Source organism: Meles meles, chromosome 1 (assembly GCF_922984935.1).
Source record: "Meles meles chromosome 1, mMelMel3.1 paternal haplotype, whole genome shotgun sequence".
NCBI lineage: Eukaryota > Metazoa > Chordata > Mammalia > Carnivora > Mustelidae > Meles > Meles meles.
In genome coordinates, this window is record NC_060066.1 from 173,581,639 (window position 1) to 173,866,128 (window position 284,490).

Here is a 284,490-nt window from a genome sequence, read left to right on the forward strand (position 1 = left end):
CAGGCCTCGGAGCCTGGGTGTGGGTGGAGGAGAGAGGGAGCCTAGGAGAACCCCTAGGATCCCAGCTCGGTGGTATCATCATTCACGGTGAGAGAAAACACAGGATGAGGAGACGAGAGGGAGAGGGAGAGGGAGAGGAAATGAGTGTAGTAGAACTTGGCTTCCCCAACAATTTATCGGTCTCTATGTCTAGAGAGAGTCTGATTAACCTGAGGCTTCATTTAGAAGAGACTCTACTTTTAGGAATAACCAACTTGACTCTGTTTTTAATTTGCATACAATAAAATTCACAGTGCACAGATCTATGAGTTTTGGTAAATGCATAGAGTCGTGCAAACACTTCCACAGTCAAGATACAGAACAGCTCTATCATGGCCCCTTCCTCCCCCAAACGGCCTCACTCCAGGCAAATCTTTTCCAATGCTTAACTCCTGGCGATCACGGATCTGTTCTCTATAATTTTGTCTTTTCCAGAATGTTACATCCATGGGATCATACAGTAAGTGGTCTTTTGAGTCTGGCTTCAATTACTTAGATGACACAATGTGACTCACCCATGTTGTTAAGTATATCAAGGATCAATTTTGTGTCATTGCCCAGTAGTATTCCATTCTGTGGATTTACCACAGTTTATCTGTTCTGCAGTTCAGAAACATTTGGTTTTATATTTTTGAGGATCACAAATAAGGTTCCTAAAAATTTTCATGTACAGGTTTTTGTGTAAACATAGATTTTCATTTCATGCTGGGAATGGATTACTGGCTTGTATGGGTTGTACCGTAAGTGTTATGTTTAACTTTGTAAGAAAATATCAAATTGTTTTCCAAAGTGGTTGTACTTTTCTGCATTTCTTCTTTATTATTTTTTATTTTGGAATAGTTGTATTTTTAAATTAACATATAATGTATTATTGGTTTCAGAGGTACAGGTCTGTGATTCATCAGTCTTACATAATACCCAGTGCTCATTATATCATTATATCACATGCCCTCCTTAATGTCCATCACCCAGTTACCTCAGCCCCCCAGCCCCCTCCCCTCCAACAACCCTCAGTTTGTTTCCTATGATTAAGAGTCTCTTATGGTTTGTCTCCCTCTCTGGTTTCATTTTGTTTTATTTATTTGAGAGAGAGCAAGAGTGAGCAAGAGTAGGGGAGGGGAGGAGCAGAAGAAGAGGGACAAGCAAACTCCATGGCACCTGGAGCCCAATGCAGGGCTCCACAGGGGGCTTGGTCTCATGACCCTGAGATCGTGACCTGAGCCAAAATCAAGAGTCGGTCCCTTAACTGACTGAGCCGCCCAGGCACCCCCCTTTTTGCATTTCTACCAACTATTTATGGGAGTTCCAGTTGCTTCACATCATTGCCAACATTTGATATTTTTCTATTTTAAAATTTTAACCATTCTAATGGGTGGGTACTGCTGTCTCAGTGTGCTTATAATTTGCATCCCTTGATGACAAATGATGACGAACATCTTTTTACGTGCTTCTTTTCCATCTGCATATTTTCTTTGGTGAAGTATCTCTTCAGATCACTTGTCCATTTAAAATATTTGGTTGTTTTCTTTTTGTTAAGTTGTAAGGGTTCTTCGTATATTCTGAATACAGTTCATTAACTGGATATATGATTTGCAAATATTTTCTCCCTGCTTGTGTTGTGTCTTTTCTTTCTTTTTTTAAAAAAGATTTTATTTATTTATTTGACAGAGATCACAAGTAGGCAGAGAGGCAGGCAGAAAGACAGAGAGGAGGAAGCAGGATCCCTGCCGAGCAGAGAGCCTGATGTGGGACTCCATCCCAAGACCCTGAGATCATGACCTGAGCCAAAGGCAGAGGCTTAACCCACTGAGCCACCCAGGTGCCCGTGGTGTGTCTTTTCATTCTCTTATTAATCAGTAGCTTTTGGAGGCAAAAATTTAATTTTTTATAAGTCCAATTAACATTTTTTTCCCTTATGGATTGTGCTTTTGGCATCATATCTAATTACTCTTTACCTAACCTAAAGTCACAAAGATTTCTTCTATATTTTTTTTCTGGAAGTCACACGTTTTCATTTTGATCCATTTTGATTTAATTTTTGCATAGCGTCTGAAATATGGGTTGGGGTTTGTTTTTCTGTATATGTATAGTAGCTGTTCCAGCACTGTTTGTTAAAAGACTGTCCTTCCTCCACTGAATTGCTTTTGTACTTCTGACAAAATCTACTGGCCATATATGGGTCCCATAGAATATGAAATATTCTGTTTCATTGATCTATGTGACTATCCTTTTGCCAGTATCACACTGTCTTGATTACTGTAGCTTTATAGTGAGTTTTAAAATTTTTTTTTTAATTTTATTTATTTATTTGTCAGAGAGAGAGAGACAGAGAGAGAGAGATCACAAGTAGGCAGAAAGGCAGGCAGAGGCAGAGGGAGAAGCAGGCTCCCTGCCGAGCAAGGAGCCCGATATGGGACTTGATCCCAGGACGCTGGGATCATGACCTGAGCCGAAGGCAGCTGCTTAACCAACTGAGCCACTCAGGCGTCCCTATAGTGAGTTTTAAAATCAGGTAGTGAGTAAGTCCTCCATCTTTTTCTTTTTCACAATTGTTTGGCTATTCTAATTCCTTTGCCTTTCTAAATAAGTTTTAGAATCAGGTAGTGAGTAAGTCCTCCGTCTTTTTCTTTTTCACAATTGTTTGGCTATTCTAATTCCTTTGCCTTTCTAAATAAGTTTTAGAATCGGCTTGTAGCTTTTTTTTTTTTTTAAGATTTTATTTATTTGAGAGAGAGTAAGAGCTAGAGAGAGAGCACACACAAAGGGAGAGGGAGAGGGAGAGGGAGAAGCAGACTCCCCACCGACCAAGGAGCCCAACGAGGGACTTGATCCCATGATCCTGGGATCTTGACCTGAGCTAAAGGCAGATGCTTAACCCTCTGAACCACTCAGGTGTCCCAGCTTACAGCTTTCTATTAAAAACTCCTGCTGGGATTTTGACTGAAGTTGTCTTGAATTTATAGATTTGGGAAGACTAGACATCTTAAGAGTACTTAATCTTCAAAATGATGAATATAATATACCTCTTTAATTTTTTAGATCTACTTTGATTTCTTTCATCAGCATTTTGTGGCATAGAGATAATGCACATTATTGTTAGATTTATATCTAGCTGTATCTTTTTAAGTGCTATTATGAATGGTTCTTTAAATTTGTTTACTTATTCATTTATTTACTTGCTTACTTATGTTGTCCATTGAGGCATTTTATTTGCCTGTATATATTACATCCCTACAAAAAGAATTCCAGGATCTTCCCTCGTATCTTGCTTCATCATGGTCCGTGATGCCCGCTGAGGTTGTCAGTACAGTGAAAGCAAACTGGTGGGATGGAAGCAGATTCTTCTGCCACTTCTCTGGATCGTTGAGTTGTACCTCAAATCTGAGGCTGATCACTCCACAGAACCTCTGAGGTTCACAGTTTTCCCAGCTGTGTGGTCATCAGTGATTTCAAATTCTCCAGTGGAGCCATGCTTCATCATCATAGTCAGAAACTGGACTATGACTCTGGAGCATGACCTAATAGGAACCTGGCATTTTCCTCTCTTCTCAGCATTGCTCATTTTCTTGAGAGCATCTGCAGGGACATTCATGTGTACCATTATGGCGGCATGGAAAGATGCCACAAAGAGGATGGGCAAATCTTTAAAATTTCTAATGGTTTATTGCTAGGTTATATAAATACAATGGATTTTTCTATATTAATCTTGAATCCTGCAACCTCCATAAACTCATCATTTATAAGTTCTAGGAGATTTTTTTTTTGGTAGATTCCATAAGATTTTATATATGATGATAATGTGGCCTGCCAAGAGAGAATTTCTCTCTTTCCAACCTGTGTGTGTATTTTTCTCCCTTGCCCTACTGCGCTTGCTTAGAATTTGCAGTGTGATGTTGAATAGAAATATTCCTATTGTATGTTCTTTATCTCCCTTTATCTCAGGGGGAATTCATTCAGCCTTTACCGCTAAGTATAGTGTAAATGCGTGATGTTAGCTGTAGGTTTTGTTTTGTTTTTGTAGATGTCCTTTATTTAGTTGAGAAAGTTCCTTTCTGGGGCGCCTGGGTGGCTCAGTCAGTTAAGCGTCTGCCTTTGGCTCCAATCATGATCTCAGGGTCCTGGGATTGAGCCCTGTGTTGTGTTCCCTGCTCAGTAGGGAATCTGCTTCTCCCTCTGTCTCTGTGCCTCTGCCCCCTACCCTCCTTAGTACTGTTCATCTCTCTCTCTCTCAAATAAATCAATAAAATCTTAAAAAAAGAAAGTCCCTTTCTATCCATAGTTCAAGTTGATTCTTTCTCTAACCATATATGAGATTTTTATCTAGAACAGCTTCATTGCCCCTTTATGACTGTGTTCCATATTGGGATTCTTCAGGGTTTTTCTTTGCTTTCTTTTATTTTTTATTTTTTTTTTAATATTTTATTTATTTATTTAACAGAGAGAGAGGTCACAAGTAGGCAGAGAGGCAGGCAGAGAGAGAGGGAGAAACAGGCTCCCCACTGAGCAGAGAGCCCGATGCGGGGCTCGATCCCAGAACCCTGAGATCATGACCTGAGCCGAAGGCAGAGGCTTAAACCACCGAGCCACCCAGGCGCCCCTCTTTGCTTTCTTTTAAAAAGGGCACCTTCAACTTAATAAAATGAAGTCTGGAAGTGGTGGGAGAAGTATGTTGGGTGTTTCATTCATCATCATCACCACCTCTCCTTTCCTGGTTCATTCTATCTTCTTCCCTCTTCTCACTGAGTCTCCACAAAAGCCTCACAGAAGCTGTCATCTTTTTTTTTTTTAAGATTTTATTTATTTATTTGACAGAGAGAGATCACAAGCAGATAGAGAGAGAGGGAAGCAGGCCTCCCGCTGAGCAGAGAGCCCGATGCGGGACTCGATCCCAGGACCCCGAGATCACTACCCAAGCCGAAGGCAGCGGCTTAACCCACTGAGCCACCCAGGCGCCCGAAGCTGTCATCTTTATTTGGCAGGCACAGTATTGAGGATCCTGGAATGGTGACTTGCTGGTGTCCCTCAGTTTGATAACACCAGAGTTACAACCTTTAAAGGCTCCATAAATGACTAAAGTCATTTTATGGATTGTTCTCAATGAAAGTTACAATATGCAGTGAAGTAAACCCAGGCTTTGGACTCAGGCAATAATCTTTAATTTTAATTAAATTTTAAAAAGTTATCACAATAAACATGTGTAACATAAAATAAACCACTTAAAATGAGTAATTCAGTGGCATTTAGTACATCAATGATATTGTACAACCATCACTTTTATCTAACTCCAAAAACTTTTCACTGAAAGAAAACCTATAGCCATTAAGCAGATAATCCCCGTTGACCTCTCCCCTTAGGCCCTGGTTACCACCAATCTGCTTTCTGTCTCTATGGATTTACCTATTAAGGATAGATCATATAAGTGGAATCATACAATGCATGACCTTTTATGTCCTTCTGTCACTTAGCGTAATGTTCTTGAGTTCATCCGCTTGTAACGTGTATCAGAACTTCATTCCTTTTTATGGCTGGATGGTATTCCATTGTATGGATGTGGATGTGTATACAAGCATAGTTTGCTTATCCATTCATCCATTGATGAACATTTGGATTGTTTCCACAACAATGTTATTTTGGGTATATGCCTAGGAGTGGAATTGCTGGTCATATGGTAATCCTATGTTAAATGTAATGAAGAATCATCAAACTGTTTCCTACAGTGGCTGAACCATTTTATATTCTTACCAGCAGTGTATGACTGTTCCAATTTCTCTACATCTTCACCAACATTTGTTCTTTTCTGTTTTGTTTTTCATTTTTTTAAAAAAATTATAGACATCCTAGTGGGTATGAAATGATACCTCATGGTAATTTTGATTTACATTTCCTTAATGACTAATAAGTTTGAGCATCTTTTCATGTACTTGCTGGCCATTGTATATCTTCTTTGGAGAAGTGTCCTTTGCCCATTTTTTGACTGGGTTGTCATTTTGTTGTTGGGTTATGTGAGTTAGTTATATATTCTGGATACTAAACACTTATCAAATGTATGATTTGCAAATATTTTCTCCCATTCCGTAGGTTATCTTTTCACTGTCTTCACAATGTCCTTTGATGCAGAAAAGTCTTTAATTTTGATGAAGTCTCATTTTAAAAATTTTGTTGCTTGTGTTTTTGGTTTCACATCTAAGAATCCATTGCCAAATCCAAGGTCACAAAGATCACCCCTATGTTTTCTCCTAAGTATTCTATGTTTTTTGGCTCTTGCATTTAGGAAGTTGATCCATTTGGGGTTACTTTTTGTAGAGGGTATGAGATGGGGATTCAACTTCATTCTTTCACATGTGGATAGTCAATTGTCCTAGCGCTGTTTGTTGAAGAGAGTATTCTTTCCTCAATGAGTGGTCTTGGCATCCTTATTTTTATTTGTTTATTTATTTTTAAAGATTTTTTTTTATTTACTTAAGAGAGAGAGAGCACGAGCGGGGGGTGGGATGGGAACAGAGAGAGAGGGAGAAGTAGACTTCCTGATGAGTAGAGAGCCCGATGCAGGGCTCCATCCCAGGACCCTGGGATCATGACTGAGCTGAAGGCAGACGCTTAACTGACTGAGTCACCCAGGCATCCGAGTCTTGGCATTCTTATTGAAAATCAGTTGACCATGGATATATGGGGGGAAGACACTCTTAACTGAGAACTTTGGCAAACCACTTAATTTGGAACTTTTTTTCTCTCACCTATAAGATGGAGAAGATAATCTCTTTCTCTCAGAGTTTTCAGGATAAAATGAGATCACATATGGAGAGTGTCAGCCATACTACCTGGGACATAGTAGGTTCCCCAGTGAATGTTAATTCTTCTCTTGCTTCAAGAAAGAGGTAGGGTAAGCAGTGTAATATCCATCACCTCTATTCCTTCTCTTTTTCATATTTCCAGGGCACAGGAGACCCTTAGATACACTGGCATGTCTATTTTTGCCTCAACCATTTGTTGAGCTTATGTTTACGACCCTGGACAAAGATGGTAAGTGGGAAGGTCTGGATAGGTTGAAGAAGTGCTTGGCTGGAAATGCAGTCAAGCAAATGAAGCAGTGGTCAGTATCTAATAATTCAATCAGCATTCCATAAACATTTACCTCATCCTGACTTTGTGCCAGAATGTGTTCTAGGTTCTGGAGTTACAAAGACAAAAGGCTGCCCTTGCCTCCCAGAAAGGTCTCAGTCTAGAGGAAGAAACAGATAGTTATAAAATGGTATAATATAAGTTCTGAGATAGAATGAAGTAGAGGTCACTGTAAGAGTGTGCAAGAAGAAAATAATCCTAGCCAGAGGATTTCAGGAAGGCTTCTGTGATACCTTGAGCTGGGTATCAAACAGTTCATGGGAAGGAGTATGAAGGAAGGACAAGGGGAAAAATGTTAGTATAGGAAATATGATATACAAAACTATGAAGACATGAATATATGTTCTGGGTTCTAAGTAATAAAAATATTTTAGGGAACACAGGATAGGGCTCAGTAGTGGAGTACGAAAATTGTTTGACTTCATTTAGATGGCTGTTGAGATCTATTAATGATCATTGTCTTCATCAGGGAAGTGACATGGTCTAATCTATGTTTTAGAGACGAAGAGAGAGACCTGTATGGAAAATGGATGGTAGGGAAGAGGATGAGGCTGGAGGCAAGTATAAAAATTGGGAATAAATGTGTGTGTGGGGATGTGTTAGGTGGATTGATGGTGAATCAAATATGGGAATGTGGGAGAGGGGGGACCTGGGATGACTCAGACTTCTGACATGGGGGAACTTGGCCATGGGCCATTCACTAGGTAGACGTAAGAATGAGGAGCTAAGTTGGAAAGGAAACATCATGTTTGCTTTGGGAGATGAAGCCAAATGGACATATCCAGTAGACAGGCTGTGTGGGACTAGAAGGGCAAAAACCAGTTTGAGCAGGAACACTGGTTAGTATAAAAAATATACATTATTGTCTGGCCTGCTGAAGGGAGAAGTGGGTTTTATTTGTTTTGCTGTGTTTTTTTTTTCATGATAATTAAAATATTAATGATTTTATTTTTATAACAAAACTATAAAGAAAAAAATACAGCTCATAGTCCTACTACTCAAAAAATCCCTATTTAAAGAGAGGGAGGACAATATATATTGATAGAAAAAGTAAAAAAAAATGAAAAAGTACCCCTCCAGTGCCCCATTCCCTTAACCAATGTTAACACTTCCTTGTAATTCCTTCTAGGAAAAAAAATGCATGCACCCACTAGGTTCTGTATGTCCCCAAAGGGGTCTTGCTGTATACAAGTGTTTAAGAGGTCTATTTTACTGAGCAGATTAACCTTCTCATTGCTTTTTTAGGCTTTACAAAGCCATCTGTCCTGGTGGGGTGGAGCTGTGAGCTCACTGGGGGAAGGGCAGGATGTCCATTACCCTAGCTGAGGCCATAGGGGCTGGCTCAGGGTAGGTGCCCAGTAAAGACTAAGTGAATGAGCTGTTGCTGCATCTTGGAAATTGGGACAGCTTTACCTGCAGTTATAGCTGATTAAATGACTTATTCGGCAAGTGTTTTCAGAGTCCTACGTGTGCAGTGCTATTTGTGTGTGTTTGTGTGTGTGTGTATGGTGAGGGAGGGAGCGCAGAGGACTCAGCTCCTGGACCCACTGAAAGGTAGAACTGGAAATGCCGGTCACCTTCCAACTGTCTTGCTTTTTGAAATGGAAACAGAGGTCCAGAGTGAGATTATGATTTGCTAAAGCCACATGGCCTGTTGACCGCACAGCCAGCACAGAACTTCTGAGGTGGGTAAGGGCTTCCTCTTACCCTCCCTAGTTGCAGCGCCCTACAAGCACCTAGTTGGAGGGGTTGGTGAGCTACCCTTCGACGTTTCTACCTCTTCTCCTCGTACCATAAAAGTAGCAACAATTCTCAACTCCTAGTCTCCAGACACACACAAGACTTTGAGGTGCTCTATGGGGCCCTTGGCCCTTGACCTGTTTGTAATGGGCAGGTTGGTTGACATCCTATACCTATTAGAGGCAGCTGGCTGGTATAGAAGGGAGAGCACTAGACTGGGAGTCAGGAAGCCTGGATGCTGCTGCCAGTTCTGCCACACCTGAACAGCCCTGTTTTGTACAGGAGGGAACTGAAGCTCCGAGAAGGGAACTGAGCCACTGCTTCCAACGTGAGAAGTCCTATTCTTTAGGTGGTGTTCTTTCCATACATTGGACAGGGCTCCCCGAGACACTGCTGTCTGTGAGGGAAGCCCCAAATCTAGGCCTGGAAGGAACTTAGATGAGTGGGTCTCAACCCCCAAGACTCTAAGATTTCCTGGGAGCTTGCTAACAATCTAGGCGCTGGGGCCCTACCCCAGACAGATGCACAGATACAATTAGAATATTTTCTGCTTGGGACCCGGCATCTGGTTTTATTTGTCTTTTTTTTTTTAATAAAAATTTTTATTTTTCTAAAAAGTAAGCTCTACGCCCAAGGTGGGACTCGAACTCACGACCCAGAGATCATGGGTTGCATGGTCTTCTGACTGGGCCAGCTAGGTGCCCGTTTTTGTTTGTCTTTCAACTCTAGAGTTTGGGACCCTCTAGGCTGGACTCTACGGTGAAAAACACCATGAAAACAAAAACGTAAGAAAGTGGTCGGAGATCCCTGGTTCTCGTCCCAGCGCTGCCGCGGACAGGCTGTGAAATACCGTGCAAGTTCTTGAGTGAGACGCTTGGATTCTGCAACCAAACTTTCAAAGCACTTTCACATCTGTTACCTCCGCGCGCAGGTTTCGCCGATCCCATCTGATGAGAAAACTGACCTCGGAGAAGGAAAGGGTCCGGTCTCAGCCGCTGGGCCAGGCGGGGACATAGCCTGGCTCTCCTGACGCCCAGTGCGCTCCGCCGCCCAGCCGGCCCAGCTCGGACGACAGGGCCCTGCCTCTCCAGCCTGCGGCGCCGCCCTGCCCGGCCAGGCGGCCGGAGGGCAGCGGGCAGCGCAGGGCTTCGGCAGCCGCCGCCTGTCAAACCCTCCGCCCAGCCCCGCGCCCGGCCCTGCCCAGGCCCCCAGGCAAGGAGGCCCCGCCCTCGCGCTGCGATTGGCCTCTGCGCGCCAGCCTCATCGAGCCAGTGGCTGGAGCGGCTGTCCGGCAGGTCTGGGCCCCGCCCCTGCCCCGGGATGCCGCCCCGCAGGACGCGGCGGCAGCGCCGGCTGCGGGGGCTGCGGCGCCAGTGGAGGCGCGCCGAGTTGTGCGCCCCGCGAGCTACAGCCGCGGCGGCAAGGTGAGAGGGGGCGCGGCTCATGATCCGGGGAGGGGGCGGGCGCCAGGGCCGAGATCCGAGGGTAGGGTCCCAGCGACGCCGGAATCGCGGGACCTTTGGAATGGCGCGGGAGCGCAGCGAGGAAAGGAGAGTTTGGGGGCCCCGGGCCCTTGTTCCAGGAGCGATGTTGGAAGGGCCAAGACTCTGTGGAGGGAGACCGAGCGCGCGTGTTTGTGTTGTGTGAGCCGGTGAGGTTGCTGGTGTTGCTGAGTGTCTGAGCGGGTGAATGAGAGAGCAATTCGTGTGGCACGCCGTGTCCCCAGTGTGCATTTGCGGGGGTGTGTGGTATGTGTGGGAGCCAGCGTCCATGGGCGTTACCGACTTTGTGCGGGTTTGCGCGTGCGATGGGTTCAATTTCTCTGCTGCGCGTGGGAGTGTGCGTGTCTCCGTGTGCTCGTGTTGGGTTGGTGCCGTGGGAGTGAGCGCGCATCATCGGACGCCCACTCTCGGGGCTTGGGTGGTCGTGGGTAAGTCTCGGAGGGTCCGCGCCCCAGACCAGTAGGTGCGCAGTTCATCGTCCCTGCGCGCAGCCGGGTCCCCGGAGCGCCCAGGAGGCACGCAGCCCCTGACCCACCTGGAGTAGCCTCCGCCGGTTCGCCAGAGTCCTGCCCTGGAAATCCTAGTTGCCGCCCGCTCCTGTCTCACTGGGTGACACCGCACAGGCGCTCTCACAGCTCCAGGCCTCAGTTTCCCCATTCTTCCTTTGAAGAAAGCCGGTGTTGGTGGAGGCAGATTTGAGCGGGAGGGTGCACGGGCTTCTCGGAATGCGCTGTGGCGGCGGGTGTCCAGGGCCCTCGACACACCAGAGAAGTGCGAGTCACTCTGTGCCGGGAAGGGGCTTTTGCGGGATCAGGTGGGTTTGTCAGGTTAAGGTAAGTGTGGTGGGGCTAACCCATTTTAGATATGGGGAATAAACCGAGGAGTGGTGGTGACCTGCCCAAACCTACCCCGGGACTAGAAAGGGGGCTGTTCCCCTCATTCTAACGCGCGGGTGCTGTCTCCCCTCTCCAGGAGCCCGGCACGACCCCCGGCGGCCCGCCCTGCCCCTGCGCCATGCACTGCGAGGTGGCGGAGGCGCGCTCAGACAAGAGGCCGAAGGAGGCCCTCGGCGCTCCGGGTCCAGGCCGCGGGCCCACTGGCCTTGGCGGTTCACACATGGCCTTCAGGGTCACCGTGAGCGGCGGTGGCTGCGTGGATGGGGGCCAGCGTGAACTACTGCCCCGGCCGCCTGTGCCGCCGCCGTGCGCCCACGACCTCCTCCGGCCACGGAGCCCCCGAGACTTTGGGCCGTCCAAGGCCGCTGCCGCCGGGAAGGGTAAGTCTGGCCCCGCCAACGTGCCGGGCAGAAGGTGTGGAGAAGTTCGGGCTGCCTGGCCAGGACACCGCACACCTTCGTGGGCACTTGGTGGTACTTTCTCTAGTGTTTATGAGTTTTTCTCTAGTGGTTTGGGACTCGGTCGTCATTATAAATGATGGCTGTTTAAGAAGCATCTAATTTAAACTCAGTAAACCTATTCTGGAGAAGGGTGTGTATAGAAAGTCCAGATTACATGATTTTGTGTCTGTGTATTTCTGATAAAAGTTGTGTGAAACTTACAAAAAATCTTATAAATTAGGGTGACTAGCAACTCGAGTATCTCTGAGCTGCCTACAGGCATATTTGAATGTATTCCGATGCTAAATAACAAAAACCAGAGGCTTTCAGCAAGACCTCTCCCCTCTTGGAACCTCAGTTTCCCTTTCTGCCAATTAAGGAATTAATTATAGCAGATGATTTCTGGATTCCTGATGGAAAATTTTATGAACCTGTGATCCAGCCTGAGTCAATTTCTGGCTTAAAAGAAGGATTTCTGATTTGAAGCTTCAGAAGCATAATCTTTGGTCTGAAGTTCCTTTGCAATATCCTTCCTCTACCCAGTAAGGCTGGTGGGTGTAAGGTGCAGGCCCCAGTAGGGTTCATGGGCTCAAAGTCGGCGATGATGCAGGCATTCTCATGAACCCGTTCTCATCACAGTTAATTATTATTTAGCCATTATTTATAAGTTTCATGCTGACAGATAATTAACCAGAAATTGGGGAAATTGTTAAGATGCAGGTCGGGCCCCCCTCCCCCCACCTTATTTTCTCCCTGAGAGAAACCAAGGCTTGGGGTTTCATTATTTTATCTTTTTGGGCATCTTGGTTCTATTCTCAGGTGATACTCAAGGAAGACAAAGATTTCTTTTGGCTCTATAGGCATAAATCCTTTAGCATCAGCCCCAGCAACTTAGAAAAGTTAGGGTGTCTTGGTTTTAGAGATGAGAGCTTCTTCTGGGAGAAAATAACCAACTTCCCAATTCAGGCAGTGGTAAAATGAAATGAACATAAACGGTGTTTTTCTTCTTACTGAAAACACCTAACTTTGTAGAAGAGTGCAATTTGTTGCCTCATTTTCAATGTTAGTCTCTTCTCCAACAGAGAGGGATCCTGTTTGAAAGGGTGGACACAGCAAACAATGGCTTCAGAGTATTATTACTGGGGTATGCATAGGAGGTGTTCTTTTACTGGGGAGAGAGGAGTGGCGGGTAGCAAGACATGAGTAACATTTGCTGTGCTGAGCTCTTTCGCTTGCTCTGTTCCGCACATAATCCTCCCTTAAGCAGGTACCTCCTGCAGTGTTTTAGGTTTAAAAAAATCATAGCTGTCCCTGAAGACGGAGTTCTCTTAGGACCTGGTGAATGGCTCTCCTAAATGTGGTCTCTGCTCAGAGCCGTGGTTAGAGACCTCATCAGGCTTTGCACATGAACTTCCTACTTCCATTCTTCAAAACCCCAATTATTTTAATTTACATTCCCCTTCCCCCACCAATGTCTAATATATGAGATATTTAAGTCAGGATTGTATTTGGAAGGGGCAGAGGAGAATAAAGGGATGGGAGGAACAGCCTCTTTCTTTGTATCCTTAGATGGTCGTTCTGGTTAAGCTTTTGTAAGAGGCTTCTAAACTATTTTCTTCACGGTCTCCAGTGAGGCTGGTGGTGTAGAATTTATCAAACCCATTTGAAAGATGAGGAAATTGAGGCCTGAGAGTGGAGAAAACGTCTCTTGTGTAAAAGGCCACCCCAGGGTCTGGGTGGGAGTTCTCTGGCCAGCCTTTGATCACTGACCTGGGCTTGAAGAAATTTCCACCATGACCTTCATCCTTCTAAGCGAGTTCTTTCTCGAAGTCCAGCCCCTCAGTCATCAGAGACAAAATGAACTTCCCTGCAGGGCTTCAGCAGTTCTCTTAAAAATGTCACAAGGAACCTTACTGCCCCTGCTCCCGCAGACCACGTAACCCTTTGAATTTTCGGTGTCTAGCTCCAAATCATAGGTTTATTTGAAACAGATGCAAATACCAATCAAAAAATATCCATGGACTATGCCCCGCCACCTATGATCTGTGGGAGCTTGGGGGGAAGCTGTTCTCTCTCTGAGCCTTAGTTTCCCCACTTATCAATTTAGTGTGAGACCAACTTGGAAAGACTGAGGAGAGCTTTAGTAAAAGGGTCACTTCAGTGTCTTGTTATTGTGGGGATTCCTCTGGGAGTGTGTTTAACGTGCTCAGCCTCTGGTTTTTCATTTGCACGAGAGGTAATAATGTCTCCTCCCAGGGTAAATCTAACGATGGTTTTAAGAATGCTTTATAAACTTAGAAGCTAGAATGGGTCACTTTTATTAATTCATGCCAGGACACCATGCTAGGGTAAGTGATACTTGCGGTGAAGGGGGCAGGGAAAGGAGGCAGAACGGTTTGATTTTTAAAATATTGAATGTGAAGCTCACTCTAGGGTGCGCTGGCCGGGGGAAGCCGAGAGGAGCCAAGCTTCAGGTCTTTTGTGTCCACGTCTGCCTAGAGAGAAGACGGTACTGCTCCGTCTGGGGTCAGGTTTCAGATGAGCTGTCTTCTGCTTCAGATAGACCCTAACCGAGGAAGGGAGCGAGCCCTTGAGTCTAGCAACTCATCATATATGCTGGGCTTCTCGGCGTTTCCAGATCTGGAGTCAGGAGGCGCTGGGGATGGTGCAACGTCATGGACTAACATTGTCATCATTTACAATAAGAATCACGATCTGTTTATGGCAGAGTCCCGTTTATCCAGATTCCAGGCAGCTGCAACGGCCAGATTACCAGATGCTGCATTTTTCTTTCTTATTATTAAACACCCAACACTGTGCTTTTGGAAGTCCTGACAAGGAAAGAAGGTAAACATCTGGGCTTTATGGAGGCAGACGGCTTTGTGGCGATGGCCTGATGACGCTTGTTCCCCGTGCACAGTGCTTTCCGGTTTCCACCGTGTGTTCCCACACATTCTCTCATCTGCCCTCACGCCAGCTGTGCTCTGCCTACCTTGTGGGCTGCTCTAAGGGGAGATGTAGAGTGCTTTGCAGTCTTTAAAGTGCTGGGCACATCTTGGCTGTCATGACTCTGGCTCCCATTTTATAGATGAAGACACTGAGGCTCAAGGATGTGCTCAAAGCTACCGACAGAGAGTGGGAGTTTCTTTCTTCTTTTCTCTCTCTTTTTTTTTAAAGATTTTATTTATTTATTTGACAGAGAGAGATCACAAGTAGGCGGAGAGGCAGGCAGAGAGAGAGAGAGGGGGAAGCAGGCTCCCCGCTGAGCAGAGATGGTGATGTGGGGCTCCATCCCAGGACCCTGAGACCATGACCTGAGCCGAAGGCAGAGGCTTACCCCACTGAGCCACCCAGGCGCCCCTGAGAGTGGCGGATTCTAAGCCTCTCTGTTCCAAATATTCGATTCTGGTTCCCCAGCTTGCACCTTCTACGTGTGTGTATTGGTGGCTGAGAGCTGGCATAGTGGATGGACTCCTGAATATTCCCAGAGAATTTAAAATATTTTTGCTTTTGGTGTTTCTTCTGTCCTTTTTGGAAGTAATACCTATGCCATAGTTAGAAAACTTCTTAGTTTACCGTTTGTCCAGAGTTGCTCTTCCCAGACTACGCCAGATAATGAGCTCACTATTTAATTCACAGCGACTCTCTGGGATCCTTTCAGTGTGCTGAGACGGGGCAAGTCTTAGCAAAAAAAAGGGGCCGAGGATCGTGACACATGCGTGTCACTGCTATTAGTAAACAGCCATCGTAACATGGCTGTAAATGCCAAGAAGTAGTCAATCTTGTAACTTAAAAAAAATAGCTAGTATATAGATTTTTTTTTTCTCAAAAAAAAAGGAAAACAAAATGCAGTTGTAGTTTGTGTGCTGGGCATTAGAGGCCGGCGGAGAGTAAACGCGATGGTTTTGGTGGTGTTACCTGGTAGAATTTCTTCATCCAAATCAGAAACCCCTGTATGTCCTGGGGAGGCTTTGGAGGGGCTAGCGCACCCCTAATAGAAAGGTATGAGTTATTTTGAAAGCATTTACCCCCTCCGGCTCTGGTGGGCAATTTGCTTGCATTTCATCCATTTTAAAGTGCTGGTCCTGCGATCCGGAAATAATCAGATCCAAATTTTTTCAGTGCTTGAGGTTTCAAAAAAGGGGGAGAAAAACCTGCTGGCCAAATGTCAGGCTCTGTGAGACAAAGAGAGACATGTATGTGTGTGGGTACACAAACGTGATAGGAACATGTTGCGTCTACAGTCCTGAGAGTTATGTATCCGACAAATCTTTTATAGACGTGTAGTGGAAATAGAATTCCCAAAGATTCCCCAAGAATCCTGGGCGGGTAGAATTTCTCTTCCCTTCCTGCCTCCCAGGCTCTCCAGAAGCTGCTGGGACTTGGCATACAAATGGAAAGGAGACCATCACAGGAGATCGTGACTTAATTTCAGCCTGGTCGTTTTTGATCAGTTTACCTGTTGTGCTTTGCTGGGCTGAGGTCTGAGGACCTTTTAGCCGTGGCGTCGTATAGATAGGCTGTGTTGTTCCATCTGTGATTTAAAAGCATAAGTTTCTTTATATGCTGTGGTTTTCCTTCACACTTCTGAGAAAAAAAAAAAAAAAAAAAAAGCCCACCCTGTCTTTGACTTATTCATCTCTCTGCGTTATATTTGCGTGAGAAGCTAAATGAGCCAGCACACTTAGTTTTACAGTGCGTTAAAATCTCATTACAGGCATAAGTGCACAATGAATCATTTAAAAAAATATATTCTTATGTTCTTTGTTCTGAATGTTGCATAATTATCATCATTTTCTTCGGTTTTATTTTGTGGAGTTTGGCCAGCATCCTAGAAAAGGAGAGAAACTAAAGTTTTCAATCCTTTTTTGGATAGGATTAGGAAAAAAAGAAACAACAAACAAATAAATACCAAATTTATTTGTAAATTGACCAGTGACTATTGCTAATTGTGGCTTTTGCATAGAGAGGGTGATGGCTCTTCCTTCCCTCAATTTTCTTGGACCAGAATCTCCTTTTTTGAAACTGGTGGTATTTCAACAACCTCACCTTATATATATATATATATATGATTATATGTGAACATTAGATTATGTGGTTTGTTCATTTATTTTGCTAATATAGATTTTAGTTGCAATGAGTTTGGACCTGGAGAGTTGTGTTGTTTCTTTTGGTAGGGGGTAGTTTATTTTTGTGCTTAAAGAAACAAAGACATTTCGGTTCAAGGGGGGAGAAGAAATGAAACAAACTTCTGCAGTGGGCTTTGAAAACTTCAACTGCCTTATGCAGAAAGCACAGCTGTAATACCAGGGCCAGGAAAAAAAGAGCAAACTCCTGAAATATTCGTGCTGCTCGCCTTCACTGTGCTAATGATTCTAGCAGTTTAAAAACGGACTTCTTGTTTATCAACAGTGGCTGCGCGAATTAATAGTTTACAATGAATTAAAAAAAAAAAAAAAAGCTCTCAGCATTAGAAGCAAAGTCCGGGACTGATAGCTGAAAAGGGGGAGGGTGGTTGTAGCTGTTTTGGTCTCCCTAGGCCTTATTTATAAGAAACTGAAAGGAAACAGACCTGGGATGGGGTGGGGGTGGGGAGAATACAACCCTAACCCAGTGGTCTTACAGTTTAAAGTCTCCGAAAGCATCTGTTTTCTTCTTTCCCCCATCTTCCCCTAAACTCCAAAGGGTTATTCCTTCAGAGGGTTTCCGGCGGATCGAGGCAGATTGTGTTAGCATTACGAGCTGTGTTTTTAAAGTCAGCATTTGAGTCAGATGCACTGAGGAGACCTTCAGTCCGCTAACTGAATAATGCATTTCCTGTATGGCCTGAATTTATTTGGTGGTTATGGTTGGGCCTGTCTGGAGTGAACACATGCACCATTGTGCAGCCTCGATGCATGCGGACCACGCTCTTGGCTTTGAGTCTCTGTTTCCCCATCTGTAAAATGGGAAACAGTTGGACGGGATGGTCTGTTGTCCCTTCCTGCTCTGAAGCTCAGGGATTCCACATGAACTGGACTGGGGAAGTCAGGGAGGATCGAGGCTGTGGAAAGAAGTCACCTTCGTCTCAGACTTGACTTCTCTTTTGAACTCTTGAGTCCTGAGGCTGACTGCCGGAGAAAACATAAGTGTGAGGGGGGCAGTCAGCTAATCTTTACTGAGCACCTACTGTGTGCCAGGCTGGGCACTGTAGCTTTGACTGCATTTAATGATGCCCAATTACCCTGTGGGAAAAGGAGGCATTATTCTAGTTTTCCAGATGGGGCAACTGAGGCTTGGAAAGTTTAAGTGATTGACCCCAGTGATAAGCTCACTAGCTAGTAAGTCATAAAGCCTGGAGTTTGAACTCAGCTCTGTCTGACAGCAAAGCCTGTACTTTCCCGGCTAAAGCACAGCACTCTTAAGGACAGGCTTTAAACCCTAGGCGCGAGGAGTTGCCGTGTCTAGAGAGTGGGCCCCCCATCCCGGGGGAAGGTGGTAGAAGGCTGCAGGCTGGTCCAGACAGCTGTTCCCTGGAGGAGACCATTCTGAGTCTCTGCTAACAGGCCGAGGTGTGACTTTATGGGCAGACTGTCTGCGTCTGTCCACCTCCCTGCTGTAGAAATGGGGGAAAGAGCATTTCCCAGTCGTGACATGGGGTCCTCAGGCAAGGATTCCCTGAGGCTGTGGAGGGACCCTCTAGAAACAGCTCCTTCTCCAAAGCAGCAGAACACTTACACATCATAGTGGTTATTGCAAGTTCTAGTCCCTTTTGGAGCCTTTCCCACAGTTCGGGGCGATTCCTTGCCCAGGCCTGGTTGCGATCTCCCTTTCTCTGCTTCTGAAGACACCTTTCGATGTTTGAAGAGAATTTCTCTTAAGGCCCACCACACCTATGGTAGAACGCATGCTTCATTGGCCTGTGGCGGAAGATCTGCTGAACAGTCATTTCCTGTTCAGTCACAGGACGAAGAAGGGCTTGGGAGGGAGAACAGCCCAGGAATCAGAGTAAACGTGAGCGTTAGTTTGTGGGAAATGGGTCTTCCATGTCAGACGAAGAATGAATCAAATGACCCCTAGGGGAAGGAAAAGTCCCGCTGCTGGTTTGTGTCTGTGGCCTTGCATGAGGCCTTGCACACGTCATGAGATGGTGGACATTCTCGGAGAATCACACTTACTGCAGGAGTCTTTATGGCCCCAGCCTTCTTTGCCTTTGGATGTTGACCCTGAGTCTGAAAGGAAGAATAGGAAGAAGAATCAGGAGGACGCTGGTTGCGATGTAGCCCGGCCTCTTCCTACTTGTGTCTTTTTAACGACTAGATTACTCTTTTAGATGTTGTTGCCTTTTTTTTTTTTTTTAAATAACAGGTTTGATGGAAAATAAAGCTTTAGCAAGAAACCAGGGAGAATTATAAACCTTACTTTTAAAAATACAGATCCCATTTGCTGTTTTAAGCTCTCCGGAGGGCTGGAGAGTGGGTTTGTTTTGGAACGTTGCTGGACTATATGAATTACTTCTCTGAGGCTTGGGTATTTAATACCTAGTAGAAGTTTGTGTAAGAGCTGATGATGTATTTTGCCGACTTTCCAACCCTGTAAATAAATTACATGTGCTGGCCGAGGTTGCCAGGATCCACTGTGTCAATTGAAGCTTAATTTTTATCCCAAACCACTTAATACTTTTGTCCTAGCGAGTAGAGAAAGTTACCGGGTCTTGTCCAGCAGCGGGCCCATTCCAAGACAGAGACGGCTTCGCGAGACTGTGAATAGGCCTCCGCGGGTCCAAGGATCTTGACACGGTTTTTTGGTGATTAAGTAGCTTCAACGGTCTCAAGCCCAACCCTCCAGGCAGAGGATGATAGTATAATTTTAAGTGTATCGTAAAAATGAAACTCGATCGCTTCCACTCCCCAAACCTGCCTCACTCCCCTTCTCTCTGGAGAACACGGCCGTAATTATGTGTTTAATCTCAAGACCGCCTGTGCATTTTATCTTATTTGAGTGCAAAGCCCAGGTAATAACGTCGGCATTTCCAGTGCGAAACAAAATAGGGTTTCTAATTTGGAGACGCTATTAAATATTTCATGCTTCAACCAAACTCAATTCTTTTTTTCCTATAATAAGTTTAAATATTAATTCTCTGGAATGTCAGATGCCTAAAGCTAGGCATTTAGTGATCTGCAGTTTCAAGTATCTCGAAGAAGGTTTATGAAACAGGATATTTCACTGGGAGGGATGAGTTGTGTGTTTCAGAGATATCTGAATTCAAGGCAGCGTCTTCAGATTTACTTTTTAAAGGGAAAAGGTCGTAAAATAAGTTGCTTTATGTGCTGAAGGATTAAGTGGCTTAGGCTGAAATAACAGCAGGGACTTGACTGTTTTTCCCCCTTATATTTTAACAATGCTTTCTGGGGGAGGGGGCGGGTCATTTTCCTGCCCGCTTTTCTCCTCCCCCATCACCCTGCCCCCCACCCCCAGCAGCCAGATGGCTTTAATTCTAACCAAATCCCACGCCGAGGCCAAATGATTGATCAAACAGTCATTTGTACTTACGTAGCACTTTTTGTGAGAATATCTCTGCATTGGAGCTTCTCACCGGGGCTGGCTCTTCTTGGGGCCTTTAGGTGGTTGACTTCCAGCAGGCTGAGGGGCTCGGAGAGGCAGGGGTCCAGGGGTGGGCGGAGAAGAGAAATCCCAGACCTTACTATCCAAGAATTCCTTGCTTAAAACTTTTTGTTACTTCCCATCCTTGACAGCAGGGGTATCCCAAGTTTTCTGAATACAAGGACACGAGTCTTTCCCCAGTCCACAGGATAGCAGTTATATTTTTAGCGTGTGTTTATGGACAAGATGCCTAATGAGGTTATTAGTTTTAAGCCCTCTTTTAAATAGGTTGGTATTTTATCATCCACTTACCTGTCTGTAGAGACATCCATTTATTTTCTGGTCTTTAGTGCATGCTTTAAAGGTCACCTCTGATACTACAGCTTGGTTCATAGACTGGTAACCGGTTGGCCAGTGGGAAAATCTGAGCCCTTTGGTGTGATGTTCAAGGCTTTCCCAGTAGTCCAGCTCATCTCTTCCTGATGCCTGCTCTGCTCGTTCTCCAGCAGTGTTGGACTTTTCCTTACGTGGCTCCAGACCTGGGGTTTTTCTCTTTCCTTGTCCTTCTGTCTTTATAAACTGGGAGCTGCTTCTGATTCATCTCTGTACCCCTGTGTCCAGTACCAAGTCTGGCACGAAGTACATATCTGAGGGTGCCGGCTGAGGCTGTGGGCATGGAAGTAGGCCACCGGGTTTGAATCCTAGCTCTGGGGACTAACTTGGGGAACTTGGGGCATGTCGTTGAGCTCTCTGCTCCTCGGTGTTCTTATCTTCAGAATGGTGATAATAATAGCAATGATCTCACAAGAGGATGAAATGAGTTAATACATGTAAAAGCACTTCAGTGCAGGGACTGGCCCATGGTATAACGCTCAGTAAATTTTGGGATTATTATTATTGTTGTTATTGCTGTCATGTAAATGTTTGGTAAATAGAACCTCTTGGAAGGGCTTTCCAACATGACCAGAGAGGCCATGTTGTTACTTGTGCAAATGTGGCCACATGGCATTTGGAGTCAGAACTGGGTTCAGCCCTTACTATGGACTACTTACTACACCACTTGCTGAACCTTGGCCAAGGTCATTAATGGTGAGCCTCGGTTTTCCTCATTTGTAAAATGGAGGTAATTCCTATCTCCTAGGGCTGATGTGGGGAGCACCTAGCTCAGGGGCCAGCACCCAGTAGGCATGTAACAGAAATGAGCTGCTGTTGCTGCTGGTCTTACTGAGAGAGCCGGCACAGGTCCGCAGGCCTCACTTCCTCTGATGCTCTTCTACAGCACAGTACCCTATCCCCTCTCTCTGGTGCTTGTTTTTCTTTTCTTTCCATTTTTTAAATAAAAGATTTTATTTATTTATTTGACAGAGAAAGAGAGAGAGATTACAAGTAGGCAGAGAGGCAGTAGGAGAGAGAGGAGGAAACAGGCTCCCTCCTGAGCAGAGAGCCCAATGCAGGGCTCAATCCCAGGACCCTGAGATCATGACCTGAGCCGAAGGCAGAGGCTTAACCCACTGAGCCACCCAGGCGCCCCTTGTTTCTCTTTTTTTGGTGAAGTTAGAGGAGTAAGGACTCTGGAGTCTCGGAGAGACTAAGGTTCTGATCCAAGTGCTGGAGGACACAGATGTGATTGGTTGGCATCTTGGCCTCACTTGGGGCTGTGGGGAGGTAAGAGGCTGTGGTCGCTGCTGATGCGGGCATGGGCTGCCTCAGTGTAGCTGTCTGACCGGTCCTGGCTCTGGGTAGTCCAAGACCCTCACACTGTCTGTGGTGGCTCTGGTGTTCAGCAGCAGGGGGAGGCGGGAGGGGGGATGGGAAGGGCCAGGAGGCAGAGCGCCCCGCCCCCTGTTTATTGGGTTGGGATTTGACTTCTGACTGAATACCCAGCTGGACTGCTTTCATCCCCCTTCCTTAACTTGTAATGCCATTACTGATCTGCCCCCCCTTCCCCACGCATGCAGGTGCTTCCAATTGTTGAACCTTATTGTGAGTAGAGAACCCACAAGGCCGTTTAATTCTTTCTACATTTACTCCTTGTGGGGAAGCATCAGCACCCTCATTTTACACATGAGAAAAGCTGAGGCCCGGAGAGGCTAAGTGCCCTGCCCCAAATTCCAGAGCTGGTAGCTGCCAGTCTCCCTCCAGGATCCTGCCCTTCCTCACACCTTGCTACCTCTGTGGGTCCCCTTTCAGTTCCTTCGGACGTCTGCTGCTTGGGCCCCATCTTAGCTGTGCATCAGGGTCGAGAGACCACCTCTTCCAGCCAGGATTTCCATCCCCTCTCCATCCGCCGACTGCCCTTTGTTACTTTTCTCTCACTAAACAGTCAGGTCTTACAGATGCTTGGGTCGACGTTTTCCTCTGTATTGAGACCATGGGCTTCTTGGAGCAGGTCTGGAGTGAACGCATCTCCGCCCTGCAGAGGGAGTGTGGACCAGAGAACAGAATGAACGCAGGACCCTGGCAGAATTCATCTGTCCCTTTCCAGTCAAGGGACATTTTCCTGGGGCTGTTCCTCAAGCAGATTTTCGGGAAAGCAACCTAGAGTGGGTTTCTATTTCTGACACTCACCTTCTCATTTGTAAAATGGGACACAGTGAGTCCCTGCCCAGCCAGTCATCAACAGCCTATGGGGTACAGTGTGCGAAAGTGTCCTGAAAACGGGGAGGGCCGTTTGGGTTTGCTTGTTGGTTGGTTCTTTCATCAGCGCGTACTGAACGGCTTCTGTGGCCCAAGCCTTGGGTTGGCCCTGGGGACTCCATGGTGGTCTGACAGAGCCCTTGCTTGCATGGAGCTTATAGTCTGGAGAGCAATGGACAGTTGGGTGAGTGTGTGCGTGACCTCTCCCAGCCCGGCTGGGTCCCCATTCCTCCTCTGTGCAGCTTCACCGCCTTATCACCTGCTTTGCCATCCTGAGCAGCCTCCTGAGCTCAGCCAGTCTAATGCCTCATGACCTGGGACCGTGTCTCTGAGCCTGGCTGTGTGTAGGCATAGGAAATGGAAGTATTTGCCAGCTTAGCTCCCCTTGCAAAGCTAGTGAGAGACTCAGTGATGTCTGCGGGAAAGGGCAGGACACTCTGGAGGAGGGTAGTCAGTCCCAAGGAGGGGGATCACCTTTGCCAGCCCCTTTCTTGTACCCGTTACTTGCTTAAACTTTCCTCTTGGAGGGAATGCCCTTTTTCATCATCTCTGGGAATATAGGCCGAGAACTTTCATTCTGCGAAATCTTTTAGAGTCTCTCCTGTCCCAGCCTCACATGCTTCTCTTCCCACTCCTCCCAGTCTGCTGGTGGAAGGTGGCTCTGGCTGCTCACACAGGAGAGCTCTCAGCTAGAGAGACCCAGAGACAAGTAAATTCCCATTGTGTGACACTGGGCATGGGGAGGGGGCGGTGGGGTTGTTAGGGGCCCTCCTTCCCTCCACCCTCTTCCATTTTCAGTATGCTGTCCAGATCACTTACTGAACACTGCCAGACACTGGATTATCTTTTTTTTTTTAAGATTGTATTTATTTATTTGACAGACAGAGATCACAAGTAGCAGAGAGGCAGGCAGGGAGAGAGAGAGAGAGAGGTGGAAGCAGGCTCCCTGCTGAGCGGAGAGCCCGATATGGGGCTCAATCCCAGGACCCTGGGATCATGACCTGAGCTGAAGGCAGAGGCTTTAACCCTCTGAGCCACCCAGGCGCCCCTGGATTATCTTTTTTAATTGATGACTTTAAATAAAAATTTCCCCCCCATTTTTGTATTCCCGCATCTTCACCAACACTTGGTATTGTAATTCTTCTTAAATGTAACCATTCTGGTTGGTGGATGGGTGGTGGAATCTGTTTTAATTTCTGAATGGGCAGTAATGTTGAACATTTTTCCACATGCTGATTGACCACCAGTCTACCTCTTTTGTGATGTGCCCTTTTAAGGCATTTGCCTATTTTTTTATTGAGTAGTCTTTTTTAAAAAAAGATTTTATTTATTTATTTGGCAGAGAGAGAAAGAGAGGGAGAGACAAAGATCACAAATAGGCAGAGAGGCAGTCAGAGAGAGAGGGGGAAGCAGGCTCCCTGCTGATCAGAGAGCCCGAAGTAGGGCTTGATCCCAGGACCCTGAGATCATGACCTGAGCCGAAGGCAGAGGCTTAACCCACTGAGCCACCCTGGTGCCCCTTTATTGAGTAGTCTTGTTTTAAGTAACTAAAACTTACTTTCTAGTAAGTTTTAAGTATTCTCTTGTATGTTCTGGAGAGAAAACCTCTATTAGTTACATGTATTGTGAATATTTTCCCCAGGCTGGGATTTGCCTTTCCATTTTGGTCTTTGAAGTTTCCTTTCTCCTTCTTCCTTGTCTTCTTCTTCTTTTTTAATTAAGGATTTTTTTTTTCTAAGTAATCTCTTCACCCAATGTGGGGCTCAAACTCACAATCCCAAGATCAAGAGTCCCATGTTCTACCCACAGAACCAGCCAGGCACCCCTTCTTTTTCTTTTTTCTTTTCTTTTCTTTTTTTTTTTTTAAAGGATCATCTTGTGTAATCTTAAGCTACCCTGTGATGTAAGTGTTTTTATGGAACACTTTTAAAATTAAAATAAATTACAATTAAATAAAATTGAAAATCCAGTCCCTCAGTCATACGAGCTGCATTTCAAGTGCTCAGTAGACATCTGTGGCTGGTGGCCACCCATAATGGATAGAACAGAGGTGGAACATTTCTATCACCACAGAAAGTTCAGTTGGACAGCACCAGTCTAGAATATCATTCTTTAATTTATTCATTTGTTTAGCAAATGCTTCCTGGAACCCTATCATATGCTAGGCTTTATATCCGGCCCTGGAGAAGTGGGTGTAGCCCAGGCTCAGCCTCTGCCTTGGAGCGGGCAGCAGGTGGACATAGTAACTTGGAGGTAGGGCCGGCATGCTGGTTATCAGGGCTGGCTCCTGTTGTGGATGGGACGTGAGTCCTAGGGTCTGTCCTGATCTCAGGAGAGCTCACAGGTCAGCACGACAAAGTGTATCAGAGCAGACTTTCTCGAGAAGCAGCAGTTGCGTGGCTGGTTTCTGTTGGTTCTCCCCAGAAGCAGCCCAGGGAGGGCAGATGGTTCACGGAAGGACATCTCTGAAGCTGGAATCACGGTCAAGGCTTCCTCCTGGCTCCCAGCTATAGCCTCTCAGATAGAAGTGCCTTCTTGACTTGTGACAAATTGCTTTCTGTTATTTATAATTCTGCTTTGGGCAGTGAATTACCCTTTGAAAAATAATTTGGCTTCTTTTTATTCTTTATTTTTAATTTCTTTTTTTTTTTACTTATGTCGGTAGTATATACTTATCATAGAAGAATTGGAAACTATAGAAGCATATGCAGATGGAAATAATATTTGCTTATAATTTTACTCCCCCCTTGGCCTCCACACAAAGGCTGACATTTACATTTTGGTATATTTCATTTCTCTTCTTTTTTTAAAATACTTTATATTAATTATATTTTTTATATCCTTGAGATCATTCTGAATATAGTCTTACGTACTTATTTTTAAATGCTACATTCTATTGTAATAAACCTCTTCCATGTTATTAAAATTCCTTGTAAACATTCAAAAATACATGCATTTTATTAAATTTGTCAAGTCTTTTTAAATGGGCAGCCCCTTAAAATAGTTTAAAATTCAGAAGACCCAAAAAGGGTTCTTAGGAAAATCTTCCTTTTGTCTTTTTTGCCCCTGCTCTGTTCCCTTTGCTGGTGACAGCTGGCGATACTTGGCCTCTCAAACTATGCCCATACAAACAAATCTGTGTATATTACTTGCACAGGGCATAGTCTTAGAATTTTTTTTGACCTCTTCCCTTCGTATAGATAATGCTGCAGTAAACTTGATGCAGTAATCCCGGTTTGCATCTCTGATTATTTTCTTAGGCTGGATCCCCAGAGATGAAAATGACTGGGTGAGAGGGTAGTAACATTTGACACAAATTATCAAATAGGTCTTTAGAGGGTTGCACCCATTTTCACAACTGCATGCCACGTTCTAGAGAATTTACTTCCCTGCACCTTCACCAGAGTTTCCAAAATAATTTCCTAATTTGAAGGTGGAGGTGACATCCGGTTATCGTTTTTTTTTTTTACATTTATTTGAACGTTAGTGTAGCTGCACGTCTGTTTTGTGTCAGTTCACATTCATAGCTCCTCTTTTGCAAGTTGGTATTTACAATGGAGTCTGAATATCTTACTTAAAAAATTTAAACATTTACTATTCCATATAGGTAGACTGTAAACTGAGAATGTTAATGTTTGTTCATTGTATCTGTTGCTAATGTTTTTAGGAGTCTGCTGTTTAAAGTTTCTTTCTTTTTTTTGTTTTAAAGAAAGCTTGACTAGATATGCTTTTTTTTTTCTTTTTAAGATTTTATTTATTTATTTGACAGACAGAGATCACAAGTAGGCAGAGAGGCAGGCGAGGGGGTGGGGGGAAGCTGGCTCCCTGCTGAGCAGAGAGCCCTATGCAGGGGGGGGGCGGGGGTTGATCCCAGGACCCTGAGATCATGACCTGAGCTGAAGGCAGAGGCTTTAACCCACTGAGCCACCCAGGCGCCCCTTCTGTTTAAAGTTTCTAATGATAATTTTAAAACAAAAATTTGAAATTTTTTATCTAGTCATATTTCCCAAGACTTCCCTTTGTCATTTCCTTCCTTGCCCTTCTTTTTGTCATTGGCCAAGTGCTGTTGTTTGCTCTTGTTACTATTTTCGGGAGCTTGTTTTATATATTCTAAAAATAAATTCATATTTTTAGTGAAATAATGCTAACCAGTTTTTTTAAATCGCCTAATAAAGAGAGCGGGTCCCCGTTCCTTCATGGGTCCACTTCTGGGGGCAGCTGCCTTCAGCCAGGACTGCCGAGGTACGCACCTCCAGGGGGCGCCACTTAACCCCATCTATATGAACGATGCTCCCTAGACTTGGGCAACAGGGTGGCCCCGCCTTCAACTTACTTAGTTGTCTTTTTCTAATATTTTCTTCCACGTGTCTAGGTTACAAAAACAAAAACAAGAGCGAAACATTGTACCGACTGTGGTCCAGTCATGCTCTAAGCATGTTACAAACATAATTCCCATAATTCTTCCAACAACGCTGTGAAGGCGTTTACTCTTATTTTCCCGGATTTGCAGACGAGGAGACATAGCCGGAGGAGGAGAGTGACTTGTCCCGGGCTACACAGCTGGTGAGTGGCGAAGCCCTAATCGCTGTGCTCCTCGGCCCCTAAGATTTGTGGGGCTGTCTCTGGGTCCCGAGTACCCATTGTTGACTGGCACCTGTTACGGCCAATGAGGATTCCGATCTCGAAAGCCCCGCCTCCAGCCCGGTTCTTTCCCCGCCTGCGCGCCCGCCACTCCGTGCAGCCCAGGCTGCAGCGCAGTGTCTGCTTACGCCCGTGCACGGTGGGGACTGGGTATGATCTCCTGTGGGGATTTTGCCCTCAGGGTTCTGGCTGAGCCCCGACACTAGGGATTGACCAGAGGCACTGGTGGCCACCTTCTAAAGCGGGATTTCACGGCGTTCTAAAGCTGGGCTGTAGGTGCCCAAACTAAACTGGGGTTTTGGGATCCTTACTGGCATGCACTTGGGTTGGCTTGGATTTCTCCAAATTCTCCAAAAAGGGGATTTCTTCGGAGGCAGTTGTTGAAAAGCTGTGATGTTTTGTTCCCCCATGGCTGGTGGCTGGGAGGAGGGGGAAAGGATTGTTTTCTCCTCTCCACAACTCAAGTGAGGGCATTCTGAGAGGTCCACCCAGAGAGCCCGGCACAGCCCCTGAAGCTGAAGAATGGTTATGTCTCTCCAGCCCTGATGGGGTTGAAGAGGGTGACTGCACCATTGCAACCTGTGACGGGGCAGGAGGTTGTGTTCTGGGGGACCTGCCTGGTGGTGGTTCTCAGACCTACCCTCTCTGCCCAAGATGGCATCTTGCCAGGTAGGGCGAGAGAGACTGGAGGTGTCCCACAGGATACAGTAGGGTGGGGGTGTGTCTGCCAACCAGGGGAGCTTTTCCACTGAACAGCTGGGTCCACAGAGCTCTCACAAAGGCGGGCAAGGGAGTCCCTTTGTGCCACTGCAATGGACAGAGTAAGGAGGCTGGAGACCACGTTGCCCCTCGTCCTGCACAGAGCTCCCAACCTGAGGCAGGTCCGAGGTGTGGGAAGGGAGGAGCTTCCCTATCAAGGAAGCTCAGTGTTGAGATTATTAATCTGGATGGGACATTTTAATTACTAAACCGAGACTGTCAGGGGACTGAAGTGTCTGGAAGACGTTTTATGATCTACGAATGAGCCAACGAGTTATGGGACTTCCAGATACTTCTCGGGGGTGGGGATGGGGATGGGGAGCAAGTCAGCAGGTTGGGTTTTAAAAGGGACAAGTTGTGGAGAGGGGGGACTTGGGAAGGGAGAGGTAATGATAAATTGTTTCTATAGCCCTCTCTGGGGTCCACTTTTTCAGCATAGTGTTAGGTTTGGCACAGGTGGTGAAATCAAGTCCTGTACTATGGGAACATCTCCTTTGGAGTGCAATATGTTGTTTTCCTGGATATATATCCCCTCTTTCTTCACTTGCTAGTCTCATATTTATGTGTCTGTTACTCTTTCTCCCTAAACATTCCATCAGTTTTGTGGTAACTGTCAATCATACTTCCCCAAATGCACGAACACATCAGGTTATCTTTGTTCCATGTCTCCTGCACCTCAATGAAGTAAGAGCTAGTCTACTGCACGGTTGATCTCCTGGGGCCCTTCTTTGAGGCTCTCCTTTGCAGGACTTCCCATTTCTTGGTTCATCCCTGTATCATGCACTGCAACTTGTTTAAGCAGAAACAGATTTTTTTTAAAAGGTTGCTGAGTGGCTCTCATAAATGCCTACGAAGGCTAGAGACCCAGGCTTGGAAGCTACTAGCCAAGAATCTTACTCCAAATCCTGTGACAGGGCTGTGTGGTGAAAACAGTGGGTGACAAGACATTGGCAGCAGAGCCACGGTACTTGGTCATTGGCTATTGCTGACTGCTTGTTTTTACACGTGCCATTGGAGGCTGCAAAGGGAGGCTGGGAAACATGTCCTTTCTTCATTCAACAAATTTGTGTTGAGCACCTCCTATGAGCTAGGTACTCTTCTAGATGCTGAGAAAGTAAGCCAACAGGCAAAAAAATTTCTACACTCATGAAACTTACATTCTAGAGGGGGGAGGCACAGTTATGAAGTGAACAAGTTAAATATAAAGTTGACCAAATGGTGGTAATACTACGGAGAAAAAGCAGAGGAATATGCGGGGGACTACTGCTTCACAGGATGCTCATGGTAGGGAACATGGGTGGACAAAGCCAAAGGATGTGAGGGATCAGATATTTTCAGCTTCTGTGTGTATTTTCATTGTGTGTGGGGGGGAAGGGGGTTTGAAGTGGAGTGGGGGGAATGCCTTATAAGGTGAGTAATTTTCCCAGTAGAAGAAAGGGATTCAGATGCTGGTACAAAGAAAGAAAGGCAAATGCCCTTTGCATTGTATTTTCTTGTCGTAACCCTGTAATTTGTTGGAGAGCATCCTCCTATGAAGTTGTAAGAGGTCAGTAAAGATGATTGTCTGAAAAGCGTCTCATTCTTGACTGTTTGGCTGGAGAATTTTGATAATAAGAGCTGTAATTCTAGTGCTTATGACTATGTGTTAGGCATAGTTGACTTGAATTCATTCATCCTTACACCAAGCCATTAAAGTAGGTGGTAGAGATAATTACTGTGCTTGTTCTACAGACGAGGAAATCAAGATCCAGTGAAGTTAAGTAACTTGCCCATGGTCACACAGCCAGTGAGTGGCAGGGCCAGGATCAGAACTCAGACGTCCATCTTCAGAGCCGATCCTGTTAAGAATTGTGACAATATTGTCCCATTGTCTTCTGGCTTCTGTTCTTGCTGTGACAGTTCTGGTGCCATGATTCCAGAGGCATTTCCTAGGTTCCTTCCCCACTCCCCATCATCTGTTTTCTAGAAGATTTCTAGATATTCTCTCCATCCCTGGTGCTGTGAAACTTTCCAGTGATATGCCTTGATGTGGATTTTTCCCCATTAATTAGGCTGGGTGCTTGGTGGGCCCTTTGCATCATGAATCTGGAGATTCAAAATTTTTTTCCATACCACGTCTTTCTTGTCCTTTTCTGGAAATCCTACTAGTTGTTCTGTATCGAATCTCTAATTTTGTTGCCTTTTTGTCTTTGTGTCTTTGAACTGTTTCCTGAGAATTTCTTTGACTTTATCTCCCATTTATTTTTTATTTCAGTTTGTAAAAGCACCCGATCTCTAATGATTCCTTTTCATGCATTCTGTCTCTGTTTATGAATGAATATTTTAGCATATCTCTCTGAGGAAATTGTTAAGAGTCTATGTTATTTTTTAAAACATTTATTTTAGAGAAAGAGCACGTGCACATGCGTAAGTGGGGACGGGTGTGGGAGAGCAGCAGAGGGAAAGGGAGAAGCAGACCCCCTGCTAAGCAGGGAGCCTGATGGGTCTCCATCCCAGGACCCTGAGATCCTGACCTGAGCCAAAGGCAGATGCTTAACTGACTGAGCCACCCAGGAGCCCCATGGATTTTATTTTTTTTTTAATTTTTAATTTATAGTTATTACTGTTTTGATTATTGGGATTTTAAACCACTTCTCTCCTGTGCCCTGGGTTCCTGTTTTCCATTTCATTGATTGGGCTCATCCTTCCAGGTTATATGCTGTGACAATTGTCAGACCTTAGAAAGACATCCTGTTACACCCTGAAGAGCAGGGTGGCCCCCGGTGTCCTCCCTGCCCAGCTCGTGTGTTCAGAAGTGGTCAGTACAAGCGCTGTTTCCAAAAAGCCATCCTTCTCACCCCCAGCCCCCAGCCCTGGCTGAGGCTGCACCCCCACGCCTGCCTGTTGGATGGTGCTGGAGGAACCCCCTACCTGCCTGAGGGTCTGCCTGCCTCGTCAGCCCCGAGATCCGGAGTGCCCCTCCAGAGGCCCCCCTCCTCACTGGGTGCTCCTGGAGCCCTGCCTTTGTCAAAGCCCAAACCACCCGCTCCCATTTCCTTTAGAGACTTGGCCCTGCAGTCTCCTGTCCTGCTGTGTCAATCTCTCGCGCTCCTGCTCCCTGGCCAGTCTCCCCCGACATGCTACAGGACCTCCAACCAGTCACTTCCTCAGTGGCTCACTCGCTCCTGCACTAGCCCCACCTCTGCCTCTGCTGAAGGTGAGGCATCCTCAGGAGCTGTGTGGGAAGTCTCCCTTCCCACTTTCAAGGCCTGCCTGCCCCATCCACATATGGCTTCTTAAGCTGTCCCATAGCCTCCGCGTGGCCCCATCGAGCCATCCTGCCTGTCCCCGTGCCAGGCCCCTGCAGCTGCGTTCGGCACAGGGACAGCTCCAAGTTCTCTCTGCCTGCTGCCCTGCCCTGGCTGCCCCTTCTCAGGGCCCCAGCCTGCTTCTCCACCGGGGGGCCGAAGTTCTAGAGGCAGTGGCCTCCAGGGTCTGTCCCGCCACGTCTCTGCCACCACTTGCGCCATGTCCCTCCCCGGTGCCTCTCTCTTGGTAGCAGCCAGAGCCACCTCACTGGCCTCTCTCAGCATCCCTGCCTCCCTGTATCCACCATCCCATATCATTCTGACAGATGCAGCTGTTGTGAATAGGGTTTCAAATGTAAATTTTAGCACGACACTGTCTAAAGCCCTCCTTTGGTTTTCTGTGCTCCTGTCCTGGCCTCCCGGGCCCAGGCGACGTCCGTTCTCATGGACTGCGCCCCTCTCTGCCTCCCTCCTGGCTCTTCGGCCCCGCTGACCTTTCTGTCCTCTGAACACAGGAAGCTTGCCCTGCCTCTAGGGCCTTTGCACAGCCTGCTCGCTCTGCCCCTTGCGCTTTCTCAGCGCATCTTCTCGTGCTGGCCTCAGGCGTCTGCTTCGACATCACCTTCCACCCCGTTCCTCTCTGTGATGTTAACTCTGTTACATTTTCATCAGGGAGCTTGTCGCTCTTCCGATCTTCTTGTTCCTGGTGGGTCACCCTGCACTTGCGAGAAGCAGCTACCTACGAGAAGCTAGGGCCGAGGATGGTGCTTACAAAGAGTAGGCTCCTGACCCCGGGTGGGTGGAGCGCGGTCCCATTGCCACCGTGCATCTCTGGACATCGTCAGTGTCCCTGGGAGGCAGGCCGCTCTTCATCCATCTCTGTGCCCATCTCTGCACAGGGCCTGGCGTAGCATCCGTGGAGGCCAGGTCCCTGTTTGTTGGGGAAAAATGGCATTTCTTGCTATTTTTGTGTAGGCCTTAGTTTTGATGCAGACCGCAGCTAGTATAATAGAAAAGATGGGGGGTCGGGGCCCCTGGGTGGTTCAGTTGGTTGAGTGTCGCACTCTTGGTTTCAGCTCAGGTCATGATCTCATGGGTAGAGAGATCAAGTCCTGCATCAACGGGTTCTCTCCCCAGGCACCTCCACCCCAACCTCTCTCAAAAATACATAAATACATATTAAAAAAAAAAAGTCAGGAGGCCATGGTGGACCTGAGTTTCCACACAGCCTGGAGCTCTAGGGCCACTGTGTAAAATTTTTCCATTTTCTCCTCTGTAGAATGGGATGGTAGTTCATGCCTGGGGCCCTGTGAAGCTCAGGGGAGATCCAGGGTTGGAAAGGACCTAAAACAACTAATAAAGAGGGGATCTGTGTAACCCGTTCTGCAGTTCTAACGCAGGGACAATTTCTGAGGCACCCACTGGGGCTAGAATAAGCTGCCATGCTCATGTTTCCACAATTCAGTGAATCTCTCTGCCAGCCTTGTGAGGCTCCTGGCAGTTTTGCTCCCGAAGAAGCAGAGGCTCGGAGGAGATGCGTGACTTGCTGGTACCTCGTGTTGTGCCTGCCTCTGTTTTCTTAGGCTCACCTCTGTCTCCTACTACGTTTGGATCTTGTTTGTCTTTAAACCAAAACCCAAAAAAACCCAAACTCCAAATTGCTGGATTTTTTTCTTTGTTACTTATCCTTCTTTAGTAACTTTTTGGGGGAGGGAGGGATTGGGGAAGGTAGGGGAAGTGGGGACAAGGTCTTAGCAGCCCTGTGTGATCCCCAGAGCCAGGGGTGTGGGTGGCAGGCTCAGCAAGAAGAAGTTCTCCAGCACCCTGTGGATTCATGCCTTTCCAGATGAGCTAGCTGCAGGCTTAGGGACTCTCCCCTCCCCGCTTTAAAAAAAAAAATCTCTTCTCCTCCCTCTCTCTCCTCTCCTTCTCTCTTGCTCTCTGGCATGTACTCTGTCTGCCTGCCTCTATAGTTGGTCCCTTCTTTCTCTTGCTGTTTCTTTTTCTTCCTTTTTGGTGTCTCTCTACTGTCTCTACTTCTTTCTCTTTTTCCTTCTGGAGCTTTCCATGTCTTTCTGTCTAAGCTTCTCTCTGCCTTATTGCCTGTTTTTTTTTTTTCCCCTTCCTTCTCCCTGCTTTTGCCTTCCTGGGTCCTTATTTCCGTTTACGTTCCCTCTATCTGCCGTTTCTGGCAAGTGCTCCTTTTGTGGTTGTGAGAACGAAGAATCTTTGTGGTAGCCCATGGTGGCTCTTCCTGGCACCTGAGCTGCCCTGGGAGAAGCCTACAAAGACACAGGGCCCCGGAAGAATTGGACACAGTCCTGGGGGCAGGCTGGGAGGAAGGCAGGCCTCTGCGGGTCACTCTGGCTGCCGGCCCCTGGAAGGCAGGTCTGAAGATGACCCTACTGCTCGTGACCTTATTCAGTTAGGGGATGCTCACTGACCCTCCCTCTCTTCAGGTGCTGGGCTGGGCACTGAGACACTACCATGCCCTAAAGGGGCTTTTGTTAGGGGCGCAGAGTCAGAAAGTGCCTGTTGTGTTGGGTGATTATCAGCTGTATACACAGGACACCGCAGGGGCTTTATGACTCCTGCTGTGGGTGCAGGCTTCTCGGCAGACAGTTTGCGTGGGCCAGGCTCTGAAGGAGGGGGAGGCCTTTCACGACGGGTGAACAAGGACAAGGCCTTCTAGGCCCTCTTATTATCTCTCTCTCTCTCTCTCTCTTTTTTTTTTTTTTAGAGAAAAAGAATGGGGAGGGGCAGAGGGAGAGAGAGAATCTGAAGTAGGCTCCTCGCCCAGTGTGGAGCCTGACACAGGACTTGATCTCATAATCCAGAGATCATGACCTGTAGGCTGTTTTACTCAAAGTATGGTTTCCAGGGCGGCTGGGTGGTGCATTTGGTTGGACGTCCGAGTCTTGGTTTCAGCTCAGGTCATGATGTCAGGGTCCTGAGATCAAACCCCACATCAGGCTCTGCACTCTGTGCGGAGTCTACATGAGACTTTCTCCCCCTCTCCTTTTGCCCCTCCCCCCATGCTCTCTTTCTCTATCCCTCCTCTTTCTCCCCCTAGCTCTCCTAAATAAGTAAATCTTTAAAAAACAAGAACAACAAAGTATGGTTTGCAGACCAACGGCATAGGTGTCACCTGGGAGCTTCTTAGAAATGCAGAATCCCGGCCCCACTCCAAACCTGCTGTTTCAGAATCTGCCTTTGAACAAGATTTCCAGGTGATTCGTGGGCACACGGAAGCTGGAGGAGCACTGCTCTAGGCCAAGGCTGTGCAAAGGGCAGGTTGTGGGGAGAGCCCGTATGTTGAGCAGTGGGGAGGAATTTGGTGTTGCAGGGGCAGAGATGTGGCTGAAGGTGGGAATGAGGCAAGAAAGGAATGTAGGAGTCAAACTGCACTGGGCCTGGAACGACCCACTAAGGATGAGAAAGGAGCTGATACTATGCCTGCTGCTTCCCACACCTGCCAGACCCATAGATCCACAGGCCACCATGTCCACAAAGACCTTTCAGGATCATGAGATCCTGTCTTTGCACGAGGTGAACGGAGGAAACTGAAGCCCAGCGACCCCAGGTAACTCGCTTAAGGCCACACAGCAGATAGGGGGCTGGATGGATAGCTGGTGCTATTTGGGGATGTATTTGTTTGTGATAAGAGTGATTGTTGCTCAGTAAGGTTGTGCCATAGGCCAGGTGTGGAATCAGGTGCTTCCCATTGGGCCAGTGAAATAGGTCTTTCCCCTTTTGTGATCCACATTTACCACACAAGACACTAAGGCTCTGAGAACTAAAGTCACCTGCTTACCGATAAGTGACTGAAGAACAGAGCTGGGCTTTGAATTTATGTTTGGCTGACTCGGGCGTCTGGGTGGCTCAGTGGGTTAAAGCCGCTGCCTTTGGCTCAGGTCATGATCTCAGGGTCCTGGGATGGAGTCCCGCATCAGGCTCTCTGCTCAGCAGGGAGCCTGCTTCCCTCTCTCTCTCTCTCTCTGCCTGCCTCTCTGCCTACTTATGATCTCTCTCTGTCAAATAAATAAATAAAATCTTAAAAAAAAAAAAGAATATGTTTGGCTGACTCCAGGGCCCATGTGACCTGCCCCCCCAGAGGACAGGTTGAGAAGCTCGAGCATGATCCTGGAGGCCATGGGAAGCTGCAGGTAGAACCTGGTCAGATCCCGGTTTGGGGGAAGATCGCACGGGGGCGGGGGCGAGCACTAAGCTCTCTGGGTGGCCTTGGGTGAGCAAGCCCCTTGGTCTTGGTTTCTCCGCTGCTGGGTTTCCATGGCAGTTCTAGCAGAGTCCTGAAGGTCCGCACTGAGTCTGACTTTGTGTATGTCATGCTGTGATGTGTCACGTCAGAGCAGCTGGAGGTGGCTCGACCCTGCTGCCCATGGGTGTTTTCCTGCTGGCCTGTAATAGGGTGCGAGGAGTTTCAGTTCTGGGGTGGGAGGCGGAGAAACAAGGCTACAGAACGGCCGAATCGGGGGCAGCTGTGTTGAGGGAGGAGCTGACCGGCCCCTCCAGCTCGGCCACCAGGGCTGACTCCGTCCCACATGTGATTCTGATTAGGCGGCCTGTGTAAAAGTTACCTAAACACCACTCTAATTACTCTGTTTAGGAACATTCACATGCGTGGGAGGGTGCCTGGCACTGGCTTCCCACATGTGCTGGGGGTCTGCAGGGAGGACCGCATTTGCACGAGCGTGACAGGCACCGCGTTGGAACGTTGCAGCCACCCGGGGACGGGGCTCCTGCTGGATGAGCTCAGGGGGTTCTTCCCAGGAGCCCGGCAGGCAGTTGGGGAGGAGAGACTCCCCTGGGCACTTGCTTGTGGCGGAGAGCTCCTTTAGTCTCTCATCCTCCCTGTGAAGTAGGTGGCACTGTCCCCACAGGGAATAACACAGCATTTCGAAGGTGCGTAGAGTGACAGAGCATGGATTCAGATCTGGAGTCGTCCAGACTGGTCCTCTCGCTGTCTGACCTCAGGCAGGTCCCTTCACCTCTTGGAGCCTCAGCTCTCGTCTAAGACCGTCTGTCTCGCAGGCTCATTGTGAAGATGAAATGAACTAAGTGCTCTGTGAGAGGACTTGACGTGTGACCAGGGCCACCATGGGGCACAGCTTCGCTTGCGGGGAATTCCAGGCTCTGCGCTGCACACACGACGTGCACAAGGGATGCACGTGCACAAGGCCTAGGGGCTGTTTATTTCATTGACAGTTGTGTGGGGGGACACCTTGACTGGGTGTGGTTCGGGGTGCCCCCTGGAGGTGGAGAGGGATGGCTGAACATGGGGCAGTACCCAGGAGGACTCTTGGGGTGTCAAGAAGGTACTGCTTTCCTGGCTGCGTGGGCAGTCCCGGCAGGGGTCTGCGTGGGATGGACTGTCAATGTTTCCCCTCCATGGATGAGGGGGTGTGGGAAGCATGCTATTCTCAGGAAACTGGCGACACCGGTAACGATCTTTTGTACCTTGAACTTGGCCCACCCAACTTCCACTCTTGTTTGTCTGTGGATATGCCCATGTGTCTCGGCTCCTGCCCCCAATGATAAGGCATTCATCCATCCAGCCCTACAGCCATCTTCATGCCTATTTGTACGAACACCCATCAGTATTTTCATAACTCTACCCAGTCGCCCATCAGCCCACATTCACCAAGATGGTCATGTCCCCTGCTCTTGATATGCAAAGATTACCCTCTGCTGAGTCAGAACCACCTCTGTTGGAGGGGGTGTGTGGCTGACTTTGACAACAAGGAAGGCTGTTAACTTCGGGACTCTGCGTCACAGATGAAGCAGATCAGAGAGGGAGTCTGGAGTCTTTCCTTGCCAGTTATCCTTCCCCTTTTGCTTACTTGTCCATTTATCCATTCACCCACTTTTCATCCATGGGTCCATCCATCTAACCATCTCTCCAGCCTCCCACCTACTTCCCCACCCATGTTTATAACCGACATGAAATCACCTAACTGCCAGAGCCACCCAGCCGCCCTACTGCTGGTTCATTTACCCAACTGCCTCGTTGCTTATTCACCTTTACACCATCAGAAAATATATTTTTAAGACTCCAAAATGGAAGAGGCACTGGGATTCTGGACTACTAGCCTGATGTATGACCTGCATCAGTTGCGTTCCTCGGACCTGTTTCAAAGCTCTGATATTCTGTATTATGTGGAAACCCAAGACAGAGTCCTACTCTCATTTATCCAACAAATCCATACACACAACAGTTGCTGAGTACTTACTGTGTACCTGAAACTTATCTAGACACTTGGGATCCTGTGGGGAACAAGGCAGACAACCCTTGATCTTGTGGAGTTTACCTTCTAGTAAGGGAGACAGACACTAAATAAGCAAACAAAAAAATAAAGATTGCTGTATGTGCCTCTGTGTGCTGGGAATGGGCTAGGAAACTCCTCAGGGAGTTTCCAGTCTAGTTGGAGGTGAGATGGGTCTGGGCAAAGGGAACGTTCACAAGGTCTGTGTGCTGTGCTCCGAACTGGAGTGCATGTAAGTATGGAAGGACCACAGGGAGCCAGAGAGGCAACAAAGGAGGACTTCCCCGGGACGAGAGCCTACAATTCAGCCTAGGAGGTTACAGTATGGGGGAACCTGCTGATACACATAGACCAAATACCATCTGACCCTGAGTACCATCCCGATGCCCTGGATCCAGTGTTGGCCACGGTACCAACTTGCTGGGTGAAGCCAGGGCCTTGTCCATGCTGAGCCCCTGTCCTAGAATCACAAAATGATGGAGTTGGACTAGATATGCTATAAAGTCTCCTGGACCATGACTCAGATATGTGAATGGAATTAAAAGGGGAGACATATTTGTATCACTTTTTAAAAAAATTTATTTGACAGAGAGAAATCACAACTAGGCAGAGAGGCAGGCAGAGAGAGAGGAGGAAGCAGGCTCCCTGTGGAGCAGAGAGCCAGATGCGGGGCTCGATCCCAGGACCCTGGGATCATGACCCGAGCTGAAGGCAGAGGCTTTAACCCACTGAGCCACCCAGGCGCCCCTATATCATGTTTTATTATGCATTCTTGACTATACCATTTTGAGTAATAATCCTTGTTACATTCTTGTGAGGAGAGGACGTGCTACTCCCATTTCACAGATGAGAAAACTGAGTCTTCCCACTCTGTCAAGCCACCTACCATCTTTGCTTTCCTTTCAGAGATTTAGGAAAAGCTTCAGTAAGGGTGGGTGGGCGGGTGTGTCTGAAAGGGTAGGTGTTTGGGGGTACCGGAGCCCCTCTTTGTCTAGTACCTCATCTAAGATGGCAAATGCTTATTTTCATTTCTGTTTAAGGAAAAAAAAAATCAATGAATGGTTTTGGTGTTTTAATAGCAGGAACCCTGGAACAGAAGGTATTATTATTAACTGCTTTCTTATCAGACATACCTTGGCAACAGCATTTGGTCTTAAATGGCAGAACTAGGACTTGAACCCAGGGCCATTGGATTCTCCAGACCTCTTCCTCTTTCCCCTGTCTCCATTTCAGGGCTCTCGAAACAGCCTGGAAGAGTGCCAGAGAAGTCGGAAGAGAAGAGAGAAGGCTTTTATCATACCACCTTCTCCTCCATCCTCCATATGAAAAAATTGGGGGATGTGCTCTCTTTTTTTTTTTTAAAGAAGGTTCTTGGGCTCTAAGAGTCATTTTGCCGTGGAAATGGCGAGGTTTGGTCCAGCTAGCAAGGCTTTGTGATTTAGCAGGTGCTGTAGAGGCAGATTCTTTTGTTGAAGGGCTCTGCGTGCACTCACACTATGCAAACGGGCCTAGCTCCAGCCTCCCTATTAATTAGGAACATTTAGAAACGTTCCTGACTATACCCAGAGTTCCCTCTTGTGAAACTCCATAGGTCAGAGGTCACACATGTTTTGGTTTTCTTATTTGAGGTATTATGTGTTCAAGGTAGATTTATGCTACAACCTTTGTTTATTGACTTGTACTTTTCCCTGTGAACCTAATGGAACATGACAGACGATATTTACAAGGCACGTGTTTCCGATTAAATCATGTGAGACATTAAAGCCCGATAAATGAAAGCCCCTTTGAAAGGCCAGGTTCAGAGAGAAGGAGGCAGTCCCTGGTGGAGCCTTGACAGTGGAATTGCCCCCTCAGCTGTGGCTGTAGGAAATGCGGAAGGTGGCAGCAGTCCCTTCACGTGGAGGGGACGTGTTGGTCGCTACTTCCCAGCTAGAGACCGGAGCTGCGTAGAGGTCTGAAAAAAATGGACACGAGGAGACCTTCTTTCTCTCAACTGTCTGGGGGAAGAGAGAAGGGAAAAGAGCACTCCTTTTTAGGGCACCTACTGTGTGCCAGACTCTCTCACATAAGTACTTTCCTGCAAAGTCTAGCTGAACCTTGTGACAACTATGAGGCTATCACCTTCTTGAAGGGGCATCAGAATGGCATGGGTTAAGACTGTTGACTCAGCCCACAGGATGGCTTTTAGGTCCTGGATGGCTCTGCCGGCCACTGTCTGTGACTCTGGGCAAATTATTTAATCTCCCTGAGCCTTGGTCCCTTTACCTGTAAAATGGGGACAGTGATAGTGTCCATTATTGTCTGTGCTCCATAGTACATTAGCCAACATCACTGTCATTATTAAGTGGAGGCACAGAGAGGCTGAGTAACTGGCCAAGGTCACTGCCAGTAGGGGCTTGTGGCTGGAGCCCAGGCCTCAGGTTCCAGAGCCTTTCCCTGTTGCTCAGATGGCTCTTGTGGAGGAGCTGGGTCGGGCAGCCTGTGACCGGGGAGAACAGCTCGCCTGCCTGCCGACTCCTGCACTGGGATGTGGGCTATTCCCTCAGCCTTCCCCAGGCTTCCCGGGAGCATTAATGGGAAAGCTTCATAGGCAGGATTAGCCGAATTGGGAGTCTTTCCATGGGAAGGCAGTTAAAGGATTTGGGTAAATGCAAAAAGTGGAAACAGCTTGGGAACGCTTTCCCCACCCCTCCCTCCTGCCTTCTCTCTTCCTCCTTCTCACCCCTCCCTCCTTTGCCCTCCTCGCCTCCTTCCCTTCTTCTGTCCCTTGTTGTCTCAGAAGGTGTCTGAGGGGTGTGCATGTGTGGTGCTGACCCATGGGTCTGAGCACAGCCTGAAGACTCACTTTTTTTTCCTTAGCTGGTCACATGGCAGCAGGCGACCTGAGAACTAATGAGAACAGACTGAATCCTTTTTTATGAGTATCATTTCTTTTTAGGACCTCTGAGTAGCCTAACTGCTTTACAGGAGCAGTGATTGACAAAGAAGAGGTGGGAAGATGCCAGCGCCCCCCCCCCCCCCACCGGCACAATGGAAAAACTTGCTTTTGGAAACACAGACTTCTCTCTTCAGAAGAGCCTTTATTGACCATCACCTGCCATTTCCCGGGGGAATGGGACATCTGTCTTCCACCCACGTGTAGGGGTTGGGGAATAATCTGAGGGGTTTTGGGGAATCTGGCTTTGGAGTCGGCTAGCTTGGATTTGCCCTCTGGTTTTGCCGCTTGCCAGCTGGGTGCCATGGGCCTGTTGCTTTCTCCCTCGGAGCATAGTGTCCTCATGACAGAGAGTTGCCGTAGTAGATGTGGAGGTCTGGGCAATTGCTGACACCAAGTTAAAATCTGCCAGATCTTCCCAGGAGGCGCCATAGGGCCTAGGAGAAGCCCCAAGAAGCCAAAGGCCTCCTTGGCTCCTTGCCCAGTATCCTGTTCCATGTGTTGGGAGCAGGTGCGAGTTCTAGCTCATTCTGTGCATTTCCCCTCCCCCGGCCTCTCTTTACTCATCTGCAGAATGGGGAGGTGAATCCCTTTCCTGCCTCATAGCAGCGAGGGCCTAGGGAAGCCCTTGAGAAACTGCAAACCGTCTGAGAGACAGTGATGACACCCCATGTGTCACATGGGAGGTTACGAAGAGCTTTGTCTCCCTGGAACTCTGCGTTCTCTGCGGCGGGTGTCCTCTTTCAGTGTGAGGCAGTGTTGGGAGTGGAGGTGACTTGCTCAAGATATGGGGGGCTAGCAGGCCCCACAGAGCTGAGAGCTAACCTGAGGTCCATCCCCCCGCAGGTCAGGCCTGCTCTGCCCCCCGCCCTGATGTCCGGTCTCAGAGAGACCCTGGACTCCAGGGGCCGGAATGGCTCATTAAGCAGGCAACAGCTTTAGCTCTCTCTGTCCTAAATGAACTCTTTTCTCTTCTCCCCTCCTTTCCCCCCTTCTTTACCACGGTATATCTGCTCACCTGGACTTTGGGTGATGTGGCTCAGGGGTGCAAGATGGGGAGCCCATTGAATTAAATGCTCTGCGTGAACAAGCGAACAACCCCATTACTATGTGTCCATGGGCAAGGTTCGTCTCTGTGCCTTGATTTCTCCCATCAGTAAGACAGGATGGAGAGTGCCTACTTTATTCCTGCCATGAATTTGTTGCAGTGGAGCAAAAGCAGTCCTGACAATGAGCAGGTGGGACCTGGTTCAGAGTGCTGTTAGGCAAGGTGCTGTGATGAGCACAGGGGGTCCTAGGAGAGGACCTCGTGTTCTGCAGCCTCTGCTGTGAAATGTTTCTTCCAACTGAGGAGGGTTTTTAAGGGCCACGTTTGGTCTTAAATGCACAAGTGGGACAAGGGAGAGGGTTTTGTTTCTTTAGTGGGTAACACTGATTCTCAGAACAAGCTAAACAAATCCCCCCTTATTGAAGAATGTTGCTTGGGGCTAGGCTTGATTAAAATCGGAAAATCTAAGAGGCTTAAATGTGTGTGGTTTGGGCTGTGGAGGGATCTGGAGTGCTTTGCCCTGCCCTGTGTGTCCCTGGCCGTGGTTATAGAGTCATGAGGCCACAGAGTGCCTGTGGTGGTGATTGGCCCATGCAGCACCCCATTTTATCAGCAGGGAGTTGGAAAGTCTCCCTGGATCCGACTGCCCTGGGCTGGGAGGTTTATGCTGAGGGCTGCGTGGGGACCAGCTTGCTCTATGGATCCTTTGGGACAAAGGCTGTCCTCGTATTCTCAGAAACCTCATGCCCTGCTCGCACCTACTCAGGGGAAGGACGACTCCTGCTTTTGAGCATCTCTGGATCCCAGGGTCCCTACCAGGAGTCTCTGTATATGTGGTCTTTTGTCCATTTCTGTCTTGTTTCCTTCTCTGTGAAATCTGGATAATAATGGTGTCTGCTTCCTAAGGGGACGGTGAAGGTAAATTGAATTAATACATAGAAAGAGCTTAGGACATTGTCAGGCACAGGGTAAATGCACAGTAAATAGTAGCTTCCGTGTGGACCCTTTCAGGAAGGGATGGAATTGCTTTTTACATTGACCATGGCTGAGGCTCACAGAGGTAAAGTCATTTGCCCACATTGGTGAGTGGCAGAGCAGGGGTTCAAGTTTGTGTCCAGTTGGCTTTGAAGCCAGAGAAGTTCTCAGAAGATGAGAGCCTCGATGGCACAATGCTCTCCAGGCAAGAGGAGCATCCCTGCAAGGGGATAGACTGCGGTGGTCTCCAGTACCACTTTCCCCTGTAAGCCCTGTGGGCAGGTTAGGCTTCTGAGGACAGGGCCCCAAGGCTTGTGGGTGGGTTTTAGTAGACTAGGTAGTGCTGAGTCTTTGCTTAGAGTTTTATGATCATGCGGAGAATGTGGCTGGAATCTTGTGTGACTGAGGTCTCAAGACAGACGGTCCCTTGCCGACATAGTTGTTCCTCATTAACTGGGCAGGGTCAAGTTTCAGAGCAGACTGCAGAGCGGTGGTAACCCCGGCTCTGGAGAGCATCCGCAGCCTCATACCCCTGCTACTTGGGGGTGCCGTTAGGGGTGCCTGGTCCTGGGTAGTGAGTGTGGCTGGAGGGTGAGAAGGAAGCTCTGGCCCACAGCGGGGGGCTTGGGGTTGGCCACCTCTTTCTCAGTCCTCCTTCAGTCAGGACGCCCTGCCCTTCCACCCCACAGGCCATAGATCTGTGCTCCCTGCACTTTGGCAAGGGGGCGGAAGCAAGGGGAATGCTCCCTGTGGGACCTGACCTTTATAGTATATTTATCCTGTGCCTGGAGCTGTTCTAAGTGCTTTCTTTATATTAACCCACTGAGTCTTCACCCTAGCCCTATGAAGTGGGTACTAATAGGATCCCCATTTTACAGGTGAGGAAAGAGCCTTGATATCCTCCTGGAGAGGCAGTCCGGGAGGGGGAGGAGCACTGATATTAGAGCCAGGACTGGACTTCTAGCCCCAGCACCAGCATCATCATCATCATCATCATCTCCATCTCCTCCTTCTCCTTCTCCTCCTGCTTCTTTTTTTCTGTAGTCATGTCTGTCATCAAAGTTATTATGATATTATTGACTATATTCCGTATGCTGTGCTTTTCATCCCCATGACTTACTTATTTTATAACTGGAAGTTTGAACCTTTTAATCCCTTTTGCCTCTTTCACCCATCCCCCAACTCACCTCCCCTCTGGCAACCCCCAGTCTGTTCTCTGTGTTTATGAGTCTGTATCTGTCTGTTTTGTTGTTTAGGTTCCACATAAGAGTGAAATCTGCCATATTGGTCTTTCTCAGCCTGACTTGGTCACTTAGGATAATATACTGTGGCTCCATCCATGGTGTTGGGAGTGGTGGGATCCCATTCTTTTTTATGGCTGAGTAATATTCCATTACCACATAGCCTCACATATTCTCTATCCTTTCATCTATGGGTGGACACTTGGGTTGCTTCCATAGTTTGACTGTGATCAGTCATGCTGCAAAGAACATAGATGTGCATATATGTTTTCAAGTTAGTGTTTCCATTTCTTCAGGTAAATGTCCAGAAGTAGAATTGCTGGATCATATGGTGTTTCTGCTTTTAACTGTTTGAGGAATCTCCATACTGTTTTCCATAATGACCGTACAATTTACACTCCCACCAGCTGTGTGTGAGGGGTCCCTTTCTTCCACACCCTCATCTGTACCAGTTATTTCTTGTTATTTTGATACTAGCCATTCTGACAGGTATAAGGTCATAGCTTGTGGTTTTGATCTGTGTTTCCCTGTTGATTAGTGATGTTGAGTTTTTTCTCACATGTCTGTGAACCATCTGTATGTCTTCTTTGGAAAAATGTCTTTTCAGGTCCGTTGCCCATTTTTAATCCAATTATTTGTTTTGTTTTGTTTTTTGGTGTTGAGTTGTATGAATTCTTTGTATGCTTTGGATATTAATCCTTGGTTGTATATATCATGTGCGACTATCGTCTCCCACTTAGTAGGCTGCCTTTTTGTCTTGTTGATGGTTTCTGTCACTGTGAAAAAGCTTTTTATTTTGGTGTGGTTCCAATAGTTTATTTTTGTGTTTGTTTCCCTTGCCTGAGGAGACAGATCCAGAAAAATATTGCTAAGGCTGATGTACAAGAGATTACTGCCTCTGTTCTCTTTTAGGAGTTTTAATGGTTTCAGGTCTCACATTTAGGTCTCTTTAATCCATTTGGAGTTGATTCTTGTGGATGGTGTAAGAAAATGACCCAGTTTCATTCTTTTGGATGTAGCTGTCCAGTTATCCCACGCCATTTTTTTAGAGAGAAAGATAGAATCTTATAGTGCGCATGTGCCTGGGGAGGGGCAGTGAGGGGGTACAGAGGGAGAGAGAGAATCTTAAACAGGCTCCATGCCCAGCATAGAGCCCCGTGTGGGGCTCAGTCTTACAACCCTGCAATCATGACCTGAGCCGAAATCAAGAGTCGGAGGCTTAACCGACTGAGCCACCCAGCAGTATCCCCAACATCATTTATCAAAGAGACTATCTTTTTTGCATTGCATACTCTTGCCTCCTTGGTTGAAGATTAATTGATCATGTAAGTGTGAGTTTATTTCTGGTCTCTGTATTCTGTTCCATTGATCTATGTGCCTAATACCATACTGTTTTGATTACTACAACTTTGTAGTGTATCTTGAAATCTGGAACTGTGATAACTCCAGCTTTGTTCTTTCTCGAGACTGTTTTAGCTCTTTGGGATCTTTTGTGATTCCATACAAATTTTAGGATTATTTGTTCTAGTTCTGTGAAAAATGCCATTGGTCTTGATAAGGATTGCATTGACTCTATAGGTTGCTTTGGGTAGTGTGGGCATTTAAAAATATTAAGCCTTCTAATCCGTGAGCATGGAGTATCTTTCCATTTGTTTGGATCATCTTCAATATTTTTCGTCAGTGTCTTGTAGTTTTCGGAATACAGGTCTTTTACCTCCTTGGTTAAATTCATCCCTGAGTAGTTTATTCTTTTCTGTGCAATTGCAAGTGGGATTATTTTCTTAATTTCTCTTTCTGTCATTTTCATTGCCCTGCCCCCATCTTGACCCTGTAGTGAACGTAAGGGTCCCCTCGGTGAAGAAGAGTAGAAAAGGGCTGGAAGTAGAAGTTGACTCTGTGAGCAAATGCAGGCAGGGAGAAATAACATGAAGGCCTGCCTGCCTGTAAACATTTATTAAATGCCTACTGTTTGCTGGGCCTTGTTCCGGGGGTTGGGGCACTGGGCTGACTGTGGAGGAGCCTTGGCTTTCTGATAGCTGTAATAGCTAACAGTGCTACAGTCTCTTAATTTTCAAGCAAAGTGTGTTCCCAGCATTGTCTTTTTTAAGTTGAGAAGCAGAAGAACCTGGTCCTTAAGAGCCAGGCTCTTAGGTATAAATCCCTATTGCGCTACTTACCAGCTTCGGCCATCAGTTCTTTCCATGCCTCAGTTTCTGATCCGTAAAATGGGGATAGCAATAGGATTTAGAATAGTACCTGGCACGCCGTGAGCCCTCTTAGTCAGTGTTCTTTGGGGCAGGAGAAGAGAGTGTGGGGCAGGAGGGAGATGATGCGGAGCACATTCTGGGAGCTCCGAATCCCAGAGTTCTTCTTTAAGAGAGAAGATGACTGTCCCTGAGTCAGGAGTTTAAAACCTGGCCCAAACCACAGCGAGATGCCGCCGCACACACACTGGGATGGCTAGAACCAAAAAGACAGACAGTAATAAGTGTTGGTGAAGCTGTGGAAAAACCGGAAGCCTCCTACACTGTTGGTGAGCATGTGAGATGGTGCAGCTGCTGTAGAAAACAGGGTCAGTTTCTCAGAAGGCTAAACACGGAGTTCCCATGTGACCCAGCGACATGGCTCCTACATATGTAGCTAAGAAAATCGAAAACATACATCTACACAAAATTTGTACACACGTGTTCATAGCAATATTCGTTGTCATACCCCAAATGGATCAACCCAGCTGTCCATCAGCCAATGAATGGATAAACAAAATGGAATTAATCCATGCAGTGGAATATCATTCAGCCATAACGGGGTAAACTACGGATAACGTGTTATCACATATGAGTCTGGAGAGCTGTTGTGCTAAGGAAGAGCTAGAAGCGAAAGGGCATATATCACACGATTCCGTTTATATGGAACGCCCAGAGTAGGCAAACGTACGGGGACGGATAGCGGGTTAGTGGTTGCTGGGGGCTGTGGGGGAGGGAGGGGAAATAAAGAGTGCCTGGTAACAGGTACACCATTTGTTTTGAGGCTGATGAAAATGTCTGGAAAGGTCGGGCACGGTGATGGGTGTACAACTCTGTGAATATACTAAAATCCGTTAAACGACACTTTAAAAGGGCAAGTCTTGTGGTATACTGGTTCTGCCTTGACTTAAGAAAAAGGAATCAGAAAACCGAAAGCCCTACTGCTCTGACCCCTTCCCCTCCCCCCACCCTGGGGCCCCCATCTCACTCTGCGCCCCAGCCAGTAATACCTGGTGCAGCCAAATCTGTGCTCACGTGTCTGTCCCGCTCCTCCACGGCAGGCTGTCTGGGGCCAAGAAGTAAGCACTTCGTAGATGACAGTGCGGGAGGAAACCTGGAGCTCTGCAGCCACTGAGCCTTGCATTCCTGCATTCTTGCGCCTTCCTCTGGGTCTCCGTTTCCCTACCTGGAAACATGGCGTAGGACCACTGGGAGGGGAAATCAGGGCAGGCAGCAGCCTGGGATGGGTATCAAGAGCAGGAGCATCTGAGTCCTCCATTGTTCATGACTTCCACCAGGCCAGGCACTTCGTGCACTCTGAGTATTCCAGAAGGCTTGGGGTCATGTAGGACAAGGGTGGGGCCAAGGCCGGCGGGGAGCAGGGGTTGGGCTCGGCTATCCCCTGGTGGAGGCAGCCCAGCTCAGAGTTCCTTCTCTGAGTCAGGGAGGCCTGGACTGGAATCCCAGCTCTTTTTCTAGCTGGGTGACCTTTTGCAGATCGCTCAACTTCTCTGGGCTTCAGTGCCCTCTTTAGTAGACACAGGTTGTGGTAGGCTCGCTATAGACCGTATTGTCCCCCCACCCACAGCCACTGTCTCCCATTTCATCTGTCGAAGCCTCATTCCCCAGTGTGATGATATCTGGAGATGGGGCCTCCTCTACATTAGGTTTAGATGAGGTCATGAGGCTAGGGGTCCATATGACGGGATTAGTGTTCTGATAAGAAGAGATACCTCAGAGCTCTCTCCTTTTTCTCTCTCCACCATGTGAGGACACATCAAGAAGATGGCCATCTACGAGCCAGGAGGAGAGTTCTTACCAGAAGCCAACCATGTGTCACCCTGATCTGGGACTTGGAGGCTCTGTAACTGTGAGACATATATGTGTGCTGTTGGAGCCAGTCAGCCTGTGGTGTGTAGTTATGGCAGTCTGGGCAGACCAAGACAAGCCAGTAACAAGAACAATGATCTAAATGCAGAGCACCGTGTCTGGCGTGTATAAGCACCCCTGCTATTTTTAGTGCGCAGCTCCACTTATGACCGTGATGGTCATTCGTAGCTGTGGGACCTTGGGCGAGTCCCTTGCTTCTCTGAGCTGTTTTCTCCTCCATAGAATGAGGTCAAGGTGCCGCCCACGCAGGGCCGTGGCAAGGTTCAGATCAGATAATCTAGGTCGAGGGGCTTGTAAACTGTGAAATGGCATGCCTGTGGAAGGGGCTCGGTGTTTATGGAGCAGAGACAGTGGGAAAGCCCGGCAGGGCAGTGTGGGAGGAAATGCGAGTAGCATTGTCGTGGCCACAGGTCTGAGGGGCACTCCTGGCTGGGAAGCTCTCCACGCGGACCTTTGAGAAAGGGGCTGTTCCGCAGCAACGTCTGTCCGCCCATAGCTATGTGACAGCACTGAATTGAGATCCCTGGGCCTGGCCCCACAGGTAGGTGAGCAGGGAGCCAGGTGGAGGGGAAGTGGGGCCGGTTCCCAAAGGCAGCTTGCCTGCTGAGGACGTGGGAGGGGGAGGACAGCATCCACACAGCTCGTGACCGTGACCGTGCCTCCCTCAGTGAGGGAGAACCTTGAGCTACAGAGAAACCTCACAGGCTGGAGCCAAAGGCTGCCTGTAGGGAGACGAGTAGACCTAGAAGCACTAGCCGGCTTGGCTCTTCTTGGTGCTCTGTGACATCAGGGTCGCGGAAGTCTTCAGATGGAAAAGCACTGTCTGGAGCTCCATCCGTGTCACCCTCTGGAGTGCATCCCAAGGGACTGTTGCTGGTCCCATTTAACTTCAGAGCCTTGGGCTGAGTTGTCCCCCAGCTCAGACATCCCGAACTGGAGTGACGGGGAGGGGTGTGTTCCTGGGAGCGTTTATGGGATTTTCTGGTTGGTTCTTTAATGGAGGCCCTGTTTGTTTGCTGTCTGGTCTGGGCTGGTGAGGTGGGTGGGGTGGGGATCCTCGGAATGTTGGCCTGGGCAGCACAGAAGGCCTCTCTGGGGCCGAGGAGGGCAGACGTCAGAAAACAGAGACGGGGAGGTTTTCAAACGTAAGGGGAAAGGTTGCTGGAATAACTGGGCTGGCCCCACCCCGTAGATCCTTGGATTTCAGAGAGGCGTTGGCTGTCTGCTTAGAACCACTGGCTCTGGGCCCAGTTCTACCTCTCATGGGCTCTGTGACCTCAGCAAGTTTCTTAACCTCTCTGTGCCCCCATTCTCTGGTCTGCAAAGTAATAATAGCACCTGCCTCATAGGTGGTTGTTAGGATGAAGCGAGGCGATATATGCAAAAGCTTTCAGAACAGTGTCTGGCACAGAATTAGTGCTAAGGAAGTGTGAGCTGGACTGTGCAAGAGGTCTGAGGACCAGTAGGTCCTCCCAGCAGAGCTCTCTCTCCTTCCGAGTTCCTGTTTAGTTCAGCTCCATGGGTGCTCACCAAGCCTGCAGTGAGAGGGGAATCCCTTCTCTGAGCCTGGCATCCCAGGAGTGCTCACAGCCAGGGCAGGGGGAAGGTTAAGGGACAGTCAGCGCCCTCCTCTGGCCCCCCACCTCAGAGCAGGCAGGGATCAGGAATGTACTAGTGGATTGTGTTTTGAAGGATGACTAGGGATTCCTTGGCGAGGAGCTGATAAGCTCACAGGCTAAGGAAGCTTGGACTCTGCCCTGGTAGGCAGAGAAGCCACGGGAGGGTTTCAGACATTGTCTTTCCACTCACTTTCCTTAGAGAGGCAGTCATTGCATCATTCTTGGGGCCGATGCCTTGTGACTGTCTCTCCTGTTGCATGGTTAGTGCCCAGAGGGTCCTTGTCCTGCCTTCTCCCAGCAACCTTCCCCAGTGGACAGAGGTAGGCTCAGTAGTTACTAAGGTCATGGATGAGTTCACCCAGCAAATCTGGGGGCCCCACCTGTAAAATCATGGGCGCCATGCTAGGCACAGTTTGGGGGGCAGGCATGGTGTACAAAGATGTGTGTGTGGCGATAACCATGTCGGAGGCGTTCTGTTCCTAGTTGAAGGTGGCTCTCCCATAAGGCTCTCACCCAAGGTCCAAAGGGGAAGAGCTTCACAAGATGGTGCCCAGGGGTTCCACGAGCAGATGGCCTCTTCCAGCTGGGGGTGTTGGGCAAGGCTGGGGGTGTGGGCCTTGAACCCTTGGTGGGCGCAGGATGCCAGGCAGCACCGTCAGCGTGGGCAGAAGCACCGGACAGGGAAGGCAGAGGACATGCGTGGGGAGCGGCCATGAGCTCTACTTGGCTGGACTGAAGGGTGTGTGGCAGGAACAGAGAGAAATACAGTAGTTTTGTGGGTCTTGCGTGCCAGGCCAAGTGAGGCAGGGAACAGAGGGAAAGGGGAGTTTTGTTTTCCTGTAGACACAGGTAGCCATGGAGAGCATTTAGCTGTGCCCTGATTCCTTTGTTTTTTACACAGCATGGTTCTTTGGAGAAGGTGCAAGAAGTGAATTGGTCATTCTTTAAGATGGGGATGGGTAGTATGGATCCTGTGTTTGCAGAAAGCTAACTTGTTATGCAGCCATTCTAAAAATCCTCAGAAGTTTCTGCCTTCATGAAGGAGGCAGTTTTTCTCCCATAGATTCTTAAAACTTGGGTTTTAAGCGGGGAATAGCAACACATAATTTATTTCTCCTGGTCCTTGATCTGAGAATCCCATGGGAAAGAACAGGAAGGAATTAGTGAGCTCTATATTACAATTTAATTGCTTGAAGGAAAAATATTATTTTTTATTGTTAGCCATTAGCTGCTTCTAGTTTTATTAAACTCAACTCTCTGCCCAGCACGGCATTAGCCGCTCGAAGCCCTCTGGCGCCCGAGGGAAGGAAAATGCGCAGAATGGTCCCACCTTGTAAAGCAGGGGGTTACTGCTGGTATCTGAGGGGCCTGTGGTTCTTGGATTTCTGGCACCTTTGTACTCAGAGAGCAGCATTCTGATGGCGGATTCGGTCCCATTCTGTCCCCTGCCATTGGGGAGAGAGGCCATGGAGGGCCACACAGAAGGCTTTTTCAACAGATGGAGGTAGGCCTGCTGGGTGCTGTCACATTTTCACTGACTTACCTTCCCTGACTTACTAGGAATCACTTGCCACCTGGCCCTGGTCCCTCATGGTCCTCGCGTCCCTCTGGAGAGGCAGTGAACCCTCAGTGTTTTCAGAATGGCCCTGAGCAGCCTTGATCCCAGGCTGCCCACTCCCCCTCCCCGCCCCATGACTTTGGCTGCCCTCTGCGTCAGAGCTGATGCCTGCCCATTTCCTGCTTACCAAGGGGGCCTGTGGCCTAGGAGGTTTCGAAACTGCCTCAATTTATTATGGTAGAATTTACCTCCCATGAGGCAGATAAGGAAGGGAGAAAGGTCTCCTCCAGACCAGGATCAGCTAGCTTGTAGGAAGGGAGTCCAGTTCTGAGTTCTGAGCTTGGACGCGCATCCATGGGGGTGCATGGGGATGGAAGGACAATGCCCACACCTGCCGTGGGCCATGTGCTATGCTGTCTCTCCTAATTGTCCCTCTCCCCCAGCTCCCAACTACGTTTACCCTGAAAGCACACACTCCCTCTGTCTATGCTTTTCCCTGTGTCCTTCTCTCTGCCTGGAGCCCTTACCTCCTTCTGTATTCAGCTGACTCGGGCTGGTTTTGAAGACTCATTTCAGGACCACCCTAGAAGGCCTGCCCTGACCCCCAGGCTGGGTTAGAGACCCTTCTCAGGCCCCCATAGTCCCCTGAGCCTCCTTCCCCATAGCCCTGACCACCTGTGTGATGGCTGCCTCTTCACTGCTGACTCTCCCACCAGGCAGCAGACCTTGAGGTCCGGGATTATGTTTATTCTTCTCTGACCTCAGTGTCCCCCATCAGGCTTGGCTCAGGGAAATTTTGTACAATCTGATTAACAAGAGGGCTCCTATATTGTCCATTTTCCGAAGCATGTTCACATCCTTTGTTACTTTGAGCCTCCTGACTGTCAGAGTTCGGTAAGGCAATGGCGATGTAAGGTAAGGAGATAGATGCTCAGGAATTTGCTCTGTGACTGAACTCCAAGTCCAAGGCTTGCTGGTCTGCCTCCCCCTGCACGCGCCAATGCCGTAGATGGCGCCTGCTTGTGATGCCCACACCATTGGCAACCCCAAGGCCAGGACTGATTGTAATCAGATTGCCTTCCTCCCCACTGAGCTCATGCTGTTGAGAGAATGGAAGTTTGCATCAGTGGGTGGGGATGAGAGGCTGGGGTGGGGGGTGGCTCTGGCTGGGGTGCTGGGAGACCTGGACGGGGTTGGGAGGGGGCTGGATGAACACACCAGGACCAGACTTAATGGTTGTGCCCTCAGGCGCTGGGGGCTGCTGAAAACCATCCCATGTGGATGGCCAGATGCCTGTCCCACATGTCTGAGTGTCCTGAAGGTTTGGGATGGCCAGTAGTATCAGGGAGATGGATCAGACTTCTCTGGGCTTTTTTTTTTTTTAATTTTTTTTAAAGATTTTATTTCAAGACTGAGCACTTTTTTTTTTTAATTTGAAAGAGAGCACGAGTGGGGAGGAGAAGGGGAAGCAGTCTCCCTGCTGAGCAAGGAGCCCAATGTGGGGCTCAATCCCAGGACCCCAGGATCATGACCTGAGCTGAAGGCAGCTGCTTAACTGACTGAGCCACCCAGGAGACCCTACTCGGCCTTTTGAGGTTAAGCTGGCCAGCATGGTGGCTTCCGGGGACTGACTGGGTTCAAGCTTTGCCTGGTCAGTGATGCTGCTGAGTTGACACAGGAGGCCATGATAGTCACGTACCTTCTTCGTGCCTCAGTTTTCTCCCCTGTGAAAGGGGCAGCATAGCATTCTCAGAGGGGGCTGTGAGGGGGGTGCTTCCTTAAGCAGGGTCTGAAACATATCGATCACTTCCCTCTCCGTGCAGTGCAGACGGGTGCTACCCCGCTTAGCTCCTTGGGCTGGTTGCTGTGGGGACTGGATGAAACTATAAGCACGTGGTAAAATGCTGTGTACTTGTGCTTTCTCAGAAGGGAGGCAGAGGTGGAGGAGAGAGCCAGGCTGGTTAGCTATTTGCTTGAAAGGCTGGGCCACCTTTCTGGGGAGGCTAAGCCACCAGGATCCACCCAAGGGCTAGGCTGACACATGGGCCAGTCTGGCAAAGACTGAGCACCTTCATCCAGAGAGCAGGTAGGCAGAAGGTGGGTTCCAGAAACACTGCAGGGTCTGTGAGGGTGGCAGGGCCAGTTCAGAGAACCAGGCCTAAAGGGGGCCTCAGTTCACCGTGTGTTTCTAGCTCAGTGGGGAGAAGGACGGCAGAGCTGGGGTGGCCTGAATTTCCCCAACTTCCCTTCCCAGCCCTTTCCTCACCACTAGCTCCGACTCTAAATCAGGGACAGGGTAGCACCTGCCTTGCACGTCTTGTGAGGCTTCATGTAACTCTAGGATGATGTTAGAAGTATGTGTTAATGTGTATGAAGTACACAATAAGTGCTCAATAATTGTTAGATATTGTTATTGTTACAGTCTTCATATCATTACACCATTCTTTCCACATACATCCCAAGTACATTGGATATGTCTTGCTGTTTTCTGGTTGTGCAGAGTGCTTTTACTGTTTAGGTGATGGGGAGCCACAGAGGGTTCTTGAGCAAGGGTATGGCATGGAGCTCAGTTCTGAGAGGACTAATCTGGCAGTGGGTTTAAGCCTCATTGTGAGGTTTGGTTAGTTCAAAAAGGGGCTTTCTTGTTTTACGGTGGTTTTTTTTTTTTAAAGATTTTATTTATTTGATAGAGAGAGAGAGAGAGCGCGAGCGAGCGAGCGCATACACAAGCAGGCAGAGTGGCAGAGAGAGAAGCCGGCTCCCTGCTGAGCAAGGAGCCTGATGCGGGACTTGATCCATGACCCTGGGATCATGACCTGAGTTGAAGGCAGCGGCTTAACCGACTGAGCCACCCAGGCATTGTTTTATAGTATTTTTAAAGGGACTTCTAAAATCTTCTTTAGTTGGAGGGCAGGAGAGAGAGGCTGGGTGAGAAGGAAAAGAAAGATTGTGTTAAGAAAAAATGAGGCAGTCGCAAGGGGGTAAGGGACTTATCCGAGATAGGAGGAAGTGCAGAGTGGGTTGCAGATGAGGTCTGAGGGTGCCAGACAATGTCCCCAGGCCAGGCTGGGAGGGTGGAAAGAGAACCCCCTCAGACGGTCAGCCACATATGTGTGGGACTGGAGAAAATAATCATAATTTAAATGATCTCTGTGCCTTCAGGGATGCGGACATCAGGTGGGTCTGGTTTGCTGTGGAGCTGGTAATGCTGGTGGGTGGGGAAGAAGGTTGGAATTGACTGTGAAAGGGATACAGAGGCCACTTAGAGAAACTGGAGTTCAATAAGGTGAGCCGTCCAGAGATGAAGGACCCTTTCCTAGCAGATCCGGAGCTCAGCCAGTGTAGGATTCAGTGCTGGCAGAGTGGCTGCGGGGGACGGCCAGTGGAATCCCCGGAGGGGAGACAGGGAGGAAGGGGGAACTGGAGAAGAAGGGGGTTCAGGGAGGAGACAGGGATGTAGGAGAGTGAGGCACCCAGCTCCTCTGACTCTGTGTGGCTTTGGGACCCCGGGCCCAGGGCCTAGTGACTCTGGCTCATGGAATCCTGGGGGAACCCAGAAATCTGCATTTTAAACAGATTTAAAGGCAAAGGAACAGGCTCTGAGGAGTAGTGATTTAGGTCCACCTCTGGTTCCTGCAGTGGGTAGCGGGGAATGATGTGACAGTTGCAGGTGGTGATAAGGGCTAGACCTGGGCAGAGGGACTCCCAGTGGAGGGACTGAGAGAGGGGTGGGCCTAGCCTGGGGGGGCGGTGGGAGTGAATTGTTGGAAGGCTTTGGATAGAAGCTGGTTGCAAGAGAGGGCAAAACCGAAGGTGTAGGGGCATCCATGAGCTAGGCGGGGACTCAGACTGGAGGTCAGAAGCAGGGGTCCACCGCTAGGGAGCCAGAGGAGGACCAGAGTAAACGTGATGATAGTGTGGGTGGTGAGGGCATGGAGACCTTGCCCACAGAGATGAGGCCAAAGTCAGGGCAGGAACAATGGCTGCCCTGAGTGCCTCACTCTAGGTTCTTTAAAACCCTCCCAGATCTTCCAGCAGGCAGCTGGTTGGGTTGGGTCCCCCAGCCTGGGTGGGCATGAGTGTGCTCTACTGTGAGGTGCGTGGTCCCAGCCAGGGGCTCGGACTGCAGATCAGAGAGCTAGTATTAGAGGTGGGGAGAGATGCCGAGGCTCTCCATTCATTCATCCACTTGTTTGCTCATCAAATATGAATTAAGGGCCAGGCTCTGAATAGGGTGCTGTCTCATGCTCCCTTCCTCTTTGAGAGGCAGCGGTGTCTGGTGATGAGGAAGGAACATGGCTCTGGAGCCTGCATGTGCGTCCTCCCTGCTCCATCACCTGCCATCTGGGCAACCTGGGGAAAGGTACTTAATCTTTGTGTCTCACATGCCTCATCTGTAAAAAGAGGGTTCGAAGTCCCCCCACCTCCAGGATTAAATGTTTAAATACGTGCAGGGCGGCTAGAGCGGCCCCTGGCTTTTCTTCTCGCTCTGGCCACACCCCTGGGCGGTACATGCACTGTCGCTGGCAGATGTTCCTGCTGACGCCAGTCCCTCTGCCAAAATGCCCTTTCCTCCCATCTTTGCCTTCTGAGGCCCAATCACACGTGCCGCATTCTGACACTCATTTTCTTAGCTGAGAAAAGGGGTTAGTCGTTCCTGTGCCACCTGCCTCACTGGGCAACAGAGGGAGAATGGACAGCTTCCTGCATTCAAGTCTCCTTCCTCCATCTGGGGGCTTGGCGGGTCAGTTCAGGCTGGAGGCACTTTGCTTGGTCCCGGGAGAAGACCCTGCTGTGTCCCTCGGGAGGCTGGCTTAAGCTGGCCCAGCTGTGCCCTGCAGCCCAGACCTTCTGAGGGCCTTGGAGATCACCCCTTTCCCATCATGGTGCTCCTGGTGGGGGGACTGGAGCCTGGCGCACAAGGTAGACACAGCCGGTCTCCTCCTGTGGCCCTAGGATGTTCCACAACGGTGTTGAGTGGGCACCTTCATTTCAGCATGAGGTTCAGGCCTTGGCGGGACCTGTTGCTGTTTGGTTGCTGTGCTCTGCTCCTTCAGGTCCAAGCCTGTCTCAAGGGGCTTGTCAAGCAGCTGGGTAGGACATAATGACCACACAGACTGACTTAGGGTCAGGAGAACAGAGGGAGCACAGGGTCCAAGGGAGCTCCATTCCTGAGTAGATGGGCTGCCTGAAGATCCAGAACCTTTCTTCTTCCCTCCTTGCCTCCTGCTGATGTCTGCAGTGCCCTGGCAGGGCCTGCCTCTGATGGGCAGCTCCTCTGCCCCCTCCCCTGGAAGTGAGGACCCGGCCTGGCACGCAGCTCCTGTCTGCGGCACTCTGCCACGTCTGTCTTGCTCCCTTTACTCGGGCCACGCTGAACCACGTGCTCCTTCCACGTGGCAATATGCCTTTCCTCTGCTTTTCCCAAGAAGGGCTGTCCTTCTTGATGTTTTTGCCCATTTCTTACCGGCTTTGCCCAATTTGGCTCAGATGTGGCCTCTATGAAACCTTCCCTGAGACTGCCTTCACTCCTAGGGGCTGCGTCCCCATCCTCTTCTCTGTTTTGTTGTTCTCTTGTCTGCTGAATGCAATCTGTGACTTTGGGCTGGTCTCAGCCTTCCCCCATCTTGCAGGGGTGATGCCTGTGGAGACAACTGAATAACCCAAGAGGAAGTATTTCGGTTTTCACAAAGGACTATTAAAAGCAAAAGTGGTGTTACCATTTCTAAAATGACGATGGCTGTGTTTTGTGCCCCTATCCATAGCTGGTGTAGAGTGGGCCTCTGAGCTGGGGCATCTAGCTAGTGCAGGGTCTTCCCAGCTCCTCGGCCTCCAAGTGTCTGCCAACAGGTGCCTGTGCCCCTGGCGTTCTCAAGGTACTTGCCAAATGAATTCTCCACTGTTGAGTAAAAGCTTGAAGACCTTCCAAATGATCGCACTGACTTAGTCATCGAACAGATTTTTCTTGAGCACCTGCTGTGGTTCACGATGCTTGATGGGTGCTGTGGGCCTGCCCCGGGGGAGCTGATGGTCTAGTGGGGCAAGCAAGTGTCATTCAAGGGAGGAAGAATATGCTGTGGCAGCTCAGGGAAGAATGGCATCCCTACAGGGGATAAATCAGGGAAAACTTCCTGGAAGAGGGCCCTTTGCTCTGGGCCTTAAGGAACGAAAGGGTTTTAGTTGGGGTTGGGAGGGAAAGCAGAAAGGGCAGTGGGCAAGGCAGGCACAGGAGTGTGGGGGGGGGGGGGAGGCCTGGGAGGGCTAGGACAGCAGTCCTTAGTGCTCAGCTCACTGGTGGCAGCGGGAGCTTGCCTGTGTGCGTGAAGATGGAAGGAGATCCTTCTCCCCTCCCACCTCTTCCCTCTTCCCCACTTTTCCCTTGCTTAGTGCTCAGAGCACATGTTGTAGGGACTAGTCAAAATAGAGACTCAGACAGATTTATCCCCATGAGCCCATGGTCGCATTCCTGGGCACAGGAGGGGCGGCAGGCCCGTGGAGATGTTTGCAGAGAAAACAGAGCCTAATGAGAGTCTGACGAGGTGCTCGCCACCAACCAGGGACTGAGAAGGCCTCGCCTGCCACACACAGGGCTGAGCTGGCTGTGCAGGAAGCCCTACTTATCTGGCCCCCAGTGCGGCGGCCCCCAGGGAGGGCGGTGAGGCTGGGGTCCCATAGGCTTGACATCACTGTGTGGCCCCAGAAAGTCTTATTTACCTGTGTGACTGCTTCGCCACCTGAGAAGGCTACCTGTCCTCCCCCAGGTCAGAGGGAGAGTCTGATTTGGGGGAAGAGAGCAGTTGTCCAGAGCCTGCATCTGGGGCTCTGGACATGAGCAGTTATCGCCATCAGCTGGTGACCTGGAGGCTGGGAAGTCCCGTTCACTGGATTCCCCGTTAGCCAGAGTTCCTGCCTCACCATCCTCACCATGGAGGGGAGGTGGCCAGAAGGCGTAGGAAAGACCCCTGGGCTGGGAGGCAGGAGACAGGGACATTGGCCCAGGACAGACCCATCTTTTGTTGAGCGAGTTTGGTGGATTGAGGAAGAGAAAAACAAACCTACTCTCCAGCTAGGTGACCTTGAGGATGTTCCTTGGCCTTTCATCCAGGTAAGGGTAAAAGGGAAACAACAGTATCTACCATGAGGCCTTATCATGGGGATTAAGCTTAGTGCTTCAAAACTGGGTAAAAACTGAGCTAGATGGTTGGTTGATGGGGCCTCACAGTTTTCCTGGAATGGCTGGGAAGAAATAATTTGTAAAAGAGCCTGATGGGAAGCCCTCAGGAGAGCATTACTTTTTTCCCTCCTTCCCGTCACCCCTCACCCAAGACCATGTCTGAGACACCCAGGCAGGTAGCACCTTGAAGGCCGTGAAAGCTGATGTGAGCAGGGCCTGCTTTCGTCCCAGGGTCTGCACCAGAGGTGAGCCACCTCCTTCCAAGTCTGGCTCTCTGGCCTGGTTCTGGGTCCAAGAACCAGCTCCCCTTGTTCATCAACACCCCCCCCCCAACCCAGCCTGTGAAAGTCTTCCCTCCACTCTGGTAAAGCTGGCTTCCAGCCCAGGCTCTGCCCCCACTAGGCTGTGTGACCTCCGCGAAGTCACTCGGTCTCTCTCAGCCTGTGTTCTCCCAGCACAAATCCTGGCTTTGGAATAGCTCTCCAGAGCTCCTTCCACACAGCGCTGGAGTCCGCTGCATATCAAGGCAAGGGACGGTCCCAGCCCCATCAGGAGGCTCAGTCAGGTAGCAGATGCAGTGATGCTATAGGATGCGGACTGACCTCCTGGGCATGGCGGACCAGGCCGTTCCTGATCTGGCCCTAGTAACCTTGCCGTTCCACCCTTGCTCCCTTCAGGACACGCTGAACTTTTTTCATCCTCTGGGCATACCCTGTGTTCTCGTGCTTCTGTGCCTTTGCACAGTGGCTGTTTCCTCGATTGGAGAGCTCTCGCTGATCTCTCAAAACTCAGCTCAATCATTTCCCTCTTTGAATTCTCCCATCTCTTGCAAGCAGAGTCCGTTCTCCTGACTAAAGGCAAGCACCATTTACCCTGCATTCTTGTTTTTTTGGCTTTGTTCTCTGGTTCCCTCGATAGGCTTTGAGCTTTGTAAAGAGAAGGAGGAGGCCTGGTTCGCCTGTGCCTTCAGCACTCAGCTCAGTGCCTGGCACAGACCAAGCAAGGGCTATTTTCCTCTGCTTGTGAGGGGTTTTGGCCCCATTTATCAGCTCCACTTCTTTTCCTGTTTGGAGGGAGAGACGTGCTATGGGTGAGAACAACACCATGTCCTCTGTCGGAGAGGCATCGAAGCCAGTGGGAAGTGGAATGGGGCTGAGGCAGGGTGGAGACAGTTGTGCCTTGTGGAACTGAAAGGTAAGAAGGGGCCATTATGGGACCTGTCCATGTGCTGTCTCCTTATTGGGCTACCAGGGAATCTCCAGCGAGCCAACCAGCCAGCTGTCCACTCAGCGGGAATTTAGTGAGCACCAGCTGCATGCCAAGCCCTGTCTAGCCCCCAGGGAAGCAGTGGGGAATCAAAGCGCCCCTGCCTGAAGAGGCTCACAGTCTGGTTGGGAGAGAGGGAGAAAAGGGTACCCATGGGTAGGACTGGGACATTGGAGGGGAGCCCACAGGACTATAGGAGCTGAGGGGCCAGCCCTGCGGCCTGGCGTGAGCTTGACAGAGCTGGGAGCTGGTTAAAGAGTCTGGCGGAAGGAAGGGAGGGCATGTTTCTCCCAGAACCTGTGGATGAGAGTTGGCATGTCCACGGTGGCGATGGAGGTTGGGGGAGGGGGTCGCAGGTCAGGCCAGAGGGGTCAGGGAACAGTTCCTGAGGCCAGGTGGTCAGGGACTGCATTGACTCTGATCAGATGTGGACTAGAGCAGAGAGGAGGCTGGTGGCCAGGGCCGGAGCTGGCGGGGAGGGGAGGTGATGGGTTGGGGCCACTATTTGAGACTGGGTGACTGACTGCATGGGGATGGGGGAGGCAGGAGTGGGCAAGTAGGGAAGTGACAGTTGTCTCAGGAAATAGCTTGTTGGAAGAGAAGGGAAAAACACAAAGAACTCAGCAGGGATCTCTGCAACTCAGGGTAATTTTGGCTTCGGAGAGCTAGCCTGGCTAATCAGATTGTAAAAATCAGGTACTGGGGTTTTTGCAGAAAATGAAGCAGATCAAAGCCAGGGTCGATTAGGCTCTGATTAAACATTGCCGAGGAGGGTCAGACTCATTCCCAAGGAATGTACACAGGCCGGCCGCGCTGACGGGAGATAATAACAGATCGCACCCGGCCGCGCAGACACCACGGCGCTCTGGGGACACGCTGCTCCGCGGCGGGGTGGCCACAAGGAATGGCATGTCCGCGGGCTCCAGTGGGAATGAAGGTGGCAGGGGGTGCGTGTGCAAGTCTGGTCCCCCTATCCATGGCCTCTGTGGTTGGGGACCGCCCCTGCTGGCTGGGCCCTGGCAGAGGTAGGCCAGAACATGCAAACTCCTGTTTTCCACCTTGGCATGCTTGCTCACGCCCTTCCTGCTGTGTCGAGAGCCTCCCCTCCAGGACCTCCTCCAGGAAGACTTCTCTGACCACTTGCCTGGGTCAGGGGTCTTCCCTGGGCCCCCATAGCTTCTGTCATTCCTGGTTGTCATCTGTTTCTGTGTGGGTCTCCAACCCCCTGCTTACTGTGAGTCCCTTGATGGCAGCATGCTTCTCTGTGACCTGTGTGTCCGACTCAGATACTCGGTGCCAGACACAGAGCAGATGTGTGCTCACTGATCTGGGCAGAGCCAAGTCCCTGAAACCACAGGGAGAGAGCAAAGCAGGGTCAAGCACTGCTTACCTGCCTTGGGAGTAGCTCCAGGACGTGTGCTGGGAAGTGCTGCTCATGGAGTGGGTTGGGGCGCTGGGGACCTGCCCACCAGGGTGACGAGTCTCCAGGTGTCTGACTTGCCAGCTGCCCAGCTGAGGAGAGGCTGGGGGCTCCACCAGGCTGGAGGGCAGGCAGGTTCACTGGAAGGGAAGATGGGAATGAGAGCTAGGCTGAGGAGCCTGGATTAGACTCTTGGGGCTCAGGGGTGCCCTGAAGGTTTGACTGAGAGCTGTACTTCCGGAGAGACCTCAGTTTCTACTTCTGGGAGAGTGGGCTCCCTCTGAACTAGCTTCCTTGAAGGGTTGGACTTCTGGTAGCTGTTTCACCTTCAGGGGAAAGTGAGGTGCACCTGCCCTGGCCCCCCCATAGGGCCCTGAGGTGCCCCGGGCTGGTCTTGACCACGGAGAGGCCACATCAGTCCAGGAGTGAGAGGGACCACAGCTAGCCTGAAATCAGGCTGAATTTGGCTTACACACTCCACAAACACACACTTACCGTGTGTCAGCTCTGGGCTGAGCCCTGGGGATCCTCTGAGGTTCTAGCACCTTGACTGTCCCCAGAGACAAGAGGAGGAGCTGGAATACAGAGTTCCAGGAGGGAGCCCCCCCCCCCCCCCCGCCCCCAGCATCTGAGGAGACGTGGACGCTCCCAGGCCTGGCTGGGAATGTTTCGGGTTTAGAAGGAAGGAACACAAAAGCCTGTAACCTCCCAGCTGGAATGTGGACACTTCATCCATCCTGCTCTTCTGTCCCTTCTCCAGCACCATAAATGTCCAATTTGGGGAAAGGATTCAGTTCTAAGCTCCGGCAGAGTAAGGGTGATTAAGAGACTGAGCTCTACAACATTGCCCATGCTCTGAGAGCAGGCTGGTGAGCTGAGGGAGACCCTGAACTCCAGGCCTGGAAAGGACTGTACAAAGCCCTCATCCTTCCAGTGTAGGGCCTCCCAGTGCCCCGATCCCTTACAGGATCCCCAGCAAGTGACCCCCTATGTGTGCTTGAGCATCTCCCCTGTCCACCCTCCCTCGCTGTGCACTTCCTCCAGGCTGTGACAGTCATTACCAGCTCAGCATTTACTGGGAACCCAGCTGGTTCCTTCATTCCACAGACCTGCCCCGTGCTGGGCCTCCTGCCAGTGCTGGGAACACAGATCTGCTAAGGCCGCTTCTTGTTCTTGTGTTCACCCGGATCTGGCAATATTGAGGGCTGGTCCGTGGGATGTTCTCGTTGGGTCCATGCAGGGACTGTCCGCGGTAGGTGACACCACCCCATCCCCACTTCACAGATGGGGCCGACAGAGGTGGGATCCCTCACACAGGGTCACACAAGAAATGAGAAACAGAGTGGGGGCTTTGAACCCAGGACTCAGCCCACAGTCTTGCCCCTTGGTCATCATCGACCCATGGCTCGTTGAGAGGGAGGCTTCGTGTCTGTCTGTCTTTCTTTCTCTTTTTTTAGATTTTATTTACTTAAGAGAGCGCAAGAGAGAGAGAGCACGCAGATGGAGAGGGAGAAGCAGACTCCCCCCTGAGCAGGAAGCCCAGTGAGGGGCTGGATCCCAGGACCCTGAGATCATGACCAGAGCTGAAGGCAGACATTCACCTGACTGAGCCCCCCAGGCACCTCAGAGCGGGCCTGTGTGAGGGCTCCAGGCTCTGGAGACGGCCTGCGCGGGTTCCTAGTCGCAGCTACCACTTCTCTTATTGTGATAAGAGAGTCACTGGGTGTGAGAGCTCAGAAGAGGGCCTGCCTCTTGCTAAATTCTGAAGAGGTGTAAGTGGAATCTGCCAGCAGTGCAGCTGGGGAGCGAGGAAGTGAGCCCCCAGATTCCACAGACCAGGACTGAGCTTGTCTGATCCTTGCCCGGGGTCCCTGGCTCACGGTTGTTCTTGGTAACAGCTCCCTGACCACTGGTTATGTCCAGTCCCTCCGTAAGCCCTGTCCTTTTGCCCTCCTAGTTCTCCCTCCAGTGTGTCTACTTTTGTCCTCCTCCCTTGTCACCAGCGTAGTCTGAGCCTGGCCGACGGCAGGGACCGCCCCTCCGGTCTGCATGTCTCCCCCTAGGCTCTTTCCTACCCTCTACCCACACAGATCTGTTCCTGTCACATACCCTCACCTTGCTTAAGACTTTGCTAGATGGCTACTGTTCTCAGAATAGAGCTCACATTTTGCACCTTAGTCCACAGGGTCTGGGCGGTCCAGCATGTGTCTGCCTCTGCAGCGTCATTCCTTAGTGACCGTGCGTTCATTGTCCATATTCTCACCACACAAGCCTCCTTTCTTTCCCTTCCAGTGCACTGTTAACCTCTCTCTGCCTCGGGGCCGTGCACACGTGGTTCCCTTGACTCGGAATGCGTTCCCCTTCTTCTGCGGCAGCCTTTTTTTCATCTTCATGTCTCAGCTCAAACGCTGCCTCTGCAGTTCAGAAGCCTTCCCTGACTTCTCCCCTGGGCTCTCACAGTTCCTGGTGCGGCTGTCTGCGCCACGTGCAGACTTTGTTTTGCATTCGTTTGTGTGATCCTTTGCTTCCTGACTGCCTCACGAGGTGCCATGCTCAAGTCAGGGACGTGGATTCAGCTCCTCATTCTGCTCACAGTGCGTGGCCCATAGTAGGCTCACAGCAAATGCTTGTTGCCTGTAAGTCAAAGGAAAGAAAGGGAAGGTGACTGTGGGCCTTCAGGAGGACAAGAAGAGACTCTGCGGGATTTGGCTCAGGTCTCACAGGTGGTCAGCCTCTCTGGGGACTTTCTCTTGGAACAGTTTAGAACACTTGGCGCGGAAGCTCACTAATGATGGACTTTGTAGGGCTGGGCCAACATCCTCCTTCAGCCACCAGGACCTCCGTCTGGGAGGCAGGAGGAGTCTGGACTAATGAAACCAGCATCCATCTGTATGCTGGGTCTCACGCCTTCCTGGGCAGGTCCTGTACCTGCTTTTCTGGAGGCCTGTACCTGCTTTTCTGGAGGCCTGGGGCAGCTTCTTCCCTTTTCTGGGTCTCAGTCTCCTCATCTGTAAAATGGCTGGTTGTCTGAGATGACCTTCAAGGTCCCTCTCTGCTGATAGTATGACTTAATGAATTACCATCGCTTTTTTTTTTTTTTTTTTTTTTTTTTTTTTAAGTAAAAGACAGATTCTCATAGATGAACTAGAGGTGAAAGGGCCTCCTTGTCCTTTACCTCCTTGCTTGAGCTCCCTGGCTCTGTGGTGATGGCTCACAAAAAATCCGTCCCAACAGGAGTGCGGCAGTACTGCGGTGAGGGCTTCCAGACCCACTGGGGAGAAGGCTGCCCCCTGCAGCCCCAGCAGACAGGGTCACTGCCAGCGGCCTTGGCATCTGTGAGCCCCCTGTGTTCCTTAGGGGGACACATGTTAAGAGGCAACCCGCAGAGGAAGGCTGCATTCTGATTCTGTTCAGTGTATTTCAGTCAGGTGCACAGGGGGCAAGGCTACAGGCCCTTGGCCTGCCTGGACAGCGAACTCCTCCAGCTGGGATGCTGGGACTCGGCCTGACCCCCCTCAGCCCGCGGCCTGGCCCGCCGCCCTCTGCCGCCAGGTGTCCGCTCCGTCAGTGACTGCCGGATGGCTGAGGGAGAGGGAGCAGTTGCAGAGCGGACTGGCTATGCGGTTGGGGGTGTTGAAGGGGTGGCAGAGAGGGAGGGAGGCTCCTCACCTTTACGACAGGAAGCATCTGTGCAGGGCTGGTGCCGAATCTGCCCAGAATGGCCTCGGCGGGCCAGGTGCCAAGAGTTTATTGCATGCAACACAGCAATTTCGAATTTCCTTTATTCTCCAAGAGCCGATGAATTAGCTGAAAGATTAAGAACACTTGCAAAGTAGTCGACAAAGTGGTTTAAGTGAGTGTGATGTAAACTCGGCACAGGAGTGTCTGCGTGTCCGGGGCTGGGGGTGGGGAGGGACAGTCCGGGAAAGCCCGGGACAAGGAGCGAGGGGCTGGGGTGTGCGGCTCCGTGGAAGGAGATGGTAGAAGGTTGGAAAAATGGGGGTTTGAGTCCCAGCTGCACTGCCTGTCTGCTGTGTGAACGTGAGCACCTCACTAAGCCTTGGAGATGTTTGGGAGAGAGCTCCCAAACAGGGCAGGGACCCGGTCTGGGGCTGCTCTGTCCCAGACACCCACACTTTTCTGTGGGATGGAGATCACCGAGGGGCCCCTTCACCCACGCCTCCTTAGCGGTCTTTGAAAGCCAGTCCCCCTCCTGGCTCTGTGGAAAGAAGTCCAGGCTCTGCCTTCGCCAGCCCTGAGAGAATGGGCACGTTCTCCTCCTTGGCTGCCTTCGACTAGAGACATTGGCCCTGACCAGCAGCATCCACTTCTCTCGTTTTGCTCAGTTTTACACGATTTCTCCTAAATCTCTTCTCGGATCCGGGCCCTTCTCCTGGCTCTGACCAGCATATTCCAACTCCACTTGGCGTCATCCCTCGATCGGTGAGGCCTGTGAGGGGCTGTTGCAGCAGCCCAGATGAGAGGCGACGGGGCCCTGAAACCCAGCCCAGATGGTCTCTGCCCACCGTGGGCCGCACTCCCCGTTCTTGTGTGGAGCATGCCATGTGTCCCTCACCCTGTCCAGTGACTCCTAGAGGGGCACACATATTCATGCAGTCGCCGACTCCAAAGAGAGCCCTGCTCCCGACACAGGGGTAGGTCTCCGGGCTGCTGTGAGAGTGCTGTAGTCTTCCTTCTGGGCTTGGTTTAGGAGACAGAGGCTTGCGTGGCCTCAAGGCTGGGAAGAGGGGCCTGAGACACCTCCCTGACACCAGCAGATGGTATCAGCGTGGTTGACCTCGAGGCCCAGGAAAACTTGCCCTAGCCGCGTCCAGGGTTGAGGTCACCTGGCCAGTGTCTGCTGCAGGGTGGGAGAATCCCGACGGTGGCGGGTGTGTGTGCCATTTTGGGCGGGGTACCTCTTGGGTTTGATAAGGGTATATATAGGTCTTTCCCGTAATCGGTTCCAAGTCTTCAGACGTGGGACAGCAGTGGGTCAGCTGTTTGATTCCTGCTGGTAGTTAGGAGAGTGGATTTGTCTTAGAGTACACCAGGTGGTCTGGGCTGCTTTGCCATTCATTCACTCATGCACTCACCCATTCGGCAGGTGTCAGGAGCCGTGCACACCCCCCACCACACACGCGCACATACACTGACCTAGACCGAAAACCACCCCAAGGAGGGCGGTAGTCCCTGGCATTTCCATGTTGTTTGCAGTTCACAGACCACTTTCCCTTCCATTACTTCATTTGACGCTCATAGGGTGAGGGGGTTTTATTGTCCCCATTTTGTAGGAGAAGGAAACTGAGGCTAAGAGAGGGTGAGAATCTTCCCCAAGGTGATGCAGCTCTGTCCGTAGCCCAGGCCCACGGCCACCCGCTCTCCCGGCCATATCCCAGTCTGGCGCGTGGCAGGCCCCATGCTCATGAGGGGGATAGAGCAGGGATGTGTGGACAGGAGAGTCAATTTTCTGAATCACTTGGTGTCTCAGTGTTCCCATCTCTGAAACGGGTGGGATGGAAAGCTCTCCCCTTGCCTTTCCTTATGAGGACGTCAAGGACAAACACCACATTTGACATGAAAAGGTTTTAAAGCCAAGAGTAGCTGCAGGGTGATGGATAGTCTGTGCCTGTCAGACCCTTCCCGGAGGCCTCCCCTGCTCCTTCCGTCATGCAACACGTAGCTGGAAGCCGCTGTTCGGTGCCCAGCCTAGGAGGACCCAGAGAACCGCCCCAGTACCTGACCTTGAGGAGGTCACAGAACTGAAGCACTCTTCTAACTGCCCAGGTAAGCCTGGGTGTCACTCATGACTGGAGAGGACCCACGAGCTGGAGGGGGATGTGATGCCGCAGGGCTGGCATCGCCGTCACAGAGTGTGGCCAGCGCCATGCCAGGGGCTTTCCGGGCACCTCCCGTCCTGTCCTTGCAGCAGTGTGGGAGGCCGGCCTGCGCACCCCTGCTGCTACAGCAGAGGAAGAGGCTCAGAGCGGCGCAGTCTGCCAGGCCTGTACAGCTGGCATTTGGATGTTCATCTCTGTGAGTCTGCCGCCCAGAGTCCTTTCTGGGATACCTTGCCTCCAAGCAGCTCCCACGTGAAAGAGAGATATCGACAGATGGCGGGGGAGTGCCGGCTTTCTGGGCCCCGGCTACCTTGAGCGCTGGTTTGGGGCAGGGCTCCGGGTCTCCGCTGGGCACCCCCCGCCCCCAGGCCGGGGCTCCTGGAGTAGCAGATGCTGTAGGTCAGATGCTCAGCCTCACATCTGGTCTCCCTCCTCCTTTCATCTGAGACCCAACTCGGATTCTCAGTAAACAAACAGTAAATTCAACAATACAATCTTCTTGAAATGCCTTGTAGTTATTTTAAGGCTGTTTGGGGGTTTATTTTAATTGTGGGCCCGGCTCCCACAGTCCTCCAACGGCTGCTAGGGGCGTTCGCGGCTGCCACCTCCCTGCTGGCCCCGGGGACTCGGTCCCCTTCCAGCAGAGGCCCAGGGGGGCCCAGACGTGGTGGAGGGAGATGAAGTGAGGTCTGGGGCCCCCTCCCTTCTGTGGCCGCCTGCGTGCTGTCCGAGGCCAGCTTCAGATCCAGGCCTGGTGGGAGGACGACGCAGAGGTGAGGGGATGACTTCCCTAGGGAGGGAGGAGCCAGGCCTGGGTGTAGGTTCACACTCTGGTTACCAGGATGGCACACACCTCACTTTCTAGATGAAATGGGCTGAGAGTTGGGTCCAAATAAGTCAGATTTTCTGGCTAGGGAGGGACCCTTTGGTGGGGGGGGGGTGGTCGTGTCCAGAGTGTTCCTCTTATAGGGAAGGGGACTGAGGTCCAGTGAGGGATGGGCTTGCTTGCTTCCCCTCCTCACCTCCCCAGGTTAGCGCCCTCACCCTGACTCTGCTCTCCACTCATCCTGTCTGTGTCCCGGCTGACAGTACCAAGTATGAAACTGCCCTCCTTCCCCCTGGCCTGACCCCTTCGGTGACACTTCATTTTAATCAGTGGCTGTGGAAGTCAGAAGGCTTTAAGTCTAAAGGGAATCGGGCACTTGCAGTGAATGTTAGTACTTGGACAGGCCCAACAGTCTATCCCTGCAGTGGCCTTCCCGTTATGGCTTAGGGTGGCAGGTACCGGCTTTTGGGAGTCCGAGGACCTGACCTGGTTTTCTGCATGGTGTTTTCTGTCTGGGGACCTGGTTTTCTGCAAATGGTCTCATCTCTCTGGGTCTTGTGTCTTCATCCATGGAGTGGAGTGAGACAGCCACAGCCCCTTACAAGGCAGCATTTCCCAAGCTAAGGGCTGACGGTCGGTCTTTGTGTTTTGAAGAGAGCTCTGCGGCAAGGCTCTGATGACAGGCTCCCTCTGAGGGTATAATGTGCTGGTATGCGGTGTGGATCTCCAGGAAGGGGGGTCCGCACATCTCCAGGGAGCAGAGTTGGGAATGCTGGGGGTGCACACTGCCTCTGGAGCGTGGGAGGACCGGGCTTAGCCAGTGTGTCCCCAGGAGCCTGACGTTGCCAGGCAACCGCGAAGGAATCCCACATTTTGGGGCTGATGCCTCTGTATCAGGCGCTATGGTGGGGGTTTTGGGTATTTTTATTTTCAGAGCAGCTCTGGCAAGAAGATACCCCTTATCTCCACTTCAAATATGGGGAGGCTGAGGCTCAGGAGGAGAGTAAACTGTGAGGTCCTCACAGCAGGGAGGCTGGAGGCAAATGCCAGAGACCTTGCTCCACCGCTGGCCTGGGGGAGAAGGACTGGGGAGGGGGGGTCTTCGTCAAGATGGGCAGTTCTTGAGGCGATGACGGAGAAGAGGGAGAGGACGTGAGGAGGCGCAGTGGACCCCAGAAATGGCGTGAGAGCAAGTGAGAAGCAAGGGTACTCTGCACAGCGCCCGGGGCCAGATCCAATCGGAACGGGGCCCAGGCCCTGGGAGACGTCTGGTCTGGGCCTGGCTGAGGCCCTTCTATTTATTTGTACATCACCAGATGTAAACTAATTTGTTTAGCAAGAAAAAACACATTTTTATTGCCTTCCAAACAGAGCTGTTTTTCCTCCGGCCAGCCCGCGTGCGTTGAACGGCCAGGCCGGGGAGCAGAACTTTCGGGAACAGGCTGAGGTGTTGGTGAGGCAAGGCTGTCACTTAGAGGGTGTTGGGCTCCAGAGCTCGCAGACCTGAATTCCAGCCCAGCTCAGTCACCGCTGGCTATGCGACTTTGGCAAGTCGCTTGGCTGCTTTGTGCCTTCGTTTTCTTACCTGGAAGAGGGGTGGCCATACGTCCTGCATGGAAGGAGACCATCGGTGCCACCAAGCTTGCTCCGGTTTTAGCAACTGTTCCCTGCCACGATCACAGACTGCAAATGGCCTGCTGTTGATGGAACTGTGAACCCCAGCATGAAGCTTATAATGCCCCTACCATGCATTTGTAATCACAAGCTGTGGCTAGTGGGGTGCACAGTCCTCATGGGGAGAAGATAAGGAACAGTGCCCTGGGAGTGGGGAGGGGAGGGAGGAGGCCGTGGGTTTCCTGGAGAGCTGCTGTGTGCTTGTCGTTCTGCTAGGTACAGTGTTAAGCGGTGGCATATGGCTTCGTCCTTGAGACCCTACACAGCGGGTAGTACTGATATCCCCCCATTTTGTGGCTAAGTCTCAGGCCTTCTCAAGGTTGCATGAGAGGGAGGTGAGTTTTGAAGACCTGTTTGTCCAAAGCCCATGCTCCTTTGAGTATGAGGCAAGAATGAGAAAGAAATATATTTTTTGAAGATTTTATTTATTTATTTCACAGAGAAAGAGCACAAGCAGGGGAAATGGCAGGCAGAGGGAGAAGCAGGCTCCCTACGGAGCAGGAAGCCCCATGTAGGACTCGATCCCAGGATCCTGGGATCATGACCTGAGCCAAAGGCAGACGCCCAACTGACTGAGCCACTCAGGTGCCCTGAGAGAGAAATTTTAATAACTTCAAGTTACTAAAGCTCCCGGCCTCCAGATGAGGCTGAGGAGGGGGCTGCTGCCATGGCTCGGCCCTAGGCTGCAGGGCACCCTGTGGGAGGTTGGGATGGATGGTGCTTCTGGCCCCAGGACACAAACATCCAAAACTGGAAGGCTCACCCTGGGGGTTGGAGAAGGGACGGGCACCTTGCTTGTTTCAGCCTGATTTTCCGTAAGAACTATGTGACAGGTCCAGTGGGTGGGTGATTTCAGACTGAGGACTTGCTGTGGCCAGACCTGTGTCTGGCATGACCTGCTGCTGGGTTCCAGTGTGGGGGAGGTGAGAAGATCATCAGTTAGACCAGGCCGGGATGAGTGGGATGGGGTTGGAACACTTGGGCTCAGAGGATCCAAATTGGGTAGCTGTGCCAGGGGGGCGACTCTGGGCTCCCTCCGAGCCGGCTGGGGGCTGGTCCAGCACTCAGCCAGACTGGAAGAGGAGATGGCCCTGGGCAAGAAGGGATGCTTCGCAATTCAGGCCTGGACTGACTCCTGCCTGAACGTCTTTTCTCATTCTCTGTTCTTCAAACAAAGCCATTGAGGCTGAAGCCTTTGGGGCCTATAGAATGACGTGTCCCCAACTTTTGTCTCCCATAGACTTGACCAGAACCTCAAACCCTAAACCAGAGCAAATGATGCTAATTTGCTTGAATCCCAAACCAAACCCAAGGATTAATTTTTTCTTTCCTGAACTGGGAACCAAGTCTATGATTTCTTCCTCAAAATAAAAGGAGGTTCTGTTCAAGAAGTTTCAAATCGTAGTAGTGCCTCTTTTTCCCCTTCTGCTTTCCCCTGGGGATTCTTGGACAGGGTCCTGGTGGCTGCTGGCTCTAGGTTGGATGCTCTGAGCCAGAGAGAGAGAGGATGTGAAAGAAGGTGGGGGCGGGGTTGGAGGAGGAGGTTTGGTGAAGGAGGTAGTAGGACCATGAGGACTCTGATGGGAGGGGCCCGGGCCTAGGAGTCAGAAGACCTGGGTTCGACTTCAGGTTTTGCTGCTCTGTGCTCTGTGGCCCCATGACTCTGAACCTCTGTTCAAGTGTCACATGCAGGGTCATGAGGAGATAAGCCTTGCAAGTGTCTGTGCCTTGCAGCCAGTAGTGAGAGGTGACAGATGAGGACACCCACATGTTTGCAGTTCTCCTTGTTTCTGTCTTCTCTTTAGATTTCTCCAGACAGACCTGGGAGATAGAGCAGATTTTCCCTGCTGGTTTTGGGGAATCTGGGTTCACTCAGAGCCGGGCACAAAGCCGAGTTTCTGATTCAGGGAAGTGACCAGAGCCCCCGTGGAGCATGAGTTTTGGGGTCAGACCACTCACTCTGCCTCTCTTGAGCTCTGTGACCACAGGCAGGCCACACAACCTCTCTGAGCCTCATCTCTAAAAATAGAAGAATAACCCACATGAATGATTTTCTTGTTCCTGCTGGGATTGGAGCCTTCTGAAAGAACCTGGCACACAGGAGGCACTCAGAGAGTAACTGTTCAATGAGTAAATGAAGAGAGTTTAAGAGTCAGGATTGGGAAGAGGCTGTTTTGAGGAATTCCAGGTTACTGCTGTGATCCAGACCCCCCCCCCCTTTAATCTCAGTCCAGCAATGCAGGGGGCCCGAGAGAGCCAACCATTGCCAGGGAGACATTGTGGCGACTCACCTTGAACGTCAGCCCCCCGTGAGGCTGCTGGCCTCGAGTGGGATGGGAGTACTGAGTTGACCCCTACTGTGTGCAGGCAGCCTGTCTCTTCCCTCTGCTCTTGGACTGAGGTGAGAGGGATCCTGCAGTGGGCACTTTTGCTTGACCCTGCTCAAAATCTCCCTATATCCCTGGCTTGGCTCGTCCACACTACCTGGGTGACCTCGGGCCAGTCTTGTCCCTCTCTGGCCTCAGTAAAATGGAACTTGAAAGTTCCTGTAGGGTCCCAGCCTCCCTTATGGGGACAGCTTCAGGTCCATCCCAAGGGCCTCTGGGTTGGTGATGAGATTTCGCTCGTATGACCCCAGCCACACCATTGAGCATGTCATTACGCCTGCACGGGTATAGTGTGCCTTTGTCCCGAGCCTAAGCTGTGGGGAACAGGACTCTGGAGAGCGGAAGGGGCTGTATCTGCTGTGTCCACATCCCTCCCACTCCCTCATGCCTGCTGGGCTCCTGCTGTCGTTAGGTAGTACCAACAGCCTGTCTGTGACCCTCCGGAGGACATTTATGTGTGTCCATTTTGCAGATGTGGAAGCAGGGGCACGGAGAACATAGGTAACTCAGACCTGTGATCAGAATCAGTGTTTCTCAAAGTTCCCTGTGCACAAAGATCATCTGACGGGCTTGCGCAAATCCACATGCCTGGGCCCCAGTGCCCTGAGAATCTGTCTTAAATAGGTCAGAGGTGGGGGCCTGGGAACATGCACATCTAGTATGTTCCCAGGAGATGCTGGTGCCGCTGCACCGGGACCCACGCTTTGGGTAGCCCTGAACTAAACCACCCTCACACAGATATTTGGGTGGATACCCCTCCCCCTTCCATTTCCAATGTGGCTCAGCACAGCCCCCAGGAGCCCGGCAACGTCCGCTTCCGTCATTCCTGCCCTCATTCAAGCTGTTAGCATTGCCTCACACCAGGCGTCACACTTGGCACTACAGTTAGAGGGAAGGAGGCTTGATTCTTGTTCTAAGTATGAAAAGTAGGCCTTGAGAATGGAACTTTGTCCTTTTGCTTTCCTACGCATCTGTCCATCTAGGCAGCTACTCACTGGTGTGCCTCTGTCCCAGGCTGAGCTGGGTGTCCTGGACTGGAAAGAATTCCCTGTGTAGCAGGAGATGTGTGGGAAGTCCAAGAGTGATGGGTGCCCATGGATAGGCGCCAGTGCGGGAGGATCAGGGAGTGCTCCCTGGAGGAGGCGAGTTGCTCAAAACCACATGGCTGATAAGAATGGAGACAGGGCTTGAGGCCACGTCTCTCTGCACTGGGCTCCCTCTCTCTAAAACCCTTTGGCTCATTTTTGCAGCATGGCCCATCTAGAGGTACGGATTTACTTTGTCTCTCTGTGTATCTGAGGTTGGGTTTTCCCTGGCAAAGGGCCCCAGTGCTGATCCAGGCCCTTTCAGAAGCGTTTTGTCACTGTTATCGCTTTAAACGTCTCCAGCGTTCCACTAATTTAAAAAAAAAAAAAAAATGTCATGGGGGCGCCTGGGTGGCTCAGTAGGTTAAAGCCTCTGCCTTTGGCTCAGGTCATGATCTCAGGGTCCTGGGATCGAGTCCCGCATTGGGCTCTCTGCTCAGCAGGGAGCCTGCTTCTTCCCTCTCTCTCTGCCTGCCTCTCTACCTACTTGTGATATCTCTCTCTATCAAATAAATAAAATATTAAAAAAAAAATGTTGTGTGGGGATGGTGTGGACAGGAAGTTAAAGACGTAACACTTGTGGTCCCAAACTGTGCGTGGCCTTGGGGAGGTGGAGGGGGCCTCTTGGGGATGCAGACCAGAAAGAGGCTTCTATGACTACTGGCGCCGCTTTGCCTTTACAGGCACGAGATTGCAGGGAACGTGGCGTGCTTGCCAGCTCAGGGAATAATGGACCCAACACTGGAGTGACCTGGCTGGGCAGAGACCTGGGGACAGTCTGGCCAGATGGGGCCTGGGGGCGGCCCCTGCACGGCCTCAGCCTGGCGGGCGGGGTGAGGAGTGGCTGAGGGCCAGGTGGTATGGCCAGTCCCCGCAGAGGGAAGGGGCAGTGGCAGCTGCTCCAGACCACTCTCTGGGTCCTGCCCAGATTGATTTGGGAGGGCGTGGTCCTGTTCTGTGTCTAGCCCTGAGTGGGGTACTGTGGTCATAGGAAGCAGAGAGAAGCAGAGACTTGTAGGGAGAGGTGGGGTGAGAGGAGCAGGTAGAAGGCTGCTCTCAGAGGCTGCAGTCAGACTTCCCAGAGATGTGCAGATGTAAGTCCCTAAAGGCTACAGGGTTTTTGATTGGCAGAGAGGCCTTGTTGTCAATCTAGTCTGGCTGGAGACAACACAGAACCTGCTGCAAGATCCACAGTCAAATAAATAGCCCAAGGATAGGGGATGTTCCAAGTCCTAGAGAAGCAGAGTAACTCACTCTGGGCCCAGGGGGAGGAGGATCAAGGAAGGCTTCATAGAGTGGGTGACATTGAGGCTGGGCCTTGAAGGATGTGTAGGAGTTCACAGACAGGATGATGAAAAGACATTATACGTGAAACTCCATGCAACTCTCCGTTGGGCCAGGTGGGCGGAATGGTTCCATTTTGCACAAAAGGAAGCAGAGCTCAGGAAGGGGGAGAGGCTTGCCGAGACAGGGTACAGACCTCCTCCTGAGTCCTCATCCGGTGTTTGGCCCACTGCCCCATACTGCTTCCTAGGCTTACTCTCAGGTACCTGCAGGAAGCTTATGAAGTCTTAGGACATGCCCTGGATTTCTGTTCCATTTCGGCACCTGGACTATTGGGAGTGGCTCAGCAGGATATCTTCAGGGCTGACTGGAGGCAGGACTCGATGCCATTGGCCTTGGCCCCCCAATCCCGCACGTGGGCCACTGCCAGGCCAGATTGGCTGGGGCCTGCTGCATTCATTCCCCACGCCATACCATAGCTCATGAGTGGAGAAGTTGAGAATTTTCTCATACTACAGTAAGAGAAAGTCTGAATTAGGATTCAGAGTCCCTTCTTGCTAGTGGATGAAATACTTGAGTGAAAAGTAGGGGTGAGGGAAAGGACCTTCACCGTTGGGCAGATCTCTGTTCGAATTCTTGCTCTACCTTGGCTAGCTTTGAAAGCCTGAGTGTCCTGTTTCCCCTTCTTAAGCCTCAGCATCCTCATCTGTAAAAAACCTGGGAAGATTTAATGAAATAACATATATTTAAAGTGCATTCCAATTTATATTGATGGTCAGTAATAGAAAATTCCATCTCCCACAGCATACGTGAGCTCAGTTTGCCTGTCTCCTGAAAGTGTTCCCGAAGGATGGTCTCCAGTCTGCCTGAACTCTCCTAGTGATAAGAAGCTCTCTACTTAGAAGAGAGTTGTTATGTGAAATGAAATCTGGTCCCTTGTAGCTTCCTCCCTTGATCCTGGTTCCAAGAGGCCTCACGCACTGGAGGCCAGTGAGCCCTTTCCTACTGAGGAACAACTTTCCTGTGACACGAGCCCTGGGAGCCCTTCTCGACAGTAGGCTACCCAGGCTCCTTTCAGAATTATGCCAGGAGCTGAGTACCTCAAGGTACTCCCTAGCTGGGCCCAGGAGGAGAGTTTTCACACCTGACCTTTTCTAGCAAATGCCGCCGAGGGATCCAACAGCTTGTTAAGTCTGGGTAGACAGACACCTCCATGCTTCAAAGCCCTCTCTATCCTTTAAAAACATCCTCTGCCAGTAAGACAGTCCCCCACATCCTGTTCTTCTGCAAATTATTTTAAAAAGAATTCTTCACTGCTACCATGATAGCAATAACTAATTCAAAATGAGATGCACTTTCACAAATCTGCCCCCACCAAAAAAAAAAAAAAAAAAAAAAAATCACATTTCTCCTGCTCACTGATCCTTTCTGTCCACATGCATGATTTAAAAATACTTTGAATCAGGGGCACCTGGGTGGCTCAGTGGGTTAAAGCCTCTGCCTTTGGCCCAGGTCATGATCCCAGGGTCCTGGGATCGAGCTCCGAATCAGGCTGTCTGCTCAGCAGGGAGCCTGCTTCCTCCTCTCTCTCTGCCTGTGTCTCTACCTACTTGTGATCTCTGTCAAAAAAAAAAAAAAATACTTTGAATCATTTATCGGCTGAGCCTCAATAATTAAAAATACAAAACAGAATTTGAATCATGGCATGTATGCTGCTTGTATATTCTACTTTGAACTTTTCCTTCATAAGCCATATCTGCTCAAAATAATGCCCGCGTAGTCCTTCATTACCTGGACACTTGGAATCGTTCCTCTGTTGCTGGGTGTTTAGGTCGTTTTCTTCTTCCTGCTTACTCTTGTAAATAATAATGGGAGGGACATCTTCACTGATCAAAGAGCCAGTCAGCTCCTCCTGTGGGCCCAGGAATGTGCAGGGCGCTGGAGGGCAGAGATGAATGAGGCCCCTTGGAGGAGGATGGTTGGCTGGGGAGACCGAGGTGTGAACAGATGGCTAGGCCAGAGTCTGATCAGTTCTCTGCTGGGAGTTGACGCAGGGGCTGGAGCTCTGCTCGGAGGACCCAGCAGGTATGTGAACCTCATCGTGGGATGACGTGCTTTAGGATTTCACGGGCTTGTGTCCAACAGTTTGAATGGAAAGCATCTTCCTTTTAGAGAATTGCTAGATGTGGAAACCGTACATTTTTATTACGCACCTCTGTGTACTAGGGTCTGGGGCAGAGAAGAAATGAGTGGGGCTTGTCCTTGTCCTTGAACCAGTACCAGTCTTATTGGTAAAGCTGTGTGGACATCCCGGAGGACGTGTGCAGAAGTTAGAGGGCCTAGAAGAGGGAGGCATCCGGCTGGGGTTTGGGGATCGAGTCTTACTTTTGGGGCATTTATAGTCTAAAGTGTTGTTGCCTCACTTGTAAAACTTGATGCTTCCTGAGGCACCCTGTCTCTGCTGGTCATGGCTGTGTGACCCGGGAAGGCATCTCTGCTCATGGCAATGCGGGTCCGGGCTGGGGGAATGCTCCGTTCCTGTCAGCTGAGCTTTCATGGCCAGAGAGAGAGACCCAGGCCAGAAACAGGACTCCTGCCCGGGCTGGGACTGCTGGGCCACTTGCGTTTTATGCTTTGGGTTACTTAGATAAAAGCAGACTAAAAAGCCAGCCCAGTAATCTCCATTTATTGTCACGGAGCTGCTGGATTTCAAGTGTCTGTCGCCAGCCTGGCCGAGCAGTGCTGAGCTGCAGGCCGCCTGCTCAGGAAGTCCTCTCCAGAGCCCCCTCACCCGGAGTCCTCGATGCACCGTTTGTTTGGTTCAGCCAGTAAACGGTCTCTTTGGGGCCAGGCGCGTGCTGAGTGCTGGGTGTGGGGACCCACGGGTGCAGTTAGACCCAGTCTCTGCCTTCAGGGTGCTCTCCGTCTTCGCAGGCCCGATACAGAGCAGGCAGTGCCCATGCGGTGAGAGGGGCTGGGACCGAGGGAAGCGTGGGGGCTCCGGAGCCTGGACAGCCCACCAGCCCATAGGGTGCTTTTGGGCTGAGTCACGTCCAGCTTGTTCTCTGCTCTACCTTCAGCACCTAGCATGCTGTCTCGGACAGGACAGGTGCTTGGTAAATATTTGTCGAATGAATGACTAGGCAGTGCCTAACCCAGCCTGGATATGTGGGGCAGGAGGATCAGTCAGCCCCTAGTCTTATCTGGTAGAAAAAATCCCCCCCCCCACTTCATCTTTCCTTTCTCCCTTTCTCCCATCTGCCCCCTACTGAGCACCTGCCGGGATCCAGGCCCTGGACTGGTAACTGGGGGTTCAGAGGGGGCTCTCTTCACACCCACCCAGGCTGGTGGTGGGTCATCTGTCATAGCCCACGTGAATCTGCAGTGCATATCTCTGTGTCTGAGCCTCTCACCTAGAGCTCCAGCAGGGCGGGGAGGGACTCGAGCACAGGGCCAGGCCAGAGGACATACTGGAAGGGCCGTTGTGGAGAGATGAGATGCTGAGAAGCAGCTCCTGAAGCTGGGAGCAAGGGAGGGCTAGTTTTAGCTGAACACTCTCTGGCAGTGTATCTGGGCCGAGTCCCGTTTTTCCAAACCTTGAGTTGCCATGCAACCTCGCACAGTTCATCTCTCTGATCTGTGCCTCCATTTCCTCATCTAGAATGTGAGGTACCTCCAAGGGGTGTGAGCAGGGTCCAAAGAGACTGCGGGTCAGAAGCACCTTGTACGATGTGTGTCTTTCAGAAGTAAGGGATGTCAAGGGGACCCAGACCCAGTCCTGGCTTCTCTCTGTCTGCCTGCTTGTCTGTCTTTCTGTCTATGGTGATACTTGGAGTCTGTTATCATCCTTGGTGCTGCCAACATCCTACAATGCACAGGACAGACCTCAGGAAAAAAAAGTTTCTGGCCCCAAATATGCACAGTTCTGAGGCTGCAGAGCCCAGCTGTGACTGCGGAGAGTTCAAACTGGGTTTCCCTGTGCAACACCACGGAGAGAACACTGGTGAGAAGCAGGTGTGGGTAGGGGAGAGGTGGGACTGGAGCTCGGTGGGGCCACAGGGCCATGGTGGTGAGTGGGGTTTTTACCCAAGGACAGCAGAGAACTCCTGAAGGCATGTCTCTGGAAGACAGCAGCAAGAAGGTGTTTTGAAGCCTTGCTTGGATATCAGGGCTGAGAATGGACCGCGGGGCCGGCCCGGGGCTTGAACACAGCAGAGCTCCGCCCCACATGGGCCGGGCACCCCCGGGAAAGCACCCCCTTGGTCTGGTCCTCTTTTCTTCATCTATAACATGGGAGTAATGAAGGTGACCTCAGGAGCAGGAGTGGAAGCAGCGTGGAAACTGTCGTGGCCGCACACAAGTCAGGGGTGGAGAGGTGGATGGGATGGGAGCTGGTGTCAGAGAAGGAGGGTGTGGGCTGGGGGAAGTATTAGGTGGGGACTGGATCAAGTACTGCTGGGGGGGTGCGTCTGGGCCCAGGCTCATGGGGAAGGCTCAGTACGGCTCAGTGTACCCAGTACTTTATAGTTCCCACAGTGCTTTAGCCCTTTGACTCAACCTTGCCCTCATTCTAACACTAGGAAGAGTACATTATCATTATCTTTCTTCACCATCAGCAAGAGATGGAGCCATGGGGGTTCCCCAGTAGAGAATGGATGGACAAAGCAGTGCAGAGATGGGCAGCGCAGGAAGGGATCATGAAAGGAGGCGACATGCTTTGAGGACAAAGGCCAGGTTGAGCCTCATCTTGGGAGAGGGCTAGTCCCTGGCTTTGGGGCAGGATGAGCCTGCAGGGAGAGGCGGCATTGGTAGAATGGAGGCATGGGGAGAGAGGCCGAGTCTGACTCCGTCACTCCTGCCCTGTGCCTCCCCACCCTGGCTCGAAGCCAGCAGAGGGGGAGGGGTTTGGTCAAGTGTTATAGACGTTGTCGGGGGATATGTGTGTTACAGGATTATTTCGTCCAGAGCGGCATGCCTCTCTGTGCTGGGCTTCATGTCTGCTGGGCCGGGGTTTGGATCCCTGGAGTGACTGACTGCAGTGGGATGGGAAGTGGACAGAAGATGAGGCTGGAGGGGAGCCAGGCCAGACCCCGCAAGGACCCAAGAGCTGTCCACGGTGCTTGTGTTCTTTGTCACCGGGTGGGTTTTGGGAGTCCCACGTCAAGGCGGTTGGCCTGATCCCCGCCTGAACAGAGTGTGTGAGCCAGCAGGACCTGGGGTACCATCCCGGGAGCTGTCAGTGAAGGGCACAGGCATCAGAGTCATCCTGACCCAGGCCTAAACGCTGGTCTCACCTCTTGCTGACTCTGAGCCCAACTTTCCACATGCACAAGGTAGAGAAATGACAGAGCTGTGGTAGGTGGAGGGGAGAGGGGATGCTGTCAGGTGGGGTTTGTGAAGAGCTGGCCCAGGCCCAGGGCAGGTGCCCCCTAAACAAGTGGCTGTGTGTCCATCAGCAGTAGCGACAGCAGCGCCAAGTGCTTGAGACCAGGGGCTGTAGAGGAGCCTGCCCAGCGTCAAAGCTTAGCTTCATGCTGGCTGGCTCTGCCGCCTCAGGCACTCGTTAGCCCTCTCTGTGTCTCTTTAGTTTTATTGTTTTAAATTTGAAGCTATGAGAAGAGTCCTACTGACCCCATAGGATCGTTGTATTACATGAGCAAATACTCAGTTTTGGTCTTCCGTTCTGTTCTGGATCTGCTCTCACACAGACTCTCACTCCATCGTGGGGTTCCCAGGGCCTTTGTGTTACTGGTACCAGGACTGGCTTCTTAGGCTTCTTCCTCCCTGGCCTTTCGGGATGTCTGACCCAAGGGGTTCACTCCCTCCTCGGAACACTTTCTTCATTTGCTTTGAGGACCCGTCTTGGTTCTCCTCCTGGACCCCTGGTCGTACCCTCTCCCTTCCTCTGTTGGTTCATCCTCCTCTCGATCTCCAGATGTCCGTGAGCTTAGGTGGGGATCTCATCTCTGCCTGCATTCATTCTCCAAGTGATCTTCTCCATTTTGCAGCTTTGAATAACCATGGCGAGTCCCCACTCCTGCTTTCAGCTTGGCCCTGGTCTCTGAACTCCAGACGGCCCCGCTTGGCTGTGGGATGTCTGAGGGAGGCCTCCAGCTTGGCGCAGCCTCAGCTCAACTCCTGGAAACACCCCTGCCGTGTAACCCCAGGTCTCCCATTCTCCTACTAGGTGCTCAGGTCCAAAGCCTTGGAGTCCCCTTCTCACTTCTCTCTCCCCCACATCCTTCAGCAAACCCATTTCCAAATCTTGCTGGTTGTGCCTTGGCCCCAGAGGCAGAATTCAACTGCTTTCCCTCCTTTCCCTGCTGGCGGCCCCGCCCACTTCACTCCTCTTTAGTTCCTCCCTGAGTTGTTGCCTGAGCCGCTGGTGCACTCCCTGCTCCCAGCCTGGCCTCCCTGCAACCAGCGTCCCATTCCGACATCAGCCCTGTGAGGTAAACCCACGGTTTGGAAGCCTCTAGGGGCTGTGCCCCAGAATCCCTGTCTGCGGGACTGGGGGCTGGACAAGTCCCAGCAGGGTATTTTCAGACCTTCTGGCGAACGGGTTCAGCTTGGCGAAGAGCATATTCTGGGTTGCCCTTCTTTTGCTGAACTGGGTTCCCTGCAGCCTTCCCCAACAGTGACAGTCGGGCAGGAGAAAGCAAAAGGGAGTGGAGGGACAGGGAGGGCTGATTTGGGATGGGGCTGCCTGGGGCCAGTCCTGCACTGCATTCCCAGCTCCTTTAAGAGGTGTCTGGAGCCACATCAGAGGAGGCTTTTCCGAGGACATGAGCCCATAAATTGTGGCTCCTTGTGAAGGCCAAGGCCCAGGGCCACCCAGCCATTGGCCCAGAGGGAGCCACAGCTTAGCCTCAGAACGTTTTGTCTTCCTGACCCCTGGCTTCGGGCACTGTCCCCTGAGAGAGACCTCCATGGAGTATGGGCAGCCAGCGTTTCTCGAACTCCAGTGACATGCCAGAGCTAGGCTAGCAATCCTGTGATATTCACTCCTCCGGCTGCCCCAACCCTGCCAGGAAGGGATGGCTCACCCCCACAGAACAGATGAGGAAACTGAGGCATGGACCCATGAAGAGGCTCCTTGAGGAGCCCAGAGGTCAGCCTCACCTTGCATCTTAAATCATACCCATCGCTCCCCTCTGCGGTCTAGAAAGAGAGTCTCCAGCTGGAAAAGCAGAAGGGACCTTGATCCATGGAGCGGCACAGTTGTACCTACAGGTGTCCTGGTGTGGATGAAAGGGGGTCATGAGACGTGCTCAGCCTGTGCCTGGCACCCAGGCGCCTTCCATCTGCTGCCTGTTCCCCCAGCATCCGCTGCACCAGCCCCCAGGCCTCCTGTGTGGGTTTGGCTTGGGTCAATGTATTCAGCGCTCACTGATGCCTGCCTGCTTAGGCCCAGCCTTGTCCCAGAATTTAGAAGCCTAGAAATAAAAGACAGGTCCAAGCCCTTGAGTGAGGCTTGGTGTGGCAGACAGGCAGTAATGCAAGTTGAGGGAGAAGCTGGTGGCCTGACTATGATGATGGCAGATGTCAGAGCAGAGTGGAGAGCTGTGAAACCTCTAGCAGATGGGAGAGGTAGTTCATTGGATGTAGGCTATCCAAGTTAAAACTCTGGCCCCAGAATTTACCAGCTGTGTGACTTTAGGCGGATTACTTACCTTTTCTGTGCCTCAGCTTCCTCATCTATGAAATGGGGGTGTTTAACAGCGTTTTCTTTTTTAGAGAAAGCGAGTGTACATGTGTGTTCCAAGTAGGAGGAGGAGCACAGGGAGATGGAGAGATGGACTGTCAAGGAGTTTCCGCGCCCAGTGCAGAGCCCAGTGCAGGGCTCCGAGTTCTGACCATGAGATCATGACCGGAGCTGAAATCAGCAGTTGGGTGCTCAACCGACTGGGCCGTCCAGGTGCCCCAACAGTGTTTTCTTTACACGCTAGGGGAGATAACCTTAAAAGGGCTTAGAACAATCTCAGCGGGTATGGGGGTCTCAGATGTCATTGTTACTATTGGTGACTGGTCCAATGGGAGACCAGGACAGAGAGAAGCCTGGAGGCTGATGCTCCGGGGACTCTGGAGGTGGGAGGGGAGGAGCAGGTAGGGGGGTAATGGGGTGGGCTGAATCTGGGTACCTGTGAGCCATCCCTTGGAGATGGGGAGGCCCTTCTGGAGTTGGCCAGGCCTGTCAGAAACCGCTTCCCAGCCGCCTCCACACCAGGAGACTGATGGCCCCGCAGGTGACAGGTCTGCCTTCAGGATCTATATCTTGATTATTTGGGGCCGCTTGGGATCCCCACGGTGGGAGATGGGAGAAGAGCGATGGTCGTCATCACCATCATCATCATCACGATAATGACAATGATAACTACCATTTGTGTGGGGATTTACATTTTACAAAGTGTTTTCTCATCCATTACCTCATTGGGAACACATGGTTCCAATAGAAGGCAAAGGATGCATTTCTCTCGGGTCCTATGGGGCCCACTCCGAAAGTCTGTTTCAAATGATAATAATGCCGCGCGTTTTTATAGTGCTTTGTACTTTGCGAAGTGCCCTCACGTCCGTGCTCAGGTTTGGCCCTCACTGTGGCTCCTCACAAGGCTCATCAGCCAAGAAGGAGAATCCCGTTGGACAAGAAAATCTGAGGCCCTGAGAAAGCTGGTGACTTGCTGGAGGTGTCTGAGCTTATGAGCCTGGGACTTGAGTGCTAGAATGGGGGGCTAATGGGGTCTTCCTTTTTTAGTTTAGCCTTCCTCAAAGGGCAGGCCTCCCCTCTGAGGAAGTTCAGCAGTTCAGCCACTTGATTATATACCAGGGACAGGAATCTCACTACCTAAGTTGAACAGAGGTCTGTCCCCCAATCCATGGCTCTCTATCCCTTTTGCTGGTCCTGGCTGTGTGATCTCATGATACACGACTTGACTGAGACATCTGGATAAACCCTTCAAAAGGCCTTTCCAGTGACCTTTCAAATGACCAGGTAGTACCCAGCCCCCATACCAACTTAGTGCTCAGCTCTGTGTTGTATTTCTGCCATAGTCTCTGCTATCTTGCCCCCCATTGGGGCACACTCTGAAGCTACCCAGAGGGGGCAGAGTAGAGACCACGTGGAGAGTCGTGGTGAGAAGGAGCCCAGGGCTGGGCGTCTGGGGGTCTGGGTTCCACTTAACCCTGACACGTCAGCACCTTCTAGGCCTCCTTGAACTAGAAGGTCTTTAGGTCCCTTGGTAACCCAGAAACTCAGTCATGCCTTGTACCAGCTCCTTCTCTTCTTCTTCTGTGTAGGCCTGTGTGCAGTAGTCTGGGGGGTGAGAAGATGAGGCTTCTGGGGGGTTGTTGATGTTGGGGGATTGTTTTTGATGAAAGCAAATCAAGCTTTTCTTGGGGGAATTTTTTTCCTGACAAGGCTCAGCTGTGTAGCCGAGCAAACAGGCCATCCATGATGGGCCTCCTTTTCCATTGGCCCTCTGCCCCAGGTGTGCTGCCTGCAGCCTCCACTGCGCCCCCCCCCCCCCCATCCTGCTGTCCAGCTCAAATACCCCTCCTCCAGGAAGCCTTCTCAGAACTTACTGACTGGGTAAGAGGCCTTACTTGGCTTCTAGTATCTCTCTTTGAGCAAGGATTTGCTTTCCTGTCTTCCTAAAAGGCAGGGACCTCAGCCTTATCCCTGGTTCCAAGGAAATGTTTGTGTCTCCCACTTTGCTCGTCTCCTGATCGTGTCCCAGGAGCTGGGCAGCACCGAAATGGGCGCACATGTATATTGCCATGCTCATTGCTACAGCCTGTGAGGTGGGCACTGCCCAAGGCCACTCAGTCATAGGGCCACCCTTCACATTCTATCTGCCAGCACACGCTCTACCCCACCCAGCCACCTCCCCAGTGAAAGTGCCGTGCCTCTCGGCCCTGGTCCACACTGGCTTGCCAGGAGAGCCACTCACTGGTGGACGTGCTTTGATTTGCTGTGACGCACTGTTCTCTTTGTAGTCATCCCTCCCTGTGGAACCCTGGGGGGGGGGGTGCACAATCTTATAAACAAGAGCAGGCAGGGAGAGCTGCCTCCTCTGTCCAGCCAGATGAGAAGATGAGTGTGATGACTATCTGGGCTGGCCTGGGCGTAGGGGTTCCCTAAGGCCGCTTTCCCCACCTCCCCCTGGACTACTCCAGGCCAGCCCAGGCTCTCCCTTTTCCCCACCCCAGGCTGGCAGTCAAGTTCAGAGACTCTGGTCCAGGCTGTCTCCCTCTTCTACCCTTTCTCTGCCTCGGGTCCCGGGAAGGCACCTGAGGATGGAGTGTGTGTCTGTCATGCCCCTGTGTGACCAGGGCCACTCACTTCCCTTCTCTGAGCCAGCTTCCTAGGCACAAATGGCATTTGCTGTCCCCGTCCCCGAGTTGTTGTGACAATTAGGTGAAATTACATAGATGGAGGACCTGTTGCCCTACCTGGTGGGCTGGTAGGTACTGAATAGATGTCAGTTTTCCTCACTTCCTCTGTGAGAAACGGGCCCCTTCCTTGCTGGGAACGGAGGTTGATTGGGGGAGACAGCTGTGGGCTGAGGTGAAGTGAGCCAAGAAAGACCTTGCCAGCGATCTGGAAGATGCGAGGGGCAGTGAATTCCTGGCCTCTTGAGGAAGGCCCTAGTGCCTCTCGGGTGCTCTCCAATCAGAGGTTTCTGGAGAAGGCAGGGGCAGGTCTTCCCATATGCTCAGGAGGTGGCCCCCAACACCAGGGGTGCCCGGGAAAACCTAAAGTAGATGGGAAGGACTTTTGAACTGCCCAGGACCTTTGCAGTCATTTAACTTAAATAGCGCATGTTAGAGACAGAGGGACTCAGGGAGTGGAAGAGGCCTTCCCGAGGCCACCCAGTCAGAAGGCAGCAGAGCAGGGTCCCTTTCTGCTTCAGTGCTTCAAATAAATGGTCAAAAAAACAACTGACATTTACCGAGCCCTTACAACATACCAGGCCTGTTGTGAGGGCTTTTCGTCTTCAATCTTGTTAATCCTCACTTAAACCCTTTGACATAGGACCTATTATTTTATTTTTATTTTTAAAAGATTTTATTTGTCAGAGAAAGAGCAAGCAAGCACAAGCAGGGAGAGCAGCAGGCAGAGGAGGAAGCAGGTTCTCCGCTGAGCAGGGAGCCTGATGCCGGACTCGATCCCAGGACTCTGGGATCATTACCAGAGCTGAAGGCAGAAGCTTAACCTATTGAGCCACCAAGGCGTCCCCAGGTGGGACCTGTTATTTACATTTTACAGATAAGCAAACCGAGGCTCAAAGTAGCTAAACAACTTTCTCAGGGTAACACAACCTTCTGGGGACTGCAGGGCCTCGGGGTTAGAATTCAGCCTCAGTGGGAGGGGTTGGGAGATGTCTGCGGTGGGGTTTGCCTGTAGGATGCCCCATAGAGGCACCTGGGTGGCTCAGTGGATTAAGCCGCTGCCTTCGGCTCAGGTCATGATCTCAGGGTCCTGGGATCGAGCCCCGCATCGGGCTCTCTGCTCCGCAGGGAGCCTGCTTCCTCCTCTCTCTCTGCCTGCCTCTCTGCCTAGTTGTGATTTCTCTCTGTCAAATAAATAAACTATAAAATAAAATAAAGCTTTAAAAAAAAAAAAAAAAAGGATGCCCCATAGATGCCACCGGCTCTGGGTCAGCCTAGGAGGGCCTGTGGAGAGTGGTGTCTTGACTGGGTAGGTCAGGATGCAAGTTTGACTCTCTCATCAACTCACTATGTGACCTCGAGGAAGTTCTCTTGCTCCTCTGGGCCTCAGTTTCCCTATGTGTACAATGAGGAAACTTGACAAGACCATCCAGCCCTGATATTCTCTGTTCTAAGAGGTTACCCTGTTACTGATCACCTCGTGATGGGCAGCTCACTACCTGTCAGCCCATCTGTGTGCTGGACAGCTCTCCTCTGCAAAGAGCTCTCCTCTGCAAAGAGCCAAACTCTCTGACTGCCCAAGAGTTTCTCCTCTGCCTGTGCTCCTGGTTCCTCTGCTCCAGTGCTCCCTCCCTCCGTGAGTGTGGCCGCCACACCCAGTGCCTGGCCCTTCACTGCTGCTTTGGAAATGCTTCCTTCCCTTTCCTGGGCCCTTGCAGAGGCCTTCCCCGGTGTCAGAGCTCCAAAAGGCCTTCAGGGCCTGGGGTCACCTCCCAGGAACTCCCTGGTACCCAGATTCCTGCTTACTGGCATCATCAGGACTTATGCTTCTTGCCAGAAACACATGGTGCTCACCCTGCCACGATCCCCATTCACCGAGGGGAGGCCGTGGGGTACCGCAGCCAGGTCAGTGGTCTGAATGTGTGCCCTGCAGCTCCTTGTGATTCTTCGGGCCTTTCTGAGCTTCATCCTGCCCACAGTGCTGCCCTCACCTTCCCCTCACTCATTTCGGCAAGTGGTCTCTGTGTGTGCTCGGGGTGGGGCTTCTGCTGGTCCCTGTCTCTTGGACGAAGGACAGACAAGCATGGGAGAGGTCCACTTGTCTTGGAGCCCCCTGGCTGGGCGCCATGGATGCTCCAGGGAAGGGGGACCCGTGAGCAGTCAGGTGAGAGCAGCTAGTGGGAGTAGGAGTGGCAGCCTGGAGGCCATCTCGGGAGGAGACTCTAACACCAGTATGGCCTTCCTCCTCCTCCTCCAGGGAGTCCTTCCTGATGACCCAGGTCCTAGCGACTTCCCCTTTTTCTGACCTTGAGCCAGTAGTCACTGCTATGTTGCTTGTTCAAACTCTTTGTTGGAATTCAACTTTTCATGTTTTCCTTCCCTATTGACAGCCCGGAGCCAGGCCCTGTGGTGGCCTTCGTGCATCATGGATTTGTTATTTTCTTAATTTATTCAATGAAACGCTGCTGGACTCTATGCCAGTTACCAGGTTAGCGCTGATGAAAACCCAGCATTTTTATGCTCTCCTCCTGCTGCTGCCCTGCATCGTATGTAATGACCGTGTAGGGTGGTGGAGACTAAAACTGCCCAGAGGAAGAAGCCAACAAAATGCCCTGGATTTGAGCTGGGCACTGAAGGATGAGTAGGAGTTTGCCAAAGGCACTGAGCAGAGGTAACAGCATGCACAACAGCATGGGGCCTCTCTAGATTAGTCCATCTGGGGAGTGCTGAGCAAGGGGCGGGGGGAAGGGAGTAGTGGGCAACATGGCTGGAAAGGGGGCCAGCACCGCATGGGGCTTTGAGATTGGGTGTGGTCAGAGCCTCAGTTTAAACAAGGGCTGGTAGGGGACCCGCTGGGATGCTGGGAACACAGGCCAGGGCGGTCCTCCAGGCTGAGGTGATGATGCTAAAAAAGGAGGGAACAATGAGGATGGAGAGAAAGAGGGCAAGGATGAAGGACCTACATAACAGTTACCCAAAACTCAGTGACTCAACTCACCAGATATTTCACTGTATCTTGGAATTTTGTGGGTCAGGAATTTGGGGCAAGGCTCTTCTGGGTGATCCTTCTGCTCCACTTGACATCAGCTGGGGTCACTTTGGTGGTATTCAGTTGGCCAAGGGTCTGATGGGTTATATGTAGGCAGGGGGATGAGGATGGCTGTGAGACTGGGCTTAGCTGGGCCTCACTCCATCTCCCTCCTATCTCCTGTTGCAGAGTTGAGTTCCTACGTGGTGTCTCAGGGCTCCAGGAGACCAAGAGAGAAGGGGCTAGTCCTTAGAGAGGCAGGCTCGTGATCACGCAAGGCATGCTCCACTTGTCAAGGTGGTCACAGGCCAGCTCAGATTCAGAGAGGGGACACAGAGCCATCTCCTAATGGAAGGCCCATCAGCCCACATGCAACCCCTGCCATCTCCCTTGGAGAGATCTGAACCCTTCTGAGGACGGGGAGGTGGAATCTTACAGATGTAAGGTCTCAGTCACTTTGTAGAGAGCCTTGATGGTAGCACAGATTTGAGTCTCTCACCCATTAGCACACACCTCAGCTGCAGGCCTGTCACACACACACAGCCTCTAGCTTACTAGCATGCATCCGGGTCACAAGGACTTTAACATACACCTGCTTCCTCCAATGCCAGCACGCACCGCTGGTGCTCTAGGCCCCAACACACACAAGAGGGTTCACAGGGGCGTGAACCCAGGGTTGGCAGACGGGTTTCTGCTTTTTGGCCACTTGCTAGTACTATGTGGAGAGTTGTATGGTGAAGGATCCTGAGCTTAACAGAAAAAAGATGTTGTGATCTATTCATGATGTCTGCTTTGTCCAAGGCGTGGGAAGGGGCAGGGCAGTGTCACTGTCCCTTGGCTCACTGATCAGGTTGTTCTCTTCCTCCCTTAGCACCCCTGGGGCTGCCGCCATGACGGTCCCCCCACTGCTCTAGTCTGGCCGTGTATACCCAGGGGGTCACCAGATTTGCATGTACCTGTCCCTTCAGAACCCTGTTAGCTTGTCTCTGCTCCCAACCCTTTGCCACACGCTGGCCCTTCAGCCCACTGGCCGGGGTTCCAGAAGCCCCGGCACGGCCGGACCATCCCCTGCCAGCCAGTACCTGAGCCAGGCAGACGCCCAGCTCTCTGGGTGCTAACACCAGCCTCTGTCAGCCTCACATCACATTCCTTCACTTCACCATCTCCCTCTAGCCCCTCCAAGCCCTTTCTCAACCACGGAAGGTTTAATTGTTGCAAATGGAATCCGTGTTCTACAGAAGTCCAATAAATCTGCAGTCTGTCTTCCTGGTAATCAATCACAGATTGCAAATCGCACGAGGAGAAGTCTATAAGATGTGTTCTTCATGTCTAGTATGTTGGGTTATTTTCATGTCTTGTGGTTTGAATTTGGCCACTGTCATTTTAGAGGAATTTCCTGCCATCTGCGTTCAATTGAATTTTCTCACAGATTTGTGCTTGCTTGTAAATACTAGGGGCTGGCAGAAAGGGGAGCTTTGTTCTTGGTGACATTTCAGAAATCCGTTCATGCGGCCTCGCCCGCCGATCCGCAGCTTGGCCTGCAGGGAGGCACGAGGTGAAGGGAAGGTGCAGATTCCCGAGAATCAATGCCTCTCTGGCTCAGGCCAGCCTCGGCTGTGGGGGCTGGGGGAGGGGCGTGGGGGGGGGCCTCCAGGTTAGGGCCTCTGCCCCTCCTGCCTTTCCTGCCTACTCCCAGCCCTCTTTTCCTCTGTGCTTCTGCTCATTGTGAGAGGTGTGAGTAAGTGTGTGTGTGTGTGTGTGTGTGTGTGTGTGTGTGTGTGTGTGTGGCGCGCCCAGCTAATCCTTCCTCTTCTGCTGGGGGCAGGGTGAACAGTCAGGCTAAGGGCCAGTCCCTGTCCCACAAGCAGCTAGACCCTGGCAGTATATTCTGGTGGTGCCTCTGGTGAAGGGGAGAGGTCACTAGCCATGGGACTGGGGAGGCAAACGCCCCAGTGTGGACCCCAGTCTGCTGTAACTTGCCCTAGGACCTGGAGCAAATCACGTAACCCCTCAGAGCCTCCGTTTCTCCCATTGAAAAATTAAATACCGATCCCCATCTCATTGGTGGTTGTGAGGATCAGGCGGCATGGGGCTCACAGGTGGGCCTCAAGAAATGCTGGTTCTTCACTCCAACAACAGCTCCCTGGCCACCTGCTTTGTGCCAGGACCCTGCCCCACCCCCAGCTGGGCATCCCCCCCGCCACCACCACCACTAGGCATCAGAAATGAAACCACCCCTCAACCCGCCATTAGGCATCAGAAATGAAAGGATGAATAAGAAACACGTGGTCCCTGTCCTTGAGGACCTCACTGTGTGGACCAAGACCGGCTTTGAGGGGGGAAGAGATACTAGAATGTGGTTGACATTTCTGACGCATCGCATTTTTAATGAGGTAGTAATGAAGATGATGGTGGTCCCATGTGGCAGGCACTGTTCTGAACACTGCGTGTGTTTTTAACTCATGTTTTACAACGTGGTGGGCTTCACAGCAACCATATGAGATAGGTTGTCTCTTTTTTTTTTTTTTTTAAAGATTTTATTTATTTATTTGACAGAGAGAGATCACAAGTAGGCAGAGAGGCAGGCAGAGAGAGTGAGAGGGAAGCAGGCTCTCTGCCAAGCAGAGAGCCCGATGCGGGGCTCGACCCCAGGACCCTGAGATCATGACCTGAGCCGAAGGCAGCGGCTTAAACCACTGAGCCACCCAGGCGCCCCGATAGGTTGTCTCTTATTAGCGCCCATTTTATGGGTGGGGAAACTGAGGCACGGAGGGGCCATTAGTTGGGCAGTTCAGCCAAGACCACACCTACCTAGAATGTGGTAGAATAATAGTTCACATCTATGATTTATAAATGAATACATTTTCTCCTAATATGGATATGAGATAAAAAATGCAGGGAGTGTCAAACTTTAGTGTGCCTGAGGAGCCGGCTGAATGCAGACTCCTTAAATGAATGAATGAATGAATGAATGAAGAGAGAGAGGGAGAGAAAGCAGGCACCTGGGTGGCTCAGTTGGTTAAGCGTCTGACTCTTGATTTGAGCTCCAGTCATGATGTCAGGTGGTGGGATTGAGACTCATGTTGGGCTGCATGCTGGGCATGGAGACTGCTTAAGATTCTGTCTCTCCTTCCTCTGTTTCCTCCGCCACCTCTAAAAAATGAATGGAAATGAATGAAGACTCTTGCCCCACCTTGGGAGCCTAGGATGTTTGTAAGGAAGAGGCAGGGGAGGAAGGAAAACACCAGGTGACTCTTTTGGAGATATAGATATAGTGGTTTGCAGCCTTGGGGCCCTCATCCAGAAAATGGGGACAGGCGCCCCTGCACCCAGAGGGACGAGCACTCTCAATGCCTCTCACCTGCTCCAGAAGCAGGCCGGCTTCTGTCTGGGTAACAGTTCTTTCTGCTGAGTCATTCCCAAGTCCCCTAAGCAAGCTGTTCTTTCTCCCATAGTAAAAAACAAAACAAACCTCCTGACACACTTCCCCCCTCAGATCCTCCCTGGAATCTTTCCTTCCCCTTAGAACAGAGCTCCTTGAAAAAGGCAGCTGTATTTTTTATCCCGTTTATCTTCCATTCTCTTCTGAGTGCACGCTCAGCTCTCCCATCCACAGCTGCACTGACGCGGCTCCCAGAGGGGTCCCCATGGCCTCTGTGTTACCCAGGCTGCCATCATCTCTTGGTCTATCCCTGTGCCCAGCAGCAGCGTTAGCCCTGGGCTCGCTGGCCTCCTTGCCAACTCTGCGGTCCCCAGATCTCGTGGTCCTCTGCTCCTTCCAGCCCCCTTCCCTGTACTCCCCTCTCCCAGAGCTTTCCCCCTCTCTCTGTGATTGTGTGATGACTGTGGCTTTGAGGAACGGGCATTTGTTGACTCTCAGGTGTATGGGCCCAGCCCAGACCTTCCGCTGGAGCTCACACTTGTACATGAAGCCGCCTTCCCTGCCTGTGCACATGGATGTCTGGGCAGCCCGCCAGATTTCATGTGGCCAACCTCAGGCCGGGGCTCCTCTGGTCTCTATACTCTGTCCCAGGGACGGGAGCGCTGTGAGCACTGTCCTCCATGTCAGGCTGATACACACCAGAAGGTCAGCGCCATGTACCCACCTTGCTCCCACTCCATCTAGGTTCAGCAGCTAGACCCGTGCCTGGCCCCGAGCTGTGCTCGCTGAGTATCTGCTGAACGGGTGGATGGGGTGTCAGGACCTTGGAAGCCGTGAAGGGCTGGGCCTGCATGTGCCCGTGACCCACACTGCTCTTGTGCTTGTCTTGGTCTCAGCCCCAAGCCAGTTGGAATTTGGTGCTCCCCTTCCAGAGAAATCCTCCTGCTTCCGTCCTGTGGCGGGAGGTGGAGTGGGGGGTGGTACTTCGGCCAGGAGACCCTTAGTGAAAAGTAAGCCCAGGGGTCTCTTGGCACTTGTTCATTGGGGTCTGATCCAAGTGGAGACTTCCCTTGTGTGCCTTCCTTTCTCCTTGCCACTGCTGGCAGCCGGACGGGGTGACGTACCAGCTGGATGGGGCATGGCATGGCTCACAGTGGGACGTTAGCCTCACCCTGATCCTCTCTCATGGCTTACAAGCGGTGTCTCCCAGCTTAAAACATCTCTAGGCACACCTGTGCTGGGGGAACTAAGGTCCTCACAGGAGTATTGGGAAGACAGCCTGGTGATGCGGCGAGGACAAGGAGAGGGAAGAAAGAAGGGAAGCCAGAAAGAGAGGCAAAGCCACCAGGAGAGACCAAGAAGGAGACCCATCTACCGAGAAAATCAGAATGGGAGAATGGGGCAGAGAAAGTCAGAGACCTGGAGAAAGAGGCCGAAAAATGGAACAACATCAGGGAAGACACAACAGACACAGAGTAGGAGGGCAGAGCTGTTCACAGACCTCTCTTTTGGCGCATGGCAAGAGTGTGGGTCTGGGTTGGGTGTTTATGGGCAGGGCAAAGCAAACCGCCTCTGTGGGAGAAGGAAGAACCAGGAACTGGAGGTTTGAATCCTGTCTGCTCTGTTGATCATTCGTTTGTCCCCATCCATATGCTCATCTGTCCATCCGTCCATCTGTTAATCCAACATTTACTAAGCTTCCGTTCAATGGTGTTTTTTCTTTTCCCTCTGCTTCTTCCAGCCTTGCTGACACTCAGGCCGTGCACACTAACCTCTAGGCTGACCTCTAGCCCGGTCTCGTCCCTGTAGGGCTCAGAGCCTGACTCATGGCAGGGTTGCCACCCAAATCTGGTGACAGAGATAGCAGAGAGAGAGAGAGAGAGAGAAATGGTGAGCCTCATGTGTGTCCAGCACTTCTTGTTCCCTTGTAATCTTGTTTGATCCTCTGGGCAGCAGAGAGGACACTCTTCCTCCTTTTTGGTGGCCTTAGGCTGTCCTTGCATTACTCTCTATGACACTGTGGACCTTGTTTTTAAGAGACGTGACCCAGGAGGTTGTGTTACACAGGGATCCAGGCTTCCAGCCAGGGTGACCTTCTTCCTAAACCATAGGAAACATCTGGAAGATGTGGTTGAGGACTCATGTTCTTGTCACTAACCTTCACTGAGTTTGGGTCTGCTCCCACCCAGACTGGGTGTTGGGGACTCAGAAATGAGTCAGATACCACCCTTGCCCTCAGAGGGCTGATGGCCACAGGACTGGGGGACAGAGTGTGGGCCTCTAGAGAGTCCTTGGCCATGTCATGCCAGTCTGGATTCCTTACCTACCCCTGCCGTCCCCCTTTCCTGCTCAGCACTGGCCTCAGTGGCCAGCAGCTGAACACACCCCTTCAGGAATGGCCCAGATCACACAGCCTCCTCTGCCCTTGAGCTCACAGGCCCAATGCCTCCTGTTCTGATGAGTTGGTTGTCCACTGGAAATAGCGGCCGACTCGTGTCTGCGTCCTGCACACAAAGCTAGCACAGACCAGGGGAAAGGGACCTGACCTCAGATGACCACTTGCTTTTTGTCAGCATATGCTGGATTCTCCAAGGACACTTGGAATTCGGAGAACAGCCCCACATTCTAGATGAGGACGTTGAGACCATCCAGCTAGGAAGCGGCATGTCTGAGATTTGACTCTACATCTGTCTGTCTCCCAGTCGTGCAGTCCTTGCCTTTCACCAGCTGCCCCACAATGGCAGTCCCCATCGACACTTGCTGACCACGTTTGTCCTTAGAGGCTTGGGGACTTGAATTGGTCTCCTGCACCCCAAGTCCCTTCCACCCTTCAAAACTGGAGTGGCGCATCCCCCCGCCCCCAGTCAGCCGATGGCAGAACAAAGGGAGGCCAGGACTCCAGGCACCAGCCCTGTGGTACCAGAAGGCAGCTGCCTCACCTGAACCCACCCAAAGACAGCATCGCAGGGACTGGGGTCTTAGTTTTGGTCGGATCTGCATGCTCCTTCTGGTTCCGTGTCTCAAAACAACAACACTGGGAAAACTTTTTTTGGGAATTCTGTGATTGATTCTGTGTTTTTTGTTTAGGCAGGACTGGGAATGGGAATCCTTATTAGTATCAGTTTGGAAGAAATACTGAGGCATTCACGGCCAACTGCTTAATAGTTTTCATTGAATTAATTTTAAAATGAGAACCTTGTTTCCCTTATTTAATAGTACAAAACGACTTCCACATTCTGCCTAGTAACAGCCTCGGTTATGGGCTCTCCACAAACAATGTGCACATTAAAGGCATCGCTCTGCCCATATGTGGAATGAATAATTTTGTGCAAACTATTTATTATAAGCACACGATGCACTTAAACTTTTTTTTTTAATTTTTATTTTTTACTGTCGTGGTGACAGATCCAGCCCAGGACTGGACTGTTAAAAAGACTCTGGCTCTTTCAGGCTGTGAAAAAATGGACTAACATTTGAGAAACGCCATAGGGCTGAAAGGAAATTGTTAACTTATTTGGCCCAGTGACCAGGGCTCCCGGGGCCAGGGTGCGTTGCCGGAGAGAGGGTGGTGAGGGGCTTTAGTAAGGGCTGTGTTAATTAGGCCAGCACCCGCCAGAAAGAAATGTGAAGCCCTGGGAGAGCATCCTCTGTTGGTGGATGGATGGGGTGAGAAGAACCTTGGGGAGGGGGCAAGTCCTGCTTCCTATTCTTGTGTGCCTCCGTCTCTCCGTCCCCATTTTATTGAGATATGATTGACATGATAGTGTCTTAATCTGAGGTGTACCAGGTTTTGGTTTGATATGTGTATATGGTAAAATATATCAATGTAGTTAACATCATCTCTTAAGATTTTTTTTTTTTTCCTTGTGGTGAGATTTTCAGATCTACTCTCTTAGCAACTGGTGTCTACGCAACACGGTGTTGTTAACTATAGTCACCGTGCTGTTACCTTTTACCCCCAGGACTGACTTCTCAGAGATCTGCCTTGTTCTAGATGCTGAACACAAATCAAGAAAGTCTACTGTTGACAGAGCACTATATCCCTTAACTTATCTCACGGCCCCAAGAGGTAGGTAGGTGGCGGTGTTCTCGTTCTGGTGATTTCTTCCTGGAGTGCAGGTCCTTTTTATGCTTTTATGTATTTATGTTTTTAATGTGAAATGCTTAGAATTGGATCAAGCACCGCTCTCAGTGTCCCTATCTTCTCTGGGACCCCATTATTGTGCCCACCTCTCTCTGTCTCCCTTTTTTCTACCCCCTCTCCCCATTTGAACACTAACTAAGAAGAAAATACACTTACCTGAGTGTTCTCCCCACTCTGGTCTCTCTGCTTTCAGTCTGGACTTATCATCTCACTGAATTTCATTCCTGTCATTCTATTTCAATGACACTTTTTACTGAAGTAAATTTTGTATCTAGAAAAGTTTGTAAATTCTCAGTGTGCAGTTTGGTGCGTATCAAAATGGGACCATAACTGTGAAATTAGTACTCAGGTCAAGAAATAGATTATGGGGGTACCTGGGTGGCTCAGTGGGTTAAGCCTCTGCCTTCGGCTAAGGTCATGATCTCAGGGTCCTGGGATAGAGCCTCACATTGGGCTCTCTGCTCAGCAGGGAGCCTGCTTCCCCCATTCTCTCTGCCTGCCTCTCTGCCTACTTATGATCTCTCTGTCAAATAAATTTTTAAAAAAATCTTAAAGAAATAGAATATGACCTTCACCCCAGCAAGCGCTGCTCACACTTCCTCCCAGGCTCTACCCCTGGCCTCCCTCTCCAGGGGGACCTGCAGGCCTGCCTTCCAGCACAGGTTGGTCTTGCTGGGTTTGGGCTTTATACAGCCAGGGTCGCACAGTACGCACTACCCCCCAATCTAGCTTCTTTCACTCACCATCATGTTTCTGAAAGCTGGTCACATTGTTGTGTGGCTGTAATCTTTTGATTTGTTTTTTTCATTTCAATTGATATGTAGAATTACAGGTTCCTTGATCTTTTCCACTGTTGGTGACCATTTGGGTTGTTTCTAGTTTTTGACCAGGAGAAATAACATTGCTATGAATTCAAATGTGTGTGTCTTACAATGCACATATATTTGCACTTGGGCTGGGTTCTCTGAAGGAATAGGTGTGTTCATTCTTCATGTGTAATGCCATGCAGTTTTCCCAAGTGGACTGCCCTGTCTTAAGATGCCCCCTGGCAGGACAACAGAATTCCCACTGTTCGGTACCCTCCCAAGACTGGTGCCTCTTGTTTTGAAGATTCTGGCCTTTCTGAGGAGTGGCCGTGGTGGTATTTACTGTGCTTTCTGTTTGCATTTTCCTGTGGACCAGTTATACTGGGCCCTATTTCATAGGTTTTCTTGACCATTTGAATACTCTCTTGTATGAAGTGCCTATTCAAGACCTTCGACAAAATTTTTTTGGGGGGGAATTATTGGCCTTTTGATGCATAGATTTTTATTCTGGATCTAAGCTCCCTGTTAATCAGGTGTGCCAAAGGTATCTTCTCCCTCCCTGGCTTGTTGTTTTCCTCTCTTCGTGGTGACTTTTGATGAGTAGAAGCTCTTAATTTTTAAAAACCATCTACTTTATTAATCTTTATTTTTTTAGGGTTAGTGAGACTTATGTCCTTGTCAAGAAACCGTTGCCTACCTCCAATGTGAACATAGTCTCTTGTATTTTCTTCTTGGAGCTCTTAGCTCTCGAATCCATCTGGGTTTGATTTTTATGTATGGTGTGTGGTAGGGGTCAGGTTTCGTTTTTGTCATATAGAAATCTGACTGAGCCACCGGCTTCCACTGAACACACTGTCCTTTCTCCACTCTCCCTTGCCATAAATCAGTGAAGCAAGAGGGTTAATTTCTGAATTTTCTATTCTGTTCCATTGGTTTGTTTATCTTTGTGCCAATTTCACAACCTGTGGTCATACAGTCAGGCTTGCTGTCCAGTTGTGGAGGGTCTACTATTTTGTTCTTCAGGAGTACCCTGGACCGTGTCAGCTGTTCTCATTTTAACATAAATTTTAGAATTAGCTCGGTCAGTTCCTCACAACAAAAGAACCTGCTGGGATTTTGAGTTGGATTGCTTTCAAATCTCTGGGTAAATTTGGGAAGATGAATTTGGAATTTCCAAATTCACATCTGGAATTTTTCAACCCATGACTATGTATACTTCTCAATTCATTTAAATCTCCTTTAATATCTCCCATAATGTTCTGTGACTTTCTATGTGGAAGTCTTGCACATCTTCTATTAGATTTATCCCTATGTATTTGATTTTTTTTGATATTATCATAAATACCTGAAAAACTTCCTGTTCTGTTTATTACAGATGAACATGCAATCGATTTTTGAGTATTCACCCCGTGTGCATATCTTTGTCAAATTTGGTTATTGATGGTAATAACTTGTTTCTAGATTCTTTTTTTTTTAAAGATTTTATTTATTTATTTGACAGACAGAGATCGCAAGTAGGCAGAGAGGCAGGCAGAGAGAGAGAGAGGAGGAAGCAGGCTCCCTGCTGAGCAGAGAGCCCGATGCGGGGCTCAATCCCAGGACCCTGGGATCCTGACCTGAGCCGAAGACAGGCTTTAACCCACTGAGCCACCCAGGCAGCCCTCTAGATTCTTTTTGATTTCTGATTGTCATCCATGAATAATAACCATTTTCTTTCTTTAAACCTTTATAAATTTTATTTCTTTCATCTCTGCCTATGCACGAGATAATTTTGTTATTTTATTTCTTTTTTAAAAGAATTATCTGTTTTTTAAGTTTTTAATCCTTTTAACATACAGTGTAATATTAGTTTCAGGTGTACGGTATAGTGATTCACCACTTCCATACATCACCCAATGCTCATCAGAACAAGTGCCCTCCTTGATCCTCACCACCTGTTTAACACATCCCCTCCCCACCACCTCCTCTCTGGTAACCAGTTCTCTATAGTTAAGAGTCTGTTTCTTGGTTTGCCTTTCTCTTTCTCTTTTTTCCCCTTTACTTGTTTGTTTTGTTTCTTAAATTCCACATCTGAGTGAAATCATATGGTACTTGTCTTTCTCTGACTGACTTGTTTCGCTAATAAGCATTATACTCTGTGGCTCCATCCATGTTGTTGCAGATGGCAAGATTTCATTCTTTTTTTATGGCTGAATATTCCTGTGTGTGTTTGTGTGTGTATCTCACACGTTCTTTACCCATTCATCAACTGGTGGCCATTTGGGCTGCTTCCATATCTTGGTTGTTCTCAGGGTTCATGTATCCCTTTGAATTAGTGTTCTTGTATCCTTTGGGTAAAAACCCAGTAGTGCAAGTGCTGGATTGTAGGGCAGTTCTATTTTCAACTTTGTGAGGAGCCTCCCTACTGTTTTCCATGGTGCTGCACACCAGTTTGCATTCCCACCAGTGGTGCAAGAGGCTTCTGCTTTCTCCACATCCCCACCAACACCCGTTGTTTCTTGTGTTGTTGATCTTGGCCACTCTGACAGGTGTGAGGTGGTAGCTCATTGTAGTTCCGATTTGCAGTTCCCTGATGATGAGTGATGATGAATCTCTTTTCATGTGTCTGTTGGCCATCTGGATGTCTTCTTTGCCATTCTATTTCTGTAAAATACTTTTTATCCAAAAAAAGTCTTTATCGTGTGTGTGTGTGTGTGTGTGTGTGTGTGTGTGTGTACCTGAACAATTATTGTTTAGTTGTAGTTAATTTAGTGAGCTCGGGGACTCCCTTTTTAACTTCAGCGTGATGTTTCTGGTAATCGCAGGTGCCTCGGGTTCGTTTATTCCCACTGCTCTGCAACACCGCAGCCGAGGAAGAGAGAATGGTTCTGTGATCCACTCCAGTTGGTGGATAATTGGATTGTTTCCAGGTTTCCTTTTTCTTTTCGCTGTTACGAAAGGGGCTGCTACACGGATTCTTTGTACATATTTTCTGGTGCACATATGCAAGGGTTTTTCTAGGGTGGTAGTTCTTAAGCTTTTTGGTCTGAGGATCCCTTTATACTTGTAAGAATTATTGAGGATGCCTCAGGGCCTTTGCATGCATGGGTTCTAGCCAATAGCGTGCTAGTGAATGTGTAACAACCATCTCTCTGAGGAAAGCAGATGCTGATTGCCATGTTTGCTGATTTTTGTGGTCTGCAGACTCCACCTTGATAACCACCGTTGTTGAGTATCACCGAGGTGTAGAATCCTTGGGCTGAAGGGCATGTGAAGTCACCTTCTCGAGATGATGCTCAGCTGGTTTCCAGAGTAATGGACCAGCGTGCATGCCACGAGCAGACCATGCTGTACCCATAACTTCTCCTACACCTGGTACTGTCAGAGTCACTAATTTTTGCCTCTCAAAGGTATAAAATGGCACCTAACTGTGGTCTTGACTCACATGTCTTGACTCACCTGGTGGTGCCAACTTCTTAAGGCATCTCATGAAGAAGGCCTTCCACGATTTGACTCCTACCTCCTTACAGCTCTCATTTCGGCCTCCTGATAGCTCTCTGTCCAGACCACACCACTCATCTCTGGGCCTTTGCATGTGCTGTTCCTTCCATGAAATGTTCCTCCTCACCTCAGCCTCCAGCCCTTTGTTCACTGCTGCATTCCCCAGGAGCAAGCAAGCACAGGGTTGGGCCTGGCCTGGCAGGTCAGTAGCCCTTGATTGGGAAAACACACACACACACACACACACACACACACACACACACCAAAAACTTAGAAGGAGCCAAATAGACTTGGGTTCCAATCCCAGTGCTGCAGCCTCCTCAATTCTATGATCTTGGGAAAGTTATTCTGGGCAGGACACATAGTAAGTGCAAAGGCCCTGGGGCCAGAGTATGTTTGGCACGTGTGAGAAATAACCAAGAGGCCAGTGTGGTGTTTTTTTTGTTTACACAGTCAGTCATTTCACAGACATTTACTAAGCAGTTATGTGCCAAGCCTTGTTCTAGGCACTGAGGAGATAATGTCGATCAACTGAGATCGAGTGCTGCCCTCATGGACCTCACAGTTTTGTGGAGAAAACAGACAATAAACCAACTAACAGTTGAGACAGTCTGCTCTTAATATAGGAGCCCAAGTGATTTCTTTTGTGCTGTGAGTCTAACCTGCCACTCCTTTGCCATTAATATTGAGTGTTGGGAAGTGATACCCGTTTCACCCAGAGTGAGGACCTGGGTCCTCATAGCGGCCTACAGCGGCCTGCAGTCCCTCTGACCACCGCAGCATTTATTTTCCTCCTTCCTACTTCTCCCTCCTCAGGGCCCTTGAGCTGTCCATTCCATCTGTCTGAATGCCCTTCCCTCTGATGTCTGTTGGGCTAACTCCCCTTTTCTTTCTTGTGCCTACCTCAACACCGTAATTAAAAATGCTGTCCCCTGCCTGACCCTGGCATACCTGATCCCGTCATCCTGCTGCATCTTTTTCAACTAACTTTTCACATTCTAACATCTTCTCTCTCTCACTCTCTTTCTCTCTCTCTATATATATAATATACAATGTTTATTACTTGTGATTTGTCTTCCTTCTGGTATATGTAAGTTTCAGGAAATCACGGGCTTTCATCTCTTTTGTTCATGGTCATGTCCCAAATGTCCACAATAGCTTCTGGTACATAATAGGTGCTCAATTAATATTTAATGGAAAAAAACTGATATTGTGTCTGGCATATGGTGATTTCAAGAAAGAAAGGAAGAGAGACTAGAGGCTGGTGGGGTGGGGCTGCTATTTTAGGAGGGTGAGGAGGGACTGTCTGAGGCAGTGGCATCCAGACAGAGGCCTGGTGGAGGGAGGGAGGGCCCCCAATGCTCTGTGGGGAAGGACGTCCAGGTTCCTGACCACAGTGGGAGCTAGTGAGTGGGAATGAGGTGAACAGGTAGAGACAGAGCAAAACGTCTGACCCTAAGTGGTGTCTTTTAGACACATCTTCACGTGCGTTGACCCTAAGATGGATCCCCCTGCTCCCCTCTATTTTGCCCCTTCTTTTCAAAACAAGTTGACCTAGAACATCCTTTGTTGGGGAAAGAGCATTGGCCTTGGCATTGGGAGTTCAGGGCCAGGCTCCCAGCTGACTGAATTACAGGCAAGTTAAAGCCCCTTTCCAAGCCTCATTTCTCTCATCTGTAGTGGGGAGGTGACGTGTACCCCTCAGCTTGTCTGAGAGTTGAGTTTGGACAATGGATTTTTCCTCCTTGTGAGCATCTGATGGCTGAGGGTGGCTGCAGGAGCAGCATGGACAGGGCCCCTGTGTGCCGAGCGATCATTGACACCCATCTCCAGTATTAACCCCCTCAGCGTTCACACTGGCCCCCGCGGAGACAGGTGCCATCCTGACATAGCTCCCCCATGCTAGCTGTGTCCAGAGTGAGGCAGAGCTTCTGTAAGTTCCCCAAGTCCCAGCGACTGAGATTCAGGCCCACAGCGGCTGTGCTGTGCCGTGTCCTTGAACCTCAGCACTGGATCTGGCCTCACCTCCTTCCCCACAGCACCGTGCAGAAGGAGAGACTGAGGCCAGACAGGGGAGTCGCTTGTAAAGCTGCACCACGGGCATAGCAGTGCCTGTACTGAACCCAGGTGTCTAGGCCTCCAGCCTGTGGCTCTCTCCAGAACCCATCCCTTGTGCCTTGTTCAGGTGACTTTGACCCATAGGGTCGTCCCGATGGCAAGGGCATCTGGGAGCCCCGTCCTGTCCCCCAGTTGAAACGGGCAGTTTCCTATTACTCGGAAGGTTTGTTCCCAAGGCTTGCTGGGGCAAAGGTAAAGCTTTATAGAGCTTCTGGAAAGAAGAAACCCGAGTGTAAATCAGGTTTATGACCTGGATAATAAAGTGTCTATTCCAACGGATACTTTATTCCTCAGTCCCCTTGATTCCTTCCATATGAAGCCCTCTGCGTTTGGGTCATGGCTGCCCTTGGTGGTTTTGTGTGTTCGGTTAGTAGAAGCTGGGTCTTCTGGTCAGTCTTCGAGGGGATAGAAAGGACTCAGACGCAGTCTGGGGGCCTCAGATCGTCCTGCCCCTTGGCTGTTTGATAGCGACTGAATCTCCGTCAGCGCAGAGAATTAGCTATGTGCCAGGCCTGTGCTGATGTCAGAGACAGAGAATTTCTAGATTAGGATAGGACATAAGCATGCAAACTGATAATTATAGTACAGGGGTAAAGTGCAAGGAGCTGGGAGGGATGAGGCAGCAATCCCAGGCATCCTAGTGGCCAATCAGGCAGTTCTCCCAGAGGAGAAGACATCTAATCTGAGACAAGAAAAGTGAGTTGGACTTAGAGCTGCAGGGGGAAGGCAGAGGGCATGACCTATGCTAAAACATGAGCAGAGATGGAGCTTAGCTCTGTGAGGCTGCAGGAGGAAGGAGTGCTTTACTGCTTGGGATGCTCAGAAGGCTTCCTGGAGGAGGTGGCGTTGGAGCTGGTGGTGGCAGGATGGCTAGAATGACCTTTGCAAAGGCCTGGAAGTGGGAAAGGGCATCACAGTGAGCAGTGCCAGCAGGCTGTTACCGAGGTGCAGGCTGGAGAGTTTGGCGGGACCCTATGCTGGAAGGCCTTGTGTGTCATGCAGCAACTGGAAAGTCCCTAGCAGTGTGCTGTGGGGTCTGGGCAGAGGACCCTGGCTCCTCCTGCTTGCAGTGTCCTGAAAGTCTAAATCCAGTTGCTCTGCCCCTTGTCCCCCCATCACAGCAAGGCGCCTCCCCTGATCCCGGGTTGCCAAGCAGCTGCTTTTTATCCTTACAGCCTCCCACCGCCACAGTCATCGTTCATCAGACTTCATGAGCTTGACTTCTCTGACGGGCGCTGGTCCTTGAGCATAATGGGGAACAGAAACAGGGCAGCGAGCTGCCTGGGGATTCATCAGGATGGGCGTGACCTGGCCCGAGGAGCACTGGGCCTGCTGGGCCACTGAGGGGCCCTGGCCCTGGCCAGCTGGCCCCCAGAGTAGCCCGTGAGGCCCGAAGACTGGCAGCGCCTGAGGGTGGGGTGGACACTCTGTGAAGGAGAGCTTTGGGTTCACCCCGGTGGGGGGAAGCTATGGAAAGGACAGGCTCTGGGGCAGGGCTGCCCTGAACATGAGGCCTGGGCCAAGTCCCTCGCCCTTGGCATCCATGACTACCTTGTGAAAGAGTGGTACTACGCACTCCTCGGGGCAGGGGCTCCGCAGAGGGGCTGGCTGTGGCAGTTCTCGGCCCACAATGAGTGCTCAGTGATCTGGAGTCCTCTACTTTTCCCAGCACAGATGTGTAGACCAGCCTTTCCTTCCCAAGATGCCCCTGGAGAGGTGGCCACGCATCAGGAAGATGTGTTAGGGAGATCCCCCTCACTCTACCTGCGAGGTTTCCTGTCCGCAGCACCCCATTACTGACACCACCCCTCCACAGTCCTTGCGATCTTAAAGCTCCATCCTTCACGAAGTGCCTCTGTACTCCGGTCTGGCTTGAGCTGTGTAACAGCTACATCGGGCAGAGTCAGTCACCCACAGTTTTTCGGGTGAGGAGCTCAAGGCTCAGAGAGGGGAAGTGAGTTCCCCAAAGGTCACGTGGTTGGCAAGTGATGGAGTCAGGACCTGATTTTTTCCCCTCTGGCTCCCCTCCACTCCTCCCTCCCCAGACACTACTGGAGTTCCTCCTGTGGGGCCCTGGGGCGTCACGCTAGGCAAGCTATTCATGCTGTAGAGCAGCTCCTCTGTAGGAGTCCGCGGATAGGCAGAGCAGCTCTACACCAGGCCAGGTAGGGCACAGACGAGGACAGCACGGGACCCCCGAGGGGTCAAGGAGCATGCCCTGGAGGAGGGGAACACTGGGCCAAACCTTGTTGGAGTAAGACTTCTCCAAGGGGAGGGGCTTTCCAGGCTGAAGGACCTGCCTGGGTACAAAAGCCAGGAGGCCAGCTTTTGTTGAAGAATGCTGGGTCATTTTCATCCACGGAAGGAGAGCTGACGTTTCCAGGACTTTCTGGTTTTCCTGCTCATGAATCCCTTTTGGGCAATGCTCAGGAAGGTGAGTAAGGCTTTTGTCCAGATGGATGGGCTGGTCTAGGGAAAAGGAGGTGGGCTCATAGTCGGGTTTGGGTTTAGACCCTGCTAACTCTAGGGCTGACCATGTGTCTTTGGGCAAGTCTGTCTGCTCCTTTGGACCTCTGTGTGAGACACGAGATAGAAGAGCCTCATACGGAAGGAGGGGTTCATGGTCTGAGCTGTCCTCAGATAGAGTTGGGTTGCTGGGATTCTAGGGCCTTTGGGGTTAGGTGTATCTAAGTGAAAAGTGGGAGAAGGAGTATGTGTTTCTGAGCTGCCCCAGAGAGAACTATGGGCCAGAGGCTCTGAAGTCAGGCAAGAGAAGAGGCAGGATTAACGGAGCTTGATCGGGAGGCATTTCTGACTTTGTTGGGAGGAAAATAGGGAATGTGAACACTTTCACGGGCTGAGTGGGGAGGAGACCCTGGGGACTATGTGTGAAAGAGTCGGCACCTAACCCCACAAGGATCCAGAGCCCCAGGGAGAGTGTGGACCACACAGTGGTGGGACACATACCCAGAGTTCTGTGCTTGAACCTGCTGTGGTTCCCTCCTGCCTCCAAAAGACTTAAGCACCTTGAGAGACAGGCAGGAAAATGGCACAATGACAGGCACTGGGGTCAGACACACCTGGGTCTGAGCCCTGGCCTCACTCCTTTCCATGGGAAGCATTTCATACAGGCTCTGGCTCTGAATGTTCATTTTGAGTGTCCTAGGGCCCCATCGTCCGTCCATCTGTTTGTCCGTCCAGAGCTCACACAGTCGGAGCGACCCTCTGGAGCCAGGAGGCCTAGAAGCCGCTGGTTGTCGAGTCCCAGCTGGGCTGCTGATTGTTCAGAAGAGCTGGGGGCTCTTTCAAAGGAAACTGCAGTCAATTAGTGGAGAGTGGAATCTGAAAGGCCCAAATCCCTTTTTTCCCCTAAACTTCAAATCTGGTTTTCGTCAGTGGCTTTGAAAACAAATACCAAAAGAACTCTTTTTTATTATTTTTTTTCCTTCTCCCCTTTTCCCTTCCCTCCCTTACGCACTCTTCTTTCCCAGGCTTTTATCTCTTTGCAGAGTCCACTCTGGCAGCCTGGCCTGCCTGACCTGGCCACGCCGTGGTGCTGAGCTGGTGACCATCGGGACGTCGTAGCCCTTCCCTTTCCAGCACCAGTGCTTGGTGGGGGAATCCGAGGGGACCTGTGTTTCCAGTCCCTCCTGAGCCCCTCTGCTTCATCTCCCTATTCCCTGGGCCCAGCGCAGAGAGGGTGTCCATTCGGGTGCCCTGAAGGAGAGGATGTAAGGGGAGCGGATGGACAAGATGCTTTTGGGACAAGAGAAGATTTTCAGTGTGGGAAGCACAGAGCTGGGGTTTGGGGGGTCTGTTCTGGCTTCCCATCCCTGCCTCACCCACCTGCTGAGTTCCTGGCTCATCTGTGCCACAGAGGTCCACTGAACACCCACTCTGGGCCGGGCCCTTTACTGGGGACCCCAGATGAATAGAAACAGCATTAGCTCTGGAAGTGCCCAGAGTCTAGTGGAAGAGAGTGTGTACTAGCTTGTCGACCCAGAGTGAGCAGGAGGCAGAGAAGTGGGAAGAGGCCGAGCCAGAAGGGGCACCATCCTGGCTTGTAGTAGTCAGAAAAGGCTTTCTGGAGGAGGTGGCTGTTGACCCGAGTCCTGAAGGATGAGTAGGAATTTGCCAAGGAAAGGGGTGAGGGAGGACCTTACGGGCAGAGTGATTCAGAGAGCAGAGGCCCAGAGGCAGCATAGAGCCAGATTGCTCTGGAAGATGCTGGGGAGAGCCGGGCCCTAGGAGCAGGTCATCATGAGAGGTTGGCAGAGGCCAGGCTGTGGGGGCCTCAGGGGCCTGGCTGAGACCCGTGCTATCTATATCTTGTCATAATTCTCCATTCTTGGCTGTCTCATTAACTCCTACGGGCAGGGAAGTGGTATCAGGTTGACTTCTGAAACTGTGTGTCCTCTGGTGTAGTTAGTCTCTAGAAGAACCCTTTGAGGTAGGTGCTTTTGTTCCCTTTCTACGGATGAGAATACTGAGGCCCAGAAATGATGAGGTCATAGTCTTGCTACGAGTGTTGGCTGAGCCTAGACTCTGAGAGCTGCCACAGCATAGACCTGAGTGTGTGTGTGTGTGTGCGTGTGCGTGTGTGTATGTAGGGGAACTGAGGAGGGGAAGGGGCAGCAGAGGGGCTCAGGCTACCTGGGTTTCAAATCCTGCCTTCACATCTTTGATGACTTTGGGCCAGCTGTTTAACTTTTCTGCACGATAATTTCCCTCCTCTGTAAAGTGAGCACCGGGCTGGGGGTCACGACTTCACAGGGCTGCAGGGAGGAGGGGGAGAGTCTCAGTGCCCAGCCTGGGGCTGCCCATAGTCCTTGCATGGTACGTGGCTGTGCTGGGTAGAGCCCACACACCGCACCGACAGGCCGCTTCAGGGCCAGGCCCTACTGAGGGCAGGGTGCTGGAGACCTCGGAAACCCTGCCGTCTGATGAAAAACTGACATCCAGGGAGGGGCAGGTCAGGATTTCTGCCAAAAAAGGTGTGGAGTGACTGGCCTGTTTTTAAACCAGACTCATGGCCTAAATTGTGTACTCCTGCTTGGTTACAACAAAAACTAGTTGAGTCATTAACCATTGCTGGATGCAGACTCAGGTATTTTTCCTTCTTTCTGGGCTTTCTGGGCATTCTCCATAAAGGGAGTCTGTGGGACCTCGGGAGGGTAAGTTGGTGTTGCCTGGGAGTCGGCGGAGCGGCGCTGGGCACGCCTCTGACTTCCGGTGTCCCATCCCTGCTGCTTGGGGCGGCGGCCCAGCACACAGCGGCGCTCATTGTGGCCGACTTGCCTTCCTTTGCTGCTCCTTGACTGGCAGCCTTGGTGCCCCCCTGCATTGAGGGAGGGAGGGCCCAGTCAGTCCACTTGGCTGTGGAGGAAGTGGAGACCGGCCTGGACTCTGGAGGTAGCCCTCTGAACTGTGACTGTGCTGTGACCTTGTCACGGGGCTAGCTGTGTCCCTTGTCTGAGCACTCATTACACCGTTCATACCACTGGTGACAATTTATCAAATACCTAAAATGTTCTGGGCCCTGGGGAGGCCATTCCTGTGTGTTACTTAACTTCAAATCTCGCCTCATTACCATTCATATGTGTTCTTATCCCTGTTTCCAAAACAAAACGGAAGTATAAACTGAGGCTTGGCCAAGTGTCAGAGCTGGGGTTAGGACCCAGGACTGTGGGCAGGAAAGCCACAGCTTTCAGCCCTGTCCACGTGCGATTGGCTTTCTCAGGCAGAGCCTCACGAGTGGCTGTGAGGAAAATGGAGTCCTGCGGGAGAAGGAGCTGGCTCGCTGGGAAGCCCCGCAGGGAGCTGGCTGTCCTCCTTCCTGGCTTCCCCCAGCCCGGGGGTCTATAAATACGCACTGAGTAAGCGTGGATTGTGGGTTTGCCGTCGTCGTCAGTCCAGGAGAGAGGCCTGGAAAAAAAAAAAAACTCCACCCTGTCTCCGAGGTAAGACAGGAAAGAAAATATTATCGTCACCCTCTGGTGGATCCAGGCCCGGCCCTGTCAAATTCTGAATCACCTGAGAGAGTCTGGTTTCGCCGCAGCCGCGGAGAAGGGCCCGGGTTCCAACCCAAACAACTTGTGTGCATCTGCTTGGAATTTATTGATTGATTTATAAGGCGCTTCCTGCCAGCCCTGAGAAGATGGACAGGCCCTCTCAGAGCTGCCACCCTGTGGGACAAGAGGAGAGGCGAAGGCCAGGGAAAACTCCTCTGACTGAAGCAGGGAGGCCGGCTGCGGGCCCGAGAGGTTTCCCCAGCAGCCTGGCACTGGGGCGGCCAACTTGGTGCAGCTGGGAGGAGAGGCAGCAGGGGCCTGGTGGAGCCCACCGGCCCGCCCCAGCCTCACTGGGCTCGCTTGGTGTAGTTCTGGAAAGTGTGGGCGTGGTCACACAGCCATTCGGTGTCTCTTGCTGTGGTTCCATCTCCAGAACAACACTGTGTGGTAGTGATATTATACCCAGTTTTCAGATGAGGCAACCGAGGCTCAGAGAGCAGAAGAATTTGTTGCAAGCCCAGAGGCAGATCCTGATACCGAGGCTTGTGCTGTCGGTAGGAAGCTGAAGGGCCTTGGAAGCATCTGGCCCGGCTTGTTCCCTCTGCCCTCCACTCCCTGCCCCTCAATGCATGGATGAGGAAGTCCAGGCCTGGGATCCTAGTGGCCCTCTTCCCGCTGGTTCTGCTGCCTTTGTTTTCCAGTCACCTGGTCAGGTCCTGCTTTCTTCTCCCAGTGACCTCCCTAACCACTCCCCTCTACAGTCACTGCTGGTTTTATGTCCATTGGCTCTTTCTGGACATCCATGCTTTGGCCTCTGGGCAAGTGAACTTTTGGGGTTGGAAAGGGGCTTATGGACAGCAACCTGACCCAAGGTGGCAGTGAGAGGAGCTGGGCAGGAGCACGCAGGGGTGTGCAGCTGAGACATGGACAAAGGACTCCCTGCTCCCAGACCCCTGGGGCCTTGCTATCACTCCATGCTGCCTCAGTGGCTCTGCTAGGGCTGGGAGGCAGCTAGGCTGGGGAGAGGGGAGCTCAGACCAGGTTCAGGACTGGCTTGTCCACTTCCATACTCTACGGCACTGCAGTGGCCTCCGGTTGACCCTCTGAGGGTCCTGGCCTCATCTGTCAGCTGAGGGAGGGACCGGGACTCCTGACCAGCTGGGCCTGAGCCGACCCGGAGGAAGCCTATCCTTTTGGGCCAGTATCTGTTTTGCTCAGTCTTTCCTGCCTATGACTGACATCCATTATAGGTGCTGTGATGGTAATGAGCCAGCAGGCACCCTTGCCTTTGGATTTTTGGTGTCCAGCACCAAGCAGGCCTGTAGTTATTATCTGTCAGAATGCAAAGAAACAGGGAAACCTCCCTTTCCCTAGAGATACCTTTCCTGGTCTCCTCCTGCCCCCTCCATGTGCACCGCCTCCCTCAGGTCAGGCCCTGTCTTGCACACAGCATGGCAGTTACCACCATCGTGTGGGACCCGTCTTCACACCCAACCAGAGTGATTGCTCTAAGCCCAGAATGGATCCTGGTAGTCTCCTGCCTCAGGATAGCATCCAAGTTGGGATCTGGCCCACGGGGGCCATCTTCTCCCATGCATGTCCAGGCCCCATCCTGGCCTTGGATCCTCTGACTGGTCCCCCCAAGACACCAAGCTCTTTCATGCCCACATCCTCTGGTCATGCATGTCCTCTTTCTGTAACATTCTTCTCTCCTTTACCTGTTGGTATACACCTGTCCATCACTGCTTAGCATATGATAAGTGCTCAGCAGTTTTGGTAGTTGTGGTGGTGCTCAAGAGGCAGATAGCCTCCCTCCCTATAGTCACTGCAAGGCCTCTGCTGGACATGCTCTGCCCTGTGCTCTGGGCCAAGGCTTGTAGGACCCTTGCAAACTGAAAATAGAGTGTTCTAGCTGGGAGGTCAGACTTACTTAGTCTTGGGGGCATTATTTTGGATCCTGGCCAACATCATGGGCAAAAGTGGACAGCAAATGACGCTCAGTTGTACTTCTCTTCCCTGAGTCTGGAAAAGTTTGATTTTGCCATCCTTGGGATACAGTCTAGATTCTTAGAACTCGGGGGTGCAGGGTGGGCTTCCCTCTCTGTTCTCAGGGTCCCCCTCATTCCTCATTGACACTCACAGCATTTTACCCTCAGGGACCCACTTGTAGCTCCCCCAGTCCCAGACATCCTTCCACCTGTGCCCTCCTTCAAACACTAACAATGACTCATCGTCTGTAGCTCAGTTTAAAAGCCCCCTCCTCCTGGAAGACCCTCCTGACCTTTCAGGCTGGGTCAGGCCCCTTCTTGGTCCCACCATTCCACATGGGCACTGTCAGTCCACTGACAGGGAGAGACTGCATCTCAGTGTGACCCTGTGTTTCCCTAGCAGCCCCCCGGCATGGGCCACGGACCCAGCCTAGGACCAGGGCAAAGCTGCTGCTCAGTGCACAGCAACAGGAATGGTCTCTTAAGCAAGAAGGGCAGAAGCTGATGGATGTGGGTGAAGCAGGAGAGCCCCTCCTGGGAAACAGAATTCTGCAGCTGCTATCATCGTCCACTTAGCCATTCATCTAGCAACAAGAACGGGCTGGGTCCTGCAGGGCTTAGAGGACCAGGGAAGCAGATCTGTTCTGCCCACAAGGAACTAAAGAAGCCGAGGTCAGGACAGTGAAGCCCCAGTAGAGCGATAGGAGAGTGGCCCCGGCCCCCAGAATGCAGACTGTGAGAAAGGGGAGTCTGGAACGCACCACAGGTACAGAGCAGTGGTAGGCAGGAAATACCAGGTGTTGAGTGGGTTCGTGGACGGCCCAGCGAGCCCTTGCTGAATGACCCAGCGAGGGAGTAAGGGAAGGATTAAAGGCTGGTAAAGCAAAGCAAAACAAAACAAAAAAACAAAAACAAAGAAAAAAATAGGTAAAACTTGAGTTGGAATCAGAGGTGGAGGCACTCTCTGTGGGCTTGAATCAGGGAAGCCTGGGTGTGCATGTCCGCTGTATTCCTACATTCTGCCTCTTTTCATTTCTTCTTCTGGCCCTCCCATTCTGGCAGGGGCCTCCTTAATATATAACATTTAACATTACTATGTAGAATATAATATAGAATATGATAGGAGTGGAAGATGGAAGACAAGGATGACGGATATATCCTCGTCTGCTTCCAGCATCAAAGGGAAAGCCTTGAACTGTTTACCACTAACTGAAATTTCCTGTTGGCTTTTTGGAAATCCTCCTTATCGTATAAAGAAAGTTCCTTTCTTTTCCAGATTGGCTGGCAGTCTTCTTTTTAAATCATGAATGGAGATTGAATTTTATCAAATGCTTTTACTGCAGTTATTGAGATGCCTATATTATTTTTGTTTTTAAATCTACTGATGTGGTGAATAAATGACTTTTTCATGTTAAACCAATTTTGAGTTCCTTGAGTATACCAAATCTGGTAATTAATGTATTTTTTCCATTTACATACTGCTGAATTAAATTTGTTAATATTTTATTTCAAATTTTCCCATTTATGTGTATGAATGAAATTGACTTGAAATTTTCCTTCCTCATACTGTCTTTTTTGAGGTTCAACAGCAGGGTTTTCTTAGCCCATGAATTTTGGATTTTTCCCTCTTCTAGTTTCTGGAAGGGTGAGAGTTAGATTAGAATTATTTCTTCCTTAAGTGTTGGGTAGAAATCACTGGAAAAGCCATCTGGACCTGAAATTTTCTTTGTGGGAAAATTTTAACCAACTGAGCCACCCAGGTGCCCCATCTTTGTGGGAAGATTATAGAGCATTTATTCAATTACTTAAATGCCTATAGGACAATTCAGATTTTCTACTTCTTCGCTGATCAGTTTTGGTTAAGTTATATTTTCCTGGGAATGTGTCCATTTTGACTACATTTCAAAATTATTGGCATAAAGATACTTAAAATAATCTCTAAACTTCTTATATTGCCTGTAACATCAAGGGTTGACTGTTTTTTTGTCCTTGATGTTAGTTATTCATTCCTGCTCCTTGTCTCTTGTGATCTGTCAGTTGTCAATCTTACTCATCTTTTCAAACAACCAACTTTAAGTCTAATTTATTGATTTCTATTGTATGTGTGGGCTCATATGTGTGTATTTTCCGTATTACGATTTCTGCCCATATTTTATAATTTCTCTCTTTCTGCTTTATTTTGTTCTTGAAATTGATATTTAACTCATTAAAATCTCAACACTTCTAACAAACTCACTGGGGACTTTGAAAACCATGATTTTTCTTAAGTACTGTTTTAGCAACATTGCATGAGTTTTGATATGTAGACGTTTCATTATCAGTCAGTTCAAAATATTTTGTCATTCCCATTGTGTCTTTGAGTCACGGTTAATGGGACACGTTTCTTAATTTCTAATCATATGAGATTTCTAGTTCTCTCTTACAGTGTGGTCAGAGAACATGTTCTGTTCATTTCAGTCCTTTGAAACTTATTGAGAGTTGGTTTGTGGCCCAGTTTTGACTGTGGACCCTCTTCTCCCTTTCTCAAGGATACCACTGCTCTGGCAATTCTCCCTTCTTCTCTGTACCCATTTTTGCCTCCCTTCCAGCTCCTTGCCATCCGCCTACAAGCCTGCTGTTATTTCTGCAAAACCTTCTCCTGACAGTATATCCACCTCCAGTCTCCTTCTCCTTTCCCTCCCATCTGCCTTAGCCTGGCTTCCCCTGAAGGTGGAGATTTGCATGTCTGGTACAGGTAGTTTCCTTGGGAGGTGATTCCAGGGAGCCTGAGAGATGGAGGAGTGAAACAGGGCTGTGGGGGCATCAAGAGCGCCTTCCACATGCATCCTGGAGGGCTGTCAAGGAGGAAGTGTTTATTCATGGGTGCCCGCACCCACTGGCCAAGGGTGCTCCAGAGCCTTCCCCGTTTCCCACGGGAGGGTTGGGTGTGTGAGGTTTCATGGCACACGCTTGTGTTGTAGGTGGTGCTGGCAGCCTGCCCTTGTCTGAGGCCCGCATTGGGCCAGCGCCTGGCCAGCATCTGGCCCCCGGCACCAGTGACCATAGTCAGAGGCAGCCGGGGTGGGGAGCAGTGTGGAAGGAACACGAGACAAGCCCAAGGATGCATCGTTGCAAACTGGAAGAACTGCCTGTGCTCAGCCTCTCGGTTTCTCTCTTCCCGTTCCTTTATGAATGATCTCCAGCCAGCCCCTCCCACTCTCCAAGAAGCCCTGGTCCAGGTTTCTAGAGGCTTCCATGTGGCCAGATCCGGGGGACAGCTCTCAGTCGTCACTTCAGTTGTCCTTTCTGCAGCCTTGGATGTGGTGGATCACTCTGCTCCCTGAAACAGTTCTTTCTCCCAGCATCAGGACACCACGCAGACTGGTTTTCCTTCTGTGCCTCAGCCACCCCCACCCGCTCTCTCTGACCTCTGAGCACCAGTGTGCCCACGCCGAGTCCTTGGATGGCTTGCTTTGCTGGTTATGCTTTCTCCCTTGGTGGTCTTATCTGTAGCTCTGTCTCTGGCCCCCACACTCCAGACCTGGCAATCCAGCTGCTCTTCAGCATCTCCATTGCAGGTCAGAAAAGACCAAGACTGATCTCCTGAGAGTTTCCCCGACACCAGGTCCTTCTCTTGGGTTTCCCATCTCCGTAAGTGGCAACTCCATCCTCCTAGGTCTTGAGGCTGCAAAACGGACTCTTTTTTCTTGCGTTCCATATAGGTGCTCTGTTGATAGACCCTGATGCCTCTGCACTCACCACCGAGCCCCAGTCCAGCGCCTTCGTCAGCTCACTGTCGCTGGTTTCTGTCTCCGCCTTTGCCCCCTCAGCCCAGAGGCCACAGCAATCCGTTAAAGCAGTGCTTTGCAACCAGAGCCATTTTGTCCTGTAGAGAACACTTGGCAGTGTGCGAAGTTGTCACAGCCGGGTGCATGTGTGTGTGTGCACGCTTGCTACCGAGGATTCTGCCCTGTAGAGACAGCCCCCCAGGACAATGAGTTATCCAGCCCCAAGTGTCAGTAGGGCTGGGGTTGAAAAACCCTGTGTTGAAACATCTATAATGTCATTCTTCTGCTGGAAACCCACCCAAACAAATCATCTCATCCAGATGTGGAGGTAAAGCAAGATCTGTATAAGGCCCTGTGAGACTCTACATGATACATGCGCACACACACACACACACACACACAACCGCCTCCACACACCTCCCTTATTACTCTGATCTCGGCTCTTCCTTCTTGCGCTCAGGCTTACTCCTCTCTAGCCACACTGGTTTGCAGCTGATTCTGGAACATGTTCGGTCACTTGCTGCCTCAGGGCCTTGGCACTGGCTGTTTCCTCTGCCTGGAATGTCCTCTTCTCTAGGCCTCGACATACCATGGCTCCGTCTCTTACCTGCTTCAGGTCTTTAGGCAAAGGGCACTTCTCTGTGAGGCCTTCCCTGAAAATCCTATGTAGAAGTGCCTTTTCCCCTCAAATACCCCCTGTTTTATTTTCCTCCTTTACCACTAACATTCTACGTTGTTTATTTTGTTTATTTCACACCCCCCTTTGGAAGGTGTATTGCACAAGAGCAGAGGTTGTTGCCCGTATTACTCCCTGCTGTATTCCTAGCACTTAGAATAGTCCCCAATGCACAGCAGGCGCTCAGCAGCAATGTGATGAATGAATGATGAATGAATAATGTTTGGTAAAGCATTAAGTACATACATGTGATATTTGTGATTATTATTACACTACGGCGCTACTAAGGGAGATGGTAGAAATTCTGCCATGAGGTCTTGAAAAAAATAACACAGATGGGGACAATTGGTTAACTATTTGGGGAAAAAAATAAAGTTAAATCCTCACCTACTTTATCCTGCAAAATACATTCCAGATGGATTAAGGAGTTAAGTGTGAAAAATGAAGCCACACGAAAAATTAGAAGGTATTATAGGGAGATATTTATCTTATGTCTGGTTGGAAAACGACTAGCTTTACATAAAGCCCACGAAAGTGATCTCAACCAGAGACTGTTACATTGGACCGTGTGAAAACTTAGAACACTTTAATGTGTAAAAATTTGTAAACAATAATAAAAGGCAGTCAACAAAGTGAGAAGAGCATTTGCCACAGAGAGCAAGACTGATGTCTTTAATACATAATAAAGCCACCCCAAAATATAAGAAAAATGGAGAAAGGACAGGAACAGGCCGTTGACAGAAGAAGAAATACAGTTAGCCAAAGAGTATTTTCAGTTATTTGCTCCCATTGGCGTTAAACTCCAAATAACAACGAAATATCATTTCGGTCTCGCAAATTAGCAAGCACAAAGGAAATCTGTTCCTCCTTGTTGCAGTGTGCAGTGAAATTGGCTGCCCTCCCCCCTCCCCAGGCACTGGGGTGAGTGTAAATGGGACGGTCTTCCTGGAGGGCAGTCTGACAATATGTTCCACGATCCCGGAAAATATTCCGTCTCTCTGACTCAGGAATTCCTCCTTTTGGAAGTCATCCTGAGGAAGCATTCAGAGGTCCAGACAGTGATTTATGTTTAGAAGTGCTCATTATAGCATTGTTTGTAACAGTTGGAAACAACCTAAATGTCTAACAAGGGGGAGAAATGAAGCAAATGAAAGCGCAGTCATGTGACGGAGTACTATGCAGCCATTCAGAAGGGGGTTTTCAAAGAAGCCTTCGTGACAAGGGGAAAGTGCTTGTGATTTGTGTAACAAATATGAAACAAATGTCAGTTTGTAATAAGATGGTAAACATTTGTGTATGTATTTGCGTGTGTGCACATGTCTATATACAGACACGGTCACACACATAGGTGTAATGAAAAAAATGAGCCTATCAAAATCTAGCTGTCTGACAGACAAGATTATGGGATTATTTTTAATTTTTGAAGATTTTCCTCCAAAAATGTACCATAGAGGAGCATGTCCAGCTAGCCACAAATACATCTCAAGGGAAAACCCAAGGCTCACATATTGAATGGTCTGTGATGGCTTTCTCAAGGCTGTGTGTGTGCGTGCAGGAAAAGGACGAGAAGGCTCACCAGGCTTTCTAGAGCTTCCTCCCCTCATGGAGATTGCATTCGGGTGGGGCAGACAGCCAGCGAGCAGAGACATGGTATGGAGGTAGGGGCATGTGCTGGGAAGAAAAATGGAAACAGGTGAGGGGATAATGAGTGATGGGGTCTGGGGGAGGGCGGGGAAGGCCTCTCGAGGGAAGTGAGAGCTGCGTGACAAGAATCAGCCATCCCTGACCTACCTGTCTGGGGCCACACACATATCAGGTGGAAGAAAGCGCTAGTGCAAAGGCCCAGGAGGAGGAATGAGCTGCCACTGTGGGATGGGGCCAGTGTGTCCGCAGCGTGATGGGGAGAGTGCAATCGGGAGCCCGGGGATTCTTCTCCTTCTCCTCCTATCTTCAGGGGAAGACCTGCTCTCCAAGACCATCTCATAACTCCTTTGTTTCCAGAGCACCATTCTGAGCCAGGCACTGGGCCAGGAAGGGAGGCTAGAGGGAGAACTAGAAAGAGGACTTCAGGTGCCAAACTCAGGGGGCAGCTGAGTCTGGGTGACTTATTCATGGGGCTCACAGAGGGATCTCATTCATGGGATCTTATTCATGGGAGAGGAGATCAGGGAGGGCTTCAGGGAAGAAACTTTTGGGCCTTGAAAGATAAGTAGGAATGAATCGGCCATGTTGAAGTAGGTAGAAGGACATTTCAGGAGAGGGAAGAGCATAAAGCAGGAGGAGGGGGAGGGGTGCCCATTCAGGGCATAACAGGGGAATGTGGCAAATCACTGTTAGGCCAGGACTGGATGAGTATCGGGGGTTGTGAGTGCATGTGCGTGTGGTTCTGGCAGACCAGAGCAGAGAGGTGGTTTGGAGCCAAGTAGTTTGCAGGGCCAGGCCAAAGAGGTGAGACTCTCTGCCCTTGAGGATTGGTGGCCAGATGCTAGGTAGGGCTGGCACCAGGCTGGCTGCAGCAGGATTCTCTGGAACCTTCATAGAAATACATCTTCCCAGCCCATATCCCCGGAGATTCTGATCTCATTTATCCAGGGCAGGACCCAGAGGGATTTATCAAATCCTCGGGGTGATTCTGCTCTGCCAGAGTTTGGAGCCCACTGCCATGGATAAGGAGTTCCCGAGGAGCGTAAATAGGGAGAGTTGGGGGCTCTGTCCTCTGTCCTGGGAGCCCTCCCCAGTGGTGGCCCCCTCTGGCCTCTCGGGGTATTGTTTCCTGTTCCTGTATTCGAGCCCTTGGTCATGAAGTCCAGCCTGTCCCTGCATTCTGCACAGCTGGCCATCTGAAGCTCAGCACATAGTAGACCGCACTTAGCCCGGCCCTGTTGGCGACTGGGGTGGGGCTCTGATGTGCAAAGTGGGGTGGCTGGCTGCACACCCCACTTGATCAGGGCTGAGCGGCTTCACCTTCTGAGCCTCAGGTTCCTTGTCTGGTAGGTGGGGGGTAACTCTTCCTCCCCCCTAGGTCGATAAGGTTAAATGAGTATACAAAGCGGCTGGTCCTTAAGCTCTGAGTAAGCTCTCTGTGGGCACTGTGTCTGGTTCATGGTTCCATCCCTGGTGCTGGCACAGAGTGGGCAGCATCGGAACTGTGTGTTGAATGAGTCAGTGAGGCGCTCTAAAATACTAGCTTCCTTCCCTTGTCATTCCCCTGCCCTTGGTGGATGTAATCCTGGTGTTCAGGTGCCGGGGCATCAGGGAATTCAGTGAAAACAGCATTGATCTTCTCCTGTATGGCCATGGCAGATGTAGCAGGATGAAGAGGGTCATATTTGTTTGAGGCAAATACAGCAAATGCTGTAATGCATGGTATGCTCTAGAAAGCAGGGACCCAGGCCAGTTCCCGGCATGATTGTGAGCTCAGGAAAGGACCACTGAAGGCACCCCAGGTAGAGAGTAGGGGAAAGCTGAAATGACCAGTGGTGGGCAAGTACACAGGTCACTTGGGGAGTGGGCCCCTCAGGGTGCTGGAGCTCATGTTCTTGTGGTCTGTCTCTCTCTCTGAGATCTGCTCTCACCTTGGGCCATCTCTTTTCCTATATCCTGTTGGGTGCGAAGAACAGAGCTTTAGACTTAGGGAGGAGAAGCTGTATGGCTTGGAACAAGATCTCTTGGAGCATCTTAGGGTCCCTCCTCTTCCATAACTTGGGAACAATATGGTGTCCCTCACATGGGTGCATTGTGGTTGACATAAGACAGGTCATGCCAAGCCCAGTGCCTGGCACACAGCAAGTACATAATTAATACCAGTCTTTACGTCCCTCTGCCCTTCCTATCCCACCTCTTTTCTGGTTGACAGTCAGCCTTGGGAAGTCCCCAGTGGGTTTCCCAGCCAGGCACATTGGCCCTGCATTCTGCTATCTCTTCAAGATAATAAATACGAACAAAACCGAAATCCATTATTAGCTTCTTCTAGACTGTCTGCATGATTTATGGCTTCAAAGTGTCTCTAGTTAATCTGTCGAAAGGGATTTTAAATTTCATCCGTCTTCCCTGCTGGCAGCCTCCTCTACCTTGAATTCAGCTTTTGACATGTCTAGTACTGGGGTCCCATTTTAAAAACATTTACAGTGGGCCGGCAAGGGAAAAAAAAATCAGAGATGGAGCGGCAAGCAGGAGGCTCAATTTGGCACATCTGCTTTTAATTCTACGCATCTCCAAAAGTGCAAATAACTTGAAAGTTCGCCCAGGGAAGAGATCCGCTGTGCCCACGAGGGCTGCCTTAGGTGACTTTAAAGGAGAGAGGGATAATTACTGAAAATGAATTGTCACTGAAATAGAACCCTCCCGATCGGCCAGGCTGACCATCTGTTGCTCACATGTGCCGGCGGCTCTCCACGCCTCCCCCCTCCCAGGCCTGCAGAGCACTCAGCGCTGGGGTTTTCTTAACCTCTGCCTTCCAGGCCGCTCAGGTAATTGTTCAAGACTCATGCCAACTGGGGGAGTGGCTGCACAGTTCCAGCGTGTGGCTGTGGTCGCAGGAGCTGGTGTTCGGGCCCAGGCAGGAACTGCCCAGAATTCAGTTCAGCAGATGTAGGGAAGGGCCCTGTGACCAACAGGCCCTGGAACTAGGGTGTGTGTGTGTCCGTATGTGTGTGTGTCTGTGTGTGTGTGCACGCATGCCCATATGCATTTGCACAGAGCACTCTACAGTTGCCCTTCTGCGCATATCCTAGGTGGTAAGGTTGAATTGCATTCATCTGTTTATTCAGTGACGATGTATTCAGCCCCTGGATATGCAGGCCAGGCCCTGTGCATGGTGCTGGTTGTGGAGATGAATCATCTACAGCCCTGGCTTCAGGCTCTGGTGGGAAGAGGTCTACAGCTTAGAGAGAGCCAAGCAAGAGTGTCCAGATGGGTTTTACTGGGGAGGTGTCATTTAAGCTGGGCCCTTTGGGGTTGGTGCATGTGATAGGTATTTGCCAATTCCCACTGTGAGCTAGGCCATGTTCTCTGACATGGGAGGTGATCAAAAGAGACCCAAGTCCATGCCCTCAGAGAGTAGAAAATCAAAGATGTGAACAAAAATACAAGACGCTGTTAACACTGCATGCCATAAAGATGGTTAAACAGGATGGGGCTGTGAGGCTCCCAGGGCATCAGGGAAGGATTCCTGGAAGAGGCCACATTTCATTCATGGTGAAACTTGAACGGTGACAAGAAACTGCTCTATGGACCTGGGAGAAGAGAGGCCAGAAAATGCAAAGCTTTTGAGGTGTGTTTGAGGGCAAGGCAGGTGTCTTGGTCGGTTCAGGCTGCTGGAATGAATAAAGATACGGTGGACATTTACATACAGTCCTGGAGGCTGGAAGTCCCACATGCAGTGTGTGGTGAGGGCCCGCTTCTTGGTTCACAGATGGCTGTCTTCTCTCCATGTCCTCTCACGAAGGAGAACAAGAGAAGCAAGCTGCCTGCTGTTGCTTCTTGTTAGGGCACTGATCCCATTCATGCGGCCCCAGACTCTTGGCCTCATGTAATCCTCAATACCTCCCAGAGACCCCTTCTCCAAATATACCATCATATTGGGGATAGGGTTTCAACGTGTGAATTTTGGGGGGACACAAGCATTCTGCCCATAATGGTGGGTGTACCAGGAGCAGAGCAATGAGGGACTAATAAGAAGGCAAGGAACTTCACCTGACCAGTTCAGAGGTCCTCTGGACTCAGGTGGAGGACCATCAGACCTGGGGGATGGGGACCACTGAAGAAGGTTTGGAGTAGAGGTAGGGTGAGGTGGCAGTGTGCAAAACCTGTAACTACTGGGCTGTCGAGGTCAGACTTGGCTGGAGCTCCAGAGACAGACGTGGGGGAGGCTGCCTCCTAGGGGACATTACCCGTTGTGTCTGTTTTTTGTTTATTTGACCCACCTCTGACTGGATCATTAACCCCCTAGCTGCAGTAATGGGAACTTCAGTATTTGGCCAGGATCCGGTCATACCAGAGGTGTGGGCTTGGAGTGGAGGAGGCTAGACCTTGGCACCATGCCCTGCCCCCTTTGCCATTCCCAAGAGCAGCCCCTACTCCTGGCTTAGTGGTTCCACCAGGAGGCGAAGTGTTAGTGCATCCATTGTTGTGAGCAGCTGGAGAGGGGAATGCCAGTGGGACTGGGTCAGTTCTCGCTCCAGCTCTAAGGTCACTCAGCCCGGCATCTGGGAGCCCACGCAGATCTCTGTGAGGGAAAGTGGCTCCACTTCTGATGGGAGAGGCAGTCATGGGCAGGCAGGTGTGAGCCTTTCAAAGGCAGCCTTGTGGTTCCCTGTGCCCCCACCTGTCCCCCTTTGTGGGTCTCTGGGCCTGGCCTACAGCCTGCACATGTCTACACAAATAGACATGGTGGGAATAGTGGTTTGTGAATAAATAGGCCTAGGTTTAAATCAGTTTCTTCTCTGAGCTTCTCATTTCCTCATCTACAAAATGGAGAAAACCTGATGATTAAATAAGATTTTGCTTATATAGCATCATGCCCAGCTCCTGGCACACAATAGAGCTTACTCTGTAGTGGTTGCATATCCCAGACAAAGAGCGAGGACTGGGACTGGGGGAATTCTCTCTAGGCTAGGGAGAAAGGAATGGTAATAGTAGGTGCACAGTTAATATTTGAATAAATATCCAAGTGAATGAAGAATGAAGGGATAATATGGCTTGCATGTTGGGATTTGGTCCAGACTTGGGCCGAGTGATAAATCTGGGCTCTATCCTGATAGAGGAGAGAGTTCCAGGTCACTGAAGGGCCCACAAGGCACTACTTGCTCCAGCCCTGCTCATCTTACTTCCTGAGCCTCTTGGTCCTGGGTCTGAAAATTCAAAGCCTTCCAACAGCCTGTTGCTGTTGCGTGTCTCTGGCTGGATGGTGATCTCTCCTTGCCCTTTCTGGAAAACTGTCTTTCAGGATTTAGCTCCAGAGTCATCTCCTGTAGGAGGTTTTTCCGACTCCTTCCTGCTTGCAAGCTAGAAAAGAACTTAACACCAGGTGGATATCCAGACCTGATGCTGCCAGAAGATGGGCTTTCATTTTGGTTTTTCTCTTTAGAGCTGGCCAGCCGGAAGACAGTCCTTCAGTGGGTCTCCAGGTACCAACATACCAACACGCCAGAGTTGCTAGAACCACAGCTCCCCCTGTTTTATCTTAATCTCCCTGAGGACTACAAGTGTCGATCCTCTTCTCCTCTTCTCGTGCGCATCTTGGCATATGCAGGTCTTTTTTCAAACATGGTCTTTTCAAGTCCTTTGTCCATTTTCCATTTGCACTGTCTTTCCTTCTATTACCAAATTGTAGGAGTTCTTTAGATATTCCGGATACAAGTCTCATTAGAGATATGGATTGGGAATATTTTCTCCCATTTCCTGTCTTGCCTTTTCAATTTCTCAATGGTGTTTTTCAAGAACAAAGATGCTTTAACTTTGAAGAAGTCTGGTTTATCAACTTTTTCTTTTCTGTGTCTTGCTTTTTGTGTTCTAGGAAACCTTTGTCCCAAGTGGTGCGCTCTTCTAGAAGTTTTATGGCTTTAGCTCTAAGTTTAGGTTGATAATGCACTGTGAGTTGATTTTGTCTTTGAGATGAGTCAAGGTTGTCTTTCCATATAGTTACTTGTTTTTTCCAGAATATTTGCTGAAAAGACTTCTTTCTCATTAGTTTGTCTTGGCGCTTTGGTAAAAAAAATAAATTGTTCCTAGTAGTGTGGGTTTATCTGTAGGCTCTTTATTTTTCTAAAAAATTTTAGTTATTTATTTGACAGAAAGAGAGATGGCAAGAGAGGGGGGAACACAAACAGGGAGAGTAGGAGAGGGAGAAGTGGGCTTCCTGCCGAGCAGGAAGCTGGATGCAGGGCTCCATAGTGAATTAGGACCCTGGTCTCATGACGTAAGCCAAAGGCAGATGCTTAACGACTGAGCCACCCAGGTACCCCTGTAGATTTTCTGTTTGTTCCAATGATCTATATGTCTCTTCTTACACCACCATCACATTATCTTAATGATGACTTTAGATTTAGAAAAAAACCTTGAAATTAGATAGTCTAAATCCTCTGACTTGTTTTTCATTTTTAATGTTTTTGGACTATTCTAGGTTCTCAATATTTTCATCTGTATTTTAGAATCAACTTGTCAAATTTTGCCAAAAAGCCTGCTGGAATTTTTATTGAGATGGCATTAAATTTGTAGTTGATTTAGATAGAATTGACATCTTAACAATGTTGACTCTTCCATCTCTGAACATGGTATCTCTCACCATTTTTTCATGTCTTTTTTACTTTCTGTCAGTGGAATTTAATAATTTTCAGGGTAAAGGGTCTTACACAACTTTTGCTAACTTTGTTCCTAAGCATTTTATGTTTTTGTTTTTTTTTTGATGTGATTATGTTACTGTGTTCCAAGAAACCTTTGCCTGTCCCAAGTTGTGCTCTCTTCTAGAAGTTTTATGGCTTTAGCTGTAATTGGATTATTCCTTAAATTCCATTTTTGCATTATTTCCTCAGTATATAGGATTATAATTTATTTTTATATGTTGACCTTGTATCCTGTGACATAGCTGAATTAATTTATTCTTGCTAAGTTTTTGATTTCGGAGATTGCTTAGGACTTTTCATGTAAACAGTCATGTCATCTGGGGATAAAGAGTTATGCTTTTTCTCTTCTTATTTTCATGCCTTGTCTAATTGCACCAGCTAGGACCTCTAATAAAATGTTGAATAGAAGTGATGAATATGGACATCCTTACTTTGTTCCCAATCTTAAGGAAAAGCATTCAATTTTTGCCATAAAGCAAAAAGCCATTAGCTATGGTTTATCATTGATTGTGTGTCATTGAGGAAATTCTTTTCTACTGCTGGTGTGCTGAGAGTTTTTATCATGAAAAGTATTGCTTTTCTTTTTTTTTTTTCCACCTGTTAAGCTCATTATATGACTCTTCTTTATCCTTTTGATTTAGTGAATTAGGTTGATTGATCTGGAACATTGCATTCTGAGGACCTCACTTTGTCATGATGCATTATCCTTTTTATATATTACTGGGTCCGATTCATTAATTTGCTAAGAGAATAGATAACCGATTTGATACACTTTAACCCTAGATAGGAAATTTTAAAGAAAAGACTGAGGCATGATTTAGAAACCATAAAAAGCCCTGAAAGATGGCTAAAGTAAAGAATACCCTAAGAAGTCATGTCCACAGCCCTGTCACAGTTGTGTGTTGCTAGAGAGAAACAAACTCAAGTCAATAGGTTTCTCGAGAAATTAGCAAAAGAATCCCTTACCAAAAAAAAAAAGAGTGGCAAAACAGAAAATGGTATAAAATAATGATATTTTAAAAATGTGTGTTGGTTTCCTGAGGCTGCTGTAGCAAATTACCACAAACTTGGTAGCTTAAAAACAAGGGACGTTTGTTCTCTTAGAGTTCTGGAAGGGTCTGGCACCAAAGCGCTGGCTTTGGAAGCTCAAGGGAAGAATCTGTTCTTCGCCTCCTCCAGCTTCTCGGGGCTGTTGGCATTCTGTTGCTTGTGGCTCCACTGCTCCAGTCTCTGCCTTTTTGGGTGTATTGTCTCCTTTCCGTCCGTTGTCTCTCATAAGGATGCTTCTCATCAGCTTTGGGGCCCACGGCATAATCCAGGAAGATCTCCCCATCTTAGCTTCATTTCAACTGCAAAGACGCCTGTTCCCAATAAGGTCACATTCACACGTTCCAGGGATTTGATGTGGACCTAACGTTTCAGGGCCCCTCTTTAACCTACTGTACAGTGAAACTTGAAGGTTGCCTGTATGAAGCAGTGATATTTGATTCCTGATAATGAAGTGAACTGAATACTCACTAAGGAGACGAATTCAACTATGATCCTTGATTTTGATCAATGTAATACTTTTAAAAATGCTACTCTGAACATAAAATGAGAACTTACTAACTCAACCTAAAACCATCTCCTCCAACCCAAATTGTCGTCTTTATACATGGTTAAAACAAACAAGTTTGGGGTAGCTGTTTGGGTAATTTGGGAATACAGCCATTTGGCGGAGTAAATTTGTGGCTATTTGGCTTATGATGAATTGGTCATTTGACACGTTGATTTTTGGCCAGTTGGCTCTTGGAGAATTGGTGTTCGTCAAGTTGGACCACCTCCCACGTGGGCCGGGGGCTTGATGTGTGGGGCCAGGTTGTGAGGCCCCCGTGGGCGCCTGGCAGGCTGAGTGCCTGGTCCAGGATTCAAAGATCATCTTAGATTGGGAGGGGAGAATCCCAGAAGACCTGGCTGTCCCCCAGCCTTGGCCACCGCTTCGTTCTGAGACCCTGCTCCAAGTGATTTGGGAGCTACGGATAATAACGGAATGAGAGTGACCTTTTATTGACTGTGTGCTGGGCTCTGAGCTAAGCTCTGTGGGCATTTGACCTTCCCAGCCAGCATGTGCCGCAAGCATGATTGTTCGCGTTTTTATAGATAAGGGAAGGGAGGCTCAGAGAGCTTGGGTTATCTGACCATGAGCATGCTGGCAGATGGGTGGCAAAGTGAGGATTCCAGACCAGGTAGCTCATCTGTCTCTAAAGCCTGTGCTATTAACCACTTGGTCTGGACGGATCAGGTGTAGTCCTTGTCTTCAAGCTGTTGCCGGCGCAGTCAGCTCATTCAAAGAGAATTTCTGTGGGCCTCACTGTGGCCTGCCAGGGAAGCCTTTTCCTGTTGCTCCAGATGAGGAAACTGAGGCCTGGACAGGTTGTGGGATTTACGGAAGATCGCCCCGCTGATCAGCATCAGAGCTGGGATTGGAGCCAGGCGGGGCCTCATTCCCCCTCTCTGGGTGACCTCTGCCTCCAGTCTGGCTCCTGGATTTCTCCGCTCCTTTGTGTCCTTTGTGGTATCTCTGAAAGTGGGACAGACCCCAGAGGCCTCTCCGTCTTCCAGCTCTCCTTGTTTATGTCCACGTTAATGGGCCTTTGCAGGCTGGTCCAGCTGTCGGGGGTGAGCCAGCAAGCCACCTGGAGCTGCGTCTGCCCCAGAATGTTTACGGTGCGCGGAGCCGAAACGAAACAACATCCATCTTGTTGACTGCTCCCAAACACTGCACTCATTCACGGCCGGCCTGCTGACAGGGTCCCCGTGCTTGGCAGCGAGCTGCCACAACTCACCCGGTAAAACCTGGCAGCAAGCAGGCTAAGGAGGAAGCAGGCGGGCTTTGGGGAACTCATGTCCTAAGCCCAGGCCCTCTGCCCGTTTTCTGTCCACCCTGTTCTCCAGCCAGATGCGTGCATTAGGATGGGACATGATGACGTCAGGGCTGGCCCAAAGAAACTATGCCAGGGCACTGAGCTGGCATCAGAAGCATGGGTCAGTGCTAGCCATAGGCTTCAGGGAGGCCCAGGGAGACCATTTCTGTAACCGTGAGGTGCCAAACAGTCGAGGCAGGCAGTTATCGGCAGCCTGGCATCCTGGAGGGAGCCGGGGCTCGACCCCAGGCAGAATCCCCACAGGGTCCTCATCACCTTCCAAGCTCTTCATCTCTCCAGTGGGGTGAATGATGACCTCTGTCCTGCAGAGCTGAGGGAGAATCTTTGAGATACACTCAGTCGTTCCTATAAACATCTCCTCTCTTCCAGGCTGCTAAGGAGAGTGTTACCCCTCCAGCTGCCTTTAAGAGGTAGATGGCAGTCACCTGGAGTGAGGGCCTCATGGGGACTCCAGAGAACTGCATCTGATCCTGATGTGGCCATTGTTGTGTGAACTTGGACAAACCCCTTGCTCTCTGTGGGCCCCAGTCTCCCTTTTCTGTAAAACAGAAGGCTGAGATTAGATTATCTTTCCAATAGAAGTTTTAGTTTGTTTTAGCTCTGACACTACCTCAGAATGACTGAGGTATATGCCTCTTAGGATGTGTATGTGTTCTCCATGGGAATGGCCTCCCTGGGCCTGAGGGAGTCTGTTAGTGGGCCATGAGATGAGCACTATAAGCCCAGCCAGGGAATTCTTCCACGCCTGGAATCATCAGCCCTGGGCCCAAGTCCCAGGCCAGCTTGTTTCTAAGTGTGTTATTCAGGAGAAGTCATTTCACCTTCCTGGGCCTTGGTTTCCTTACCTGTAAAATGGGCTAATTGATCTATCTAGCAGGAACATTGAGAGGCTTCAGGGAGGCTCAGGGAGACCATTTCTGTAACTGTACCGGTGCCGAAACATTTAGCACAGTGCTCTGCCCGACCAGGTATGGACATGGCTTACGTCACATAGTAAAGGCTGCAGGAGGGGGACTGCCGGTCTTCCTGGGAGCAGCTGATCACATAGGAGAGGGTGGCAGAATCAGGGAAGGCTTCATGGAGCCAGTGGCCCTGCTGGAGAGAGGATAAGGGAAGAAGGTATGCTCCCTCATTCTTGGGGATGGGGGAGCGCTTGGGTCCCAGCACTGATCCATCTGATGTCTTTTTCTATTTAAAGGTCCATGTTGGTCACCAGACTATGGGCTCCTGAGGGAGTACCAGTGTCTGTCTCATCTCTGTGTCCAGTGCCCAGGCCTGGTACACAGTAGGAATGTGGGGAGAGGGTGTGGGAAGGAAGAGACGGATAGGTGCTGTTTTCATTGCATTCCAGAGAAAGCTTTGGGTTCCTTTGGGAAATGGCAGGCCTGTCAGGTAGTGAGGAGCCCCAAGTGTTAGGACCTGGGAGAGTGGGGGAGGCTTGGGTCCTGTCCAACACCAGCTCCTCCTCTGAGTCATGAGGCCTGCAGATTTTGACTGCAGATTCCGTATGGCTCTCTCTCTCTGGGCCTAGAACACGAACATTTAAAAGCCCTCCAGTGTACTTCCCTTATCTTTTAGGAAAAGAAACTGAGGCCCAGGGACTGGAAGCTGCCCCAAGACATGCAGGGAATCTTCAGGAAAGCCTAGAACGCCAGGTTCTGCTTCCCTGCCCAGGGGGACTTTCCTCGGACTCTTGACCTGAGGTGTGAGAAAGGGGGTCAGCACTGAACGCAGGGGCCGCTGGACCAAAATACACAGCATCGATCGTTTACTTTGAATGTGAACCTGTCCGTCCCTCCCCATGGAGTTCATGAAGTGTAGCTTCGTGGGCAGACTTTCTCTTCTTTGGGCCCAGCAGCCAAGGGCATCCTTGAGCGGGCTGTCCTCATCAGCTGCACTCCGTAGAGAACCTTCCACACAGCCCAGAGCAGAGCCCCTGCTAGGCCAGCCCTCCATCCACACACACCTCTATGCCCTCGTACAGGCTGGCTCGTGTTTGGAATGAAAACACTGCGAGGTGCTGCTTCCCAGTCCCACAGACACGCTTGTGGAAGTGTCCATGATGTCTCCAACCCCCACCTCTTGGGGGAATTCATGGGGTTCAGCCAGGAAAGCTGTAATGGCTGGAGTGAGGTCTGCCCCAAGGGCTGCATCTTAGAGAAAAGGCTTCTTGTCTCCCTTGGCTTTCTAGATCTATCTTGGCCTCATTCATGGACGTATTCTTGTGTGGGTTTGTTCTTCAAACTTCCACCTGAGCCACACGACAGAGTGGACAGGGGAGCTCTGCCAGGGGCACAGGCTGTGGGGCGGTGGGGGTGCAGAGGGAAAGTAGCGAGGGCCTGTGTGGGGGGTGGACAGCAAGGGCTCAAGGGCATAAAGAATTGGGCAGGTCCTTGAACAGCTGGGCACCGCCGCAGCAGGGAGTGAGTTGGGAGCCGGCAGCAGAGGGCTGGAACAAACAGAAGGTGCACAGTCTTGTTTTCCCAGCTTAGAGAGTCAGAGGCTATCTTGTGGCTAGCGGGGGCTGAGCAGGGTTAGGAACACGGGGAGGCTAGTGCTTCTGTGGACTTCTGTGCTTTGGAAAGAGTACCCGGAGTGGAGGGATCTCATTCAGGAAGGAGGGGAAGCTGTCCTTCAGGAGAAAGGCAGTGGTAGTTTGAAATGAGGCAAAGGTGGGGAGGCATGGGAGGACCAAGAGTGGTTAAGTGGAGGACTGGGAGCTGAGGGAGAGGAAAGAGCTGAGCTGGGGAACATTGCAGGTGAAGAGGAAAGTTTGGGGTGGGGGGGGGGAAGGGTATGGGGATGTGAGCGTGGTCGCAAGGTCTCAACCCTCCAGCCTCTGCTGATCACCAGGGCCTGCACCTGCTCTCTCTGGCCTGTCTCTCCGGGGGCTTCCCAGAGTCAGCCTGGCACACCCCACCTTGTGCCCCCAGCCCCCTTCCCTGGGGACCCACATAGAACCATGTGCCTGCCTTCTCGTGGGCCCTTCTGGGCTCAGGGCTATGTATCTCTGAGTTCAGAAGCAGACCCTGGGTCTCAAAGACATCAAGACACGGGCCGGCCCTCGGTGTGTCTCAGCACCGTAGAGTCAGACACACTTGGCTGCATGGCTCTCCTGGACTCGCCTCACTGTGTGACTGTCGAGGAGACCTCGCTTTCCCCATCCGAAATCTGAATATTTGTCTGGGGTCCAGGGTTCACATCAGTGCTTCCTTTTTCTAACAAGGTCCATTTTGTCCTGCCTCCTTTACTCTTCTCAAATGAAATTCATAGATAATATAACCTGCCTGCCCTCTAATTTTTTTAATTCCATATAATGTTTTAGTTGTGTTATAAAAAAGAAACAAGGGCTGCCTGGGTGGCTCAGTCGGTTGAGTGTCTGCCTTCAGCTCAGGTCATGATCCCAGAGTCCTGGGATCGAGCCCCACGTGGGGCTACCTCCTCGGTGGGGAGTCTGCCTCTTCCTCTGCCCCTCACCTTGCTCATGCTCTCTTTCCCTCTAATAATTAACAAAATCTTTTAAAAAAAGAAAGAAACGAAAGGGAAGTAACTCCTGAGTGATGTGTAATTCCCTGTATGAGCTGAGGCACAACTCTCCAGAGGCGGGATGAGGTCGTCCGTTGCCCGCACCTGTGTGCGGCCTCCCAAACCTGCCAGCCACAGACGTACAAACACCACAGGCGGAGTGACCGAGGTGACGTGATTTTCTGAAATGGTGAACAAGTCTTGGTCAAGTTCCAAACATAACACAGTACAATCTTCCCTCAATTTACACGGTCGTTCCATTCCTGGAAAATTCAGTGAATGTTAAAACCAGGAAAAAAGTTGTATATATATAGAATGGGGTTAGGTTCTAGGCATAGACGACCAGATTGCTCATGTACAGTGTACAGTTATTTTGGATATCTGGAAAGATACCCAAAAGTTACTGGAGGGCTGATCCTCCCTGTGGGCCATCTCTGGCTCCTCCCCACTAAATGGCAGTGGCTCCCAGTCCCTGTGACCAGCAGAAAGTCCCCCAGTGACATTCACTGTGACCCCTGAGGTAGAACCCCCCCCCACCCTAGGGAGTGCCCTAGAGAATCTCTAGGGCAGTAATGCCCCTTGTACCTGGTGGGTGAGGGGGCAGACCGGAACACTGGCTGTAGTTCCTTGGGGAGGGCAGAGGAGGACAGCTGAAGCCCTGTGGGATAAGGCTAGTCAGGGAGGGCTTCCTGGAGGAGAGGCCCTGGGAGCCATGTGGTTTTAGATCTGGGGTCCAAGGGCAGGGGATTTTTCAGAAGCCAGAGCACTTCTGTGACTTCCTCAGTAGGCTTCGCCAGCTTTTCTGGCCTTACTGTGGAGCAAATTATCTTTTCCACGGACTCTAAAACTGAGTCCTCTGAGGGATGAGGAAAGGCCCCCTCTACCTGCTCTATTCTTTATGTACCCTCTCCAGGAGGCGGAAGTGTCTTCCTACAGATTTTCTCGGTGAGAACAACTGATTCCTCCCAGAGAGACCGGAGAGAGATGTCCTGAGTTGGAGGAAGGGGATTTTAAGACTTGGCCTCTCTCATCGCACCCCAACCCCCCACCCAGCTGCCTGGAGCTGAGCATTTCTCCCCATCGTTATGTCTTCCTTCTTGCTTCATATACTTTAGAGTAGTTAGGGGGGAAACCCACATGAGCATAGGAGTTAATTAGCTTGATGTAAAGGGAAGAAGTTTAAAAAAAAAAAGCTGAACATGAAATAATAAATATATGCCTCACATAAACATTTATGGTCCTCTATTTACTGAAAAAAAAAAAAGACAGATGGAATATGTTTGTCTTCGAGAAGTTTTAATAGATTCAACAGCCATTTCCTCTGGATTTCTTGTCATCCCATCACTCTTGGACTGTTTGGGGCTTGGATAAAAACAAATGGGTTTCAGCGATCATCACTGTGGCTCCCTTCCTAATGATTTGGAGGCAGCCAGGGGCCTGTGTGGGCTCAGGGCACTCCAGGTAGTGGCAGGACTTCTGATGGGAGATGTGGGGAACCTTACACTTTCAGAGCCACAGACTATCCTTATGGCTCATCAGTGATGTCACAAAATCTTGGAACCGTAGTCATTGAAATGCCTAGCTGTGGGAAAATGCATCATCTCAGAAGGAGAGAATTGGGGAATTTTAGAATCCCAGATGCATGGAAATTTCTCATTTTGGAGTCTTCATGGCTCAGCATGAGGAAATGTAGAAACTGAGAATTTTAAGAGATATCAGAGTTTATTAGACCCCCTCATACTTACATATGCTAAATACCCACAGTGCTTTCTTCTGCCAGCCCTTGGATCCCTGCTTTGTGCCGCTCCCTCCTCACCCAACATGGAATCTTCTCTCACTCCCAGAGGGGCACTAGTAGTCGTTTACACTGGGTGTAGGTATAGCCTTTCAGCCTTGCCCAGGGAAGGAGCTGGGAGGAGGAGGAACAGCAGGACAGGCAGAAGGCTGCATGAAACAACAGGGGGAGGGCAGGGGCTCCTGCAGACTCACCATGACCAGTGGAAGCCCCAGGTCCTGAGGACATGCTGGGCAGCACAGCTCTTCTGTCAGCTGCCTGATCTTATATGGATGTGCCTGTACCCTGTAGGGTTGTCCCTTCTGGAAGCCATTAACAGGACGGGTACCCAGAGGTCCCCTGGGTGTGCTCACACACCCCTTGCCCTGCAAGTGCTGGTGGTGGGCTGGGAGGGAAGGGGCCCTAGTCACAGACCAGGGCACTAGATGAGGGTCCTGGCCACGGAAGGGATGGAAGATTAGCCCACTCTGTCTTTGGTCTATGCTCAAGGATGCAAGGATGGATTTTAAGCACAGTTTTTAATTATTAAGATAATAGGGAATATTGCAAAATGTGTAATACAGAGGTTTTTTTCATTATTTTAAAAAATATTTTATTGGGCTCCTGGGTGGCTCAGTGGGTTAAGCCTCTGCCTTCGGCTCAAGTCATGATCCTAGGGTCCTAGGATCAAGTCCCGCATTGGGCTCTCTGCTCAGCAAGGGGCCTGCTTCCCTCCCTTTCTCTCCCTGTCTGCCTCTCTGCCTACTTGTGATCTCTCTCTGTCAAATAAAGAAATAAATAAAAAAATCTTTAAAAAAACCCATCTTTAAAAAATATATATTTTATTTATTTGCTAGAGAAAGAGAACAAGAGAGAAAGTATAAGCAGGGGAAGCGGCAGACAGAGGGAGAAGAAGGCTCCCCCCTGAGCAGGGAGTCAGGTGCGGGACTTAATCCCAGGACCCTGGGACCATGACTTGAGCCAAAGACAGCCACCTAAACTGACTGAGCCACCCAGGCGTCCCAACACAGAGACTTTTTTTTAAGCTATTGAAAAATCTACATAAGGTGAAATTCACGTTACATGTGAGCGTGAACAATTCCATGAATTTTGACAAATGCACAGTCATTACGTCAGAAGTGCAGACACCATTATAATCAGCAATTAGGACTGTTCCCTCGCCCCCCAAAAGAATGATGAGTTTAGAAAACATTCCTTTTTTTTTTTTTTTTTTTTTTTTTTTTTTAAGATTTTATTTATTTATTTGACAGAGAGAGAGAGATCACAAGTAGGCAGAGAGGCAGGCAGAGAGAGAGGAGGAAGCAGGCTCCCTGCGGAGCAGAGAGCCCGATGCGGGGCTCGATCCCAGGACCCTGAGATCATGACCTGAGCCGAAGGCAGAGGCTTTAACCCACTGAGCCACCCAGGCGCCCCAGAAAACATTCCTTTAATGAAGCCACTGCTCTCCCTTTATCTACTGTTCCTTCTGAGGTCTTTTTTTTTTTTTTTTTTTTTTAAACACAATGCTCATACATGGTCCCGCACAGTAAGTCAGGTTTGGTTACTCCTGCTCTCCCCCTCTGATGGCTCCTTGCTGTAAACCCAGATCCTCACCGGGACCCCCATGACCCTGCCCGTCAGGTCCAACTTCCTCATCACTTGCCTCTTTGACCTCTGCTCAGTGGGCTACAGAGACACCTGGACTTCCTGTGATCCTACCCTGGAGAATGCTCCTACCTCAGGGCCTTTGTGCTTGCTGTTCTCTCTGTGTGAGTGCTCTTTCCCCTGCTTTCACCTGGCTCCTCCTTCCCTTCCCTCAAGTCACTATACAGACCCCCTGACTGTCCTGACCGTCCCCATCTCTCTGCATTTTCTACCTTCTTACCCTTATTGTAAATTCACAACATTCATCTCTAGTGATAGTACAGTATATATTTATCTGTTTACTTTTGAAATTGTTTTCTCCCTTACCTGCCTTCCTCATGACTGGTACCAAGACCATAGCATTTCTGCTGGTGAGTGTCTGGTCCTGACACATAGTAGGCATTCAGTATACATATGCTAAGGAGACAAATGAATAAATAACATTTGATGTACATTTTACATTTGACATTTTAAAAATTTTCCATTTTTTGTGACTCAGGTTATTTTAATATCTATGAAGTTTGAATCCTGCTCTTTTTGTTCTGTATAAGTCTTACAAATATTTTCTCTTCTAATTAGAACCTTTAATAAATGCAGCAAAAGCCTTCATAAGATGCCTTGTGATGAGGCAAATTCATATAAAACATCATTGGCCCTGGCCTCTGCTCTCTGTCCAGCCCCTTCACAAATGGGGCATTGAGAGCCCACGTTTCTCTGGGACTTACAAGGCATGCTGGCCTTAGGAATTGATTGCCCCATAACCATATGAGAGGTTCTCAGTTCCTGTGTGCTGTGTGTTTTGTGATAATGGACTAGTTCCAACAGAGAGAGACAGCGAGAAAGGGAACACAAGCAGGGGGAGTGGGAGAGGGAGAATCAGGCTTCCCACCAAGGAAAGAACCTGATGCGGCATTCAATCCTAGGACCCTGGGATCACGACCCGAGCTGAAGGCAGATGCTTAACCACTGAGCTACCCAGGTGCCCCCTAATCATTCTTTTATTACTGGATATATATGGGCTGTCTTCTGTTCTTTTCTGTTATAAATGACCCTGAAGTGGTAAATTAAGGGATGTTTGTTCGTTTTAACAAGAATGTTCAGAGCGATGAGAGTGCAGGGAACAGTTGCTTTCCTATACTGCTGATGGTATAAATTGATACATTCATTTTGGAGAGCAGCTTGAATTGCCGGTAATAAAATTCTAAAAATTTTGCATGTCCTTTGACTCAGCAGCTCCGCGTCTAGGAATTTATCTTAAGGCCATAAATATGGATGGACATAAAGACAGGTCTGTAAGGACATTCATTACATGATGGTTTCTACTTTTAAACCTTTCTGAGCAATCTTAATCCCAACTCTGGAGGAGAGGTTAAATAAAGCATGTATAACCATATAATGGAATACTGTACAGTCATTAAAATTATTCACTGGAAGGGGCTTTTTACAGTTGGCTATACTGGATAAGCTTGTATCAGGCCTTTCCTCTAGACAAATATAGAAACCAGCTGTTTGAAGACATTAAAGGGCCATGAAGACATCCAGGGCTTGAAAAACCAACATTGTAAGGAGAAAAGAAGTACACTGATGTGGATCTGACACTCTGTGGCACTTCTTCCTTCCAAGTATTAGCTAGCTTTCAAATGGTATAGGACCCAGAGTCAGAGAGCTGTGTCTCTACAGCCTTACTTTATTAGAGAGACAAAAACTGGAGTTTAGGATTACCAAGATAGGCAGTTCTGGAAGAGCCAAGATTCCATGGAGACAGGAAGTGGCAAAATGCAAGTCTAACATTTAGTATGTTGCTTTGCCTTTCAGAATATTTGTTGCTTCTTAAGTGGTACAGGCTAAGTGGCTGAGAGAGCAACCGAGGATGGCAGTTAAGAGGTTGAGAAGCTAGGCAGAGCTTTATTTCAACAGCCTCAAGTTCAGGAAGATAAAACTGGAACTTATTGTCAACCAAGGAGGAGGATCCCTGGCAACCCAGGCTTCTAGTTGGGGTCCCTGAAGGGCAGCATCCTAGGAGAAAGGATGAACAAGAAATAGAACAACTTTTACAAAGCCTTAAATGCAACCTTGAAACAGCTAAAGTCTAAATTGGATAAAGATGATCTTCCCCTCTTTTAACTTCCTTTAAGAAGCAAAAGAAAATCCCCTTTTTCACATACAACACTGGGAATTCAGTCAAATCCCTATGATGAGTGTATTCAAGAAAATAGATTACTAAATAGAAAATTTCAATAGATATCTGAAAGCTATAAGAAATCAAAGAAATGGAAAATTTAAAACAGAAAGAATAAATTTAAGAACTCAAATGATGGATTTAATAGATTAGATACAGTTAAAGAGAAGATTAATGAATTGGAAATAGGTTAGGGGACAATATCTAGACTGAAGCATGAATTTAAAAAGGATGGACATTACAAAAAAGAGCATAAAAGATTCATAAAACATGGTGAAAAGGCCTAACGTACATTGTTCCCCCAGAAATATACAGGGAAGATAATGGGTAGAAGTCATGTCTGAAGTGATAATGGCCAGCAACTTTCCAAAACTGACAGAAAAATGTTAAGTCACATATTTAAATAGCCCTATGAACCGCAAGCACAATAAATACAAAGAAATTCCCAGCTAGGCACATCTTAGTCACAGACTGCTGAGAACTAAACATAAAGAGAAAACCTTAAAAATAGGAGTGAGGGGGGGCAATGTAGTATCTTGAAAGACATAGAGATGACTTTCTAATAGAAATGCTGTAATCCAGAAGACCATGGAATGATTCTGTAATGTACTAAAAGAAGTTGACTGCCAATCTAGAATTCTATACCCTCAGAAGTCAAAGTGAAAACACAAAATTTCAGACAAACAAAAGTTGAGAGAATTCCTTGCCAGCAGACTTACAATTTTTTAAATACCTTCATGCAGAAGGAAAATAACTCCCATATGGAAGCAGGGGAAGAAAAAACATTTGAATACATAGAGACTACATAAAACGATGATATCTATGTATAATTAAAATACACAACAAAAATAACCCAGAGAGAGACAGAGAAAATGCATGTGTGCATGCACACACACATGTGTGTAAAGAATCCTGAGGTTCTTGCACTTTTCAGGAGGTGGTAAATATGCTAATCTGTATTAGATGGTAGTAAGTCAATGAAGGATGCTGTAATTGCTGGAATAACCACTAATAATAAAAGAATGTGTGTTTAACAAGCTAACAGATAGAAAATAGTATGATAAAAAAGACTTGATTAATCCGAAAGAATGCAAGGAAGGAGAGAAAAAGAATATAGAGTTGGTGGGACAAATAAAACACAAGTAGTGGGGCGCCTGGGTGGCTCAGTGGGTTAAAGCCTCTGCCTTCGGCTCAGGTCATGATCTCAGGGTCCTGGAATTGAGCCCCACATTGGGCTCTCTGCTCAGCAGGGAACCTGCTTCCTCCTCTCTCTCTGCCTGCCTCTCTACCTTGTGATCTTTGTCTGTCAAATAAATAAATAAAATCTTAAAATAAAACAACAACAACAAAAAAACCCACAAGTAGTAAGATTATAGATTTAAAGCCAAATGTAAGTTAGTTATATTAAATGTAAATGGTATAAATGGACTAAATACTCAAAAACAAAGATTTTCAGAGTAGATAGAAATTATTTTCTAGAAAGATATTGTATTAATGAGGATGCTTTGGGTTGTACGTAACAGAAGGCCCATCCAAGATAGACTTGAAACACTATGGGAACTTTGCTCTTCACATAAAAGGTTCTTGGTGCCACCAGTGCTCCAGTATCTCTTGGTTTCTTGGTTTCTTGCCACTGTCTTCCAACAAGCTTCCCTTGGGATGACGAGATGCTCTCTACTAGCTGTCGAGGACTCATGCCTCCTCAGTTGCCTGGAGAGGTTGGTCTTTCCCCAGGTTTCAAACAGAAGTCCCAGGACTCCTATTAAACCAGCTTGTGTTGTGTGCCCAGCTCTGAGCTGCTCACTGTGGCACCGTGGCTGGTAACAGGAGATCATGCTAGTGGGTTCAGGCTTCCACAGCCCCCTATCGAGTGGGGTTAATCAGAACAACGGTGAAGCACACACTCACATAGCCTCTCCTGGGTTCCAGGTGTTCTGTTGAAAGCACTTTACATGTGTTATGAACCCGTTTCACCTTCATGAACTGGCACAGAGATGTTAAACCCTTTGACTTAGGGTCACAGCTAGTCAATGGCAAAACCAGGATTCCAATCTAGTCAGTCAGGCCCCAGAATCCTGCTTTCTGTCTATACTGTGTCTCCTTCTCAAGCCCCGTAGAAAGATATAGGAAATATGGACCTTCTTAGGGAACAAATACTAGGAGTTATGGACGGGATGTTCATGCTTCCTCAATCCATATGTTGAAGTCCTAACCCCCACATGACTGTAATTGGAGATGGGCCTCTAAGGAAGTAATTAAGGTTAAATGAGGTCATAAGGGTAGGGCCCTGGTCCAATACAATTAGAGTCCTTATAAGAAGAGGTTGTATGCATTCCCTCTCTCCTTTCCTCTCTCTTCTCTCTTTCGCGCGCGCTCTCTCTCTCTGTCTCTGCACGCACCGAGGGAAAGCTGTATGGGAGATGTAGTGAGAAGACTGCCATCTACAAGCCAGGGAGAGAGCTCTCACCAGAAACCAAATCATCAGGAATCTTGATCTTGGCCTTCCTGTCTCCAGAACTGTGAGGAAAGGACATGTCTGTTGTTTAAGCCTGCCAGCCTGTGGTATTTTGTTATGGCAGCCCGAGCCGACTAATACACTGGGGAAAGCAATCGCTGTATCCAGTCTAAATCCCTTCATGATGTGGAACAGCATCAGGCCAACACTGCCTTCCAAGTCGGGGAGAGCTGGGCTTGCATCTTGATTCCACCCTTTCCCAGCTGCATGACCTTGGACAAGTCAGTTACTCTTGCTCTGGAAAATGGCGTTTGTAATTCTGGCATGGAAAGAGCCTAGTATTGCTCAGGTTTCACTAGCCTGAGTCCCCGTAAATCCAGCTCAGCTTTAAAGGGGGAGTTTATAGAGTTTTGTGATGTCGGCTAAGAGATGAGGGGCGGCCTTAAGCCTGGTGTGAGGCCTTGAGGGCTGGGCTCTGGAGCTCCAGAAGCCTGGCTGGGTTACAGGTCCCCTGATGGCTGTGAGTGCCCCAAGGCGGCTCTAAGATGTGGGAGTGGGCCCTGGCCCGCCCATCCCAGCCAGGCTGTGGAGATGAGAAAGAACCTGGCTATCTGCCTTCCTGCTTCTCCTCAGTCAGAAGCCCCCACCTCCTGCTATTCGCCAGGCCTTTGGGCCTGGTGAGGAAGGGAGAGGGCCTCGGGAGGCAAAAGGGGTCTTGTAGTAGGGTGCCACACAGGCTGTGCCTCTCCTGTGTGTCCTGAGGGAGCCATTCGCTCTCTCTGAGCCTGAGAAGGGGAGCCCCTTGTCTCCTGTCCTGTGGGACCTATGGCATTCCCCCTCCTGGCCCGACTCTACCACGACTCAGAGGGAGAAGCTGAGGCCCAGAGAGGGGGCCAAGGCCCTGCTCTGCACTGACTGAGCCTGCAGCGCCCGGGCTCAGACTCGAGACCCTGGGAACCTGAAGTTGCCCTTCTTTGGCCATTAGTGCTCCCTATCTGGGAGCACATGCCTCTGTTTCTGAAGGCACAGACCAACCACAGAGCCTATGCCTGTGCCTCCTCTACCTGTTAAGAGAGCAAAACGGAGGGGCCTTTATGGAGATGCTGACTCTGCACCAGACCCTGTGCGTCTAAGTACGGGAACTCATTTAATCTACACAGCCATATTTGGGAGCCAGGAGTCTTAGCCCTAATTTTTTTTTAAGATTTTATTTATTTATTTGAGAGAGAGCATAAGCAGGCAGAGAGAGAGGAGGAAGCAGGCTCCCTGAAGAGCAGAGAGCCGGATGTGGAACTCAATCCGAGGACCCTGGGATCATGACCTGAGCCGAAGGCAGAGGCTTTAACCCACTGAGCCACCCAGGCGCCCCTTAGCCCTATTTTATGTATGGAGAAACCGAGGATCAGAAGGGTGAGGTAGCCCATCTAGGGTCAGATGGCCAGAAAGTTAATGGTAGAATCAGGCCTTCAACCTAGCTGTGCAGGTCACAAAAGCAAGTCAGTGTCTGGCATGGGGGGATGTGATGGTTAACTTGGGACAGTCCTTCCAGCCACCCTCTTTCCTAGTGCTTCCAGGCACCTACTGTGGGCCTAGCCGTGTGCCAGGATGGGGAGATCCTCGAGTGGGCCCGGTGTCTACAGAGCCTGCTTCCTGGGCGACCAGGACAGGCCTGTCCCTCATCTGGGTCCCTGTTTTCTGTGTGTGAAGTAGGTTGAACAAAATCATGTCTCAGGATACACTGACATTTAGCAGCTCTGGACTCCACAACCCATGTCCTAAAGGAGGTTATAGACTTGTGGGAGAGGCAGGGTTTTACATGCCCTTAACAGCATCGGTGTGGTAGTACAGAGTATGACAGTCTTGATTTTGTGGGGATGTTGTGGAGATTTAGAAATAAAATATGTCAACTTTTGGCTGTGCCCAGTGAACATAAAGTACACCCGGAAGGGCAGCTGGTCATGAGGACTTCTGGGAGCTGAGGTGGGGGAACCCAGGAAGGGCAGGAAGGTTCTGGATGGAGATGCACTTCTACCATGCTCTGGGGGCCCGGAGGAGTTTGGGAGGTGTCAGCCACCCTCACTGTACAGGCAAGGATGTATGGAGCAGAGCTGCAAAGTATTGTGGGAGTGCAAGGTAATGCCCAGGGGAGGGGCTGAGCCCCAGCGGTGAGCGCCCTCCAGCCAGGCTGAAGGCATTCCATTTATTGAGGGCCTGCTGGGGCCAGCCCTTGTTCAGGGTCTGACAGTAGTTTCCACCTCTTCAACTCCACCCTCTAAAAATTCTCCCCGTGTTGTGGAGGCAGGAAGGTATGATAGTTTCGGATTTTGAATTTCTGCCTTTCTAATAACTACAAAACCCTATCTCTAAATTCTGCACCCAGCTCAGGTGTTGGCCAGTTGCAATCCCAGAATCAATGAGCTGTTTTTGTCGATAAAGTTTTATTGAAACATAGCCCCATTCCTCTGTTTATGTCCTGTGTGTGACTACTTTTCACTGTTGAGTCACTGGGTTAGAGACTCTGTGGCTGCAAAACCTACAGTATTTACTGTCTTGCCCTTTACAGAAAGAAGTTGGCTAGATTAAAAACTTCTGCTAGACTAGAGAGTGGAGTCAGAGATTCAGTGTGAGTCTGAGCCCTACACTTGCTGCGTGAATTTAGGAGAATTGCTTGCCCCCTCTGAGCCTGCCCAGCCAACTCTCGGGGGTTGTAGTGAAGCTCATAGGTGATGGCTTCAAGACGTTTTGTGGACTGCAAAGTGTTGTACCTGTCACCAGCCTGGCACTGGGAGGGCACTAAAGGTCTGCTTGTGGGCAAATGAGGAATAGTTACCATGCAGGCCTTCCTAGACCTGGCTGCTGGCCTCTCCAGGGACGGCAAGGAGATGGCATCTGGACCTGAGATGCTGAATACATCATTGTTCTTCTTGTGCAGACTTGGCAGGTTTGAGCATAAATTAAAATTCTTGTGGGGAGTCACCTTATATATGGTACCACTTTATAGCCAAGTCATTACGGTAATTTGCAAAGCTCTCTGGTGTATAACTGGAGTCATTTGCTTTACATTTGCTGGCTGTGACCTCATTCAGGCTGCCTGGTCTTGGATTTGGTGACCCCTGAGCTTTAGGGACTTGGTCTTCTGAGTCCGGTCTCAGGGTTATCCAGACCTGACCTTCCGGGGATAGAAGGCAGGGTCTTGCCTTGCACAAGAATAAATAGGAGAAATCATTCTGGTTACCATCCTCCTGCCTTTTCAAGTGCTTACTGTGAGCTGGGCACCATGCCAAAGATGTTGTGTCCATAATCTCATGGGATTGTCCTCACAACCTCTGAGTAGTTATTAGCACCATTTGATAGATGAGAAAATAGAGACTTCAAGAGGAAAGTAAACCAAACTCTTACCTCATCCCGGGGAGTCACGTTCCACCAGGGGTTTGCTGTGTGACCAAGGCAGGTCCTTTCCTTCTTTGAGCCTCAGTTTCTTCATCTAGTAATTAAATGGATGGGCAGTCAGTCCCAGCCCTGAATTGCTCACTAACTCATAAAAATGAACATAGGGCTCCCCCACTCTCCAGTTCTGCAAAGAAGCATCACTTACATGAAAGCCAGGTCCAGGATCTGCTCTTGGATCCAGTGGTACAGGGGGGGAGATATGGCTGCTGGGTACAGCCCCTTCCTGGGCCACCCCCATCCTGCATCAGGGCCAATGTGCCCCTCTCATTCCTCTGCCTCTGTAGAGAAACACTCCATCCTCACTCCCCAGAGACAGAGAGTGAGCAGGGGTGGGTCCTATGATGCTTTTGGGGACAGAGAAGCAAGATGCCACTAGGCAGGAGGGCAGTGGCAGGTCTCCTGGTTGACTTGGGCCTGTGGTGGGGAGTAGTGACAGTGCCCACATCTTTCTAGTGGTGGCAGCATCTCTGGGGCACACGTTATAGCCTCTGGTTTTATATCCAGCCCTTGAGAAAGCAGATGGCCTAAGGAAGCCTCTGGCACGGGCTTTGGGAGCAATTGCCGGGCAACCTGGTATGGTCACTTGCCAACTCTGATGCGCACGTCCCTCTGCAAGTTAGGGAAGCTCATGGATTTATCCAGGGCACTGTGAGGGTCACACAAGACAAGGGCCTGAACGGGCTTGGAGCCCCAAGCAGCATCAAACTGTGACCTGCTCTGTCTTTCCTCCCTCCAAGAGCTGGCTTATTTTATTTGCTGTAGGAAGACTTCTTACTACATAGTATCCAGTGGAGAAGAAGCCAACAGGCCTCAGTTATTTGCTGGGTAATAACTGGTTTTCGTTTTGTTTTGTTTTGTTTTCCCCATGGAGGTGATAGGTTTGCCTCTCAGGGGTGTTCCTTACTCCTGTGTGACCTAGGTAAACCACTAGACCTCTCTGAGTCTTCATGTGCTTGTCTGTAGGCAGAGTAGTCTTACCCATCTGGCAGAGCTGTCATGGAGACTGAGGTTTAGGAGTCATTGGAATGGTTTTTGACTTCCCCAAAGCCTTCCCAGCATGATCTTCATTGGAGTCGTAGGTGGGGTTGTTCCTCAGTTGCCTGAGAGGCAGCAGGACAGGACCGAGGCTTTTAAGCCTGAGAGATCTGGGTTTGGACTGTGACCAACCTCTTATAGAGCCCTAAGCCTGGTCAGAGTCATCTAATCTCTCCAGAACTCAATTTTTCTCGTCTGAAAAATGGCTAGAATGAGCCCACTACACAGGGATGGACACTTAGATGGATCGATGTGCCTGCTGCCTAGGAAGGGTCAATAAATGCTGGGCTCCCCCATGCCTCTCTGGGGGCACACCTTCCCTCTCTCTACACATCCTCCTTGAGTAACCCAGAAGCCCCCAGTGCATCTGGTGGATTTTTGAAGAATGCTCAGAACTCGCTACCCAACCCAAAGATTCTGGGAGAAAGACCCTGGCGGAACAACCCCACGTGATGATTAAGCTTTCTTTGCTCCAAATGCTATTAATGCTCATAAAATTATCCACAGTTTTCTGAGGCCCAGGCCCAGGGTTTGCCTCAATGGGACAATAAAAGCACATGCAGAAACGATTTGGAACAGGGAAAGACCGCCAAGCAGGGACGGAGCTAAACGAGCGGCAGCCTGCTCTCATTAACTCAGGCCGTTCACATTTGTTACCAGGGATTTCTTTTTAATTAAAAAACAACCAAGTTATTAAAAAATAAGCTTGTGAGGGGCTGGCCCAGCAGCAGCCTGAGCCAGCAGGAGTGAGCATTCCTTGCAACGGGAATGAGTCCAGGACTCAGTCTGGGAAGGTGAGGGGGCTTCTGAGTGAATCTTCCTCCGTGCCCTCTGGAGGAGGCTGGCCTGTGCCTGGGAACACAGAGGCTCCTCTGAGCCCCTTCCCTGCCCCGGACCTTGGGAGGCTTGCATTCTGCTCTGCAAACTGGACTGTGCTTGGCAGGTGGATGCCTGGTGCCTGGCAGAGCTCTGGGCACACGGCGAGTTAGCACTGAGTGTCCAGCTTCCTGAGCGGAAAGGCCTGCCTCTGGGCTGGGCTGGAATTAGGGTTGGGGGAAGTGGATTCCTTGAGGATGGGGTCGGGTTTTTGTCTTAAGAGGCCACTTCTTGTTACATAGCCATTCAGAATTGGGGTTTGGCTTTGGACAGATCTGAGCCCGAGATCCTGCCTAGATTCTTAGCGGTGTGATCTCAGACCCCAAGGTCCCTGAACCTCTGCCTGCTCTCTACAGTGAGGATGACCTCTAGTCTTTCTAAAAACCCTGTCACTGGGCAAGGCAGGGCATCCGGTAGGCTGTCAAAGAACCGTGGAGAATACGGAAGTGTGAATAGCTGTGTACCGTATTTCCGTGGTGTGACGCAATTTGGGAAAAAAGGCAGATTGAGTTTTGGTAATAACAAGAGCAGATGGGGTTTGGTGAGCACCTGCTCCATGACCTACAATGTCCGTGCCGTTCACCTGGCCTGCTGAGCAGCACAGCCCCAGCACGCGTCCATGATGACCCTTGTCCAATGAGTGTTCGGTGACGAGCGCGACGGTCATAGACTAGGATCCCAGAGGCAGGAGCTTGTCTGCCTGGCTCGCCAGGGTTTCCTGCCCCTAGCGGTGTGTTGGTCCATCGTAAAGACTCTGTGTTTGTGGAACGGTCATTCAGCCACAGGAGCTCAGCATCCACATCTGAGTATTGGGGATTTTGCTCTCAATCCTTCTGGTTATTGTGGAAATTAAATAAGGGATCTTGGTGCTTTGAATGCAGCAGGGGTTCAGTAAACGTGGGCTCAAGGCTGCTGTGTCCCACGCTGTGCCCTAGTGACTGCCCTCTCCCTGCACCCCTCTGCAGGCCGTCCCCATTCACGTTCTTTCCTCTTCCTGTTTTTCTTTGCATAGTGAATGGGAGCTACGGCCACTGCACCCCAGGCTCGGAGAAGAGCCTGCTGGACCTGGACCTTGTGGAGGGCCCTGGTCCCACCTGCCGCCAGGGCCTTTTTCTCCCTGCGGGCACCCCACCGCCCCGGGGCCAGCCCCCAGCCTGCGAGAGGCTCCTGCATTTCCCCCACCCCAGCAGGTAAGTGCTCCTCCTTACCCATCAGCTCCCTTCTGTGGACATTTCCTGAAGGCCAAGGACAAAGTGCCTTCGGACCTCACCTAGTCTGCCTGGTTGTGGGACACACAGGGAAACTGAGGCACACGAGGGCCAGGGACCCGCCAGAGGCCACAGCACAATGATAGACACCTGGTCTAAGCCTTGAACCCCCTACGTCGCAGTGCCTCATGAGAAACAGAGATGGTTTCACTGAGGTGTGTTTTCCCCCTTGCAGAAGCTGAGGTGGCTTTTCACAGAGAATCAGAAATTGCAGAAGAGGAAGACTCAGGGGTGGGATGGGGAAGAAGCACCCAGCTCAGGGTTCATGCACATTGCAGTGTCAAGCCCTGGATGACTTAGAGCGTGGCGAGGGAGGGGTTCCTCCGCCTGGGGCCATCTCCTGCCCTAGGAAGCCATGCCTCTCAGAGCCCTGCCAGGGGACGGCCATCCAGTGGCTGCGCATTTCCGGTCATGTCTGCTTGTGGGCGGATGTTTGATCGCATCGTGTATCAGGCTGGAATCTGCCTCCTGTGCCTCTCCCGAGGTCCCCGCTGTGCCTCTGTGCCCTCTGGTCTGCTGACAGGCAGAGGTCAGCCACAGGCAGGCCTTTGTGCCCCTAGCTCGGCCCGGGCCTGCACCCCAGGGCCCAGACATGCTGGCTGAGGCCTGCCTCACACACCAGAGACTCTAAAAACTGGACTAGTGGCCTGTTCGCAGTTCATTCCTTTGTCAGTCATTTATTGAGTGTCTGCTATGTGCCAGGCACTACGAGGTGCTAGAAATGTCTTGGCAAAGCAAGCAGAGAGCTCCCCAGTGGAGCTCACTTTGCAGTGAGAACCTCAGGGGAGACAACTCCAGAGCCGGATGCTGATTCTTCCCACACAGAGCCATTTTCCTTTGAGAATGTGGATGCCCTGTGGCCTTCAGGGATATCAGGGAGACTTCTGACCTACGGGAGTGTGTTAGTCTGCGCACACTGGCTTGACAAAATACCACAGCCCAGAGGGCTCAAACAGCAGAAATGTCTTTTCTCCCAGTTCTAGAGGCTGGAAGTCCGAGAGCGTGGTGTCCCCAGGTTTGGTCTCTCCTCAGGCCTCCCTCCTTGGCCTACACGAGGCCACCTTCCTGTGATGTGCGTTGGCCTTTCTGCTGTTTGCACGCTCTTCATCTTAGAAGGACACCAGTCGTATTGGATGAGGGCCTCCCCCTCACAACCTCAATTAACCTTCCTTACTTCCCACAAGTCCCTGTCTCCAAAGACCATCACGCTATGGGTTAGGACTTCAACATACAAATTTTGGAGGGAGACAATTCAGTACATAACAAAGAGCAGGTGTCTTTTAGACTTGGAGCTGTCCATTGTTCGGTGATAGTCCAATGCATTTGTCTGCTTGATTATTCCCTGAGGCTCCCCGAGCAGCCTCTGGTTCCTCAAGGGACATTCTTTCTATCTCAGGGCAGAAGCTATGCTAACCTAGGGAAAGCTAAAGCAAGTGGGTTGCTTGCTTTTATTTTTTTAAATTTATTTTTTATTTTTTCTTAATTTTAATTTTTTAATTTAAATTCAGTTTAGTTAACATATACTATATTGTTAGTTTCAGAGGTAGAATTTAATGATTTATCACTTGCAAGCAACACCCAGTGCTCATATTTTAAGCGCCCTCTTTAATCCCCATCACCCAGGTACTCTACCTCCCCCCTCCCCTCCAGCAACCCTCAGTTTTTTTCCTAGAGTTAAGAGTCTCTTACGGTTTGCCTCCCTCTCTGTTTTTATCTTATTTTATTTTCCCTTCTCTTCCCCTACATTCATTTCTTTTGTTTCTTAAATGCCACATATGAGTTAAATTGTATGGTATTTATCTTTCTCTGGTTAACTTATTTCACTTAGCATAATACCCTCTAGTTCTGTCCACATCGTTGCTAATGGCAAGATTTCATTTTTTGGATGGCTGAGTAATATTCCATTGTATATATAGACCACAGCTTCTTTATGCATTTGTCTGTTGATGGACATCTGGGTGCTTTCCACACCTTGGCTATTGTGGACATTGATGCTGTAAACATTGGGGTGCACGTGCCCTTTGGATCATTACATTTGTGTCCTTCGGATAAATACCTAAGTAGTGCAATCGCTGGGTCATAGGGTAGCTCTGTTTTTCTTTTTTTGTACAGATGATCAGAAATGTTCTATACCTAGAACCCGAACCTAGAACCCCACACCAGGATCGTTCTGATCTGTGGCCATTTCTCCTGCTGATCAGGCACCGTCACACCCCTTCATTCTCCTAAAGCAAAACAGGGCTCCACCCCTGTCCCATACCTGTCAGACCCTGTCCCTTCTCATCTCCTTGCTCCCTCCCCACTCCTGATCTCTAGACCCCTGAGCCACAGCCTGGGTTCCTGGGGGCCTCTGTGCCTCCCTCCCAGCTTTCTAATATGCATAAAAATTGCTCCCACTTTGCAAGGACTTGCTGCTTGTGCCCACCTCTCACTTAATCGTCACATCTCATAAGTGACAGTCCTGGAGTGCTTGCTGTGTGCGACACAGGAGGCCAAGCACTCTTCATGCAATTACCTCACTCAACTCCCATCTGCCAGAGGTTGGGGAGACGGAGGCAGAGAGGCCACAAAACTAGCCCGACATCACCCAGCAAGTGGCAAGCGTTTCAAGTAACTTTAGCAATACCCTGATTTTGTCATTTCTGTGCTAAAAATGACTACCCACCACCACTGTGGTCAGTAGAATGTATTATTGCATGCGGATTGAGGCCTGGCTCCATTACTGACTTTCTGAGTGAACTTGGGCAAAATGCTGACCCTTTCTAGGCCTCATCTCCTTACCTGTAAGATGAGGATAGAAACACAGAGTGCACAGGCCCCCAGTAGTATGGGAAGGCAATCTGTGATCTGGCTGGCCTCCTTGACTTTGGGCCCCATGGGCTTCACATGTTCACATCTTGGGGCCTTAGCCTACAGCACCCCCCCACCACCACCACTTTGGTTCCTTACATTTGTCAGAACTCTGTCCACCCCTCAGCAGAGTTGAAGTGTTCCCATGAGAGCTGGTCCTCCATCTCCCCCATGAGAAGGGAAGTCTCTCAAGGGCAGGGACCTGGTTTGTGAACCGTCTTGTGGCCCCAGCATCACCCAGCACAGAGAGCAAAGCCTGTAGAGGGACTTCTCTGGCCCTTCGCCCAGGCTGCAGCCCCTGAACCAGTGGGTGCACAGACCCCATGAGATCCGAAGTCACCCTCCCATCCCCTTGAGGCTCTGTCGGAGGAACACTAGTTTTCCCAAGCTCAGCAGCTCCCTTCAAGGTCTGGGATGACAGACAGAAGAACATCGGAGTCCTTGATACTCAGAACGTTGAGGCTGCCAGGAAACCCAGCGGTCATCAAGTTCCATCATTTTGCAGGGGAGGAAGCTGGGGCCCCTGGCAGGACAGTGCTGTGGGAAAATCACACTGCTGATTCAGACCCATCGAGGTTCACATTCCTGCTCTAACGCTGCCTGCCTCTGAGGGGTTGGCCAAGCAGCTTCAGTTTTCCTAAGTATAAACCAGATGGTGGACTCTCCCCTGAAGAATTTGGTTATGCATTCAGCAGATAGCATGCGTCGTTGTGCTGCGGTGGCGCTGTGTGGGACGGCCCTCGGGAAAGCGCCTAGCGTGCGGGGCTGCTCAGCGCTAGACTGCTCTGTCCAGGGACCCTCACCCACAGTGTCCAGACATGTGACAGGAGTCACCTGGGCAGCCCAGGGCTCAGCCTCAGGGCAGAGCAGGAACCGCTGCTGGCCTGCCAGGGACAGAGGGATGGAGAGGGCAGGCAGGGGGCTGCCTCAGCTAACCAAAGCCTGAGTTGCCCTCGCCCCTGAACCCCTGCTGCCATAGGAGGTTTCATTGTTGTATTTGGGTAATTCAGTCACAAGTGCAATGGCTGTTCTCTGCTGCTGTGATTCAGCCTGATGCTACCTCTGCCAGGCCCAGGATGATGACCATGCAAGGAACAGCTATGCTTTTATTTATTTATCTTTTAAGCTTCACAAAGTCAAGCTTCCTATCAGATCCTTCCTATCAGATCTCCTATCAGATCCTTAAGCAACTCAGAGCTTTCTGGTGGCAGCTATGGCCCAGTGTCCCCAGGCCCCGGGAAGGGGGCTGTGCTTTAGCTGTCCACCCTGGAGTCCACGCTCCTTCTGCTTCCTCCCAGGGGCCGTGCTCTGGGAAGGGAAGAGAGGCCTTTGCTGGCTGAGGCAGAGAATTGGTCAAGTGTAGCTAAGAAACAGGAGGGCCCTTTTCACAAGCCTTTATCTGGGGAGCACTTCCCGTCTCCCCTGGAGAAATATACAGCCCCAGGCAAAGGGGAGCCTGGCTTCCCCAGCTTGCTGCTTGAAACTGGGGGCAAATTTTGTGCCCTCTTGGCTCCTTTCCTGTCTCTGCAGTCTTGGGGTTGGATCCATGCTCTCTGAGGGCCACTGGGTTCTGCCTAACCCTTCCTTCCTCTCTCCTCCCCTCGTGCTCCCTCCAGCTCCAGGGAGCCAGAGAGGGAGGCTGGGCTGCAGGATCGCATGGAAAGCGGGGACAGGTGATGATCCCACAGTCCCTCTGCAGAGAGTTCCAGAACACTGCAGTGATCTGGCAGTGAAGAAAGCAGCATCCACCCTGCCATCATCTCTCCAGAGGGTTGTCACTGCCTCTGCCATCCCTCTTGATCCTGGCAGCCACCCTCTGAGGCAGTGAAGGCTAGTCCTCATTTCACAGGGGAGGAAACTGAGGTGCAGACAGGCCCAAGGACACAAGGGGTGTCCTCTTCAGGCTTTGAACATGTAAGCAGTCTTCCTGTTCTTCCCAGCCAGCCAAGGGACCACTTTGGTTTTCTGTTGGCATCACCTGCCGGGTTGCCAGAGGCCCTGATGTGTCTTCCTTCATTTATGTGTCCTTATGTGGGGAGGGCCTTCTCTTGGAACACGTGTAGCACATGGGTGATGAAGACAGCATCACACCATCGTCACTGTCCAGTGATGATGAACTGTTCAGTGTCGGGATGAGAAGTGAGACCCAGAGTGCCTTGCCCAGCTTTGTGCAGCAGGGAGTGGCTGAACCTGGCCTCAGACCCCAGTCCCCGGCCTCGCTGGTGTGGCCCTCCCAGCTCACAGCCTCCCCCAGAGTTGTGTTTCGTGCGGTCACAGTGTCTGGGCTTGAAATCTCGGGACCACCCCCACCAGGCTTTTCCTCAGTCGTTCTTGGGATGCCCCTCGTCACCAGACCCCGGCCCCCTGATGTTCACTGTGGAAAAGGCACATTGCTTGGGGGCAAAATGTCATAGAATTAACATTTCTAGAAATTAAGAAAGACTATAAAAATTAAGATCAAAGGGACAAGTAGGTAGAATTTAAGACAAACTGGCCCTGGATGTCCCTCCAAATGCCAGAACTCACTAGAAAGTCATGGAGAAGTCAGGGCAGACCCTAAGGAGGCCTCAGCAACAGGGCAGGATGGCATCTGGGACTGGAGAGGGAAGGCTGGATTTGGTAAAAGGATGCCACGGGGGCTCTTTCCTGGTATCCTCTTCAGAACCCCTGCCTTTCTTGAACCTCTCTCCAGCCCCATCCTCTCTCTCTCTCTCCCCCTCTCCCCTGTTGCCCTCCATATTCTTCCCTGCTCACCAGACCTCCACCCTCTGGCTTCTCCCTCCCTCTATTTCTAGCCCTCCATCTCCACCCCTGCTCTGGGCTTCCCATCCCTTGGTCCCAGGTTCCTTGTCACTCCCCCCACCCTGGGGCCTCCCCACTGTGGAGTGGCTCCCCCCCATGACCTCTATGCTCTCTGTTTTCCAGGTCGCCCAGACCTCAGGCCACGTATGTGAATGGTGGCCTTCCGCAGCACATCAAGCAGGAGTCCCTGCCCGACTACCAGGCCATGACAGAAGCTCGCGCACCGCTGTCCGCTCACTGCCGGGCCCCGCCAGCCACTGGCCTGCACACAGAACTGGACCTGCCGGGCCGGGGCCTCGCTAACCCCGCGCCTTCCTGCTACCTTCTGGGCAGTGAACCCTGTTCCGGCCTGGGCCCCCCACCTGACGCCCACCTCCCCGAGGGCAGCGTAAAGCGTTGCTGCCTCCTGGGCCTGCCCCCCGCCTCCCCGGCCTCCTCCTCACCCTGCGCCTCGTCCGAGGTCACCTCCATCATCCGCTCTTCCCAGACATCTCTGGTCACCTGCGTCAATGGACTACGGAGCCCCCCACTGCCGGGAGACCTGGGAGGGCCTGCCAAGCGGGCCCGACCTGGCCCGGTGACGGCGGAAAGCCACGAGGGTAGTGTGCAGCTTGAAGCCTGCCGGAAGGCGGCCTTCCTGAAGCAGGAGCCCGCAGACGAGTTCTCGGATCTTTTCGGGCCGCCTCCCCAGCAAGGCCTGCCTCCCCCGTACCCCGCGTCTCAGTTGCCGCCGGGCTCTGGCCTCGGAGGTCTGGGGCTGGGGCTGGTGGGCAGGGGGGTGGCCGGCCGGCAGGCGTGCCGGTGGGTGGACTGCTGTGCGGCCTATGAGCAGCAGGAGGAGCTGGTGCGGCACATCGAGAAGAGCCACATTGACCAGCGCAAGGGCGAGGACTTCACCTGCTTCTGGGCGGGCTGTGTGCGCCGCTACAAGCCCTTCAACGCCCGCTACAAGCTGCTCATCCACATGAGGGTGCACTCGGGGGAGAAGCCCAATAAGTGCATGGTGAGTTCCCACGGCTGCTGGCCAGCCCCGACCCCGCCGTGCAGAGCAGCCTCCACTTGGCCCTTAGGGATGGCCTGCCGGGGGGGCTTTAGGCCAGGGGTGGAGGCTGGCTGCGATGGCCTGCGGTGGTCAACGGGAAGACGGATGCTGGTGATGGGACCACTGGTCAAATAGCCCTCCCGGCTGTTTCAGTTCCTCTACTCACCACGTGTCCCCCCCCCCGCCCCCATGGCATACCACGTGATCAAACACACTTGTTCACGGGGTGACAACATGCACTCTGAGGTCAGAGCAGGCCTGGGCAGCCTTGCCTGTTGCATGCAGATGCTCACTGTCTCACCCACCAGTGGTCAGGTGAGTCATGGGACACCTGCTTTCCTTTAGCGCTGGGCCCTTGTCAGGCAGCATTCCCTGGGGTGCTCTCTGGACCTTGGAGTAGCCCCTAGGCATGGTTTCTCCAAGGAGTGCCCCGTCCTCACAGGTACCCAACTTGGGAGCCGTGGGTCCCTTGGGCAGGTTTGGGGTAAGGCCAGATTAACCTGTAAGGATCCAGCAGTACCCAGGCTGGATTTGAGCCTGAGGTTTCCAGGAAAAAAAAAAAAAAAAGAAACACGCACGCACGCACGCACGCTGTGGACACCTAGTCTCCAGCCCCTCTGACTGGTCATTTCTGCATTGTGCTTTCGGGGTGGTGGAAATCCATATCAGAGTCTTTGTCCCTGATATCCTCAGGCGAGCTGCTGTGCCCACCCCCAAGACCCAGCTCTCCCCCCCGGAGAGGCGCCTGCCCACGAATGGAAGGGCCGGAGGAGCCGCCCAGACTTCCACGGCCCAGCTCCAGCTTCTCAGCCACTGGGGCATTGGGGAGGCAAAGGAGGAATCGGCGTGTCTGGTCTAGTCTACAAGGCTGGGGTCCAGCCAACGTCGAGTTCTCCCACACTCACACGTTGTCCTTGATGCTGGACCCTGCTTCCTGAAGTGTTCGTTCTGGGAATGGGTGCACTTCTGTCCCTGCTTCAGGCCCAGGGCAGTATCTGTAGCAGCGAGGGGGAAGGCAGGAAGCTTTGGCGGCCGGCGGGCAGCATAAACTCCGCCCTCCCAGAATGAGGTGGTCACCCTTGCGGTCCTATCTGCTTGTGGAGCTGTGGTCTGGGCAGGCAACCGGGCTGGATCTTGAGGAGGAGGAGGTCACTTTCTAGACAAGTGGGGGGTCGTGAAGAGCCTCTGCAAAAGGACAGGAATAGGAGGGAGCCTGTGGTTGGTGTGTTGATTTTGTGGGGAGAGGCTGAACTGGGAAGGCTGAAAATTTGACTTTATCATGTGTCTTGGGGTTGAGGGCATGCTGGAAGGAGGTGGTGACCAGGCCATTCCTGGGGATGCCCCATTTGTCTGAGGTGTTGTGACATGTGGCTTGCTAAAAGACATGCCCTTGCCTGGAAGATGCCCAGCAGACTTCCAGAAGACCGAGGGCCCCTTCTCCCCCTGAGACCCCAGAGCTGATAGTAGCCAAGCCACAGTCCTTCATGTCTCCTCTCCCATGGGGGATCCTACTGGTGTCCTCAGGGGGCTGGTGTGGAGGTCCAAGCTTTGGTACCGTGTGGTCAGCGGCCTTCGATCTCCAGGGCCTCCTGTGTGGAATTACAGCTTGCAGTAGTGCCTGTGTGGACCGCAGGGAATCTGGCAATAATCTACCCTTCTCTGCCTGTTTTCTGGGAAACAGAGGCCTGGTGAGCAGGTCAGAGAGGCCCAGTCTACCCAGTGCAGTCTGGGGATCTCTCTCTACAGTTCCTTCTTCTGGGCCTGCCAGAATCTCACCTGATTCAGCGGACTCCACCAAACATTGGCTTACACCAGTTTGTGCCTGGCTCTGGGGACACAGACCTGGACTTTCCAAGGTCTTCGCTGGCAGGCACCCATGGTCAGCGAGGGGTGAGAGGTGGGTATGGGCAACTTCTGCCTGGAGTTTGTATAGGCCCAGGGACAGGAGGCCCAGAAGGGCTTCACGGAGGAGGTGTTGTTCAAGCCATATCTGTATTTACCCACAGTTGCATTCAATCTTTACAGAAGTCCTGTAAAACCAAGGTTTTACAGATGGAGAAACAAGGGTTCAGTGGAGTCCAGCCAACCTTCTACGTGCTACTATGAGAACACTTTATCTTGCCTCCTGAGGAGTTCAGGCTTATGCTGATAACAGTAGCAAGCAGCTTCTCAGTGTTGACTATGTGTAGGAGCCATTCTTTCGCGGGGATGTGGGGGAGAGAGAATCTTAAACAGGTTCTGTGCCCAGCCTGGAGTCCAATGTAGGGCTTGATCTCACCATCCCGAGATCATGACCTGAACCAAAAGCAAGAGTTGGATGCTTAACCGACTGAGGCCCCCCCGCCCCCGCCAGGTGCCCCGGGAACCATTCATTCTAAGCAGTAACTCCATGTGGTCCTCGTAACAACTCTACGGGGTAGATACTATCAACCCCATTTTACAGATGAGGAAACTGAGGCTCAGATTGCATAATTTGCCCCAGGTCACACAGCTAGTGAGGGGCAAAGAATAAGAACAGTAATAGAGGCGAATAATCATCATAGTAATAATAGGAACAGCAGTGGAAGTAACTTGCCCGAGGTCGCCTAGCTAGGAACCATTAGAGTGAAATATGAGCCCTAGTCTTCCTAAACTGTGATGATTTTGTTTGCATAGATGGTCCCATTACACTGTTTTCTGGGTCCTGGGCCCAGCCCTGAGGGTGCCGTCATCTGGAGTAGGGGCAGAGACCTCCTCTGAGCTCCTCCCCTCCCCCCATGGGGGCACGCCCCCTTCCTGCCTCGCTGGCTCAGTGGGTGACCCTGGGGAAGGGGCAGGCCCCAGTCCGCACCCAAATAAATAGAATCTCCCTTCCCTGTAAAATTATTAATTTCTCATGACAGGCCTCTGCTACCATGTGCTGTAATAGACAAAGGAATTTTGGACCCAGATCCTCTGGAGAACAGGAAATAGATGAGACACTTTGATTGAAGAGTAAATGGCCCACTAAAATAGCAGTTAATCCTTTTATTATCTTTCCAGCAGCCGTGTGCACGGTTCTTTCATGAGGTAAGCCTTCCCCGCCCCGTCCAACTGTAACACTCCAGCCCGGCAGCTGGTTTCCATTTAGCCCGCCGAGCCTCCGCTCACGCACCAGGCGGCCTGGGGAGGCACAGCGAGGAGCCGGCCGCCCCCTGCCCAGGTTCTCCATGCTTGGGGCGGCCCAGAATCGGGCCTCGGCTTGCGGGGGCCCCCGGGCTAGACTGCACCGTCCGGCCCCCCGCTCTGCCCTCGCCGCGGCCCGTCCACGCCATCCAGAGGAAGCTCCCTAATCTCTTTGCAATATCCTGTTATGTTTCTTATGTTGTCCGAGTTGTCTTAGCCTTATTAAATGTGGGGTTTCATCTGCATTAGGGTAGCGAGGATACGTCCAAGCCAAATACCGCCGCGACGCCTCCAAGACGTTAACTTTGAAAAGATTAATTTCTTGCTTTCTTAGGTTGGCTCTCCCAGACAGTTGGAATTCTGATTGTCTGAGACTGCAGAAATTAGCAGGCTGGGTAGTTTGTTTTTCTGTATATCAAGAAAAAGAGAGGCAGGGTGAAAAGGAAAACCTTTCATAACCTTGGGTTTTAGAAAACAACAGTAATAACAGCGACGGTCCTTGCCTTTGTGAAGAGCTTTTCAGAAACTGGGAGCGCTGGGCAGGAAGTGTGTGTGTAGACAGGTAATGAAAAGCCCAGGCCTGGAGTCACACCGACCCTGGTCTCCACCTGGGCCTGCCATCTAGCAGGTTTGTGACCTCAGACAGGTGACTTAGCCTTTCTGAACCGTAGCACACTCGGTTGTAAAGTGGGACGATGATAGTACCCGCCTTGTAAGGGTTGCGGTCATTAGGGCTTATGTATTTTATTTATTTTTTTAAAAGATTTTATTTATTGGACAGAGAGAGAGATGGCGAGAGAGAGAACACAAGCAGGGGCAGAGGGAGAGGGAGAAGCAGGCGTCCCGCTGAGCAGGGAGCCCAATGTGGGGCTCGAACCCAGGACCCTGGGATCATGACCTGAGCCGAAGGCAGACACTTAATGACTGAGCCACCCAAGCGCCCCAGCATTAGGGTTTAAAGAGATAATTTAGGGTGGTGCATCCCCCATCAGCTCTGTCACATCAACTGGTGGCTGAGGGGGGCACAGTTGTCACTCACCTTGCCAGTGACCTTGTCAGTTGTCTGTCAGCAGTGCAGACCACCTGCTCTGTGCCAGACCGTGTCTGCTCAGGGTGACTGGAGCTAGAAGGGGGAACTAGGACAGAGGCCTAGGGAGGAGGCTCTGGTCCTTGCCCTCACAGGCCTGGGAACCTCGAGGCAGGGCTTACATCCTGCCTGCCTTCCTCTGGTAGCTTCACTTGCACTGACCACCCCATCCTTTATGTTCCTCTCCCCTGTCTGCCAGTCCGTCCCCAGTGCCACGGACCAGGAAAATATATCCCACCAAAAGCTGAGCATAACTGGTTGGCCATAATCAGCCAAGGAACTCAGAACACCAGCCACCTGGCTGGGCCTCCCCAGCTCTCAGAGGGCCAGCCCAGGCCAAATCTACTCTCATTTCCTATAATCCTGGGGCTTCTGGCTCTCTCTTTATGCTTTATCTTGGTCCCTCAACTCTTGAGAAATAAATAGCACTGGGTGCTGGGAAGGGTGGGGGAGGCAGAAGGTGCTCTTCTTTGTTGAGACTCAGGATTCTAATACCTGGCCCAGTGCCAGCCATGTCCCAGTCCATGTTCAAAAAAGTGCTGGTCAAAACTCTGAGGCCCAGAGAGGCCAAATCAGATCCAAGGTCACACAGTCTGCCAAGTAGCAGGGCACAGCTACCCGTCAGATTTGCCCACCTGTTCTGCCAGGCTATGAACTGGAAGTCAGAGAGAAGCTTGACTGGGGATCTGAGATCCTATCTTATGGAAAGTCCTCAGGGAGAAGAGCTCAGATCTAGTCTGAGGCATGTGATGTACAACCATGAATCACCATTCCCATTTTTTAGCAGAGACTGATGTTCACAGATGAAATGTTTTACTCTGGGTCTCCTGGCTCAGCTGCCTGGACCTTTCCTCAGGCCACACGACCTTCCTCCCACCTGCCTTTGCTCAGCGTCTTCCTTAGCAGAGTCCAGTCCTTGGTGCTTCTCGAACCACGTTGGTGGGGAGGGCGTCCCTGGGCATCTGCTCCTTCCCCACTCCGTGTCCTGGGACTAGCCTTGCAGGTTGGTCATGTTTCTGGGCAGCAGACACCCCTGACTCATGTCAGCATCTCCAACTCATTCTTGCGAATTTTCCTAGAGCCCAAAATGTGTGTGCAGGTGGGGCTCCCTCTCCGTCTTCGTCATGTACAGAGCAGAGACAGGGAAGACAGACCCTGAGAGGACAGGGAGGGGCGCAGGATCCCACAGCAAATGGGGCAGCTTCAGTGGACAGGTAGACACCAGAAGGGGCTGATAACCCAAGGCTGGGAAAGGTTAGACTGTGAGAAAGTTACCTCAGATGAGGGAAGAGCAGAAATACTTGCCTCACGTGAAGAACGGGTACCCCTGCGTACTGGGCCTCACACTGGGTGCTGGAGGTCCTGAGACAAAGATGAGGTGATGTGAGACTTCGAGCTCCGTAGGAAGGACACCAGCTACCCTTGAGTCTTACGTTGTTATTGCTGGATGAGGGAGGGAGGGGAGCCAAGAGCTGAGGACTTGAGGTCTGGCTGCATTACCTTGTTTAAGTCAGGCAAGGAGACTAGAACCTTTTTGGGTCTTTTTCAGTTTACACAGAGCTCTGCACATGCGCTCCTCAGAGTGGAGGAATAATTCCTGGAGACCGGAATCGTTATCCTCATTTTACAGTGGGGGGAGGGTAGTCCAGTTCAGGCCCAAGTTCAGTCCTTAAGTGCATCATAGGGTCAAATTTGAAACCAGGTCTCGGCCTGACTCCAGAAATGATATGTTAACCATGACCCTAAGGCACCTCCCAGGCAGAAAACCATCAGTCTGCTTATAACATCAAGAAAATATCCCGATTCGAAACTCATTTCAGTAAGCTGTTACTGAGCACCTCCAAGGTGCCAGGCCTGCTCTGGTGGGCCATGGGGTCACAGAAGGGAATCAAAGCCAGTTTTGGCCTGGAGGAACCCTCATTAAGCAGAGAAACCGATACACGATACACGTTTGCATTTAATGGTTTTCCCATACTAGCCACCCGTCACCTTGAGAGCCTGTGGCAAGTCCCCTGCCCTGCAGATAGGACGTCTTGTGCTGTCTTGGAGGAGAAGGCACTTGTGGGATGAGGGGCAAGATATCTCACCTTCTTTACAATAAATGAGTCACCTGGAGATGAGCTTCCTTTCTGGAGGGTGGGTTTCCAGGGGAATAAGAAGTTACAAAATGGAGTGTGTTTTCAAACTGCTACCCTTGAAGCTCCTGCTGTAAAGGAGCCCAGAGAGGTCAAACCGGTCCAACCAGCTTGGGTGCCGAGTCCACCCACTTTGGGAATGGGGCCCAGCTAAGCCTCACCTCCTGGTTCTAAAGTGGGAAGGGTCTGCGTAGGGAAAGTTTCCTGGGCAAAGGCAGCTTCTAAGTTGGCATGCAGATATGTCCTTTCTAACAATCCCGACTGGGGTCCCTCCTAGGATCAGTCAATTTTTGTGTCTGCTTACTATCAGATGAGGAAACCGAAGCCCAGAGAGGGTGCATCAGTGGCCCAGTGTCACCCAGTAAGTTAAAGGAAGCCGTGGGATGCCTGCTTTATTTCTCCCAGCCCTGAGGCTTCCTCTGCTCCCAAACTCCTACAGAGTCTGCATATTTCTGTTCCTTTCACTCATTTAGGTTTTGGCTTTTGCTGGTCCCTCTGTCTGGAATGCCTTTCCCAGCCCATCATTCACAACCCAACCAATGTCCTCTCCCCCACTCGCCCGGTTTCCATGCCTCCTGCTCTCCCCACACATGTTGCCCCATATGTAATAGTGTTTCCTGGTGTGGCCAAGTGTCTTGGGGACCGCATGCCCTTTGATGTCTGGCCCAGTCTTGGAGGCTGAGGAGCGAAGCCTCCTCTCTGGTGCAGAGGCTCTGCCCTAGTGGTATCTGACCTTCCCACTCCAAGGATGCATAAGTTCCCTGTGAAGTCATAAGATTGGCAGGGCCCTAAAGATGGGCGTGTCTACCCTTTCATCTGGTGCTTCAAGTTTTTCTGCAGGAAAGCCTGAACTTGAAACCTGGCTGTGCTCCCTATCAGCCTGTGATCGTGTGTGAGTAACTTGACTTCTGTAAGGCCCGGTTCTTACCTTGTGTAGTGGAGGCAACAGGACAGTCGAGAAGCTTCCATGACATGCCATGTAAGAGGACCTTACCAGTGGCTGACTTACAGTAAATGCACAGCAAATGGTTCTGTTTGGGACAGTTTGCATTAGGAAAGAAGAAAAAGGAGAATCTGAGATAGATAGTCGTGCAGTCATGAACATCCCCAAAGGAACAGAGAAGGCTGATATAAGTCCCAGCTTGGTTATGGACTGGCTCTGTGACCTTGGACAGGTCACCTCACAGTGCTGAGCCTCAGTTTCCTGAGTTGGAAAATGGGAGAATGTCTAGCACTCTGTGTTCAGTGGGGGCCCAAGAGATGAACCCCAGGTTCCAGCTCCACGGAGCTTGGCTTCATGGAGCTTGGCTTAAACTGGGATGCCTTTCTCTCTCCTCTGGTTTTTAAAAAATCAGACTAAGGAGAGGCTTCCTGGAAGCTCTGGCCTCATGATGAGATCGGAGCCCTGTACAGAGGGAGGAAGTGAGGCCCCAGATGGAAATAACCTGCTTAGGGGAAGGGGAGAGGACCTGGGGTCAGAAGGAGGGGAGGCTCACTAGCTCTGCAACCTCAGGCAGTCACTTCCCTTCCCAGTCTCCTGGTTCAGTCTATAAAATGACAGCTGTTATGCTCACCCCAGAAGAGTCTCTGTGCTGGGTGGAGGGGCCATGCACTGCAAACCTCACAGTGCCTGCAAGGGGGAAGCCAGCTCAGTTCCTGGCTCCCAGTCCAGTGCACCTGCTCACAACTGGGCCTTGGAGGACGCAGACACCCTCACAGCCATGCTCCTGCCATCAGGCGTGTACTGGAGAAGCCGCATGCTCCCCAAACATAATCCCTAGCCTGCAGCGCTCCCTGGCCCCCTCGCCCCTCCACAGCCCACCCTCCCCATTGGCACCTCCTCCCCATCCCTACCATCCCATCCCCTTCCCCACCCCCACCCCTATTTTGTCTTCATCCCTGCATACCCCCTTATGTCTTATTTAAATTCTGAGTCAGGAATCCAGGAGCCAAGGGGGACACCTGACCAGCCCTGAGACCTCAAACAAGTCACATGGCCTCTGGGAGCCTCAGTGTCGTACGTGTATAAAGGGGAGACAGTTGTGAGATTAAATGAGATCACGGATGTGGAGTGCTTACCTCATGCCTGGCAAATACTTGGCACTTGAAAACAGGAGCCCTTGTTGTTCTTCCCTTTTTTTGTGAGTCATCAAATCCAAGGTCTAGCATCCTAGCAGCACCAAACTTGAGGATATGGGAGGCATGCTGGCCGAGTTCTGTGAACTCAGCCCTGCTTTATGGAATATGAAAAAAATTAAGGATAAAAAAAGCACAGGCGTCTGAATTGAATTCAAAATAATAAAAGGGGGGAAAGCTTTTTAATTTAATGTAAATGGAATTGAAATGATTCTCTTCTTAGAATGAGAAAGTCAGATAAAATCAACAATGACTCTAAGAAAGTGTCCAGACCATATTTTCTGAGAGGAGCATCCTGGAAACGGTAACCTTCATGACTGAGCATTAATAGGGTCCTGTCTCCACTGGATGGAAGCGGGGTTAGCTGAGCGGACTTTATGTACCCCCCTGGGATGGCTGCAGCAACAGGCTCAGCATCCTGTCCCCTTCTGTTCAGTGGGTGATGGTCACATGACCCCTATGGCCTCAGTCACCTTGGACACTCCCAAAACCCAGGATGCCCCGAGTCTACTCCCTCGGGAGAGAGCCTGGTGCTCATCCAAATTGCCTCTCCCCTCACCCCTGCCAACTTTTCAACAGCTTTATTGGCACCCACACTGTGCCAGGTTTGATGTTAGAAGCATGAGATGCCGTGCCAAGTGAGGAATGGTCTGGCAGCAAGGGAATTAACAGAGAAGAGGGAGAAGGTTTCCCCCAGGGTGTCATGAGAGCTGAGCTTCGAAGGGCGAGGAGGAGCTTTCTAGGTGGAGATCGTGAGGAAAGTCTCTTTGGGGAAGGAGAATACAGCGTGGCAAAGTTTTGAGATGTGACGGTTTTGACCCTTGTGGGAAGCAGAGCTGTCTGTTTTCTATACTTGGAGAGAGTGTGTTACCTCCACGGGGCCGGGAGCAGAAATGGTGTTTGGAATTGGACCGTAAAGGCCATAAAGGGCCTCCAAGTTCAGTATAAGGAGCTTGGACTCTACCCTGAGTGGTGGAAGGGTTCTGAGCAGGAGAGGGACACAGTGAGTGTTGACATGGAGAACACTAGGTATGTGGCATATGTAGTCGTCGGGGGCGGATGGGGGGATGGGGGGAGTGACAGCGGGCAGATAAGGACAGAGGCCCAGGAAGGAGCCTTCATCCCCAGGTCCACCAGAGCCGCCCCCCAGCCAGGGCCTGGGCACCACGGGCCGGGCCGGGCAAGCCCAGCCCAGTCCAGTGAGCCGCACTGGGGCACCATGTCTGCAAGGTTGGGTAACCACGCTCAACGCCCTTTGGAAACGGCATCCAGCACATTTACCAGTGGGAAACGGGAAAGGCATTTCCCATAATGTGGCTCTGTAAAGTTTGCACAACTGTTCTTTGTTTTCTGTCCGTCCCCACAATAAATCTTCTCCACTGCCAGGACAGGGCCTCCGTGGTCTGCAAGTGATTAGGGCACGGACTGGTGCCTGGCTGCCTCCTCCCGATGCATTCTTCTGACATGGGGAGTGATAAAATGGGAGCCCATCACGGGGACTCTGTGGCTTTGCAGGTGGCCATTTCCAAATAGCCAGGAGGTGGGCGCCCAGAAGAGTGAGGCCTGCAACTGCCCTCCACACGCCCCCTGGCCCCCCAGATGAGTCTGCTACGCCAGGGGCACGAGCCCGAGAGGGCAGGCGAGCATGGTAGTAGTGGGCGGTGTGTTTCTTGCAGATGGGATGGTGGGACTGGGGTCTCCACAGGACTTCATTTGAGGAGACAACACCTGGAAGTCTCTGCTGGGCCTGGAGCAAGGTCAGCACCCAGGGAGTATCCGTTCAACTGATGAACCATCCATGGCCTCTCTGTTTTATTGGAGCAGAAATGCGTAAGGTTTTGGAGCTGAAAGTAACATTTGTACTTTCCCAAAGCCTGGGCAGGGCCCTGGGAGGCAGAGTTTTGATGGGTGGTCCCTGTGCTGGGGGAAAGCACAGGGCAGTGGCAGGACCCCTCTTTTACAGTGAGGTCCCTGAAATCCAGAGCTTGTGCTGGCTGGGCAGGTGTCCCTTCTGGGACTCCACCTCATGTCCTTGGCTCCCTGCTCCATGATCTTCCCATTGTACACGGTTGCCTTTGTACCCCCATTTAACTGTGAGTCTCTGCTTCCCAGAATCTACTGAACCCAAATTTTAGGAATCATTTTGACCTACGGGGTCATTTCTGACCAGGTTTAGTCGCCAGTGACTATGGTAGCAATTAGGAGACAAGAGAGTTGGCTCCGGGAAGAAAACGGAGTCTGCCGGGCCTCGGATAGTTCCTCCAGATCCTCCTCCCCTCCCACCCCCTACTTCCTGCCCCCATTCCTTCTCCCCAGACATCCAGGACAAGAAGAGGGGTTCCTTGAGGCCATAAATCTGAATGCTTATTTGTGCTTTTGCTGTTTTCCTATGGGGAAGCAGGCCCCTAGAGAGGATTTAGCTCATTGAAGATCACAGAGCAAAGGAAGGGAAGCCCAGCTTCCTGGCCTCCCAGCCCAGGCCCTTCCCACTATACAGAGGCACCACCTGTTGAGGACCTACTAGGTGCTAGGCCCCGTGCTGAGGGCTTGGATGCTTCGTGTCTATCTGTACTGTCACGGCCTCCCTGGTCCTGAAAGAACGCAGGCCTGTGTGGTGTCTGCGCCGAGGAAGAACCTTCTGGAAAATCTCCTCTGCTGCAGCTCCCAAGCCCTGCAGCACCCTTCGATAGATGGGGACCTGAGGACCCACTAGAGGTTGCCCAGCAGGGTATGACTTGCAGCCTGTGCAGCCCACATGTTTCCTCATGGCTGTCCCTCCTGGCAGGGTCTGGTTCAGGAAACGCTGCACAGCTGGCTCCAGGGAGACTCTAACCAGCAGTGGGTTTCAAACCTCACACCTCTGCGTGCGTTGGAAAAGCACAATGATTGATCACTGCAGGCTTGAGGCCCTGAGAAGCCTGGCTTGTACAGAAGCCCACAGGCATTCATTTCCCCTGCCTGCCTCTGCCCTCGTTTTCTTCAGGCACACAGAGCCACCTGGCTTCGGGATCTCAATTTTTTCATCTGTGTGATGAGGACTTGACTTCAAGCTCTTAGGACTCAGGACCCTGATTGGGGCAGTAAATGTAGAGACAGAGTGGCCCAGGGTTTCAGAGCTCGGGTCCCTCTCTAGCTCTGCATTCAAACTGCCTTGTGGTTCTGGGGAAATCACCAGACCCTGTTGGGCCCTCAGTTTCCTGACCTATAAAATGGAAGGTTTGGACACCAGGAATCCTACAATCTTTGAACTCAAGACTTTGAGATCCCCATCTTTTTTTTTTTTTTTTTTTTTTTTTTTTTATGAGATCCCCATCTTTATCTTTCTGCATTCCTGGCAGGGCCCCAGGGAGGAGGAAGGAGAGGGAGGCCAAGGAGGGGGCAGGTGTGGGGCCTCCAATGAGCCCTTTGGTCTCAGCTCCTTCCACTTCCTTCTCTGATGCTCTACTCCAGCCACCTGGCTCTTGGCTGGTCCCCCAACATGCCAAGTTCATTCCCACCTCAGGCTCGTTGCTTCACTCTTCCCCTCTGCCCCACGTGCTCTTGTCCCAGGCCAACTTCCGTCCACGTGGGCCTCTGCTCCCGTGTGCTGCTGTGGCTGGTCATGGATTCAGTCTCCATGGGTTCTGTTTTTATGACCATGGGCCCGGAGTTGGAGCAAGAAGAACAATTCTGTATTCATTGGTGACCAAGATGCATGACAGCCATTAAGGCAACAAGGGAAAACATTAAATTACCCCAAAACAGCTACCTTAAAGTGCAAGGAAGGAAGCAAAGCAGTATTTGTTAGGAATGTGCTCTCCTCCAGATATGGATTAAGCCCATTGTTCATGTTTTCTCAGTGAATTTTTGATGTTGGCATTACTGCCCCATTTTAGGGATGAGCAGACCGAGGCTCAGAGAAGTGTTGGGATACCAAACCCTGGCCTCCTTCCACTGTTCCACGATATTCCCTGTGTCCACGTGATTTTCTGAAATTGAGGGTGAGCTGATTACTCCTTGTTTTCATTGAGCTAGCCCCAGAAGACCCCTGAAGAGGAAACTTAGTTACTGTGTCTCCTTAAAAGTAATCACATGGAGTCTGGGCTTTTCGTGGATTTGGAGCTGATCCTTCCAGTTTCTGTACTGGGTGGTGGGAAAGAGTTGGTGTATCAGGAATTAGCACCATAAGCCTGGTTCTCGTGTCCCACTTTCCTGTCTTCTGTGTGCAGGAAGATAGCTAACCTCACAGTTTAGGGGGGACATGCAGGCGTCAGAGGAAGGGAGTGGTTTGGGAGCAGCTGTCTGAATGGAGCTCCAGCCCTGAGAAAGAGTCAGGATGGAAGGGCTCTGTGGCTCATAATGGCATACACTGGGGCAGAAGAGAAAATGTGGGGAGGTCCTGTAGCCAATAAGAGTTGGAGTTGAGACTTGAATCCAAGTAAACCTACAGGTGTAACCTTTCCTTAGGAAGATCTAGACCCTGCCCTCAAGGTTTCCTGGAATCCAGGTTTCATATCCAAGATCTTTCCTAATCCCTTATTTGCCATGACCTAGGTTGGGCAAGTTATTTCCTTGTTCTGGTCTCAGTTTCCTTATCCGTTTGGTGGCAATGATAATCCTGCCTTGTCTGGGTGGCATTGCTTATGGTTCTTCACCCCACATCATCCTCACAACTTCATGTCTTGGGAGCATTGTCCCATCTTCACAGTGAGGACCCTCGGGCCTTGAACAGGCAGGGCGGCCAGCAGAGTATCCCACAGCAGGCCCACCATCATACCCAGGGTCACACAGAGGGTCACACAGTGGGTCAGCAACCATGCCCAGAGTCATACATTGGGTTGGCAGCTCTACCCAGAGTCACAGTGGGTCAGCAGCTCCACCCAGAGTCATACAACAGGTCAGCAGCCATGCCCAGGGTCATACGTGTGTCAGCAGCTGTACTCAGGGTTGCACAATGGGTCAGCAGCTGTGCCTACGGTTGCACAGTGGGTCAGCAGCCGTGCCCAGGGCATGCTGTTCCCCTGACGCACCTCTCCTTTGAGTCTGTCAGCTGTTGTGCAGGGTGATGCTGGTGTTTCTCAGGCCAGCTCTGCAGCGGCTGCCCCTGCAGTGAGCGCAGCCCAGGGGCTGGGGGAAGACGAGGTGTGGTCCTGAGGACTGAGGAACAGAGGGTCTGCCGCCTGCAGTCAACACCTCTGTCAGGAAGTTCTCGGCTCGTGTCTTCAAAGCGCCAGCCTTTAATTGTCTCCACATTGTGAACCCAGGAAGGTTTGTCCTGACAACTGGTTGGTGAAATCAGCCAGGAGATCCCCCTCCCACAGCCTTTCAAGAGCTGTCTGAGGTGGTTCCGAAGGGTATAAATTAGATTCACCTGGCAAGGCCCTACTTTCCCCTGGAATATTCGTGAAAACGCTCCCACTGGATTCTGTCAGAGAAGCACGGATGAGGCCTGGGCCCCCAGGAAGCTGGGCAAGTGAGCTTCCCGTACTCACTGGTGAGTTGGTGAAGTGAACGGGGGACTTGTCATGGCGTTCGCCGACCCTAGCACTTCTGGCTTCGGCTTCTTCCTCCATAAAAATACTAAAAATTACGTTTTATGACGGCCCTGGCATAAGGACACATTCATATTATGTATTAAAATATTTTCTTTGACCTACAAGCCCCCCCTTTTTTTTCTTCCAGTTTTAAATTAAAGCATTTTCATGAGTCCCTGAAAATACTGTGGACTCCAGCCACTGTGCCTGCATGGCTGGTGGGTAAGTCAGCCCAGAAGCTGAGCCTGCAGAGGTTGGAAGGGCTTGAAACACAGTCCATGCCTTACCTCATCCCTTCCTTTCTCTGGGCTTCCGTTTCATCCTCTGTGAAGAGGTTTCAGCACAAGAAACACCAGAAAATCCTGTTATGATGTTCTAGTTTGTTCCTTCCTATACTGGTCCACTCTATCCCCCCTTATCACTGAATTCTTGGCTTCCATTAAGGATTCATGGACATTCACAAAAAAAGACCTGTGTGTAGTTGAACTAATGTAGGTGAGAGAAAATGACATAAATACACAAAAACCCTAAGCTCATTTAGTTATTACGATTGAACCCTGTATTTTCTTGGAGCTTCCTGGAAGCCAAGGCAAAGAAGGCAACTTGTTGAACTGCAGACTTTTGGCTGTCTGGGAAAGGAAGCAGAGCAGCCCTCTTATGCACTGGGGCCAGTTTTGTCTGGATCTCAAACCCTTATGAGGCTGTGGTGAGGGTCCTCCGTGCTGATGGCTGGAGGAGGGCGGTTGAATGGATCGATGGCAATACAGAATCACTGAACGAAACAGTAGACCTTATTTTCATTGATAATTTTGCTAATGTTCTTTGAGAAGAGCCAGGGGGCAAGTAAATACTAGCCAGTGAGCATACCTTACCTGTGTCCTCCAGGCTATGTCGTGCTCTTAGTTTGTCCATCCCCCTTTCACAGATGAAGACACCAAGGCTGAGAGAAGCTGAGCAACTTGACCCTGAACATCCAGTGGGGCCTGACCTCTGTGGCAAGTGGCCTTTCTCTGCAGACTTCACCCTTCAGTTTACTACCTGGGGCAAATTCAGTCCATCTTCAAGGAGCTCATAGCCTAGGGGACTCTATGGATCTTAAAAAGAAGAGCAAGGCTGTGTGCTGTGTGCTCTGAGGGAGCTCCAGGGGCGTTGGGGGTCTAGGAGAAGGAGCAGCTCTCATCCTGGGCCTCAGGGAGGGGGAGTCTGGATAGCGTCATGGAAGAGGTGAGACAGGGCATCCCAGGAGGCAGCACTAGCGTGGGCCCGGACATGAGAGGCTGACACCAGGGTCAGAGCCACGGCAGAATGGAAAGAGGAGCTCCCTGCTGGGTTTCTGACCTACAAGAAGAAGAAACCAGCTCTGGCCATAATGGGCCCTGTGTCCCCCTTTCTCCCCACCCCTAGGATTTATTGGCCAGCCCTTGTGCCCACAGACACATCTAAGGACAGAGGAGCAGATTTTGAGGACGGGTGGGATCTCCGTTTTCCCAGGGGCCTGGAAGCAGGGAGCCCACAACTGCTTCTCTAAGAGACAACACAAAGTCCAGACACCTCCGTGCTTTCGCTCCAGGGCCAAAGCTGTGGCAGGGCCCCCACGGGCCAGGCCCATCTCTGGTCTCCCTCAGGCTGACAGGGTGTGGCTCCCTCCTTTGTGGAGGGAATAAAGGTCCTCCCTGTTCACATGGTCACTTCCCATACCAAGGGATTCTTCAGTCTGGGGGGAAACTGGGCCACCAGTCGAACCTACACATCTGTCAGCTACAGAAGTGATTGGAGCTGAGAGATACCCGGGAGGGATGGTGGACAGAAGGGGACGGGGAGGCCACTAAATGAGGGATTGGTGCTCTACTTTGGCCTGGCTTCATTGAGGGGACACCAGTACAGCCTCGGCAGCACAGGGGAAGGAAGTGTGAGCTGGTTTGGGGCCTGTTGCATAGGGAGGTGGCGGCCGGAGGACCCCTGGGTTGGGGATTTGGGGATATGCAAGGAGAGGGAGCGTCATCAGCCTGGAGGCGGTCAGTGATAGGGAAGAGAGACTTTATGGGGTAAGGGAGGCAAAGGCCAGGGGGGAGACGTAAGGGGTTTGGGTGGCTGGGTAGAGTGCAGGGGCGGGTGGAGTGGGCTGAAGAGTTGAGTGAGGAGTTTGGTTTCGAGGGAGAGAATCTTGGACTTGTTGGAATTTGGAGGGCCATGCGTGTGTGTGAACATACATGGGCTTATGTTTCCTGTGCCTCTCAAGAGCCAACAAACAAGCAGTCACGCCAGGGCCGCGACTGAAATCTCTGCCCCACTCTTGGTAATTAACAGGTAATGACTTGATTCTAGACGCTTTTCCAAGAACGTAGTGTCTTTGGTTTGCAGTTTCTCAGGGTTTAATAACCCCTTTCTCCGGATTTATAGAGGCTGCTGGAGAACACTGCGCTTGCTGAACATTTTCCAACTTGGCCCGAGAACCCTCGGTGCCGGGCCAGGGTGTCCACTGAGGACCCCTTGTGAGATGTCAGGGCCAGACTAGGCTGCCTCCTCTGTACCTGGAGGGATTGTATTGTTTGTTGACAGGGACCCTCCGAGGGAGACCAAGCTTTGGGTCAGGTAGGCATGCCCCCTCCTGTGGGCCTTTGGTCAAATCCTGGCTGAGCTCAGTCCCCCTCCTTTAAGCCACATTCATGTCTAGCCCCCATGGCTAGGCGAGGATCACTGTGGCCCTCATTAACGGTACGGCTGGACCCATGAATACGGCTTGGACATGAGGGCAGCATGGGGCGTTTTCTTTATTAGAGACCCCAGGCATCAGGACCTCCTCAGCCTCCCTAGTCAGATAAGGAGTGGAGAGCTGCCTCCCCAAAACTAATCCCCAGGGGCCGGCTATGCTGTGTGACGTTGGGAAGTTTCCTTTACCTTTTTGAAGCTTCTGTTTCCTCCTCTGTGCAGTGGGGCTTAGGGGGGTGTCTCGGAAGCGGACCCCGACGGATGCCGTGTGTAGAAGTGGTAGTGGCAATACCGGCCTTTCAGGCTGGAGAGGGGTTTGTTCTTAAGCAGATGTTTGCTGAGCCCTTGGAATGCACCCAGCAATGTGGGAGGTGCTGGGGACAAATTGCAGAATGGGACCTGGGAGAAAGACAGGCAAGGCGCAGAACTTGCTGGGGAAGCTGACCGACGGCCCCGAGACATCTGGGGAAAGTGAGGCTCAGAGCTGTGCTTGACCAGGGCCTCATAGAGAGCGACCTCGAAGGAACTCGGAGCAGGACCACAGAAGTGGAGGTCAGAAGTGCAGGTGGCCCCGTCCCAGGCCGCAGTGTTGTCGGAGCGCAGGGCGTGTGGGGGCAGTGAGGTCTGTTTGCACAGGCTGACTGTAACAGTAGCTGCTCTCATTGTCATTGTCTTGTAATTTGTTCAGCGGCTTGCATGGCATGGAGGGCCCGTTTCTGCCATTTCTAAAAAAGCCCTTCCCATGCCAGGCTTGCCGAGTGGCGAGAGGGAGACCTGTGGTCTCTGGCATCAGCCTGAGCTGCCCCCAGGGAATGTGTTCAGGGTCAGTCGAGTCCATCTCTAGGAAAGCATGAAGCCCTCCTCCCCTAAGGAGCTCTGACCCTGGTTGTCTGGTTTCTGGAGTTCCCACGTGCCTCTGAGGGCCCACATCTAGATGTGTTCCTCTGTCTCTGGGTGCTTATCCCCATGTCTCTAATGTATGTGCTTGTCATGTGTGTATATGTGTGTGTCTTTGACTGTGTTTGCACGGCTGAGTGTGTTTCCAGGGGCCGGGGCATTGTGGATGATCCTGTGAGTTCGTCTGTGACTCTGTGACTGTAAGGGGTGTGTGTCTGTATTTTTCCCGGCTGGAGTGGCCATGGGAGTACCACTGAGAAGGGCCGGTTGGATTTGGGTCCTGGAAAGTGGGTACAAATGGGGGATGAGGAAGCTTCTCCTCCCCACTGTCCTTCCTCCGTTCTCAAAACTCACAGGAGGAAACTGTCAGGGAGTAGGTGCAGCCCGGTACCAGGAATGACTTTCTAATGGGCAATACCTTGCCCAGTGGAGGGCAAAGGTCGGGTTCTCATCCCAAAATGTGGGAGCAGAGGCTGGCGTGCCATTTGGCAGTTTCATTCAGCACCCATTCCCTGCAACTTCTTATTCTATACCAGCCCTGCTTTTGGGCCCCGAGAATAGTAATAGTAACATGACTATTAACAATAATACTATGAGATCGAGCCCTTACTGGGCTAGGCATTGCTCTAAGCTCGCTAATGCCCTGAACCAGGTGCTAATTTACAAATGGGAAACAGAAGCCCAGCTCATAAAGCGGGTTGCCTGGGGTCCGCGCAGCAAGCAGAGGCACAGCTGGGAGTGGAACCCACATCCCTGAGTTGAGAGGACTTGAACTGCCAGCCCGCCTCCTTTGCCCCAGTGCCAGGCGATGGTGCCCCCCAGGGCTTGGAAGAGGTTCGTTTCTGTCCCCAGAGCTCATGTGCATCCAAGAGGTGCCCCAGCCGCACCCCCCCTTTCTCTGCCAGTGATCCTCTCAGAGCTCTTATTGCGAGGGCCAGCTTATTCATCATCAAGGCCCAGGGAGGCCTCGGCAGTGCGGGCTGGGGATTTTAATCCACCAGGAATGTAAAAGGCCACTGACCGTACAGGGGCTGTTGGCCAGGGTGCTGCCTGATGCAGTTAGTGCTCTGACAAGGACTGATAACAGCACCCTGCCACAGTCCCCAGCGGCCCAGGGGCATGGGACAGAAAGTGCAGCATAGAAAGAGCATTGGATTGGGACGTGCGGGGGGGCCTGGGTCTCTGACCTGACTCTCTGTTTATCATTAGCAATACCAATACAGGTTTCCCCTGTTCTTGGAAAATAAGCTGTTCCTATGAAAACTTTCATAAACCAAAATGCAGGTCTTTCAGAAATACCAAGTGGCATAATGTGAACTTTTGGAAAGCAGAAGTTACCTAGTAATAAAAACAGCAAATGCTTCCTTACTGCTTAGTACAGGTCAGGGATGATGCTAAGTTGGGACTGGCTCCCAGCACCCCAGGAGGGAGGTGTCCCTATCCCTGTTTCACAGATGAAGAAACGGAAGCTTGGGAAAGAGAAGAGAATTGCCAAGGGCACACGCTAGGAGGTAGAAGCACCAGGCTTTAAACCCACACTGATTAGCCCCAGAGTCCTTACTCGTGTTTACATTTTTTAAAATTATATCATATTCGATACAGTCAAAAGTATACTTGCAAATATATGCACATAATAAGGCATAGCAAAATGAACATCCATGAATTTCTGGAACCACTGTTCTTTTTCTGCTTAGCATTCTCTGCTTTTCTTGACATCATTTCATCATACACATCTATCCGTAAACAAGGCATTGTTTAGTTTCGCTTGGTTTAAAACTTTTTAAAAATAGTATCGGGCTGTATGTGGTCTTTGCGATTGTTTCACATAATATTATGTTTTAAGATTGTATCCTTTTTATTGTATGTAACTGCCATTCGTTCATTTTCACTACTGTGTAATCCTACATCGTGTGAATAATCCAAACTTGGGTCGTTTTCTTGTTGATGGACGTTCGGGTTGTTCCAGTCTTCTGGTAGTTTGCCATGCTGCTGTGAACAGTCATCCATTCTCCTGTGTCTGTCTAGGCCGGTGGAAGGGCTCCACGAGAACGTGAGCCTGGAAATGCAGTGGCTGGTCAGGGGACAGAAAGTGGTGCCACGTTCTTTCCAAAAGCGCTAACCAAAAAAAAAAAAAAAAAAAAGAAAGAAAAAGAAAAGCTGAGGGACCCCTGAGTGGCTCAGTCAGTTAAGCATCTGCCTTCAGCTCAGGTCACGATCTCAAGGTCCTGGGATCAAGCCCCGCATCAGGCTCTCTGCTCTGTGGGGAGGCTGCTTCTCCCTCTGCCCCTCCCCCTGCTTGGGTTCCCTCTCTCTCAAATAAATAAATAAATAAATAAAATCTTAAAAGAAAAAAAGCTGCAACAGCGGTTTGTTTTGTAGCAAGCTAGTACAGAGGCAGCATACACCCGGAGCACCCAGAGGGACACTGCCAGGTTCCAACCCCAGGAACCATCTCAGCGTCAAGCCGTGGGGCCTTGAACTGTGTCTGTGCGCATCTGTGCTTTCTGTCCATGCATTCTGTGCATCGTAGCACATGGTGTCCTAAGGTGTCAGAAAAACCTAAGAGAGGTTATTTTCTGAGTCTGGAAACCTTCAAAATGTTTTTCTATGTAAATTCACGACAATGGCTTCTTCGCTTTAAGGTGTTTCAGTTTACAAAAGTTTTCTTAGGAACGCTCTGGTTTTGGATAGTGGAGGAGAGCTGTGCATAGAAGCTCTGTTGTTCCACACCCTCAGAAATGTTACGGAACTTTGTCAGTCTGGTGGCTGTGAAATGGTATCTGGAGCTGTTCTCAATTCTTATTTAGCTGATTACTAATGATTATCAGTACCTTTTCATGTTTCCGGGACCATTCATGTTTCTTCCTCTGTGAAATGGCTTCCTTGTCCTTTGCCCATTTTTCTACTGGCTGTTTGCTCTTTTCTTATTGGTTTGCGGAAATTCTTGATATTTTCTGCCAGTTTGTGACTTAAAATTTCTTTGTGCTTTTCTTGAGCAGGTCTTAATTTTAATGAGTTGAATTCATGAATTTTTCTTTGAATTATTTTTATCTTTTGTGTTTTTATAAGAAATCCTTCTCTACCTTGATGTTACAAATAAATGATCTTGTCTCTTAATGGGAGGATTTATTTTAAAGTTTTTAAAGCGTTAACATTTTACTCTCATTTGAGATTTTAATCCAGTGGAATTAAGGGGTATGGTGTGAGGTAGGGACCCAGTTTAGTTTTTTCCCATGTGGATAACTCTTTATTGAATTACCCATCTTTTCTCCATTGATACATAGTGCCATCTGTCATACATCAGTTTCTGTACATTTGAGTCTGTTTCTAGGTGCTTTTATTCTGTTAGTCAATTTTTCTGTCTTGTACCAGTATCATACTATCTTTTTGTTTTAAAGATTTATTTGAGAGAGAGAGTGGGGGGAGGGGCAGGGAGAGAGGGAGAAAGAGAACCTCAAGCAGTCTCCCCACTGATCAGGGAGTCTGATGCACTGTTTAATCTCAGCGACCCTGAGATCATGACCAGAGCCGAAACCAAGAGTTGGACGCCTAACCGACTGAGCCTCCCAGGTGCCCCAGTATCAAACTATCTTAATTACCATAGTTTTGTAAGAAGTCTTGGCTAATCTAATGGGAAAGTCCATCCCCCACTCCCATTCCAGTCTCCTTCAGTGTTCCTCTACTCTTCTTGGGACTTTACACTCCCATATATATTTTAGAATCAATTAAAAAAAATTTTTTTTTTAAGATTTTATTTATTTGACCGAAAGAGAGACAGTGAGAGAGGAAACACAACCAGGAGGAGCAGGAGAGGGAGAAGCAGGCTTCTGGATGAGCAGGGAGCCCAATGTGGGGCTTGATCCCAGGACCCTACGATCATGACCTGAGCCGAAGACAGATGCTCAACTGATTGAGCACTCAGGCGCCCCAATTTTAAAATTTCCATGAAGGAAACTTTCATGATTTTGATTGGAATTCCATTTATTCTATAGATCACTTTGGGGAAATGAACCTCTTTATAGTATTAATTCTTTCTGTTTATAAACATGGTCTTTGTTAATGATTTTCTGCAAGGTTTTATGTGTTTCTCCATACATGTTTTGCATGTTTCTTTTAAATATATATTCATAGGTTTCTTTTGTTTTTTTGTTGCTAATGTGAATTAGATCTCTTTTTAAATAACCTCTTTTGTTCCTGGTGAATAGAAATACAATTGCTTTTTGTATATTTACCTTATAGCCAGCCATCTTAACAAATTCTTTTATTATTTCTATTAATTTTAAATCTAGATTCTTTTGGTATTTCTATATAGGCTTTCATATTTGTAGGTAATGATGATTTTATTTCTTCCTTCTCAGTATTTATATTTCTTTTTACTTCTTTGAAAAGAAACAAAGATAATGGTGGACATCCTTGTTTACTGCTGATTTTAAATGCTTCTAACATTTTATCATTAATATAATGGTTCCAGTAGGATTTTTGTAGATACCTTCTAACAGATGAAAGGCATTTCTTTTTTTAAAGTAGATTTTATTTTTGGGGGGCGCCTGGGGTGGCTCAGTTGGTTAAAGCCTCTGCCCTTGGCTCAGGTCATGATTCCAGGGTCCTGGGATCGAGGCCCGCATCAGGAGCTCTGCTCAGTAGGGGGCTTGCTTCCCCATCTCTCTGCTTCTCTGCCTACTTATGATTTCTCTCTCTCTCTGTCAAATAAATAAATAAATAAATCTTAAAAAAATAAAGTCTTTTTTTTTTTAAGGGAAGTTTTAGGTTCACAGGAAAATTGAATGGATGGTGCCAAGAGTTCCCATATATTCTTCGCCCTCCCTAGCCTCCCCAACTATCAACATCCTGGATTCCAATGTATATTTGTTACAATCAATGAACCTACATTGACACATTAGATATAGTTCAAAGTTCAGAGTTTATATTAGGAGTTTACTCTTGATGTTGTAATTCCATGAGTTTGACAAATGGAAAAGGACATGTATCCACCATTATACTATCATACAGAATAGTTTCACAGCCCTAAAAATTTTCTGTGTTTTGCATATTTACTTCTCCCTGTCCCTTAACCTCAGGAGACCACTATCTCCATAGCTTTCCCTTTGACAGAATGTCATATAGTTGAAATCACAATGTATATAGCCTTTTTCAGATTGGCTTCTTTCACATAATAATATGCATTTAAGGTTCCTTTCTGTCTTTTCATGGCTTGATAGCTCGTTTGTTTTTAGAACACAATAATATTCCATTGTCTGGCTATACCAGTTTATTTACCTACCAAAGGACATCTTGGTTACCTCCAAGTTTCGTCAGTTACAAATAAAGTTTCTGTAAACATCCATGTGCAGGTTTTTGTGTTGACATAAGTTTTCAACTCCTTTAGGTAAGTACTAAGGAGTATAGTTTCTGGATCCTATGGTTGAAAGTATGTTTAATTTTTTTTTTTTAAGATTTTATTTATTTACTTGACAGAGAGAGATCACAGGCAGGCAGAGAGAGAGAGAGGGAAGCAGGCTCGCTGCTGAGCAGAGAGCCCGATGCGGGACTCGATCCCAGGACCCTGAGATCATGACCTGAGCCGAAGGCAGCGGCTTAACCCACTGAGCCACCCAGGTGCCCCGAAAGTATGTTTAATTTTTTAAGAAACTGCCAAAAAGTCTTCCAGAGTGACTGTATCATTTTGCATTCCTATCAGACAGGAACGAGTGTCCCTGTTGCTCCACATTCTCTCTAACATTTGGTGGCGTCAGTGTATGGGATTTTAGCCATTCTAATAGAATGGTAGTTGTATAGGAGGAGGAGGAGGAAGAGGAGGAGGAGGAGGAGGAGGAATGTAGGGGTATTTCATTGTCTTAATTTGCAATTCCCTGAAGACATATAATGTGGAACACCTTTTCATATGCTTATTTGCCACCTGTATATCTTCCTTGGTGAGGTGTCTGTTCAGATTTTCCCCCATTTTTTATTCAGGTTGTTTGTTTTCTTATTGTTTAGTTTCAAGAGTTCTTTGTATATTTTGGGTAATTGTCCTTTATCAGATCTGTCTTTTGCAAATACTTCTCTCAGTCTTGGCTTGTCTTCTTGCTTCCTTGACAATGTCTTGCAGAACAGGAGTTTTTAATTTTAATGAAGTCCAGTTTATCCGTCATTTCTTTCATGGATCATGTCTTTGGTCAAGATTTTCTCCTATGATATATTATAGGAATTGTGTAGTTCTGCATTTTATACTTATGTCTGTTATCCATTTATAGTTAATTTGTGTGAAAGACATAAAGTGTGTGTCTAGATTCCTTGTTTATTTTTGTAGATGTCTAGTTGCTCCACCACTATTTTTTAGAAAACTACGTTTCTACCACTGAATTTCCCTTTTTCCTTTGTCAAAGTTCAGTTCATTATATTTATGGGAGTCTATTTCTGGGCTCTGTGATCTGTTTCATTGATCAACTTGTCTGTTCTTTCACCAATATCACAGTCTTGGTTACTGTAGTTTATAGTACTCTTGAAGTCGGGTGGTGTCAGCCTTCCATCTTCATACTCCTCCTATTGCATTGTGTTCGCTGTTCTGGGTATTTTGCCTCTGTATAAGCTTTCAGATCAACTTGTCAATATCCAAGAAATTGCTTGCTGGAATTTAGATTGGGATTTTGTTGAATCTGTAGGTTATTGGAAAGGATTAGCTTCCTGACAATGTTGAACGAACTTCCCGTACATGAACATGGACTATCTCTCCATTTATTTTGTCCTTTGGTTTCTTTCATCACACACACACACACATGCAAAACAAAAACTGTGTTGTTTTCCTCATGTAGATCTTGTACAGATTTTGTCAGATTTATATGTAAGTATTTCATTCTCAGGGCATGTGTGTGTGCTAATGTAAATACTGTTGTGTTTTTAACATTCAGTTCCCTGTGTTCATTGCCAGCACATAAGAAAGTGATTGATGTTTGTATATTAACCTTGTATCCTGCAACCTTGTTATAACTGCTCATTAATTCCGATAGTTTTTTGGTTGAGTCTTTTGGATTTTCTACATAGAGAGTCAAGTCACCTGCAAAAAAGGACAGTCTTATTTCTTCCTTTCTAATCTCTGTTCGTTCTCTTTTCTTTTCTTGCCTTACTTCATTAGGTAGGACTTTCAGTGTGAAGTTGAAAAGGAGTGGTGAAAGAGGATATCCTTGTCTTGTTCAAGGCATTCCTTTGTATTTCTAATTTGCAAAGAATTTTAGAAAATAGGAGCATTGAATTGTATCAGATGGTCTTTCTGAACCCATTAAGGTTGTCATACATATGTATATATATATATATAGTTGAAGTACATCAATTTATAAATATGGTGAGTAAAATTAATACATTTTTTAAAAAGATTTTATTTATTTATTTATTTGACAGACAGAGATCACAAGTAGCAGAGAGGCAGGCAGAGAGAGAAGAGGAAGTAGGCTCCCCTCCAAGCAGAGAGCCCAATGCAGGGTTCGACCTCAGGACCCTGGGATCATGACCTGAGCCGAAGGCAGAGGCTTCAACCCACTGAGCCACCCAGGCGCCCCTATACATTTTTTAATGTCAAATCATTCTTATATTCTCCAACCAATGTGATTATGGTGTAGTTTTTTTTAACATATTACTAAATTCAGGATCTTTATTCATGAGTGACACTTGCCTATGGTTCTCTTTCCACGTGCTTTTCTCGTTTGATTTTGGAATAGGGATAGGGTTTGTTTTTTGTTTTTTGGGGGGGGGGATGGGGGCTTCATAGAATGAATTAGGGAGTATTCCTCTTCTTTTCTATTCCTTGAAAAGTTTGTATAAGATTATAATGATATGTTCTCTGAATATTTGGCAAAACTTGTATATAAAACTCTCTCAGTCTAGAGTTATGTTCGTGGGAAGGTTTTGAACTACTGTTCCTCTCACCTCAGCGGGCATAGAACTATTAAAGCTTTCTATTTCTTTTGAAGTCAGCCCCCCCTGCCAAATTTCCCCATATTGTGTATGTTTTCAAATTTATTGGCACCAAATTGGTCATAGAGTCTCTCTTATTTTTCAAATCTTTCCTGGATCAGTGGTTATGTCTCCCTTTTTATTCCTAACATTATTCTTTTTTGGTGCCTTCTCTCTTTCTTCTTAATTCATTTCACCAGAGGTTTGTCTCTGTTATTAGTCTTTCCAAGAGTTAATTCTTGGCTTTGTTGATTCCTTCTATTGTATCTTTGTTTTCTACTTTATTAATTTCTGCTTTTGTATTTATCTTCTTCCTTTTATATTCTTTAGTTTGTTTTGCTGTCCCTTCTCTAATTTTTGAAATGGGTCACCTAGCACATTAATTTTTCAGACTTTCTCTTTTTCTAGTATAATGATTTGCAAAATAAATTTCTTTTTTAATGCTACTTTTACTGCAACTTTGAATTTCTTCTATGTAGCATTGGCATTATTTTTTAGCTCTGAGCAAGTATTTTTAATATCCATTATGATGCTTTGATTTACCGAATGAATCTTTAATTTTCCAAACAGAGAAATATTTGTCCCTTTTTGTTATTGACTTCTAGTTTAATTTCAGTGTAGCTGAAGAACATTTCTTTATATGCTGTCAACCATTGTGACTTATAAGGCAGTTTTTTGTAAATGTTCCATAGGGACTTCAGAAGAATGTGTACATTTTATTTTCACTCAGTAGATTGATAGTCTTTTATTAATCAAAATTTCTATAGCCTTACTCATTTTTTCTTTGTTGGACTTATTAATAATTGAGAGAAAGATGTTGAACGCTCCCACCAAGACAGTAAGCTCTGCATGTCTATCAATATTTGCAAGATCATTAAGTTCCTAGAAGTTAAAAGCTTTTATCATTTCGATAATTCTATCCCTAATCATTTTTTGTTTAAATTCTACTTCATCTAATATTAATATGGATATACCAGATTTGTTTGATAACATTTGCATGATCTATCTTTCTCTGTCCTTTAACTTTTTCATGTGTTTATGCTTTAGGTACGTTTATTGTAATTAGCAAATAGTAGAAGCTACAGTCTATTTCTTCAGTTCATTCTGACATGCTCTCTTTTAAAAATTTTTTTAAAAGATTTTACTTATTTATTTGGCAGACAGAGATCACAAGTAGTCAGAGAAGCAGGCAGAGAGAGAGGAGGGGAAGCAGGCTCCTCATTGAGCAGAGAGCCCAATGCCGGGCTGGATCCCAGGACCCTGGGATCATGACCTGAACTGAAGGCAGAGGCTTTAACCCACTGAGCCACCCAGGCACCCTGACATGTTCTCTTTTAATTAGAGTTTAGTCCACTCTCAATTATTTCGATTATTAATGTATTTAGGTATGTTGCTAGTATCTTACATTTTGCTTCTACCTCTGCTTTTTCTTTTTTTTTTAACCTCTGCTTTTTCTATGCTAACTTTTTTTTTACTTTAGCTTAATTTTTTGGTTTGTTTTGTTTTGCTTTTTTGATCGATTAAGAGAGGGTTTGTTGGCTTTTTTTCTTAATGCATTCTTCATCTAAGGGAGCCTAAAGTTAAATCCTTAATTCCTTCCCCAGCAACACAAGGACCTTAGAATGTTCCCTCAAATTACTCCATCCAAATTTATATCCTGCTGTCATCCAGGATTCTATTTCTGTTCTTGTTTCCATGCCACAAATTAGAGAGCATTATTATTGTGTAAATCAGTGTTTGTTTAGCTCTACCTACATCTTTACACATTTATTTGCCTATGATCCATTCTTGCACATTTTAGACCCTCCTTCTGTGATCATTTTACTTCTTCCTAAAATTCATCCTTTAGAAGTTCCTTGACTAAGTCTCCCTTTCCCTCTCATTTGTTTATCTGAAAATGTCTTTTCTTTCACCTTCATTTTGAAAGATAGTTTTTGCAGTACCCGATTCTGGGTTGACAGTTGTATTCTGGAGTATATGATTCCATTGCCTCTGGCTCCCATTCTGTCATAGAAAAGCCTGTTGATAAAATCGCCCTTCTTTTTGTGGGTTTATCTGTATTTTCTTACTCTACTGCTTTTAAGATCTTCTACTTCGGTGTTCTGGATTTTCACTACCCTGTAAGTAGGTATGAACTTGTTTTATTTTTTTCCTTAGCTCTGGAAAATCTTCAGCCGTTATCTTTTCAAATATTGCTTCTTTTATGTTCTTTCTCCTTTGCCTTTGTGGTTTTGATTAAAGGTGTCTTATGCCTTCTTAATCTGGCCCCCACACCTCTTATTTCCCAAGCTGCACATCTCTCCGGCCTGAATTCCTGAAATTTCTTCAGCTCTCCCAGGTCAGCCTTGTTTGATCTGCTGTTTTACCCATTTCAGTTTTTAAACATTTATTTCAACAATTATATTTTTAATTTCTCAAAGTTTTATTTGAGCCTTTTCAAATCTCGCTGGTTGTTTTTGACCGTCTCTTATTACTTGTGCATATTTTGTGGTTCCATCCTTTATTTCTTCAAAACATTTCACCCATAACAGTTTGTTTTCAAAGTCTGGTAGTTTTAAACTGTGAAACCCTTGGAGCAAGCATATGATTTTGTGCTTCTTTAGGTCTTTAGGTTCTCCCTCTGCTTGTCCCCCCTGCTGCTGGGTGAGTTGGAGTGTGAACTCATGTGTTGGTCTTTGTCCCTGGGCACACTGGATGGCTGAGTTGATGTGATTTCCTCCATAGAGGATTAGCATTTGCTTTTGCCAGAAACCAGGGAGCACTCGGAATCAGGTCACCCCAAACCAAGCTCAGTCTAGGAGTCAAAGGTCCAGGCCCCCAACCTTGCTTCAACCATGATTTTAATGGGGCAACTCCACCCCTCACTTGTCTGGTCTAAGCTCATAGCATGTTCCTTTTCTTTCTCCCCAAGCTTCTGAGAGTTTCCTCACCTTCTAGGATACAAGCAACTCAACAAAAACTATGTTATGCATAATCTGGTTCTTTTGCAACAGAAGGACCTAGAAGCAAAACCTCAATTTCCGCATCTGTAGGACATTGACCAAGTAAGAGTAACAGCTACCCCACAGTCATTGTAAGAATCATAGAAAATCATACACGGGAAAGCACCGTAAAAATGTTATTTGAAGTATAACTACCATATGTTGTTGATCTTTTACGGTGCTGAGTGCTTTACATGCACTATTTCATTTAGTCCTCCAGCAGATCGGGTTCTCTCACCACCTCCATTTTACAAAGGAGGAAATTGATGTTTTAAGTGGTTAAGGTTCATTTGAATCGCCGTTATTATTATCATTGTTGTGTTGTTGTTGGAGAAGAAAATGAGACTAGCTGTGGATGTCCTAGGGCGGCAGGGAGTGGGGTGAGCTGCCTGCCTGCTGGTTGAGGGGCAGTGTGGTGCAGTGGGGAGGACGGGGCAGGACTCCAGAGAAAGGGTAGGAGTGTGGCTCTAACCGGTTTCTGCTGGCTGATCTTGAGCCAGCTCAGCTCGTGGCCTGGGGTCCCGGCTCCTCCCTTAGGAGCAGAGGCGTGAGCTGTGGGTGCAGGAGTGAGTCTCCCGACGCCGTGAGACCCCTCAGCGGTACAGCTCCAATGGCCTCCCTGGTGGAGGCGTGCTTTTCAGATGTCCCCACGTTCCTTCTGTGTCTCATCTCTGTGGGCAGTGGAAGTCTTGATGCCCTGTTTTCGGTTCACTCCTTAGCTCCGTGAATGGTGGAGTTCCTCGTAGTCCCTGATTGCTCTTGGTTCCTTGTCACCCGGCAAGGGCCTGGTGCCCTGCTGGTGTTCGGCAGATGCTGACTCCAGGGGAAACAACAGGTCTCCTCTACCGTTTCGCACAGGAGCTGCGTCTGCATGGACGGCATCTTCATGAGCCCCTGCTCGTCCGTCTCTGGGAAGCTCTCTCCTTCCCCCAGCACTGTGTTCTAACTTCATCGTATGTTCAAACACTCTGTCGTGTCGCCCTCGTCATCACCCTTGCAGCTGTCATTCCTCATGGGTATGTTTTCAGTTTAGCAAGTATCCATAACCTGTTTGCCCCCAGGCCCTCTCTTCATGGGAGACATGGAAAAAGGCTCTGGTAACTAGGCAGCCTTGCATCCGAACAGTGGCTTCTCCACTTGCTGGCTCTGCGGACAGCTAGCATAACCTCTGTGAACCTCTGCCTCTCCACCTCTAAAATGGGGACAGTGAAGACAGCCTCCCAGGACTGAGAAGAGATTTGCATGCTGTAGGTTCATGATGAGGGTGGGTTCCCTCCAGCTTCCCTGGCCTCTGGACATGCTATTTGCTGGCGGGTTCCACCTAACTAGAACACTCTGCTGGCTCCCACGGGGCCCAAGTTCCTTTGGTTCCACTCCTTAGGATGACTGATCCATCGGCCCCCACAAGCCCCGTGTGTTCTGAGGCTTCCCAGGTCCGAGCCCAGCCCCCACCCCCTGGGCCCATCGCTCTGGTTCTTACTGGCTGGGAGGCAGCTGCCAGCCAACTGTTTACCTTGGGAGCACAATCGCTTCTCCGGCCGCATTGGCCAGCCATGGAGCGAGGGCAGATTTATGAACTCGGTCACACAGAAACTATTTAAGGTCCTGGTTGGCCAACAATAATGTAAAGACATACAGTCCTTGTTTGAGAAAAGATTGCATGTAGGTGCCCACACTTTGGTCTGATTTACAGCATAGGCCGGGGATCCAATTAGCAGTCACAGTCGTCTTTCAGCTGAAATCCAGCGCCTTCCAGGATTATGCAGACTTTCCAGGGTCTGCGCTATGATGAAATTATAGCCGGAGGCTTGTAAAGTTGCATACCATCTATAAATGCAGTATATTCTTAACTTTTCTTGCTGCTCAGCTTACCTGCAAGGCCCCTGTGGCCTAGATGCTTATTAAAGTGACCGGAGGAGATTATTAGAAAGAGGGACCTTGTTTCAATCCTGGCTCTCTGCTGCTTGCTATGTGACTGTGGGCAAGTGGTTTAGCCTCTCTGAGCCTTTCTTCATCTATAACTTGACTAGTGGGGCAGACTGGGACTTGGGAGGAGTTGAGCAGATTCCTCTGCCTTGTGGGGATCAAGCAAATGAAGTAGGACAGTAGAGCACCCATCACTGTTCCAGTGCAGAGTAGGGGCTCAGTGATGGGATGCACATTGATGTTCTGGTGCTCTGTCTAGCCACCTGATGCCTGGTGGGGCAGGGGCAGGAGTGGAAAGGACGCAGAATACCATGCACTTCCTGTGGTCCTTTGGGCAGCAGGGCTCGGAGTCCTGAAGTCATGAGCCTGTCAGGGTGGCTATTGCAGGGGTTGAGACGGGCTAGAGCTGGGTGTGCTAGTGGAGAGAGTCACAGAGGCCTCGGGACCAGGGCCTCTTGACTCATTAAGGCAGTCGGGCTTGATCTGAGGACAAGGGAAGCCACACCGTGAGAGAATGGACAGGAAGGGTAGGCCCGGCTGGTGGATATACCAGTTAGAGCCTGCCAGTCATCATCCCAACCAGAAGTGGCTTGGCAGGATCAGGGCAAGGGCCAAGTGGATGGTGGGAAATAAAGAAAGACAATCACCAGGACTGAGGGATGAGACAAGCAGCCAAAGCAGAAGACATTGGGGAGGGCAGGGACCCAGACCCTTTCTATCACAGAGAGTTCCAAGTTCTGGGCCAATTCTGGGACTGAACGCATGACAAGGCAGGATTGTGTCTTTGAGGCCCAGAGGTCATCTCTCCAGTGAGCAGCCCCAGTCCTGTCCAGTCCGTGCTGTGTTGGGCTCTGAGGGGGTTGGCACAGCCAAAAAGGCCTCTGCCCCTAGAGAAGCCAAAATCTGAAAAAACGGGGTTTACACAAGATGGCAGCGGCCAGTGAAGCCCACTGTGTTATGAGTTCCTATTTCTAAGTGGGTCCAGAATTCTAGGCTCTAGAACATTTTCTAGGCTCTTCTAGCTATGCCTCTGACTATTTTGTCAGCTACAGCACGCACTCACCACTTTGGGCTTTGGGTCTCTCCTACCTTTTGGTTTCTGGGACAGTACAGAGAAGTGCAGGTGTGTGCTCTGTTTACCTACAGGCCTTACGGCACTGTGTGAGGTTCTGGCTGGCCTGGCACAAATGCGCAAAGAAGTACACGTGACGATGCCCCAGATGTACGGGGTCCTGAATGGAGCAAGGCACTTGGCTCACCGCGGGGGAAGGTGGGCGTTCCTTCACAAACTCCCTCAGCCTTTGCTGAGAGCTGCGCTGGGCCACGCTCTGGGCTAGTGCTGGGGACTACGACACAAATGGGACACCCTTCTCAACCTTGTCTGGAATCTGGTGGGAAGGTCAGATGCTGGAGCCAGGGGATAGGACATGTGGAGTGGCCCAAGGGGTGGGACTTTGTTAGGAAGAGAAGGGGGTTCAGTGTGAGCCAAGGACTGTTCTGTTCTGAGACTGACTAGGAGTCTGCCGGGGCCAGAGCAGAGGGCCTGGGATGGAGACGAGAAAGGTCCCATAAGGCTGGGTCACATGGTGGTTCAGATGCACATCACCTTAGAGCTCCACGGGGGGGTGATAGCATCAGCTTCCAGAAGATCATTTTTTTTTTTTAAAGATTTCATTTATTTACTTGATAGACCGAGATCACAAGTAGGCAGAGAGGCAGGCAGAGAAAGAGGAGGAAGCAGGCTCCCCGCCTAGCAGAGAGCCCGATGCGGGGCTCGATCCCAGGACTCCAGGATCATGACCCGAGCCAAAGGCAGAGGCTCCAACCCACTGAGCCACCCAGGCGCCCCCAAAAGATCATTTGATAGTGACAGCAGTGACTTAACCACGGGCAATGGCACTCAGCATGGGTCATTAGGCTACTCTCGCTACACTGGACCCTTTGCATGTGTCCCCATGCCCCACTGCCCCACCCACGTGCTGTGGTACTTCTGGAGCCTGGCTCCCCATCTGATTCGTGGCTCCATCCTGCTTTGATCGGCAGCGGCTGGAGTCAAGCGTAAGCCCATGCAGAAGGGAAGATCATTTACATGTTCTCTGCCGTTCTGTTTAACCGTGACTCCAGAGGGGCATATGGAACAGATAAGAGATTATTTAGAAATCAGAAATTTGCAAGAGACTGGAAAGAACTGGATAAAGACCATTTAGGGACTATAATGTGCTTCATTTGAAAAAGATACATATTTGCCTAGTCAGTCTGATTTTACAGGAAGTGAATTAGGAGAGGCTCTCAGAAACGTAGTTGGAGTGATGAGGTATTTCATGGTAGCTGCCAGTCGTACGAGGCACCCGTGCCATCCGTGCTGGCTCCGTTTCAAGGCACACCTGATGGGGTTGGAGGCTCCGTTCTTCCCCCGGCACGACCTCGGCCACAGGGTATGTGGCTCCTCTGAATCAGGGCACCCGCTGCTGCCCCCACCTCTTTCCTTCACAACTCCCCAAGAGGCTTTCTGAACACTTCCTCACTTCCTAACAGCGAGGTCTTGTCCCGACACACTGCTTTGTAGGAAGGGACAGACTTAGCTACATGAAGGGAGAGGAGGGGTAGCCAGGCTTTGGAGCTGAGAGTCCCCATAGAACTTTCTGGGACATGCCGGCTCTGCTGGTTGCTGAACCTAGAGAACCCACCCAGTGGGCAGCACTGCCGTCTTCCCAGAGAGACAGCTTCAGGGGCCTGGGAGCTGCCCGTCCTGCTCAGATCCCCAGGTCCTCTGCCCTTCTTGGGAGGTCTTATCCATTCTGCACTCCAGATAATCTCTTTCAAGCCTCATAGGCCCTGATGGAGTCTGAGCAGATGACAGAGTGTCCTTCATTGGAGGCTTCAGAAGGACCAGAAGGGATGTTAAGGGTGGGGAGCCCTCCTGAGCCCCTGAGGCGGTGGCTCTTGGGGGAGTGTCCCTCAGCTTTTCAGAGGTAGCTGTTGGGGCCTGGTGACAGGCAGAATTGGTGGGGCCTGTCTTATTGCCTCCCTGGTGTGACCCCTCCCATCTATACCCAAACTCGTCCCCCAGCGGCCCTGTTTCCCACGGGCTCAAACCTGAGTGCGAATCAGCATCAGAAGTGGATATCTGCCTGAACTAATAAGCTGCTTGATGAGTCCTTTGGTGCCAGCCTTGAGGCAAGTCCTGGCTCTTCCTCAGATTTGCCCTGTGACCTTGGGCATGTTCCTTCACCTCTCGGAGCTTTGGTTTTCTGCTTTTACAAGCTAACATATGTAAATGGCCTGGATTGCCCACTACTACCTCAGTTTTCCAAACGTTACCTCACAGGGCTGTGGTGGGGCTGATGGTTTCCTCTGGACACCCCAAAGAAAGGGCTCGGGTGCAAGTCCCAGTCCCTGGGTGATTGTTCAAGCGCTTGCTGCCTCAGTTTACCCATTTGTCAAAAGGACATTGTATGACTGCCTCCCTTCCTTGTTTTGGGGATGCTCAGATGGGATTCCAGATGTGAAAGTCCCACAGGGCTGTGATAAGGTGAGGTGTGGGTTTGGGAACGTATGGTGGAGTCTTGTGGTCTTGTGGAGAAAGAGGAGGGCATTTTCTGCACTGAGAGGTAGCCCTGGCAGGGGATCCTGGAGGCAGACTTTGGAGAGGTCCAGTGTCCTCTCTTCTGGTTAGGGACACCCAGGGAAGCTGTTGAGGTGGACACTGCTCTACCTTGTACCTCTACCTGTACCTCCCAGAACATTGGCCAGACCCTTGCTCTGGCCAGTGAAACATTGGTCCCTCACCTCTCTGGACCCCTCTGGCCGTCTTCCTGCTTGCCTACTCTGCTTTAACCATATTGGCCTCCTTGCTCTACCTCCTTTCCTGCCTCAAGGCCTTTGCATTGGCTATCCACCCCCCACCCCCACTAGGATTCTTCATTCCTAGAGCTGCTTGTGTGCCTGGCATCTTCTCATCCTTGAGGTCCTAGTTCAGATGCTACCTCTACAGAGAGGCTTTCCCTGATCATCTCTTCCCTATCACAATACTCCCATCATACCACAAGGCCAAGTGCTTTTGCCCATAGCACTTACAAGGTCTGACATTGTGTTACGTATTTGCTTATTTGGCTGGTCTCTGTACCACCCACTAGCATGTGAGCTGACAAGCACTGCCCACATCCCTCAGCATCCGGAGCCCGGCTCCCCATCTAATTAGTGGCTCCATCCTGCTTTGATTGGCACTAAGGCAGACGCCATATAGTATCTTATTCACCACTGTGTCACCAGCAGCTGAAAGGGTACCCAGCATCTTGTAGGCATTAAACATTGGATGGATGATGGGCGGGTGAGAGTGTAGATGGAGGAGTCATGTTGGATGGAGAGGTGGTAGCTGGATAGGAAAAGGCTGCCTTGGGTGGCAGGGGGAACATCTCAACACATGTGTAAACCAAGGGAATGGTCCCTGGCAAGGAGGCCATGGAGTGGATTCCTGTCCTGGGGGAGGGCGGGATGCGGTAACCCTACAGATTCTTCCAACCCTGGCTGTGCTTTCCTGGTGCCCTCTAGCTCTGAAGCATGACCTGTGTCCTCCGAGGCTACCAGGGCAGGGGTCTACCACATGTGCCTGACCAGCCACCGTGGACCAGCTAGGCAGGGCAGAGTGTCGCAAAGTCCGAGAAGGGTGACAGTCCCCTTGCTCAGGCTGTGGGATCAGCTCGCATACCAGCTCTGTATTGCATTGGCTGAGTCCTGCCGCTAGCTGAGGCCCTGAACAAGTGACTTATTACCTCTGAGTCAGTTTTGTCATATGTGAAATGGGAATCACACTAGTAACCCACCCTCCAGGGGATACTGCTTGTTGGTTCAAAAGACCTGATTAAATAAATGGGAGCCTCTTTCTTTTCTGTCACTGAAGTGGTTTGTCTCTGCCTGCCCAACTTCCTTCTCCATAGTGGATGATAAAACTAAAAGCAGAAAAAGTCTTGTAGACTTGGTCTCACATCCTCCTCTGGGCCCTCAGCCTCCAAGTGGAAAGCCATCCCTGGGAAGGAGCCGAGCCTGAAGAGGAGAGGAGGGATGGCGGGGGGTGGGGGAATGTTTCTATTGGGCCACGGGAATGTTTGCTTTTCTTCTCCAAGAACTGGTTGTGGTCATGTGAATCACCCTGGAGGAAAATCAGAGGGTCCCCAAACGCATCTGTTGGTTTTTATATTAAAGAAAGAAAGAAAGAGCGAAAGACAAAGACAACAATCTTTGTGGTTGGGTTAAAAGTATTTTAATCAATGAACAAGGGCGGAATAAGGGCCTGCCCCCGGAGCAGGCAGGAATGTGGCCAGCGGATCCGAGGATGGAGGCCCGGTGGGGGCTGCCCATCCCCTGCCATCTGGGCTCTAACACACAGATCTGGCCCATGCATGCAGGAGCTGCCCGTCCCGTTCCCATGCGGGCACAATCTCTACCCATGGGAGTTTAAGACTGGGGTGTGCAGTGAGGCCTAGGGAACCAGAAGGGGAGAGTCCAGGGGTCCTTCTTTGGATAGACAGGTGGAGGGGGCAGGTGGTCTGGGAAAGTGTGTATGTGTGTGATTGACTATACCGGGATGCGTGTTGAGTGTTGCAGGAATTAGGAGAGAGTGGGGCTGTGTGTTTGTGTGATTAGATCTCTGGGGGTTGTGTGTGTGGACGGGGACTGTTTGCAGTAGGATTGGAATGTGGATGGTTTCAGAGTATTGTTTGGGATGGTGATGGGGGATGTGGAGTTTGGTGTGGACTAGGGGTGTTTATGCAATTAAGGATGTATATATTGGGGATGTGGCTGGAGGAGTATATGGTGGAAATAGACATAAGCACATTGCATACCCCCAGACCCCTATGTGTCAACACCCAGAGCACAGCCAGACACCCCCAGTAGCACTGCCAGACAAACATCCAGCACCTGGGGACACCCGCACGCTGGCACACGTTCCCAGGACACGCTCTCAAGCGCACTCCTACCGTAGCTGTGCCTCTATGTGCCTGTGGTTGGGTTGGATGAGTACGAGTTTGAACTTGAGTTTGGGAGGTATAGTGCGGCCATGGCCTGTGCTTATATTGGGGGAGAGGAGTTTGAGGGTGTGGTTGAGGGTTCGGATGTGTGTTGTGTGCATTGATTGGGTGTCGATTCTATGCTGGGTGTGCCTGTGTGGTCAAGGCACACGTGTGTTTGGAGGAGCATGTTTGAGAATCTGTTTCGGGCATGGGCATGTGTATGGGGTGTGGGAGTGTATTCGACGTGGGGTTGGTGTGTGCACATGCGTTCGGTGTAGGGGTGCTGGAGGAGAGCTGGGAGACGTGAGTCTGCTGGCCTGGCCTTGCTGGGATTTGAACCCAGGAGCTTGAGCCCTCACTCCTTCCTCCTCAGGTCGAGGACTGTGTGAGGTATTGGAGGGGGCGTCTGGGGAAGTTTCCTGGAGACAGGCAGAGGCTAGAGTGGTGAAGAGCGTGCTGGCACCCAAGGGCATTCTGGGCCGAGGGGCCAGGAGGAAGGAGCTCATGCCACGCACCCAGGGAAGGCCGTGGGCGTGGAGAGCCGAGTGTCATTGAGGGAGAGCTGAAGGAGGTGGCTCTTGGGCCACAACATGGGGACTCTGAATGGCAGGCCCGTAGCAAGACAGGATTCTGTGGGCAGAGGGAGGAAGAGAGGTCCCAGATGGGCAAGGCCCTCGAGGGCCAGGACTGCCTGCGCGACAGTGCTTTCTGAAGGGCTCAGAGGACCCCTGAGAGAGGCAGCCCCTTCACGAGGCTTCCCTCGGTCTCCCAGGTTCTGCCCTGCCTGCCTTGGAGTGACTGACCTGATACCCTCCTGACACCCGGGGAGGCAGGAGGGCGGAGACAGTCACCCCACTAGACAGATGAAGACCCAGGATAGGAGGGAGGATATGGCCTGAGGCCTGTGAATGTCCCATCACCTGTGAGAGGACTGCATCCTGAGCCTGGGGAGCTGAGGGCAGAGGGACCACCCCAGTGTCCAGAGCACCATCTCATGACATCCTCGGGCTTCACCGTGACCCCAAGAGGTGGGTGTGTAGGGTTTCTTTGTACAAATGTGACATCATCTCATGCTAGAGATTTTACAATACCAAAAAGAGATCGCGGGTGACTCTGGACCACCACAGTGCTGTGTTTCCACTTGGGCTGGGTCCCATCCGCACCTGGCAGAGCCCTTAGCACAGTATAGGGCACACAGCAAGCGCTCCCCAAGGGGCAACTTCAGAGTCATCGCTGGGGTCTTAGAGAAGGGTCCAACCTCCGGTGTGGCCCTCACATCAGGTGAAGTAGTCACCTCTCTGTGCCTGTGTGAGGATGATTGAGAGCAGCCCAGAAATAGTCAGCATTACGGCTCAGGAACTTCCTGGTCACGTGGCCTGTTGCCTCCCGTGGGTTTCACAGCAGTAGGACAGTCCATTGTGTGGATGTTGGTGTGGTCTACCTCAGTCTGCTGGCCCTGTGGGATCTACATTTTCCCTGACCTTCCACTGCTCTGATTTCACAACAAGAGTATTTTGTTAACTATCTTCTTGCAGAAAGCCTGTCTGGTCTCCAGCTTGGGTGGGTGCCCAGAACCCAGATGTCGGGGGGTAGCTGGAACCTGGCAAAGTGTCAGTCTGGGTTCACCCTACACAGGGTCCCTGAAGCCTCCAACCCCCGGGGGCAAGGCCTTGTCCCATCTGGGCTCACTGCTTTCCAGGCATCACCACCCGCCTCCTTCGGGCCCAGGCCACGGATGCTCACTTGCTAATGTGCAAATGGGCTAGCTTCCCTCTGGCATCGACGGCCCAAAACTTCATCATCCCTCATTTGCAGGGAGTTGGTTCCTGAGCAGTAGTCTGAAGTCTCTGGGGAGAAAACCCCTTTCCACCTAATTTGAGCCTGCACGGCTATCAGGAAACAGAATCCTTCCTCAATAAAATGGAACCCAAGTCTCGTGAGGTTGGCCAAGGAGATGGAAAATCTCATGAAGGGGCTCCACCTGATGGCCTGGGCTCCTGTCAGGAGCATCATGTTGGCTCTGATGGGTCCCTTGTCGTCTCTGTCCCATGGCAACCCCCGGAGGCACCACGAACTTCATGCCCCAGAGCTTCCACTGTGCCACTGCCTGTGACCTGAGGAGGGCACGGCTCTGTGACTCAGTTGACCCATCTGTGATATGGGGATGATGACAGAGCCAACAACAATAGTCATACCTGCTTCATGGGGTTGTCGCGGGGTTGAAAACACTGCTGACATGGAGAGCGCCTGCACCAAGGCCCAGCAGAGAGTAAGCGCTCGGTACCTGTTAGCTGGTGTCCTTTTAGCTTGAAAATGACTTGACTTTTGCAATCATAGCTCTGATAAGGGACTTGTCCCCAGAACATAATAAGAACTCTTACATTTCAATAATAAAAAAGATAAATAACCCAATGTAAAGTGGGCAAAAGGGACACCTGGGTGGCTCAGTTGGCTAAGCCTCTGCCTTCGGCTCAGGTCATGATCCCGGGGTCCTGGGATCAAGCCAAGCATCAGGCTCAGGAGGGAGCCTGGTTCTTCCTCTGCTTCTGCCCCTCCCTTCTTTCCCCCTTCTCCCGGCTCATGCACTCTCTCAAATACATAAAATCTTAAAAAAAAAAAATTTAAAAATTAAATCAATAAGAAATAAACGTGGGCAAAGTATTTGAGTAGACATTTCTCCAAAGAAAATATACACATAGCCAAAAGCACAGGAAAGGTTGCTCAACATCGTTAGCCATCAGGGAAATGCAAATCAGAACCACAGTGAGCTACCACTTCACACCTGCTAAGAAGGCTACAATAAAAAAGATGGGGAACAATAAGTGTTGGCAAGGGTGTGGAGAAACCAGAACCTTCACACTGACGATGGGAACGTAAAATGGTATAACTGCTTTGGAGCATCATTTGGCAGTTCTCCGAACAATTCAGTATTGAGCTACCACGTGATCTGGCAATGCCGCTCCTAGGCATACACCTCAAGCAGAAGAACACGTGTGTCTATAGAAAATGTACAGGAATGTTCATAGCAGCAAGATTCATAAGAGACTAAAGGTGGAAGCAAAGGAAATATTCACCAGCCGATGAACGGCCAAACAAAACGTGATCTCTCCATGCGATGAAACGTTAATTTGGCCATAAAAAGGAATGTAGTGTTGATCCATGCCACAGCACAGATGAAATTCGGAATCATTACGCTAAGAGAAAGAAGCCAGTCATACTAGGTGTGGCATGCCAGCATCAGAGGGGCCCTGTGGGACCATCTTCAGCCCTCCTCTCTTGTTTTTACAACTGGGGAAACTGACGCCCAGAGAGGGGAGGTGTTACCATAGGAAAGAGGAAGTACTTCGGAGTCAGACAGACTTGCATTCAGGTCTTAGTCAGCCTGGACTCCTGGGGTGGCTTTGGCCAAGAGTCCTCTTTAAAACATGAAGTCATTGGGACTCCGGGTTGGCTCAGTCAGTAGGACTCTGGATCTCAGGGTTGTGAGTTCAAGTCCCATGCTAGGCATGGAGCCTATTTAAAATAAAATGCAGAGTTTTTGAGAAGATAAAGCGAGCAGACCCAGGGTCTAGGTAGAGCTTGGTGACTGGTGGTGGGGGAGAGGTTCATCCCAAGTTTAGCAGAATCTTCTCCTGTGCAAAGAAGCAACAAGGGAGGCAGGCCAGTGGGGTGGGGTGGGGTGGGAGGGGGGAAGTTGGAGAAGCAGGAGGATTCTGTCCTTGAGTTTTTTAAAAATAAATGTAGATGTTTTATATGCTTATTGCAGAAAATGTGGAAAACACAATAGCATAGATTTGTAAGAAAATAAAAGTCCTCACTGCTGCCCCCTCACACAGAAAGACTCTCAAGTTGGACCTCTTTAGGCTGCTCCTGGCTCCTTGAGTAAAATAGAAATGGACTTTATGAACCATATTTCTAATGAGAAATTACCCCCATTCTGCTCTGGTAATCCCTGGCAGCCCAGGCTTGGCTCAGCGCAAAGGGAGAGGCAGGGAAATAGACTTTTGTCAGACCTGGTCTGAGCCAAGTTTACCAAGTCTGTGTTCCAGAATGTACAGTCATTCCAGAGATGATGAAAACCCACTGTGGTGCAAACACTTAGCAAATACATTTTAAAACAGGGCCCTTGATGGGTCCAGGCTTGAGTGGGCTCTTGGTGACATTCTGGGGGGCTAGGTATGTCAGGGGGATTTGGTCTGGGTTAGGCCTGAGAGACATGGAACATTACAGAGATAAATAACACCGTCCATCCATCAGAGGCAGGAGCAGGTGGTGAAAAGTGGAGTAGGACTTGGGACCCCAGCCGTCAAAAGCTAGCTCTGTGAGGGTGCAGGAGGAGATGGCTCTGCTGGCCTTTCTGTGGGTGGGAGGAGAGTCCCCTTGAGGTCAAAGGTCAGGGAGCACTGGGCTGGGAGTCTGAGGACCTGGCGCCCTCTCTTGGTATCACCACTGACTGAACCGGCAGCCTTGAACCAGTCTCTCCTTCCCCAGCCATAGACTTGCCCTAACACCCTTTCCAACTCAGACTTCCTGTGATCTTAAAAGAACCTTCCTGGGGCGCTTGGCTAGCTCACTCATTAAGTATCTGCCTTTGGCTCCAGTTGTGATCCCAGAGTTCTGGGATCGAGCCCTGCATTGGGCTTGCTACTCTGCAGGAAGCCTGCTTCCCCTTCTCCCACTCCCCCTGCTTGTGTTCCCTCTCTCACTGTGTCTCTGTTAAATAAATAAATAAAATCTTAAAAAAAAAAAAAAAAAAACCTTCCTTCTTACCCAACGATGGGAAGAGACGAGGGTGACTAACCCCAACCAAGCACATTGTTCCACTCAGCAAACGTGCCCTGAGTCCATGCTGTGTGTCCAGGTCATTGCTGGGCTGTATAGTGAGAGGCCCATTAGTGGGACCAGCCTCATCCCCTCTCTGACTCACATCTCCAGCTGGCAGGAGGAAAGGACACAGAAGCCAAGAGTTAAAATCCCGAGTCCTAGGGGCTATGATGAGGGAACAACAGGGCTTGGTGGGACCCCAGAGGAGCCTGGCCTTAATAGTGGGGGAATCAAGGAAGGCTCCCTGGAAGAAGCGGCTTATGAGCTGAAGCTTGGAGGATGAGCAGGATTTTGCCAGGTAAAGGGGCAGGAGGAGGGCACTCTGGGTAGAGAGTGAAGGGAGCAGAGGCACAGGCTTCCTGGAGCATGACGCCCATCATTGACATCTTGTATTGCTGGGTGGAGCCCTGAACCGACCCCAGAGATGGTGGGCCCTGCCATCTCTTACCTCATTTGGCCCTTAAAATAAACCTACCAGGAAGGCATGTTAACTCTTCAGAAAACAGTTCTGGACCAGTGAGGCTAAGTAACATGCCTAAGGACCCAAGGCAGTACACAGGAGAGCTGGGACTTGAACCATGGTCGGCCTGACCCAAAACTTCCACACCCCATCCATCTGGCTCAGAAGTGTGTCCTCAGATGTTCAGTCGAGGCTGCAGAGATGGGTGTGGGAAAGGTCACTCTTCCTGGTGCTCTTGGCAGCTGCCGGGAGGTGAGCAGCAGCCTTGCCCTCCCCCATCCAGGCTTGTGACTCGGATTTGCCTATGTGTCCTCTGACTTAGGAGTGAGGCCGTCTGTCACCGCTATTTAACTAAACTGGCCACCACGTCTCCAGAGACTTCGGTCGTCACTGGCTATCACGTGTATGACAGCTCGGTGATATCACCCTGTAAGGAGACATCTGTGCCTGTCTGGGGCGGGGCATCCGACAGGGTGAGCCTTGGCTTTCCTGATGCAGGCACACAGCTGTCATTGTCATGGGCTTCATCGCCACATCCGTGCCTTCCCTGATCCTCAGATCCCCTCTAGAGGTCATCATGTGGAAGGAAACTGAGTTCACAGAGGACAGGAGCAAATGTCACATCCAGACCTGACTCAGATCTTTGGCTCCACATCGAGGATGGGAGCGTCCTCCAGTCCTGTTCCCCAGGACAGCTCACCCGAAGCTACATGTAGAACTGAGCAGAATCTAGTTCTGCAACCTCAGTCTGTCCAGAAAGGATCACTGCCCACTGTGATTTGTTTTTGAACTTTAACAAAACATGGGGGTATACAATATCTAGTAAAAAGTGTGATATATCGGGGTGCCTGGGTGGCTCAGTGGATTAAGCCGCTGCCTTCGGCTCAAGTCATGATCTCAGGGTCCTGGGATCGAGCCCCGCATCGGTCTCTCTGCTCCGCAGGGAGCCTGCTTCCTCCTCTCTCTCTCTCTCTCTGCCTGCCTCTCTGCCTACTTGAGATCTCTCTCTCTCTCTCTTTCTGTCAAATAAATAAATAAAATCTTTAAAAAAAAAAGTGTGATATATCAAGAAGTAGAAAACGGTACAGAGAAAAAGGAAAAGTTACTCCTAAGTATACCACTCAGTAATACCCACTGTTTAACATACTAGAGTATTTTTCCAGACTTTTCTCTGTATATACGATAATTGTCCTCTGTGCTAGAATGGAATCCTTCTGTATTTACTGTTTGGTGACTCGCTCTTGTCACTACATTGTGTCTGGGACATCTGGTTATGGGCATTTAGCTGAGCAAGTGAGTGAAGGAAGACGAGCGGATGGCCAGTGACTGAATGAGCATCTGTCTCGTGTCACTGGACAGGTCAGGCTTGGTGAACTGTGCTCAGACTGCCTTCCGGAGCGGGAATCCTCAGACTCCATTCTGCCACTATCTCCCTATCCTCCGTCACCTCGGACCTCAGTTTCTCCATCTGCACGGGGGTTTGCAGGTGGCGATGGTCGGTGCTCGGCAGTGTCTGATGCTGACTCTGCACAGCCCTGGGTGCGGGGGTGGGGGAGCCCTGTACTCTCGTTCCATCCTTGGAATGCCGACAGGCAGTGAATCCCAGAGAGCTTGGATGGTTTATGCCGATCACAGAGCTGGAGGAGAGTTACGACTTGAACTCAGGCCTGGGCGACTAATTAGCATGTAGGAGCAGAAAGAGTCTGCCCTAAGAATCCAAGGGCACCAGAGCTGGGGCAGGGACCCAGGGAAGCCTTGTTAGCACTCCCCTTTCTGGTCTGCCTTGAGGTCCAGATCTGTAACACAAGGACCTCCACAGGCCAGCTGGTCCTAACATTGAGTCCTGAGTTCCTACACAGCCTGGCCCAGCCCCCCTGCCTTTGCCCGAGGGCCAGAGTGGACCCAGAGAGGAAAGCCCAGAGCTTCTGCCGAGGAGCCACTCTTGGAGCTTAGTTAAAGCCCTGATGCCTGAGGGAGTTCCAGGCTAAGGGAACAGCATATGCAAAAGCTCTAGATGTACAGGAAGTTCTGAAAACCCAAGCAGTCAGTGTAACTGGGGCCTGGGGAGGAAACGGGAGCCTGGGAACCAATCGCAGATGGAAGGCCTGCAGATTCAGATGCTGGGAGTCAGAAACACCAGAACTGAAGGCTGTGGGTCCTACGCCGAAGGCAGCAGGGAGCCACCACTGGGTTTTGTGCAGCGGCAAGGACAGGCTTGCCATCTAGCAATCTGTCTGACTACAGGATGGGTGATGGACTTGGGGGCAGTGGCCAGGGTGGAGGCAGGGAGGGGCTGGTGAAGAGAGAGGCTGCATACTTGGCCCTTCTGTGGGGAGCGAGCAGTTGGAAAACCTCACCTGAGCCCCGAGCCCCCTGCCCCTCCCAGGCTCCCAGCTCACTTGCCCCAGGACAGAGCTGCAGATTCATCAGCCCTCAGTGGCTGGGCTGGGTCCAAGTGCAAGGCCGAGATTTATGTTCGGTAAATTATTGGTGCCCCAGTCAGAGTGACGCAGCTCAGCACAATGGCATCCTTCTCTTTTTGTCCTCCTTCATTTTAGAAGCCAAAGCTAAATGTTTTAATTTTACATTATTCCTGACATAATGCTAATGAGTTCCAGGCATCCCTCCCCATGCCCCACGCCCCCAGTCGGGCTCAACTCTGCAGAGCCAGGCTTCCGGGAGGGGCCCTGCTCCCCGGAACGCCCCTCCTGCCGCCCCCTTGGTTCTCAGCCAAGTGCCCTCTGGCGAGTTTCTCCTTCAGGACCCCTTCCTGTTTTATCATACAGTTTTTTTGTTTGGTTGTTGTTGTTTTCAGTTTCCTTGGTCTTCTTTCATGTGGCCACAGAGGGCTTCCCCTTGTCCAAGGGACAGAAGGCACCTGGGTGGCTCAGTGATTAAACGTCTGCCTTCTGCTCAGGTCGTGATCTTGGGGTCCTGGGATCGAGCCCCAGATTGGGCTCCCTGCTCAGCAGGAAGCCTGCTTCTCCCTCTCCCACTCCCCCTGTTGTGTTGTTTCTTTTGCTCTTTCTCTCTCTGTGTCAAATAAATAAATAAATGAATCTTTAAAAAAAGAAGAAGAAGGCTCTCCCGAGAGCTGGACAGCCTGCCTGGTCTGACAGAAGCTGCCTGTCCCCTTCAGACCCCTGGGGCATCCCAGGCACAGGTGAGGGGTGGGGCACCTCCCCCAGACCCTTCCAGAGTTTTCCAGCCTGTGCTGGGCTAAAGAGCAGGGGAACTGGGGCTTTAGGGGAAACAAATGCTCTCGGGGAAGCTGAGAGACAGTGTGGCAGCTGTTACTGCTAGTATTGTTATGTCCTAGTGATGTGAAACTTTGAATTCTTTGCTTTTTGTCCTTTCTTTCCCACGGCCTAGTGTTTCCTAACCAATCTGCTTTTGGTTGAATGCAGTGTAAGAACAGGGCCAAGTTCTTTGGCATCAGCCATCCCTGGGTTCAGTCCCGATGCCGCCCCTTTACTCTGTGGGCGCCATGAGCCTAGGCTCTCTGGGACCGTCTGTCTCCTTCTCTGTGAAAGATAGTCAGGAGGCACCTTGTGTCCAGGGTGGCCTGCAGGTCAAATAACACAGAGCACAGAAAGAGTGCACGGCTGACTTCTTTATGTCCAGTTCCAACATGCAGTTCTCAGACTCCAGTGAGGGAGAAAGAAATGCAACATGGACGTTTTCCATGAACTCCCTTCCCAGGCCGAGTGTTTGCATGCTGGCAGTTCAAGAGTACTGGCGTCCTTTCTCTTTGGCCAGAGTCTGCATGTGTCCCATCCCTCTGAAAGGTTGCCTCAGGCCCAGCTCGGACTCATCTCCCCCATGTTGCTACGCTTGGTACCTCCGGAGACATCCAGAGCCCTGCCTGTAGGGGGCCTGGGCCCCACCTATGAAGAACCCTGCTTCAGGTCCCACAAGCTGAGCTGGGGGTGCTGTGGCACACCCAGGGCATGGCCCCCCAACTCAGAGCCTCCCCACTTTTAGGGACCGCAGCCGTCTATGCATGTCTTGCTTCCCCTCCAGTGTCCCTATCCCAGTAGGAACACTGTCTCAGGAGTGGGGACACGGGAAGCTTGGCTCTTTCTCCTGACAGACCCTGTCCTGCCCCCTACTAATTTGGGGTCTCCCTGCCCTACCCCGCACTTCCCTCAAGGCTCATTTGTTTGTTATTTGGGTTTTTTCATTCATTAACAGATATTTCCAAAAGCCCACTCCACGTCAGGCCCCGTGTTGGGCATTTTTAGATGGGTTTGTGGCAGAAAGATTGTTTGAAATCTTAACTGTGCATGACTCATCTCTGCCTCCAGAGATCTTTCCATTTGGCCCTGGGGCCTGGGATGTCGAAACCCAAAAGCCAGAAGTTCATCCCTGTCTGGTGTGCTTTCTGTTAAGTCATCTCCTCCCCGAGGCACCTGAGTGGGGCCATAACGCTATTCCACACATACCCATTTGACAGATGAGAACAGAGGCCTGGCAGGGAAAGGGACTTTCCCTGGATACCTGGCCCAGGGGGCGGCCCCCTGCTGACCAGCGGGGTGCCCGGCTTATTGGTGGATGTCACCATGCATGGTAGGGCAGTTGGAGCCAGGAAGGAGGGTCACTGGCAGCAGTCCCCCCTTCAGAGAGACCCCAGCGTAGGCCTCTGGGTCCCAGGTCTGCCTCTCACGGGGTTGCCGTGATGCCAGTGAGACCAGGGCAAAGAGTGTTCTGAACACTGGGGCACTTGGCCATCAGAAAGGTTTGCTGTGTCTCTTCTTAACTTCTTATCCCCTCCAGGGCTTGGATTTCATTTGAGTTTTTGTTTGTGTCGTATGTTCTTAATGGTAACTGACCTTCCTTCACCAGCTCCCGTGTGAGTGCAAGACTGACCTCTTTCCTTCCATCTGCCGTGAATCTGGGTGCTGGGTTGGAACAGCGGTAGGAGGGTGTGACAGGGGCCCCCTGGGTCCCATTCAGGGTGTGGTCCTAAGTTGCCTGCACAGGGTCAGCCCACCTTGGCACCCCTCTGTCGGTCAGTGGCAGGTGGCTAGCTGGGGCAGTGGGGAGGGGTGATGGTGCTGAGGCTGGTCAGCCTGTTGATAGCACTGGGCGTCAGGTGGCAGGTGCACCCTAATTTAAAGATGGTAGCTTTGGGAGACATCTTGCACCCTCCAAGCAGCCTTGATGAACACAAAATTGCCTGGCTTGGTTCCTGAACATCGGGGACAGGTCAATCCCCTCCTCCCTGGTGGGGCTTCTCCGAACTCCAAGCTCAGCCTTTGTGATTCTCCCACTGATATCCATGGTCCTTACTGCCCATACCAGTGGTCTGGCCCAGCCCTGTCCCGGCCACTCACAAGCCTGTTTCTGAACACTGCCCCCTTAAGGTGGGAGCCCAGGGCCTCACAGGACATCCTATGGGATCCAAACCCCAGAGCACGCTGGGCAGGCAGGGGGCTCACCGCCACCCACGACCTTAGACGGGATCTTCACACATTGTACATTTGTAAGGATTCCGAGTGACCTGACGCGAGGTTTGCTTTCAGGAGATGGGGGTGATAATCTGGGGTCTCTTTCCTCCCCAGGCAGTCCTAGGACACTAGGCATCACTCAGCTGCCACCAGGATGACCCTGGTGTGCGTTCACCCCCATCGCCCCACTGTCCTGGGCAGACAAGCCTTGGGTGACTAAGTGCAAGGGAAGCAAGTGACTGGTCTGAGGTTGCATAGCAGCCAGTGACAGAGCCAGATCTGGCCTCGGATCTTTAACCGCGGTGTTTTCACATACGGACGCAACCCCATTGTTTCTGCTTGGAATTGGGGAGAGGAGCCAAAAGGGGGACTGCCTTTCACTGAGCGCTGTCTTGTACCCAGTAACAGGGGCATGACGCCCTGATGTCCCTAACGGGCATCTGAGGCCAGGAGTGTCACCACATTTTACAGTGGGAACCCAGAGCCCCATAGGGGCCAGGAGCAAGAGGAACCAGACCTGAGCCCCAACTCTGCTGGTGGTGGGGAGACATTGTGCCCAGGCTAGGGGGCAAGCCTGAGGGGAGGGGATGTTGAAGCCGGGGGATGGATAGGGCCCTTTTGTTCATGGTGGTCCCTGTCCCTCCTCCTCCCAAAATAGCACTGGCCAACCTCGCTGCAACTTGTAGTCAGACAGAGCCCCCAACAATAGAGGTGTCTCTTCTGCAAAGGGAACCAGGTGCTCCTCCTTGGCGGTTGGCTGTGGAGGTGGGGTGGGCTGCCGTGTGTCTCTCCAGCCTCTGCCTGCTGGCCTCCCCCTCCCAGGCCTGAGTTCCTAGAGGCCAAGCCAGGCAGCTAGCACGGTCCCAGGGTGAGTGCGGTGTCCATGCCAAGTGTGAGCAGTGAGAGATGGGCAGTCCTGGAGTCAGCCCCACGATGGCAGCCAGGCAGAACTCCATCCCTGGCCCTCAGAAGGGGGCAGAGCCAGGAAGGATGAAGGGAAGGCTGCGGAGAGGAGCGGATGTGAGGCTTGAGTCGGGGCTTAGAAGATAGGGAAGACTAGACAGGCAAATTGAGGACCTCGTGTGCAGAGGACACAGATACAGGCCTGAAGGCTGGCAGGTATGGCTTATGGCTGAGCAGGGGAGGAGGAGGGAGCACTGGGCTAGAAGTCAGAGTGGCCAGAGGCTGTTCTTGGCCTTGCCTTGGGGTTCTCTAAGGCCACATGTGCCCTCACCAAAGCCGAGCCCATCCAGCGGCCATGGGAAAGTCGGGAGGTACCGTGGTCCCCCGAGGGCTGCCTAGAGCCGTGGAGAGAGGTGTGTGGGAGTGTCTGGCTCCTGGGTCTGGCTGGGTCAGGTGTTGTGATGGTGTGAGGACATGTCTTTATCCACTCACCTCCTAAAAGCCATTTCCGGATATTGTCTCTGGGTGAGTGTCTTCTCCGCATGCACACACGGACTGTTCCAAGGCCACACGTGGGGCCATCTGCCTGTGCGGTGCTGTCAGTGCATCTGGGGCTCAGGGAGTCTGTGTGTTTGAGCCCATGCTGGGGTCTGGGGCTCGGGGGTCCTTGTGTAGAGGTGTGAGCATGTACAGGCTGGCCTCCTCTGTGTCTCTGTGACTTGACCCCCCCCCCCCCCGTTGGTGTAAGCATGTGTTGGAATCGGTGCTGTGTGGTGGTGTCCTGGGCTTCTCGGTCTTTGACGCCGGGCCTGGTTGGGACGGGAGGTGTTGGTGCGTGTATGTGTCTGAGTCTCCGGGTCTGCACCTGGGGCTCGGTGCACATGTGCAGCAGCCATCCCGTGCCGTCCACCTGCTGCCGGGCCCTGGCCTCTGGCAGAGCCGCTCTTTGCCTCCCCGTGATGTCCAGCCTCTGCTCAGCACCAGGAGCTCCCCAGGGCCCACCTGTGTACTTGAGGAGCAGACTCTGTGCCCCTCTGCTCCTCCTCATTTGGGGTGTCCACAAACCTCTAGAGGGGTGGCCCAGCTCTCTTGGCCCTTGCTCGCCGGGAATAAGAACGTGCTTCTTGCCCAGAGACTTTCTGCTGGAGAGATCCCAACCAAGAGCCTTCTGCACAGTCCTGGTGAGAAGGGACAGGGGGTCTGCAGCCTTCATCCAGCCTTGGAAATCTCCCAAGGGCAGGTACAGCCTGACTGGCTCTGGGAGGTGGAGGGAAGGGAGGGCTGTGGTCCCTCTGGCACATTCTCCCTTTACCTTCTGTGCTTCACAGCACCTCCCCACCCCCCTCCAGCCCACCAGCCTCTCTGGACGGTTAGGAAGCCACAGAGAGCTGAGCAGGTGTGAAGAGACCCCCACACTGGCCTGGGATCTTGGTCACAGCTGCCCAAGACACTAGTGTGGCCCAGGGCACGGGAGTCCGGGCACTGGAGGCAAACCTAGGATCTATCCCGCGGGAGCTCTGGGACTCTGGCACCTAGACTCCCTGGGCCTTGCTTTCTGCCTGTGTCATGAGGGAGGGAGTGTTATCCTGTCCTAATGGGACAAAGGAGATCATGTGTAGGAAGAGTCTGGCCCAGTCCCAGGTACAGGGCAAATGTGAGAGCGGCTGTTCCCGTCACAATCTCCCTCCTGCATATGTCTGCCGGCTCCTTCTTTGGGCCTGAAGTGAGACCAGACGCTGCCATCTGGCCTCGCCTCCCAGGACTCTCTCCATATCTGTCCCTCCCCTTCTTGCTTGGACCCCCCGAGGACTGGCAAAACACAGGCTCTGCGGAGACTCCGGTGGAAACCCCATGGGGCTCTGAGGACAGTGATCTCCAGGCCAGAGTCCCCCTGCCAGGGTAAGGGGGTGGGGAGGGGACCTCAGCTCCCAGCTGGCTGGCCTTTCGAGCTGGCCAAACACAGAATTATCTGACATCTTGGAGAAGGCTCTGGCACCGTACATCCCAATCATTGTTATAAAGTAAGTTAAAAGTTTGCACAAAAATGAGAAGTTGATCCCCGAATGGCTTGCCAGACTGTTGTAACCCAATATATTTTACCCTTAAACCAGAAATGTGTTTGTTTAGAAGCAAGTCACTGGCAAATGCCAAAACTGGAGGCATTTCCTCCCCTGCCCCCACCCATGCCCTCTTTCCCCAACACCCCACCCCCACTTGCCCTTTGTGTCCAGATTCTTAGCCAGAGCGTGAGAAACGGGGCCCTCTCTGCTCTGTGGGCCACGACTGCCATGGGGAGGAGACTTGACATTCACCTGGCACCCGCTGTGTGCAGGTTCCTCCACTGGGCACATCCTTGAATTTACTTCTCACTGTCGAGAGCAGTGGCCCCATTTCAGAGAGGAGGAAAAGCGAGGGCAGAAAGGGCACATGATTTGCCCAAGTTTGTGACTGTCAATTGGCGGAGGCCGGTGCAGACCTCTCTCTGCTCGATCTTGTGGTCTGTGGCTCATATCACGCTGCCCCCCACGCCTCACCTGTGAAGCAGCGTTCTTGCTCCTTCCCCAGGGGCCCGGGGAGAGAACAGTCTTGCCCAGCACACGGTGTGTCTGACAGCATGCTTCCCTCGGCGGTCTCGCTTAGCCACTCTGCAGACGAGAGCGGGGCTCAGAGAGGGCAGGATGCTGAGCGGGGTGAGCCCAGCCCCAGCTGGATTCCGACAGCTGACCCTGGGCCCTCCCCCAGACAGAACTCAAAGGGTCCTTGGGCTCCGCCTGCAGAGGGAAATCTGGGCCCTTCCCAGCTCCTGGGATGGCTCCCCTCGGTCTTTCATCTCCTGCCCTTGGTTCTGTGAGCGGCACGCAGCCGTAATGGATTGCAGTGGACTTTTTTCAATTAGGTTCTGATTTTCCCCTGCCTGTTACTATAAAACTCCAGATGGTCTGGGGCTTCACGGTTCCCGGGGTATTTTCCCCCATTATTTTAATCTTCCTTTGTAACATGCCCCACATGTGGAAACTGGGACTTTCAGGACCCTGCGCTCTGAGTGCCGGCCGTGGCTCACTCCTTTCTGCGACATCACCGTGCTTTTCCTCTTTGTGCAGTGGCATCTCCTGTCTTGGGGGGCCAGGAGGAAGGGCACCCTCCTCTCCCAGCTCAGCTCTGCATCTTGGGCCGGGCCTGGCCTTTGGCTGGAAATGGAACCCAGGCTGTGGGCCTGGTTGGAAGTCATTGTAACAGCTGCTGAGTGCGACCCCGTTTCTGGTGCTTTCCATCGGGGGCCTACAGCAGTGACCAGAGTAGTTAGGGGCACAGAGAGACAGACGGACCTATCAGCCAGACTCAAGACCAGATCCCAGTTCTGCCAGTCACTAGCCGTGTGACCTGGAGCCAGGGGTGTCCCCTTGATGAGCCTCACGCTCCTCATCTGCAGAGTGGGGCGAGGAGGGAGCCTTAGCAGCATAAGACATTGTCATGATTGGTGACACACCACGTGAGACACACACAGCGGCCACCAGCCCTTGATCGGTGTCCAAGAGGGTGTCACCTGGCCACTTATATTCTGAATCACCCCAGGGTTGTCTTAAGATATATTTTAATGTTCATGCATTTTAAAATAAAAAGTATCTGACATCCATTCTTACATTTTTTTTCTAGACAGTTGTCCCTTCTGTCTCTTCTCTCTCTCTGTGTCCCCACCCACCCACTCACAGTAGCTACCCTCTGTTGCCCATGGCATGTGAGCATTTGTTCCTGGCCACATAAATGTGCTGTGTGTTTGGTTATTACAGCTCATGTGTTTCAGATTCACCCCAAATAAGACCCAATGCTGCACGCACCCTAGGCTTAGAGACAGCACCCCCCCTGCTGTGTGCCCAGGCGTGCCCAAGTGATGCCCCCATTTTTGGTGGAACTCCAACCAATGCACTTGCCCAAGGTCTGACTCCAGCTGGGAAGTGTGGTTTTGCACCCAGGCCGCTCTGATGCTGAAACACAGAGGTGTGGAGGTGGGAGCTGGAGGGAGCAGATACCACCAAGCCATCACCAGGGGCCAGGGCACAGCCGCCAGGATACCGTGATGAAGACTGGTACTTGCCAGGCACTAGGATACTGTGCGGGATTTAGGCAGGGAAGGACTCAGACCTGTAGGCTTAAGTCTTCCTTTAAGATACCAGATTTTGTGGGAGAGGAGAGGCAGGAGTCAGGACGGCAGCTAGTGCGGTCACTGGGGTGAGCAGAGCTGGGGGTGTGGGCCAGGGATCAGGGTGGCAAAGAAGAGAAGAGGGTGCACCGGGAAGATGTTTAAGAGGTGGCATTTCCCTGGCTTGGTGGCTGGTTGGATACAGGGCCCAGGGAGGAAGGAACGGGTTTTTGGCACAAGCACCTGGGTGGAAGGTGGGAGGTCAGGGGCTGGGAGTCCAGCCAGAAGTAGCACCAAGGTCCCCCAGGTGAAGAGCCAACTCACTGGCTGGGCCCCATCAGTGAGTGCATGGGCTGGTTTCTGTGGCGTTTTCTGGGAAAAAATACCCCCACACTCACCTGTTCCAGGATGAATCAGCACTCCATGGATTGGAATGAAGGGAACGCCCCAAATTCCCATTTCTACTTCTTCCTCTCCTTCCCTGCTTCCCTTCATTCTCACTTAGCAAATCCTTGGCTGTCTCCAGAACATTCTCTACCTTTCCCAGTCTCTCTGTGCTTCCCATGCTGTTTGTCCAAACACTGCCGAGGCATCAAGTCCTGGCTCCTCTGAGAAGTCTTTCGTGAGCCCCCTGTCTTCCCCAGCTGGAAGCCGCCTGACATCAGCCCCTTCGTGAGGCTGAACGCATTCTCTTTTGTTTGGACTTAGGGGTGTTTTGTGGTCTTTATTGTCCCAAAGTCCCAGCTCCCAGCACGCTGCCAGGCACACAAGGGTAGCCGAGTGAGTCAAGACATGAATCCATGTGCCCAGAGAGGAGAGGATGAGCCTGAATCCCAGAAGTGTGGAGGTGGAAGGGTGGCAGATGAAGGTCAGGTGACAGGGTACCTGCGAGCAGAGACGAGGGGGTATGGTGAGGTCGGGGGTATGCAACTGTTGCATGGGGTACGTGGATGACTTCCAGAGTCATGGGCTTTGCCTGGCACTGCTGGCTTGTGTTGAAGATTGAGGGGGTCCCTTCTTCCCACTAGAGGTGGCAGTTCTGACTGTGGCTTAGCCCTTCTGGATCAGTAGCAACCACTCCCCCTTTGCCCCCCTTGTACCAGGGTGGGGGACATCCCAGGAGGTCTGCTAGGTGGAGTTATACACCTAAACATTCACAGCAGGGAAGAAGGGGTCTGTCCAAGGCAAAATCTGCCTGAGAGCCTCAAGGGACTGCTGTGTCGGGGGAGGAGTATAGGAAGGCCTCCGTGTCACCCCCTGGGCTGCAGACCCCATAGAAGGGTCATTGCACCTTTGGGTCACAGTGGCATTGCCCTGGGGCCCATCCTCCAGCCCCCCCTCAGGGAAACCAAGGCCCTCTGTTGGCTCTTTTTCTGCCACGAGACCTATGTCTCTATTCTGGAAGCATCGCTACCCCCCACAACACAACAGTGGGGGGTACCTCTCCGTGCTGCCCTCCCAGCCCCCACATAGCCAATGGATTGGGCATCATCAGGCCATTCCCACCCCAAAAGCCTGCCTCACTCTCAGGGGCTGTTTGGGGCACCCAAGCAGTGCCCCCATGGGACTGACCTTGAAAGAGTTCTAGGGCCAGACCAATGACAAGCCTGTCAGCCAGGGCCCCCTGTTCTTTACTTCTGGGGTCAGTAAAACCTGACCTACCCTGGTATCTTTTCTGAGGGCAGGATAGGAGCCATCACCACCGTGACAATAGAACATTCATAGAATATGTGCTGTTGTGTGCGGATATGCACTTTGCCTTGCCCTTACACCAACTGCCTGAGCTGGTTTGTCTTCATTTTACCGAGAAAGAAAGAGAGGCACAGAGAGGGGCACTGACTTGCCAAGATCACAGGCTGTCTGTTTCTAAGTCTGGACCCCTGGGCTCAGGTCATGCCACACCAGACCCCCGAAAGGCCTTGAATGCTAAGGGGGTTGGCTGGATGTCGGAAGGCATGAGGAACTCTGGAGAGCCCTGAGGGGGGTAACCCCAGGCACAGCACAGGCCCAGCAGAGCGAGCGCACATGGGTGTGACCCGGGGAGCATGCCATCCTCCTCACTCTGCCCCTGTTGGCCATCTGCGCGGTGGTTGGATGGAGAGAGCCGGGTGAGCCATGGCAGCAGCTGTGAGCAGAGCCCGTACCCTCAAGGTGCCCCGGCGTGTCCGGGGGCTGGCCTGCTGGGGGTGTGGCTCGGCAGTGGGCCCCGCTGCGTCTTCACCCCAGAGCAGTCTTGGATCGGGCAGCACCCCTTCTCTACCTGCTGCCACCTCCAGTTCCACCTCGGGGGATGGGCGTCCCATCAGGGCACCCTTGACTGCTGCTTGTTGTGCCCTAGCCTGTGACTCTGCTCCACGTGGGAGTAGGACATGGGCATGGCACAGACCTGGGGCACAGGTATCGGGTGTTTGGATGAACCCTGCAGGGATGAGGGTGCACTCCCAAGGGCACATGCACCCCAGGCCTGGGGTTTCTGTTCTCACCCTCCACTGGATCAGGTCTCTAATCCAGTCTTTGTCCCATGAAGGAGATGCCAGCCCTCCCCTCAAGGAACTCCCAGACCCTCAGCTTGGAGTTCTGGCGAGAAGGCAATGGGTGTGAGCAAAAATCTTCTAATCTGCAGGCTCAGAGTGTGTCCAGGGAGGGGCTGTGGAGGCTGGGAAGGCTTCTCCGAGGAGGCTGTGCTTGAACACCACGAGTAGACCTAGACCAGTAAGACATCTGCAGAATGAGTGAGGGAGGAAAAGACATTCCAGGCCCAGGGAGCAGCTCCAGCAAAGGCCCGGGGGCATGAGAGTCCTGAGGACACTCAGTCGTCACTCCCAAGCAGTTCCCGCAGGAGGACGTGGTGGGTGTGTGCAGATGGGAGAGGCAACAGGGTTGCCACAGAAGAGCGAGCACGAACACCAAGCCACAGGTCCTGGGCTTTTGAAAAATGTATGAATTAAACTGTCATTGAGATGGAAGGGAAGGTGTCCCATGGGGGGTGGGGCGTGCAGCCTGAACAAAGCCACACTGCTGAGACGGAGGCTGGCCAGACAGGCACACGGGCCCCTCTGAGAAGAAGATGATGCATGGGCCTCCAGAGTCTGCTGGGCTCTCGCACAGTCCAGAAAAGCACGTGGGGCCTGAGGACTTATTGCTTCTCTGCCTTAGATGTCTACCCTTCCGGCAGCAGCCAGCGGAGGAACAAAGGGACCAGCTGGGTGCCAAGAGGCAGCCCACTTTCCAGCCGTGGCTCCTCCACCTCATTTTGGGGTGAACTTGGCTTGGAGCCATTGTAGGAGAGCAGAGGAGTAGGTTGTGGCCAACTTACTCCCCAAACAGGATTTCCTCCTGGTTTTCATAAGTGGAAAAGGCCCATCGACTGGGAGCAGGAGGCAGGAAAGTCTCTAAAACCCAGCGGCAGGCTGCCCGCCTTGGCTCAGCCCCAGCAGAGCATAGCCTGCGGTTGTGGCCGGGCCTTCAAGGAGGAGACGGAGGGTGGAGGCAGCTCACCCCAGACCAGCCATTTGTCCCAGAGTCCCTGTCCTCATGTCTGTCCAAAGCTGGGGGATGAAACTAATGATGGGCCTGGGAGCTGGTTCCTCCGTCTCTTCCTCCTCAAGGGTTGCCTCGCCCTTCCCACTTGCCCTGGGAAGGCAGCTGGCATAGCACAACCATCTGGGCTTTGGCGTCAGAGGGGGCCTGCATCCTGTCTTTGCCCGTGTCACAGCCCTGCGGCCATCACACAAAGCCTCTGTCTCTGAGGCAGAAACGTGGAGACCACACACCTCAGGGTTATGGTGTGGTACAACAGCGTGCTCCGTGTCTGCATGGATAGAGCAGGGCCGGGTTTGAGCGGGGTCCTCCTCCCAGCCCCCGGTGTGCCCCACAGGAGTGCTGGCCTGGCCGGACACCCTGGACAGTGAGGACAAGCAGGGAGGAGTGGCCGGCCACGCAGGGGTCCAGGAATGTGCCAGGGAGCAGCATTAGAGCTGGACTTTGAAGGCTGATGGGGGATTGGATGGATGGTTATAAGAGAGACAGTGTCCCTGGCTGAGCGACTGGCGAACAGGGGCTTGCAGTGGCCTGGTGGGGTCCTGCTGTTGCTGGGGGCGGGCAGGAGTTGAGGGGCGGGAAGGTACGCAGGGCACCCGGCCTCAGGCAGAGCCATGGCGTCCTGTTTCTACATCAGAGACCTCCTCAGGGGGCCGTGTAGGGGAGAGCGTGGGAGGAGTGAGAAGTCTGAGGTTCAGGGGGGAGCTTGGCAGAGTCTGGGGGGACGGGGCAGCCTGGGCTGCAGGAGGAGACCCCACGTCTGTTGCTCCGTCCAACCCACCCTGACCAGGGGCGTCATCTTGTCTGGGCCACACCTGCTGCTTGCCCACTGCCCGGCATGGGGCCTGGCCTGTGGTGGGCACTGGACAGATGCCCGAACAATGCGTCGAAGACCCTGAGTTTACAAATGGGTTGTTACTCTGACAGTGATCGGCACTGATGCACGCTCCAGGTGGACAGAGCCCTTTGACAGTCAGCGTCCCCTTCACGTGGAGCCCCCCTGTCAGGCCTGAGTGGTGGTCACATAGTCTTAAGTCTGTAGGCGAAGAAATAAGGGCGGTCAAGGGCACTGCCCAAAGCCTCACTCTGAACAAGCAGGCCTCAGGTCCCAAATCCGGGGCCATCTGCCCCTGCTCTCCTGTCCCTTCAAGGCTGTGCTGCCAACAAGAGCATGTCGTTTCCACCTGCCACTGGGGATCCTTCCAGATCCGGAGAGGGAAAGACCCCTTTCTTCTCTAACCCTTATGGCCATTTCTAAGGCAAGGGAACCCACCAGGGTTTTCCGGATAGAGCCTGGGTCCTGATCACTACATGGGGAGCTGAAGTGGGGCACTGGAGGCCTTGGGCAGGACTGGGGGGCAGGGGATGCTGGGGCTGCTCCCAGGTTGAGTAGTGGGCTACCCCCCGGGGCTGCAGAGCACCCCTCACCGTCCTCTCCTGCAGTTTGAAGGCTGCAGCAAGGCCTTCTCGCGGCTGGAGAACCTCAAGATCCACCTGCGGAGCCACACGGGTGAGAAGCCTTACCTGTGCCAGCACCCCGGCTGCCAGAAGGCGTTCAGCAACTCCAGTGACCGCGCCAAGCACCAGCGCACCCACCTGGACACGGTAGGCCCAAGGGCAGAGGCCGAGGGGAAGGGGTGGATGGAATGCACGCTCCCTCCCTTGTATGGTACAGGCCAGCAGCCAGGGCCCACACAGAAACCTGCCTTTGTCCTGAGCCCTGGACATTCTGGGCAGCATGACTATGCCAGGAGAGGGGAGGCCTGTTATTATGGGACGTTTGTCCGATAGATAGGGGCAATTTTCCATCTCCTGGTTGTGGCCAATATCTCTCAACATTGCCAAATAGCCCGGGGAAGAGGAAGTAAAGTCTTCCAAGTTGAGAACCACTGCTTCAGCCTGCAGCTCCTGGCCTGGGCACCAGTGTCCAGACATGCCCCATGGAGAGAGCGGGCTCACCAGCGTGCAGCCTCTCCCCCGACCCATCAGCCAGCCGCAGAGCAGGCCTTCCCTGCTCTTCCCATCCCGCACCCTCCATGGAGACAGATCAGAGCCTCTCCAGGGCTGTCCTTTAGCCCCTAAGCACGGTGGGTGTAGGGTTGAGGTGAACAGGGCCTCAGACTCTAGATCTGAGCCCCAGATCCCTGTATGTCCATCCCCTTTCCCTCATTTGGATCAAACGGCACTAACCCTCAGCTTTGTCACGGTGTCGGTCCCAGCTTCTCTCTTGGGCATCCAGACCTCAGCGGTTAGCAGCACACTTTCAAAAATGTCGTCTCCCACGATCTCATACTGACCCTGTCTGTCAGGGGGCCGCTGACCCTTTTGACAGCTGAGGGAAGTGGGGCTCCAGGAGGCTCAGTGCCTGCCCAGCTGGCCGGTGGCGGAGCTGACTCGGAGCTGGGCCTCACACCCGTGTCCCAGGGGTGCATGTGGCCTGGGGGGACCCCATCCCCAAGTACAGCAGGAGACAGGTCTGCATCCAGAGTGTATGTCTGTATCTCTCTGCTCTCTGGGCAAACGATGGGGGACTCTGCTGGTGGGGGACTGGAAGACCCGAGTGGCCAATGGGCCCAGGCTATCTAATAGACAGATACACGGATGAGGAAACAGAGGCCCACGAGAGTTAGTCAGTCAGAGCTGGGAGTGAGCTGGGAAAGCCAAGAGCCAAAATGTTAGAAACAGAGAGAGATCACGGGGTGGGTGCAGGTTAGGTCCCGACCAGGATGTTCTATACATTTCCTTCACAGCCAGTGTCCCATACACTCTTCCCAGTTTAATGTTGGTAACAGTCTACAAGGTCAAGGCCACGATTCTAATTTTGCAAAGAAACTGAGACTCTGATGAAGTCACTGTCACACAGCTGGTACATGGCAGAGTCCAGTGACCCTTTGCTGGAAAAGCCAGGGTAGCAGCTCCCCTGGAAAGTCGGGATCTGAGTACAGGGGACAGGGTAGGAAGAAAGAGCCGTGTCCCCAACTGAAACCAATCCTTCTCTCCACCCCTCTCCCCTCAGGCTTTGCTGTCACAGGCTGTACTGGGGACATGAAGTGAGGCCTTCTCACCAACCCCTGCTTTCATTACATTCTCACAAGCCCAGCCTTGGGGCCCTTGGTCCCCACCCAGGCCCTGAGGGGCACAGCCCGTGCCCAAGCCCCCTGGTTACATCTCCCAGAGACCGCAGGACAGCACCAACAGCACCAGGCCCTCTGCACACACAACCTCCAGCCTGAACAGTGTCCCTCTGGGCCTCTCAGGGTCACCTACTCTGACTTGCCCCCTTCCTCCCTCCCTTCCTGCTGCATTTCCTGGACCCAGCCCCAAAGCAACAGGCCTCTAGCCCCCACTTGTTATGTGAACAGAGCTGTGAGGACTAGGTCAGGTCAGGCCCACAGTGAACCCAGAGGGTTATGGCAGGCCTTCATCTCCCCACAGGACCTGGTGAAGCCCTAGAGGTGCAGCCACCAAGCCCAGCCCCCACTTGTGCCCATCCCCACAGAAACAGCTCTGGCGATCCTGCCCGGAGAGGTTGCCCTCCCAGCACACAGAGGCCAGTGGGTCAGCCCATGCGGGCTGGGCCTTGTTTTCCAGAAGGGACCCAGTCATGTTCCCAGCTCCCCTCTGGCGCCAGAGAACATGGGATTCTCGCCATGGGCAGGAAAGTGGCAGAACAGACTAGAGAGAGCCAGCCAGGTTTTAAGTCTGACCCTCCACCTGGGCCCAGAGCTCCAAGGAACGCCACCTAGCCTTTCTGGGCCTCATTTTCCTCAAACACCTACATCATCGGGGAGACATGGGGAAATTAACTGGAACAGTGCAGGTGTAGGCCTGACACACGGTCCACACAGCAAACATGAGTCCCTCCTTTCCCTGCTCTGACTTGCTGACTGAAAACTGACCAAACCCGGCCGTGTCCCCGGCGCTCGGAGTCCTGACTGCCGCTACGCAGGGGGTGATCAGGTCTCCTGCGCCCAGGCAAGGGGAGCCCCCCCATCCCAGAATGTCACTAACACACTCTTGCTGTGAGATCTTGGGCAACGCGTCAGCTTCTGTTTCCTCCTCTGTGCTTCTCCCACAGCAGGTGTGAGGCTGAACGGGTGCCCAGTGGAGAGTAGCCGCACACAGACCTGGAGGGCCACATGGGCCGTGGCCCTCCATCCTTACTGCACCAGCACCAGTGTCCTTGTTACTAATGAGGCTCCGGGGCCGGGACGGTGACCCCCCAGGCCTGGGCTTGGCTGCCGCCTGGGACAGTCACAGGGTTTCCTGAGGGCTCATGGGGGAACAGGGCCGGAGGAATGTTCTGCACACGTCAGGCCCTGGAAAAACAAACACGGAGATGGGCCTTGTGCCCTTTCCAGGCGAGTGCGCCTGCATACTCGGAGCTCTGTTTGTTTGCTTTCTGGCAAGAGCGTGTGGATTTGTATCAGTGTCCCTGAGGGACAGGGCCTGGGGCCTGACCAGCCGGGGCCCACGAGGGAGAACATGTATGTGTACATATGTCCGTGTGTTGGGGTGGGAGCAGGGCCCTAGGAGAGTGTGTGTGTATGTCAGTGTCTCACGCGGCTGGAGAGGGGCAGGTCTGAGGCGTGCCCTCCGCCCTCCTGCCCAGCACCTTCCTTTCAGGGAGGCAAGCCTCTCACTTCTCTGTCTCTTTCTTTTTGCTCTCCTCCATTTCTTTAACCTGGCAACTGTCCGTGGCAGCACCAAGGTATGGTCATCTCTTTCTGCTTCCCCCTCCCCATGAGGTCCCTGGGTCTGCGGTTGTACTGGCCTCTCCTCAGACCAGCGGGGACAGAGTTGCCTGGAGGTTAAGGAGGAGTGGGAGGACAGTTCCACTGGGTGTGTCTCACAGCGACATAGCTGTCCCCGGTACTTAATCTGAAATGTACCCCCCTCCTCCACACACCCTCCCGTTCCCTGCAGTTGCTAGAGGCCAGAGGGCCTGGAGAAATCAGAACCACAAAGTATATTGGGATGGAAGGTTTCAAGCCCCAGTAGCAGCTGGAACCCCAAGCAGGGTCCTGTGGAACCTCCTACGGGAAAGCTCAGAATTCAGTTCAGAGCTGCTCCTTGAGTCAGTCCCTGGGACCTAAGATGAATCAGAAGGGGCCATCCCCCGAGGAAATGCACTATCTCATAGGAGAAGGACATTGAACAAACCTAGCCGTGTTGGGTGCTCAGTGCTGCCCAAGGGAGCGTCAGTGGGTGGAGGTGGGAAGAAGATTCCAGAAGGGCTGGGCAGATGGGTGTACAAGGATGGGGGCAGGAGGAGGGGTGAGAACTTCAGCAGGCCCAAGTCCCAAAGGGCCTTCAGTGCTGGGAGGTGGGCTGTGTCAGAGCACACAAGGGAGCCACGGAGGGGTTTTCAAAGGTGAGGGCACGGCCAAGGGTCCTTGGCCAAGGGCCAAGGGTGGTGGGAGGTGAGGTTGGGGCACAAAAAGCAGTATGAGCCCCAGGCAGGAACAGGGGAGGCAGTAAAAAATATGGATTGGCTCTAGATGAGCAGTGAGATGGGGGCTCAGAGGGAAGGCGCACAAAGGGCCCAGACCCCCAGCATCCCCAGGCCTTCGTCTGAGATCCAGCTCCCTCCCAGCCTCCCATGATCCCTAGACTGAGGATCTGGGTTTCTCACCGACCAGAGAGCAATCTGGGGTGTCTGGAGCCACTGCAAGGTGTGGTTAGTCACTCCCAGCCCTGGGGCCCTGCCGTACTCCAACTCAGCCCTGTGCTGTCCCTTCTCTTCCCCCTCCTCCTCCTCTGAGACATCCACCTCACTGTACTCCTTGCCCACTTGTGCTTTCTCTGCAGCCGTGGGCTTACGGGTGCCCTTTCCTTAGAGCCAGTGACCGAGCTGGGAGAATGCTTAGAATTCAGGTGGCTCCATTTTGCAAAAGAGACTCAGCCATGGGAGGCGACTTCTCTGAGGTCCCAGCATGAGGGTAGCAGGGAGATACAACCCCTCCTTCACTCTGAGGCCTGTGGGCAGGGCTGGCTGAGTGAGACCCCTCCTGGCTGGGGACACGGGGAGGGACTGGGTGTGAGCCTGCAGCCGGCCCCCCTCCTGCTGCTGGGCTGCCAGACAGCTGCTCCCTCACCCCACCTCTGCCCCTTTGATGTTTCAGAAGCCCTATGCCTGCCAGATCCCCGGCTGCTCCAAGCGCTACACGGACCCCAGCTCCCTCCGCAAGCACGTGAAGGCCCATTCAGCCAAAGAGCAGCAGGTGCGTAAGAAGGTAAGAGTCTCCATTCCAGGCCCACCTCTGCCAGTGTCTCCCCCCCACCCCCAGCCTTACAGACCCCTATGGGGCGACAAGCCAGGTACCTGCACTCCTTGCCTGCATTTACCTTTCCACACACCTGAGGATGCTGCTGTCCATCGTCCAAGACCGGCCTCCCCCCTGGCCCCTGAGTTCACTTCCTCACCTCCAGCCGGCCAGACATCTCTCCACCCACAGACCGTCCACAGACAGCTTCTCTATCATCCATCTGCCCCCTTGCCCCGGCTCGCTTAGTTAACATTTGATGGCAGCCCCTGTGTAGGCATCGAGGATGTAAAAACGGGAAATCACGTTGCCCTCCTCCGATGGGGACCTGGCAGGGAGAGACAGACATAAAGAGCTCATTTGATAGAGTAGAATAAAGATGACAGTAGAAGTCCACAGAGAATAGTCAGGGGTGCAGAGAAGGGGGCCTTAGCCTGTTGGGGTGGGAGCAGGAGGGACCCAGGGCAGTGGGGGGATGGGATTGCCACTTGGGGTCCAGCCCACCTCTGGGCTCAACCCACGTCTCCAGAAGAGCACCAGGGCCGTGGGAGGCAGGTACTTGAGTGCAAGGGAAGGGGGGTGGTGAAGAGAAACACCAGGACCAGTCCAGGGTTATCAGCGGGACAGCGGAGGACAGAGCAGGGAGAGCCTATTAATTCACTCTGCAACATTTACGCAGTACCTAGCGTTTTCCAAGCACTGTTTTAAGAACTGTGGATATGGCTGTAAGTCAAGCAGAGAGAGGCAGAGAGGCTGGAGAAAAAGGCCTGCTTCAGTCCTGTGGGGTGGGGGTGTACAGAGATGGGTCTGGACACACAGGGCTCTGCTGGAAAGACATGGCAGGGTGGGGGGAACAGCCAAGCTTGAGGCTTCAGTCTTTATCCTACACCTGAGCTGTCCAGTGAGAACACCCCATCTGTCCTCACTGCGACGAGGCAGGGCCAAGCTGAACCCAGCATGGAGTCGTGAACCACAGGAGAGACCGCCAGGGTCCCACCCCAGACATGCACGTCTCCAGGGCCTGAGCTCTGTCCACTGCTCTCAGGCTGAAGGGCCCAAGCAGGGATGCGGAATGGCCTGGGCTCTATGCCAAGGAGGCTTCTATCCTGAGCCCACTGGTGCCCGAGGACCAAAATCCTGCCCTGGTTTTCCCAGGCCCTGTGCTTGGCTCGCACTGAGCCCCAGGGACCCGAGGCCGCAGATCTGCAAGCTTCCCAACCATAGGCATCCATTAGGAGCCATCGGGGATGATGTATCTTGCTGGGTAAAGCGACCCTTGTATTATGACAGCTCCTTGGCAGCCCTGCTGCGTTTCAGGGAGAATTAGAAATGCTTTTCTTCCTTAATGCTCCTCTCCTGCTGCTCTTAATCCGATCGACATTGCGGTCTGCAAGAACACGCCTTGGCCCTCTTTTGCCAGAAACTGAATTTACATGGAAAGCAGCTGCTGGGGCAAGGAGCTGAGAGCCTGTCGGGAGGCTGGGCGTGCCATCCCCCAGCCTGGGTGCCAGCTCTCTGGCCTGGGAGGGTGGGAAAAGCCTGCGGGCTGACTCTCAGCTGCTGTGCAAAGTGGGACCAGGCTCTTGCCTTCTCTGGGCCAGTTTTGTCCCAGGTGAAATGAGAGTCTGGACAAGTCAATCTTCAGGGCTCTGATAGTCAGGCTTTGGGATTTCCCTGGGAGGGGGCCCTCCCCATCCAGGTGCAGACCTGCCTCATTGCCGCAGGTCCCAAGGGCCTCAACCAGCCACACCCTGTCCCCATCTGGCCTCTCTGGTGAGGTGAAGGATTTTGGGGTACAGAGCTCAAGCCTGCCTTCAGGACAACTGAGAGTTGTTGGCCAAAAGATTTGCCAGCCCAGGCTGCTCTCAGCCAGCAACTTCAGTCCATATGTGGATCCGGCATGCCGACCGTCACGTGACCATGTGGGGCTCGGCCAGCCCTTCACACAGTACCTTCAACAAGGTTGTTCATAGATGTCCTCTCCTTACTCCACACAGCAGCTGGGGGGAGGGGGGGCAGTTGTCATTGCTTGTTACAGGCAGGGGACAGCAGAAGAGGTTAAGTTACTTGTCCAGTGTCACACGGGGAGTCAGAAGAGATGGGCTGGGATTTGAACCCGGGTCTTCTGTCTCTAGCCCTTGACTGTTTGCACTGTGCCTCGTGTTAGGAAGAAAGAAGAATGCGGGGGTGGGTGGGAAGGAAGGAAAGACGCTTCCGCTGTGCCCACTGTATGTTACACACGAGTTCACTGTGGCAGCCACAAGAATGGGCCACACAGTGGCTGCTTGGGGGAGGGCCCAGTGGCATCCTTGGACACCTGTCTGGGCCCATGAATGAGGCTGTGTCTCTGGCAGGCTGCTCCCAGCCAGGAACTGAGTGTGGCAGACCCTGCAGGGATACTGAGGCAAAACCTCTGCCCGGGAGACACAGGACCGCTGACTTCCAACACACGGCTGCTTCCTGAGGACTCAGTCTAGGACGCTTCCACCAACCTCCTTCCCGCCCTCCTTCGCTCCGGGTCAGACTTGTAGCTCAACCCACAGCTCTCCCAGCCTTCCCAGCTCTGGTTTTCTCTCGGGCAAAAATCTTGGCCTGTTCACTCGTGTCTTAGCATCTGCTTCTCAGCCCTGAACTAACCCAACATGTATAATTAGCTCCATTTCACAGACAGGGAAACCGAGGAGCAGTGAGGTGAAGGGTCTTCCTCTGGAGCCCTTCCTGTCCAGTCCCCTAAGCCCAGTGTTGCTGGTGCTGGGTGGTCTCACACTGACACCCTCTCTCCCTTTGCTTGCTCCTCAGCTGCACGCGGGCCCTGACACCGAGGCCGACGTCCTGACCGAGTGTTTGGCCCTGCAGCAGCTCCATGGGTCCACACAGCTGGCTGCCAGCGACAGGAAGGGGGGCCGCCCCCTGGGCCAGGAGCTGCTCCCAGGTAGGTGTGCAGGGAGGCAGGGCCGACAGCACAGCCCTGCAGGAAGATGGTGAGGCTCTCTCTGTGGGCTCCCAGGGGCCACCCAGGCACCCACTCCCCTGACATATGTTCCTTCACCCTCTCCTGTGGCTCTCTTGCCCACAGGAGGAAGTCCAGGCTCCTTTCAGCCTGGCCTTCGAGACCTCACAAGGCCAGACCCACCCCAACCTTGGCACGTCAAACACGGTTCCTGAGCACCTCATGCTCCCTCTCATCTCCAAGCCGCTGTGTACACGCGGCCGGCCTCCTCCCCCAGCCCTTCACTGAGGCAGCTCCTGCACCTCCTTCAGGCCCCACGTCAGGGTTCAGGCCCAGGCCTCAAGCCAAAGCCCCATGTGCCCCACTAGGGCTCCACACCACCACAGCGGGCTTCGGAGGAGAAAACCGAGCCTCAGAGAGGATGGACCACTTGGCCGTCATCCCTTCCAGCTTCTTAAAATCTGTAGCCCAGACATGGAGCCCCTCGACCTCTGGGACCTTGCAGGTCCATCCAGCCGGACACTCAGAGCCTCTGGTCCAGCTGAGGTGGCCTGCCTGTCCTCCCTAGGCCCCAGCAGGAAATCGCTGCTGTGTGGCTGGCGGCGTGGCCTGACGGGAGATTCCCACTGACAAGACTGGTGCTCTGCCCCCAGCGCCCCCCGCAGAAAGCGCAGGATCAGAGAGGAAAGCTCTTCCCACCCTCTGGGATTTCTTGAATTACTCTAACCATCTTAAACATTTTTTATTTTCTCATTTTTAATGCTTTCCCCTCGGTGTGGAAGTAGCAGCAGATTTAAAACTGTCACAGCCCTTACCAGACAGCCTCAGGAAGAGAAGGTGTTTACGCTTCCTCTGGGTTGCCCTTCACAGGGATCTGTGCTTACAAAGGTCTCTAAGGGCAAGGACACCCCAGGAGAATGGAGCAGGGATCGCACCTTCTTCCCCGGGCTGCTTCTCACAAGGTCAGAATTGGTAAAATAGCAGGCGAGAAGAGACATAGGGAGAAGGGATGTGTTAAGGATTCTGAGGCCCCAGCGGGAAGGAGGGCCGTGACTGATCAGCAGTGGCTGGCCTGGGGCAGAGGTCCCTGAAGGGGCTGCAGGGACCTCTGCCCCAGGCTGGGGAGACTAAGGGATTGGGCAGGAGGAGGACTGACCCAAGGTCACGTGGAGAAGTCAGCAGCTGGTCCAGGCTGGAAGTCTTTTCTCGAGGATACTGGGCCGGGGCCTCTCCCAGGGAGAACGGCCAGACTTGCAATAGCCATGTCTTGAGGACCTGCTCAGGCTGGTCACTAAACGGATATCCTCTCCTTGGGTCCCCATGAGCTCATGCTGCAGAGGAGAAGCAGAGTCACTGAGGCAGCAGCATGGATGGGAGGACCGTCCGGGTAACCCCACGCCTGCCCACGCCTGCTCTGACAGCGAGCAAGTGGCGTCTTCCCTGCCTCGAGCCTCACTTTGTCCCCCAGACCTGCTCTGACAACAAATGTGATTGCAATGTGATCACGTCTATAAACCCAGAGTGGCAGATAATTTTATCCTGAGTATTGCTGTTGTCGCCTGTGGTGAGTGAGAAGAGAACTGTGTACTCCCCCATCTCGTAATAACGCACGGTGCACTGTTTACCGAATCCATGCCAGGAGCTGCTCTGGGGACTGTACGTGCCCATATTAACAAAACCCTCACGTCCACATCAAAAAGTGCATGCTACTCTGCTCTTTCTTTTCCAGATGAGGGAACAGGGTCCTCCAGAAGTTAAGGTTAAGTCCTCCAGAGGTTAAGCTGAGACTCCATAGCCTGTCAATGGCAGAGGCCAGACTTGAACCCCAGGCTTTGTCCATTATCAGATAGTCTGCGGCCTCCCGGCCACCGATGCTACCCTCACCGTACTGGCACCTGCTGGGTACCAGGCCCCGAGCTGGTCCCTGTCTGCAGGCTGCTTCCAGCCCCGTGGGGAGATGAGGAGCAGCAGGCAGGTGCAGAACTTCTGGATCCCTCTGCACGTCAGCCGTTAGCTTCTGCAGGCCACACAGCAAAGGCTCGGGGCGCAGTTGGGAAGATGGTAGGGCCAGAGGTCAAGCACTCAAGGCTGATGATGGAAGATGGTGATTTATAGCCTCAAATGGTGCATTTTGGGGAGAGGCCAGCAGGCTCCATGGCATCCCCTTTCCGCCAGCCCTTGTGATGCTGTGCCACCATCATTGCCATCGCTGGCTGCCAACACGCTCAGCACGCCTAGCCCACTGTCTGCACGGGGCTGGACAGGGGCAGGTGGGCAAAGGCAGGGGGAAACGGCAGATTCAAGGAGTGTTAGGACAGAGAGGAGTCCAGAACAGAGAGGGAGGGAAAGGGAGAAGCTTGCAAGGGTGACATTAAACGTTCATTTTCTAATGATAGAAAACTCCCAAGAGCTTGTCTCTCATCAGGAAGGCTCAGCTCTCTTCACAGGAAACCCTCAGGAGCTTATCTGGCAGGCTCCTTTAGCAGACCCAGGGTAATGTGATGGGCAGCGAGGATATGAAAAGCACGAGGTCAGCAGGGCTGAGGGAGAGAGAGCAGGATTCATCGGGATTCTAGACCTTCCTAGCTGTCAGGTTTCCAAATTTCAAAAAGATGGCAGGTGAGATGCTCAGGAGAGTGATGAGTGGAGCAAGCCAGGAGGAGTGCCGAGCCAGGCTCTATCCCCAGAAATCCCCTCCAGAGCCTTCCTGCCCAAGCTGGGGAGGGACGTGTGGTGGATGGATGGTAGGGCTGCCCTTGGGACCAGAGGTCCCCACAATGGGAAGGGGCAAGGCCTGGAGCTGAGAGGCAGAGGGCCCCCCAAGAGCCCATTCAGAGCCCTGGGGTCTCACAGCCAGCCCACAGGGAAGCCTGGCCCACAGGCCCCTACGTGGACATCTCGGACATAGCCTGAGCTAGAACCCCAGGCCAGTTCCTTGGCCTGGCTTTAAGTGGGCTTTCTTTGCTATCACTTGGAAGCCTGATTTGCTGCAGTTCAGGGAGGGAGCCTCCCCTGGCCTGTTCAGTTCCTGGTGGTAGCTTCCTGAGCTGCAGGCCTGGGCGAAAGGGGCCAACCTGGGATGGGCTAGACTTGAAACCCCCCAGCCACTGGAGAATGCAAAAGTTCCTTCTTGACTCCAACCATGAAAAGAGGGTGCTGTGTGCTCGCATTGTCCTCGTGGTAAAGAGCGTTGGGTCTGGACCCATGATGACTGGGTGCTGTCCAAACTACAGCAGCTGACCCAGGCGAGCTTGGACTAATCAGTGTGAACCCTGCTTCAGAGCTCTGGGTGTGGCCCCGAGCCTGCAGAGTTGTCCCGGGCCACCAATACAATGACTTAATTTCTAGGAAAATGATGTCAGTGTCATAAAAGTCAAATAAATGTGGCCAGATTTTAAAAGGGGAACAAAATTGGTCCCATTTTCTTCAGATAAAATAGAGGAAAAACTTGCCACCTCTGCTGGGTCCCTCTTAGGCTCTAGTCCGAGTTGGGTTCCATTCTCCCTTCTAATTGGGGTTCCTTGGTGAAGGCATTTGGGAAGCACTAGCCTCAGTAACTCCTCCCAGATCCTCCATTAGACCCCTGTAGCAACAACTATGACCTAATGTCCTCCATTGATTCATTCCCCACCTGTCTTCTTAACAAGAGTAAGACCCTTGGGAGTAACAGGTGGTAGAATGTGGTACCACCTTGCAGGCATCTTCTAGAGGTTTAGAATCGTAGATGAGAGCATGGCTGCTGCCTCTCCTCTGTTGGGACCCTTGTGTTGTGTACAGCCTGTACAACCATCTGTGGCGTCCCTTCTCATAGGTTTCCTAGGCCAGCCTGACATCCAGCGAGCACAATCTTACCCTGTCTTTAGGGCCCCTCACAGTGGACATCCAGGCTGTGCTTGCATGTCTCTGGAGACAGGGAATTCATCTCCTCCAAAGGCAGCCCCTTACTCTACATCAGGTCTGCCTGTGAAAAGTATGGCCAAGCCCTGAGTCTCTCTCAGGCTTCTTTCCGTTCCAGGATCCCTGTCTGCTTCTAGGGCTACACAGAACAGCTCCGGAGACTTGAGGCAGCATGCTCCATAAAACCCACCACCCTAAAAAAATGCAAGCGTGTACACACACCCCCCCCCCCCCCCACACACACAGCCTGGCCTGCTGATGCCTCTGACAGCCCCTTCTCAGTCCTCCACTGCTTTCAGGACAGCCTCAGCCCCATATACAGCCCTGTAGCCGGGGCACGAACAGCGGAGCAGGGCCATCCCCTCCTTGTTTGGGCCCCCGACCTCCTGTTAATATGACTGTGCTGGTTTTACTTCGTGTCTGTCTCTTTCTGACAGCAGACACACAGCTCCTGGGTGGTTCACAACCATCCCTAGGGAGCGGCCGAAGCCCAGTGGTAATTGTTTGCTTCCCTGCAGGCATGTATCCTGGCTCTGTCACCCCCCATAACGGGCTTGCATCGGGCATCCTGCCCCCCATGCACGAGGTCCCTTCCAGACACCACCCACTGGATGCCAGCACCAGTTCCCACCACCATCTGTCCCCTCTCCCCACGGCTGAGAGCACCAGGGACGGGTACGTACAGCAAGCCGGTCCTCCGGGACCACAAGCAGACACCTGCACAGGCGGCAGGTGAGGGGAGGTGTCCTGCACACTCCGTGGTTATCACTGATAATGCAAACTGTCAGCATTTATGCGGCACTTACTGTGTACCGTATCCTGGACTGACACCTGTGCAGTCTCCTTGGCGCCTCGAGGCCACGCACCAGGCAGAGGGTGTTGGCACATGGACTTCCTGACGCCTCGCTGTGTGCGCTCCTCCTCTCCCCCCACCCCCGTAAGGGTGGCTGCTGAAGACACCGTGCCCTGCCCTGCACCCTGGACTGCCTGACCAGGCCTCCTCGGGAGCCTCACTCCGGCTTCTCTTTGGCTCACACCACATGTTTGGCGAGCAGGCTGCCTGCTGCCCACTCCAGAGGTGCTCGTCTGGCTCTCACCGCCACTTCTGGCCACAGCAGCTGTGGTCACTGTCCCGCCCGCAGGGTTTGTCCAGGGGCCCGTCATGCAGGATCACTGCAAGGAGGAGCGGCCTCTTTCTGTATTCAATGTGGTTCCCATTGTGGCCACTTAATTGGCTGGAAATGGTAAATGTGCTAATTGCTGGCCCCTGGTGCTGCCAAAATCTGTTTTCCTTGCAAATGTGCGGAGGGAGTTCACATAGCCCTACACCCTGCCCTACCCGCCACTTTCACTTATCACTAGCAGGACTTGATCAAACTTGACCCCCAGGGCCTGGCCTCAGTACCTCCCTTCTCTGCCCTTCCTCCCCAAGGCCACAGCCTTAGCCTTGGCATTGGCCTGCCCGTGCCTGGGGCCAGCCTGGCTTCATCACCAAATTTGCTGTCCAGGGCTCCGAACTAGGCTCCCTCTGCCACTCACTCATCCAGTCAGTCAGTGTCCAGTTACTGAGCCCCTGAAGGGGGCCGGTGCTGGACCCCATGCTCAAGCAACCAATGACCCCAGCCCTGGAGAAGCTCACCATGAGGAAGAGACATAGACCCACAGGGACTGACCATGCAGGACAAAGGCTCTGAGGGAAGAAACAGAAGGGGCTGTGGAAGCCCAGAGGAGAGCCCAGTGCGGTGGAGGACAATGCAGGGAAGGCTTCCTGGAGGTTGTGCTAGGGCGGGCCTCTACGGTTAAGTAGCAGTTGACCGAGTGGAGAGATTGGGAGGAAGGAGCAGTGGAAGTGCAGACATGGTGAAGTCTTGAAGCCTTGCATGTTCTGGGAAACATGCACCTTTGTGTAGGGTGACAAACTCAGGAGGGAGGTCGCCAGGGCCAGATCACACGGCCTGTGGCGGGGCTATATCCGAAGGGAGCCAGGCAGTGATGTGGTCAGTTTGGGGAGGACGGCGTGTCCTGCAGTGAAGGGCTGGTTTCCAGAGGCAGCATCAAATGTGGGAGGGTGGCGGCCTGAAACAGGGCTGCTGGGTGGAGAGGAGGAATACCAGGAGGCATCAGAGAATCTGCGGGCCTCGAGGAAATGCAGCTGGGCAGGGAGAGGAGGAGCCACCTGGGATGGGCCCCTGGGGAGGCAGAAGTGTCCTTCATGGACCAGGGAAGACTTGGGGAGGTGCGTGCGTGGAGAACCACAAAGAGGCAGGCTGAGGGGGAGCCAAAGGGGACCCAGAGAACCAGGCCTCCCTGAGCCTCAGTTTCCTCCTCTATAAAATGGGTATTGAAATCTTTTCCTTTAGGAAGATGGTGCGGAGCACCCACAGCGGACAAAACATGTGCTGGGTTTGTACGGGGCATCTGGTACTGGTTCCATGGACACGGGGCCCCTTTACCCCACCCACCCACCCACCCACCAGCTCAGGCCACCTTCTCACCCACACACCAGCCCCAAAAATGTCTCCAACCAAACTATAATAAACCACAGAGGCCTCTCCCCCCGCTCAGGCCCGGGCCCTCTGCTCTGCCTCATTCATCACCTGCCTGCCGCCTGCATGTAAGTGCCCGTCAGGGATTCCTGCGGCGAGTGGCAGAGTGAGGACAAGACCAGGACAGCCCAGCCCACCGTCCAAGCGCCCGTGCCTGCTCGAGTCATCCCAACGGGCCAGGCACCCAGGCTCCCTCGCTGGACTGCGGGAGAGTAGGGCCCTCAAGCCTGACGGCAGGCCCAGGCCCAGCTTGAATGGGTTTCTTTTTTCAGCCCCTGAGAAGAGCGGCAAGGCAGAGGGAAAAGGCCTTCAGCCTCCCCTTCCTGCCAAAGTCAACAGGGAAGGCCACTCGCGGCTCCCTGGTGGTTTGCTGGGACGTTTAAAGAGTTTGACAGAATTATCTGATTCACTCAAAAATATGCTAAGAGGGCCTGACTTCATGACCAAATTTATTTACCCTGGCTCAGAGAAGACGCCGAAAGGGCGGTCCCCCTCCCCCCACAGCCGCATACGAGGTATGAAGCCCTCAGTTTGCCAAGCCAGTGAGGTTTTATATTAATTTTTATAGGTTCCAATTGAAGCAAAAATATTTGATTTAGGAATCATTTGCATGACTCAGAAGAGGAGCTCCAGATGATCTTTTTTCCTTTTAAAGAGTTCAGGTAGAGCAGCGTAACCTCAGCCTTCATGTCGGCTGTGGAGAGAGTCGTGTTCTGTTTAATTTCACTGGCTGTGAAGGTGGCAAATGTGAATTTATGGCAGGTTTGAGACAGGGAAAACAAACTTTGAGAATGCATTTTTTTTTCCTCCTTCAGATCTGGTTCTCCTTAATTCTGCAGCACTGTTAATCTCTGGGTTTTGTAGCTGAGCGATTAAAAAAACACGTTGGTTAGTGTTTATCAGCTGTTTGCGGTGTCCCCAGCCCAGGGCTGAGCAACGCATCCCTGAGAGGCGAGGCCCAGCCCTCCCGCAGGAGCTCCCAGGGAAGGGGACAGCAGGAAGTCAGGGAAAGCCTGGTGTGGGTGCAAGCTTGGGCCGGGCGTGAGGCAGGTGGGCACCACGCAGCGGGCCTGAAGCGGGGTAGGTCCCCTACGGGCCACCCCGCAGCCTCCCCGCAGGCTACATCTCAGCCCAGCCTCAGCCAGAGAAGCTGCTGTGAGGACACACAGCTTATGCACAGCCCGCCACAGCATATAGACCGCAGCGGTCAACCCTCTCCCACTTGACAGCTCTGTGAGAGGAGCCTAAAAATAGTCATGAGGATGATAAGAAGGTCATGGGGCCTTGATGAGGATTCAGTCCGTCAACTTGATGCTGAGGAGGTATCTGGAACCAGGGGCCCAGCATAAAGGCCCCCCATGTCACCTTCAGCACACTCACAGCAGTGGGGTTCCAGACATCAAATGATGGCAGTGAGCAGAGGGTGCCCAGGCTGGAGGGAGCAGGTGGGGGGACCCAGCAGGCTACAGACCTGGGGCCCACTGGCCTCTCCCTAAATCTTTCTCCATTTCAGGATAGCCTTGCTTCCCTCAGAGAGAAGGGCTGATCTGGCCCCATAACGCGTCATGTTTAGAGGGTAGACAAGGGTAGTGCTTCTGGCCTATAACGGTCACCTTAGCTGAGACATTGGATTTGTAGTATATTTTAATGTGGACGGTCCAACAGATCCACAAGGCAAATCAGAGAGTGGACACTCTGAGCTCCCCCTGCCTCTTCCCAAAATGCATGTAAGGGCTTTACAGGCTGGTCCCCAGAGCCCTCAGGTCTATCTGGCCCCAGGGCCAGGTTGGTTCCTGTGAGCAGACCCTAGAGGCATAGGGAGCAGCATGAGGAAAGACCCCACGCTGTATGGACATGCCATCCAGTTGGATAAGCTGCCTGGGCTCCGCTGCGGTCAGGGTGACAGAACAGCTCTCAGCTGCCATGACCTTATTCCAGATGGTGAGTTTCCAGAGAGCACAGGCTCAGGCCTGCCTTACCTCAGGCTCTGTATGAATAGAGGTGGTGATCCCCCCATCACAGGAGGTATGCAACTGCAAGGATGGAGACAGAAGGTCCCTGAAAGCACACTGTGTGGGGGAAGAAAGCCCAGCTTAGACATTAGAACTATCTACTTGTTTTCTTTCCCTACATCTTTATAATAATGATGCTGGTTCATGGAGTGGCTGAGAATACATGTGACATCATGTTGGGTGCTATGTCCACTTTGACTTACTTAATTTTACCCTCACCCTAACCCGTGAGGTCAGTGTGGCCAGGACTAACCTGGTGAGCCACGTCTCTGAACCTTGCTGTTTTGATGTGTGAGGCGGACACAAGAACTTCTCTCCCAGGGCCTGAGGTGAGGCGGGGACTCAGTGGGTGGTGACTCTTAGTGCCTTGGGGCTTGCAGGGCAGCTCTACTGGGGTTTGTCCTCCTGGTGGCCAGAGCGCAAGTGCAGAGTGAGAGCAGCGTGGTCCTGCGGGGGTGGCTGGTACTTCACGCAGGTCACGAGAATCCCAGTGTCCCAGCTGGAGACACAGCAACCCCGGGAGCAGCACATGGCTCAGAGACGTTAAGCATCTTGCTGAAGTCACAGCCAGTGAGAGCAGATGGGGTTTAAAACAGATCTGTCAACTCCAAAGGTCGTTCTGATAACCAGTGTTCCTTGCTAATTGCCAGTCCTAAATACCAGATAGAAGTTCTTCTTTACTGATCCCTTTGGACTTTCAAGCTTAGACGACTTTCAAATTTAATTCCAGTTTGAACATAATCCAGAGTAAAAGCTTCCGCTTCTAACTGCAGTGTCTTAAGTAAGAGCAGATCAGGTAGCGAGCTCCTCATGGCTGGAGGGAAGCAAGCAGCAGCAGCCATGCCTTTGGCCCCCTGGGCCCCAGAGCCCATCCTGCTGATGACTGCCTCTGTTCTCTCCAGGTTGGGACCCGGTCTCCTCTCCCCTATGGTCAGCCCATTGAAGGGGCTCGGGCCACCACCGCTGCCACCATCCTCTCAGAGCCATTCTCCAGGGGTCCAGCCCTTCCCCACACTCTCCAGCAAGCCACCCTACCCACCTTTCCAGAGCCCTCCACCCCCACCTCTGCCCAGTCCACAAGGTAAGTTCTGGCTGGGGCCTCTCTCCATAGATACCCACTGACTTCTGCTCAGGGTACCCGAGGGGAATGGGGCACTGATGGGGGAGACAGTGGGGCATCAGAATGAGGGAGGGCGCTGAGGGTCACTGTGGGAGAAGCCAGGGGTCATGTGACTCAGCACACCTAGTCGGGGGCATTTCCTTGAGGAAATTCCATTGGAGGGGTGGGGAAGAGTTTGTTCCATTGACAAGGCATTGAAGGGAACATCATTGGCACTGACCCGGTGGGAACAGCCTGCTGCTTAGAGGAAGGACAGTGAGCAGGCATTTTGGGAGGTGGGGGTGGTGGCCCGACAGTCCCTTGCCTCAGAGCGCTGCGTCAGCCACAAATGACTCCAGTCAGGGGGCGCCACATGAGGCCACCTTACCCTCCCTTTCCAGCGGCCGGCAGAGCTGGGAAAGGGACCCAGGACTGCTGGCACCTTCTCCCCTGGAGCTCTGTTCTCTCCTTCACACCCAGTGTGGAGGAACAGGACCATATGAAAGACTGCACAGCACAGCAAGGACGCCCCCCCCCCCCTCGCCCCCGGGCACTCATCCTTGGCTAACGCAGCCCCTGCTGCCTCCCTTTGCAGGGTACCAGGGCACCTTCCACTCCATCCAGAATTGCTTCCCCTATGGCGACTGCTACCGGACAGCTGAGCCAGCAGCCAGCGGGGATGGTCTGGCCGGGGAAGCCCACAGTTTCAACCCCCTGCGGCCCAATAGCTACCACGGCCTCAACGCACCTTTATCTGCCACCGGTAAGCCCCACCTGCCTGCCTCCATTCCCTGACTGCCTACCATGGCCCAACCCTGGGCTGGGTGCTTATGTACATTGTCCTGAAGCCCTGGGACGGCTTGAAGAGGCAGAGTCATCCCCACTTGGTGCAAGGAGAAATCGAGGCTCCCGGAGGTCCCAGAACCCCACAGAATTGGGATTGGCATCCTGCCTGTCTCCAGATCAGTGTTCCTCCCACGTTGTCACAGCTGCTACGTGTCTGCGCACTGGCAGGTTTCTGAAGACAGAGAAGAATCAGGGAGCTTACAGTCCAGCTGATGTTGCCCTTTAACTATTTACTGAGCACCTACTGCATGCCAGGCACAGTTGTAGACCCTGGGGGTACAACAGGGAAAGAGACAAAGATGGATCTCTGTTGAACAGATGAAACGAGGCTGGAGTGGCCACACTACCAAGAAAGGACAGAGCCTAGAGGTTGTGCTTGTACCTTGTGTGGCATCTGTGTCCCCCCTATGGAGCCCTGGGCCTTCTGCAAGGAAGGGTCCCGCTGCAATGGAGAAAGCCGGTGATGGGCCAGGGTGGACAGGCTCAGACCAGCAGGGCCGAGCCAATCAGAGCAGGGGCATCTGAGGGTTGGGGCCAACCCTCCCAGAGTTCCTCAAGCCAAGCCCCACCCCAAGTCAGCCTCCAGGCCCGCAGGCAGCTGGAAGCTACAAGGCATGGGCAGGATGGGGGTCTCAGACAAAAGGGAGCCTGAGGCCCCATGCCAGAGACCCCTTGGACAGCTCTAGGTGTGTGCAGCTGGGGGTAGAGGATTAAGGACATAGGGACAACAAGAAGGCCATAGACGAGTGCCCAGAAGCCTGTGGGTCCATCTGCACGTGGGTCCCTGTGTTCCCATTCGCACACGTGCTCTCCCGTCTGTGTGTGTCTTCTTTCCTCGCACATTTGTGGTGAGTGTCCGTGGTGCCTGTGCATATCGTAGGGCCCGTACAAGCAGGTTCCAAGCATTACAAGCCCCCCTGCATGTTCAAGGGCTCACAGGGCACAGGTGCTCGTGTCTACACGCATGTGCAGATGTCACACTCATGCTGATGTTCATGCGCTGTGCACACACGCGCGCTCCCTGCCCTTTATTCCCATCTGTACACACACTCACGTACTGCGTTGCCCTGTTCCCACCCCAGTCTGTGCACACAGACTGTGTTCAAGCATGCTCTAAGCGTGTCTGGGGATGGGGGCGTGTCACCTCTGTGCATCATAGGCAGACGTGTACCCTCTCCCAGGGTGCGCGCGGGAGGTGGGGGATGCATGTCTCCTCTTTGCACACACGCGGGTTGGTGTGTGATGAGGCCCCAATCCCAGGACAGCCGGCTCTCACCCTTCATCCTTCCCCTGCTCCATGCAGCCCGTGGCGGGGTTTTGGGGCTTTAGCAGCAGGAACAAAGAACGAGGACAGGCAAGAGGCAGCTTCCATGCCCCACACCAACGTAGTGGATTCTTGTGGCCTTCTTTCTCCCCTGCTATCTGGGTGGCAGCCCAGCATTCGGGGCCCATCCCAGGACCCACAAAGCTGCCTACACCTCCCACCAAGCTGAGAATAGACATGGATTGATCCAGACTCACAGGGTGGTGCTGTGGGGCCCCAGGAGTAGTTCAGATTCATCCCACTGCACAGATGGAAAGACTGAGGCCTGCCTGTGTTCGGCTATAGAAATCTGTGACATCAGCTCAGGGACCCGGCTCTTTGAGCAAGGACTGGATACGACCCTCCAGGTTGAGGACGTTTGAGCAGTGACCCCACTCAGACAGCATGTCCAATGGAAGAACCAGGTGCCTTGGGGCCAGATGGATCTGGGTTCAAATCCCAGTTCCCCCACTGACAAGCAGTTGGCCTTAGGCAAGTGTCTTGGCCTCTCTGAGCCTGTCTTCTCCGCTGTAAAATGGGATAGTGACTCCTACCTCACAGGATTGTTGAGAGGCTTAAGTGAGCTAAGACTTCAAGAGCCCTGAGTAAGAACCCAGTAAGTGCTCATCTCCTTCCTTGGGTTTCTCGTGTCTGGTTGGGTGAAGGAACCTGAAAGGGTAGGGATGGGCTGGGTTCCCTCTGCCAGGAGGGGACAAGCCCCCAAGGGCAAGAACTGTGATAGCCCTCCCTCTCTTCCCTGCATTCTGGCCTATAGCCCAGCACTGGGTGACGGACTGCCCCAAGCCAGCCATCTGTCTGTCCAGCTGCCCGGGCCCCTTGGGAAGTGCGAGGCCTAGAGCGCCTCCTCCCACCCACTGGCTCCCTTTTCTGGGAGAGTAAAGCCTCAGAGCAGGCCCTGTGGAAGACACTATGAGAGGGACCCTGGGCAGTAGGATGGGGTGAAGGGGCTCGGAAAAGACGATGAGGCAGAGCCCCTGCATTCTCCAGCCCAGACCCTGTTCCCCACTGTACCCACAGGCTATGAGGCCCTGCCACCACAGCCATCTGAAGACATGGCATCCAGCGGCCCCGAGGACTGCAGCTTCTTCCCCAATGGGGCCTTTGACCACTGCCTGAGTCACATCCCGTCCATCTACACGGACACCTGAAGGAAGGCCCTGCCTGCCCCTGCCCCCCTCTATGGCAGACACTGCTTTGCCCACTGGCCGTCTGTCCCCACCCTCTAGGCACCCAGCCTGAGCCAGCAGGCCGCAGCTCCCCACAGACTCAGGGTGCTGCCAGGCTGCGGCAGCTGCCAGCACTAGCCAGGAGCGCCGGCCTGAGCCCGAGCTGGCGGCGCGGGGGTGCCCATCAGGATCCGTGAGCTGCAGCATTCCCTTGCCTGTGTTTTCCTTTTCTCTCCCCAATGGTTTTGAAATCACAGACCTCGTGTATATAAAATGTACAGAACTTGTTTTCCATTCCCCTTCCAGTTTTATATTTTGGGTTTTTACAAGAAAAATATTAAAAACTGGAAACAAGACGTGGGGACCTGGTTGTGCCCGCAAAGGGGGCGTCAATGCTGAGGCGGGCAGCAGGGTGGAGGGGTGTGTAAGGGAGCCAGGGCCAGGGGCTCGGAGGCACGGGCAGGGGGGCCGCCTCACATGGCCCGCACCGCCTGCTGGGCCCAGGCAGGTGAGCAGACCAAGGCTAAGGTTCAAACTGGGACCCAGATCAGCTGGCCTAGACCTTTGCTCTCTGAGCTGACTTCTCAGCCACTGGAACGCGCTTTCATGCTGGCTCTGGCTTCGGGTCAGCAGGGAAGGCCTGGGGCAGCTGGACAGAGTCCAAACAGTCTCCCGAAGATGGGGATCACGCTACAGACAGCATCCCCGCCTGGACACAGATCCCCACCCTACTCCACACCGTCTGGGAGAGGGGAAGGAAACCAGTTCTGAGGGCACCGAGGCTCACTCGGGGTTGCTATCCTTCCGTGCCTGGCACCCTCCCCTTCATCTAGGCCTGGACAGATGGCCTGGACAGTGTCCTGTTTCTCACCATGTCACCCTGAAGGTCACCTGGTTAAAAAAAAAAAAAAAGTTGGGGGGAGAAGAAGCCCTCCAGGAAAATTCCTACCTCACCAAGTGAAATGAGATAAGGGAAGTCACAGGTGTTGCAGACCTACTGTGTGCCAGGCTCTCCTGGGACGGCTCTGCGGAGGAACGTCCTGTCCTGAGGCAGAGCAGTCAGGAATCAAACCCAGTTCAAAGACTGGGGAAGGGAGGCAAAGCAAGGTGGAAAGATCTAGTCAATCCCTTCTTTTTTTTTTCTTTTTTAAATGGTTTATGTATTTTAGAGAGTGCTGGGTGGGGGAGGGGCAGAGATCCTCTTAAGCAGACTCCACACAGAAGGCAGAGCCTGACGCGGGACTGGATTTCACAGCCCCAAGATCACAACCTGAACTGAAACCAATCGTCAGATGCTTAACCAACGACACCACCCAAGCACCCCCAATCACTTCTTTATAGAGAAGGAAGCTGAGGTTCAGAGAAGCCACCCAGCCAAGCGGTGACAGGACTAAGGCTGCCACCTGTATACATGACCTGTCTCCCCCTGCAACCTGGGGAGGCCATGCGTCCTGCTCTGTGTCCAGACCAACCTGTGGGGACTGTGTCTGGGGCTCCCTTCCCTCTGCCTCCCAGCTGTTTCTAGCCAGTGAGGAGCCCAGCGTGGGAAGGAAGAGGGAGAGCAAGGGTCCCTAGGCAGGCTCTGTCCTCATTCAAGACCCCAGCTCCAACCAAGTGACCCCCTCACAATGTGCTGGTCACAGAAGTGATCCCTTGTCCTCCCTCTTCAGGCCTGGGCTGGAGGCTGAAACCGCTCCCACTCTTAGGAAAGTCAGGGCACTGCACTGTCCCTTGTCAGTCTGCCAGCCATCCACACTGTTGTACGTGGTCCTTTCCTTAAACCCTCCTCCCCTGCCCCAGTCAGAGGCCCATCTGTTTCCTTCCAGAGCCTGACAGTGACCCCATTTTACAGATGCAGAGATGAGGGACCTGAAAGAGCCAGAGGGTGGTAGAGCAGGGATACAAACCCGGGGATGGGGCTCCAGAACACACGCTCTCACCCACGGCACTTCCAGCCCAAAGGACTCGGGGCAACCTGGCTCCCACCTCCTGCTCCCAGAACAGGCCCAGTCCTGGCCTCCAGTGGGGAAATTCTGACCTAATGCCACACAGCATGTGGGCATCTGGGATGAGGACCCAGGGCTCCTGACTCCCAGGCACCCCTGGTCCCGTAGTCCCATCCTCCACTGGTTTTATGGAACTAATTAGGTCGTGGCAAAATTCCTTTAACAGAGATGCTCCAGAATCAATACTGCATGTCATTGTAAGCACTTAATCCACTCCAGATAAGCAGAATTAAGCTGTACAATGAGGACATATTTCTATTAATAATGAAAGGGCTGCGCCGTGAGCAGGAGAACACACAAGGAGCTGGCAGTTGGATCCCATTTAGTTTCTGAGAGAGAGAGGGAGATGGGGACAAAGGCAAAAAGAAACAAAAGAGAAAGAGAAAAGACAGATGAGCAAGCTGGAGACAAAGGCCCGGCACACAGTAGGGACTCAGTCATAGCAGCTTTCATCCTGACCCTGAGCTGTAGATGTGACCGCCCCTTCCCCTGCTGGGATCTCCGCTCCTCCTTTTGGCACCCGGAGGCCTCCCGCCTCCCAGACGCCGGCAGGTCTCCATCCCAGTCTAGGGAGCACAGCAGCGGCTGGGGCCCCTGGGGCAGGATCCACCAAGAGACTGGACCCGAGCTCCCTTCCCGGCCATGCTTTCTTCGTCCCTTATTTAGGAAACACGGAGAACCGCGGCCCCTCCTGAGCTCTGACCAAGTGCCAGGGCCTGCGGCCAGGACTGTGCTGCTGTCACAGGGCAGGGTGCTTACTGCCCACCCCCCAACACACAGGGGTTTCGGGTCAGGTGGAAGTGGTTAGTATTGCGAACCTGGAGCGGCCCTGGGGGATGGACCACCCCCTGGGGCCCTGTGGGGTCTGTAGGGCAGTGGAGCTGAGTCTGCCCAAGAGCCCCCAAAGCGGGACCCAGTGTACAAGCTGCCCTGGTCAGCCAGGTGACCGCACTGCCCTTCCAGCCCAGCCACTCGGGGCGGCCCCTGCTGCCCTGCCCTTTGTCCAGTCCAGGCTGAGACTGATCTGTCCCCTGCTCTGCCTCATTACTGTCTCCGTCAGGGGCCCTCTGTCTTCCATCTCTTCCTGTCCTCTGTTTTCTGTCCCCCTCTCCCTGTCTTCCGTCCCTCTGTCCTGTCTTCTGTCTCTTCCTGTCCCTCCGTCTTCCTTCCCCCGTCCCTCTGTCTTCCATTGTTCCCTGTCCCTCTCTGCTTTCCCTCACTGCTCCTAGTCCCCCAGCAGCTCTCTGCCCCGTACTCTGAATCTCCCATCTCTGCTGAGCCCTTTTGTTCCCCCATTTCTCTCCTTACCCCTTCCTCTGCCCCTCCCAGTTCACCCCCGTGCCTCTTTTTCTTCTTCCTCCTGCCTTCTTTAAACTGCAAGTCTTTTTTCTGTGCCCCATTCTGCCTCCTTGCCCCCTCCTCGATGACTCTTGCCTCACTGTCCGTGGCCTAAGGCCACATAGAGCCCTAGTACCTGGGGGAGAGGACCCAAAAAGGGCGTCCCAGGAGAGTGCTGGTGGGAAAGTTCCTTGGTGCAAGGGCCTCAGGTCATTTGACCCCTTCCTCAACCACCTGCCAGAGGTCTCTGGGGACAGTGGGTATCAGGAACTGCCCTTCTGCCCTTCATGGTCAGACCCAGGGTCCCTTGATGGTGGGCACAGGGATTCCCCATCCCAGGATCTGCCTGGACTCCCTCTGACTCCAGAGTCTCTGTTGCTTCTGGCTCTTGGGGTCCCTGTCATCCAGACCATTAGAACTAAGAGGTCCCTTGAGGCCACTGGCTCCGCCCCTTCCCCACGGATGGAGAAACCCAGAGCACATGGAGAACAGGGTACCGGGCAAGGGGAGGAGTGCAGTGTGCCATTGGGACGGGCCTCTGCCCGCTGCTGTGAAGGAAGCGGGCGAGGCTCCCCCTGGAAGCTCAGGAGGTGGGTCCTGCTCTGCCCTCCTCACGGTGGGCTGCTCGGCCCCTGCAGCACACAGCAGGCGCTCAGTACTTGTTCATCGAATACATCCATGGGGCATGAGAGCCAGGAGCGAGGGACCTGGGACCCATCTGTGCAGAACCTCGTGCAGATTGGGGCCACAACACGTATTTGTGAGCTCACTGCCCCATCCAGCCCCTCATTTTCTGAATGATAAGACTGGTCCCAAGAGTATGATGTGTCCACAGTTTACAGAGCAGGACAGTGGCCAGCAGTGGAGAACCCAGGCCTCCGGGTCCCCAGCCGGCCTCTGCCCAGCCCAACCTGCCAGCCCACCTGGATGCCCACCACATCCCTTTGCCTTCCTGCTCAGCCAGAACCGACGTTGTCAGGACACTCTGTAAGGTGAGGGTCATTAGCCCATTTTGCAGAGTTAAGAACAGCGCCCCACAGAGTGAGGGCAGAGCTGGCATTCCAGAGCTGGTCTGTGGCCCCAGCACTGGGCCCCAGGGCCCTACCGACTTGGGTCGTGGGGAGCGGCCGGTGGAGATTTGGCGCACTCGCTTCTCTGCCAGCCCGCGGGAACCGTTCGGCTTTTCCAAGTCCTGATTTATATACTCGCTTGGGCCGTCAGCCCTGCCAGGGATTTATAGGTTTCTAAGTGATCGTGTCTCTCGAGGGAAATGCAAACGGGGCGTGAACCAGGAAGGAAGGCCTCGGAGCCAAAACCCTTCAGTTTACTCCCAGGGGGCCCAGGCCCATGGCGCAGCGGGCTCTGCAGAAGGTCCATCAAGGGGCCAGGGAGGCAGCGGACCTCCAGTAAGCCACGTGCCAGGCCTTTCCACCAGGAGACGTGCCGGGTGTCTGCAGGAGGGTGGGGACTGCCTGAGCTCCCACAGGGCCGGGAGAGCATGGGATGTGGGGCTGGGTTTGGTCAGAGCAAGGAACAGGGCCAGCCCGGTTTCAGGATCATTTGGAGGAGGTGGGGGCATGAAGGGGATGGAAATAGGCTTTGCCTCAAGTGGAAAAGGTTGAAGCTGGAGAATGGGCCCATTATATTCTTCTCCAGGGCTGGTTATAATAATCTTTACACTTTTGTGGATGTTTGACATTTTCCAGAAAAAAAAAAAAATGGACCCAATCCCAGTGTGACCAGGCTGGGATTTCCTTGTTTGTCTGGCAGCCTAGATGGGTACAGAAGGCAAATTCAGACTAGGGCCCTGGAGGAGGGTCTAGAGCCCAAATTCGCCTCTACTGTAGGCCTGTCTTGTCACAGCAGCAGCCATTTGGGAAGCTTTGTGTCCCCAGAGCCCAGTACAGCGCCTGGCACACAGTTGGTTCTCTAGATTAACTTGCTACTGACCAATTAGAGTGTCTGCAGAACACGGGCCAGGACAGGGAGACGTCCCCTCACCTCACACCTGAAGCTGGCCACAGGTGCTAGAAGTGTGGCTCAGAGTACAAGAGACACAGGGGACTCTGAAGACACCCCCACAGCTCTGCAGAGTGCCCGGGAAGAGGGAGCCTAACTATCCTGGGAGACCCCCGAGCGGGCTGGGACCCCAGAGGGTGGAATGGGGGCAAACCTCAGATTCCTAAAAGGAAAAGCCCTTTAAAGCAGAGTGGACTATTTTAGGATGAAGTGAGCTCCCCATCCTTGGGGGTGTGCAAGCAAGAGTGGACAGGAAGCTATGAAGCAGCTCTGTTCCTGGGTCAAGAGCTGGACTGCACACCCTCCACATGCTTCTCAGCCCCAACCTGAGACAGCAGCTGTCTCCTGCCTACCCAGGCAGTGAGGGGTCTGCCACCCCAGCATCATTCCTGAGGCTGGACTCAGGGCAGTGTGTGTCCAGGTGATTAATTGCACGTTCGCAGGGAAAGCAGGTGGCCGAGGCTTGGGTTACTGCCTAAATATTTTCTCAGAGGTTCGGGGCTGGCAGACCTCACACCCGGGCAGCCCAGGACAGTGGGAAGGGGCAGCCATGATGGGGGCCTCTGTTCTCATGTTTCCCGGACTAGGAGCCTCTGTGTTGAGAAACCAAACCTTGTCTGGAGGCTGCAGGGAAAGAGCCTTGTGCCCCAGAGCTGCAGGCTGGAGCACACGAGCTTCTGTCGGCCTTTGGAGTCTGGAAGGAGGCCAGGCCACAGGTGGGACAGTATCTCGCCAACATTTCCCCTCACAGATGGGGAAACCAAGGCTCAAGAGTTCAGACTGACCCTGAGGGTGAGGGCAGTGAGGGAAGGTTGGGATGTATGAGAGATTAAGTCCCAGGGAAGGAAAGTTTACCCACGTGCAGGATGCGTGGCTTGAAGCAGAACCATCTGCTCCCCCATTGACAACATATTGGAATCATCCGGGAGTTTCCACACCTCCCCACCCGGACCCCACCTCTGAGCAGTGGAATCAGCTCTCTGAGGGAGGGCAGGGCTTCTGTGTGGGAAAGGCTCCCTAGAGGCTCTGGTGCATGCAGGGAGGGCTGGGAACACTGGTCCAGAGGTTCCACTAATGGCTCCCACTCTCCCTGGGCCAGGCATTATGAGTGCTCTACACAGGGGGTCATTTAACCTACACTCAACCCTGCAGGGCAGGGCCTATTATCATCCCCATTTTAGAGATGAGAAGACTGACAACCTGAAAGGTGAAATGACTCACACACAGGCTCACACACTGGCCAGCCAGGCTTCGGGCTCCTGTCTTCCTGAGCAAAGCCCTTGCCTCTGTGCCCCAGCACTTTGCTGTCCCCCAACTTCACAAGGTGTTGGGATGTCAGGTTGTGATGCATTCCTGGGATTGGGAGTCAACCCCGGTTACCATGTGGGGGATCGGGAGCTCTATTGGAACAGGGGATCTGCGTTGGGGGCTGTGCCTGGGCGAGCTGTTTTTTTGTGTTTTTTTTTAATATTTTATTTATTTATTTGACAGACAGAGATCACAAGTAGGCAGAGAGGCAGGCAGAGAGAGAAGGAGAAGCAGGCTCCCCGCTGAGCAGAGAGCCTGATGTGGGGCTCGATCCGAGGACCCTAAGATCATGATCTGAGCTGAAGGCAGAGGCTTAACCCACTGAGACACCCAGGTGCACATCCAGCTGGTATTTTCACCCATATTTGGCACTTGGCCCTCACCCAAGATTTCCTCCACATCGGTCTCGCCTCCAACGTCAGACACGGAGCAACCTGAGGGGCACCTGGCAGGAGACTGGTGCCTGATCCCTCAGAAGGAAGCTCATGGGCTTCTTCTGCCAGGAAGCAAAGGGGGAGGTGGAGGACAGCCCCAGGGTGAGGTCACTGAGCCCTGCGTGAGGCTGTCTGCCAGGCCAAGCAAGGCGCTGCACATTGGGCTGCATCTCCATGGAGCCTGGCTTTATTAGGTGGCGCCATGCCCGAGAGGCGTGATGGGCACACGCCGTTCTCTTCTTTTTGATGGAGAAACTGAGGCTCGGAGCTTGCAGCTCTTGAAAAGATGGGGAGGCCCAGAGTGTTGACAGCAGTGGTTCCTGTGTCTCCAGAATTGCCCTGACTGGGACTATAGGCAGGTCACCTCACAGAGTCCGGGGTTCTACTGTGTCAGATGGGACAATGGACTTCTCTTGGCCCTCAGATTAAATGGGACAATACTGTCATATAGTAGGTGCTCAAGAAATACAACCATATTGCCCCCAAGTAGTCTCCCCATAACTCTAAACCAAACTTCACATTGCAAGTAGGGAAACCGAGGCCCAGGAAGATGGTCTGATTGACTGGGGACGTGTGGCAATTTGGCAGTGGATCTGATCTCAAGATTCCTAGGGCGGCGCTCACATCGCCCCAGGCTGTCTTGAGCAGAGACCTCACTGGTCAGAACACCACAGCCTGTCTACTCAGGGCCTGTGATCTTGATTCAAATCCCCGCTATGCGTCCTTAGACAAGCTCTCTCTGGGCCTCCACGCCCTCAACTGAGAAATGGAAAACCACGGTCACATGTAAGGTGTACTGAGGAGTTGCTCCAGGTCAGGTTACGCAAGACTTCTTCCCACACAACAAAGCACTCAGTAGTCACCCAGCGTGGACGCCAACAGGTTGGCTGGCGACTCCCACACAGCTGTCGCTCCCGTACCCCCCGCCCCAGGAGATGGCCTCAACGCCTGAGTCTCATGGCTTCAAGGTCCCTCTGTCAACAAGACTTGGAGCTTCACCCAGGCCATCCCAGAAAGGCCAATCCCCATTTTACAGATAGGGAAGGGTAGGAAGTTCCCCCTGAGTGTAGAACCCAGGCCAGGACGCTTCTGTCACAAGTCCGTTTCCTGAAGAGATCCAGCCCAGAAAGTCTTTAGACTCAGCTGTTTCTCATTTTCCTCTTGAGTCCCTTGGCTCATGCTGATCAATTCATCAAACTGTCTCCACGTCTTCTCTGAGCTGGGCACAGGAAAGTGAGATTGCTCAGTCTTGTCCTAGCCCTGGGCAGCCTCGCAGTCCAGAGGAGAAGACAGGCTCGTAAACAGCCCCCATTAGAGCCCTTGTCGCACTGTGCGAATCAGGGGCTTTGCTCACGCACTCTCGCTGATGAGGTGCTTACCAGCCAACAAGGCAGCCTCTTTTATCTTTTTTTAGCTCTGACTGTGAGGAAATCCTTCCCTCAATATTTTTGGTACATTATATAGTGAAAGAAGGTAGTATATGTGGTGTGAAAACAATTTTCTAAGAATAGATACACACCTAGAAAAAGTTTAGACAAATGTACTTCCAAAGGTTAAGAGTGGTTTGTCTTGGGAAGATGGGGTTGATGCTGACGCTTGTTACTTCTTCATGCCTGTTCCTACTTTCCAAATATACTCCAGCTTTTTTCAGCCTTGGTTTTCTAAGCTATAAAATAGGACAAAAATGATTTCTACTTTACTGGAAGGTATGTAAATAGGATGAGCCATCTGAAAGTGCTAGATATACAGTAAGCATTTAACAAATAACATGGTATTACTATTAGTTACAGAATGTCTGAACCCAAAAAAGGCTAAAGAAAATCTTAGCAGCTCTAAGTCCCAATCCTCTCAGTGGGTAGGGACACTGAGGCATGGAACTGTTGCCTAGGGGAGAAGGAAAAGGGGACAGTTGACCATTTGACAGAGCCTGAAACAGTCTCTGGTTTTCCTCGCCTAGAACCCAGCAGAAGCCTGTGGGAGACGTTGCAATTCTAATATTTTTTTAAAGTCTGTCCAAAACCAATTTTAAAATAAACCCCCCCAAAAAGTTACTAGAGGTAAAGGGATATATGTGATTTAAAAAAAAAGTCAGTCCCTCCAGAAAATATAACAATTATGAACATAAATGCACTAAAGAGCAGAGCCGAAAATACATGAAGCAAAAACTGACAGAATTGAAAAGAGACACAGACAATTAGTAATAGTTGGAGGCTTTAACACCTCACTTTGAATAATAGATAGAACTAGGCAGAAGAGGGATACCAGGGTGGCTCGGTCGGTTAAGTGTCTGGCTTCAGCTTGGATCATGATCCTGGAGTCGTGGGATCAAGTTCTGTGTCAGGCCCCTTGCTCAACGGGGAGTCTACTTCTTCCTCTGCCCCTCCTCCCTGCTTGTGATCTCACCCTCACGCTCTCTCTCTCAAATAAATAAATAAAATCTTAAAAAAAAAAAAAGAACTAGGCAGAAGATCAGCAAGGAAATAGAAGAGCTGAACAATACTATAAACCAGTAAACCTAACTGATGTCTATAGGACTCTAGAGGTTCTAGTGAGGGTTATTAGGTGAAGAAATCAAAGGCATCCAGTTTTAAAAAGAAGTAAAACCATCTCTATTTGTAGGTGACATGATTTTGTATCTAGAAAATCCTAAGGAATCCACAATAAAACTGTTAGACCTAATAAATGATTACAACAAGCATGCAGGATATGAGATCAATACACAAAAGTTAATTGAATTTCTATGCATTTGCAATAAGTGATCCAAAAATGAAATTAAGAAAAAGCCCATTTACGATAGCACTGAAAAGAGTAAACTACTTAGTAACAAACTTAACAAAGTCCAAAACACGTATTCTGAAAACTACAAAACATTTTAGAAATAAATGAAAGAAGACCTAACTAAATGAAAAGATATCCCATCTTCATAGATCAGAAGACTTAATATTAAGATAGCTATACTCTGCAAGTTGATCTACAGATTCAACACAGTCCCTATCAAAATCCCACCTGGATTCTTTGCAGAAATTGGTAATACATTTATAACACTCGTATTATATTCAAGGAACCCAGAACGGTCAAAATACTCTTGAAAAATAAGAACAATTTAGAGGACTCATACTTCCCAGTTTCACAATCCACTCCAAAACTATACAGCAATTGAAGCAGTGTGATACCAGCGTAATGACAGATGTATAGATCAATAGAATGAAACTGAGGTTTCAGAGATAGAGCTTCACATTTTGGTTGAGTTTCGGCGAGGATGCCAAGACAGTTAAATGATGGAAGGAACAATCTTTTCCACCAATGGTGCTTGGACAACTGGCTATCCCCATGCAAAAGAATGAAGTTGGACGCCCATCTCACGTCACATACAAAAATTAACTTAAAATGAACCAAAGACCTCCAGGTAAGGGTTCAAACTATAGAAATGTAAGAAAAAAATAGAGAAGTACATTTTCATGACCTTGGATTAGGCAATATTTTCTTAAATATGACAGTAAAAGCGCAGCAGCACCAACACAAGAAAGATAAATTAAGATTTACAAATGGTCAACAATCACATGAAAAGATACTCAACATCACCAGGGAAATGGAAATCCAAGCCACGGTGAGATACCACGTCCCGTCCACTAGGATGGCTGTCATCAAAAAGTCAGGCAAAGACCAGGTTCAGAGCAGCGTGATGCGTGATAGCCAAAAAGGGGAAACAACTCAAACGTACATCGTAAACAAAATGTGGTGTGTCCATATAATGAAATGTTACTGAGCAGTGAAGAATGATGTATTAATACTGTGGCAAGATGGGCAAACCTTGAAAACATTAGGCTAAGGGACATAAAGCCAGTAACAAAAGATCCCATATTATATGATTCCATTTACACACAATGTCCTGAGTAGGCAAACGTAGAGCGATAGGAAATAGATTCATGTTTGTCCAGGATGGGGGCTTGAGAGGGAATGGGGAATAACTGCTAATAAGTATGGGGTTTCTTGTAGGGGTGAGGAAAAGGCAAAATTGATTGTAATGATGGCTTCCCAACTCCGTGAATATGCTAAAACTCATTGAGTTGTTCACCTTAAATACATGAATTTTATGGTATATAAATTATATCTCAATAAAGCATTTATTTTTTTAAAGATTTTATTTATTTATTTGACAGAGAGACACAGTGAGAGAGGGAACACAAGCAGGGGGAGTGGGAGAGGGAGAAGCAGGCTTCCCGCAGAGCAGGGAGCCCAATGTAGGGCTTGATCCCAGGACCCTGGGATCAGGACCTGAGCCGAAGGCGGATGCTAAATGACTGAGCCACCCAGGTAACCCAAGCAATTATTTTTTTAAAAAGAGAGTCTGTGTGTGTGCTGAATTTCTTATAAACCTCTTAATGATGACAAAACCCATGCATTCTATTAAGTGACCATCTTGGCAACAGCAACAAATGACTAATTATTATTTTTCCCACTGGCACTGTGTTTCTCATCAGTATGAAACCCTGTCCCTTGCTTGGTCAGCTGTCTTACCTCAGAGACAGGAAACTAACAGGTTAGGCACCAAATATTTTTTTTTTAAAGATTTTATTTATTTATTTGACAGACAGAGATTTCAAGTAGGCAGAGAGGCAGGCAGAGAGAGAGAGAGGAGGAAGCAGGCTCCCTGCTGAGCAGAGAACCCGATGCGGGGCTCGATCCCAGGACCCTGGGATCATGACCTGAGCCGAAGGCAGAGGCTTTAACCCACTGAGCCACCCAGGCGCCCCGGCACCAAATATTTAAAAAAAAACAAAAAACAAAACCAAAAAAACTCTACTCAAGTAAAAAAAAGAATCGCTGGGAAGGGCATATATCCCAGGCACAGACTGCAGCAAACCTTTTACACAAACCGAAGTTGATAAAGGAAAGAGTTTTATTTCTAGAGAGACCATAAGGAAAGACTGTGGGTGGGGCGGGGCTCTTGCAGACACAAAGGCTCATGGGAGGTGAGTTGAGGGCTTTCACCCCCACCTTGGGAGTCTGGGTAATCTTTATTCCTACAAACAAGCTTTCGCCCAATGTCCTTGATTCCTTCTCCATGGGAACAACCTGTGCCAAGGTGTGGCAGTGAAAGAGAACGTGGGGTGAGCAGAGCACTGAGCACAGTTCAGTCCAATGCAGCAGGTGAGAGGGGGATGGAGGAAGCGGGAGGGGTCGGCCAATGAGGACCACCCAGGGCCCTGACTCTGGCTGAGGATTTGGCCTCATTGGGTGACCTTGGGCGAGTCACCCACCTGCCTGGGCCCAGCTCCGAATCTATGATTTCCCTCGCTACAAGGCCATACGAGGAATCCCATCAGATAGTCTGTTGCAATGCACTTCGCAGTGCTCTGGGAATGGAGCAAGCACGGATAGATATTGGCGGTTATAGTGACAGTGAGGCTTCCCCTCTGATGGCCAGACACAAGCAAAGTCTAACTGAAATAGTGGAGAGAAATGAGACCTAAGTGTAGATCTCATCTCCTTCTACGAGTCCGTGAAGGTGACAGTATGGAAATAAAAAAGACCGCAAGAGCAGGAGAGCTGCAGGTGGGAGATGGGGCCGATGGGGACGGGAGCCTGAACCGGGGGCGGAAGCCGCTGGAGGCTGCACAGGGAGCACTGCCGGAGGCCAGCAGAGTTGCCCACGCAGAGCCTCAGAAAGACTCAGGACTTGGAGGCACCAGGGAAGGTGCTTTAAGGAAGAGGGAAGGGGGTGGATTAAAAAGAAGGGGGCTGGTGGTAAGCCAATGTAGGAGCAGTTTGACTCCCTGGCACTCCCTTTCCCAGCCTGCATAGCCACTCTCTGGAGACCGGGAGATGGGGGTCATGCTCCAGAGACAGAAGGAGAGGGGATCCTGGCCCCGAAATACCCGAGCAGCTGCCCCCGGCCCCACCCTCATCATGCACACACAGGATGGGAGAAGGGGGTGTCTTCTCTGCAGTAGTCAGCCTCTGGAAATGGGCACTTGGAGCCCTCCCGAAAAAGCTGACTTGCCACCAGTTGACCCCAGTGATGCTCACAGTCAACAATTCCTGCTCCTCCCCAACTGAAATCAAGTGCCCAGTTTTAATGCCAGCAAGGGTCACCAGGAACATGCTGGGGATAAACCCTGGAGGAAACAGAGACAACACAGGCAGGCAGAGCAAAACCAAAATAAACAAACAAACAAGATAATGGAAATGAAATCTTTGATAGAAATTGTGAAGGGTAACATGAAGGAAATTGCTCAGACAGTAGGCAAAAAGGCATAGAAATCTGGAATAGGAAAAAAAAAATAAGTAAGGAGGATTAAGGATCCATCAAAAGAGTTAATATCTGACTAATGTTCCAGAAAGAAAAGACAAAGTGAAGGAAGGACAGTTATCAAAGGCATGATAAGAAAAATTTCCAGAATGGAAGGATGTGAGCCTCCAGCTTCAAGAGGCTCTCTGGGTGTCCAGTACAATGGATGGAAACAAGCCTCTCGCCGAGGCACATCATTTGAGAACTTCAGAAAACCAGGGATAAAGAAGGGCATCCTTAAAAGAGGAGATGGAGAGAAGGAACAGAAAGCCCCATACAAAGAGAGGGAACCAGAATGCCATCAAATTTATCAGCGATACCCAGAGCACACAGAGAAAAACGTGTGGAGCGAAGATCGAAAACATTTTGAATGAAGACAATTTTCAACCTAGAACTCTATGCCCAACTAAATGACTGACTGAGGGGGAGTGTAGAAAAAAAGATACTTTCAGACATGCCACTTTTTTCAAAAGTTACCGGGGAATAAATTCCACAGAGAGAATAAAGCAAAGACAAGAAGACATGGGACCTTACGAAGAGGAGATCAGTGCAAGACACTGTCAAGGTCAAGGTCAAGGTCAAGCGGAGGCAGTGCAGCAGGGCTTGAGGCAGCCGCAGGCTCTGACACGTTTGGCAGCACGGACAGTGATGCGGAGAGGAGGTGTGCAAGGTTATCAGCAGATTCAGGAAAAGGGGCATCTGTCTGGCGTGGTCACTGCATGTGACCCTTGATCTCAGTGTTGTGAGTTCAAGCCCCACATTGGGTACAGAGATTCCTTAAATAAATTAAAAAAAAATTTTTTTTTAAAGGTGTTTGGGAAGAATTAGTATGAGGAACATAGAAAGCCAGACACATGAGAAAAGGAGGCCATTCTTAATTCTGGAAAACTGTAAAATACAAGAAGAAAGTAATCAGATTCCAGTGCTTGGAGGAACTGAGAGCAGTTACGCAGTCATGATAGCAGAAATGCAGGGCCTGTGCTTATTGAAATTGTGTGCCGCAACTACTGGGGAGCCTGGGGAAGAGACAAGAGGTGGGAGTACTGGAGGAAAGATCGTCACTGCCCTCCCCAGGAAGCCAATAGCAGTATCTTCAAGGGAGAAGTCAGGAACAGCAGTTAACATGTCATACTAGTTGGGGAAGTGGAGAAGAAGAAACGGCTTCAGGGTTTGAATGGAGCCGCTCTGGAAAGTGCAGCTGGGAGGGGACAGGGTGAGAAGGATAATGTGGGGACTGGCGATTTTTGTTCAAAGCCCATGGTACACTTTTTGGTTCTTTGAAACAATGTGTTTGCAGGACTTTCAGAAAGATAAAAACGAATGAGCAATCGGTGTAATTAATCCCTCTTGGTAAGAGAAGACAAGCTGAGAAGACACTGAGGCTTGGGTAAGTATTCGCATGGCCGAGTGAGGGCGGGACCTGGGTGGGGGCCCATGACTGCAAGTGATGGTCACGGGAAAGATGAGAACGGGAACGTCACCACGTTGAATATGTGGGAAAGAGTTTGGTTGACCCTCCGGTGGTAGAAGGAGGGCTGGAGCAAAGTTCAGTCCACTTATGTTATAGCTGGTGAAGCCAGTTGAGTTCAGAAGAAACGTATTTGCATTTATTTGATCCACAAGCTTTACTTTCAAAGACGGGAAAATATGGGACTAGGGGAAATTCTTCTCAATGACCGTGAATTCCCAGGCCACAAAGCAGAGGAGACTATTTCCATAATATTCCACCTTATTCCGTACACGTTTCCAAGCAGCCTTTGATGCTGCAGTTTAGAAAGCAGCCCAGAGTCTCTTGCTCTAAAACAAATCAGCTGCTTCCCACCCGACCTCCTCACTGCCCCCTCCACCCCCACCTCACGGCCCACTTCTGCATCGCTGTCCACTGCCCCCCCACCAGCCTGCATTCCAATGGGGGCAGTTCAACACTAGGGGGCGGTATTCAGGGGAGTACCAGGGGTGGGTGCACACAGGAATGGAAGCCCCCAGGCTGGTGGGAGACTTTCAAGTGAAAGGACACTTGCAGACCAGTGTGAGAGACATCCGAGCTCCCCTACCCTCAACTAAAGCTCAAAGGCCTCAGTGAGGCCTCAGGTCCCCCCCATATCAGAGCCTTGGCCCTCTTCTCATCATACCCTCCCCTCCAATTCTTTCAGTTCTCCCTCTGGCTTCCAGGCATTTGTTCATGCTGTTCCCTCTGTCTGGAACACTCTTCCCTGAACTTCCCAGGTCACATTGGCCGCATGGTCTGCAGTAGGCAGGTGGCTCCCCCCTAGGCTGGATGGGCAGCGGTTACTCTCTGTGCTGGCATGGGGAGAGGGACAAGGAGTGGGGAGGGTCTCACCAGCAGGAAGTGGGAGTGTCAGTTACCGCTCTGGAATGAAAGAAGAAAGTAGTGAAAGTGTGACTCCCGAGCTTGGAGGCACACCCAGCCTGCAGTGGCCTCCACAGAGGGACAAGCGCCTTCTCGGCTGATGGTCCTTGGTCCCCCGGTTCAGAGCCACGTGGGACAAGTGCTAGAGGCAGAGCCCCAGCCCTTTGGAGGCCCTCTAAGGTTGGCAGCCACGCTCCGGGGCTGTGTCTAGGCTCAGTGCCCTTCCTCCAGGCAGCCTTCTACTGGGCTGATAAGTATCTCCGTGACCACTAACCTTGGTCCCCAGGGATTTCTGCCTCGTGGGCACTCTGAACAGGTATGGAAAAAACAGAGCCCACCCTGGCCTCCAGGCCCAGAGTGCGGGGCTGTGGGCATGTTCAGGCCTTCGCCTCCCTGGGCCTCAGTCTCCATGCCAGCGGAGTCAGGGCCTGCCCTGATTTCCCAGAGAGCTGTGAGGGTTGGGCCAGCATGGAAGCATCTTCGGCAAACTCCAGAGCCCTCTGGAGCCTTGGGGGCAGCCTGAGGACCAGGAGGACTACCGGAGGCCCCCACAGACAGTGCAGGTGTGCAGGGCATGCAGGCCATTCTGCACCCTCTCCTGCCCTCACCCACCCAAGAGAGTAAGACACCACCGTAGACCAAGGGGAAATAGGCCCAGAGCACACTGGCAGGACGGGTATGAAGCTTCTGGCCGATCTGGGAACTGAGCTGGGCCTCCTGCCTCCTCTCAAGGACAGCAGAAACCCTACACCATGATAAACTTAAGAATTCCCACTGCAGCTAACAGCCCCTTAGAAATATATAATAAAGACCCCAAGCATGCCTGTTAGAGTAGGGGCTTGGCTTGGGTCATGGCGCCCTCTAGTGGCTATTCCTTCAGCTTTCCCCACAGGTACTTCTACTTGAAGGGCTGGTGGCAGGAGACTGGGGGGCCCAGAGGCTGCAGGGAGCTGTTCCCAGCGGGGAAAGGGGCCAGAGACCTGGATCCCCACCTTGCACTCACTCTGAAACCTTGGACAAGTTCTCAAACACAACCAAACGAATTCATCAGAAGGGACTTTGGAGATTACTCATCTCCCCGCAGCTCAGGACTCTGAGAACAGCCTAGAGATGCCAGGCAGGGGTGACATGTGCCCAGGGAGTAGGTGCAAGAGTGCTGTGGGGAGAGGGGGACACCATCCTGTTCTGGCTGGTCCTGGAGAGAGGACTCCCAGAACCGGGGAACCAGATGAGAAGCCAGAGCCACTCCCACAAACCCCCTACCCCTGCCCAGGCCCCAGAATCCTCTGGTTCCCCCACACCCCTCTCCCCCTACTGCCTCCGTTGTCCTCCCTCCTCACAGCCTGACTCCCAGATCCTCCTGCCTCAGACCCCCAGCACTACCAGGATGGTCACTGAGGCTGAGGGCGAGTTGGAGTTCCCATCCCAACCTCAGGACAGCCGCAGCCTCGGGGCCTGGAACCCCTCTCCCTGCTCCACACCCCTCATTCAGTGCTCGCACACTGGGAACCCCCACAGGTTGGCTATGTCCAGGTATTGGCGACAGACTCCCCTGGAGCTCACAGCAACCCTTCTCCCATCTCCCTTCTCTCCTGACCCCCAGACCTCCACCACAGGCTTCCTCTCCTACTCCCCCAGACCCACTATCTGAGGACCCTCTTGTACCTACAGCCTTCCCCATCCTCCACAGCCCATCCCCGCCCCCTCCTTCTTCAGCCTTTCTTCTGCCCTTTCCTTAGCAGCACTTAGAGACACTCTCAGCTCATCTTCACACATGCCTGGGCCCCCTGCCCTCACTAGCTACTTCCTATTTCTGTCCTCCCTTCAGAACGCCAGTGTTCTCTCACTAACCCTTCCTGTCCCACAGTCACCCCATCACCTTGTTCCGAACCCAACAGACACTTTTTCATCCCACTCTCAGCGCATTCACCCAATGAACTCGCCAGGCTCACCCCACATCATGCCCTGCTCCCTTGGCTCTCCGGGCCTTTGCATCTGCTGTTCCCTCTGCCTAGAACACCCTTCCTTCCCTTCCTTACAAACTAATGCCTTCTCGTTCTTCAACACCAAGCCTGAGTGTCACTTCCTTTAGGAAGGCTTCTGGGATGCCCCGGGCTAGTGTGGGCATCCTCTAAGGGTAGGTCATGATCCAGCCCCTGGATCTCTGAGCCCCAGAGAATTTCTTTCAGTTTCTCAAACATGAAAACCTCTCTCCAACCTCAGAGCCTTTACGCATGCTGCTTATCTGCCAGGACCCATCTCTGCCCACCCTATCCCCAATTAATGTGGGGAAAATCGGTGTCCCCTCCTCCAGGAAACCTGTCTCTTCAAGCTGGCCAGACGGCTCCCCAGGTCCCACAAGTCCCACAGGTCCCAGGCTTCCTCCGTCTAGTGCTGATCCCTCTGGATATCACAGAACACGGACACGTGTGTCTCCTGTAAGAGTAAGAATTCATCCTTCCTGGGTACTTTCTAAGCACTTTGCATATATTAATCCTATAGTGTATAGAATAATCCCATTGTTCCCTCTGCTGCACAGATGGAGAAAGTGAGGCCTTGTGTCCTTCATTCAGGACCAGAGCCAAGCACACTGTCTGTATTGGGCAGGGCTTCCCAGACCCAGGGCCCTGTAGGAACAGATGCCTCCGAATCTGGTTTAAATGGAAACCAGCCTCCGAGCCACTCCCCGCCCCACCACCAGCCCTGGATGAAGCCTCTGCACCCCCTTTCATGAACAAATTGTGAGTTTTACAAAACATTCAGAGCCTGTGGTGGCAAACACATGCTCCCACGGTGAGAGCTCTCAGACCTGCCGCGCCCCGAGCCCCGCTCCACCAGCACCCTCCAGAAGGCTCCCACCCCACCCCTTGGCCTCCAAGGAATGAGGGCCTCCCCACTCTGCAGCAGCTCGACCCTCACAACATCCCAGGACAGGGCACTACCATTATGTCTGCTCAGCAAAGGAGGAAACTGAGGTCCCCAGAGGAGAGGCAAGGTGCCCACAGTCCCACGGCTGGTTGGAGAGGAAGCTGGGAATTCAAACCCAGGTCTCCTGGCTACAAAACACACAGCTTCACTCCTGCCTTCAAGGCCCAGAAAGCCAAGAGCTTTTGTGCGCCTTGTGGCTGGCCTGCTGTTCTCTAGTCATACTGTCCTGGAAAAGCCCAAAGGCCTAACATGCAGGGATCTTGTATTCTCGGCCTGGGTCTGCACGCTGGGAAGTCACGCACCTCCCCGGGCCTGTTTCCCCTTCTGATGATTGTCAGGTCACACCCCTCTGAATGGTCACCCTGCCTGTGAGGAGGTTCTCCGTTCTCTTTTCTACCCAGTTTTCTGTAACCCTTAGAACTGTCCAGAACACTGGAGCTTGTTTACTCCAACAGGCATTTCCCAACTAACACTTTGGTTTTCAAAATAAAGTAATTGAACAAGAGCTCCACAAGTGTAAAAACTACGGAGACTCCACTACGAGGCAACGCCTTCTCTTCTGAGGGATAAATTGGGGGGGAAACCCATTTGCCTCATGTTCAAGCATATATGGCAGCTGCCTGTCCTCAGAGGCCTGGAGGAGAACCCTGACTGCTGTAGGCTTCTTTTGGGGGCACTGATCCTAACACACTATAGAGGACAAAAGTGTGCATGGCCTCTTTACCATGGTATTCAAGGCCTCCTGTATCTGCTCTTGAACAGCTTCTCTGGCCCATCTCTTACCCCAACCTTGTGCCCCTGTGCTCCAACCATCCTTCCCTGAGCTGCCCAAGACTTCGGGCCCATGGAGACAGTTCCTGGGAGGGGAGAGTTGTAGACTCAGGTAGGCCAGGGCAGGCATCTGAAAGGTAACATTGCCCTGAAACCAGAAAGACAAAGACAAGAGCCAGACCAGCAAAAGCATTCTAGGGAGAGCAAACAGCAGGTGCAAAGGCTCTGAGGCAGGGATGAGCTCAGAGTGTGTACAAAGGCGGGTGAGGGGAAGAGTGGCAGAAGGCAAAGGGAGAGATGGGGCAGTAGAGCCTTGAGCAGTGATGTCCTCAGTAGCACTGACCCACAGTGGAAGTCGCACACCTGAGTGTCAGCTGGAGGGAGAGTGTGAGAAGCCTGGGTCGTCATGCAGGTAAAACAAATAAATGGGCTACAGCAGCCCACGGCAACATGGGTGAGTGTGAGCAATATAATATTCAGTGAAAAAAGTTTGCTCCAAAGACAATAGCCTAAAATAACTTAAAAAAAAAACAGCCATTTAGGAATACATATGGATATGATGAAATTTAAAAAAAAAAAAAAAAAGGAAAGCAAGCGAATGAGGCACTGGGTTTCAGGATGCTGGTGACCGTGGGTGGGGGAGGTGAGAGCAGGATTGGGGACCAGATGGCTGGGCAGAGGACTTTTGTCTGGAGCGATGGATCCGTGGGTGCTTATCACACTATTAAAAACAAACAAACAAACCTGAGCGGCTCATGCATGCACCCATAGTGAATTTGTCTCATGGACCAGCCTGGGTAGGAGCCATTTGATCCAGAACCTCCAAGACTGGGCCCGGGGATTGGGGTTTTAATCGAAGAGCAGTGGGAGCCACTGCAGGGTTTGGCCCAGGGAGTGACTTGATTTGATTCCCATTTTATAAGAATCCCTCTGTTTATGGAAATCAGAGCGAGGGGTGGGGAGGAGAGGGAGGCAAACCTGCCAGTCCGAAGGCCACTGCCATTGCCCAGGCAGGGAGCGGTGTGGGGGTGCAGGAGGAAATATGGGGGTGCAGGGGGCCAGCAGGAGCTGTTAAAATGAGGGCTGTGGTTTGCCCCTCAGGCTGGAGATGTGTGCTGGTTGGTCCCTTCGCATCTCCCTTCTCTTCTCCACCCCGTGTTGTGTCCAGAGGAGCTGTGACCCCTGCAGACAGCATGTCCCGGGCTCCCTGAGTGCCTGGCTTCCCGGAGGAGACCAGAGGGCAGGAGAGGCTAGAATCTGGAATACCGCTGCCACCGTGAAAGACACACTGTTACCCCTCTTAGAAATGACTGCACAAAAAGCTCGTACTGGACGGGTCTCTTTGGATTTTGGAAGTTGTCTACAACACACACGGGGACCATCATCTCCTGGGGACCTGGCAGCCCTGCCAGCCGGGGATGGGCCTGAAGTAAGAGAGGCTCCGTGTTCTGTCCAGGCCACTGGCCTGCCGCATGGCGGTGTGACCCAGCAGCCCCAGCGGGGTGGGGGGGGGGCAAACTCTGGGGCAGTGGGGGCTCAGGCGGGGTGTGATCGCCGTTGTGCCCCACAGAATCAGTGCACGCTGCTGAGCTTCCGGAGCCCAGCCTGCTCTCCATTGCTGGCAGCTCTCCTCCTTAGAAAGCAGCCCAGCCTGGCCGCTGGCTCTGGGAGGGGCTGGACCCCACAGCCACAGGACACCCAAAGGCTGTGTGACCGGAGCTGCTGGCTGGATGTCCTCCTGGTGCCTCTGTTCCCCTGGCCACTGTCCTCTCCCCTGCTCTGGGCCCCAGGGGGCTGACATGACATATATTAAGGGGCTCTTTTGCCCTCTGGCTTTTGGCTGAGCTCAGCATCGAGGAGCCCTGGCAGAAGACTGGAGTGGCGGGGGAGAGGAGGTCACAGTCATTATTCTCCCGGCTCCCTTTTCCAGGGTGTCCCTGGGAGGGACATCATTGCTCTGTCATAACAGATCCTCCACTTGACTGTCTCCTTCCAGGTCCCACTAGCTGCTCTGTCCCCTCACTTCTTCAGCCCTAGGGATGCTAACGATCTCTCCAGTCACTGCACTAACCCAGTGTAATTTCCTACTGCCTACCAAATCTTCTTATGAGTTCCCTTATCAACACAACCCTCCTTAAATTATCCCAGTTTCAGCATGCTGTTTCCTGCTGGGACCCTATAAGATGATAGGTGTGTGGGCAGATTGACTTAATTTTTTTTTTTTAAAGTAGCGAGGGAGAGGGAGAGAGAGAATCTCAAGCAAACTCCCTTTCAAACTTAGAGCTGAACCCCAACAGGGGGCTCGATTCTAAGACCCTGAGATCATGACTGAGCCAAAATCAAGAGTCAGACACTTAACCAATTGAGCCACCATGGCACTCCATGCAGGCAGAACTCTGAAATGATGGCAAGGGTCCTGCGCCCTGGGGTATGTGTCCCGTATAATCCCCTTCGCTTGAGTCTCCCTCTGCTGTAACAGTCACTCCTGGGGTTATGTAATGTAAGACCCTGTCCTGGCTCACTGGAGGGAGACTGTCCTGCTGGCCTTGAAGAAGAAACTAGCATGCTGGGAGAGACCCGTGTGATTAGGACCAGAGGATGGCTGGTAGGAACTGAGTGATTTCCAATCAACAGCCACCTAGAAAAGGGGGATGCCAGTCCTGCAACTGCCAGGAACCAAATTCTGCCAACAAGCAGAATGAGTCTGAACAAGGACCCTAAGCCTCAGATAACATTGCAGTCCGGGCCGTCCCTCCGATTTCTGCCTGGTGAGACGCTGGGCAGAGAACGCAGGTGTGCGGTTACCCAGTTTCTGACCTCCAGTCCCTATGAGATGACAAGTGAATGTTGTTTGAAGCCGCTAAGTCTGTAGTGATTTGTCACGCAGCAAAAGAAAACAAACACACTGGATTGGACCCACCCCTCCAAATCATAAAGCTGGGTGTGAGCAGCAGCTCTCCCCCATTCCATGTAGACGCGTGCACAAAACTGGGCTGGAGCAGATCCAGCAGGCACAAGTACATCAAATGGAATGTGGCTTAGATGCCATCGGACCTGCTGCTGCTGTTCCGCTATCCCTTTGGGGAAGTCCCTGTGACCGGTGAGCAGAAGAGAAACCACTAGAAGCCCCAGGTTACACTTGAGTGTGCACTGGAGTGGATGGAGGCACATTACAGCCCTACTCGGGGCTCCGCAAAGAGAGTCGTGAAGGGAGGTGCTTCCAGGGGTGCGTGCCCGCCCCCTTCGGGAGAAGGAGAGACAGCCTGAGGTGTGCACTTACGCTGACTCACGGGCAGAGGTTCCAGGGTCAGCCGGCTGCTCGGCGACTTGAAGGAGACTGGAAAGCTGGAGGCAGCTCAGTAGGTATGCGGCCCAGCCTCTCCAGAGAGGCGAGGAGCGAAGACCTTCCTCTCCTAAGTAGACGCGCGCCAGAGGGTAGTCACTGCAGAAGAGGCTTTCGCGAACTGTGGGGACGACCTGGACATCAGTCCGGCTCTCTCCCCAGCCAGTCCTGGCCTCCCTCCTTGGGCTCATGAACAAAATGACCATGGCAGCCGTTGTATTAGTCTGCATGGGCCGCCATAACAGAGCGGGTGGCTTAAACAACAGGATTTTCCTGCTCTGGTTTTGGAGGCTGGGAAGTTCAAGGTCAAGGTGCCCCCAAAGTGGGTTTCATTCTGCTGCCTCTTCTCTTGGCTTAGAGGTGGTGCCGTCTTACTTTGGGCTTCCATGACCGCTTCTTGGTGTGCGTAGAAAGGAAGAGAGGGAGCTCTCTGGTGTCTCTTGTTAGAAAGACACTAATCCTATGGGATCAGGGCCCTTCCCTTAGACCGTCATTTAACCCTCATTACCTCCATAGAGGCCCCATCTCCAGATACAGCCACATGGGAGGGTTGGACCTTCCATATATGAATTACTGGGGGACACAAACATTCCATCCATACCAGCTGGGGTAGAGGGTCCTCTTGGGCTTGACAGCATGGGCCTCCGCCTACCAAAGCTGGTTTGGCTACTGCCACTGGTGAGGGCGCGGTCTGTCTGCAGCACGGCCCAGTGCTGCCCAGTTTGGGCACCACTCCCCAGGAACCATGATGACGGCAGGTTGATCACACTGGGTGTCGTCCACTATGAGGAGCGCCATCAATTAATCCTCTTGGAATCTGGGTATAGATCTGCCTTCTCTGCTGGATGCTTCCGCCAGGAGCACCATCTGTGGCCATGCAGAATCCGTTCTCCATCACCAGGGACGCCGCGCTGTATTGCCTCCAACTCAGGAATGTAATTAAGAGGGAGAGAAGTGTGGTCGTGGGCTCGCACCTAGGAGCTAGCCTGCTGGAATGGCGGGCGGCTTCCGAAGTTTCCGTGATCGTGCTGGCGGGAGGCTAGCATCGCGGGAAATAGCAGATCTGTCACGTAGGGGGGGCTGTGTGCCTTAATTAGTGACCAGTGGGTGGGGCGGTCTCCCACCAACGGCATCCCCATTCTCGTTTTTATTTCAATAACCGCTTGCTTGCATGGGATTCGCATGTCATACCGCTCGCCCATTCCAAGTGTACAATTCAGTGGTTTTTCGGTCTTCACAGATGTGCAACACCACCCGCTCACACTTCCCCCTCCATAACTCTCTTACAGAGCTTTCGGTTCCCATCTCTGCAACACAGCAGATCATGTTGCGCTCTGCCCAGATGCCCTCAGATTCCTTTCTTCCATATTTGGGCCCCTCCTAGGTTCAGCATGGTTTTGCATCCAATGGGGGCATCCGAGGCTCTTTCTCGAAGAACATCCCTCGGATTCCCAGAACCGGCTTGGCCCACAGGCTCGGACAGCTGGTGGTGCCCAAGCACGTACATCACCCACCGAGCAGCCCTTAATCAGGGACTGAGAGTGGAGGGGAGCGGAAGCCTGACTCCCCGGCCTTGTGTGCTGATAACTTGGAGGCAGGACGTCCACTCCAGAGCTGTCACACTGAGCTGAGAGCTGGCCTGAAACGGCATCATTTTGGCTTCCCCCCATTCCCTGTCCTAATCCCCATTCCCCCCTCCTGGCCTCCCCCAAGACGACTTCTTTCATAAATCACTTCTTCACCAAACCTCATGTTGGGGCTCTGCTTCTGAGAAATCCACACCAGGACAGCAGTCTTTGGCTCAGCAGGTTTGGGGGTGCTCTTTCCCCGTAGCCCTTCTCAAGGGGCTTCCACCGGGAAGCACAGCCATGATTCCCCCCGATTAGAAGCTGGGCTTCCGCTGAGCCACTCTGAGCTCCTCGAGCTACTGGACCGATAGGCAGAGTGGTCGTGCTGGCCTGGGTGGGTGGTCCCGAGTACCGATAGGCAAGGGAGCTCTGCAGCACGTGGGGAAGAGGACATCCCCCAGGGACCCACTGAGGTTGGGCACAGACACTTCTGGTTGGCGGGAAGCTGCAGCAAACCCCAAGCCAGGACGACGAGGACTCAGGCCCCAGGAGGGTAAGGAACTGGGTCACCCTACCAGGTAGGGAACCCCCAGGCGTGGCACACCCAGAGCATGAGGGGAACATAGAATGGGCGCTAGGAAACAGCAGGAATGATTGGCCCCCACCTTTCAATGGGCTGCAGACATGGTGACCGCAGCCCCCATCTACACTATAGCTTGACTGATGAATTTCCTTCTCCTTTTCTGCCGTCTAGCTCACGTTCTAGCTTAGGCGTTAGGTGGGAGTGTGGCTGCCTGAGGGCACTCATGGGAATGTAGCAGCTGCCGGGCTTCGTGTCCCTGCCCTCATTTTTAAGATGAAGGTTTCTTACTCTGAGAGAAGAGCAAAGACAGGGAGTGACAAGCTCCTGTACAGACCCACCTCTACCCCCGCCCCCCCACAGCATCTAGCCCGCTCGAGGAACACTATTTGTGAACCTCTTGAACCTTCCAAGTTGACTTCTGGTTCCTACCAGAATCCTATGGTATTGAACCTGAACCTGACCCTGAACCTACGGGACAGGCAGTTGGACAGGTTGCATGGACAAAGGTGACACATGTCCAGAGCCCAGGCTAGTCCTTACTGTGTATTAGATGGAGGGTAAGGGACGGACCTGCATAAGCCACTGGAGAGAAACAGCCAGGAGACACAGAAAGGAGAGCCCAGGTCCTCAGGAGGGTGCAGACATGCAGAAGGCAGGCCCAGAAGGGGGCGGGAAGCAGCAATAAATGGAGGAGGAGCCACCGGGAGGGAGATAGGAAGGAGAGAGGAGTGTCCTGGAAGTCTAGAGAAATGCATGAAAATGGGTTAGGGGGTCCAGAGAGCGGAAGACAGAGAACTGACCTCTGGGTTTGGCCCCAAGGTCATCACTGGTGACCTCAATGGGGGAGTTAGAGGTCATCCTTACCTGCGATGAACCCAAAGAAGAGGCAAGTGAGTGCCATGAAGTCTTGCAGGGAAACTTTCAGGGCACAGCTGGCCCCAAAGGCAAGCAAGTCCAGACTTCCTCATGAGGCTCTGAGCAGGCTCCTCGGAGGTGCCGATGAGGCCCAAGGGAGGGCTGGCCCAGGCAGAAGGCACTGCACCAGCAAGGCCTAGAGGCATTTGGGGAAATTGCAGTGCAAAGAGGACTAAAGACGTAGAAGACTCTGGAGCAATCAAATGGGTTGTGGGTGTCGAAGGCCTTATAGGCCAGCCTGGGAAGCTGGGCCTTGGTCCCAGAGCAGTGGGGAGCCAGAGAAGGGTTTAGGTGGGGGAGTCGTCAGATAGGGGTGTTAAGATGCCCAGGTCAGCGCACGGGAAGGAAAACACCCACCTCATCGTAGGGGCAGCACAAGGCTGGGCCCACTGTAGGTGCCTGATAAATGCTGACTCCGGGAACAGAGCACGGGCTGTTTCGAATGTTGGAGATGGTGGCTGACATCACCCATGACTGATGTTAATATGCTGTGGTAGTAAAAAAATCTACTCCAAATTGCGGGAAAAAAAATCTAAAAGCCAGATGTTCAAAAGTACTGGCTTAATTACAGACTGACCGTGAAATGGCCAGGGTTTCAAAACCAGGTATGTTTCACACATTTCAGACCGAGGTGTTATCGCTTGTTTTTCCCAAGTGGGGCGAGGGAGTGGGGAGAGCAATGGTTTTGGCAAATGGCTGACGACGTCAGAAGGCAACTCAGTGTTTGCTGGGGAACTGGCATAGAGCTGGGAATTAATTGCCCATGAATGTGGAAAAACAGCCAAGTCCCCACAGAATGTTCCATGGCCTGCTTCTACTACCAAGAAGAAAGAAAGAAAGAAAGAAAAAAGATGTTCTGATTCCAATTATAAAAAGAAAAAAAGATGAAGCAAAGACACCACCCAGCAGCTAATTACTGACAGGCCGAAGCCTGTACCAGCTCAAATGGAAGAGCTGACAGGATAGAATGTTAGCATCTTACTCTCTGCTGTTCATAAAATGTAGCACAAAGGCCCAGAGGAGCCGTACATCTGCTCACAGGATGCTGCTCAGCTTGGGGAAACTTCCCGGCCCGCCGGCCTACTAGCTCACCACGGCCGCAGTGGGATCCCTGGCCTGGGCTCTCGGGGCCAGGGCGAAGGTTGTCGTGCTGTGGGGAGTGGACAGCCCCCCGGAGGGAGAACGGGCTGGGGCCTGCTGGCCAGGATGCCCTCGGCAGAGTGGCTGTGTGCATGTCACTGGCCGAAGGTCTCTGAGCCCCGAGGGGTCAGCTGGACAGCCCCTGCTTGAGAAGAAAATTCCAGCAGGAGAAAAACACATATAAAATTAAGTCAACAATCAGAGCAAACAACCAGAAACCACCTCAACGTCTGGTAACTGTGCACGCTTAAATAAAGGAAGAGGCTTCCCTTCAACGAAATACTACACAGCTGCTAAGAAGAATGAGACAGCTGGGAGGCTCTCCAAACTTGAATGCAGAAGTTCATGACTGGGGTCAGAAGTGAATTAAGGGCTCTGTGAACTTGGCTGGGGAAGAATTACATCTTGATGTTTGCTAACCTCTAACTGTAATTTAGTGTTTCCTTCAATTATGAATATAGGCCACAAACCCCGGAAGAATTAGTGGTGACTTGGTCACCAGAGAAGTCACAGATTTTCTCATAGGGCCTTCGAGTTGCTGCAGGTATCTCAGAAAAATCAATTACATCATGACCATGAAACTATTAATAATGATTACAACCACTGCTCAATCTTATTATTTAATGCATTAGTAAAGAAATACATGTATTACTAAACCACAAATGTATTTCTCTATTTTGACAAGTATATTAAGCATAATTGGTTTCCTCTGTAACCTTATGTGTTTTATTTTATCCATTTAAAGCACTGCTCTGTGAAGGGGTCAAAGGCTTTCTCAGACTGACAAAGGGGTCCATGGTTAAAAAAAGACTCAGAAGCCCTGATTCAGTGTTAATGAAAAGAGAAGTGTGCAAAAAAAAAAAAAGAAAGAAAGAAAGAAAAGAAAAGAGAAGTGTGCAGAACAGCGTGGATCATATGCTACCATTTGTGTGGCTTTTTTTTTTCAAGCAGATCAATAGAACAGATTAAAAACCTCAGAAATAGACCCACCCGAGTAGACTCAATTGATGTTTGACAAAAGCGTAAAAACAATTCAATGGAGGAAGGACGGTCTTTTCAATACAAGGTGCTAGAGCACTGGGACATCCATGGGCAAAAAAATTCACACCTTATACAACATTTAACTCAAATGTAACAGGTGAAAGTGAATCCGAATAAATTGGGTGGGCTGTACCAATTTGTACACTGGCTGTACCAGTGTTCTGGTTGTGATCTTATACTATAGTTTTGCATCCTAAAACCATTGCGGGAAAGTAGGTCAAGCGTCCATGAGATTTCTCTGTGTTATTTCTGACAAGTGCTTGTGAATATGTAATTATCTCAAAATTAAAAATTAGTTCAACAAAATAAAGCTTGTACAAATTATCTGGGTGGGGGAAGACACACACAAAAAGGGGGACATCGGTGAGGAGAGAAATGAGAAGGGGCAACGGAGGTGGGGGGAAAATCTGTTTCTGGCTTATCCTTATAAACTGTGTATGATTTCCATGCATTCTTTATATTCACAATTATTTTTAAAGAGAAACAAACGTCTCCTGGAGAGAGATGAAGAAATGAGCGTGAGAAGAAATTATCCCAGTCAGAGTCAAAACTCTTTCCTGGGTTACACTTGAATTACAAGCATTATTATTGATAAATTTCCTAGGAACCTGGTGAAAGGATTTTGATCGAAATGTGAATATGTTATTAATACTCATTTCTTTAAAAACTGACTTCATGCTTCTTTGTTCATTTTCAAAATGAAATTACAGGGTTTGGGGGAAAAATGTTTAAATGATTTCGTTCCTTGTGTGAGAACTGAGCTGAATTACTGTGTGTAGGCAGCCTGTCCATGTCTTGAAGGGCAGCTGGGCTGGGCAGAGTCCCAGGAGGCAATACGACCTTTCCAGGACTCATACCTCTCCCTTGTGGAGGAGGAGGAGAATACAGGGGGGCTAGGAACTTAGCTCTAGACTCAAGTGGAACTCGGATTTAACCCCAGCTCTGCCACTTAGAGATGGTATGGCCAAGCACGAGAGCCTAACCTCTGTAGGCGTCCATCGTGAGGTCTGTAAGATGGGGGTATTGTGGTGTCTGCCTGGGGGAGTCACTGTGGGAATTCAGAGACAATTTGTGGAAAGTGCTCAGTACAGTGCCTCGTACATGGGGAGCGCTGGCAAGTAAAGAGCCACAGCTAATACGCTTCATAAGTCTTCACCCCCTGACACAGTCTTAAAGAAGAGGCTGCTGTCGATCATCTGATGACGCAGGTACCACATAGGCTGTACACTGAGAGGAGGCATCAGAGGTGACATTTCATGCAAGAGCTCCCTGCATTCTCAGCATGCCCCTGAACCAAAGGGAGGCTCAGAGAGGGTATGTGATGTGCCCCAAAACACACAGCTATAGAAAGGCAAGGAGGAAGAGTGGGGCCTGGAGACCCTGAGCCTTGGCCAGTGAGCAGAGGCCATGCCTCAACCAAGGTCTCTGAGTAGCCCCGCAGTAAGAGGAACCTAGGCCCAGGTCCACCAAGGCTATAGCACCCAGGAGTGGAAGTCGCTGCTAGGATCCCCAGAGCTGCAGAGAGAGGATCTCCTCCTCTGCCTCAGGCCCTGAGGGACGTGTTTTGTCTACAAGAGATTGCAGAGCACCCCCACTCTCCAGAAAAGCCGGAGGGGGGGGTTGGTGTCAGGGTGGGAGAGATTCTCTCCAGAAGGGTTTTGGGGATCAAACCTATTAGTGCAGCCTTAGAAGACACACCTCCTTGCTCCACACAAACCTCAAGAACAAGCATTCTGGGGCGCCTGGGTGGCTCAGTGGGTTAAAGCCTCTGCCTTCAGCTCAGGTCATGATCCCAGGGTCCTGGAATCGAGCCCCGCATCAGGCTCTGTGCTCGGCGGAGAGCCTGCTTCCTCCTCTCTCTCTCTGCCTGCCTCTTTGCGTACTTGTTGTCTGTCTGTCAAATAAATAAAATCTTAAAAAAAGAGAAAAGACCAAACGTTCTGTCAGTCCCAGCTCACACAGTGGTGCTTACGGTGAACCCCAGGCCACAATCAGAGCTCAGGCACCAGCAAATGCTGACTGCCTTCTGGCCCAGATATCCCAAGCACCCTTCTCACACCGGTCACCAGGATGCCTACTTTAGCATTTTCTCAGGGGGGCTGTGTGTGCTGTGGTCAGTAGGATGGGCAGAAGTTTCAAGAGGCCAACGTCCTTAGGCTGTTCTCCCTATGCTATGTTAGAATCCACTCAGAAACTAGGGTGCATTCACCTGGTTTGAAAAAAATCTGAAGATAGTAACTCAGGGAGAAATGGATATTAAAAACTCAGTGACTGGTGCTCAGGGATGTATGTGGCCTTCTGTACCTCCCTGGTCACTTAGAAGCTATGTGACTTTGGGCAAATCACTATCCCTCTCTTTGTCTTACTTTCCTTCATAAAATACAGATGGTAAAACCCCTGTTCCCTTCACCTTCTATGGGGGTGCAGGATTGGGGCTGGTGTCTGAAGATGAAGATAAAAGGGCACCTATTTCCCAGGCAAGACAGCGCAAAGATGACTGCGGAGCCGCTGGCAATCACCTAGCACAGACTAGACGCTCATCATTTTGATTTCCCGGGAGACCCCAGGTCTCTGGGGGGCGCTTCAAGCCCGGCGCTGCAGAAAAACTATTCCTTGGGCTCCGCTGGCGTCGGACCTGCGCGATTCTTTGTGGCCCGTCGCTAGGCAACAAGCCCCGCCCACAGTTGCTGCCCGCGCGCCCCCTCCTGGCGGTGCCCTTACAGTACACCTGGTGTCCTGCAATGCCAGCCACCTGCCTTCCAGAACATTCTCCAAGCTTATAGCCAGTCTGTCTTTAGGGATGAGCAGTCCCGCTCCTGGCTGCATTTCTCTTCTCATCCTTTTCTGCCTGCCTGGCACTCTACTCCTGCAAGACCTGGGCTGGGCTAGCTGGTGAAGAATGGAGGCTGGAGAGGTGGGCAGGCCTACTGTGTTGAAGATGTTGGCCTCAGAGCAGCAGGGAGCCATAGAAGGTGTGTGAGCAAAACAGCAATATGAGCAGATCTGGTGTTTCAGTGCTCATGCTGTTGCTACTTAAGGGACAGCCTGGAGGAACAGGGCATTCAGGGGGCACAGACTGGATTGACTGGGAAGACTACTGGGAAAGGGAGCGGGTGTCCACTGACCCCTACAAGGTAAGTAAGCACGGTGAGAACACACACACAAGGGCAAGCTGGGGCTATCAAAATTTGAGCTTCACAGCAGGGGCAAGGGAAGAAGGAAGGTCTCCAAACCTGCCCACAGTTCTTTTCACCCTGGCCGGCACCCTCAAGTTTCCAGGAAAGATGCAAACTGGTCAGCAGATCACAGACCTCTAAAACGGACAAATCCTCCCTTTGTGGAGTCCTGTGGACAGACTCCAGCAACAGATACTGCCCTTCTCATCAGGCCAGAACTTCCCATCTCAAACCCCACAGGCTTAAATATCCGTTTTTTTGCACTGGTCTGGATTGCTATAGAGTCCATGTAGTCAGACTTTCACAACTCGTGTGTGTGTGTGTGTGTGTGTTGATCAGAAATACTTTAATGTAGTTTGGCTGAAAAAGCTTTCAAAAACATGGAGTCTAGGTCAAAACAAAGTGTAATGAAAAAGTAGGGGCACTGATCCAGGCTTACTTGGCCATACTGACAGGCCAGTTCCTAGTGAGGGCAGGGGGAGTAAGGCCAATGGGAAGGCATGGCTCCTGCAGTGCTGTAGCCCCAGGGCACAACCAGCACTGTTGAGGGGAGGGCTGGGATGGGGGGAGCTTCAGCCTCAAAGCCAGGCTAGTCTGAAGTCACATCATCAGGGCCAGACTGAAGCCAATGCTGACCTATGGGCCTCGGCACGCTTAGATCAGCCCCGCTGGAAGAAATTTCTATAAAGCAGTAACTGAAACATTTCTAAGACTATATCCTGTTCCAGGGCCTTCCAAAAGAGCAGCCCCAGGCCCTGCCACTGCCATTTTGTTGGGAGAACAGCTGAGTATCACTTCTCAGTGATCATTCTACCACTTGTCCTGTGACCATGCTGGGACACCCCTGCCTACAGGCAAGTTGCAGAAAGCAGGTCAGCCTGTTCTCTTGAATGCCAGTCCTTCCCAGGACAGAGAACAGGACACAGTCTCTTACCCAGAATCTTTCACTCCAGGTCCCCTACTTTCCACATCCCCCTACTGGGAGTACCTGCTTTCACTTTCAAGATGGAGTTGAGACCCCAACTTCTCCAGAAGGCTTTCTCTGACCACCCCCACAGTTGGGTGAGGGAAACGAAAAGACATCTTTATATTTTGGGATCTGCATTAGATTTCCTCAAAAGCTCTCCACTGCTTTAAAAAAAAAAAAAAAACACACCCAAAACTGTGATAATACCAACGATAATCAAAAATCTAGTAGCCTGGCCCAAGCCTCTTGCTTGCTAACAGAGGCAAAGGGAGAAGGGAGGCAGGCCAGGCCCTTACCCAACCCCCTACCCAACACCACCTCCCACAAGGATTTAAAGAGAGAATAAACCTTCCACAACAATTTCTACTGCTTATTTTATTTCAACAGTCAACTGACCCCAGAGAGGAAGTAGATACAGAGATGGTTTAGAAGCACATTCTACTCTCTGAGAATTGCATCAGTGCTTAGGAACAGCCTACTTTTTAAAGTTGGCAATCACTGTAAAAATATCAAATAGTCAAACTGTAATAGATTTTTTTTTTTTTAAACCAGAAATGATGCCTATAATGGCTTAAACTTTATGGAGGGGAGATGAAGCAGCCCAGCGGTCAGAATGCTTAGAGAAGCCCCTTGGAGATGGGGCGAGGGGCAGTGGCCAAGCAGCCCTTGCGGGCCAGAGCAGCAGGGAAGAACACTGCGGAACTGGCTGTCAGTGCCCAGGGTCCTGCTGCCCACACCGGCCACCTGGATGTGCTGGGGGCTTGGTGTCTGTGCTGCCCCCAGTTGGGACCAAACAGGCAGAAGCAGAAGGCTGGACTAGATGCTGCCTCCTGTCCTGGAGTGGGGCCTGAGGAAATCAAAGACCGCATCGGGGAGTGAGTTTAACAGCCGCACAACCCAGACTTGGTTAAATTCATTCCTAAATGTGAGCTTCCACCAGCCCCGTGATCCTCAGAGCCTTGGCCTTCCCCTGCTAACCATCCTCCATGCTCCTGGTCAATCCACATCTCAGGATTGAGAGAACTTTAGAAATCACCCTCCTCCCTCCTGTCTTGAACTGGAAATGAACTGCCATCTTACACCCACCACTATCCTTCCTCCCTACACATGGCCGAAAGCGGACGAGAACATCGCAGCTGGAACACCCCACACCCCCATCCTGCTGGCCCGAGGGCCTGGGCCTAGTCAGATGGCTCCTGAGAGGGCGGCTCGCTGGGCTCACAGGGCGGCGCTGCGGGCACTTCGGCATCCTGCTCCTGGTCGTCTGGGAAGGACAAAGAAGAGGGGCTGGATTTACAAAGAGGGGAATGACCTACTTTCAAATGCAGACTTTCTGTGAGGCATTCTCCCCACTCCCAGCCCCAGTGGAGGTTGCCTTTGCCTTTCCTCTGCTGGATGTCCAGACACTGGCAACCGAGCCCAGGCCCCGCGACACAGAGTCCAGCTGACCCTCCAGCCAGGCGGTGAGAAGCCAGCTACCCCGCGGCTCTGAACGTCAGCGTCTTTCTGCCTCACGATAGATCACGTCAGCAAGGGGACGAGGGGAAACAGTAAACAAGAACGCACACTAAGGCCATCCTCGGGCTCATGTTCTGTTTAGTCCTCAGAATCCCCTCTTGAGGTGGGGACCACCCGTCTGCCTTGGTAGAAGGTGAAGCTGAGGCACAAGGACCGAAGGGACTTGCCACGGGCCCCACAGCTGCTAAGGGCCCAAGTCAGGACCCACACCCCCGCTGTCTGGCTCTGCGGCCGGCATGCTTCAAGCTACACATTATCTCTCCAGCCCGCGGGTCCGGGCGTCTCACACATAGCAAGTGTGCAACAGGTCTCTCACTTCTTTTTCTTTCGTAAGGAGCCTCAGGGAAGGATTGAAAGGGAAAAAAATCCTAGAACCTTCAAAGCTGCAAGAGCCCTCAACAGAAAACCTAAAGCATTTTTACATCCAGATTGTCAGTTGACTGTCACAGTCACCCATTTTACAGAGGCGAAGACAGGCCTAGCTCCTGGCCTGTTTCTCTCCACCGAGGGGCCGGGGACAGAGGAGTCACCCCTAGCAGCCCCAGCCCAGCCCCAGCCGCTGCTCCGGGCTCAGCGTCTAATCTCTCCCTAGCTGGAGAGGCCCCAGCCAAGCCAGAGGGGCCAGGCGCCTCCGGTCTTCTCAACACACAGCGCGCAGGGCAACCTGCACACCTGGCCCTCGGGCGCGGATGGGGAGGGACTCAGCATTGCACCCGGAGCCAGACAGGGTTCTGCTGACATCCAAGCACGGCCATCTGCCATTTACATGTGCAAGAGCCTCTCTGGGTTCCACTGGTTTTCTCACCTGGGACTGGGGACTCCCTCTTGTGGATACTTGCATATGGAATAAAGGAGGTGTATAAGGAAAAAGATCAAGCCTGGGCCCAGTGCATTCTAATTTCTGCTCTCCATTTCCCTTCTTTCCGCATCCACTTCAGAGCAGGACCCCTTGCTCTGGAAAACCTTCCTGGCTCCCCAGAAATTGGCGGACTGGAGCCCACTTACCAGTGGTTTCCTTGTCCGTATCAGACAGGACAGTGAGAGAGAAGGATGCCGGGGGCGGCGGTGGCGGCAGTGGCGGCAGAAAGTGCAGCGCAGACAGGAAGCCCGGCGGGAGAAACTGAGGCTGCGGCGGCTGCGGCGGCTGCAGCGGCGGCACGTAGTAGCTGGGCTGGTAGTCTCCCACCAGCTCGGGCACCTACAGCAGGCAAGCCAGAGAGGGAGAGGGTTAGTCAGACAGGCTTCTCAAATGGTCTCAGGCTCCTCAATAGGGGGCGGGGGGGGGGAGTGTCTCCCCAAGAGGCAGATTCACCGTGTGGCCCCCACACCTGGGCACAGGACACTTGAGACATGGTGTTTGGCAAATACCCACCAAATGATTGAAGGGAAGAAGGAATTCAGGCACAAAGTCACACTGAGCCCTCTCGTATAGGCATAGATGCAAAACCTCCTTCCACCCTCAGGACCCCACGATGCTCCTCACTATAACGATGACAGACTGTGTTCCTTGAGGGCAAGCTCCAGGCCCCGGGCCACAGAACTGTTAAGCGGCAGAGGCGGAACCGGATCCATCTCTCGGGCTCTACTGCTTCGTGCTGCGGAAGGGTCCGAATGCATCCCAACCCCTTGTGGTCCCTTTTCCTGGTACAGCTGAGAACTTAGACTGGAGAGTCAGGGGGCCTTGGAGGCCCTTTTCTAACACCACAGAAGAGCTGGGAGTGGTGCAGCCGTTCCTGAGGCAAGGGCAGCTGGGGGACCTCAGCAAAGCGGCTTAGGCGGGCCGCCCTTCGTGCAGCTACTCCTTCTTCTGGACATGGAAGCCGTGCTTGTGCCGCAGGACCCTAAGGCTGGAATGGGGGTGTCTGGAGGGAGGACTACACAGCTTAGCGCTGAACAGAGAAAGATGTGAATGCAATAAAAAATCATAATAAATTTCAGATGTAGTTCCTCTTATTTACTTCTGCATCCAGAAACTTCAGAGCACTTTACAAGCTGTGTTCTGGAGAACCCTGGTGTCCTATAAGATATTTTATGTGCTCTTAAAAGTGTCCTTTGACAAGGGAGTTTGAGAAACCCCAAGCACTGCCCCCACATCGGTGAGTCACACATGAGCACATTAAAGCCTTGAGGCAGTCTGCAAAAATCTCTTTAGATTCTTCCAGCCTTTCCTAACAAGGAAAGGAAGAAAGCCCACCTTCAAGTATCTACTACGTGCCAGACCCCGTGCCAAGCACTTTCCATGCATTACATCTTCTTCAATCTGTCAACGGCCCTGTGAGATAGGTCCTCTTTCCCCTACCGGCCAGACTGAGAACCTGAGACAGACCCTTGGAGGTTAGATGGCTTCCCCAGGCCATATGGCTAGTAAACAGCGGAGGCAGGACTGGATCCCAGGTCTGTCCAACTCCAAGCTTGTGCTGTTTTTTTTATGGGAAGAGAACAGAGGAAGTGAAGAAGCAGCAAATGGGGCAGGGACAGGAATAGGAGGCTCAAGACATCTCTGGGGAGTATCTCTGAGCCCAGGCAGGGGGCAGCAGGACAAGGATGAAAGCAGTTCATAGGCTCTTGGGCTTGAAACAGCATCAGAAATAAATGCCTGATTCTCTATCCAGACGTGAAGGGGGTGGGAAGGGGGATTATTAGTGCTTTAATTCCAAGCTGCTCAGCCAAGTCTCTCCCTGGATCATAGCTCCTGCCTGGGGCCCGTGGTGGCAGCTCAGGCCCAGATAAACCAACTGAGATCACACTCTTAACAAAGGCCGTCTGGCAAGCCTGTCAATCAGAGCTCTACCCTGGACGCCAGGCTCCATCCAAGCTTCTGTGTGAGCAGACGGTGGGTGCGTGCTTCACTTGGCCAGAGCCCCTTCTTTGTGTGAAGGCTGGAGGCACTATGCTCTCCTTGGGGCTGTAATGGGGGTGGCCAGCATGAGAGCTCAGGTGTGGCAGGGGTGGTAGTGACAGTCAAGGGCCATGTTTGCTCTGTCTCTGCATGACAGACATACCTCAGGAAGGGTGTCCCCAGTGAGTGCCAGGGCTCCAGGTTGAGGACTGCTCTGTTATTGACCAGCTATGTAATGTGAACCCCAGGCCCTCCCTCCCCAGTTCTGAGCCCACAAACAAATACTTTGCTTCCACGAGTCGTAGTCTTCTACTCTACAGTGGGGTAATACAGCGTACCCTGATGGCTCACACAGGGGTCAGTAGGCATCTTGGAAATTATCAAGACCAGTGGTTTTCAAACTCTTTTGCCTTGAATCAATGGCAAATGACTTATGTAAAACTTCACAATGTCTAAAATAGACAGAAGAGATGCTGTTGGGGCTGCAGCCAGAGTGGGGACCCAGTGCCCTGTTTGTCTGACCTGTGTGGACACATCTGGAGGGGGGGTGGAATTCCACTGGCTCTGCTCTGCGGCTAAGAAAATATCAAGCTCTCTTCTTCTTCTTTTTTTAATATTTTATTTATTTAACAGAGAGAAATCACAACTAGGCAGAGAGGCAGGCAGAGAGAGAGGAGGAAGCAGGCTCCCTCAAGTGCTCTTCTTTCTTCTCAATCACTTTCCACATTAAACAAAGAAGGCTGCTCAGTCCTTACTCTTCTCTATCCTCCACCCAAGAGAAACATCTAACACCCAGGATTAGGCATTTAGCTCTGAGGGAGGGAGGAACGGTAATGGTGGTCAACGTTTTCATCAACTTGAGCTGCATTCGAGGAAACCTGCCCCACAAGTCCAGCCTGATGGGGCCAAGTCAGGACTGGTTACCCAGGCCTCTGACTATCCTGCAGTCCTGATTGACCTCAGGGCTGCCAAAAGGGAAAGGGCTTTTAGCCACTCTGGACTGGAAGGAGCTGGTAACCAAAGCCACAAAACCTGGTCTCCCCAACTTGTACCTCACACAGCAGGGACGGCCTGACTCCTCCATACTCCGTATTCAAAACTCGAGGCTTAAAGAGCACCGCAGTTAGTTTAGGACCAGTGATCTTACAAAAAGATTAAATCTCATCCGTTCTTTCAACAAATATCTCCTGAGGTGACAGGTGTTTGGTGGAAGGTTTCCCTATTTTTCATGACTAACATTCAATTCCTCCTGAAAGGCACCCGAAGTTTCAAGGGGCCCCTATCTTTGGGCAAGGAACCTACATCTGCTCCTAGCTCTGCCCTCAACTGTGTGGTGCCGGGACAGTGAGACATCCTTCCTGGTCCTCAGCAAAATAAAGCCCTTCTGGCCCCAACATGCTGTCAGTCCAGACTGGCAGTCACTCACTCAATCGGGGGTACCGTGCAGCTGCCCCCCAGGTTTATCTGAGGTGTCTCTTGTGTTCCTTCTTGCTTGATCCCCCAGCTCTGAAAAGCACATGCCACAGCCCAGACAGCCGGGCCAACTTGTTTACATATGAATGGACTTGCCCACATGTGTACCCTCTGAGAGGTGTACACTGCACAAGGTCAGTGTTGTACCCCTCCTGCCAGTGCTCAGGGCCTGGCACAGACTGGCCCATCAGTTTGCTTTCTGGGACTGAGCATCTGGGATAAGAAGGAACAGGGAAAGGAATGGGGACGGGACTTACCAAGGCTCCTCCATGGAAATGGCTGCAGGACACATGCCGGAAGCCCCGCTGCAGGGGGATCCCTGGGGTTGGGGAGCCGTCTTGGTAGCCCGGTGGGAATGGGCAGTAAGAATGCATGTTGGAGCAGCTGGGGTACAGCTTAGAAGGGTCTCTCTCCAGGTACTCGGACCCCACCACACAGTCTGAGCTGATGCTCAGAGGGAACTCTGGAAAGGTAAGCAATGAAGGAAACGTTAAAAACACACAGAGCTAGAGAAAAGAGCATCACATCACTGTACAAAGGTAGCGGTACAACACTCAAAGCCACTTACAAAGAACTCCCACATCCATTATGCTTTTGATCCTCTGCTTTTTAAGCCCTTCAGCCGTGTCCCACTGCTCTTAGAAAAAGTCCTTGGCACAGCCATAAAGCCCCATGAGGGCTGGTTCCTGCCTCCACTCCGGCATCCTCATGCAGTATAACCCAGTGGCTTCTCCTTTCTCATCAACCTCACAGCCTTTGCAGATGCTGTTCCCTCAGTTTAGAAGGCTTTTCCCCCTAACCCCACTGTGCCTCAGAAAGTCCTCAGTACTCAGCTGACTCTTCCCTCAGACCACAACAAAACCATCAATTATTCGAGCTCTATACATTGATTTGCATGATTCCTTGATCGGCACTGTCCCTCCCATGAAGGCAAGATCCTTGAAGGCAACAAATGTGACTTTTCCCTTTTTGCATCTTCATCACTAGTGTTGGGGAACGGTTAAGTGCTCAGCCCCTTGTTGAGATGGAACGGAGAAAAGCACTATGTCTGTGGAAAGTTAACTTCTAGGATTGCTGTTTCAGGTCTGTCTTCCCCCTCTAGTTTCTTGGGGGGGTCTAAATTTTCTTAGAATGTTCCAGAAGGCAGAACTGGCCTTCAGAGAGCATCCAGGCCAATCCCCTTCATATAGAGGGAAGAGACTGCCACAGAAGGAAAGAGCTTGACTAAGGTGCCTAAGCAGTCTCCTATGCTCTTTCTACCACACTGCCATAGAGAAAACCAAAAGAAATCACGTGTCTGCCCCCCCAAAAGAGCCTCAAATCTATATGTGACTTGAAACTATGCTTTAATACGATAACCACGAAGACATAAGGAACCATGTAATTTATGCATATGATAGGAAGGGAGGAAAAAGGCAATATCAACAGACCGACTGTGGGGTGCAGAAAACAATCCTACTTTCTGGAAAAGGGTGCGAAGGCATACGCAGGCGCACTGGGCCACGCCTTTCCAAAGGAAGTTGGCTGGGAGGAGCTCCAGCAACTGGAAAGGGAAGAGTGCGCATGCGCTGTCATCATTGCACGGGCCCACCCACAGGGGCGCCTTGAAAAAGGCGCCACCAGCTCAAGAAAAACGCGGGAAGAAGTGCGCAAGTGCAGTAGGGCCCATCTAGCTAGGGCGTCTTCCTGGAGGAGAAGCTACAGTTAAGAGATTGGGGGCCATTTTCTTTCTCCCAAGACGGAAAGAAGCTCTATGTTAAAAGCTGCCGGAACCACCCATTACTTTCTAGCTCTCTTTTTATCTTTTTGCAAAATGGCCCCCAACCCAAATCTGTACATAGAGAACGGCTTTCCACAACAAGAGTACCTCTGAAAGCATTTACCCCACCCACACCCCAAGGACCCATCCCGGCACGATCCAGGGTGGCCCGGGCCGCTGGCGTGGGGCACCAGGAGGCTGTAACCCGGAGAGGCATCCCGGGGTGGGGGTGGGGGGGCGCCGAGGCCACGCGGGGCCAAGGAATCTTACCGAAGTCGGCGAACGGCGGGCTGGGCATGGGCCGCAGCGGTCTGCGCAGCTCCAAGCGGCCGGGGTAGCCCTTCCCTGCGGCCTCCGCCCCAAGCTGGGACCCCACGGAGCTGGGCATGGCGACGGTGGCTCGTTCGCTCAGCCCCACGTGGCCGCGGCTGCCCAGAACTGGCTGGAAGGCGCTCGGGCCCGGGCTCGGGCCCCGCGGAGGCCTCTCGGGGAAGCCCACGGCCACGCGGCACTGCGGACCAAGCTCCCGGTCTCCCGAAACGGCCAGCGGAGGCAGCTGGCGGAGGCTTGGGCCCGGGACAGCGGCCGCAGCCCCAGACAACAGCTCCGGCCCGTGTGCGCCCAGAGCCATCTCCTGCTCCTCCTCGGAGGCCTGCTTCTTGAGCACCTTCTGCGCTGCCATAATCTTCTGGCGCTCAGTGATCAGGTAGCACTTCTCGCAGGTGCACTGCTTCCAGCGACACTTGCCCGCGTGGCCCTTGACCGGCACCAGGAAACCGTGGTTCCGGCACCGCGAGCACTTGGGGGTACGCAGCATCTTGTCGGCCAGCTTGGCAGGGTCTGCCTTCATAGCACAACCGCCACCTCTGGAAGCTGCCGAGCGAGTGCAGCCAGGACGAGCGCTGCCCCACAAGTCTTTGGTGCTGGGGACTTTGGATACATTTGTAACAAAGTGGCTCTCAGTAGGTCCTGGTAGCTGCACGGGACCCTTGCATTTTCCCTCCTTTTTTGGAGTGCAAAATTTGGAGACTTTGTGTGTCTTGGTTAATTACATGCAAGGGATTGGGTTGAATAAATTCTTCATGGAATGCTATTGCATGTACGTCATCTGAATTATCTGAAGTTTTACCCATTTAATTTTCCAAACTTGCTGTTCCCGCCACACAGAAGGTATTTTTGTAACTTCAAAAGAGGCGGAGTGATAGTCAACGGTCCACAGATTTAAAGCTCCGGAGGCACCGAGTTCTCAGTAAACCCATTCCGGGAGAGAAGCATCCTAAGAGGCAAACTGTGCTTTTCCTTCCAAAAGTTGCTGCTTCTGCTGAATTTCATTTCCCTCCCCTGCTGAGAAGCAGTGGCTCGCAGTGATGCTTCCAGAATATTCTAAAGAGCTCAGTGCAGTGTGATAGTTGCTCATGGGTGTGCCCTAATAACAAGAATTTTGTTGGTATAGTCATGCATTTCTGGCAAATGGTGCATTGCTGTTGTCGATGCCTTCCAAAGTAAAGCATACTTTACACAGCATATTTTAACATGAGCTTTTATCATTCTTAACTTTGCCATATATTTAGTTACCCCTGTAAAGCAGCCCAAATCTTGGGTCATCTGGAAACTGGCACAAACTTCGTAGTTTTCCAAGGCTACAAATTAATTCATTTTTTTGATAGAAATGTGTGACACTCAGGTCTTTTTTATTTTTCTCCAGTCCAAAAAATGGGGGGAAATGGGTCACTGACACCTACGTTGAAAAGATTATAATCATAGGATCAGGTATATTTAAGGAGGTAGTTATACTTAAAACCTGGCTAAAATGTGTGTGTGTTTTAAACTGACCTCTTTCTAAAATTTTTTTCCTGGTAGCAGAATGGCAGAAGCGAGGCTTGGTGTCCACCTTGATTTTCTGGAACTCTTGGTTACGGGTGGCTCCTTTGCACTTCTCACCAGCGGCCTGACAATAGGGGAACAGTTGCCGTTCTGAGGCTGATTAGAAACCCACAGCTGAAAAGAGGTTTGTAAAGTCCTTTTCTGCTTTAAAGAAATATATTTCTCATTTTAATAAGAGGGCAAAAGTATACGCTTCCTGTATTATTTGGCCCTTTAGGGATTTCACTGGTGATTTTACATCCATTTAAAGAGATATAGGTTTGTCTCTGCTTTGCTCTAACACCCTCTATCTTAGTTTTTGATTTAAAAAATATGGTCCTGTAGATAAAAGGACAGAGAAACTCATTTTCTGACTCCACCAATTCAAAATGTCTAATTTTTTCACTGAACTTCTCATTTGAAAATGATACTTAAAAATCATAGTTACAATACTGCTGTCAAAAAATCTGGGGCATAAGCTGCATTGTTTCATGATAAGGTCATATTCCACATTATCAAATTTAAATTTTAACATCAAATAACATAGACAGATGAGACAAAAAAGAAAACTACTCTCATTTACATTTCATGGTTGACCACCCAAGCTCTCTTCATTTTCCTATTAATGATTTAAAGGAAAATCCTATTCAAAGCCAACTATTTGAATTAACATATTTTGGCCTTGTTAACTACAAAATGCTTCCATATTTACTTCAGAACTTTAGGGGCAAAATATACCCAAGGTGGTGTGAATTTGCATCATGCCTTGAGAACATTAATAAACAACCGTATATCTTTTTAATCAGTAGTCACATTATAAGATGAAAAAACCCCAGGGTTTACACAGTAAACAAATCTAAGAAAAAAGAAAAAAGAGACTAGTTTGTTTCTTTCTTCCCTGGAAAGTCTCAATTTGTGTAGGTAAATTCCAACAGAGCTTTATTTACTTCACTCTTGGAAATTCAGGCAAATTGATAGTTTTGTTTTATTTGGTTTGCTGACTGATTACTTCTTAGGCTCCTGCTTTTTTTAAAGAAATATGTACATTTCTTTAAATTGTTATTTTAAAGAAATACTTTTCTTTAAATTGTTATTTCCTTATGTTGTTATATACAAGTTTTCAAATTCTTAAAAAAGATGGAAAAAGTAAAAAACTGGAAGTCATAAAAGGATGGGAGCCATAAGTATATGGTTGACCCCTTTTTTTCTGCCATACCTAAACCTTAGGATATTTACGTTTAAGAAAGCCTGCATCCTCTTAACCAGTGGTTTATAAAATAACAAGTCATTGCTGCTGAGGAATCACAGCAACGACTAATGAACCACAAAGGGGCTGGTTGGTGGTCATATGCGACTCCCAACTATGAGACTCCTTTTCCCTCAAAGTCCGAGGTTTCCTGTCTTGAATAATGCCTCTTCTTTTCAGTTATATGGTTACTATTGGTACTGTTTAATTCGTATTCATTGTAAAGAGTCTTGTATTATACAATTCATGGAGGTATTGTTTATAATCATTAAATATTGCATGCACCGTAATCCTTCCTTACTGGGAGTACACAAGAGTAAGGAAGGGATTTTTGTCTATAGCTTCTTTCCCCTAACAGTTATAACCCAGATATCTGCTATCTTTCCCTTCTTCAAGCTCTCTCCAGTGAGCAATGAAAACTTTATTGAAGATTTTGTAGGGGATGGAAGGGAGGATTTACATGATACATCCTATAGCAGATGCTTTATTTTCCTGCCTTAGTACTTCTGTTTTCTCAACATCCTCCTTTGCTGTGCTGCACCCACTGGAGAGAAACTCATCTGCCCCCCACACCCCCTGAGTCCCCCCAGACTCTTTAGCTTCTCTCTCCCTTCTTGATTTTTTTGGAATGTCTAGCACAAAATAGACATTTGGTAAATATTTGTTGAATGTACAGAATGGCTCTTGCCTCCCTCTCCTGCCAATGTCAAAATTATCTCATCTCTAATTGGCACAGTAAATCATCTTGGCTTCAGCAACTCTCCCCAAACATACAAAACAGAAAGCCCACAGTGAACAGAACCACTCTCCTGACAAGCAGAATTTGGTGATCAATCTTGGTTCACACCCAGACCCTAATGGTTTACTAATAGTAATAATAACAACGAGCACTTACTGTTTCTGTATGCAGTAATTCTTCAGTCCTTGTGTGTATTCATTCATATAATCCTCACAACAACCCTTTTAAGGTGGGTGCTGTTATTTTCACCACCACTTTACACATGAAGAAACTGAGGCCTAGAGAAGTAATTTGCCCAAGGTTTTCCAGCCATTGAGTGGCAGAACCATGACTCAAAACCAGGAAATCTATCCTCAAAGTCCATATTCTGAACCATAGATCAGCTATTTCAATAATTCTTCTAAACAAATATAGTGCTCTTCCCAAGAACGCTTTGGATGATGAATAGAAATGTTTGTCTTATTATATACTCCATTACAGTTGGGGCAAAGGCCATGAAGGGTGTAGCAGCCTGGGGAGGCTTCCTAAGATGCCCTGCTCAGTTGCTTTCCACCTCCAACAGGTGATATTTACTGAGTGCCAACTATGTGCCAAGTATAAGACACAGACGTAAATAAAAAAAAAATCAGTATCCTTACCTTTAGGCATACATTCTAGTTGGCAAACCAGACAGTAAACAAGTAATTCCAAATGAAAGCTGGGGAGTCGGGGTGGCGGGGAGAACCAGGATGCTGTGGGAACCCATATGAGGGCCTAGCCTGGATCAAGAGATCAGCTCCCAGGGTGCCTAGGTGACTCAGTTGGTTAAGTGTTCAGTTCTCGATCTCAGCTCAGGTCTTGATCTTCAGGGTCATGATTTCAAGCCTCACATTGAGCTTGACAGTGGGTATGGAGCTTACTTTAAAAAGAAAAGAAAAAGAAGGGAGGGAGGGAGGGATGGTAGGGAAGGAAGAAAGAGGGGAGAAGAGAAGAGAAAAACCAGCTTGTTGAGGGGTTGGTTTCCCTGCTAAGGCTGAATAGGAATCAGTCAGGGACAGGAGCAGGAGACAGGTGTCTCAGACAGAGGTAAGAGCACGTTTGAAGGCCTGCAGTGTGGTTCTAGTAAAGTCAGGATTAGAGAAAGAGAAGGTATAGAAGTTAAACAGTAGCCAGATGGTGGAGTCATTGGGGAGAAATTACAGGGGTCACTATCTAAGATTAAGGAGAAGAAATGACATGGCAGAGGCAGGCCAAACTGAAACTACATATCCAGACATGTCCCGACCTTGGCTTTCTTTCAGAAAGTAGAACAATAAGTAACTAGGACTCACATAGGTATTGCAAGTTGAAAATGGAGTGGAACATGGTTTTCTTTGGGGAGGTTGTTGTGGGTGGAGCATGCACTGGAGGCTAGCCATGGCCCTGGACTAACACTGTGCTAGCCTAGCCACTTGATTCTCCTAAGCCTGCATCCCTGCTCACTGGTTCATGTGACCTCTCCTAGGAATCTCCTAGGAGTCCTAAAGCAGCAGCGAGGAAAGACAAAAGAGTGACAGAAAAATAGAACAAGATGAAATCAAACAGGAAAGCAGTTGGAGAGGTTTTGTAGGTAAAGACTAGAATAAACAATCCTCTGGAACAAATGGAAAGTATACAATCTGGGCAGAGAGGGCATACTCAACATTTTGAGTACAGTTAACTGAATTAGACCGTATAGCATTGACCTTTGTTTTGTTTTCTTGCTAACTTGATGGGAAGAAATTTTTTTACCCACAGAAACTGTTACAAATACTGTCAAATTTCAAGAAATTTTTTGTCTTAAAAGATGAGAAACACATGTCCCTATAAATACATTGTTAATAGGGAATAATAGCCTTAGTATCTCTCTCCTTCAGTAAAATGCAAATTTGGTTTAGTACAACATGCATGAATTTAATGCCAATATATGCAAGGCACCATTCCCTATTAAAATGAGAGTCAAAAAGAAGAAAGGAACAAAGAAATTAAATTTAATCTTCTTCTATATGTACCTTGTCTAGTTTTTTAAAACAGTAAATTCTTATTTACACAAAAAACAAAACAGAATAAAACACCCAGAATTTCCCCCTGACTTCTGCTTTTAAGAGAACAGCACGCAGATATCAAGAATTTCTCTTTCAAGAGACCTTTTCATTTTATGTCACAGCATCAGTACAAATTTAGTCCGTATCGTAACTGTAAACAAACGGCAGGAAATAATTGCTTTAGAGACAAGCAAACTGGGTGAGAACCTGGCTACTGCTCATTAGCTGTGTTACCTTGGCTAGATCACTTAACCTTTTTGCACCTCAGTAGTACAAGCGTTAGTAATATTTGTATAATGTGCTACAAATTATAAAGTACCCCCACATCTATCCCATTTAATGATATTAATATATAATGAGTGAATACAGCTTTGCAGGTCGAGGGGTTCAGAACAAGTCTCCCCAAAATGTGCTACTTTGGCATCTGAACTATTTTGAGCTGAAGGTAATCAAAACCCTGCCAGTTTAAGAGAAACTTTCTATGCTTCCTTAAATACCTAGAAGAATCTAAACGGAGGGGTTTTGCCAGAATAAGAATTATTATCAGAGACAAGTTTTATCTGAATGATTCATCTGTATGGCAGGGCAGTCACCTAATTACTAAGCTGCTCTTATTGCCCTCCTCCCCTTTGAAGCCCCAGCCCCCTACCCCATTCCTTAGCTCAAGAAGGTACACATACCTCATTTAACTTTTCCATTATTAAACCCCTCATATATGTGAGGGTTCCCATAATACAAAATTAAATTTGTTTTTCTTCTGTTCATCTGTCTCATGTCAATTTAATTCTCAGACCAGCCAGAAGAAACTTTGAAATACAGACATTGTCCCCAACACAGGCATGGTCTCATTTAAATCACAGAACCGTCTATAAGGGAGGTGTTTTGTTATGTCCATTTGACAGATATTAAAACCAAGGCTGAGAGAAGTTAAGAAATGCCTTCCCCCAAGGTGTACAGGAAGTGGCAGAAACATGCCTGAATAGCTCCCAAGTCTGTTCTCTCAACCATTATGCTCTCATTGTCATTATTTAGTTATTTCACTTACTTTATACTTTATAAAGTAAGATCTCTGACTCTTGTGGGATTATAATGCATTTACAGTGCCCAGCACAGTGTCTAGTATCTGGCACATGGTTAGCATACATTACATGATACCAAAGAGGAGGAGGGGTAAGGGAATGGGAAACGAAGAGAAAGAAATAGTATCCCCGCCTCCAGCCAGGAGAGTAGATTCAGCTGCTCCACCTTTCCGGGTGGCTCCGGGCTCTCCAGGCATAGATTAAACCCAGCTGACTGATACCATAGCTTTACTCCCATGTGGCTGTTGAGCACTTTGAAGTGTGGCCAGTCCAAATTAAGATGTGCTAAAAATATAAAATACATGCCAGAATTCAGAGACATAGTATAAAAAAGAATGGAAAATATCTGATAATTTTGTATGGATGATATACTGGAATCATGATATTTTGAGTTAAATGACATACTGTATTTTAATGTGGTTTTTCACTTTTTCAATATGGCTACCAGAAAATTTCAAAATACGTATATATCCCACATGGTATTTCTACTGGACAGCACTGAAAGAGAGATTGGTCTGTGCAGGCCTTCTTCCACTTCCAAAAAGCGGGTTTTCAGCGGTAGCTCTGATTCAAGCTGTTACACCACTGCCGCGTGTAGTAGGCTACTTCAACGAGTCCCTTCCTCGCACTGGTTAGATTATGTTCACTTACGTGAATATGCTTTTTGTCACTGAGGGCCTTTCTAATGGAATTGAAACTCTGTCTCATGCTTTAGAATTGGAAACATTAACCTATTAGAAGATACCAGCTAGAAGAGTCTAATAAAATTCTGGTTTCTATTTTGAATCTTCAGATGTATTGATTCATTTTTATAGGAATGTTTTCATATTTATTTTTTCATATTTTCATATTTATCTTGTCAGGTATAAATTACTAGGGAAAAACTCTGCGAACTAGAAAAGAAAGAAGGATGTCATTATATACTAAGTTTACACCATTCCTGTGTAGCCCTTTTGAGTCTCCTAAGATCCCAACCAGAGGGCTTGGATAAATCATACACATGCTGCTTGATAAATGAAGTCTTTTGGACATTTAATATTGTTAAGAACTTCAGAAATTTAATAAAAAATTGTTTGATTTACACCCTTCTGCCCCAGAACCCACCCTAGATAAACAATTGCAACCCTGGGAGCACTAATGTTGCTTTGCACAAATAATTCCTTAAACAAACAAACAAAAAGGCATGAAGATTTGCTATGAACAGTTTTCATCTAAACATCTAGGGAATATTACCTCCCACAACATTTTCTTTAAACATGGTTAGACTTACTTAGTTTAATGAGTTTGCTTTTTCCTCCTGCAACTTGCCAGATAAATCAGAAATATTTATTTTCAGAGACAGTTTAAGAAACTCCGTAATTCCCAGTCTGTTCAAGTTTTACAGTAAGTCTCAGTTGAATGCCTGTCATTGTTTCCAGTCTGGTCAAGCAAAAAGAAAAAAGGCATACAATTCATCAGAATAATTAGTTGATTGGGGTTAAATAATTCTACGAACAAACATCTGACCTCCTCGCACAGCGTAAACCTCCTGGAGTGAGGAGGATTACAAACTAAATGTACAAGATTCAAAATCATCCAGATACACCCTGAGCGTTATTGCAGGCATGTGGGACACATTTAGATAAGTTCAAACCAAGTGTGGGTTTAGAGTTTAGCCACCTTTGATCGGTGGTTTACTAAAGCTTTATTGCTTTGGTGTGGGGAGCGAAGAGAGGAATAGCGACAACAGCGCCCCCTACTGCCTGACGGCCACCACCCTTCCACGAAACTTGTTGCAGGGATATTTTAGACATCTGGAACCCCAGGAGATAATGAAACTCTCCCAAGTATAAGGAGGTCAGGAAGGGGGAAAAAAACCTAGCATTCACTGAGGGCCTACATCGTTGCAAGCACTGTGTTGTCATTTAATTTAACAATGATACGAAGTTTATCACAAATTCAGGAAAGACTAGAATGAAGTGTACAGATAAAGAAACTAAGGTTCAAGAAAGATAACATTTACAGAATATGTAGCTAGAAATGGAACGAGCCAGGATTTGCACCCAGGTATGCCTGGCTTCCAAGCCAGTGATTCTTCCGCCACAGCATGCTAGCAGTGGCTGGAGGCCTTGGGCACAGCTGGGACTCATGAAAGTGTCATGACCAGCCATCCTGATTTGCCCGGGACTGAGAGCGCTTTCGGTTTGCTGGACTTTCAGTGCTACACACGGAAAAGTGGGGGGCTAGAATGCAACTGAATAAAGCACTAGCCTAGGAGGGGCAGTTTGGAAGAGGAGGAAGGCTGCCCTGTTGTGTCTGTCCCGTTCCTGTCTGTGGCTCTGACAGGCTGTTAGGTCACAGGTGAGCCATCTCTGTCCTATTTATTTGATGCTGTGACATCCTGGGGCACTGTCAAAGGTGTTCACATCCCTGCCAGTTCTGATTTCTTCAGTCCCTGCCCTAAACCATCAGTTAGTGGGAATTTAGTTAACTGAATAAATCATTCACTCAAGTGGAGGGGAAAGAGCCGAGCCTGGGCCATCACAGAAACGTGAATGCTGTGAGGATCAATGAGGGCCAGAAAAGGTGGGAGAGTAATAAAAACTGGCATTCGTGGAATGCTTATTAACATACAAGGCGCGAGGCCAGGTAGTTTGTGTGCATTATCTCACCTTTTAACAACTCTAAAGGTAGTTATAATTAACCCTAATTACAGATTTTAAAAAATAAACAAACGAAGCTCAAGAAGAGGCTAAATAACTTGGCTCAGGTCATGCAGCTAGAAAATAAAATGTGAAAAAATTTGGTAGTGAAGATCCCTAAATTGCTTCCTTCAACTTGTATATTTTCTTTACCAATATTTTAGTGGTACAGAACATGTATCTTCTATGAATGAGATAAACTGATTTAACCTCTGCTTTCATAAAGTAGCCGGTGACACATGCTACGTGTTAGGAAAACATCCAAGTTATGGGGCGCCTGGGTGGCTCCTTCGGCTCAGGTCGTGATCCCACCAGGGTGCTGGGATTGAGCCCCGTGTTGGGCTCCCTGCTCAGCGGAGAACCTGCTTCTCCCTCTCCCTCTCTCTCTTGCTCTATCTCAAATAAATAAGATCTTTAAAACAAAACAAAAATCGGGGCGCCTGGGTGGCTCAGTGCGTTAAAGCCTCTGCCTTCAGCTCAGGTCATGATCCCAGGGTCCTGGGATCGAGCCCCGCATCGGGCTCTCTGCTTAGCTGGGAGCCTGCTTCCTTCTCTCTCTCTGCCTGCCTCTCTGCCTACTTGTGATCTCTATCTGTCAAATAAATCTTTAAAAAAAAAAAAAAAAACAAAAATCTACGTTATACGTTTAGGAAATAGAGGTATAAGTAAATTGTACCTGCTATTATTACTCTGGCCTTTCCTTATTCTTTATTTTCTTTAAGCTCTATATTTGGTAGAGTTCAGCATTTCCCGAAACATGCTCCATGGAAGAATACGTCTGTGACATGTGACTAGGTATCGTATACAAAAGGGGTTCTGAAATCTAGTAAAATTAGGACACCCTACATTAGCAATGTTAAAATTCTTTACTGTGGGGGCGCCTGGGTGGCTCAGTGGGTTAAAGCCTCTGCCTTCGGCTCAGGTCATGATCCCAGGGTTCTGGGATTGAGCCCCACATCGGGCTCTCTGCTCAGCCTACTTTCCTCTCTCTCTGCCTGCCTCTCTGCCTACTTGTAATCTCTCTCTGTCGAATAAACATTTAAAAAAAAAATTCTTTACTGTGGAACTTCTCACTCCATAGTTTGTTCACGAGTCCAGTGAATCTCCACCAGGAAACGCTAGTGCTGTGTTCTCAACCTGTTATTCATTATTAGCCCTCTGCCTCCAGAAGCCTTTTTAGACAATCCCCTCATCTCCCCTTTCCATCCACCTGTCCCCACCTTCTGCCAGACTAACTATAAGGAATAAGACTTTGGTGAATAGGTTGAGTTTAGTTTTTTGCTCCCTATGAACTAATTTTTGCCCGCTCGGGCATGCTATCGCTTCACTTGAGAATGTAGGTTCTGGTATGAAATGCTCCTCAAACATTTTGACCAACCACTGACATTTTTCGAGTGGAACAATATTCCCAGGAACAGACTCTGGGAATCCTGATTTATTCAGAATGAGATAGTTTAACACTTTGTTGTTTTCTTATGACTCAAGGAGAGAATCTTCTCTTTCACACCGAAATTCCCGATGTTAAAAGATACACTGAGACATATTAAAAGTTTTAAGAGTTTATTAGTGCAAAGATCAATTTCAGTTGGGCAGCAATAACCAAATCGGAAGTAGCTAGAAGCCTCCAATGACAGGAAGTAGAAGATGCCAAAACAGACCAAAGAAATGATTTGTTTGGATAGGCTGTTGCTTAAGTGGTTGCCTTACTTGGAAAAGCCCAGCTGGTCACTTGTGATTGGCTGTCCTTGGCTTTCAATTTCTTAACATTGATAGATTTGAAGGCTTAGATTTTGGTTTCCTTACATAGACTGCTAAAGCATTAAAGCCACCTTAGTCTATTTGCTTTGTTTAATTAATTTAACACTGGTGTAAGATTACAGTAAGGACAGGAGTTCAGTAAGACTGGGTGATCGAGAAAACCTATATCTGCCTCTGCTCTCCAAATGGCCAACATCTTCAGTTTGTGATTAGAATTTTATACCACCAATTTAAAAAGTGGTATAACATACATAAAGTGTCTAGTGTTCAGTAATCTTAAGTGTACAGCTTCATGATGAATTTGCAGAGTTGTATACACACCTACTTCCAGATAAAAGTACTAAATTCTTGATCAGAGAAACTTTAAAAAAAAAAAAAAAACTTTGACCTCCCCTCATCCACATACTGTGGTTTTCAAACTTCAGTGAAGTTAATAGCGAATCCATCCAAGGGAGCTTATTAAAATGGCACATTCCTACCCTCAGAGATTCTCATTCAGAGGGCCTGGGGTGTGATCCTGGATTTTAATAAAGTATTCCAGGTAATCCTGATGCAGGCGGTCTATGGATCACACTTTTGAGAAATGCTGGCCTCCCAAGAGCATAAAAGGCAAGATGCTGAACAAGATGTTAAGGCTTTCCCTAATTTGACCCAACTCTATTTTTCCAGACTCAACCCTGGCTAGTTTCCACCATGTTGAATTACTCACCTCTCCTCAGTAGTTCATGTTATTCATGCTTCCCATAACCTGGACTTACCTTTCCATCTACTCTATGTGAGTGATGGGCTCCTACTCATCCTTCAAAACCTAGCTACATTGTCATCTCCTCTTGGAAGTCTTCTCAACCTCATGATGCAGTATTATTGCTCCCTCATTGTTCATCCAGAATTTTATTCAGACCCCTATTATACTACATACCACACAATGCCGATTTTTAAATCTCCCTGTTTAGATATAAGCAGGAATATGTCTAGCTCTTTCTTAAACCCCCAGCTCTGCACACAGCAGGACACACAGTGGATGAATGAATGAAGGGATGCTACTGATTTACCAGTGGAATCCCTTAGCTCTCATTTCCCAGGACAGTGAGACCGGAGGCTCCCTCAGGGAAGTGAGGGTTTTGACTCACTTTGTGAACTCCAAAATTATGTCAGGGGCTTAGTAGTCAATGAAAAAATACCTAATGAATGAAAATAATCAACAGACTTTCTGTCCCCCCCAATTTAGTGAGTACCTCCATGCTTCGTAGGTCCTCACTGCAACTCTTGGCAGGAAACAGCCGTGGAGTGGGAGTGCTGGGGGCAGATGTCGTCCTTATCTAACATATGAGAATGTTAGGCCAGAAGCCTCAGGACTGGCCTCCAACACCACGTTCCCGATTCTCTCTTGCCATACCCTCCGTAGAACACTCCGTTGCCATGGAGATGACCATTGTCCTAAGTGGGCACGGATTCCAGAAAGGCCCCTCAGGAAGGCAGCAGTGCATGGCGACGCTTCGTCCCCTCGTCCAACTCCTGATCTATCTGCTTGCCTATTCCTGTGTGTACTCCTGTTTGTACCTGTTGATTTATTTCTTTAGCATCTTAGTAGAAGACTAGGCAGCCGGGCTGGACAGAAGCCACCTGGGCAGGCAAAGCCTTACCTACCGCTCAAGGTGAGACCTAGGGACCACTGCCCCTCAGGTGAGGGAGGACTGATGGGAGGCCCTGGAGGCGTGAGGGAGGGATGGAGGACGGTCCTGGTGGTGAAGGGCAAAGGGGCAATCCTCCTTGATCTCCCCTCCCCCGGGAGCGGGACTCGGGGCCGTCACCTCACCCGCCAGTGGGGCCTGCGCAGGCGCATCTGGAGCTTGGGCAGAAGAAGCCTGGCGGCTGCACCTGTAGCCCACCACCACCGACCCACCGACTGACTCGACCATTGGGCTAGCGGGCGCGCTGGGGAAGCGCACGACGCACACGCACTAGTTTCGTGGCCCCCGCGAGGGAAGAGCTCGGGAGAGCAAAGTGTGTGACCGGAGCGGCGCGATCATGCGTGACGCTGACGGTTACCAAGGCCTGCAGACGGGAAGCACGGCCCGCTCCGGGGCAGGCTCTGGGGGCGGTGGCGGCGGGGGAGGAGGAGGAGGAGCAGAGCTACGAGTACGGCTCCACGAGGTACCTGCTGCTGTGCGGCCTGGGCGGCATGCTGAGCTGCGGGCTGACGCACACGGCCATCATGCCCCTGGACCTGGTCAAGTGCCGCATGCAGGCGGATCCCGGCAAGTACAAGGGCATCCTCAGCGGCTTCCGCGCGACGGTGCGCGAGGACTGGCTGTGCGGCCTGGCCCGAGGCTGGGCCCCGAGCCTCCTGGGGTACTCCCTGCAGGGCCTGTTCAAGTTCGGGCTCTACGAGGTCTTCACGATCCGCTACAGCGAGCTGCTGGGCCCGCAGGGGGCGTACGAGTGGAGAACCAGCCTGTACCTGGCCGCGTCGGCCAGCGCCGAGTTCTTCGCCTACGTGGCGCTGGCCCCCATGGAGGCGGTGAAGGTGCGCATGCAGACGCAGCCTGGCTTCGCCCGTACGCGGATGTACGCCGAGGAGGGCGCATGGGCCTTCTACAAGGGCGTGGCGCGGCTGTGGCTGCGGCAGATCCCCTACACCATGATGAAATTCGCCTGCTTCCAGCGCACGGTGGAGGCCCTCTGAAGTACGTGGTCTCCAAGCCCCAGCGCCAGTGCACCAAGGCCGAGCAGCTGGCCGTCACCTTCGTGGCCGGCTACATCGCCGGCATCTTCTGTGCCGTCGTGTCCCACCCGACCGGCTCCGTCGGGTCCGTTTTGAACAAGGAGAAGGGCAGCACGGCCTTGGCGGACTGGGCTTTACGGGCGTCTGGAAGGGCCTGTTCGCCTGCATCATCATGATCGGCACCCTGATGGCGCTGCAGTGGTTCATCTGTGACTCGGTCAAGGTCTATTTCAAGCTGCCTCGCCCTCCGGCCGCCCAAGCGCCCCCAACCCAGAAGCAGCAAGAGTAGGCGGGGACTTGGCAGCTCCTGCAGCCACCCTGGGCCCGAGTGTCCAGGCAGTGCTAGCGTGTCACATGTTTCGTTTTCTGGCTTTGGAGAGGTGACGATATGTAGTCCAGAGTTCGCTTTAAAGGACTGATTCCTTCCCTTTTTGCCAACTGCAGCCTTTTCAATTAGTAGGAGTCTGAACCGTTACCTTTGGGGAATCGGCACGGCTGCTTTAACTCGGTAGCTTTCCAGCAACTTTAAGGAGAAAATTCTTAACGGGAAGTAATGTTAGGTAATTTAGGGTCTCCAGATTGTTTCTCCTTTGAGTCACCATTCGGTGGAGATTTACTGAATAGCCTACTAATGAGGTTTGAAGGTCAGCACTACCGCGTGGGGCAGGGAACAAAGTCAAATTGTGCTACTCACCTCAATAGAAATCGTGCACCTATTGAATAGATGAAGGACTCATTCTATGTTTCCTGTTCATGTCCATCACAGGAAAAAAACTATTAAAAGTTAGATGGTGGCTTCTATTGCCTCCTAACTTAGAATGTATTCACTGTTTTCAAAGAGACATGACATGAGAAGATCTGCATTTTCTCATTTTGCTTTGTCCAATTCTCTTCCTGATGTTGCTGATTAGAACATAGCTCTCTCCAGGAAGTGCTACAATTGGATCAATGTGGAAAACCAAAATGAGATGAAGGGCAGGCTCTGGGAATAAATATGTAAAGAAAAGCCTCTGTTCTCTAAAAATTTCTTTTGTACAAGTCAGCTTTCAACAGCCATACATCCAAAGAAGATCATACCACCCTGACATTTAAAAACACACACATGAAACCCTGCAATTCCAATTTTGTGTTGAATATTAAAGAGTGGTTTTGGTGACTTTGGAAGGAAAATCTCACTTTTAATGTCACAAATGCCTTCATTTAATTTGGTACATGTTTCCATGATCCTTATGATGGTTGAGGTTCATAAAATTTACTGAAGTTAGAAAGCACATACAGTTTTCACATCTCTCATTGGGAAAATTATAAAATTAGTGAAACTGTGAATTAGAGATGTTTGTAGAATGTAAGTAAGAAATAAACTTTAATGTGATATTTGCTGCAATTTGCCACAGTGTTACATGATTGCCTTAACTTGTATTAAGGACTGCAAATTTAAAATATATGAATGTCTTAACTATGTAATAGTAAACTGTTTAGGGGTTAACAGAAGTTTAAAAATGTCTAAATTTAAGTAAGTATATTTGAACTGTCTTGATTTGATAATAAAGAACTTGGAAAAAATCAGAACTTGTGAATGAGCTAGAATCAAATTTATATTTAGTCCTATTTTGTTTTGTTTTGGGGGAGAATGCAAGGGAAGGATACTATATATTATTAAGACACCGACTTTCCTTAGGCACTTAGTGTCCAGATTTTTGAAAAGAGAAGTTCTCAATGAAGGAGAATGATAAATTTCAAGGGACTAAATTGTGTGGGATCTTTCTTGGAAATTTTTAAGACAAATATCTTTCTGTCTAGTGTTGCCTTGTAAAATGTTTGTAGGAAGTTTCTTTGGTCAACAATTTATTAAGTAAAGTTCTTTCTATCTGTACTATAATTTAGGGGGTTGCTGCAAAATCTTTGTGGAGTTTCAGGATACCACTTGTTCTGTTCTGTGATATTTCTTTTTTTTTTTTTTCTTTTTTTTTTTTTTAGATTTTATTTATTTATTTATTTGACAGAGAGAGATCACAAGTAGACAGAGAGGCAGGCAGAGAGAGAGAGAGGGAAGCAGGCTCCCTGCTGAGCAGAGAGCCCGATGTGGGACTCGATCCCAGGACCCTGAGATCATGACCTGAGCCGAAGGCAGCGGCTTAACCCACTGAGCCACCCAGGCACCCCTTCTGTGATATTTCTTGATTGTTCTGTTGAAAACACCAGATGATTTCTGCAGTATACACTGTGTATGCTTACAGGATTATAATCTAAGGAGAACTCTTTGGCCATGATTTTGACTATCATGGACATGGTCAAGGAAATTTATTTAGTTTGG

General features: G+C 50.9%; 2 protein-coding genes and 1 pseudogene across 2 annotated transcripts; 2 read left to right on the forward strand and 1 right to left on the reverse strand.

Moving 5' to 3' along the window:
• The first annotated feature begins 10,253 nt into the window (after positions 1–10,253).
• Positions 10,254–228,541, forward strand: GLIS1 (GLIS family zinc finger 1). Its single transcript, XM_045998143.1, has 11 exons — positions 10,254–10,322; positions 11,373–11,676; positions 143,398–143,575; positions 149,429–150,308; positions 207,592–207,753; positions 212,274–212,384; positions 215,214–215,346; positions 219,780–219,936; positions 224,722–224,900; positions 225,514–225,681; positions 228,106–228,541. The coding sequence occupies exons 2-11, from the start codon at positions 11,415–11,417 to the stop codon at positions 228,234–228,236; spliced, it is 2,361 nt and encodes a 786-aa protein (XP_045854099.1). The 5' UTR covers positions 10,254–10,322; positions 11,373–11,414; the 3' UTR covers positions 228,237–228,541.
• Positions 228,542–261,635: 33,094 nt separating this feature from the next.
• DMRTB1 (DMRT like family B with proline rich C-terminal 1) lies at positions 261,636–268,893 on the reverse strand. Its single transcript, XM_045997159.1, has 4 exons — positions 268,314–268,893; positions 266,542–266,747; positions 262,978–263,170; positions 261,636–261,718 (listed from the first exon to the last, which is right to left on the reverse strand). The coding sequence occupies exons 1-4, from the start codon at positions 268,891–268,893 to the stop codon at positions 261,636–261,638; spliced, it is 1,062 nt and encodes a 353-aa protein (XP_045853115.1).
• Positions 268,894–281,479: 12,586 nt separating this feature from the next.
• On the forward strand, positions 281,480–282,465 carry LOC123956011 (annotated as a pseudogene).
• Positions 282,466–284,490: the final 2,025 nt, after the last annotated feature.

Excerpts from the sequence above, each read along its gene's own strand:
- GLIS1 (XM_045998143.1), top strand. The coding sequence starts at position 11,415 with ATGCACTGCGAGGTGGCGGAGGCGCGCTCAGACAAGAGGCCGAAGGAG. Across the intron at positions 143,576-149,428 it reads CATTTCCCCCACCCCAGCAG|GTCGCCCAGACCTCAGGCCA; the intron begins GTAAGTGCTCCT and ends TCTGTTTTCCAG. Across the intron at positions 215,347-219,779 it reads GGGCCAGGAGCTGCTCCCAG|GCATGTATCCTGGCTCTGTC; the intron begins GTAGGTGTGCAG and ends GCTTCCCTGCAG.
- DMRTB1 (XM_045997159.1), bottom strand. The coding sequence starts at position 268,893 with ATGAAGGCAGACCCTGCCAAGCTGGCCGACAAGATGCTGCGTACCCCC. Across the intron at positions 263,171-266,541 it reads ATTTCCATGGAGGAGCCTTG|GTGCCCGAGCTGGTGGGAGA; the intron begins GTAAGTCCCGTC and ends TGCCTGCTGTAG. Across the intron at positions 261,719-262,977 it reads TACGGACAAGGAAACCACTG|ACGACCAGGAGCAGGATGCC; the intron begins GTAAGTGGGCTC and ends TGTCCTTCCCAG.